The sequence below is a fragment of the Balaenoptera physalus genome (genome assembly GCF_965194825.1).
Source record: "Balaenoptera physalus genome assembly, chromosome: 3".
NCBI lineage: Eukaryota > Metazoa > Chordata > Mammalia > Artiodactyla > Balaenopteridae > Balaenoptera > Balaenoptera physalus.
The window spans coordinates 162,933,513-163,169,942 of NC_138890.1; the positions used below are offsets into that span (position 1 = coordinate 162,933,513).

A 236,430-nucleotide genomic window follows, 5' to 3' on the forward strand; every position below is an offset into this window, starting at 1 on the left:
AGGTTGGTAAAAGGGTACAAACTTTTACCAACAAGCTGGATACAAATCTTCACCTACAAGCTGGATCGTTCCGAGGAGCTAGCGTAAAACTTGGTGACTATTGTTGATAACACCGTATTGTATACTTAAAATTTGCTACAAGAATAGAACTTAAGTGTTCTCACACACATGCAAAAAAGATAAATATGTGAGGTGATGGGTGTGTTAAATAAGTAGATGATGGGAATCCTTTCACAATATGTGTGTGTATATATATATTAAATGACCATTATGTACACTTTAAATATCTTATAAGTTTATCAATTATACCTCAATAAAGATGAAAACAACAGTAATAAAAATAAAATAAATATATAAAATTAAAATGAGTAGGAAATGAAGATCCCAACATCTAACCTTTTTGGTCAATGCCTTTTTGTTTTTTGTTTTTTGTTTTGGTTTTGTTTTGGTTTTGGTTTTGGTCAATGCCTTTTGGTTTTTTGTTTTGGTTTGGTTTGGTAAGGTTTTGGTTTTGGTTTTGGTCAATGCCTTTTGGTTTTGGTTTGGTTTGGTTTTGGTTTTGGTTTTGGTCAATGCCTCTTGGTTTGGTTTGGTTTTGGTTTTGGTTTTGGTCAATGCCTTTTGATCACAATCACCTTACTTCACAGGCTAATCTTCAGCTCTGTTACTGTTACTACATCACTCTGCTTGCTCCAAGTTAAACTTCATCCTCTTAATTATAGAGAGTGTGCAACAAATTTGTGAACCTGGATTGGAAATCAATTTGGGGAGATCATTTTGATAGTTCTCAGGATTCAACCGAAAAGAGACCCAAGTGCCTAAAATAATGCTTTCTTAAATCTAGAGCAAGTTCACCTGTATCTACATACGAATCACCTGAGTAAACTGCTTAAATGTATTTTTAAGAAGCTCACCAGATCGTGTTGCCAAATAAGATACCAATATTGCAATGGGACGTACTCATACTAAAACATTATTTGTTTTTATCTGAAATTCAAATTGACAGGGCGTCCTATGTTTTTATTTGCTAAATCTGGCAGCCCTATTCCTTGGTGATTTTGAGGCAGATGGGACACATCTAAACTCCCAGGTTTTCCCATGATGAAGCAGTTTTTAAGTCCTGAAAGCCTTTTCATGAGCAGGTGTGAGATTTTTGACAGTAGTGTCTCTCAAGTCCCTGAACATTCTATACCGCCAGCCACGCCCTCCTTGAAACGGTCCTCTCTGACTTCCAAGAATCTTCCTGATTTCTTCCACTCCTCAAAGGCTCCTCCTCCTCAGCCCTACTCAGGGGCGGATCCTGGTTTTGTGGGACCCAGAGCTTATGCAACTTGCAGAACTCACTTCATAAAAAATAATACACAATACAAGTACAACATGAGGCCAAAAGTGAGAATTATGGAGAATGAATACAGAAATCACCACAAATTGCAAATTTTAAAAAGCTTGTTATTAATGAACACTCAACTCTAAATAATGTTTTCCTACATTTTTTGTCGGCCTATCCTTTAATCACTTCTTCAAATGATAGGTGGTTTGGTAATAATATTTTCTATAGAGAGACTAAGAACGGTAATTCAGTCTTTCTCTAGCACGATGAATAGAATTTGCTTCTTATTATTGATAGTGTAAAAGAGTTTCTTTCCACTTCACAAAGAATAAATGGCAATGTCATGTACATTATTAGGATTATTGGCAAGTTTGGGCAGACTCTGTTCAAATTTCCTTTATATTGAGCTGGGAGATTTGGAAGAACTTTCCACAGACTTGCTTCGTTTATTTCAAACTCAGTATTTCCTCTGCTTCTGGTGCTGGGCAGCATGGGGTCACAGTCACGTCTTCATAAGACCTCTGGTTTCATGTCCACAGGTTCCATCCCAGCAGAGTCAGCTATGTACAAGGCAGGAGTATCCTCTGAAGCGATTCTTGCACTCAGCACGCATTCACCTAAAGACAAACAGAAAACATTCCCAAACGCACAAAAAAACATCTCATCCGTGATGGTTAATTTTAGGTGTCAACTTGGCTGGGCCATGGTGCCCAGATATTTGGTCAAACATTATTCGGGATATTTCTGTGAAGGTGTTTTTTGATCAGATTAACATTTAAATTGGTAGACTGAGTAAATAGGTTACCTTCCATAATGTGGGTGGGCAACTGCAACCTTTGAAGGCCTTAATAGAATGAAGACTGAACTCCCCTGAGCAAGAAGCAGTTCTGCCAGCAGACTGCCTTTGGACTCAGACAGCAAGCCTTCCCTGGGTTTCCAGCCTGTCAGCCCACCCTGCAGATTTTGCACTTGCCAAGCCTCCACAATCATGTGAGCCAATTCCATAACATAAACCTCTCTCTCTCTCTCTCCATCTATATATGCACATACACACACACACATACACACGTGCGTGTGTGTGTGTGTGTACACATTCTACTGAATCTGTTTCTCCGGAGAACACTGACTAATACACCACTTAACTCCCCCTGACACACATTCCAAAAATGCTCCCACCACACCAGTGTCCCAGAATGTAGAGCAGTGTGACAGGGTAGACTCGGAGTGAAAACATACAGCAGTCTTCAGGTTATAGCAGAATCGATTACAGTGAAAGCATCTCATAAAAGGTTTACAAAACCCTGGGACCACAGGAACACAGTGCCAAGGTCCCTCCCAGGCCTTGGAAGACACTGTACCAGGTAGAGGACCTCGAGCTTAAGTTAGGTGAGCTCCTTGTTCAATTCCCCCCCGGTCCTACCTCCAAGGTGGGACCTCCACCTCTTTCTTCTCTGCAGCCCTCCTTCCTACTCAGCTCTCACTGTACAGTCTGGGTACTAACTCTACCCCACCTCACCAATGCAAAGACATCTCTCTGACTATGCTTCCTCTCCTCTATCTCCCTTTCCCTTTCAATGGGGCCATTCCCATCAGTATCCAAAGCTGCATGTTTTCTCCATCGTCAAATAAAACCTCTCTTTTGTCTTTGCTTTCCTCTCCAGGCACCTCTCCATTTTTCTGCTTCCCTTTATAACAAAACTCCCAGCAGCTCTGTATTTAATGCCATCCTGTCTTCTTCGTCCACTGTCTCTTAAACCCATTCCAACTAGCTTTATAGAAAATAGAGGAACCAGAAGGCCCCGAGAGCCTTGGACCCCCTGCACCAGCTGCAGACAGCTTACTATCTTATTTTAATGAGAGAAACAATAAGCTTCTGTCTAACCAAAGCCCTGATTATTGGGATTTTCTTTTTTATCATGTGTTCATGTACAGCTGGTCTTCATCAGTGGGAATCCTGACTATGTTGGGATGAGAGTGAATTCTGACCCAGAAGATTTGCCCTAAAAGGGCTCTACCTACTGTATGTGCTTAAAATGAATTTTTTGCTTGGGTTTTGCTGGGCACTTGGGTAATCTATTAGTTTGCTAGGGCCGCCATAACAAAGTTCCACAGACTGGATGGCTTAAACAACAAAAAATGGATTTTCTTGTAATTCTGGAAGCTAAAAGTCCATGATCAGGTCGTCAGCAGGGTTGGTTTCTTCTGAGGCCTCTCTCTTTGACTTGCAGATGGGTGTCTTCTCACTGTGTCCTCACATGGTCTTTCTTCTGTGTGCCCACATGTTACTGGTGTCTCTCTGTATGTCTAAATTTCCTCTTCTTATAAAAACACGAGTCACATTGAATTAGGGCTCACCCTAAGGCCTCATTTTACCCTAATCACCTTTGTAAAGCCCTGTCTCCAAATACAGTCATATTTCAAGATACTGGCAGTTAGGACTTCAACATACGAATTGGCGGTGGGGATGGGTGTCAGTGCTACATAATTCTGCCCATAACAGGGGGTGCAAGTTGAAAGTCTAAACCAGCATAAGACCTGTTTGTGTTTATGAGTTCCCACGAAAGTTTTCTATTTTTCACCCCACGTCAAGGCCTTAATTGACAAATTTTCTTGTCAGTACCTTTGACGAGAGTTGGGAAGTTTCAAGGCTGGGTATTTCTGAGGGTGTAGCCTTTGAGGAGTCATGTTTTATCCAAGAGTCTCAGCTGTAACTCAAGGCAGGCTCGTCTCCCATCCCTCTTTGGCATGGGGACTCACTTGCCATTGTGGTTTTTACCTTGCCTTTCTTTGGACCTTTGTGGATTCCCTGTACCTTTTAAATTTTCTTTTAAAAACACCCTTTGGGGTTGGGGGGGAATAATTTTAGATTTATGGAAAAGCTGCAAAGATAGTACAGATTGTTCCCTTTGTGTTAACATCCTATGTTACCTTGTACATTTGTCAGAAATGAAGAAACCAGCATTGGTACATTACTATTAACTAAACTTTAGACTCTATTTGCATTTCACTAGTTTTTCCACGAATGTCCCTTTTCTGTTCCAGGATCCCACGTTATGTTTAGTCCTCATGTCTCAGCCTCCTGGGTCTGTGACAGCTTCTGTCTTTCCTTGTTTTTGATGACAGTTTGAGGAGAACTCGTCAAGTATTTTTGTAGAATGTCTCCCAGTTTGGATAGACATGAATTTTAAAGGCTGCCCATGGTGTTGTACCCAACATAATAACGTGTTCACGGTGAGAGGTGCTATCTCTTCAACATGGTGCTGAAAGAGGAAGCCTCTGCCCTCTGATCCTATCCTTTGATTCTACAAGCTACCCAATACCCTGCAAATAAATTCCTTTCCCCCTTAAGTTTGCCAGGGCTGGGTTTCTTGCTTAATTCAAAGAGCTCCATGACTAATTCACAAGCCATAATAGATCTCCCTGTCGCTGTTCTCACCACCCCCCCGCCATGTTTTTTTCCGGCAACACCAAATTAATATATTTTTAACATATTGAGATTCCTGCAAAACTCTTCATGACTTTCTCCGTTTGCATCATTCTCTGCACTTATTCAGATGCCAGTGCCCAGACCACTGGCATTTTACTTCTTCTGAATATTGTGTTCGGTTGCAATTTCTGTTTGTTCTGGGGCAGTGATGGGCATGAGAGAGTAGAGGCAGAAGGCGTCTAAACAGAACTCTGTGTCCCAGAGGCAAAGCAGCTGAAGAGGCGGTGGGATCCTCTCCAATCAGGTAAGTGGCCAGGGGCAGAAAGGAGAAAGGTGTCGGGCACAAGGGCGCTCACAGGTGCTCCAGGCCAGGTCAGGGCTGTCCCCGCTGGGAAAACACAGCTGCCACTGCCTGGACAGGCGGGGCAGCGGCTCAACACACTCTGGTCCACTGCCAGTTGTAAGGTCAAGTGTGGAGCGAAGGAAACTTGTCCCATCTGTTGTCTTAAAAAAAAGAGGGATGGAAATGAACATTTTTGAGCACTCACTACGTGTCAGGTATTACTTTCTGCATCTTATTCAATTCTGAGAATTAGGGGGTAATTTCCCAGCCTCACACTAAGCAAATTGCCAAGTTCAAAGTTGTAGAGAGGTAGGGACTTCTCTACCTGGTGGTCTAGTGGTTAGGACTCTGTGTTTCCACTGCAGGGGGCATGGGTTCCATCCCTGGTGGGGGAACTAGGATCCCGCAGGCCACGTGATGCAGCCCCAAAAATCTAAACATTAAGAAAAATAAAAATAAAACAAAACTGTAGAGAGGTAAAGTCTGATGTTGAACTCAGTTCTGTCTTATTCTGAAGTTCATGGTCTTTCCAGGATAGGACAGAAGAAAGAACGTAAGCTTGAGAGACCTCACCCAGCTGTGTGCCACTGCTCAACAGTGGGAAGGTGGGCAATTGCTTGAATTCTGAGTCTTAATTTGTTCCTGTATAAAATGGGTAGAATGAAACCCCCCTTGCTGATTCGATAATGCAAGCAAAGCATTTAGAGCAGCGCTCGGCACAGACTAGCTCTTGTTAATATACCTTAGCCCTTAGTGATAATACGAATGCTAGTAGTAGTGGTGTTATGATTAGGCTGGGCCAATGTTAAAGTAAACGTGATCACCTCTTCATTTCTGCAACAGTGACAGACATTCCTCGGGTGCTTGAGATACAGCAGGAGATAAAATAAAGACACACCCCTGCTCTCAGGGAGCTGGCATTCTAATAGAGGAAGGCAGACAACAAAGACATAAACACAGTAAACAAGGAAACCAGGGATCAGCATATCTTTTTTTTTCTTTTCTTTTTTTAAAATTTTCATTGGATTGTAGTTGATTTACAATGTGTTAGTTTCAGGTGCACAGCAAAGTGATTCAGTTATGCATATACATATATCCTATCTTTTTTTAGATCCTTTTCCCATATAGGGTATTACAGAGTATGGAGTAGAGTTCCCTGTGCTATACAGTAGGTTATTAGTTATCAATGTTTTATATAGTAGTGTGCATATGTCAATCCCAGTCTCCCAGTTTATCCCTTCCCCTCTTATCCCCTGGTAACCATAAGTTTGTTTTCTACATCTTTTATAGCACTTACTATGTGCTAGGCACAGTTCTTGAAAGGGACAAATCTAGATATTTTAGGCTCTGTGGGCCATTAGGTCTCTTACAACCACTCAACTGTTAGTGCAGAAGCAGCCACGGACAATCTGTCAGTAAATGGAGGTGGCTGGTTCTAATAAGACTGCATTTCAAGAACAGATTTTGTGCCACGTTCGGCCCATGGACCATAATTTGCTGACCCCTGAGGAAAACAAAGAGAATGTAAGATAGTTTCAAAGAGTGATAAACACGATGAAGAAAGTAGGTGGAGCAACGTGATACAGTGTGACAGGTGTGTCAGTGCAGAACTAGATGGGCTGGTCAGAGGACACCTGGGCTGAGCCCTGAGCAAGGAGACAAGGCAGCCATGCAGAGTGAATGGGGTGATGGAAGGTGGAGAGATATTGAAGGTACAGGAAACACACATGCAAAGGCCCCGAGGCAGGATCAAGCTCCAGAAGGCCAGTGTGGTTGCAGGGTCAGTCCTGCAGGGTTTTATCAGCCTGAAAGGCACTGGTATTTGATGCTAAGTGTAAAGGAGTCCCTTGTAGAGTTTAAGTGTAACGTAGTGTTGATTTACATTCTAAGATAGCGCTCTAGCTTCTGTGGAGCAGAGAAATCACTGGTGACACTGACAGTGGAGAGGAGGGACAGTTGAGGAAGAAGGAGCAAGAAGGCAGTGGGAGCCCCAGGAGAGAGAATGCCTTGGGTATGTTTTGCTGTGAAGACCATGGGGTGGTAGCTGGGGGACGACGTGCTTTCACTGAGAGATTCAGAGACGGGGCTACTAGAGCATGTCGTGAGCTGGTCACAAAGGCCTCGTAGGGAAGATGATGGTGGAGTGAGAAGGATGAGGAGGGTAAGGAAAGATGGGACCAGAGAGCATGAGGGGGAGGTGACGCTGTCGGGTGGGAGCAGAAAGTAAAGCGCAGGTAGAATGGTGGCCTCGAGAGAGAAGACGGAGGAGTCCCCACCTGTTTGCAGCTGTGACCTCAGTGAGTGTGGAGTCCCCAGCCTAGTTCTTCTGCATCTTCTTCTCTTGCTGCCTTCCCACTTGGACCTGACTTGGACCTGATCCTGTGTCACCATGGATACATCGCCTTTTCTCTCCTAAACCCTCTTACCCTATGATTTACCGTGGACAGAATCCCTTCATCTCTTGCTCTCTGAAGCCTGCAATACTCTGGCTTTCAAGATAACAATGAGTTAACCCAGTATATTTATCAGAGCAAAGGAGCAAATCTCCTGCTCTCCCAGTTTACTAAGGAGCTGAGCCCACGGAGGGCATCTGATTTGAAAACTCCATCCATCCTTCTTTCTATCGCACAATCTCCATCCTTCTTTATCTTCCTCTTGCATTCCCAAAATTCCCTTACCCCTCTTCTGGAAGATTCCAGTGAATACCCTCTCCTCTGTGATGCTTAACTACTGCTACAGCCATGGAGATTCCTCCTCCTGTCTCCCACAAACCTTTACCTTCTTAGCAATTATGCCAAGTTTTTTGAACATGTGTGTGTCATCTCCTTAAGCCGATGGAGATAATAAAAGCTGCTATGCATTACTTTAGTTTTTGAGTCTTAACACCCCCCCAAGGGAAGTGCAATAAGTTATGAAATAACAGATATAAACAGGGGTGTGCTTACGCTGACTCATGAGAACAAATTGTTAAATTTTCAGAAATGTTGTGAGCCAGTTGTTAAACACAGCCATTCGTCAAAATTAAGTTATATGAACTTACAATTAAAAAAATTATATTAAAACCCCAAAGAGTAAATACTCAACACTTACTGCTTACAAATTATTCTAGTACATTTTTACTCTTGTCGATGCACTTGAAGTTAGTGATGTCTCTTGTATCTTATATGGTGGAAATACTGAATAATGAGGCGCTTCTGTGGGGCTCTTCCCAGCTCCACGTTCAGTGAACCGCTGAAATCAGACACGGTGTGAGCATTTACACCACAGACATTGGCAAATGCTGTGGTGTAAATCAGGGCTACCCTTTCCATAGATAGGACTCGTCAAACGTGGACTAGAAAACTACTAGTTGTAAACTAACTTAGCTTAACAACTACTAAATAGTTGTAAACTAACTTTGTCTCCTATAGCTCTACACACGCACTCTCGGCCCTAACCATCCTTGGTACCCTTTGCTGAACATGCTTTTCATACCTCTGGGCTTTTCGCTTTGCCTGGAATGTGCTTTCCTCTCTTCCTTACCTGGTAGAAGCCTACTCATCCACTGAGCCCTGCTTCCACTGAAGCTCTCTGGGAATTTTCTCCTGATTCCCTGTGTTAGTTTGCTAGGGCTGTCATAACAAAATATCGCAGACAGGGTGACTTAAACGACCGAATTGATTTTCTCGCAGTTCTGGAGGCTAGGAGTCCAGATCAGGGTGTTGGCAGGGTTGGTTTCTTCTGAGGCCTCTCTCCTAGACTTGTAGATGGCTGCCTTCTTGCTGTGGCCTCATGTGGTCTTTCTTCTATGCAAGCATCCCTGGCGGCTCTTTTTGTGTCCAAATTTCCTCTTCTCTGAAGACACCAGTCATGCTGAATTAGAGCCCATCCTAATGGCCTCATTTTTTATTAATCACCTTTAAAGGCCCTCTCCAAATACAGTCAAATGCTGAGGTACTGGGAGTTAGGACATCAACATATGAATCTGGGGAGGGGACATGATTCCGCCCATAACACTCACCCCGGTTTCACTTTTTATTTTAAAGGTCCCCTTAAAACTTTGTGTATGCTTCTACTATAGAAATCTCCATTCATTTCAAAATTCTTTTAGTATCTCTCTGCAACTGGTCTATTGATTTCCTTAGAGACCCTGTCTTACTCATCTTTATATCTTCTAATACCTGACATCACAGATACAAAATGAACATTTGAAAAAAATAATTGAACAGACATAGAAAACAGAATTATGGTTACCAATGGGGAAGGGTGCAGGGAGGGATAAATTAGGAGTTTGTGATTAACATATACATACTACTATCTATAAAATAGATAACCAACAAGGACCTACTGTATAGCACAGGGAACTATACTGTAGCACAGGGAACGATCTTGTAATAACCTATAATGGAAGAGAATGTAAAAAAAGAAAAAATAATTGAAAGAAAGGAAGTATAGCACAGGGAACTCTACTAAATATTCTGATAAGCTACATGAGAAAAGAACCTGAAAAAGAATGAATATATATATATAACTGAATCACTTTGCTGTACATCTGAAAACTAACACAACATTGTAAATCAACTATACTTCCATAAAATTTAAAAAAAGGAAGAATAAATGAAGTTCTGCTCTGATAAAAGAAATACACATTTTATTATTTTTCAAAATAAGAATAAATAACCTTATGATTATATAGGTATCCAAAAATTCAGAAAATATAAAAAGGGTCAATAATAATTTTTGATTGCCCTGCCCTTGTTATCTAGAGATAACATCTATTAAACCTTTTTGTTTTGTCTTTCTGTTCCCTAGTATCTATTCGTTCCTTCTTCCAAGTAACAGTTTTTAGCTGGGTAAATAAAAGCCCAGAATAAACACCACGTTTCTCAGTATTCCTCACAGCTGGTGACTAAGTTCTGGCCAACAGTGAGCAGGTGTGCTGTGCGACGACTCCCGGGAATCTGCGTAAGAGATCGCGGGCCTGCCCTTTGCCCCCTCTGTCAGCCACTGCCCCCCACGGCCTCTTGCCGCCTGGGAAGCTGAGGCTGCCTTCTTGAACTGCGAGGCTGTGAGCCAGCATGGCCCACTTCAGAGAGAGAGCTGGAAGGAGCCGGTGTCCTTGGAGACTTTATGGACCATCCCAACCCTCTGGGCTTCGTTTATGAGAGAAAAACAAACATATCTGCTTATAGCCACCGTTTGTGTTTCTTGAGTTTCTGTAGCCTACAGATGAAACATGTTAGTTTGTAACTGTTACTTATTCCTATCACCACATCAATAAATATGGATATTATGGTGGATTAAAAATGGCCACAGAGGAGTACGCTTTGGTGGTTCCTAAAAAAGGGAAACCCAGGGGGCTTCCCTGGTGGTGCAGTGGTTGAGAATCTGCCTGCCAATGCAGGGGACACGGGTTTGAGCCCTGGTCTGGGAAGATCCCACATGCCGTGGAGCAACTGGGCCCGTGAGCCACAACTACTGAGCCTGTGCGTCTGGAGCCTGTGCTCCGCAACAAGAGAGGCCGCGACAGTGAGAGGCCAGCGCACCGCGATGAAGAGTGGCCCCCGCTTGCCACAACTAGAGAAAGCCCTCGCGCAGAAATGAAGACCCAACACAGCCATAAATAAATAAATAAATAAATAAATTTTAAAAATGACTAATACTCTTAAAAAAAAAAAAAAAAAGAGTACTGGTATTAAAAAAAAAAAAAAGGGAAACCCAGAATTACCGTACGGCCCAGCAATGCCACCCCTAGAGATATACCCAAAAGAATTGAAAACAGGTATACCAGTATTCATAGTGCCGCTATTCACAATAGCCATAACACGAAAAAACCCAAATGTCCATCAAGTGACAAATGGATACACAAAATGTGGTCTATCCATACAATGGAATATTACTCAGCCATTAAAAGGCATGAAGTACTGATACAGGCTACAACATAGATGAACCTTGACGACATGATGCTAGGCCAGTCACAAAAGGTACGCATGCTTCCATTCATATGAAATTTCCAGGACAGGCAAATCCCTGGAGACAGACAGCAAATTAGTGATTGCCAGAAGCTGGGGATGGGTGCAAATCTGAGTGACTGCTTAAGGGTGATGAGGTTTCTTTTTGAGGTGATGAAAATATTTTGGAACTAGATAGATAGCTGTAAACGTTGTGAATGTATACTAAAAGCCACTGTATACTTTAAAGTGGTGAATGTGGTGTTACGTATATTTTAACACTCTCCCCAACTCCCCACTTCTCTCTCCAAAAAAAAAAAAGTGGCCACAGATGCTTTGCAGCTCCTTCCATCAAGAGAGCCTGGAATCTGGGATGGCCTTAGGTCAGGCTTTGACCCAAAAAACGTGGCAGAAGCGATGTCATGTGACTTCTTTGCAAGTCCTCAGAAGGTCTCACAGCTCTGCTCTTGCCTGAATGGAATCCTGAGTCCTCCACAGAGTGAAGAAAGACACAGAAGAGAGTTGCCAGCTGTCCCAGCTGTCCCAGCGAGGCTCCTGCCCCAGGAGGAAGGCCATGGCCCATCACCAGCCACAGCTGGTACCCATTTGCCTGCAGCTGCCTCTGAGAGCCCAGTCAGGCCAGAGAATTGTGAGAAATAATAATAAGTCATTGTTGTCTGAAGCCATTTAGTTTTAGGGGGCTTGTCATGCAGAAGCAGATAACTCACGCCAACAAGATATGTTGCTGGCCATTTACCAAATTTACCAAATTTACCATAATTTACTCAACCGATCTCCTGCCGAGGGGCATTTAAGTTGTGTCCAGCTTTGTAACTATTCTAAACAACTTTATCCTGGACTTTTTTATATAAACAATTTTCTGCACTTATCTGCTTTTTTCCTAATACTCTCAGCAGCTGAACACTTGCATTTAATGGAAACTAAGAAAAAAAAATTCCAAAAATATTCTTCACTCATTTAAGAAGCAAAAGCAATAGTGGTGATTTCAGGCGATTTCAGGTGGGGAAATCAAAGCCATGCCAGGTTGCTAAAGAGAATTTATAGAGAGCTGGCCCTGGGATGCATCCCATGAATTATACCCTCAAATTTCTCACTTGTGGGCCAGCCTTAGGCTATTTTTTTGTACTGTGGGGACCCTTGTGTATATAAATAATTTGATTTTAAAATATATTACAAAATGCATGAGCCCATGTAATGTACAGTGATTCCTCCATGAAAATTGACAATAATGAATCTTTCAGTATTTGTTTATTCCTCTGAGTGTACATAAAGATTCTTCTAGGGTCCAGGCACCAGCTCTTCCAATTCACATCCAGGAAACACCTCGTCATGTTCTTGTTGTCAAATGTGCCATCCGTGGCTCATTTCTTATTTCTCATAATGAGAAAAGGATAGGGAAACTTCTTCACAGTGTCACGGCTGTTCAGAACCTGGTTGTTTTAAAACAATATAGAAATTCTGACCTCTGCAGTTTCTTCATGTCATTTATTTAGTGCTGTTGCCTCACCGTTTATGACATTACATCATACATCCTGTGCCTGTGAAACTGGCTGCCAGTGACACTCTCAAAGGTTGTCACGGTGCTTTGTTGACGGTGGCCACAAATGCAAGTCCAACCCCGAGTAGGCAAGAAAATGTGAATGATAATTCATCTTGGCGTCACGCTACAATAACCACTGAGGATTTTATAGCAGGACCACTGAACAACACATCTTCCAATTAAATCTTCTCTTGAACCCTTCAGGCTGCAATCAAGGCATCCTGAGCACACAGTCGATTTCAATGTTGACTGCACTTTGCTTTCCACACACCAGCACCGACGGGGAGGCCAGGGGAGGGGGCCATGAGTGCAGTGGGGAGAGTGGTCCCATTCATGCAAGAAATGTCCATCTCTCATCTGGCTCAGATTAAGGTCCGCCTACAGGAGTACAGCGACACCACACAGACTTGAGGCAAGTAAGGACATTGGTAGCAAGGGCCGATTGACTCTGCAGGGCAGCTGTCTAGAAAATCAAGGAGGAGATGGGAGCAGTTAACCCAGGAAGACTGCCTGACGTGAGAAGCAGAGCCAGCGGAAGGGTTGCGATGGCCCTCCTGCGTGCCAGGGGTGGAACGCACACAGGGCAAAGATGCCCGCCACCTCCCCACTGCCCAACAATGCTGTAGGCTCGGGCAGTACCACTGCCGGTTGGAACACATAGGTGAGACCTGACACAGGAGTCCGCACCCAGGCTAAGCCCAAGGTCACTGGGGGACTGTTGGCGAAGAGTACTGCAGTCCTCCTGTGTCCAAGGTGAATGAAAGCCACTCACATCAGCTTGTCAGCATTATTCCGGTGGCCCAATTGCTCACAATCCTGTGGAAAACACATGGCATTGGCCAGCAGGAAAATCTAGGCGGCTGTCTTCCTGGGACTGAGGTCCAGCCATTAGCTCCATGAGCATCCCCATAAATGCCAGCTCTGGACTTCTGGATGACACCATGTGCACGGTAGAGGGCTGGTGAGTACCCCAAAGGGGAAAGGCAGAGACTGAAGACCACATAGGACCTGATCTGGGTCCAGAGTGGCCTCTCTGGATGGCACTGCTGGCCCCAGCCGATCCCAGGCACCAAATGGGACTTAGACCATTTTGAGAAAAGCACCCCCAAGGATAGGACCCCACTTTCCTCAGCCTAAGGGTGTCACTCCTCCTAAGGTATTGGCAAGTGGTAGAAAACAAAATCCACTTCAGAGAATTTAAGCAAGAGGAGATTCTTAAACAGTATTACACAGCTTGCCGTCTCATTGGAAGGGCTGAAGGAATGAGCTTTAGGCTAAGCTTCCAGAAATAATTCTTAGAACCACAGCACAGAGGAGGCCTGGCTGGTCACAGGCTGCTTCACCTACCAACTTAAGAACCCCACTAGGGCAGCGTAGGAGTGACGTCCCCACCGCTGACCACTAAAACATACCTTCTGCCCCCAGCTCTGCCACCAACACTGACTCTCTGAATCTCCCGTGTCCTCATGTAGTTTGTTCCCCAGGTTAAACCTTGAGTGGGTGCATCCAGCTGGTAGTACTGAAGTCACATGTTTGGCGCAAAGGACGCTTGAAGATTATCCATTGGGTTGGAGGGATTCCCAATGTGAGGACACTCTCAGAATGTGGATAGGACCATCAGAAGACACGGGGCAGCCCTGAATGATGGATATCCACTCTATCAAGATGACTGAATTAGGGTTATTCCATTCATATATATAGGGAAGTTGGTAAAAGTGAATGGAGGGTGAAGAAGGGGTAGTTTGGGAGCATGAGAGATGAGAAGGACCTCACTAGAAGAAATCGAACAGATGGTTGGAAACGTGGGGCTGGGACTTCTTTGAGCTTGAGTTATGGGTTTGGGAATCATTTATGATGAGATGGCAGCTGAAGTACTGAGAATTAATGGCAAGAATGTGAGAGTGGAGAAGAGAATGCAGGCTTAGGATTGACCATATTTTGGAGGAGGGAGGGAGGAGGGGAGCCTGTAAAAATGACAGAGAAAGAGGTCAAAGAGATGGGAGAACCAAACAAATGCAGTGCTTTAAAGCTAGGTAGAACTGGCTACATAAAGCTAGGTAGAATGCGGCTCAATGCAAAATGGAAAAGCAGGGCCCCTGGTTCAAAAATCATTAGCCCAGGGCCTTCTGAGCTTAGGGTCCTGTGCAACTAACCCTATAGCTGAACCCCTGTGAAGCTGGCCCCAAAGCTGAGAAATGAGAATTTCAAAAGAGGGGTGATGTCAAGGAGGACGGAATTTGAGAACAGGCTGTGGAATTTGATTATTCCGAGGTCATGGTGATCTTCAAGAGAATGGGGTTATGATCTCCACTCATAAGAGGCTGATGGGTAAATTGCTTGGGATGAAGTGTAGACAGTGAAAAGCTAGGGGTCTGAAGGGAGATGGCCCAGTAGTTCAGGGAGCAATTGGGTTAAGAAACAGCCATTCTCAAGTGAAATAGACACAACCACATTTATTGGCTCAGATAATGTGAGCAGGAAAGATTGAAGATGCAGGAAGAGGGGAATATGTGAGGGCACAAGGTCTGGAAGTGGTAAACATGTGATTAACAGCAGAGATGAAGAGATGGTAAACTTGAGAAAGTCATCCTGGGAGCTACTCTGTTCTAAGAGAGAGAGTGTGAAGACAAAAAGAAATCAAAGAGAAAGGGAGGCGTCAAACGTACTCCAAGTGGGCAGAATCTATCATCAGGGAGGGTTTCATGGATCTTTATACCATTTATTTATCACACCCAACAGGACCAGGACTCAGCACTTTAAAGGGAAATGGATTCATTTATGAAAACAACTCTGTGTTTGTGCAGGATATCAATTTAGAAAGCATTCTTGCTGTAGTGTGAAGTGATGGGGATTTAGTTGGCATTGATTGTCCATTGAGGGCTCTCTGATTAGGTAAATTACATCTTAGCTGTAGCCCATTTTGTTTAGAAAAATGACTGCTAGCAAATCAGTTTTTGAGTGTCTTATCCCTGCTTCATTTCTGAGTTTACTTTTTTGTACTTGTTTAATTCTACTACAATGTGAAACATTTCAGGTATTTTTCCCCCCGAATTTTATTCTTTCACAACTGTTTTAAGTTTCACATGAAAAAACAAAACAAAACAAAACTTCCTCAAGGGTTTCTGAATTGTAAGTTATGAGAAATAAAAGGAACACTTGTTTAAAAATTTAAAGAACACGAAGATTCCCTTAATATTTGCTTGTTCAAAAGGCAAAAACACATGAATTTTTAAAGATCCAAGACTATAAGTGAACCGAAAGGAACTGCTGTTTAGTTAAGCATGGAAAACAGGATTTTAAGGTTGTGTCAGTTATTAACTTCTAATCTGTGTGAAAGAAACTCCAGAACTTTCTCTTCCCGTAACTGGTAATTAAACCATTAGTCTGACTGGAGCAATTAGAGCGAGTGTTTTATAAAAACAAAGGTAATAAAGAAGACTCTATACACTAAGACACATCCCGATTAGGAACTGCCAGCAGCAACACAACAACAACAAAGGAACTCAATTCGAAATCACAAAGGAAATTAACACAAGCTATGTCAACTGAAAACAAACAAACATGTGGTGGAAACAAAAACAGAAGAGGATCATAGTACTTATTCACATACATACCTGTACAGAAATCTCCCTTAAAGTGGGGAAATGGTCCCATCTATATACAAATAAATTTCTGTCACTTATGGGTTAATTTTTGCAGCTAAATAAGAGAATGTAACTTGAGCCTTTTTTGTTGTTTTATTTTGCAAACGTAACACTCCGTGAGCATGTTTGAGAAATAAGTAGGATAATTAAGAAGGAACTTGGGGGCTTCCCTTCCCTGGTGGCGCAGTGGTTAAGAATCCGCCTGCCAATGCAGGGGACACGGGTTCGAGCCCTGGTCTGGGAGGATCCCACATGCCGCAGAGCAACTAATCCCGTGCACCACAGCTACTGAGCCCGCGTGCCACAACTACTGAAGCCCGTGCACCTAGAGCCCGTGCTCCACAACAAGAGAAGCCATCGCAATGAGAAGTCCGCACACCGCAACGAAGAGTAGCTCCTGAGCGCAGCAACGGAGACCCAACACAGCCAAAAATAAATAATTAATTTAAAAAAAAACCTTAAAAATGGAGGAACTTGGCTTCAGAGAAATGTGTCCATTCTGGCATTAACATTTGTGAGCCTCTCACTTCTCAAAAGGCATAGTTTAATGTTTTAGTCCAAACAGCTTTGACCATTGGGTAACACAGCTCCTTAAAAGGAAGCACTTAACTTTTCAGTGCTTCCCTTTCTCTGTCCAACTTTGTCAAAGCCCTTGTAAATTTAACATACTCCTTTTAAACAACTGATTCCACCCCAAATACTTGAAAGTTTGATATCCTGTTTAGAATGCTTAAAATAACATGCACTTTGCTGGTTGTTCAACAAATAGAATCTTACTGCTACTGTTTATCTTTACACCTTTTTGAGACTGTGCATTTATATGGAAAATCTGATGACTTCTGAAAACATAAAGCGATGATCCTCAAACATTGAATTGTCTACTTGGGTGATTACTAAAATGCAGATTCTTAGGCACCCAGCCCACCCCTGAGATTCAGTCATGTGTTCTTTTGCTTTTTCTTTTTGACAATTGTCCTAGGGGATTTTGATAAAGTGGTGTAAACTTTTAAAAGAAATATAATTCAGTAAAATTCAACCCTTATGTATTGGATCTGCCTCACAATTCTTTTGAGGCAAGTTGGGGGTATGTAATTATTAACCATATCTTCTTAATCAATAGGGAAGTAACTTTCAAAAATTAATAGTCTATTTTTTTGAGCAGTTCTAACTTTACAGAAAAATTGAGGGTAAAGTGTCCCTATATCCCAGTTCCCTTTATTATTAACATGTTGTATTAGCGTGGTACATTTGTTACAACTGATGAGCCAGTATTGGAAAGTGACTTTGAAATGACCATGGCCAAGGCTGCCAGTGGCTGGGCTGAGGCTGGGAACCAAGCCACACCCACATCCTCATTTGAACCAGCTGCCTGTACTTTCTCTTGAAAGATGTTCTATACAGATTAACACCATCATGACTGTAATTGCTCTGCGCCAGTATCTGAACACAGATGGCAGCAGGACTCATTCAACTAAGCACTATGGTGCCTGGGAGGGTTGGTATTTATCCTGGCTCCATCTTAACTTTCCACGCAACCTGGGACACAATCTTTAATGGCTTACATGTGTAAACCTGTGAAACAGGGCAATCACAGAGCACAATATCATGAATTAATTTAACCTTGACTCTTTCCAAAGGGGAGTGGAGTGGGTACAACGATATTAATGCTGAAGAACTGCTCTGAGATAGGTTACAAACATGCTTGCATTTTCACGCAAGGATTAGGGGGATGATTCATTCATTCATTCATTCATTCAGCCTCTGAAACAGGCTGGGGATAACAATTTGAAAGCACAGTTCCCTCTCTCAAAGAGCTTCTATTCTCCCAACTGAAGATGGGTAGGACACCAACAAACAGACCCTTGCAGAATATAGTTTTACCCCAACAAGATATAGTTTCCTCCGTGGTTGTAGGAATAAGCCACGGCCGGTGGTTAGGCGGAGCTGGAAGTGGCATGAGTAGCTAGACATCTCTGGGCAGGCGTCCCATGGAACATGTGACTTTCCGACTTGAGTCTTAAAGGATGGGTAGCAGTTGGCAAATCCCCTAGAGAGAACTTCTCAAACCATTTGTGGTGAAGAACCAGTTGTTTTTGTTTCCAATCGGCCAGGTACCAATAGGAAAACCCTGCTGTGCCAGGTATGAGTCACCACGAGTCTGACAACACCCAAACTGGTTTATACTCGGTTCAAAGAGTCCACGGATCATGTGCTTGTATGTCGTGGCATTTTAAAAATTGCTACAAAAGTTTCTAAACCTTTGCTCTCAGTTTCTCTACTTGTTACAGACAGGTTCCAAACAGTTTGCAGAACAGCACAAGGCCAGGTGCCATCCCTTGAAGGCACCTGAGACTTGCTGGAAATGCAGATTATCAGCGCTCATCCCACTCAATTCCAATCTGCGTTTTAACAAGATTCCCAGGTGATTCCTGTGCACGCGAAAGTTTGAGGACCTGCCCCAGAGAAACCAGGACTCAGTACCAGGGGGGTTTGATCCTTCATCCATCTCGCTTCCATTTGACTATCTGCTGCTTCCTTTAGGTCCAGGAAAAGTGTTACATTTTTTAAGGTGCAATTGGCCACGTCCTCTTCCAGTTTACAAAACTACATTTCCCCACTGCGACGAAACCGTCTTTTATCCTGGGTGCAGGAGAGAAACTCCACACGGGTAGGCAGCTTCCAGAAATTCTGATTAGCCTCCCTTCTCCGCTTTGATCTGGCCCAACAGCCGGGGCAGCTCCACGGACCGCGCTTCCGTCCCCGGGGTCGCTCATCTGCCGAGCTGCATTAATGAGATCCGCGTTGAGCCGGTTCCAGAGCGTGCTAAAGATCAAAGGCACACACACACACACACAAATCCCCCAACCCCTCCTCCTTGGAGACTATTTGGTCTTTCTCACCAGAGGGAAGAGTCAACTCCCCCGCCCGCACCTAGGTGGGGAGACGGGGAGGGAGCTGGGAGCCGCTCGGGCCCCGCCTTCCCCGCCCGCCCCGGAGCCTGCGGGGGCCGAGGCGCAGAGTGGGCGGGGCCTGGGCGAAGATGGGGGCGGGGCGCGCCGGCCGGGCGAGGCTGAACCTAGCGGAAGCGCGGGGAGGGGTTGGCTGAGGGCTGGGCTCCTGCAGGGGCGGGGCGTGGCGGATGGGCCCGGTGGGCCGGCTTAGTGGGCGGGGCTCAGCCCTTGGCGGGGCGGGGCGAGGCGAGCGAGTGGGCGGGGCCGGATGAGCGGGCTGGGCGGGCCGTGCTCTCCTGTCCGCAAGTCTCCGTGTGGCCGTGAGCCGGTGAGCCCGGGCGTCCGAATACTCACCGGGGCGGCGCTCGAGCTGGGAGAGCCATTCCGGGCTCGCTTTGTAGCCGTTGTCCCCCTGCCCGCCCCGAGCGCCTCCGGCCGGAGCGCAGAGGGAGGGGGCGCACTCCCCAGCCCCCCGCCTCCCTCCCCCAGCCGGGGGGAAGAATGTGCCACCAGCTGTTCTCCGCTCGCGAGCGCGGCGCCCAGGAGTGAGGAACTTGGAGAAAGAGGAGACAAAGGCTGCAGTTGGGACGGATGAGTTAGAGACTTGGGTTTGGGCAAACAAAAGGTGCGAAAGACGAGAAGGGGAGAAGGAGATGGCAGCGGGGGAGCCCCGCGGGCTCGAGTTTCTGGGAGTCGCGCTGTGACACGCATGGTTTCCCCGGACCTTCTGCTGGGCTGACTTCCGCGAGCTGGGAGCCGGACTCGGGCGAGTTGGGGAGCGCACGGGAACAATGGACAACTTCTTCCCCGAGGTGAGTGCGCTCGCGGCCGGGAGGGCGGGCGCCGGCGTCCCGGGCCGGGCTGCTTTCCGTGAGCCGGTCGCGGGCTCCTTTCCTGCCCGGACCTGGCCTCCCAGGAGGGAGGGAGGCGCTCACCGCGCCGCGCGCACACACGCTACCGCGCGCACTTAGCCCGAGAGGGTGAAACTTTCAGGGAGTCGCCAGAAATCAAGCCCCGGGGAGTCTCCGGCTGAGTAATGCCTGGCGGGATTTATTTTGTCCCGCGCTCCCGCTTGGCCCCGGGATGCAGCGAAGGTGAGCGTCCTTTTGCGGGGGTGGCTGGCTCACCGGGTGTCCCCGCGGCGACCCGCGCGAGGTGAGCTGGCGGACGAGGGGCCCGGCGGGGAGATGTGCCTGCCCGGCTGCCTGGGTGCGGGAAACCCAATAAAAGCGTTCATCGGGGACTTTGCCTTTCTCCAAGAAAGGTCTGGTCTGGAATTTCCTTTGCAAAACGTGCCGGCTTCCTGTGAGAGGGGTGCAAACACTTCCAGAGGAGACGCTTAATGAAGTGTGAGAAGGGGGAGGCGAGGGTTTAATCGTTCACTGTGTTCTCGGCCTGTCGGACCTTTCGAGTCTAGGTTCTGGTGCTCACCAAGAAGTGCTCTTTTAGGATTTGAGATCATTCCAGAGGGTGAGATCAAAAGATCACGTATTTGTGCTGACTGTCCTTGGCAGATTTGGAATTCGAATGTAAAGAAAATCGTTTAGAGCGAACATTGGTTATTTTTGAAAGATTAAACTGATGCTCCTTTTTGGGTCATTGAGGGCGGGACACCACGGTTACTTGAAACCCTTGACTTGAGAACCCTTTTCTCTGGGATCGAGAGTTACCGTGGTTTCTTGGTTCCCTTTCCTTTCTTGGTTGTGTTTATTTAACAAATTCTATTTAAGTTTGAGGTTTGAAGTGTGGCTCAAAGTAAACTTAGTTGGCTTAATGAGTCTGATGTGACTTTCATTGAAAGCCAGGGGATGTTTTGTAAATCCAGGACAGTTTTGGAACCTTCCAGCAAGTTAGATTGGTGAGGGTTTGCCTCTATGTTGGTTAACTTGCTTTCTCAGACTTAATTGGATTTATTATTTCAAGTCATTGTACTTTCCGGATGCCCACTTACTATAAATAGCCTGATGACTATTTATAGTGGCCAGAGTGGTATATTCTTGTGTAATAGTAATATCCCCCTTTTTTTTAAAGTGGTATCTCACAGGTGATACCCACATTCATGGTGAGAGGTCGACTGGAAAAGAATTAATCATTCATTAATCCATATTTCTCCTTTTTTTTTTTTTTTAAATGAGACCTATAATTGTGAGACTAGCATTTGCTAGTCCATAGACCTTCGTTTGCATGCCTGTAAGAAGGCACCAGAACTTTTTGCAGGAGTTGCAGGTTAACCAGTGATAAAAGACCAGTGGGCTAGTTTAATTGCTTTCATCTGTAAGAAAACCTGAGGCTCTACCTGCGGGACTCTTAATTCTTAACTTTTTTTGGCGGGGGGAGGGAGGCCTTTATTTTGCTCTTGTGTTGTGAGTTCTTCAGGAAATTTGATGAGACATAGAGTTTGTATTCGATTTGTGGGGGTCCCCATCCCCATGAAGCCTGTCTGTGGACTGCAGGGGGCCAGTGACCTCCCCTTTGGAAGGACTCTGCCCCCTAGTGGAAGTGGGGAGAACTGCAGGATAACATGGGGCAGCTGCAACCTCCTGCCCTGGTATCCTCCCATTGGACTTTGAAGTACTGTTTCTCCTTACACTATGCCTTGGTTCAGTGTAAGGAGACCTAGTTGTTGGATTTTATATCCATGATTAATATAATGTTGAAGTTGGCCTTCAGAGATCTTCTTCTCCATCCCCTGCCTTTCCTAGGTGAAGAATCTTAATCCAAAGACGTTAAGTCACTTGCCCAAGGTTGAAGAGGTTGTTACGGAACTCACAGCCTTTTTGCTCTGTTGCTGGTGACTTTAGTATTGGGGGACATTTTTATTCAAAGTTATACTTTTACTCTTGTGATGTATTTCTATTACAATGTTAATTTCTAATCAGAAATTAATTTCTGATTAATTTATTTCTAGTCAGTATTAATTTCTAATCAGAGTTCCTCCCCTAACCATAATTACTTTGAATGGGAAGCCAGCAGGGCCAGAGAGGCTATACAGTGCTATTAATTGAAGACATACTCCTAACATAGATTCTGTCTCTATGGATCTCTTTATGGAGTTAAGTGTGGAAGTGATATATTTCCAAGGACAGCATAATTGTAAGGCCTCTTGTATCTCTAAGTGGTGTCCTGTTCTTTGGTAACTTTTCCCATTGTGACTTAGGGGTAATGACTTATTGCTTGTTGGACAGCAATTTGAAGCTGATGTTAACAATTGAAAAAAAATTGAGATGTCGCATGTATTAGCTCTATGTGTGAACGGCCAAATAACAAGGAAACGAGAGCTCCTTGTGACTAGCAGCTGCTATTTAGAGCTAGACCAGAGTTTCTCAGACTGGGTACCATTGACATTCTGGGTCAGCCAGTTCTTTGGTGTGGGGGAACTGTCCTGTGTAGAGTGGGATTCTGAGCAGCCTGCCTGGTCTCTACCCACTGGATGCCACTAGCACCCCCAAGTTGTGACAACCAAAATGTCTGCAGACGTCGCCAAATGAGCCACAGAGAACAAAATCATTCCCAGCTGAGACCCACTGAGTGAGACCCACGAAGCAGTTGCCTCGTGGAATTAATTCCCGTGCGTGTTGCAGGCACAGCTTTCTTGCCTGCTTTACGTAGCATCAGGCATCTGACTGCCGATCACCTGGAAGCTTGTGAGGCTTGTGCCCGGCAGCTGATGGCTACTGACCTCAAAATGTACCCGGGGATTGGAGACCACTCCCCAACTGAGTTTCAGTTTCTTCACGGCCTTGGATCTTTATGACATCTCTCGAGTGAATTGTGTGCGCACTTCTCGGAAATTTGCTTTTTCAGCATTTAGAGGTAAGTTGTTAAAAAGTTACTTCAGGAAGAACCTAAGGTTAGGTATGTCTGTAACCAGAAGCAAGTTTTAAAACAAACTGAAAAGGCTCAACCGGCAAAGTGGCAAGACTGCTGTGCAAACGTGTTGATGTTTTGAAGTGGCTGCTGTTTCCAAGTCCCCAGTGCTGGGTACAGACTAGAATACTGGAGGGGCCAGTCAGTGCCAGCTGGGCACGTAAACGAGCGGGACTTCTCCGTCTTGTTTTAGGAACAGGCATGGCATGATGGCTGTTCAAGCGAAAGAGCTTTTGAGGCTTATTAACTGGACCTATATGAACACTTTGATTTTTCAGAAGTGTGTAAAATATACACGAGTAAGATACTCATAAACAATACAAACATAGAGCAGGTATTAATGTTTTAAGCGCTGAATTGTTAGTGGAAAGCATTCCAGCTGTACCTGTTTCTTACAGCCTGGGTCACCCTGGGCTGGAACAAACGCACCTCTCCAGGTGTTAAGTGGAAACACCTTCCTCGTTTCCACTTAATTCGGGGTGGTGTCTTAATCTCTATTGTTACCTGGAGTTCAAATAGTTTTTTAAGCTGGAACGAGTTCTTGAGGCTATTTTTCTCCCCTTTTTATAGTGTTTTGTTTGTTTCACATCTTACTGATATTTTTTGTCTTGGTAAAAGAAATTAAGACTGTTGATTTTAGCAGCTCCTTCCTTCCCCCTCCCCCTGCCCCCCAATCATCTCTCAAGGGCAAAAGGCAAGCACTGAGGACTTCCTTGTCCCACCACATCCTGCAGGCCACCCCTTTGACGACTATAAAATGGAATCATCAGAACATTCCCTGGTGTCCCCTTTTCCCACAGTGGAGTGACAGTGCCTTGCCCTTTCTGCACACCCCGCAAGGATTCCTGTTGTCACTTTTGGGCCCTGCCATGTTGGGTGCAGCAGAGGCACGGAAGCAGCTGGGAGCAGGGAGCCCTGGTCTCCTGGGCCCTCACCTCTCCCCAGATCAGGCCCAGAGCAGCGTGGGTAGGGCCAGCACTGTTTAACCAGAGCTGTGCAGGGAGAGTGCTGAGTGTTTGTTTTTCCAGCTCTGCTGGCTTTTAAGTGAGGTCACCTTTAAGGACACAAGCCTTGAATGCGCTCTTCTATGGAGTGATGGGAAATAGGGTACCTCCTTATAAATGGGTTTCAAAATTTTGCATTCAAAATAACTGCTGCGTAATTCAGCAGGTCCCCTACATAACGAACGAGTTCCGTTCCCAGAGCACGTTCGTTAAGTCCAATTTTGTTTTTAAGTCCAACAAAGTTAGCCTAGGTACCCAACTAACACAGTTGGCTCCACAGGACTGTACTGTAATAGGTTTATAATACTTTTCACACAAAGAATACATAAAAAACAAACACAAAAATTAAAGAAAACATGTTTAATCTTACAGTACAGTACCTTGAAATGTACAGTAGTACAGTACAGCAGCTGACATCCAGGGCTGGCATCGGGTGAACAGGCAAGAAGAGTTACTGACTGGAGGAGGGGGAGGAGGTGGGGGATGGTAGAGCTGAAGGATCGTCAGCGATAGGAGACGGAAGGCAAGCTGCAGTTTCACTCACGCCTGACATTGATGGAACACACATTCGCATCTTTGAAAGTTCGCAACTTGAAGGTTCGTGTGTAGGGGACTTATAGTCTCAGGTCATTGACTTGCAGGGCACGCTCAAGCAGGAGCAGCCAGTGAAGTCTACGGGAAGCTGGGCCACACTTCCCTGGGCCTGAATGCCCCTAGGTGGGTTGAGAGCCTCCTCCCTACGAGTAGAAGAGATGTGGCCTCTGGGAGGCTGGCTGTACCCTCCACACCTGTGGGCTCTCAGCCAGGTTATCTGACCTTCCTGGGCTTCCTTTCTCTGTCTGTAAGTGAGCATAACGGTGTTGACCTTGCATGGTTATTAGAATTCGAGAAAGATTTACAGAGCTCTTGGCACCTGGTAAGTGAGTAATAATTAAAGATTATAGTAACTTAGAAATTAAGAACGAGTGGCCTTTGATGGTGACTGAAATCCCAGTACTCTATGGTGCAGGGAAATCTTGGTCTTCGAGCTGTTCCCAGTATCATTTCTGGTGCTAGATTGCATTTTTTAATATTCTCCCTTTTGACCAATACACTTCTGGCTGATTTTCCAGAACTCTGTCTAAAGCATGTCTAGATTGCTTATAAAGTCAAGCTCACATTCTTAGTCTGGTTTCCAAGGCCTTCTGACCTTGCAACTCTCTTTATTCTTTTCCCACATGTGAATTCTATTCCAGAGGGTCTATTACCAATCTTACTCCATACCTTCGTATGTGCCGTTCTCTCTGCTGATCGGATGTCCTGCCTGTCTAGCTCCTTTTTGAAACCATCCCCAACAAGTCTAGTTCATGGTCACTCCTCTCTTTCCTATGAACTTGACTGTACTTCTTTCTGTCCTGGTTGTGTTAGGAATTTACCCCTTTTAGCTAGAGGGCTTTACTTTTTTTTTTCCTTCTCCGATGAATAGACAGAGTCTTGAGAGATTAAATAATCCGATTTATAAGTTTTATCACCTCGTTTGCACTCAAAGGTCCTTAAGGATGGGATTCTATCCTTGTGTAGCTGTTATTTTCCTCTCGAGTACAGAGTTTTTTATGGTGGGAGGGGAGATGCTTCTAACTTTTTCCCTGGATTATGAAGCATTTTACAGTTCTTTGAAGACAGTAAAAAATGTTTGCTGTTTATTGAGTGCTTATTGTGTGCAAGGCATGTTTCTGAGCACTTTCCATTCAGTAATTACTTTATTTAACAACCCTATGAGCGAGGCTCCATCGATGAGGAAAGTGAGGCAGAGAGAGGTTAAATAAGTGGCCCAAGGTCACACAGTTAGAAAGCGATGGCCAGGCTTTGAACCCACACAGGATGTCTCCAGAGGGTCTGTGCTCTTCACTGCCATGCTTTACTCTCCTGTTGGTGTCACTTGTCTTATGCTTGCATCACTGTTTCTTTGATAAAGTACTTAAGACCTTAGGCAGTTAGTGAATGATTTTTGAGTTGAAAACTGCATGGGGGTTTGGGAAAACAAGTGGCCCATGCCCCAGAAACACTGCAGACCCCGCAGGAAAATGTTCATCAGCTTTTGAACATGCCACCAATTTTTATTTGGTGTGCCTTTTACTTAGGAAAGACAATTCCCTTCTGTTTCCTCGTGAGGTGTGGTTACTAAAGCTGCTGGCCCCAACCTCATGAGGATGGTAGGGAGATTTAGATAATAAGGCACTTAGAAAACTAGATTTTTGAGAAGTAGTTATTTTATTAAAAGAAAGGATAGGGCTCATTTGTCTCCCTATTCTAAGTCTCAATTATCAGAGTATTCCTCTTGGAGGTTTTCTGATGGAATCTTCTCTTTCGATTAAAGATTCTGGCCGCCTTCCCAGAGTTTCTCTATATCCGTTGTTTTACTTGTTAGCTTATTAATGCTTGTGGGTGGAGTGATCTTTGACAGGAGAGCGGAACATTTCTCATGGAGCAGTCCTTGAATAAAACATTTTGATACCTCACTAAAAGCTGTTTGGAAAATGTGTCCGCCAGGCTTAATATATGAAACTTGAGTCCCCAGTTTAAATCTAGCCCCTCGTGTCACATGACATCACATCATCTGACTCTGGCAGTTACAGGAAAAAGTGTTAGAGTTCTTGTGGCAAAGCCATGCCACATCTGTTGAAACACAGCCAGAGCAGGGGAGGACCAGATGGCAGTTAGGCATTTCATAGTTCTATCTTCTCCCCAGCTTCAGTATCTACTCTTCAGGATGAAAATTGCCTCTGTAGAAAGGCATTTAAAATTGTGGTAATTAAAAAAAAAAAAAAGAGACTTATATTAGAAAAGGTAGGCAATGTTGAATTTTTGTATTTTGTGGTAGGGATGTTTATCTTTATTACCTGTCAGTGATTAAAGGGCAAGGTAAAATGAGATTTGGACGTTGGAATAGAAAGTAGCTTTTTCACTTGGCCCCTTACCTAATACTGGGTCCCAAAAGAACCCCATATTTCTTTTAAGTGTCATTTTTGGGGGTCAGTTAATAACATGTAAGCAGTATCCATTGACAGTGATGTACATTGTGGAGAGAAGTGGACTTACCTCTTTGTAGAGTCTGTGTTCATGCTATCTACTTTGTGTGTTAAAAGTCTATTTAAAAGTTTTTCTGGTAGACTTCATGCTCATGTGTGAGGCTACCATTGATCTTTGGGTTTTATCAGCTTCATAGATACTTAAATTGGGTTGCTAGGAATATATGTAGAATTAAGAGTGTTCTTGCTTAAAAACAAAAGCTTTGATAAACATAGATTTACAATATTACTTTTCCATGTCATTCTTAAACTTTTTTCTTTCCTTAATCCTGCAAGGAGTATGTGCTAAGTTTAGAAAATTTAGAAAATGCCATAAGCAAAGGACAAAAACTTTCTCAGTCCTACTCTTAATGTTTTGTGGTATATGCTTTCTTTGCCTCTGTATCTGTTTCTGTGAAAGGGCACCTGTAATGTTTTTCACTTAAGAGTTGCTTGAGAGGGCTTCCCTGGTGGCGCAGGGGTTAAGAATCCGCCTGCCAATGCAGGGGACACGGGTTCGAGCCCTGGTCCAGGAAGATCCCACATGCCGTGGAGCAACTAAGCCCATGCGCCACAACTACTGAGCCTGCGCTCTAGAGCCCGCGAGCCACAACTACTGAGCCCGCGTGCCTAGAGCCCGTGTTCCGCAACAAGAGAAGCCACCGCAAGGAGAAGCCTGCATGCCGCAACTAGAGAAAGCCCGCGCACAGCAACGAGGACCCGACGCAACCAAAAATAAAATAAATAAATTTAAAAGAGTTGCTTGAGAAAAGCTTTAAATGGCAAGGATCTTGCATGTATACAGACAGCCCCTGTGATTTTTCAGGGCCGGGGACAAGAGTACAAATGCAAGCCCTATATCACATCTGTAAAATATTTAAGTTATAAATCAAGCTTCCAAACTGGTAAATAAGTGTCTTCTATTCTCCTACCTTGATAAATATACCTTCATTAGGACACAATCGAAAAATGTCTAAAGCTATGGGTTTTATTGCCCAAAGTCAGACTATGAAAGATGAAGGAAGATAATTATAGTTGCACATGTGTGGGTGTCCTATTGATGGACCAGTGATGTCTGCGTGAGTAATAGACATATACTCCATAGTAAATTTTCAATAGGTCTACTTTTCTTGCCCATATTTCAGCAGAATCACTAATTATATGGTTACAGTCAAGATTTTCACAATAATTTGTGTTACTGACAGTAATGCTAAAGTAAAAAACCTTTCTTGAGTCATTGTGGTTCTTTAATTAATTTTGGTTTGGGGACGCTTTGCTAAGGCAGCCAGTAGTTATTGACATTGTCAACAAAATTCATACAGCAATATTTAGGTTAAAAAAAGGAATAAAATTACGTGTGATAGGTTATTGATACTGCAGGAAGCACAAAATATTTTAATTTTATTGTATAAGTCATATCATTAATATTGTGAATTTCCACTGTTTCTTAAAATATTCCTCAAACTTTTCAATCCTGTGTATATTATAAAGAAAACTGAAAACAGAAGTTAATTCGTTAAAAATCTGTTTTCAGATGAGACTAAACCTTAATGCATCTCAGTCAGAAAATAGTCTACATATAAAAATGTGTGAATCTTTTTCTTCCTAGTCATGAAAATGTTTTTATCGCCTTATATTTTCTTAAAATACCAATTTTGTTGCCTGTTTCACATGTAGTTCCTGTTTGAAGAAATTTTTCTCTAAAATTTTTAAAAACACATTTTTTTAAAGTGAAGTGGCCAGGTTAGGTTTTTTGGGGGGTTTTGGAAACTTTTGCTAATATTAATAGTAAACAATAGTTTATATCAAATAGCTGCTGCTACTGCAAGTTCAAAATTAATATAATATCATTTTCCACCAAAGACCGTGATTTACTCTTTATTTGAGGAACTTCTGTTTGTTTACCTTCTTTTTTCTTTGTGATGCACAGTGCACTCTGAAACCTATAGCCCAAGACAGAGGTCTGAGGTGTCTGGTCTGAGTGGCCCTGCGTTCTTCCTGGACATGTGTCCCTATTTATGTGTCCATTCTAGGTGTATCTAGGTGTTTGCTATTATAGAAAACAGGACACATACATTCTCGTACCCAGGTCATTGCACGCTTGTCTGATTATTTCTCGAGGATAAAATTTTCCAGGAGTGGGGATGTTTGTTCAAAGGGTTCGCACATTTTTACTTAGACTATTTGGCAGCAAAAGTTTTCTGAGAGGTGTCGGTGCAGCTTACAGCAGGCACAGCTGAGACACCCTGTCATGATGTATTTATGATAGCAGGGATTTTGTAGCTTCTTCTTAGACTCTTAATGACATGCATTGTTTCACAGAGGAAACACATAATACTAGATTTCTGTGTCCACTTGTTAGGTTCTTCTCTGAACCAGAGTGGAGGAGGGAGGCATTCTTCTCAGTCAATTACAAGTGGGGTGTTGATTCGCATCTGACCCCCAGAAATCCCAGTGCCCGTACCTGATGTTCATTTAAGGCCAAAGCCTACACAGGGGACCTTGCTGTATACCACCTGGGGAGCCATTGGCCATTTGTTTGGGGAATCGTTTGTATGGATTTTTCTTTTAATTCTTATTCCTTTGCATTGTAAGTATCCTTGTGAGTTAACCCTGAGCTACAGCAGTTACGTGGTGGTGGTGGTTCTAGCTATAGGGATTTAGGTAACATACAACACTGTTGATGGGTGTGTGTGTGTGTGTGTGTGTGTGTCTGTGTCTGTCTGTGTCTGTCTGTGTCTGTGTGTGACTGTAAGGCTTATTATTTTTATTAATTACCCCCGGGAGATCTTTCCATGGACTTTGAAATAGAAGTGTTGAGTTCTGGGTGAAAATAACACTCCACCTTTTACAATGTATACCACTGTCATTTAGTACAGGTTTGCTTCTGTTTATCTCTGCCCACACTTTGTTCTTTCAGTGATGTGCGCTAAGGGCCAAGGGGTGTGTACAGCCCTCCCGTAGCTTTCAGCCTCAGATTTTCAGAGGTGGGCAAGGGTGCCCTCTTTCTAGGCCTTCTCAACCTCAGCACCCTTGACATTTCGGCCGGATCAGTCATTGTAACGCAGGGCTGTCCTGTGCTTTGTAGGGTGTAGAGCGGCATCCCGGCCTCTGATCACGAGATGCCGTAGCACTCGCCTCCCTGAGTTGTGACAACGAAAAACATCTCCAGCCATTGCAGATATGCCCTGGGGAGGAAGGGGGAGTAAAATCGCTCCAGTGGAGAATCATGGTGCCATGGCCACACTTTTGTAGCCACAGCTTAAATTTGGATCACTCCCGAAATTTCTTCACCCTTCCTCATTTATGTCGATTCCTAATTGCTTTTCATCTCTTTGGGTGATGGGGAGCACACATTTATCAGTGTTGAAATTTTATTCTCTTTAGGATCCAAACTCTCCCCGGGAGACTTGGACACTTAGAATCGGTTTTATCATCTTAAGTTGTGTTGTTCCGTCTGGTGGGAATATTCACGCCCAGCTGTACCCTCTGCTCTAAAGCTTTTGTTGGTCTCCCTCCTAGTGTTTTACCTCATATTCCCAAAGTTCTCTCCTTAGAGCATTAGGGAAATATTTATTATACCGAGTAATCAAACTAGCTGTTGTTCTCCACTAGGAAAAAAGGAGGTCATATTTTCTCAAAGTTTTGAGAACATGTTGAGGTAAGTTCTATTTATTGCCGCCTCCCTATGTATTTTGTACAGTTTTATTCTGACGTGTTTTGCTTTTTTTAAAAAAAAAAGAAATACAGACTCAGATGTTGCCAAAATAGCAGAGAGGTCCTGTGTACCTGTCACCCAACTTCCCTGGGGGTGATATCTTATATAACAATAGATAACAATGGTACAGTATCAAAACCAGGAAATTTTCATTGGTCCAGTTTACAGACCTCGTTCGGATTTTTGCATCCACTCATCTGTATGTGCGCATGTGTAGTCCTAGGCAGTGTTACCACACCTATAGATTCGTGCAACCACTAGCACACCCAGAATACAGAACTCTCCCATGCTTCGTGCTGCCCCACGAGAAACAGTCCCACCCTCTCCCCAGTCCCTAGTAAGCACTGATCTGTTCTTCTCTATAATTTTGTCATTCGAGACTGTTACATAAATGGAATCAGTGTGTAAATCCTCTGAGATTGTCATTTTTCACTCGGTGCCCTTGAGACCCACCCGTGCTGTGTGCATCAGTAGTTGCTTTTTATTGCTGCGTAGTATTCCAGTGTACTGGTACTATTTTAATACCTGTGCTAACATCCATTATCATTCTGAGGCTAGCAGTTATTTGCGTTAATATGCTACTCTGTCCCATGGCTGCTGAGAGCTCAGATTCTCATGGCCCTCCTTGTGTACTTCTTGCAGTATATTTCAGTGCTGCTGTCACAGAATGTTTTGACTGCGGACTCTGTCTCAAGCAATTTGAGGTCGATTCAGTCGAACCCGGTGCATTTGAACCCTTGCTCACCATCCTACCTACCAGCAGATTCCTACTCGTGGTCTCTTTCCCCGAGACAGGAGCTGTGTGAAATCGGTGACTTTTGATGGCTAGGCTGTCGAGGTCAGAAACATGTGACAGCCCCACCTGGACCAGCCAGGCGGCCAGTGTTGGAGTTCGCTCAAGCCCAGACTTCTTGGGATGTGGAACAAGAATGCTACAAGATATTCCGGTCATCCACCAGTATCTTGGCAGGCCGGGATGGAAGGAGGGGTTTCTTTGATGTAAGCCAAGACTTCCACGGCCAGGGAAAGTGTCCTGACTTGTCGGGTATGTGGTCGTGGCCACAGTGAGGGATCGTCTGGGTGGAAGGTGGAACAGACAAGGCCCAGCCTCCACCCAAAGGCTGGTCACCCTGCAGGCTGGGGGCCACAGAGCACAGAGCAGGGACGCACCCTCACTCTGGTCCTGGGTCTGGCCAGTTTGGGAGGAATGCCCAGTGCAGATGAGCCCAGGAGAGAGGGGAGTATTTCCCAGTTATTCTTACTGGACTCCTTCTTACAGCCTACTTCTTACTGCTTCTGGTCCCATGCTTTGAAAAAAGAGTTTATCGGGCACAGGGGAGCAACACGTAGAGAGGTAAATCCCGTGGAAAGGAACTCTCCTTACCGTTTTTAATCCACCTGGTGAGGGGCCACGTGACAGCTCCCCCAGTCCAAGGACACGCAGCCTGAACTCGCCTGACGCCTACTGCCGGCTTCTGAGCCAGCCCTCCTCTCACCTCTGCTGTCTCCACCCAGGATCCCTGACCTCGCTACCCTCTTCCTTTTGTAATTAACATTTGAGCCGAGAATGAGCACGAGGTCCTAGGGAGACGCCCTGTGCTCTGCTCTTCGCCACCTAGGTTGTCTAGCACAGGGTTTCTCCACATGTGAATTTTCTGCCATTGTAACTCCTGTTTTATATGAATAATGCCCACCTGCTCTTGTTTTTCCTGCCAAGTATGTGTCTAGGGTATGACCAGTGAGTGTTTCAACAGCAAGTAGGTAAGCTGTTACTTCTCAAGTGTAAAAGAGAGATTTTGTTTGTTTGTTTAAACTGGTTTATATATGAGATTAATATATCATATATGTATATGTGTACATATGCGTATGTGCGAATATCTGTAATATAGATACACATGTGCATATGTTACATATACATATATAAAACACACATGTTCAGTTTAGCATCCTGCTTGCTGACTGAGGCAGGCAGAACTGTTGGTGCGCGGGCTGAAGTATCTTATACCGAGGTCCTGTTGCCTAAGGGATTTTGTCCACATCTAGTAGATGTATTGTTTGCTGTCCAGAAGCAGAATCTTTACGAGGCAGTGTTTATGAACTGCTTACAGTTTTCTAAGAAGATGAAAGTTACAAGCAGCCTCCCCACTGTTTTAACACCCTACTTGCCTTATTAGAATGGGGTCATCAGAATACCGCCTTGTTAATCCTGAGTTTCCATAAATTTTTCATTCCTTTGGGGATTCTCACAAAAGGAGATGCCAAGTTCAACTTGAAGGATATGAAGTCAGGTGCACACTGTAAATTCTGGCATTAATTTTCAGACCTTGAGAACCACTGAAATTCTTGGATGTGTCTCTGGGAATGTAGCTTTTTCAGCTGTAACAATTTCCTTCTTGCCTTTGGGTAGGTCTGGTGGGTTAGCTTACTGTATTTTGGGTTCGAAAACCACGTTCACTTAAGGTTCTCTTTGAAAAGGCCAGTGCGCCTTTTCTATAAATATTTTAAAGATGGAATCACCTGTTTTTCAAAGTATATATCAGAAGAAAAAACATCTGATAAAATGAGCTCTTGGCTGTGAAGTTAAGAGGATTGGCTTTTGCCGTACAGTATTTTGGATAGCAAGTCAGGGACTCTTTGCATACGTTGTGAAGGGTAAATTGTGCATCTGTATTTTCACCATAGTTATTATTTTTCAGTATTTTACCATAAAAATTAAAACATGAGTCATCAGTTTTAAGAGTAAAACAGGTAGCAAAAAGTGGTCTAGCTTGGCTGCCTTAGGCCTTGCCCTTTGGTGGACTGTATGCAGTGTTGAGAAAATGTGCTTCTGAAATTAAAATCTCTTTCAAGGAGTTCAGATGGCTCTTCACCGGGAATGGAACTTTATATTTATTCACTATTATCTTTGAGCTATCAGGTAAATTCCTTTTCCCTGAGGCACAGAGAACTAGGTTCCTTTACCCAGGGTTTATCACCAAATGATGGGGTCAGAAATATGACTTAGGTTGTGTCCTTTTGAGTCTCTTAAAATCCCCGTGGGCTCTTAAACCTCCACCAGATCCCTAAATGGGGATCTTTAGAGTTGGCATGTGCATGTGAAACAAGGAAACAGGATATGTCAGAAGAATAAAAGGTCCCTTGAGGGTGTTCTTTTGCATTATTATAAAACGTTTGATGAAGCTGAATAGCTGTTCCCTCAAGGTAAGTAAGTTTTTGGAAGCTAATTTTAAAAAATGGTATATCCTGTCTTTTTCACACCCAGCTTAGGACAAAATTACCTTTTAAAGAGAAAAAAATGTATATTCTAGCAGTGTACTCTAACTCAAGTCAGTGGTTTATTTGTCCAAGGATGAAATACGATGTAGATTTAGGATTTAATATAGTGCGGGCTTTTGGTAATAATTTGAATACATTGAATCTGCATCGTGGCTTAGCCATTGTGCTCTTTTCAGCCTCCATGCCATCTGCATTTTCTTTTGTCCGGTTGTTTAACTTGCAAAAGTGTATTGATCACTCACGTACCATGGGCTGGGGCTGTGCTAAGTTCTTGACATGGATTAATTCATTTAATCTGCCCCGTAGCTTTATACGGTTGGTACCATTCTCATTTCCATTTTATATATGAAAATAGAGTCTTAGAGAAGTGATTTGTTTAAGTCCACACAGCTGGGAAGTGGTGGAACCAGGGTTTGGACCCAAAGATATTCAGCTGTATGGAACTAGAAATACAGCTGAACAGTGGTTTGTAGAGAAGGAGGTAAAGACAGAATCTGTGTGGAGAGCTTTGGGAATGTGTATTTGCTTCTCCACAGAGAGCAGACCAAAGTCACGAGATACAAGCCCCAGAAGAATTACCTAATTTGCCAGCGACTGCAACAGGGGGTAGACATTTTCCTATAATCAAACAAACCAAAGACATAGTCCTTCCGATTGCTTTTGTGATGGCAGCAACTGAACATTCATCCTGAGTGACAGGCATAGTAGGAGTTGTGTTTGGAGAGAAGATTTCAAAGAATAGCTTCAATGAAATATTTGTAGGTTTCTGGAGAGCATCTCTATGGAAGGCGAAGGTCACACTGAATTTCCTAAGTCATTTTTCTTGGCTTTTGTCTGTTTCTGATAAACTCCAGATTCCCATGAAGCAGTGTTGGGAGAAGGCGTGTTTGCTGTGGAATCTGTGTGCAGTTTGTGAATCTTGCTTGTCATCTGCGGAGCTGATGGCTCTGTCTGCCCTGTGGATGTAAGTGGCACTCAGCTGACTGGTCATGGTTTAGGACTGTTCACATCTTCCTCAGCAGAAATAGATGAAAATGCTATTTCATTCAAGTTTAAGGAGGCGTTTTTTTGTTTGTTTTTTTGGTAATAAAGAGTTTCTTCTTTTAGAGCAGTTTTAGATTCACAGCAAGTGATAAAACTTTAGAAAACCATTTTGGACATTGACCTTTCAACGGATGTGAGATTTTTAAAAGATAATGGTTTACATCGAAATCAACTTTTCAAAGCTGTAATTCAGTTCAGGTGGTGATATGGTAGCTGCTAATGTTTTTCATTCCTAAGAAGATACAGATTTTGTAGTTTAAAAAAGAAAGTGCTAGCCTGGTTGCATCAGCAGATACGTTCTTGGTCATAAAGTGTTCACTTTGGATGTTGCCAAGGGCTGGGTGCGTCATTAGGGATGGAATTAGAAGTCTGTTTCATATAGAATAGTGATTCTCAACAGGGAGCGACTTTGGCTCCCCGGGGACATTTAGCAATGTTTGGAGACATTTTTGGTTGTTACCACTGATGGGGGGAGGGGGCTACTGGCACCTAGTGGATAGAAACCAGGGATGCAGCTAAACATCCTAGAAAGCACAGGACAGTCCCACACAACCCAAGTTGATTCAGTCCAAACGTCAACAGTGCCAAGGCTGGGAAATCCTGAGTTAGAAGATTGACTTGATTCTATAACCCTTTTTTATTTTATTTTAATTTTCTGTGTTTTCTAAGTAAAATTTTTCCTGTCAAAGCAGCTCTATAGTATAATTTTTAGGGATATGTGTTTGTGTTTGTGTATGATGCATTCATCTGATTGTTATTTAATTTTAATATCTCAATTCTATTTATTATAGCTTAGCAATATATCTAGATCGATTGTTATATCTTAGTTATATTTATTCCAAAATTTTCTGTGGCATTAGTGAAAAATAATTAAAACATTTATACATATATATAAATCTATGTATTACATAGTGGGGTATTAAGTAATTTGTCTAGGCCTTCTTAACTATGAGCTTCCACTTATCCTAAAAAGCAAAGGAACAGGCTGTAGGACAAGTTTGGTCACAGAATATCAGGAAACGGATGTGTATATTTCTGAGATGGAAGAAAGCTAGCAGGGGCCAGCACTCAAGATCTGCCCTCTTGCTCTCTGGACCTCTCCTGTCATTTGTCAATTTCCAAGCACTTGGGGTAGCAACCCTGATAATGAAAGAGCCAGCTTCTTTGAACAGGATAAGTGAAACTTTACCAACAAATCCCACACCTTCTCTTTACTTTTCTGCTTCTCCCAATTTTGATGAGTGTGATTTTTTTTTTTTTCTTTCTGCTTAATTTTCACCCAGTATGTTGTTCTGTTGCAAGCCATAGTAATGAATCACTGAAAGCTTGGTAAAGGCAGTTGAATCAGCAGGCAGAACTTTTATTTGCTGAAAATCAGTGGAAGAATACTTACTGTTTCTCACCAGACCTTTACTGTTCTCACCAAACGTTCAGGCAGGAGGGAAGTTAGGTTGGGTTCATCTTACAATTCTTGGATTTAATTTGTGGTTTAGGAGTGAGTTTTTTGTAAATTTTTGGCTGAACAAGGTGTAAATGACATATAAAATTGTAAGATATTTAAAGTGTACATCGTACTAGGAGTGAGTTCCTTCCATGATTCTCCTCTCCTTTTTCTCTCCTCTAAGCAGGTGGACCAAAAAAGGAAATACTTATTTTCTATTACTTCGTTGCTTTTTAACCTGTAAATGAGACATCCTTCTAGAAGAACTTCAGTGTCATGCATGCTTTGTTTGTTGATTGGGCATCATTTAAATAAAAGGACTCCTCAGGGCTCTAAATGGGATGTTTAATTTGTTAGAACAAGAGTGCATACCACTATCTGCTAACATAACATCAATTTACTAAGTGGATAATTTGTTGCACATTAACTGACCCTGATGTGGAATTAAGCACTCTGGATGTGGTTCATGATGGAAATCTGGGCTTGATACTGGTAATGAGGTTTCAGCGATGACAGCATCACCAAGGCTTGGACTCACCACTCTGGACCAAGCCGTGCATGGTAAGGGACATGTACCAAGGACTTATTCACCAGCTCGGTTAGTTCAGATTAATGATAAACTCAAGGATGGTGAGTGATTTCTTTGCTTCAGAGATCGCTGCTCATTAAAGACCGATGTTGATGGAATTCAGCGTGATTCAGTTGTGCCAGCGAGCCTGTGACTGACCTGGGATGCTTGTGAGACCAAGGCTGTGCTAAAGCTGGCATCTGGCTGTGGGTGGGATTCCCACCCGTCCTTACTGAGACCATGACTCGATGGAGAGGGCACCAGAGGACACCAAGGAAATACAGCTGACCAATTGATGCACCTTGAAAGGCCCCTCAGATTTATCTAGAAGCTATAAACCTCTAAAACTGACAATTAGAGGACATTTATGAGACACTTATTTGGTGCCATGTGCTATGCTGAGCCTCTTATATCCATCACCTCATTGAACGCTCTGCAGGTTAGGAACTATTGTTAATTCCATGCAGAGTTGAACGACCTGTGGCTTAGAGAGGTTAAGTAACTAGTCAAGTCACACAGCTAGTAGATGGGATTCCAGGTCTCTTGTCTGACTCCAGAGCCTGTGTGTCCGTTTCTTCTCTTCCAAGTTGATGTCTTGTGAGCTTATTACAGCTCTCCCAGCCAGGTGGATGTTGCCAGTCTGGAAGACTGACTGTGGATTTTATCAAATGTTTGGACTTTTCCCAGGGCGGTAGGATCCCATGCTTGGCAGCGACTTTATTTCAAGGTTATTGTCATGGCTTGTGTACCTAGTTGAGGGTGTGTTTTGTCTAGGACTCCCTCAAATACAGGACAAGGCTGGGGCTCAGAACTCAATATTTGCAAATTGGCAAAATGAAAATAGTGGACTCGGCAGAAATAACGAGCCTACAGAATTAACAGTGACATAGAGGGCTTGTTGGGATATCACTGGTCCCAACGAGGAGATGGTCATGGACATTTTGATTTGCCCTTTTGCCAGCCACTCTCTGACAGCATAGCTTTACTGATGATGGATATTTAGGTTATCTCAAGAATGGGCCCTGCATGCTCCCTAGAGGATTCCAGCAAAAGCTCATGAAGGACCTTGGAAAGGTGGTCATGGGTCAGAATCACTTGGAGTGGCTGTGTTGCCAGCAGGTGGGATCAGTGGTGAGCCTTCTTGGCCCAGCTGCTCTCACGTTGGAATATTAAGGTCTTTATCCTTTTGTTGAGATCAGACAGAAGTTGCTAGTGTGCCTTTGCCTTTCCTGACTTAGCTTACTGCCCATCATGTTCCCAGGGACCTGCTTTCTTTCCGTAAGGAGCCCAGGCGAGCTGAGTGTGGTATATCGTTTCTTGCCTTGACTGAGATGATAGAAAAGTTTTCAACACTGAGGTGCAGAAAGTAACCCACATTATGGAGGTTACTCCTTCTCTGGTGTCTCTTCAGCAGCTGTGTCCCATGGCCTCCACTGAAGGTCTGGGCTTTGCTTTGCCTGTTGTATTTGAGGCTCTGATTTTTCTGTCCTCATTTTTGAACTTTCATACGTACACGCGAATTGGAGTTCTAACTTGTCTTCACACACCTGCCCCTGGTTTGGCCACTGCTCAGGATTGATCGTGCTTCTGTGTGGGACCATCCCCTCCTGGTCTCCAGCCCTCACTCTCTGACTCGTTGCCATCTGGGTGTCTCAGTGATGACAGGTCTCTTCCTCCTCCTTCACCTGGAGTATCCACCCTACAGGTGTGGTTTCTCAAGAGATGACTTCATTCACAGACTTGTAAAGAAGGAGGTTCTCTGACACCAGGGGTGAAACTTGAAATTAATCATTCAAGCTTGAGTTTCAGATGGCCGTGCGAGGAGAAGCAGAAAATCACAGTTTGAAATGTTCACAAGTAATTCATGGCACAAAGGCCTGGAGTCCTTCCAAAGTTACCAAGCATACAGCTCCCTGCTCTCTTGCTAGTCAAAGAAGAGTTGATTGTTACCCAAGGTTTGGATTTTTTAAATTAATCGGCGAGAGTGTTAAGAAAATATTGATAGCTGCTTGGACCTTTTAAGATTTGTTTTTAGCACCTTTCAATTCTGAATATGAAAACCGTTTGTTTTATAACTGGGAAGAAAGCAGTGACTTTTGAGATTTGGGTTAGTTTATCCAACAGAATGGAAGCACTGTGAGAAACGTAGGCTCCTTTTTGGTGAACTTTATGAAAACCAAAGGAAAGATAGAATCGGTTCTTTATTTTTTGAGGAATAAACAATTTTCTTGCATTATAGTGTTCACTTGGCGGTTGGCCAGGAAGCGTGCCTACAGCTCAGGAATCATCCCAAACCTAACTAATGGAAAAAGTCTGACTTGCTGGAGGCTGAAATTCAATACTGAGGCGGTGACATGGGGGGTGTGTGTGTTAGTGGTGGGGCAGGGTGGTGGGTAAAAGACGTTGGAAGCCTTAACCCCTGGCAGCTATAAATGGAATACTCACTCACTTGGGTGGCTAGAATTCATGCTTTTAAAAAGAGCTTTATTCTGCCATTTGGTCAGAATTAAGATATGATTTAATGTATTATGTCCAAGACTGGTCTGAAAACATACTCCTTTTCTTTTGATTTGAGCCAAGTTTAATTAAGAGCACTGCTTGACAAGCCCGTTAAATAATTGAAACATTTTCCTTCAAAATCTTACCCTTAATGGAGGCATTATGTGCAAAATAATGCGTTTTCTAAAACCTGTATCCAGACCCAGACTACAGGAGGCACTGTGTAAAAGGATTTGCAGATTAGGGGCCGGCAGGTAAGAAAGTGAAATGATCCAGGTTGTGAGCTATAGGGAGCAGTGGGGACTGTGGTTAGCTGGAGCTCACAGACCTGAAAGAATTAAGGCTCCATCTTGCTAGGTCTTCTAGTTTTGTTCTTTTTTTTTTTGCCTTTTCATTTTTTTTTTAATGATTTTGTTGTTGTTGTTGGGGTATAGTTGGTTTACAACGTTGTGTGAGTTTCTACTGTACAGCCAAGTAGAGTTCCCTGTGCTATACAGTAGGTTCTCATTAGTTATCTATTTTATACATAGTAGTGTATATATGTCAATCCCAATCTCCCAGTTCATCCCACCCCCACGTTCCCCCCTTGGTGTCCATATGTTTGTTCTCTACATCTGTGTCTCTATTTCTGCCTTGCAAACTGGTTCATCTGTACTATTTTCTAGATCCCACATATATGTGTTAATATATGATATTTGTTTTTCTCTTTCTGACTTACCTCACTCTGTATGACAGTCTCTGGGCCCATCCACGTCTTTACAAATGTAGGTCTTCTAGTTTTTTTTTTTTCATTTTATTTTTTTGACTGTGTTGGGTCTTCATTGTTGCGCACGGGCTTTCTCTAGTTGCGGCGAGTGGGGGCTACTCTTCATTGTGGTGCGTGGGCTTCTCATTGCGGTGGCTTCTCTTGCTGTGGAGCATGGGCTCTAGGCGTGTAGGCTTCAGTAGTTGCAGGACGCGGGCTCAGTAGTTGCAGCATGGTGGCCCTAGAGCACGGGGGCTTCAGTAGTTGTGGTGTGCAGGCTCAGTAGTTGTGGCGCACCGGCTTAGTTGCTCCGTGGTATGTGGGATCTTCCTGGACCAGGGATCGAACCCCTGTCCCCTGCATTGGCAGGTGGATACTTAACCACTGTGCCACCACGGGAGGTCCAGTCTTCTAGTTTTTAAAGAGAGACCAGATATGTAGATTTCTGTGAATTGTCCCAATTTGTAAAATGGTGACAAGTAATGCAGAACATTTTGGTTTTTACCTAGTGGGCCAAGCACAACTTGACTGGGGCTTGTGTCCTCTACATAGCAAGGCAGTGATGTTTCTTAACTTTGGAACAAAAGAAAGGACTAGAATGGCCTCTATTTTCCTTTGGGTTAGTTTTAATTGCTTCCAAAAAATATTTACTGTGTTGTGAAACCATTTTGCAAGGGTGGTATCTAGGTTGAATTTCTGCATTTTCGGAATGGATCCCCACGTGATTCAGTCTTTTTGGCCTATTCTTTGTTTTACTTGGCTAAGCCAAGGATAGAAGCTGGATAATCTTGTCTTTTGGGGTAAAACTTTATTTTTCAATTTTAAAAGTTTACTCTTCTTTTTTTTTTTTTTTTTTTTTCGCAGAGATGAGAGGTTTGGAGGGTTGGAGGGTTGGATGCCATACCAAGATTCTGCCCCATCCCTCTTCATCTTTGCATTCATTCACCAAGACTGAGCACCTCCACACAGAACGTAGTCTAGAGGGAAGGCCGTGGAAGCACACTGCCTGGGTTCGGATGCTGTCCTCCTGCTTGCTGGGCGTGTGACCTTGGGCAGGTGCCTCGTGTTCCCACGTATGAATTGGTTTTGACCATCACCATTCAGTGCCTCATGGTCCTATTTGTAAAATGGGTTTGATCATAACTCTACTGTCTTAGCTCGGGCTGCCATCACCAAATACCGCAGACTGGGTGGCTTGAACACCAGGCTTTTATTTTCTTATGTTTCTGGAGGCTAGGAGTCCGAGATTAAGGTACTGGCAGGCTTGGTTTCTGGTGAGGACGCTGGTCCTGCCTTGCAGAGGACTGCCTTCTGGTTGTGCCCTCACACGGGTGTGGGGAGAGAGAAAAAGAGCACGTGGGCATGAGCGAGGTCTCGTAGAAAGACACTAATCCTGTTGGCTTCACCCTTATGAGCTAATTTAACCCTCAAATAAAACCCCGAACCCATTAAACATTCATTCCCCATTCACCCCTCCCCCAGTCCCTGGAAACCACCAATGTGCTTTCTATCTCTATGGATTTGCCTATTCTGGATATGTCATTTAAATGGTATCGTACAACCTGTGACCTTTTGTGTCTGACTTTTTTCACTTAGCGTGTTTTTGAGTTTCATTCACTTGGTAGCATGTACCAGCACTTCATTCCATCTTACATCTGAATAATATTCTAGTGTTGGCTCTGATTTTACATAAATAAATGTGTATAAAACACATTGTATAAAAATGTATATTTGTTGATATATTTTATATATGTGTAATATGTATATTTCTGTACTTATTTATGTTGATTTCTATCTGGCAAGAGGCCTGCATTTAGAGAGAAGGGAATGGATGTACTTCTGTGGCCTTGGAGCAGAGTGTCAGGGTGGCTTTAACACAGGTCCCACTTTGTCCCTCTATTTTCAATTGGTTTAACTAATAAACTTACTTTAAAATGGTTTATCCATACCCCACACACCCCTGCCTACGTACGCCAGAGGTAAAAGAGTCTTTAGAAAACGTGATGGTAACTTCATTCACAGGAGCCTGAGGCTCATTCTTTGACCGTCAGTTTGCTCACATGTGTGATTTCACATGCGTGATCACACAGTTGTATGTTGCTTTCATCATTCGCCTTAAGTATTGCCAGCTGATAGGAATTTGTAGCTTTTCTGCTCATAACTGCTTAAGATAATATTCAGAGGTGATTTTTGCTTTAGTTTTAAGAGATTCATCAATTTTTTACTCTTTAATAATAGGGAGGTAAAGGTAAGATTTTATATTACATTTTAAAGTAATATTTAAAGCTTAGACAAATGAAGTCACACAGATGTTTGCTGCATCTTCTCAGTAGCTAAGATCTGGAAATGCCAAAGAATGGATTTCCCATATTTCTCCCACGGTAGATGCATTAAAAAGCAAAACCATAAGTATACTTTGCTTACCTTTTTCTACACTGACGTTGTCTATTCTGTGGGTGGTTTTTTTTAAAAAGAGGGAGGCTGTATCTCCTTCTGTAAGCGTTGCAGCATAAAAGGTCTTTTGATATTGTCTGCAGAATCCTTTTGGACATAGTGGCAGCACTTGGGCCTTACTTAGGGATGGATGAAATTGTCCTGTGGGTTTTCATTTTTCAGGAAATCACTCTAAATGAAAATGCCATCAGCAATGATCAGATCATCAGGCTGAGTGATCAGTGGTCATTTCTTTAATTCTCTCCATAGCAGTGGATACTTTCTCCCGTGGTTTTCCCAGTCTGTTGTGTTTCCTGTGACCAACTCACTCTACTTCCGTTTCCTCTGTTGACTGGTTTTCCGTCTCCCACTGGAGAGGCAGTGTAGTATACAGTAAGCCCCGTACATACGAATGAGTTCCATTCCGAGAGCGCGTTCGTTAAGTCCAGTTTTGTTTGTAAGTCCAACAGGGTTTGGCTAGGTACCCAACTAACACAGTCGGCTATATAGTACTGTACTGTAATAGGTTTATAATACTTTTCACACAAATAATACATAAAAAACAAACACACACAAAAAAACATGTTTAATCTTACAGTACAGTACCTTGAAAAGTACAGTGCAGCAGCTGACATCCAGGGCTGGCATCGGGTGAACAGGCAAGAAGAGTTACTCACTGGAGGAGGGAGAGGAAGTGGGAGATGGTAGAGCTGAAGGATCATCAGCGATAGGAGACGGAGGGCAAGCTGCAATTTCACTCATGCCTGATGTTGATGGAACGCACGTTTGCATCTTTGAAAGTTCGCAACTTGAAGGTTCGTATGTAGGGGACTTCCTGTAATTACAAGAGCACGTGCCCTGGAATGACTTCTGTTTTGAGTCCTGGCTCCACCATGTAATAAAGTTAAAAAGAAGCAAAGAGCCGAAGCAGAGGGAGTAAAGTTTAAGTGACTCTCAGAAATCATGATGGGTTCTTTTTTGTCTTTTTTTTTTTTTTTTTTTTAAATTTTCATGTTAAATTTTTATTTTATAACCAATTCCATCAATTGCTTTTTTTTTTTTTTTGCACACAGCAGGGTCAAGTCTTGTTTACTTATTTATTTATTTATTTATTTATTTATTTTTGGCTGTGTTGGGTCTTCGTTTCTGTGCGAGGGCTTTCTCTAGTTGTGGCAAGCGGGGGCCACTCTTCATCGCGGTGCGCAGGCCTCTCACTATCGCGGCCTCTCTTGTTGCGGAGCACAGGCTCCAGACGCGCAGGCTCAGTAATTGTGGCTCACGGGCCCAGCTGCTCTGCGGCATGTGGGATCTTCCCAGACCGGGGCTCGAACCCGTGTCCCCTGCATTGGCAGGCGGATTCTCAACCACTGCGCCACCAGGGAAGCCCCTCTTTTTTGTCTTTTTAATTAATATATTTATTTATTTTTGGCTGTATTGGGTCTTCGTTGCTGCGCACGGGTTTTCTCTAGTTGCGGCGAGCGGGGGCTACTCTTTGTTGCGGTGCGCCGGCTTCTCATTGCGGTGGCTTCTCTTGTTGCGGAGCACGGGCTCTAGGCGCGCAGGCTTCAGTAGTTGTGGCTCACGGGCTCACTAGTTGTGGCACAGAGGCTCAGTAGTTGTGGCACATGGGCTTAGTTGTTCCGCGGCATGTGGGATCTTCCTGGACCAGGGATCGAACCCATGTCCCCTGCATCAGTAGGCGTATTCTTAGCCACTGCACCACCAGGGAAGTCCCTCATGATGGGTTCTTGAATGTAGATAGTTTTCTCCAAGGGGGCTGAGAGGAGAGGGGGTGAATCAGGAGACATGTCCGTGGAAGGACTGACAGGATCTGCAGCTTTCTGGCACGTCTTGGTTTGGGAGATGGGATGGGTGAGGATGTCAGCTTTGCACCTGGTAATGGTGGACACCTTCAAGCTGGGGGTGGAGGAGAAGAAAGCCTGGAGAGATGATTTGAGGTGGTTTGGGCCGTGCTGGATTTTGATGTCCAGTCCTTGGTGGTTAACGAGTTAAAACCGCTGTCAGGTGGGATGTCAGTGGGCATTAAACAGTTTTCTTCCCTTTTGACCAGTGACTTTCAGTGGGGGTGATTTTGGCCGCAGAGGACATTTGACAGTGTTTGCAGATCTTTGCTTGTTACAGCTGGGGGTCGGGGTTGTACAGCGAGTAGAGGCCAGTGATGCTGCTGCACTTCCTCCAGCGCACAGCACAACCTCCCACAGTAAAGACTTAGCCGCCTCTGTTGTCAGTGCTGCTGACGTTGAGAAACCTGCTTCAGGCCCTTCCTGAAGTCAGGGATGCCCATTCCCTTAGTCCTCAGAGCAACCCGCCAGCTCCTCGTTCCACACTGTAGTGGTGAGGGTTTGGGGGAGGTCCATTTGGGACCCTACCCCTCATTCCCACCAGGACGCCCTTTCAGAAGCCTGCCGGTGGCCCGGGGATGGGACAGCAGCTGTTCTGCCAAGCAGTGGGTACCCTCAGGGCCTGTAATGGATATGGCCTGTGTGTGAGAGACACTTATCACTTCTGTGAAAAATGCCAAGATGTCTCTCTTGCTTCGGACAGAGACTGCAGTAGAGGACGTGTTTGTCCTAATCTAAGGGGGCTTTTTTCCCTTTTTTAAAAATTTGCCATGGGAGATATGGAACAGGAAATCGGACTCGACAATGGCTGGATTGTTCTTCCTCCTCAGATGTCACTTTGTTAACGAGTTACTCTTCACGTCCCCCAGCTCTTACCCCGGACCCGGGCATTGTCTGCGTGTGGGTCAGCGCGCAGGGTGATTTGCGTGCGAACGCTCCGGCCGGCCAGTTAATATCTTTGAAATCAGGAGTTAAATTTCTTAGTTCCACCCAGAGAAGGGAGTTTATTCTCTAAAGCAAACAACAAATGATCACTTGGTGTCACTGGGTTCCTGGGAGCCATAAAACATATTTGAAAGTGGGTTACGTCTAAGGTAATGCTGTCTTTTGCTGTGGGCGACCTCTGCAGAACTTTTGTGCTTGGTGGCCCTTGCCAGTCAGTGGACCTGAAATAGGCCTATGGCCCTGGCAGGTGGGGGGGTTTTTGCTTGTGGGAGAGCGGCTGGCCTTAGTGTGGGAGACCATTTCCTTTGTCAGCCCTCTTCCCCCTGCCCGCCCTCTCTGTCGAGAGCCCTGGGACTCTGCCTCCAAGGTCAGTAACAGTTTGGGAGAAGGGGGTTTCAAGGTCAGTAAGGGAGATGATTATCCTCAGAAGACAACAGTGAGCTTTGCGGAATGAGACCAGACACGTGTATGAGGTTGAATACACTAAATTCGTTCTTGGAAGTGTTTCCTTCGGAGGGTTTGGAAGCCAAGTGTGTGTTGGTTTCCCGAAAGAGTCAAAACCATCTCTCGAAAAGGGGATTTAGACTGCCCTCCACAGCAAGCGTGATTCATTGCCTCATGTTATATGTGTCAGATATGCAAGACTCATCTTGTTAACAGAGGCTCTGGGCCGTTCTCCGGCAGTTTGTGTTTTGAGTGATGGAGTGATGGTAAACTCAGCGTTCCCAGCTCGGCTTCTCTGTTGCAAATACTTCAGCTCCAGGAATACAGATACCCCATTTAAACACACAATTCCCCTTGGTGTTTTTATCTGCCCTTCTTGTGTCATTTATCTCTCTCTGCATTTTATTATGGCTATTTTCTGTATTTACTAGTGTTGTTTCTGATTAGATTAAACTCTTGGAGAGCAGACTTTTATTCATTTTCGGGCTGTTGGGTCGTTCTCTGAGCCAGGTACTGGGCGGGCTGCTTTTACTAATATTCATTCCCTTACTTAACCCCCTAACTGTTTATCATTGGCATTTTGTAAAGTAGGAAACTGTGGCTCAGGAAAGCTAAGTGACAGGAGAGACAGCATTATGTGGGATGAGGAGGGTGATGGACTTGCTTGGGTGCAAATCCTTTTATGGGACATAAGTTACATGTTAATAAAGCTGTTTTTTAAAAAAAGAAAAAGCAAACCCGTTCCACCGCCTGTTAGCTCTAGGACCGTGGGCAGGTGTTTTTAATGGCTCTGTGCCTCGTTTCTCACATCTGTTAAATGAGGCATTATCCGTCGCTCGCTCATAGGGTCATTAGAGTTTAACCAGTGGGCGCACGTGAAGTGTTTAGAATGGCGGCTGGCACGGGGTCAGGGTGTCCCCCTGTTACTGTTTCTCTCCAAGGTTACGTGGTCAGTGGGGGGATTGGAGTCTGGTCTGCCGGATCGTGAAGCCCATGTCCTTGTTCATTGAATTCTGTGACTTCCTGGCCCTGGCATGGTGCCTTGTCAGCCAAGGGCCAGGTCAACATTTGCAGAGTGAATGAATACGTTTGGAATTTGGGTGGTGGTGGTGTTGGTGGTTCTCCAGGTACAATGAATTTGCTGAAAGGGGAGAATCTACCTTGGGATTCATGAAAGAAGTAGACCACCAGGTCAGAGTTCTGGAAAATCCTTTTGCACACCTTCTCCTGGACTGAAAAAGCAAATGGCCTCTCACATCAGTCATTTTAAATGTGGAGAATATGGCTTCATGATGGTCTGGCTCTAGAAGCTTCCAGGGAGCCAAGGCATTGGGGGGTGGGAATTCCGAGTGCCCTTCTGTGTCTAGAAAAGGAGTCTGGCCAGCCCTGAGGGGTAGCACAGTAGAGCTGGTGGTGAAGAGGCCAGGATGTGCTGTGTTTTTTAGGGTATAGCTATCACTTTTATTATTGGTTTCTACAAATGTGAACCCCAGAATCTGTAATACAAGCTTTCTCACCTATTTAAATGCTGTAGAGGTATGTTTAGGGCAACTAAGACACAGAAGGTCGAGGTCATCATTAATAGGGCAGGGCTGGTAAAAGACAAACATACTCTCCTCGCCCAGCGTCAGGATGGGTGGAGTTTGTGCTGAAGTCCACCATGTTCTTGGGTCACTGTTAGAAGTCTGTCCTTCTGTCCTTCCTAGCACAGGTGGTGCCAGCCCTCCCATCTAGCAGGGAGGGCTGGTATCATGAGTCATTTATTTATGTACTGATTTCTCCGTCATGGGACAAAGGTGCAGCGAGCAGGCCAGGGCCTCCCAGGGTGGGTGAGGTTGATAACCAGGCTAAAAGGGTGCATTGCTGGCAGGGCAGTGGGCAGAGACTCAGTGCAAGCTGGGTGGGACCTGAGAAAAATCCAGGCGAGGCTGAAGGGGGAGGAAGCCGCCGGAGTGTGCATAGTCTACAGGCCGCAGGAGGGATTTTGTCTGCATGGAAGAGGCTTTAAGCAAAGACAGGGAGGAGGGTTTGCAAGGATCACGCTGGTTCCGAGGCGGCTCATAGATTGAAGAGGGCTAGGATTAGGTGTAGGGGACTAGGGTGGGGGTCGAGGTCGGGGTGGAGGTGGATTGGACATGGGGAAGTAGTGAGAACAAATGGCTTGGCTGGGTTGGACCAATGGCTTGGATGGAGCGACCCCCTAGGGTTTGAAAAGCCAGTTTGCCTCTCAGAGCTGCTCACCTCCCTCTCTGCTGGGTATTTGGGGAAATCTACCAGTTTTTCTCCAGTCAGTCTTCAGATCCCCGCACACTGGGCTCCAGGGTAGTTTTTACTGTTACTCAAGTACATTCCACTTTCTAACCTATAGCTCATGGAAACCCCAATTAAAAACACAGTTACTTTAGACAACTCTTATTACATCTACAAGACTTTTTCCTCTTTCTGTTACCACATTCAACGTATCTGGTCACGGATGGGAGCAGGAGAGGGCAGTTTCAGGGTGAAAAGCACATACTTTCTGCTGCTTAATGTATAATTAATTGTCTAGTTTTATTTGTCTTAACTCTAAGCCACCAGTAACTCAGATAATGAGCCGACATGTGCAATTATGAGTTCAAGAATTTAGAAAACGTAGCTGCTAAAATGGCTGTGGGTTTTGTATTACAGTAAACAGATATGTTTTTCTTCCTCCCTTTGGTTAAAAACAAAAATGTCACAGGGCAATTTGTGTACCAAGTTCCCCCAAACTGTTTTAATCATCTTGTATACTGGGCATGTGGAATTCACATTCTTAGAGCACTTCTGACTTATCACATTCTTTTATTGTTATTTCAGAGGTTAGAGACAAAGATTGTTCTTTTATCTCCCCCAGGTGAACGTTGAACTAAGGTAGGTGAGGTTGGGGCAGGTGAGGATGAGTAATTCATACTTACCTTTGCTGGTTGTCGCTGGGACGTTGTATATATTCCCGAAAATGAGAAAAAGCAAATAAAAAGAAGACATTGCGTTCATGCCTTTGTACACACACCACCATCTTAGCTCACAAAGTTACATCTGTAGAGTCTAACAGAGCCTCCTGGTCCAGTGCTGTAGCCACTAGCACACGGGGCTAGTGGGCACGTGGAAAATGTCTGTTCTGAACGGAGATGTGCACTGAGTGTAAAATATTCACCACACTTTGAGAATTAGTGCGGAAAAAAAGAATATAAAATTCTCCATTTTTATATTGATTATACGTTGAAGTTAAAACATATAATCTCTGTGGGGTTAAGTAACAGATATTATTTAACAGATATTATTAAAATTAATCTCACCTGTTTCTTTTTTCCCCCCAAAGGTGCGTGATTGCTAGAAAATTTAAAACCCTATATGTGGCTTGCATCAGTTTTGTTGGGGAGCGCTGGGCTAAAGAGACACTTACCCAGGAGGCAAGTAGGGTCCCTAGGGAACTGCCCTCCAGGCAGCAGGGAGCTCCCGGAAGTCTCTCCCTGGAGTTCTGGGAGCTGATTTCAGCCACTGTTACCCCCAAGGAGGACAGTGCAACTTCCTCTGTGACTTTGCTCAGCTGCTCCAGGCCTCCCCTGCCTGCCAGCAGTGCTTCTCGGAAGAATTCGGCTTATCTCGCAGTCTGTGATTGATGACAGCAAGAGGGCACACATACTTGCAGGTCAGCGCTTTCTTAGAACAACAAGAGTTCAAGGAGTTCTTGAGATGAATGGGGTCTGTGGAGTTGTAGTGACACCTCTTCAAATGCTCGATGGCGTTTGGTGGGTCACCCTGATGGGGCTGAATTCTGGCTTAGCCACCAGGCACCTTTTGTCCTCACTAGTTTTCTATGATCCGCTTGCATTTTAAACAAACCTCTTTGGTGGTGGACGGGGGCACTTTTGCTCTTTCCAGTCAAATGAAGAAGTCCTTGAACCCTTTTGGCTCTGCCCTTCTAAATGATTGGATTTTGGAGCCCAAATACGATGTCCCCAGGAGAGCCATCACCGTCGCCTGGATCGAGGCAGTGGCGATGAGTGGTGATTTCTCTAGATTTCCAGTGTCTGTTGACAGACCGCTGAGGCATTTGTAGGGGGGACAAAGAAGTTTGGATTGTACGGCGTAAGAGGCCTTCGAGTTTGCCTGGTGCTAGTATGAGGGAGCAGTACCTGGGCGTTCTGTGGAAGTCTGGAAGGAAGATGCATTGCCATTGGAGCAGCTGAGTTATGGTTAAACACGGATTTACATGGGTTTGTCCAGGGATGCTGGTTTCACGCACCAGTATGGCACTTTCAGTAGTCTTGGAGTAGGATATTATGGTGTTTTATTGGCGGGCCAGTACAATGGTGGTGGTACTGCAGAGTCCCTAATAATGCTAGTGAAGGACATTTGCTTACAAAGCGTACATTTTTAGGTAATGTTTAGCAAGCCAGTTTTGTTAGAGGTGCAGTTTTGTGAGAACTGCTAAAATGACTTTTAAATAGCATGTTTGGAAATGACGTTCGGCTAAATAATTTCAAGACAAACACTTGGCTTGCAATGAGCGTAAATTATTGGGGTAAATAAGAGCGGCGGAGACATGCTTCGCGTGCGTAGTAAATTACTCCTGAGCAGTGCATTCCGCTTTGTGGGCAGGCTGTTCACCTTGTTAACTGACTTCCTTCCTTTTCCTTCCTTTTCTTTTTCTTTCTTCCCCCCCCCCCCCCCCCCGCCTCTCTTCCTTCCTGGTTTTGCTTGGATCTAATGCTTTCCCCTCTTGGGGCAGCTGTTCAGATCAGTGGTTTAAGCTAGGTGTTGTACTCATTTAAGCTGGAGTTTGCTTTGTGCAGGGGGTCTGTAAAGGGCATCAGGTGTTTCCTAGGAGTCAGAGGAGTTGTGAGGACCTCTGAATTGGTGAACTTGCCGATGGGGGGAGGAAGGAGCCCTCGATCGTTTGGGTCCCGCCCCCCCCTGCCCGAAGGCCTGGGCCCAGAGTCAGGGTGCGGTCCCACCCTTCCAGCTCTGCCCATCTGGAGTTAGTCCCTGGGCGCTGTGCAGGTTTTAGAGCTCCATGGGCATTTGGTTCTGCTGTAAGGTCAAGGGACGAGAGCCTCCCTTTTGGACCCTTTCTATCCCGTGATAGTTTATTGGATGTTTGGTCGGCCTGACATCTGAGTCTTGAGCTTCCTCTCCCGTCGTTGCTTTCCTGCTGTGAAGTAGAGGCGGGCTCTGTCTTGCAGAAAGATGTGAGGCCGGGAGGAGGATGGCGGGAGGAGAGGCCGGGAGCTGGGCAGTGACCCGAAGCTGGCCTTAGGGGCAGGGTCCTGCCTCAGTGGAGCTGTGGCCTGGCCCCGCTGCCCCCATCCCGTGTCCACCCTGCTCCATAGGAGGGGCCCCTCTGTGTCAGGGGTTCACCCTGGTGGGTTTGCGTTGCACGCAAGCCCTCGCTGCCAGCCGTGAATCGGGCTTTTTACTGAGCGGGGCAGTTGGCGTGTGTGTGTGTGTGTGCGTGTGCGTGTGCGTGTGCGTGTGTGTGTGTGTGTGTGTGTGTGTGTGGTGAGGCTTCAGATGTGGCTGGAGTGGTCTGGGAAGGACGGAGTCGGGCGGCACGGAGGAGGGCTGGGCTGCCGGACGCCACTCCGAGGAAATTTCCTTTCGTCCCTCGCTGGGCAGGCAGCTCTTGGCTGGGCTGAGCCTGTTGTTCTCACCGCTGGCCCGCGGGTAGGGAGAGGTTTCCCAGGAACGAGAAAGGGGAGCACAGGGCCTTCGCTTTGGGCCAGGGCCGCTTTGGTGCTGGTGGGGCCTGGCATCCAGGGGTCCGGGAGGAACCGGGAGGAACCTCCCTTGGCGTCAGGACTCGGAGCTTCGAGTTACCTGCCCCAGTGGCCCTGGGCCGATTTATTTGCAGGCTCCAGACTTCACCCCACTCCCCTGCCCCCGGGCTTGGCTTATTCTTGTCCGCCCCAGTAGGGTCTTAACTACAGCCCCGGCCCCTGCTTCTGCCCACCTATCAGTTCTACTCGAGGAGATCTTGAGAATTTCCAAGCTTTGAGTGACTCAGAGTCTTATGGACCGAGGTGGAATTAAAAGTTGATACCTCAAAGACTTGGTTGCTGGGGATTTTTTTGTGTTTGTTTTCTAACAAATATAGTTGGAAAAAAGTCTACTGCATTGGAAAACAATGTAATTTGGCCCCCATTTTACTGGTAAGTGGGGAGGCTTCAGTGGTCCCTAGCACCTGGTCGGTTAGAGTTTGAGACTTTTCTTTCTTGGACTAGACTAAGGTGAATGCCTTCGTTGTTCGGTGTGTGGAGCTGTTCATAGTTTACAGATGGTGATTAAGTAGAGCAGGTAGGCCCGTTGACAGCGTGTCTTCGTCACTGGTCCTCAGCTAATTGGCAGAAAATTGGACCTTTCACCTTGAGACTCCCACTGGCCCATGGCGGTGGGTCTTGTTCATCCCTCAGAACCCCGCTCCCGTGAGGCCCGCTTCCTTCGCCAGCACCCCTCACGCGGGTACCCTGTGTGTGTCCCCAGATGAGTCCCGTGGCATCAGGTCTGGACCGCAGGTTTCTGGAAGTCAGGTTTGTCTGTTACGAATCTTTGTCCTGTGTCTCTGGCCCAGCATCTTTGTTCAGTCAATCGGTGACCATGTCTCTCCGTGGAGAATTCCTGATTATCCCCTCACCTTCGTTCTCCAAGTTAGCCTGTTTAATCCCCGCAGTACCTTGGAGGGAAGGAGGGTTTATTTCTGCTCTTCTGAAGGTGAGGAAACCGAGGGCTGTGGAGGTTAATTTGTCCCAGGCCACGTGGCTAAGAGGCAGTAAAGCCGGGGTTCCCATTCAGGAAGTTTGACTCCTGGATTTGAACCACCATTGGAAACCACTACACTCCAGGGTAACCTAAGACAGTCCTCCCTGATGGAGGGACATTCTCCAGAATACCTGACCTGTATTCCTCAAAACTGCCAAGGCCTTTAAACGCTGTCACAGAGCAGAGAAGCCCTGAGGAGGCATGGGATCCTGGGACAGGAAAAGGACGTTAGGGAAACACTGGTGTGAAATCCACATGAAGTGTTGGGTTGCATTCATAGTAATCAACCTGTGTTGGCTCCTTAGCTGTGATGAATGTAAGATGTTAACAGTTGGGGGAACCCAAGTGAAGATGTGTGGGGACTGTCTGTATTAGCTTTGCAACTTCTCTGTAAAATCTGAAACTATTCAGAAAATAAAAGGTTGACTTAACAACGGCAAAACCACCACAAACCCCACTGCCTTCTGCCGCCTCTCTGGCCTGTCGTGTGCCAGGTGCCTGTGTGTCCTCCTCCGTGTCTTGTACCTGCCCTCCAACGGAGAGGCCTGTGTCCTTGGAGAAGAATCTCAGATTTCAGCCCAAGTTGGTGATGGAGACATAACCCGGCATTGCCACTGGGCTGTTGGATACGCTGCCTTTTTAAGACAGTGTCATTCTCTACCCAGATCTCTCTGGAACCCAAGAAGAGATGGAATGGGTTTTGGCACAGGAGAGAAATAATTTTATTTAGATAAAATCATGGTAGATATCAAATGGAACAAACACAGGCACTTCGGTCATTTAAACTGTTTCCACCACCCTCAGCACCCCCATCACCTTCCTGATGGGTGTAGCCTGTCTTTCTAAGCTATTTTTAAGTGCTTCGTAGCTGGAAAGCAACTGAAGTTGTAGTTTTGGTGGTTGGGAGGAGAGGTCGGTTCCCGTGGTTATTTAAACTAGGCCTGTGTGTTCTTAGGTTCTGTAGCTTGGCATTCAGAGGAAAGCGAAATGAAAGCCATACGATGGCTGGAAGCCCTCCTGGGTGTGACCTGGGAGGTGCCGGCAGCAAGACCCCAAATATAGATACTGCCACGCTGGGTCCAGGGCCCTGTGGCTTTGGAGCACTTTGGTAAGCTGTCTCCTGTGATCTTCTTGTGCTTGTACAACAGACAAGTTAGATGACTCTTCAATTTGCATGGAGAAGTCTCAAGTAGTTAACAGCTGTCCTGAGCTACAGGTAGTAGAGCTGGATTTGAGTCCACACCTTCTGGGGAAGCATCCAGTGCGGTTTCTGTGGCCTCTTACTGACATCTTGAGTGACCCTGCATCTCTCTGTGAGTGGCACGGTTCCTGCAGATGCCACCGTGTGTCCCCTGGGCAGTGAGCGGGGCCCTGAGATAGGATTTGGGATCGAGAGTGAATGAATACTTATCCCTCATCCAGTGTGTCTGGCCCTGTTCTAGGTGCTGGGGATTCACTGGCTGGTGAAATAAAACCCACCACTGCCTCCTATGATACAGGTGATAAAATCCTAGTATAACATACATCACATCGTCAAAGCACTGAAATAACTCTTGTTTTGATGTTCTAGGGAAAGCATATAAAACTTACGGTCGTTGACATGGGTGAGTGAATTGCATTCTAGATGTCTTCTGAAAGTCATGACATTTGTCTGCTGCAAAAATAATAGCTGGTATTCCTTTGCTTGTAAATGATGGAGACTCAGTAAAAAACCAGTGTAAACTGGAAAGAGGAATTTCTTGGACCTGTGTGTTGAGGGAGGTCAGGGATGAAGGTGGCCTTTGGGATAACTGGATCCAGGGAGTGAATGAAGTCGGGTGCGAACCTGTTTTTCTTGTAGCTGTTTGTCTCTCTCCCCCTCTCCTCTTTTCACTTGTGAGATAATTCACATATAGAAGTGAGCCTTTAAAGTATCCAGTTCAGTGGTTTTTAGTATATTCACTGAGTATACTACTGGTATAATATTCGCATATACGAACGCTAATATATACTAATAGTTGTGCAACCATCACCACTATCTAATTCCAGAACGTTTTCATCACTCCATAAAGGGAACCAACCCCACACCTATTAGCAGTCACCCCCTGTTCCCAGTCACTGCCTATACCTGCCCTAGGCTGCCAGCAATCTGCTTTCTGTCTCTTTGGCTTTACCTTCTGGACATTTCATATACATGGAGTCCTACAATATGTGGTCCTTGGTGACTGGCTGCTTTCACTTTGTGTAACGTTTTCAAGGCTCATCCATATTGTAACAGGTATCAGTTCTTCATCCTTTTTTATTGCTGAATAATACTCCGTTCTCTGAATATACCACATTTTAAAAACAGTCTGTTCTTCAGTTTGTTTGTTTCCCCGTTTGAGCTGTTGTGAATAATGCTGCTGGGAACATTTATGTGCAGGTTTTCCTGTGGCCATATGTTTTCATTTCTCATGTATATAGCTGGGAGTGGAATTCCTGGGTCGTATAGTAACTATGTTTAACTTTTTGAGGACCTGCCAGACTGTTTCCCAGGGCAGCTGCACTATTTTACATTCTCACCAGCAGGGTATGAGGGTTCTAGTTTTTTCATGTTCTCACCAACATGTTACCTGTCACTTTGGGGCTGGATGATTTCTTGCACAACTCTCAACTCAGGAAGTAGGATTTTATGAAAAAGATTAAGTGTTTTTGAATTCAGTAAAATTCTGCAAAGGAATTAAGGAGCATGTACGCAGCTGAAATGAGAAATAGCTGTTTCAAGTTTATTTACTTCCTACTGTGTTCTTGGGTCATTCGTTTTTATGAAGTAACGACAAACTCCTGAGTAAGTTTGTGTATTTTTTCTAAAAACAGATGGTAGCCAGAATACAGCCAGGATTTCATTAAGATTATCTTACCAGTTTTTGTTTGTGTGTGTGTGTGTGTGTGTGTGTTTGAAAGAAAAGTATTCTTGTCAAGAATAGGAAAGGACAGAACTCTAGGAAATAAGAGGTAGAGGACGTCTGGTATTGCGTTCCATGAGGAGTGAAAACATCTTGTGATATTCTTTTATTGTCCCTTCTGTTCTATATCTCCTACTGTTTTCACTACAAGGAAGAGTGGAATGCAGTTCTGAAGCCAGTTATTTTGTTTTGTGTCCCTTAGAGAGGATTTCCAGTAGTTTTTGAGAGTTCTTAGAACAGTTGTATTCATTTTACACAGTCTGCAAGGCCTACTCCCAATTACCTACTTCTCTTCCTTGTCTTATTCTTCTGCCCCTCCTGTTACCTAATTCCTTTCTTCAGAAGAAAGACTATATAGGAAAAGAGTATTAGAACAGGCATAGTTTTACCTCTAACATATAAATGTTTTAGAGCAGGAACGGTTTTATATACTGGTGAATCTTTCAGAGTGCCTGGTACATAGTAGGGGGCTCAAAAGATGCTTGCGGAAAGGTGGCCGGGTGGTTGGCTGGATGGATTTATGGATGAAGTGACTTATAGATTGAATGGATTTTAGGTGTGTTGGCGGATTCTTTGGGTCCATTTTCTGTTTTCTTTTAAACACATATGTGTTGGCTGTGTGATGATTGGTTAACTCAGAGATGGAATAATTTGGTTCTTGTTCCTTGGATTGTCACATTCCTACAGTGTCTGAGATTGTCTCAGCAGCTTGGACATGTCTCGTTTCTTTCAGTGTCAGATTGTTTCTGGGATTATTTCTAGTCACTGTAGTTTGAAAGAATAACTGAAAAGCTGTTTGGAGGAGTTGTGAGGAAGGTAGAGAAAATTAGAATATAAAGCCGGGATGGAATCAGTTGGCAAGTTGGAACCCCATAATCAGGGGTATAAACTTTCTTTTAAAATTTATTTATTTATTTATTTATATTTATTTATTTATTTATTTTTGGCTGCACTGGGTCTTCGTTGCTGTGCGCGGGCTTTCTCTAGTTGCAGCGAGCGGGGGCTACCCTTCGTTGTGGTGTGCAGGCTTCTCATTGCAGGGGCTTCTCCTGTTGCAGAGCACGGGCTCTAGGTGCGCAGGTTTCAGTAGTTGTGGCACGCGGGCTCAGCAATTGTGGCTCCCAGGCTCTAGAGCACAGGCTCAGTAGTTGTGGCTCGCGGGCTCTAGAGCACAGGCTCAGTAGTTGTGGCTCACGGGCTTAGTTGCTCCGCGGCATGTGGGAGCTTCCCGGACCAGGGCTCGAACCAGTGTCCCCTGCATTGGCAGGCGGATTCTTAACCACTGCACCTCCAGGGAAGTCCGAATAAACTCTTTAAAGAATTACAAGTTCATAAATAAGGTGTCTTGCCCATTAGCGTAATTTGTTTTTGTTTTGATTGGGAGCGGGGGATGCCAATGTGTCTTTGTATCTTCACCTGGGGAACAATGAGCAAAGATTAGTTTATTGTTGGCAAAATCTTTTACTGTTTTCTTTCTTCTTTTTTCTGTCTTTCCACCTCCTACTGCTCATGTACTCTTCATGTTGTTTTCTGCATGGAAGCTACAGCTCACAGTGGTGACAGAGTTTGACCTTACGGGCGGACAACGGGAAAGAAAATGGATGCCACACGAGCCTTCTCACTGGGAACTGTCCAGGGGCACGGGACAGATTGTCAACTCTATAGTATTGAATGTAGGCAGTCTCAGTTTACAACCATACTGTTTTTTATGTGTTGATGGTTGGGTGTTTGGGACATGACACGTCTTCCTGTGGGAATAGTGCTATAAATGCTCTTTAGGCCCGTAGGCAGGCCCAAGAAATGATGTTGATGCTGATGATGACGTAGCTGACAGCTACAAGTGCATTTCAGCTACAGATAGCTGGAATATATTCCTTATTTAAAAAAAAAAAAAGTGGTGCCTTTAAAGACTTCCGTAGGCCAGTCTGGGGAGTTACGCAACACTTCTCACACAGTCTTTGGGAGTGTTTGTGTGGGAGGGGTTATGTCTATGAGTTCTGAAGATGAGCGTCAGCAGTACATTTTCCCCTGGAATTTCATGGTGGCATCAGCTCTGATGGGTGTAGAACAGTTGTTCTTGGCGTTGCCTATTATAGAAAACAAACACCATTGCTGTTCCATAACCACAGTGAAATGGTGCAAACTTGGGATCCTTACGTGGCATGTTTCTGATCTTCCGGGCTGTGTGCTCACAGCCTCCTGTCATTACTTTTCCCTCCTCAGCAGTTGGTGCTGGGCCCGCACTACCTGAGTTCTGCATCCTTTGAGCACTGAGCCTGAAACCGCCTAAGTTCCATTGGGAGCTGAGCAGTCGTGGGCTCTTTGGAATCTGAGACAGTTGTGCAGAAAGGAGTGCCAGCCTCAGGTCTGAAGCCTCACAGTCACGAGGAGGAAGTGAGTCAGGGGACCACTCAGCCTCGGTGGCCCCGTGCTCTGCCTGCTGCGTGGCGAGGAATGCACAGACCGCCCACTGCAGTAGGGATGCCGGGGACAGGGGCTGCCCAGCTGCTTCACGTTTTCCAGGCCCCCCCCCGAGGGGCGGCTGTCTCTGCAGGGGAGATGCCTTGGGGTCCACCTTTTCCTTTCATTTCTAAGTTTGTCCCCAGCCAGCAGCGCTCCTTTGTCCCCACTGCTCGTGTTCACGCTGTATTTTTCGTACTCACTTTGTACGCGTGATGATGCCTTTACATCGTTCTCACCTGCACCGTTTCCAAACATTCTGACAAGTTGTGCATTGAGGTTTGCAAGGACTTGGAGTTGAAATCTCCCCTGAGGTGAAAGAGCACAGGTTTTGGAGAGGTTTCGTCTCTGCAGTTCCAGTTGTCTGCATAAAAACATTGTTAGTTCTAAACATGAAAAGTACATTAAAAAAACCCGAAACAGCACAGTGGACCGAGAGGAGAAAAAGGAGACAGTCCCCCTAGTACTGCCGTCCAGCCGTCTGCCTCGGAGACCTCGTTCCTCCTGCTCCTCAGAGGTTTTGAATCACGTTGTACAGGCCCCTCCCTTCCTTGTGTAAGCACCCAGCCGAGGTCACCGGAAATTAGATCTGCCCCAGGTAGACCGTGTCTGGGCTGATCCTACTTTGGGAGGTTGTGGAAGTTCCTAGAATTGAGACAGTGGAGTCTGCTTTCAGTTAATGGGTCTGAAAACTCCTTTAATTTGACTGTGGCTCTAGAACTTTCTGTTACTCTAGACCAGTGGTTCCCAACTAGGACAGTCATCTCCCCACAGCAAAAAACTACCTCACGCGAAATGTCAGTAGTGACGCAGTGGAGGAACGTGTGTCAGAACTCTGTATGTTACAAATGCCCTGTGTCCTTTGAGGTGGATTTGAGTAATAAGCATTGGAAAAAAACAGCGTCTGTTCAGTTGATGAAAAGGCGTTCCTACTTCCAACAACAACAAAAATGACTCTAAAAGAGGAGAGATCTCACTTACATGGGGACATCCCCCCCACCAAAAAAACCCCCTGAATTCATAGATAGAACAGATTAGTGGTTGCCAGACGTAGGGGGTGGGGGAATTGGGTGAAGGGGGTCAAACGGTACAAACTTACAGATATAAAATAAGTCCTGGGGACCTAATGGACAGCATGGTGACTAGGGTTAATAATACCGTATGGTATATTTGCTACTCTCTTAGCAAAGAGAGTAGATCTTAAAAGTTCTCATAAGAAAAAAAGAATTAACTATGTGCGGTGATAGATGTTAACTAGATTTACTGTGTTGATCACTTCTCAGTATATACAGATATCACATCATTATGTTGTACACCTGGAACTAATATGTTACATGTCAGTTATACCTCAGTTTTTTTTAAAATTAATTAATTAATTTTTGGCTGTGTTGGGTCTTCGTTTCTGCGCGAGGGCTTTCTCTAGTTGTGGCGAGCAGGGGCCACTCTTCATCGCGGTGCGCGGGCCTCTCACTGTCGCGGCCTCTCTTGTTGCGGAGCACAGGCTCCAGACGCGCAGGCTCAGTAGTTGTGGCTCACGGGCCCAGTTGCTCCACGTCATGTGGGATCTTCCCAGACCAGGGCTCGAACCCGTGTCCCCTGCATTGGCAGGCAGATTCTCAACCACTGCGCCACCAGGGAAGCCCTGTACCTCAGTTTTTAAAATACTGTTTAAATCCTTGTACTAACACATTTTACCCACATCTCATTTCTGGAATTCAGTATCTTCCAAGAGCAGGGACCTCCATGTCCCAGCCTGTTACATTAGACATCTTCTAAGCCAGGTTACTTCTTTACTAAGTCATTGCCGGCAAAAGAGGAGAGCTTTCTTTTGGCTGATTAACTTACTGGAGATTTAAATAGCCATATTAATCTTTCCATTACAAATCTATTTGACCTCTTTGTCTTTAAAAAAAAAAAAAAAAGAGCAGATCACATTTCAGGAACAGATTGTGACTTTATCGTGTAGGTTGCTAGACTCCTGAACCGTGGTACTCAATGTGGGCCAAGTGAGCAGTTATGGGAGAAAAATAAGTGCGGTGCCCTGTTCTGGGTCTAAGACTGAGTTGTGTGTTTGGCTAAAGAATGTTCTCTTTTCTGTGAATCTGTAATTAGAACATGCCACACAGCATGGTATTTAAAGTCCATCATCATTATCCCTTTTTAGGGTTGTTTTCCTACCTTATTTTTAAACTCATTTTTTTCAAAGTTCAGGGAGGAGAATCATTCTAAAATCAGAAGAGAAAGGTAAGAGTTTAAAAGAAAAAAAACTATTTTTTTAAAATGGGGCAACAGTAAGTTGAAATCTGTGATAGAGGTTTTATCTTCTTAAATGAGGATCACTAAACTTTCTGTGTAAAGGGTCAGAAGGTAAATATTTTAGGCTTTGAAGAGCTACGTCGTGTTTCCGTGGTAGCGGGGAGGAGATAGGTACAACTTCTTGCCCACGGAGGTACTGCAGTCACACACAGTTGGCCGGGGATTTATGATAATCTTCCAGGGAGGGGGGCCAGTAATTGAGGCAGGGATGCCCTCTACCACAGCCTCACCTGGAGATGAGCTCGGACATGTCTCCTTGTAGCTTTGTAGTCTCTGAGGCCCCCCTTGTCCACCTAATGAAGAGTGGAGAACTTAATGAACCCAACACCAGTCTTCAGAGTTTTAACACAGCTCTTCCATGCGGTCATTATGGCTGTGTGTGTGTGTTTCTTGATATTGCAGTTGCTCAATTACAGAGACATGATTGGGTTTTTCCCATTATGGAGCGGTTAAGAATGTTCATGTACCATTGAGAAGTACATAGGCTGGGAGACAGTTTTTTTAAATGATTTGCAATGACCAAGGTATAATTGCATACAATAAAATTCACCCATTGTAGATTCACGGTTGAGTGGATTTTAGTGCATTTATACAGTTGTGCAGCCATCAGCACAATCCAGTTTTAGAGTCGTTCCATCGACCCCCCCAGAGTTCCTTTTTCCGCGTTGCAGGCAGCGTGCCCACCCCGACACCTAGCTCTGGGCATCTATTCATCTAGTTTCTGCATTGATGGATTTGCCTCTTCTCTACTTTTTTGTGTGTAGCTTCTGTCACTTAGCATAATGTTTTTGAGATTCATCCTTGTTGGTGATTCTGTGATTTGTTTCTTATTACTAAGACTTGTGTAGATTTATCGCATTTTGTTTCTGAACCAGTTGACGGACATCTGAGTGTGTGGACAAAAAAATGTCGCCTGCCATTCCCGTAAAAAAATGAATGTGCCCACCATCAGCCACTGCAGTCGCCCCTAACGGTGCCCCCTGAGGGGAATTCAGGATGGAGAAAAATAGGATCCTGACCGTAGATAGTTAAGATGCATATCTAAGGAATAATTTCAATGAGCCCAGACTCTTGCATCTTCCCACACGTAGAAAAACACTAAAATCATTAACTTGAGTTGTTGGGTTTTGTGGTTAGCAGTAATCTTTTGATGTTTGACCACATTTTTTTTTTTTCCCCCAGCACAAACTCCTATATATCCTGGCTCCTCCCTTACCTGTTTGCAACTGTTAACTCGGAACTATCCAAGAGGCTGGCTCCCAGGCTGTAGTCCTCCATAAGGTCCCCTAATAAAACGTAACTCGCAACTTTTAGGTTGTGCATTTTTCTTCTGTCGACAAGTGATTTCTAGTCTATGGCTATTATGAATAATGCCGCTACGAATGTTTGCTTACAAGGCTTTTTAAAAACTTTTTTTTTTTTTTTTTTTTTGAGTAGGTAGATATCTGGGAGTTGAATTCTTGGGACATATGGTGAGATTATGTTTTGATTTTTAAGAAACCGCCAAACTGTTTTCCAAGGTGGATATACCATTTTATATCACTTCCAGTTTCTCCACATTGTCACCAGCACTTGGTATGGTCAGTCTTTTTTTTATTATAGCCAGGAAATCATTTGTTGGCAATGGAAAAATGGAATCCCTGTGAACCTCATTTTTGAAGGGATGGTATTACTCGCCTCCTTATAGGATTGCTCTGAAGATCAAAGAGATGGGAATTTCTGTGCAAGTGCTTTGTCTTGTAAAACTATTACTGCTGATTATGTGCAGAAAAAGTTTTTAGAAGTTGAATTTAACACATATCTGTCTCAGATTAAGATGAAAACGTCCCAAGTTTTAATAAAACATCTATTTTATTATCTAACTTGTTCCACCTACTTTTAAAGGCATATCTTTGCTCCAAGTGTGAGTTTTCTCCGTCAGCTAGGAGCTTTCTCCATATGCCTGCATTGTACATTAGATTATCAGTCTTATTTAACAGTGACAGAATATAATGGTTTGCATATGGTGGGCACATTTTTCTTCCCCACTCAAACTTGGTTGGTCTGGTAAATGTCTTTCTGTGATTTCGTTTTCAAATGCTTGTGGGTGGCCTCTTTCCTGGACCTGGACATATGTGTTCTAGTCGAATAGAATGGAAGCAGAAAGTTTGGGGGCTGAGAGAAACCACCCAGAACAATCTATGTAAAAATATCCATTTCACCAGTTTTACTTTGCAATTCTGATTCTGTGCAAATTGCCTGTTTAAACTTTTTCAAAGAACAAAGGGAGTGATTTGAATGCATTTCGCTTCCTATCTGGGGAAGATGCCGCTGTAGGTTTAGGAAAACTGGCCAGTGGGGCTCTAGATTTGAAATCTGGGCTTGATCTTGTAAAACTTGTTTATCAGCAGCTCTTCACACCTGTTGAGAAGGACCTTTGGACTAAGGAGGTTGAGCTGTGTGTTTGATCATGTAAGAAGGACTGTGTCAACAAGGGCTTGGTCATACTTTCAAATGAGAAGGTGAAAAGAACCACAAGAAAACTCAAGTGAAAGAAACTGCATGCAGTGTACCCCCTGGGAGTTGGGAGGTTTATATTAATTCTGGTGACAATTTATATTAATTCAGTAATGTTTCATAACATAATCTTTATTCATACTAAATAGACAGTTTTGATACTTGGTAAACAGGGATATGAAATCCTTTTTGATCAAAGCAAAGCAGGTGATGGTCATAGCAAACAAAGCTTTGGACTCAGGATTCTGGGATGGAGGTCCACTGTGAATTATTTTATGATTTTACCTAATGAGTAAAAGTTTTTACCATATGAGTTTGAAAATTTCCATTTGAGTGAGTGTGTGTGTGTATATGTGTGTACATGGAGGTATTTGAAAGCTTTCAATGTTGCAGTCTCTGACATGTGAATTTTAAAAAGGATGAAAAAGTAGTTAAGGCACTTGGAAGTCTCTTTCTAGAACATTACAAATACTGCAGTTTTGGTGTGGAATGATATTTGGAAGAGCAGTCTTAGAGATGCCTGTAGTAAACGTCCTTTTTGGAAAGGCGCTGTTTGCTAATAAAGAAATCGGGACTGACAAACAGTCGTGTCCTTCTTTCTGGATGTTACCTGTGTCTCAGCCCAAAGTGGGAATCGGAGGTCTGTGAATGACCTGTGCAGGCATGGCAACTCGGCCGTGTTGGTGTTACGTGTGTTCTTTAAATGAGACAGTTCAGGGTTTATAGAGAAACACTTCATACTCATTTTTGATGCTGTTTTCCATCTTTATCATGGAGGATTTCAACCCCTCTACGGAGGGAAGGTTGAAGAAGTTTGGAGTTAACAACTTAAAATTCCCACAGTAAAGAGAAAGGGGATACCCACGTGGAGGTCCTTGTATAGGGTTGTAGCAGGGCTGCTGGGAGAGTCGCAGAACTCGTAAGGGAAACAGGAGCCGGTGCCGTTTTAACCTTGGGCTCCAGCCACCTTGATCTTCTTGGCGGAAACGCTTGTGGAACCTCATGCACATGTGGCCCTGCCCCTGGGTCCCCCTCCTTCCAGAGCCCCAAGGTCTAGCTTGCTGACCCCAAATGCTTTCATTGAACTCAAGGGTGACTTAACAAGGGATCCTGAGTCACAGTGGTGACAACAAACGTTTTAGGTCCTGGCTGGTGTGTTTCAAGCAGGATCATCATTGGCACTGAGGGAGTAACTTGTAAGTTGGATTTTTATATCTTAAACTTTCCCTTTTAGAAGGTGTTGTGTGTGATAACTGAACACTTAAAGGGACCTTTGTGTGTAGTTATGTTTTAGTTGTTGACTGACCTATTAGTGCATTTTATTTATTTCTGAATTACTTTAAGGAGACAGTGTGATGTGTGGAAAGAGCATGGAATTAGGAATCGGAAAGATTTGAGACCTGGCTTGGTCACCAGCTGTGTGACGTTAGGTAAGGACGTAAGCTCTGAACTTCAGTTTCGGGGCAGGGATTCCTATCTTACCAAAGGTTAGGTTAGTATTAGTATTACTGAGGCTCTTAGCATGTGACTGTGACACCTCATGGGCACTCCATTACTGGAAGCTACTATTTATGCTCTTAGTAACACAACTTAAAGTAGCATAAAGTGATGAGTATAGTTAGTTTACTTTTATCTTGCTTATCCCCTGGCTTCTCTCTGTGTTGAGAGTGGTAGTAATCCCTGAAACTAGAAGTTGAATGTATAACCAATATATTTTGAATAGTTCACTTAACATTTCAAATCAAAACAGAAATTAAGCAGATCAATGAAATGAGGTTGAAAGTTCTAGAAAAGAAGTTTATGTGCTATTTCAAGTGATAATTTTGGTATTAAATTTCCACTGTTTCATTTTTGTTGGAGTTGATGAAATTGTTGAGCAGAGTAGAAATAACATAATGAGATACTAAAGCGATTTCAGCACATTGGGTATACATAAGTCATAAAGGTAATTCTTTTTTAAAAATAATTAAGTATTTTTTTATTGAAGTAGAGTTGATTTAGAATATTGTGTTCGTTGCAGGTGCATAGCATAGTGATTCACTAGTTTTGCAGATTATATTCCATTATAGGTTAATGGATATAATGTAAGATAATGAATATGATTCCCTGTGCTATAGAGTATATCCTTGTTGCTTATCTATTTTATATATAATAGTTTGTATTTGTTAATCCCATACCCCTAATTTGTCCCTCTTCCCTCCCTTTTCCCTTTGGTAACCACTAGTCTGTTTTCTATATCTGTGAGTCTGTTTCTGTTTTACATATACATTCATTTGTATTATTTTTTTAGATTCCACATATAAGTGATATCATACAGTATTTGTCTTTCTCTGTCTTACTTCACTAAGCATAATTTATCTAGGTCCATCCACGTTGCTGCAAATGGCAGTATTTCATTATTTTTTATGGCTGAGTAATTTTCATACACACACACACACACACACACACACACACACACACACACACACACACACACACACACACACACACACACACACACATATCTTCTTTATCCAGTTATCTGTTGATGGGCACTAGGGTTGCTTCCCTGTCTGGCTATTGTAAATAGTGCTGCTGTGAACATTGGGGTGAGTGCTTCTTTTGGAACTAACGTTTTTGTTTTTTCTGGATATGTACCCAGGAGTGGAATTGCTGGATCATGTGGTAGTTCAACTTTTAGTTTTTTAAGGAACCTCCGTACTGTTTGCATAGTGGCTGCACCAATTTACATTCCCATCACCATGTACAAGAATTCCCATAAAGATAACTCTTTATAATTTGACCAGTGAACACCCAATAATTTCTTCAAACTTTTTTTTATCACTTGTCCTTGAAAACAAACAGTTTTCATGTTGTGAAATCAAAGAAAGAGGAAGTTCAGCATTGAAAAGCTAAGTATTATGGTTGTCATTTTATTTGTCCAGTGGAGAAATTAAAAAGGGAAATGAAATCAATGCCAAAAAATTGTGCCCCAGGTTAAAACAGTAGGATCTGGAAGTTGTTATCTGTTGGGATATCATCGCAAAGTTTGCGGTGCATTTGGTGTCTGGTGGAATCCTACCAAAATTCATACCAGTGGCTTGGGTTGTGATATTTACTAAAACTTATCCCTCTCTTGGAGAGTCTAGTTGACACGTGGATTTGGTCCAAGTAGGAAGCCAGTGGAGTGTCCTGATGCCCTCCAAGTGGGCAAGTGCATGGGGCTTGGACCCGGGAAGATGGAGCCCGAAGGTCCCAAAGAGTTCTTGACTTGGAGTGAAGCAGTGTGGTGACCTTTTTAAACTTGTGGTTTCTGGATGTGTGATGCTGGGCAAGTTTCTTTACCTCTAGGCCTCCACTTCTCCATCTGTAAAATGGGATGATAATGGTGCTTGCCTCAAAGGGTGTGTGTGAAGAGATAATCCACATAAATCAATTGCATTTTAATTAATTAATTAATATTTTGTTTTTGGCTGTGTTGGGTCTCCATTGCTGCGCACGGGGGCTACTTTTCGTTGCAGCGCACGGGCTTCTCATTGCGGTGGCTTCTGTTGTTGTGGAGCACAGGCTCTAGGCACTCAGGCTCAGTAGTTGTGGCGCACGGGCTTAGTTGCTCTGCGGCATGTGGGATCTTCCCGGACCAGGGCTCGAACCCGTGTCCTCTGCCTTGGCAGGTGGATTCTTAACTACTGCGCCACTAGGGAAGTCCCTCAGTTGCGTTTTAGTACTATTTTCTCTGTCCTTTCTCTGTCTGGTGGGACTCTGTCTCAGTCACACTTGTACACGTGTAAGGCTGTGGGTGATGCTTTCTTTGAAGATTCATTCCTTGCTTATTTGAGAAAGATGTTTGCTTTTCAAAAGGTGATTTTTAAGGCATGTAGTAGTCATAGTAATTTTAAGAGTGGTGTTTTGCCACAAAATGCAATCCAAACTCACAGTTAAATCCTGCTTGTTTTGTTTACAGGGGACACGGGTCTGGCTGAGAGAAAATGGCCAGCATTTTCCAAGTACCGTAAATTCCTGTGCAGAGGGCATCGTTGTCTTCCGGACGGACTATGGTCAGGTGAGGGGAGTCCCTGCAGCTTCGCGACATCCGTGTTCTGCTTCCTCGGGTGGCCCTACGTAAGGGCACGTGTGCTCATTCTCGTCGCCCCTCATACCTTAAACATCTTTTCTCAGTGATACAACAGAATCCCAAAAGGCATGTGTAATGCACACCTCGAGTGTGTGAGAGACACAATAAAAAATTCTCCCAAATCGAAATCAAAGTGCTCTAACTAGTACTGGACAGAGGAGCCCTGCGCTTGGCTGGTTTCCTTCCTGGGGATCAGGAAGAATCCGAAGTATAGGGTGCAAGCAGTTTGAGAAAAAGTTCAAATATATCAGTACTTCCCAGTTGGTTTCATGACCACTTTCCCTTAAAATTCGTCCGCTTTCCTAGTGTTGGAACTGCTGGCCTGCCAGTGAGACTGTGGCAGGTGTCCTGGCCCCTGTAAGGACGGGATGCACCAAACCACCTGACCTGAGCCTCCTCATGCACCTTGTGAAGCAACTGAAGAAGCTCCTTCTGTGTGTGGGAACCACTGCTCCAGGGTCCCTATTCTTTAGTGGAAAACAAGTAAAAAGCCATATCACTGAAAACAAATACCTGAATCCAGAAACTGGACCACTGATTATATTTGGACAGTGGTGAAAGGAGCCCAGTTTCTCCATTTTATAAGGAAACCAATTAAAAATTTTTTAAATTGAAGTATAGTTAATTTACAATGTTGTGTTAGTTTCAGGTGTATAGCACAGTGATTCAGTTATATGTAAATTTTTTTTTTTCAGATTCTTTTCCATTATAGGTTATTACAAGATATTGAGTAGAGTTCCCTGTGCTACACAGTAGGTCCTCGTTGGTTACCTATCTTATATATAGTCGTGTTTGTCTTTAATCCCAAGGAATTTTAATTTTAGAAATGGGTACCTCGCACAGAGACACATATTAAAATGTAAGACATAAAGGACTAAAAGGACATCACATGCCAGTATTTAAAACTCTCAGTTGCTGAATTTTGTTTGCAAGTTGTGTTGAGAACAAAATCTTCAAGGTCAGTGTTGTAGAGTTTGTGGCTGTTGGGCTACTTGGTTATCAAAACCTTGAGCAGAGATGATCCTCTTGGTGGTACATTCCTCATTTCTTGGCTTAATAAGCAGTGATGTTTCTGGGCTATTTTGCAATTCCTCAGTTACTTTTTCATCCGAGAGTCTTGAATGGCGTGTCAGTATTTGTCTGGTGGTGAAGATACAGCTGTGATGTGCAGATGGAGAGAGGGGGGTGGGTGCAGGGAGAGGGGAGCAAAGAGACCACTGGGAATCCAGTGTCTCCCAGTCACTGATACCCAGTCTGGTCTCTTTCCCATCAGGTTCTCGGGTAGTGTGATGTGACCTGTAAACTAAGGACCAAGTGACCCGGCCAGCATTTTTCTGTCTTGCCTTCTCTCCTCCCCTCTTGCCATCTCACTTTCCCCAGATGAGAATTCAGTTTCTTTCAGGCCTTGTACATACTTCTCAAGATGATAATAAAAAAGGAAAACAAAATTTAAACCGTGTACCTGACTTGACAGAACTTAATGGGGAATTCTTTTCTTTTTTATCGACTTTTTTTTTTTTTTTTTTTTTTTTTACAATCCTATGACACAGGTGCTATCTTTTTTTAAATTATTTATTTATTTATGGCTGTGTTGGGTCTTCGTTTCTCTGCAAGGGCTTTCTCCAGTTGCGGCAAGTGGGGACCACTCTTCATCACGGTGCGCGGGCCTCTCACTATCGCGACCTCTCTTGTTGCAGAGCACAGGCTCCAGACGCACAGGCTCAGTAATTGTGGCTCATGGGCTTAGTTGCTCCGCGGCATGTGGGATCTTCCCAGACCAGGGCTCGAACCCATGTCCCCTGCATTGGCAGGTAGACTCCCAACCACTGCACCACCAGGGAAGCCCCTATCGACTTATTTTTTAATCCCAAAGATACTTTACTTTTTTTCCCTTTTTTTCCTCTTAAGAAAAATTGTGATAAAAACCACATAACGTTAAAATTCCCAGCTTAACCACGTTGAAGTGTATAGTTCAGTAGTGTTAAGTCCGTTCCCATTGTCTGGCAGTAGATCTCTAGAACTTTTTCATCTTGTAATACTGAGACTCTGTACCTAGCAAACGCTTAATTCCCCATCTCACCTCCCCCAGCACTTGGCAACCACTTTTCTACTTTCTGTCTCTATGATTTTGACTCCTTTAGATACTTATATGAGTGGAATCATAACATCTTTGTCCTTTTCTGTTGCTGGCTTATTTTGCTTCACGGAGTGTCTTGGAGATTCTGAAGATGCTTTCTGTTCCTATCAAGCTTCGCTTTGCTCCGCTCCGCAGAGGCGTTGCAGCAATTCCAGCAGTCTCTTAGTGCTACTTACTGTGTCGCGTGGTCAGCAGTCTGTGTCCTGTGACACCATTGCCAGCTGGTCAACGGGCAGCCCTCCGTGAGGCATGGAAAGGGTTGGTCAGGCCAGCAGTTCTGTTCCCTCTTGACAGTATTTATGGATTGTGGCTTTAGAAAGAACTAAACCAGAAAAGTATATACCTCAACATGGAAACAACTCCCAAATTTGACTTCGAGTCTTCAATCGGTCGTCAAATCCTTGGTCTTACACTGTCCGCTCTGTCATTGCCAAGTATGACAACTATAATTAGCTTGGCGACCCATGTAGGAAATACAGGGTTTAAAATGTGACAAGAATGAGTCAGGTTGGAAAGACGTGGATGAGACGTGGATCAAGAGCTGGCAGTGGCCCAGAAGACTTTTGTTTCTCTCTTTCCTGACCTACTTCTTCCTCTCTTGACATTACAGATTCCCTGTGGAACATACAGGCGTCGCCACCAAGGGTTAGAAGTTCATTACCTGGTTCTGGTCCCCAGGACAGGCACACCCGCTGTTCATCTGATGTAGATTCCTGAAGGAATCAGGGTCAGAGATGTAGAGCATGACCTTGTCCTGATCAAACCCGTGGTAACTTTTCAAAGTATGGGCTCATTTCAGCCCCATTTGGTATGTAATTAAAGGGGGTTAGGATATTGGTGTTTCTGCAGAAAGGGAGAATGGGGAGTTATTTAATGGGTCCAGAGCTTTAGTTTTGGAAGATGAAAAAGTTCTGCAGATGCATCATGGTGGTGGTTGCACAACAGTGTGAATGTGCTTGATGCCACTGAACTGTACACTTAAACTTTGCCATTGTCATCCTTTTTATGTCAGTGTGTACATCTTACCACAACAGAAAAAAGAAGATATCAGTGTTTGAGGTCAAATGGTAATGGGTAAAAGCTGTCAAGTGGGTATTTTTCTGTATCTTTATGAACAGTTCTAGTAAAAATTTTTATGTTACCAAAATAGGACCTCTCAGAATCTGTGAACAGCTTCCAAACTATTAGTTGAATTTCCCTTTGGTTTACTGTACGGGAATCACCTGGGGGTCTTGTTTCGGGTGCAGATTCTGATCGGCAGGTCTGGGCTGGGGGCTGAGAGTCTGCATTTCTCACCGGCTACCTGGTGGTATGGACGTTGCTGGGCCATGTTTGAGTCGTGAGGGTTTATAAGACCTTGCGGAGAACTGCCTTAGGGTCGTAGTTACTACAGTGAAAAGCAGGAAGTACTCTCAGTCTCCTCCGTGTACCACCCGTGCTACTGTTTCGGACGAAGCAAAGGTAAGGAAAAGAGCTTGAGGTAGCGGTGGAAAATTTTCCCTAGGCCTTGAGAAGCTTTCCCTTTCTCTGTGGGCATTCCATCCCTCCCCCCACCCCACCCCCAATTCCAGCAGTCATTTCACCTGAAGCGTGGCCAGGGGTTGTGCTAACTGCAGCGAAATAGTGCTCAGGTGGATTAAAAAGCAGTTTTCAAAATCCTGTTTCATGTTGGGAACCAAGCGGAGCCACAAGTAACTAAAATCCTAAAACGAGGTCACGGGGACAGGGGGTAGATAGGAGATAATACGGTGTCGTTTTTGGTGAGAGCCCTAAAGGGCCCGTTTTCTTATTTCATTCAGTCTCTGAGGGTTTTGCACATTTGCTCAGCTGTTCGTTTTTCACCAAGGAGATAGTTTTATATTAATCTAAAATTCCATCCCACGCCAAAATTTAAACTACTCTAGGTTGGTCCCAGGAGTGCAGAGGACTAAAACATTCCCATTTGACTCATAACTTATGTTACACTCGCTGTGAAGTATTTGCAGATGGGAAAAGAAAAGTGTGAGTGACACGCTAACACACTTTGAAAAAATGCATAGTTGTGGCTTCTGGGGCAGGAAGCACGTGGGTAGGTCAGCACGTGCTCTGCAAGTTAGAAATGACTTGTCTTCTTGCACATGAAGCCTTGGACAGAGTTGTAGCAGAGCACCATGCTTTTGTGGTTCTGCAGGGTCCGGATTTGGCTAGAAGATCGACTCTGGTGAAAAGGGTAGGATGGAAGTTGGCACTGAATGTTTGTCTTTTCTAAAACGTTCACCAGACACGTGGGTGATCACTGAAGAACCCTTTTGGAACATTGTAGAATTGACTAATGAGTTTTAAATTAGATTTTTCACTTTGAGAGTCAACGATTTTATTATCTTTCCTGGAAAGAGCCTAATTTGATCGCTCTGAAATAGCTTATAGTGATATCAATTTACCTAATTGTATTTTAAGGGGTGGTTTTTTAACTTACCCCAGTCAACTTAATCAAGACACTTACTCTCTGCAACCATCCTGTTGGGTTTTCTGTTTGCATTGTCTCTCTGTGGGGTCTTCTGAAATATTTTACTGGCTGGAGAATTAATCGTCCCAATCTACAAGTAAATGCCCTCCTCCGTGCCCTTCTCTTATTTGCACTAAGTATAATTAGACTCGGTTTTAAAAGTTATTCTTCTCATTTTATTAATCCACAAAAAGGCCGTTAGATTGCCTGGTTCTTTCAAGTCATCCCCCGCCTCCAAGATAGTCAGAATTCCTCAGGCCACACAGGAAACATAACCCTCATTATTTATAATCACATCTCCCATTTAAAGCCATCCCTAACCTTTTGGGTTTGACCTTCACTTTGACTTGTTGGAATTAATACTGTGGGCCCAATTTTGTCGAACTTGATGATGGGTTAGTGTAGTGATTTTTTATTGCGTTTTTGGTTATTTTTCATACACTTTCTGCTCTGTCCAGCTGCTTTTCTTTGCTTTTTTTACCCCTTCACTTTGCCCCCATTGATTGGTGTCTTTTTGTGTCCCTTGAATGTCATATGGATGTGGCAGCTTTCTGACCTCTCCACATCCCATTCGGGTCCACTCCTGTGTCACAGAGAAATCTCCCGCAAGCCTGTTGAGTGCTGGAAAATTGACCGTGGGACAGCCCAGAATGTCTCCCATTTCAGAGCTCCGAATGTTACCCTGCAACCCCGCTGATTGTCAGGAATCAGACAACTAGAACTGAGTGATTTCAACTTGAGGGGGGAACAGGTCAGATCTGACTTCTCAAGGGAAGTGTGGAGCCTGGAGCTTTTAACCGAGTTGAGACTGTCATCCGAGAGGAAGCTGACTGCACACGCTGGCCCCCGAGAGCCCAGGAACGCCAGCCCTTTTCAGCAGCCGCAGAAGCCGCCTTCCTGGCTTCACTGGCGAAGCCAGCTGTTGGCAGAGACAGGTGCCGGGGTAAAGAGGTCTCCCCCGCCAGCTCCTTCTCTGTGAGCGGATGCGGAGTGAGTGAGCAGCAGTTGGCATGGCCCCCCAAGTCGGGTAGGGCCCCCCAAGGCAGCTCCCGTGAATGGTGGCGGCAGGCGGGGGGAAACCAGCAGGGCAACAGCTAAACTTACAAAGATGGAGGGAAGGAGTTTGGGGGGACGACGTTAATGATGCAGAAGTGGTGTCATTAGGAGACTGTGACTCTCGGAGCCGAACTCTTGAACAACAGGACAGATTCTTTGCAGTCAACTGGCCTGCACATAATTCCCTTGCTTTTATGTTGTTTAAAAAACAAAAAGTAGGGCTTCCCTGGTGCCGCAGTGGTTAAGAATCCGCCTGCCAATGCAGGGGACACGGGTTCGACCCCTGGTCCGGGAAGATCCCACATGCCTCGGAGCAACTGGGCCCGCGTGCCACAACTACTGAGCCTGTGCTCTAGAGCCCACCAGCCACAACTACTGAAGCCTGCGTGCCACAACTACTGAGCCCACTTTCTACAACTGCTGAAGCCTGCACGCCTGGAGCCCGTGCTCCGCAACAAGAGAAGCCACTGCAATGAGAAGCCCGCGCACCGCAACGAAGAGTAGCCCCCGCTCGCCGCAACTAGAGAAAGCCCGCGCGCAGCAACGAAGACCCAACGCAGCCAGAAATAAATAAATTAAATAAATAAATTTCAAACAAACAAACAAACAAAAAACCAAAAAGTATATTCTATCCCCTTTTCAATCTTTTTTCTCCTATTTGGTAAAGAGAAACACTCTCATATTAATGCACTTATTTGGGGGAAACTTTACCCATTTTTTCCTCAAAAGGAAAGAAACAGATTATATTTTCGCTCCCTGTAGCCTCTCAAGTGTCAGGTAACCCTGGTGTTGCAGTCGGTGCTTCCAGCCAAATTAACCTGTGGGTTCCGTTGAACCATAGGAAGTCGCCATCTCTGTAGGATGAGGGAGCTGAAAAGGCAGTTTTCCTGTGGTTATGCCTAAGAGTATGTTAATTGCCCTCTATTTTAATTGTGTGTTTTAGCTTATCGATACGTTTTTGATTTAAAGGTAGAATTTTTGGCATACAGTAAAGTTTAACAAAGTAGTTTTTTTGCAGTCCAGTTGAGAGGCAAAGCATATCCCTAAAATAGTATACAACCCTGGATTTTGGGGTACCACTGCCATATTAAATTCTGTTGTGTGTTAACAGCTATGACATTGTATTCCTTTTGGGGTTTTCAACTTTTTGGATGGGTGTGTAAAATATTTGCTATGATTGATCTCTCCTGCAAAGGTCCAAAAATTTTTTTTAAATTTTAACCATTTTTAGAATGGAAGTATAGTTAATTGACAATGTTGTGTTAGTTTCAGGTATATAGCAGAGTGATTCAGTTATACATATGTATAAATATCTATTCTTTTTCAGATGCTTTTCCATTATAGGTTATTACAAGATATTGAATATAGTTCCCTGTGCTATACAGTAGGTCCTTGTTGTCTATTTTATATACAGTACTTTGTTGATCCAAAGCTCCTAATTTATCCCTCTCTTCCCCTCCTTCCCCTTTGGTAACCATAAATTTGTTTTCTATGTCTGTGAGTCTATTTCTGTTTTGGAAATAAGTTCATTTGTGTCATTTTTTTGATTCCACATGTAAGTGATATCACATGATTTTTGTCTTTCTCTGTCTGACTTACTTCAACAAATGTCCAAATTTGAGTTGAAAGAAAAATGAATGGGTAAATATGCAAGTTATTTTTTTGAACTGGAATTTGGGCTTTCTTGTGTGTGTGTGTTTATTTGTGGTAAATATAAATTACATAGAAATGACTATTTTAAATGTTTTGAGTGTACAATTCAGTGGCATTAATTACATTCATAATGTGTGCAGCCATCACCACTATTTCCAAAACTTTTTCATCGTTCCAAACAGAAACTCTGTAACCATTAAGCGCTAACTCCCTATGCAGTTTGTTGTTAAACTACTTTCCTCTTGGATACCTTTTCTTGTGCTACTTCAAGGTATACAAGTGCGTTAGAAACTGTGGTTTGTTTTCCTTCTTAAGGAATAGACACTGTCAAGAAAGAAGTGGTGTAGACCTAGCTCAAGAGTCCAAGGATGGAGAATTGAATGTTGACTTAGGTCTGCTGACCACCGATGGGCATTTGGCGCTGACCTTGTGATGTGTGCATGGGGGTGGACGGTGCTGCCCCTGTGGGTGGGTGAAGGGCCCTTCTCAAGAGGAAGGTGGCTGCACAGCCATCCAGAAAGCCAGAGGAAAGAGGGACATGCTGGTGACAAGTGGCAGATAATTTTTTTAAAAATCAGATGTATGCGATTTCCTTTGTTAACTTCAGTATGGGTCCATCTGTTATTCTTGGAATTCACTTCCATCAAAACAATGCAGCTGTATTAAGCTGGGAAACTCTTAAATTCCTGTGCTTTTCTCACATTTTGCTATTTCATCCTGGAAATACCCGTCTCTGAGATGGATATTAAACACCAGCCTGTGGAGTTTCCTAGAGTCAGAAGTCTGTACTCTAGAGACTGGACACCACTGGGGCTTTGTCTTGCTTTAAAGACCAAGTAGACTGCAGTTTGTCCAACTTTCTTGGTTTAGAGTGAAAAAATTGTTTGTAGGCCTGAAAGCCACATGATTGACTATCTAGATCTCTTCCAAGAATCTGGTTTGGCATCTTGTAGCTCAAAGATGGAAAGTCAAATAATTTTCACTCTGGGAATATAGGAAAAAAACAATGTCTGATTGTTGGTGCACTAAGTTCCAGGAAAAAACATGTGCATATTTGTAAATCTGCATAGCTCTGTGCGGACACTTGCTTACTGTAACTTGGGAAGAGGTTGTCACTCTAGCCGACTGAGGGCTTGTCTTTCCCTTTCGAGAACTTGGGTCCTGCAGAGATGTGCCTGGCCTTCCCCACCTTCATTCAGGGATGCATGCCTGGTTGAAGACCTTTTCACAGAGGCCTTTTCAACCTCTCCATCCAAGAGGGCCACTACCTTGACATTGTATCATGTGTGATTATTTGATTTTTTTTTTTTTTCCCTGTGTCTCCTCACCAGGCTCTCTGAGAATGGACACACTGCTATGTCCTTAGCTCCTAGAAGCAGAGCCTGGCCCGTGAAGGCACTCAAATGCTGAATGCGTGGTGAAGCTCCATTTGTAGTCAGCTCGGAGCCAAGCAAGTTATTAGAATGATGGGTACTCTGTTGAGACTGTTATCATATAACATTTTAATAAAGAAATCACAAGTCTGAACGGACCACAAGTGACAGAAGAAAAAGCCTCCTGTCACAAGAGTCCTGGTGGGAGTTTCGCTGTGTTATTTCTATCTAAACCACCCTTAGGCCATAAGACCAGAGCAAAATAAAGAGCATTGAAGATAATTAAAGGGAATTTCTTTTTCAAAGGAATTATTTCACTTGATAGACTCCCAAAACATATAAACTGCCCTTTCATTTTTCAAGGGGGAGTAGGTGGGTGTTGAGTTTGGTACAGAATATTTTTCTAAAGTTTGGCATTTTGAAACCTGAGATGATAATTCTATATACTTCAACATCTACACTGAAACAGGAAGCAGTTTACCATGACAAACCAGACAAGATCCATTGGTGTTCTGAGGAGCGTGGGCTGTGTCAGGTGTCGTTGACCTTAGCTTGCCAAGCGTGCACATCACTTCTGTCACCTGCCCTGTTCCCAGCACCTCTGAAAAATTCACTGGTGAGAGACCTTAAGATTCCCCTGTCTCTGGGGCCTCTCTCCCTGCTCCTTTAAGTAAATCCAGCTTCAGTGGATTGGGAATCCAGCTTATTTCTGACCCTTGCTTTCAGGACAGGCTTTTGCCTTCCCACCAAGCCTAGAGCCTTTGGACTGACCAGCTGGGCCCCTCCCTGTCTGGCATCCCCGCTGGGCGGGTGGATGGGAGGGAGGGTTTGGATCTCTGTTCACAGTATTTTCTGGCCCCAGTGAGCCTCTAGCTGACCACACACACAGTGATTGTGCAGGAGAGAGCAGATGATTTCTGCCCTGGGTCATGACCTTCTGTGGCCTCCTGTCCTTGGTTGGGCCAACTTGCTGACTTTCTCCTTTGTGGATATCTCTCGACTTTGGTCTCCTCTTTCCTTCCTGGGTCCATTGAATGAGCTTCCTCTTTCCATCCCTTAGGCTTGCCTATTTATTTGGATTCCAGCCTGCCTCTGGCCTGCCTGTGCATCCCATCTTCGGTCAACTGCTGGATTCCAGGCTCTGCTCTGGGTAGCTCAGCCGACTTTTGCCTGTGGGAGCCTGTGGTATACCCAGACCCTTCCTGCAATCCCCAGGAATCCTGGTCCTGTGTCGCTAGTGTGCAGGCACAAAGAGACGGGCTCATGTTTTGTTCCATTGGACCCATGGTTGCTTTCAGTTTTGTAGTTAGTTCAGCAAATCAAATTGCTCATACTTGAAGGTAAGCAGGAGACTACCTTGCATTCTTGATACCCATGAATACTGAAAATAGTCAGCACATTAATGCCGGATACCAAGCTCAGATCAGGTGATAACTTACTACTGGGGGAGGTGATGCCGAAAACTGATTAAATCAAGACTCAATTTTTTTTTTTTTTTTTTTTGAGGCTTAACTACTGTGCCTTTATTGTAAGTGTCATTTTGTGAAAAATGTATGTGAAGACTTTGGAAACAAAAACAGTTCAGAAAATTATCTATGGAAGTCAGACATGGTGCCACTGAATGCTGTGTACAATTTCAGTAGAAAATGCCGAGGCAATTTATTAGAACAAATTCAGGCAGTTGTTGGGTGTGACTGAGATGCAGCCCATTTCAGAAGTTCAGTTACAGGCCTGTTATTTGGAACCAGTTTTTCCAGAAGACTCAGTGATATGCACAGGGAATTGGTTACCCAGTCTGTCTACGAAGACCTATTGGGGTACCCGCAATGCAAGACTTGGGATGGTGTGAAAGTCCTCTGTTGCCTGATTCCAACTTTAGCTGTATGTTGAGTTCCACCCAGGCTGCCACTATGATGAGACTAGAGAACCACATTCTCCCACGGTCACCCCCCTGGGAGCCGTGGGAAAGGGGGGCACCCCATTTCTAAGCTGTGTCCTCCTCATGAGGGTTGGCGCTTAGGATGGGTAAAGGGAAGAGAGTGCCATTTGCTGGTGACATCTCTCTGCGAGGCACCATGCTGGTGCATATTCCTTCCGTCTGTCCTATTTAATCCCCAGCTCCCCTAGGAAGGCGTGGTCAGCCGTATTTATTGACACAGAGATTGATTTTCTGTGAAATAGTATGTCCAAGAGCCCACACTTGGTCAGTGATCAGTTAGTAGAGGTGGGGTTTGCATCCAGACTTGATCGACTTTTCACTTGATCGTGTTACTTCCTCCAGAGGAGTGTGAGGTAGGACAGGGTGAGGCCAGTGATGGGGGTTGTTGCCTGTTTACCTTCTCAGGCCCCGTGACTGCCCGTCCTGGCTGTTTCCCTGAGTTCATTTCTTTTCTCTCTTCAGGCCCCCTGGGACTGAGTGTCCTTGTCTCCTTTCTGGTCATGACCTTTGTGCTTTCTCTTGAAGTTACTCTTCAAGATCGGTAGGTTGCACCGGTGGTACCGCCTTCCCAGTTTCCTCTTCCTTGGTGGTGGCTTTTTGCCTTTCTTATGTTTTACTGCTCCAGGGAAATAGAAGGATGGGCGAAAATCCCCCTTTTTTAAGTTTTAATGTTTCACCGTCTCGTGTTCACAGTCTCGTTTCCACGCTGCTGCTTCTGCCGGGTTAGTTCTCAGCCCTGGCTGCACATTAAATTCTCTGGGAAGCTTTTATCCAAGAGCCTTGGCCCTGCCCCAAAAACAATGAGATCAGAATCTCAGCTGGGACTCAGGCCCTGTGTGTTTTTAGAAAGCTTCCTGGGTACCACTTAATACGCAGTCAAGTTCAGAACTATTTCGTAGACCGAATGAGCATCCTATCGAAATAGTCCATTAAAAGTTGCTGAAAAAGCACAACTTCTGCATCCTGGCCTTAGAAAACGCTCATGTTACCCATGATTTCTAGGCCTTCACTTTTTCTTATATAGCTTCTTTTCTGGACACTTAGATGGTTCTGTGGAATGTCTCCAGTGCCCACAGTATCTCTGTGAATTCGGTTCCCTCTGTCCGTCCAGCTGTCCACGGGGCCCTTGTCTCCAAGGGACCCTGGAGTGCACCCCATCTCCCTCTTTCTCCAGGGAATTGACCTGTTCTTGGTCTTTCCATCTCCACCTCTCTAGTCCCACCCTCTCTAGTTGGATACTCTGTTTGAGTGGGACATTTGGGTTTAAACGTCCCAAACACTGGTGTGGTGTTGGTCCGTGTGTGATTCTCCGACTGGCTGCTTCATAATCAGTCATCAGGGCCCTTGTGAAAGATGCAGCTTCCTTGATCCTCCTTCCCATCTGCCAAGTCGACGTCTCTGTGCAGGTGGTCCAGGGGTCTGTATTTTAACAAGGTTCCCAGATGATGCCTTTCATGGTGAAATTGGAGAACCACAGACTCAGTGGGTTTTGTGACATGAGATAAATTCTCCCCCTCTCACTTGCTATTTACTTCAAATTGGGCTGCTCCCTGCCCTGTGAGGCCTGGGGCTCCGGGGAGGACCTGTCCTTCCTGATGGCTGTGACCCTGCAGACAGGTTTGGTTCTTTCATGGAAGAACCATGGAATGCCCGCATCTTCCTCATGCCTGCAATCCTGCCTCCTTTCCTTTCTGTGTCTGGAACAGAACCCGGTGTTTGGGCACCTCTCCTTCTGGCTGTGAGGCACTGTGAAGGTTTCTCTCATTTGTATTGGGAGAAATCCCAGCGGCAAAGCAGTTTCCTGAAATCCCTCCACTGAGCTCCACACACGGAGGCTGTCAATGATGGTCTTTGTGTTCCAACAATTCAGTTAAGTTATATTCGTTTCTGAGGGAACCTTATCTGTTTCTACCTCAAGGCAAGAGGGAGGTGGTTGGGGTTTGAAGGAAGGATAAGCCCTGGGGTGAAGAGCAAGGCCTGCGGAGCGGGAGGGGCAGGGGATGTAAAGGCAAAGGCAGTAAGGGGCCTGTTTCCTGCACCCCTCCAGCCCTGCACTTGCCCTGTGGCTTGGACAGCCCCACCTGGGCTGGACGAGATGCAGAGCCAAGGAGGGATGGGTAAGTGGCAAGCAGCTACCCCACACTGGAGAGGACAGGGGCTTATTTCTAACCAGTGGGTACCTGCCTCTTCTGCTAACTTCTGCTTAAGGAGTGTCTGTTACTCAGACCTGCAGCGAAAGCGTGACCGACTTCCAGCTTTTATTTCAGACTGATGGTGCTGCCTTTTTAAGGTAAGGATTCAAACCACACAGGCACTTGGGAGGCATGGTGCCCGGGGAGGGGGCCCCGTGACCTCTCCAAGGTGATAGGTCCGTTCAGTATACTGCTCTGTGTGGGTCGTCAGGCGGTCTATCTGCGCTGTGTGCAAATGAAACCTCGGTGTTTTTCTAAAAACTAACATCTAGCTTGTGTGAAGGCAGCTGTTTGTATTGAAGTTACATATGTCATGAACACAGCATGACTGAACTCAGTAAAGTTGATGTAATTACTCCAGTGTTGAACTGAAGCAGCGGTGGCAAACCATGGCCCGTGCCCAATGCCTGTTTCCATACAGCTTACAAGCCAGGAATGGTTTTTCCATTTTTAAATGTTTAGAGAGACATCAAAAGAATGATATTTTATGACACGTGAACATGATAAGAAAGTCAGATTTAAGGAAGTTGTGTTGGACACAGCAATGCCCATTCACTGGTTTATCTGAGACTCAGTTCAAGCTACAGCGGCGCGGTCAGGAGCCAGGAAGCCTCAAGTTCACCATCTGGCCCTCTGCAGAAAACGATGGCTAAACCTGATCTGAAGGATCATTTCCCCCAGTTACTTCTGATGTGATGTTTGGTGCTGCAGGGGGCCTTCCAGTGGTTCCCAGTCCTGGCTACACATCGGAGTCACTGGAGGGGTCACTAATTGGGGTGCTTGGGCCCCTACACCCTGCCCAGTGGTACAGCCTCTCCGGAGGTGAGCCCGGGACCCAGTGGTACAGCCTCTCCGGAGGTGAGCCCGGGACCCAGTGGTACGGCCTCTCCGGAGGTGAGCCCGGGACCCAGTGGTGATACAGCCTCTCCGGAGGTGAGCCCGGGACCCAGTGGTACAGCCTCTCCGGAGGTGAGCCCGGGACCCAGTGGTACAGCCTCTCCGGAGGTGAGCCCGGGACCCAGTGGTACGGCCTCTCCGGAGGTGAGCCCGGGACCCAGTGGTGATACAGCCTCTCCGGAGGTGAGCCCGGGACCCAGTGGTACAGCCTCTCCGGAGGTGAGCCCGGGACCCAGTGGTACAGCCTCTCCAGAGGTGAGCCCGGGACCCAGTGGTACAGCCTCTCCGGAGGTGAGCCCGGGACCCAGTGGTGATATAACCTCTCCGGAGGTGAGCCCGGGACCAAGTGGTGATACAGCCTCTCCGGAGGTGAGCCCGGGACCCAGTGGTACAGCCTCTCCGGAGGTGAGCCCGGGACCCAGTGGTACAGCCTCTCCAGAGGTGAGCCTGGGACCCAGTGGTACAGCCTCTCCGGAGGTGAGCCCAGGACCCAGTGGTGATATAACCTCTCCGGAGGTGAGCCCGGGACCCAGTGGTGATACAGCCTCTCTGGAGGTGAGCCCGGGACCCAGTGGTACAGCCTCTCCGGAGGTGAGCCCGGGACCCAGTGGTACAGCCTCTCCGGAGGTGAGCCCGGGACCCAGTGGTACAGCCTCTCCAGAGGTGAGCCTGGGACCCAGTGGTACAGCCTCTCCGGAGGTGAGCCCAGGACCCAGTGGTGATATAACCTCTCCGGAGGTGAGCCCGGGACCCAGTGGTGATACAGCCTCTCCGGAGGTGAGCCCGGGACCCAGTGGTACAGCCTCTCCGGAGGTGAGCCCGGGACCCAGTGGTACAGCCTCTCCGGAGGTGAGCCCGGGACCCAGTGGTACAGCCTCTCCGGAGGTGAGCCCGGGACCCAGTGGTACAGCCTCTCCGGAGGTGAGCCCGGGACCCAGTGATAACAGCCTCTCCGGAGGTGAGCCCGGGACCCAGTGGTACAGCCTCTCTGGCGGTGAGCCCAAGGAATCTGTACTTGCAAGCAGTGCAGCCAGCCCCAGGATTCTGTGCTGTGAACCCCCAGCTAGTAGATGGATTCGTTGCTAAGCTCCATCATTTTGTTTTCCCTAGGAGGGGAAATACCTTCCCCCAGAGGACAAAGATTGACAGTGTCCAAACCCATGTGTCCTGCTACCAGGAACCCTACCTGTCGGGTAGTGGCCCTCAGAATGGAACAGGCATCAGAATCCCCTGGAGGGGCTTGTTAAACCACTGGCTCCTGGGCCTCAACCCAGAGGTTCCGGTTCCGTGAGTCTCAGGTGGGGCCTGACCATTTGCATTTCTACAAGCTCCCAGGTGCCGCTGATGCTGCTGGTGTGGTATGCACGCTCTGAGGACCAGCGTGTAGGGCTTGGCAGGCTGTACGTGGGGGTTTTCTTTTCAAATCCATGTTCTAAATACAAGCATCTGATCCACAGTCTTCCCCCCAGAGCATGTTCTGGAGAAGCACAGACGGTCACAGTCCAAGTACCTTTTTCGACTGCTGCGGCCATAAAGGACTCATTCTTGAACAGTGTCCTGTCAGCAACTGTCTGGTGATCTGAGTTTTAAATACTAACACCTGTCAGTGGCTTAGTCTGTAACTGTATTTTTTTCTGGGTTAGTGGAGAGCCACGCCCAGGCACAGCAAAACTAAGAAAAGCCTGTGTTCTGTGTTAATTACGTCCCAACACATTTCTAAGGAAGGTTGACTCATGGAAGTATTTCCAAGAATGAGTTGATTGTGCTTATACACTTTCGGAGGTTGCTGTGTAAAGTTGGACACTTAATGCTTATTTTTAATACTGAAGAGTAGTTAAATTGTTAACTTACTGTTTGCCATGCTAGGCAATTATATCGCCCTCATTTTCTAAGTGAGGTGTCAAAGCTGGAGAAGGAAGGAGAGCGATTTTCATGTTTAGGAGCTGCTGTTAGAACTCCCAAGCTCTTGATTATTCTTAGGTTTAACATACTATTTTCTCCCATTGCCTGTGTCATCCTGGACTGACATTGGACTGGTAACCAGAGAGGGGGCCAGGACTAGGGCGAGGCGAGTGGGGTACCGAGGGTGCAGATGTAGAGAAGCACCACTCAGGGTCATTGCAGGTGCTGAAGCTGATTTGCACGAGCCCCAGGATTGGTGCATCCTTGAATTGTACACCCCGGGCACCTGCCTCACCCTAGTCCCAGCCCTGATCAGAACCTAGGAGTTTAAGCAAGACTCCCTAAGAAAGAGGCCCATCTGCAGAATCAAATGCCCTTCTTCCCCTCCCTTTGCTTAAATGATTCGTTGATACTTTTAAAATACTCTGAGAAACGACTCATTTTGAACAGTCCTTTCTTTGATATTTGTTTTCAAATATCTGCGTCAGTACATCTTAGTGAACTTGCTTAAGATTAAATTACTGCACTACGGACTGCCATGTGGAATATGATGGTTTTAATTATTCACATGAATTTTTGAGGGAAAAAATGTCCCCAAAGGGTTTCCTAGATGAAGCCTTTATAGCAGACTTGTGCAGTCTCCCATAAAATTCTAACATTACATTTGTAAATTCAGCACATGGCCTGTATTAGAAGTTCCAAATGCAGTGGCTTCATTTCAGAGGTTTGAGTCCGTCATTAATCTAGCTGCTCTTTGGGTGTTCCAAATGGCTCTTGTAATAATTTTGAAATAATTAATAGTATTTCTAAGTCTTCCAGTGAGGGTAAGCGAGTAGCTAGCCCTTGAGGACTGAGCAAGTCTTTTTGTCTTCTGGAATGATCCTCTGCTCTGAAATGCATCCATCTTCCTGCCCTGTCAGAGTTCACAGTGGGCTTGCTCTAAGCATCTGCTTTTGCTCTTGCAAAGGGAGCTGATGACATGTTTACTGGGTGATGCTGAAACCCCTCTCTCCTGTGACAATGGGCTAGAGCATATGCTGTCCCCAGTTTCAGGAAGCTTTTGTTAACAGAGGACTCAAAAGAGATCAGGCCACCGGGGAATGTTGCCAGCATGCCTTTGTGGAGGGCGAATCCTGTCCGAATAACCTAATTTCCTTTTCTGAGCAGCAGTAAACCAGGGAGACGAAAATTGCAGATTTTTCAACCTTAGCGATTATTTTTTTCTGATTTAAAAACATCCAAAATTTAAAAATTTAAAGATTGTTTATTTCAAACATTTATGGAACTTTATTTTTTTCCCCCTTCACCAAAAGACCTTAACTTGGCTTAGAAAATAGTTCCACGGGTCACATAAACATTCACTGGAGACAGCACTAGAGAGAGTAGGTGTCAGCACCCCAATCCCCATACTTATTTTGGATGCTCCTCGTTTGGGACATTCTCTGAAATGGTAAGATGATGTAAATACCATAGAGAAAATAATTTCTGCCTTTTGAGCAAAGTCATACTCAGAGGTATCCATTATTGGCTCATTGCTATCTTTGATGGAGATTTTAAAACAGTTCGCAGATGTTACTTTAGCTACAAGAGCAAAAGAGGCTGTAGTCACATTCTAGCACCTGGACTATGATTAGTTAATAACTTTCAGAAGTTTGAGCTGTGGTCTGACATGAAAAGAATAGACTTTTTTTCTTTTAACAGCTGAATATGGATAATTCACATGCCATACAATTCACTCACTGAGAGTATACAATTCAGTGGCTTTTATTATATTTATAGAGTTGTCTAACCAACACCACAAACAATTTTGGAACATTTTTATTACCCAGAAAAGAAACCCTGCACCCCTTAGCTGTCACCCCTAAACCTTCCCACCCCACGTTACCCCCCAACCCCCTGGCCCTAAGCAACTAGAACTACTCTGTCTCTATTATCTGCCTATTGTAGACATTTCATTTCAGTGGAATCATGCAATCTTTTATGGCTGGCGTCTTGCACTTAGCATAATGTTTTCAAGGTTCATGCATGTCATAGCAAATACTTCATTCCTTTTTATTGCTGAATAATATTCCATGGTATGGTTATGCCACATTTTATTTAAAAGGAATAGTTTTTTAAAGCTAAGTAGAAAAGAAAAATATACAAGAAAAAGAATGGCTAGCCATATATAGCCACTTTTTGTAGGGTTCATAATGGGTCACATATTAATATTTCTGAAGGTGATATTTTGATGTGTAAGCCCGAAATCAGAATAATCATTCAGAGCAGTGAGATAAAAAGAAGTGTTTAAAAAAAAAGTTTAGACGTCGGTACTATTCCTACTTATCGTCTCATATGTGAAAATGGGCACCTTTTTTTCCCCATAGATTGGAGAAGATGGAAAGATGATTAAAGCTTAGAGAATGGGGTTCAGAGAAACAGCCCGGGAAGTGGGTTGTCTAGCCAGGAGGAGGCTGGGATCCTTAGGTAGTGTGGACCAGTGTTTCTCTCTCACTGGGAAGAATGGACCTCAGCCTGGATGGGAGCACTGGTGGCACAGGGACGGACATCCTGACACTGAGGACCTCAAGGACAGGACGGTCTGCCCCGCAGAAGGGTGGCTCGATTAGCCTTTGAGAAAAAAGGGTTGGCCTCTTGTCTGTTCGGAAAAATAGTAATGCCATAGGTCTTGGACCTCGGATTGCCAGGGGTCATTTCCTCCTGCCTCTACCGTCCGAGCAGGTGAGAGATTGTCATGACTGTTTCCTTGTACAGGTGAGACTGTGTCATCATCCTGACCTCAGAGGGATGGACAGAGGTCACTGCAGGTTGCTCGACATTCAACAGCGTCGTCCAAGTGTAGCAGTTTTTCAAGGGAGAAGATGTAACTTTAAGAAAAGACTTAAATAGTGAATTATTTATAATGAATTTTTGAGATTCCCTTTAAGTGGCATCTCCAGTCATCCCCATTTCATTTCGAGTTCTCCCCTCACTGGTCCCCGTGGGTACCATTGTTGTTCTTCAGCTCCTCGATGGCTGCCTGGCAAAGGCTTTGGAGGAATTCCTGGAAGAAATTCCTAGGGGGCTTACACAGGTCATTTTAACCCAAGCATTTATTGGGTGTCTGCTGAACACGGGAAATTGGGGGAAGGAAAGGACTTAGGGGATCCTCTTGTTTTGGCTGTCATTTTCCGTGTGAGTAGACTTGGCCCAGAGTGCTTTGGATCAAGGTCACCGGAGAGAGAAACAGGAAGCCCTGGCAGCAAAGAGGGCCTCTCAGATGTGGTCCAGGCCTCACTTGGTTCTGTGGGCCTGTCTTCTGCTTGAGGGTGGTGAGGCCTGGAGAGTAACAGAACCTGAGGAGTGATGTTAACCGTTCAGTAGTTGGCCAGCTGGAATCACAGCAGGGATTCACAAACCGTTAAGAAATTCGATTAGTGTCTGAAAGCCAGAGGCAAAAAAGTGATTTGATTTTTTTTGATACCTGCTGCCCAGTAATGCCTTCTGAATGAATGTATTTGGGATAAAACTGAAAATAAGACCCTAATGAATGAGTTAATTTACATATGCATGGAGTGAAGGACTGTTTCTGTACATCCATGATTAAGTGTGCATAGTCATTTGTGGACAGCGGTAAATAAATATCATGTGTGACATAGAATCTATATTTTTTGTTACCTGGTGACTTTTTAAATCTATACCCTCAACTGTATTACCTTTTTAATATGCCTGAAGTTATATGTAGACTTTGTTTATTTTCCTTTTTTTAAATTGAAGTACAGTTGATTTACAGTGTCGTGTTAGTTTCAGGTGTACAGCTATGTGATTCAGTTATACATATGTGTGTATGTATAAATTCTTTTTCAGATTCTTTTCCCTTATAGCTCATTACAAAATATTGAGTATATTTCCCTGTGCTATATAGTAGGTCCTTGCTGATTCTCTATTTTTTTTAATAAATTTATTTATTTAATTTATTTATTTTTGGCTGCGTTGGGTCTTCGTTAACTGCGCGTGGGCTTCCTCTAGTTGCGGAGAGCGGGGGCTACTCTTCGTTACCATGCACGGGCTTCTCATTGCGGTGGCTTCTCTTGTTCCAGAGCACGGACTCTAGGCACGCAGGCTTCAGTAGTTGTGGCTCGTGGGCTCTAGAGCGCAGGCTCAGTAGTTGTGGTGCACGGGCTTAGTTGCTCCGCGACATGTGCAATCTTCCAGGACCAGGGCTCGAACCCGTGTCCCCTGCATTGGCAGGCGGATTCTTAACCACTGCGCCACCAGGGAAGCCCGATTCTCTATTTTTATATATAGTAGTGTGTATTATGTTAATCCCAACCTTCTAGTTTATCCTTCCCCCCACTTCTCCCTTTGGTAACCATAAGTCTGTTTTCTATGTCTGTGGGTTATGTAGACTTTATTTTTATAGAGCTTGTTCAGTGCATCTATATCTGTGTCTCTGTCCATCCATCCATTCTAACCAACAATTAGCAAATCTTTTCTATTTCCACAACCAAATTAACCAGTAATATCATGTTTGTATATTAATTGATACTTCTAATTTTTTCCCTAAGTTCACATTATTTGGTATAATCTTCCCAGAGGACCCAATTCAGCAAATAGAAGAAAAATCATGATCACAGGTTGCAAATCTGAACCGTCTCTAAAGGTCACTATCTCACATTATTACTGTGAGCACTAAAATAATGTGTGGCAGTGTTGCATAAGACTGATATTTATATAATTCTCTACAGTTTGAATCCTAACTCAATTTGATCTCAATTTGATCTTAACAACCATGTGACCCAAATTTCTAATTTTTAAAGTATCATTCATAAAGATATGTTTGTTGTCACTTCTCTGTTACGTAGACAGAAGCAATTTCGGGGCCTGTCAGTTCCTGGGACCTGACTTTCCAATACAAAAAGAAGCTAGGCAACTGGAGGTGAGATTCCTAAGGGGCCACCGCCTCTGGGTTTAAGTATAACTTTTTCTTAAAAAGTATGAAGTCATACGGGGAAACAAAAAATCACCAGAACATAATGGCTACTTTTTCATCCTCTCCCTGAAAGACTTCAAGTTCAGAAATGTAAAATTGACCCCAGGGTAGAAATAAAGTTTTTATGCTGTCTACTGTTTAGTGAAAAGCCATTTTACATGGCAGGAAAAACCCAGGGTAAATTATTTACCACCTCACCCCCTCTCGGCAGCTTTTAGAGTGCTTGCTAGAAGGTGTCAGAGTTGCTATTAGGTTGAGCTTACCGATATGGGGCCTTTTCTTCATCTTTCTCCCTGCCAATGTCCATTCCCATTCTTAGGCTCTTTAACTGAGAATTTATTTTATTTTGCTTTGTAAAATTCTTTAAAAGAAAAAGCAAACAAACCAGAAAACTTAAGCAGCTGGGGGTTGGAGTGTCAGGTTTAATACTTCAAGCCAGTATAAATAAGAAATAGCTGAATGAATTGATGACGCTCTTTGATAAAAGCATCTTTCCTCCAATTGCTGGGCTAGGCAGAATGGACTCATCTGCAGAAGGGATATCAGCAGAGAACAATTTTTTACTTGCCTAAAAGCATTTCTCTTTGTCTTATAGAAATTCCGGGTCTAAAATTGCCGTTAGGATCCGACTTGCTGAATAAATAGTTTAAATGTCAGTCTTCTCGGTTACTCTGTATAAAGAGAGTCTGAGCCATCTGAGCTTCTTGTGCTTTTATTATGCTGGCTCTAAAGACAGAGCAAAATGGCTTTTTGTTTTTAGGTTAAGGCAGATGTACGCAGCCTGCCATCTTGATTTCTTTTTGTATGGGTTGGCATATATTTTAGCCGCTTTGAAATGTTGGAAAGATTTCAGACCAAGTTGGGGAAGAAAAAAATATTTTTTTTTTTCCCATGACCAAGTTTGCTAGTTCAAATATTTTGTGAACCAAGTGTCTTCTGAAGTAGGTACATTTATTTAACACCACTGGATGTTTCTCTAAATTTGCTGTTCATCTGATTTTTTTGCCAGATGTTTAACTTATGTCTGAATCATGCAACCAGCATTTGGTTTCAGTGTAGACAAGAAAAGGAAGCCAGAACCTGAAATACTTTGGTCTTGTATTAATGTGCCGTGGGATAACGTTTTCCCTCCCAACCACAAACCCTGCAACAGTCTCTAAATGTATCCTCATAATTCAGCCTTTTTTCTTTGCGGACTTGAGCTTTTATAGGTGTGTGCTTTATTCTGGTGGCATAGAAAAAGACACTCTTTAATGATACAAATTTAGTTGTAAGTGACTTTTCTATGAATGTTTTTCTTAAGACTAGTCTTAAACTTAGAAGCTGTCTTGAATTTATTTTTAGTTACCTGTGGAAAAGCCATTGTGTTTAAAAAAATAAGTGGGGCAGCGGATTGTATCTCTGCTGTTGTCCAGCAGCAGATTAGGTTGTAGCAATCAGTAAATGCACATAATGTGAAGATTATGGCCTGAAGCTATTTTTCAGTTATCAGAATGGAAGGAGAAAACTGCTTTAGAGGTAATGCAAAGAATTTAAGGACTGCAAATAGTTGCTATTTTAACCTTCCTGAGTAATAATCATATTTCCAAATGTAGTTGAAAAACCTCATATGCCTCTAAGATATGCTGATGGCCTAGGCACAACTGAAGAAGAGCCATGGTCTCTACCCTGGAGGGCTTATACCTATTTACGTAGTTGCCGATTATGGTAACTGTAACCGGTAATGTTGGTGATGGTGCTGATGCAGGCTGGCCTCTTGGGTTGTCTGGAGGAGAGACTGGTCCTTATGTACATAGCTGGTAGGTATCAACTCCTATCAGCAGTATTAGTTACTAGTGTTTCCCAAAGACTTAACTAGGGACACCAGTCGTAAATGATATTGGGAGAAGCAGGTGGGTGGGGGGAGGTTAAAGGTTTGGAAGGGTGACATTATTTTTCAGAAATGAACAGCATGCATTTAATTTTAATTTCTGTAGTAAAGAAATTAAGTGCAGAAAGAAATAAAGACATTAAGAAAGTGTTTCATTCTTTTTTTTTAATAAATTTATTTATTTTATTTCTTTATTTTTGGCTGCATTGGGTCTTCGTTGCTGCGCACGGGCTTTCTCTAGTTGCGGCGAGCGGGGGCTGCTCTTCATTGCGGTGCGCTGGCTTCTTGTTGCGGTGGCTTCTCTTGTTGCGGAGCACAGGCTCTAGGTGCACAGGCTCAGTAGTTGTGGCTCGCGGGCTCTAGAGCGCAGGCTCATAGTTGTGGCGCACGGGCTTAGTTGCTCCGTGGCATGTGGGATCTTCCCGGACCAGGGCTCGAACCCGTGTCCCCGGCATTGGCAGGTGGATTCTTAACCACTGCGCCACCAGGGAAGCCCCATGAAGAGGTGTATTTTAGATTGAATACAAACTTGGTGACAAAGAGCAGAGTTGCAGCTATGACTCTGCCACCAACTGAATGACTTTAGACAGTTAGTAAAATGGTAACACTTAACCTTTCAGGGTTGGTTTGAGGAATAGAGAGGGAGCGTGAGAGTGTTAGGGCTGTGCGGACATCATATGTACTTAGTACCTGTCACGTATTAATGAAGCATCACTGCAAAGGCAAGCCCTACACAATGAAGATGATCTTCCCCACCTTTTAATACCAACTGGCTAACTATAAACCTCTTTGTGGCCACCCAACTTCTCGTCATCCTGTTTTAGCTACTTTTGACAGCAAAGAACCAAGATAATACAGGCATCAGAAGATGATCAGTGAAACCTGTGCTCTTTTGTGATGATCAAAATCTAGGAGGGTTTCTTTTTATGATAGTGGACTCTCTGGAGCCAGGTGTTAGCCTTTATCCTTAGGTGTGGGAGGGAAGGAAGAAAAGAGACTTGACAGGTCCATCCAGAACATTTTGTCTCACACCCAGAAATGACCATCATCCTTCCATGATTTCAAGGTGGTTTTCAGAGTTGCAAAAAGCTTGGCGTGTAGGAAGCTTCATCCAAATCCTGTTGAATCTTATGACACTGCAACTAATGTGATAATTAGTCCTCTAATAGCCTGACTTTCTGTTTGGCCTCATTTTACTTGGAAAACAAAATCCATATACGACCCACGAAGACTTTGCTACGATTGGTCCGCATTTTATGTTTCCCAGGGGCCGGATCCTGTAGCTTAGTGGTTCTCAGGCCTTTGGAGTCCTGCATCCAGATATTCTAGACCAGCAAAGAGTTATCCCATCTTTTATATTGTCAGGTAAGGGCACTTAATAACTCTTCAGCCATCATTTTAATTTTGAAAGACAATTTTAACACACCGAAAGCAGGAAGGACAAAATTTCAGGCTAAAAGACAGCAGCTTTTTAAATGGAAGAAATTAAGCCTTATGAAAAACTCATTCCATTCTCTTATATATCTCACTTGGCTATTGAAAATTAGCAGCCTCAGTTAAGCATTTGACATTGCCCACTACAATTAATTCAACAATAGGGGTCTTTCACCTATTGGGAGGAACTGTACTCCCGACTCCAGATTTGTAATTTCTGGGCTTTGTCTCAGTGAGAGGTTTAGTTTTGTAGCAGGCACTTTAAATCATTCTCATCGCTTTTGCTTAAAGATGAGGTTCTGATCATTTTAACATACCTAGTTAAGTCTTCAGTTCTAGGTTTTGTAGGATAATTAATTCAAAGAAGATATATATATACATATATATACATATATATATATATATATATATATTATATATATATAGTCTTCTGTTTTGGATGAAAACTTACTGGAGAATTTACAAATTTTACAGACTACGTGAGGAGGGGTCTGCCCCCAATTTCTTAACTGTGGTTTCTGTGAAACTTTCAGAGTTGTGCAGACCTTGATTTAAGAACCATTGATTGAGAATAATGTAGTCAGTATAACACGTGTTCTTAATGTCGCTATAACTTTCACCTAATTTCACAGTTGGGTTGACATTAGTTTTAAGGACAAAAACTAATACACAAGGTGAAACTTAGAATTAATGATTGAGTGTGGATTAGGTTCTAGGATCCTGTTTATACCAGTTTTGTGTTCTAATAACGCTGCAAGACCACACATCCTTTTCTTTTTAGAAAACAACTAGACATTTAGTTCTGGTAGATTCATTTAACTAGCAGAAAGATAAACTGAGTAAATTTTCTTGTTTCATTTTTTAATATTCTGCATTTCATATCATAATTACTTTCATAACTACACATTTGCCTGTTTTGTTTGGCTCTTCTTTTTTTTTTGTAGCACAATTAGACGAAGTTGTTGGAAAAGATGTGTGGATAAATCTTGGAGTCATTGGATATAATTTTTATTTTCAGGAATCATTTTCTGTTCACTTACCTCACTCAGGTGCTCTGAGACTGGAAAAACAAAACTATGAAAATTAAAGATCTGTGTTAACATGTGATGGGGATCTGATAGGAATGAAATGTGTGTTTCTTCAATTTATGTAAAATACTCAGGGCCCAACTGACTAACCCTGAATCGGATAAAGAAATACTCAAATGAAAAAAGTGGATAAAAGTTGCTTGGAAGAAAATGGTTTTCTGGTAATATGAAAGAGTCATTTTAAGGATTCTGGGGAAAAAACTGGGTGGAAACGTGGAACAGAGTGTTTTCTTTTTTGAGGGGAGGAGGGGACAGAAAAGTGAGTGGATTGTGATTTGGGACTAGTTTAGTAGCTGATTCATCGAGTGACTTAGGACAACACACTTTTTCCCTCCTGTGTGTGAGGCTTTTTGTTTGTTGGGATAAATTACAATGAAGTAATGGGGGTTGAGTATTTGAAGCTCTTATGTAACCAGGTAATTATTATTTACTGGTGTCTTCACTTAACCTTCCTAGCTTAACCTGTTCAAACAAGTTTTGATGCTTTTAATGAACCTCAGAAGACCTAGAAGCTTTTTGGTTAAGTGTTTAACTTCCTATTTCCCGTGACCGTTTCACTCCTTTAAAAAGAAGAAAATCTGTAATTTTACCCACCACTACGTACTTGATGTGCCCAGTCCAAGTACTTTGCATAGACGTTTTTAAAATACTGTTTCTTTTAAACTTGGTTTTTAGCAATGGGCAGGCGACAGTGACTGTTTTAATATTATTTAGAAAGTTAGATAAAGGAGTTCTAGGACCTTAGGGAAACAAACCAAACAACGTATTTTGAAACAGGAAACTATAACATGCACCGGGGGTACACGAGCCTTGTTTCGTAGTCTGACATATTCTGATAGGTGGACCTTCGGCTACCAGCCCTGCCCGTCACATACTAACTGCGTGACTTTAGCCAAGTTAATTGGGCTCTCTGGGTCTCAGTTTTCTCATTTATAAAATTGGGGGTAGAATAGCACCTTCCCAGAGGACCGACTGCCAGACAGAATACAGGTACCTGCCTGGTCATCTAGTTAAGAATTGCCGTAATGATATATGCACGTGTGTATGTGTATTCATGCATATACGTGTGTATAGATGTGCACACACAGGTTATGGAAATGTTGGGAGTAGGTCATTGCCTTAGAAATTTAAAAGGGGAGGGTGGAGTGGGGAGCACGCTTCAAGCTGGAGTACGGGGGAGGTTTTGTGGTGTGTGGAGGTGGGTGCTGCCCTGGGCCGGCTCTGTGTGGTTTCAGCCCGCTGCCAGGGCTGGAGGCACTGGCCTCATACATGAGTAGCCGTGGGCTCAGGGTACGAGGGGGCCAGGAGGAAGCGGGGCGAGCGGAACCAGAGTCCACAGCGGGATTTCCAAAGAAACAAGCCTCTGACAGTGCAGGGCTGAGCCGATGGGAGCAGACAGGCATCATCTGTTGGCAGCAGCGATGCCTGAGCTCCCAGGTCCTTTCGACCTGTGCGTGGTAGCCACCTGTCATGCTCACACAGCCCTATAACTGGGGAGGGGGTGTTTTTACCCACTTTGGACAGATTAGGTAGGTAGTGGATTGACTCACGTCAGCTCACATCACCGAAGTGACAGGATCCCTGTGAGGAGGTGATTTCCCTGGGGGAGTTCCTCTCCCTCTGCCTGGAGCCCCTGCACCTTTATTGCAACACCTTTTAAAGGCACTTTCAGGATGAGTTTCCCCACCCACCCCTTCCCTTGACTGGCTCTCGGCACCCTTTCTCATCTGTCTTTTATCTCCTCGGTTTCCTGCACGGGGCCAGGCATGGAGGCAATGCACTTTGAACAAAAGAGCTTTTTGTAAAAGGCAGGTGAGCAGACGCCTTAGACCCCCATCTCAGTCAACACATGGCGTCAGAAACGACACTTATGGGGTGTCCCTGGTGGCACAGTGGTTAAGAATCCACCTGCCAATGCAGGGGACACGGGTTCGAGCCCTGGTCCGGAAGATCCCACATGCCGAGGAGCAACTAAGCCCGTGCGCCGCAACTACTGAGCCCACGAGCCACAACTACTGAAGCCCGCACGCCTAGAGCCCATGCTCCGCAGCAAGAGAAGCCACCGCAATGAGAAGCCCGTGCATCGCAACAAAGAGTAGCCCCCGCTCGCTGCAACTAGAGAAAGCCCGCGTGCAGCAACGAAGACCCAATGCAGCCAAAAATAAATAAATAAAATAAATTTTAAAAAAAGAAAAGGAAATGACACTTATTTACACATTGACAGGTGTGGGGACACATTTTCGAAAGGGTACAGATACTTGTGAAGGATTTTCTGTAAGACACTGTTTTCTAAGGGCTTACTTTATACTGTGAAACCAAGAATGTACTGGCCACCTGATCTTCTGTTTATCACGTAGTAATACTGCTACATAGCAATGCCCCAAAAGATTAGTCTCATGGCTTCTCTGATCCAGTCCTCTTTGTCTAGTTATCAGATACTGTGCTCATCTCAGCAGGAAACGTCACGGCTGAGCCCGGGTGTGAGCTAATATGTACTGGACCAGTGAAAAACCTCCAAGCCCGAGCCTGCCGGACTCTGGAATAATGAGGCCAGGACAAAGACATCATGGGCTTTAATTGTTGGACACACTTACGAAAAGCTTATTAATGAAAAATAGTTTGTGAGAAGAGTTGGCATAGGATTCAGCTTCCATTGTTAAAAGTTCAAATAGAGCGTGGCTTTGTTGGAGAGTCTGGATTAATGATTAAGTGTCTCAGACCACAAAGGCGCCTCCATTTTGATGGTCTGTGGAGCTGGTGAATTGTAACTGTCCTTTCTATCTTGGAGAAATCTGAAAAATTAAAAAAATTTCAAATGAAAATGAACCTCTAGCTCTGCTGTTTCATGCTTACTCACACATAATTTAAAGGGTATTCAATTCATGGAGGCAAATTTCAGTGTCAGTAGAAGGAAGGACGTTTTAAGCCGTTTTTCTAAAATCTGGAAAATCTGTCTTGACTATTGAGTTTTAGCTTGCTTAACAGAATTGTTCACGTTGCTAATAATTTGTTCCTACCTTTTGTACAGAAATATTGTCTCCATTTTAATAGGCTTAGCTCAACCCACAAAATAATTACCCATAATAATTCTTCTAATACACAATGAAAAGACCTTAACAACTTTAAAACTGAATTCATTTGAAAACGTGCATTGTTTCTTAATAATATATTTTTTTGCGGGGGTGAGGGGGTGTTCTTAGGGTTATGTAAGCAGCTTCTAAACATTTTAAAATCACCTCTTTTATTTTTTAAACAAAGATAGCTCTCCCTATGTTGAAACTCTTTTTTCCCCCCCATATATTGGTTTTAAGTTTATTTGTAGCAGCCAGATCTTTAAAATAAGGGCGTATAGCCTATTTTTTTGTTGTACCATATTGGCAACTTATAAGACCTCCTCTGAAGACATGTAAACACTTAATACATTTGATGTAGTTTACAGTGTGTCAGGAGCAGCTCTGTTCCTGTAGCGGTAAGTACTAGACCATAGCCTTTTTCACAAGGGCTTCTATGAACAGAAAGAAGCAAATGTTGCCAGTGAAACGTAAAGCAAAGAGTCTCTTAGGGCAGGTGCGCTTAGGCTCTTCTGTTTTAATTTTTCTTTTTAATCACTGGGCCACAGCCTGTCAGTAGGAAACCTGCCCGGAGACTGCCAGAGCTTGCTAGATTGTTCACCCCAGGTCCTTCTCATCTCCTTCATGCACGCACACGTCTGCCCATCTTTTACCTGGCCACCCAGGCTCCTACCTTCTTCCTTCCTTTCCCACTACACTTGGAATTAAAGTACACAGATCGCCTCTTGTGACTTTAATGAAGTGGGTTGCCAAAGTGAAGGGCATGGGGGAACAGAGACTTGAACCCTGGTCTTACAGGTAATGTTGAACGTGGGGGGTTGTTTATTTATGTATTTATTTTTTACTACGTAGGTGCTGAATTGCTACCAGAATCTCTGAAATTTTCTTCCTCCTCACTTTTTTTAAAAAATTAATTAATTTATTTATTTTTGGCTGCTTTGGGTCTTTGTTGCTGAGTGCGGGCTTTCTCTAGTTGCAGCAAGCGGAGGCTCAGTAGTTGTGGCTCACGGGCCCTAGAGTGCGTGGGCTTCAGTAGTTGTGGCACATGGGCTCAGTAGTTGTGGCGCACGGGCTTAGTTGCTCCGCGGCACGTGGGATCTTCCCGGACCAGGGCTCGAACCTGTGTCCCCTGCATTAGCAGGTGGATTCTTAACTACTGTGCCACCAGGGAAGCCCCCTCCTCACTTTTTTATTTCCCTGAAGTGTCCTACTAAATCACCCGAGCATGTAAATCCTGAAACCCTTCTTCTTCCCTAATGTTCGGCTGGTTAATATCCTATAGATTCTGTCCTGCTGACACTGTGCTGTCTGTTCATGGCGACTGTTTCATGGGCCCTTTTCCTGGGTTCTGTCTCCCCGCCCAGTCGCCTGGGGGTGCCTCAGTAGAGCATCAGTAATAATGATGTTCAGCACGTGTGGACCATGGCTGGGTGCTGCACCAAGCTCTTTGTAGCTGTTATTTCACTGTCCCAGGAGCCTTCTGGTCCAGGGATCTCTAGTGTCGCGTCAGGCACGTGACACGAGCTTTCAGACTGTGCTTCAGGGTCGAGGGGAGACCGTGGTCTCGGGTCCTCTTCAGTGGTTCTCAGTTGTCACCCATGCGGTTCTCTTCATAAGCCGATTGCAGAAACCTCCACTGCAAACCTCTACCCGGGCAGACAGTCTGGGGCAGGGGCCAGGTGTACCTGTATCCACCACATACACCTGTATCTGCCCCATGTGGCCACAGTGAAGATGCCCATGCTTTATGGAGCTTGAGTGCCTTCCTGACGGGGGCGTTATGGCATTTGGAAGTGTGTGGAGTTCTGTCCTGTTACCACTGAAACCGAGGCCAGAGGCATTTAGGGGCCGGGGCCTGGGTGCTAAACACCCAGAAGGTGAACAGCAAAGGGCTCTGCTGTCTGAATGGTGGACAGGCACTTTACCTTGGACGAGGTGTGCATGGCAAGGCCCCTTGTTAGTGTTGCAATGCTTTTACACAAGCCGGTGTAAAACCAGACAGGGACGGGTTGGTGGCAAGATGGTGGAGATGTGCCTGGAGAACAGCTGGCAGGGAACAGGGGGCGGGAAGGAGCAGGGCACACCCAGGGACAGTGGCCAGGCCAGTCCAGTGTGAGGGGGACGTGGGCGTCCTCAGCCTGTTCCTTCCCGGCTCCATCATTTCCGTCCTCTGCTCTCTTCCTGGCCCTGCGCCTCCAGACTGCCTGGGGCTCAGCTGCACTGCTCCGTGCTCAGCTCTGAGCCTCTGATTTTTATGGGTTGGGTCCACTTGTCGCGCTCGGGCTGACCTTCCTCGTTCCGGGAGTGCTGGTATTACCGAGTTCCTGCCCTTGGTTCCCTTTTGGAGCCTGGTGGTCAGCATGGTGTCAGAGGGGCTCCAGCTGGTGAGTTTCAGCGTTTGAGAGGGGCTCGGTGTGCCCGCGAGGGAAGGGCACCGGTGTATATGGAGTGTCTGCGTGTGTCACCGTCGGGGCCAAGTGCTTAACTCAAGTATTTTTTTTATTTTTATCTTTATGTTTTTAAATATATAGCTCTATCCTCTTTATGTTTTAAAACATCTCTGTGTGTGATGTATATGCATAGAAAAAAAATCAGGAAAGAGAAAGTTTTCATATTTTTTTAACTTTTTTGGAAATAACTTCAATCTTAAAGAAATTTGCAAGAATAACAGTAGTACAATGAACACCCACATATCCTTTACATAGGTTCACACATTAGCATTTTACTCTATTTGCTTTATTGTTTGCTGTTTCTCTTCCATATACATCTAGATCTACATGTATTCACACACACACACAAATAATATATATACATAACATTTTTGTGAACGATTCAAGAGTAAGTTACTTGCATAAAGCCCTTCACCCTCAAATACTTCAGTGAGCATTTCCTCTAAATAATAATATTCTAATTATTATTGGCTAATGGTTTATCAATTTTGTTTATCTTCTCAAAGAACCAGCTTTTAGTTATATTGACCTTTGCTATTGTTTCCTTTGTTTCTATTTCATTTATTTCTGCTCTGATCTTTATGATTTCTTTCCTTCTACTAACTTTGGGTTTTGTTTGTTCTTCTTTCTCTAGTTCCTTTAGGCGTAGGGTTAGATTGTTTATTTGAGATTTTTCTTGTTTCTTGAGGTAGGCTTGTATTGCTATAAACTTCCCTCTTAGAACTGCTTTTGCTGCATCCCGTAGGTTTTGGATCATCGTGTTTTCGTTGTCATTTGTCTCTAGGTATTTTTTGATTTCCTCTTTGATTTCTTCAGTGATCTCTTGGTTATTTAGTAACATATTGTTTAGCCTCCATGTGTTTGTGTTTTTAACGTTTTTTTCCCTGTAATTGATTTCTAATCTCGTAGCGTTGTGGTCAGAAAAGATGCTTGATATGATTTCAGTTTTCTTAAATTTACTGAGACTTGATTTGTGACCCAAGATGTGATCTATCCTGGAGAATGTTCCGTGTGCACTTGAGAAGAAAGTGTAATCTGCTGTTTTCTGATGAAATGTCCTATAAATATCAATTAAATCTATCTGGTCTATTGTGTCATTTAAAGCTTGTGTTTCCTTATTAATTTTCTGTTTGAATGATCTGTCCATTGGTGTAAGTGAGGTGTTAAAGTCCCCCACTATTATTGTGTTACTGTCGATTTCCTCTTTTATAGCTGTTAGCAGTTGCCTTATGTATTGAGGTGCTCCTATGTTGGGTGCATATATGTTTATAATTGTTATATCTTCTTCTTGGATTGATCCCTGGATCATTATGTAGTGTCCTTCCTTGTCTCTTGTAACATTCTTTATTTTAAAGTCTATTTTATCTGATATGAGTATAGCTACCCCAGCTTTCTTTTGATTTCCATTTGCATGGAATATCTTTTTCCATCCCCTCACTTTCAGTCTGTATGTGTCCCTAGGTCTGAAGTGGGTCTCTTGTAGAGAGCATATATATGGGTCTTGTTTTTGTATCCATTCAGCAAGCCTGTGTCTTTTGGTGGGAGCATTTAATCCATTCACGTTTAAGGTAATTATCAATATGTGTGTTCCTATTACCGTTTTCTTAATTGTTTTGGGTTTGTTTTTGTAGGTCCTTTTCTTCTCTTGTGTTTCCCACTTAGAGACGTTCCTTTAGCATTTGTTGTAGAGCTGGTTTGGTGATGCTGAATTCTCTTAGCTTCTACTTGTCTGTAAAGCTTTTGATTTCTCTGTCGAATCTGAATGAGATCCTTGCCAGGTAGAGTAATCTTGGTTGTAGGTTCTTCCCTTTCATCACTTTAAATATGTCATGCCAGTCCCTTCTGGCTTGTAGAGTTTCTGCTGAGAAATCAGCTGTTAACCTTATGGGAGTTCCCTTGTATGTTTTTTGTTGTTTTTCCCTTGCTGCTTTGAATAATTTTTCTTCGTGTTTAATTTTTGCCAACTTGATTACTATGTGTCTCAGCGTGTTTCTCCTTGGGTTTATCTTGCCTGGGACTCTCTGTGCTTCCTGGACTTGGGTGGCTATTTCCTTTCCCATATTAGGGAAGTTTTCAACTATAATCTCTTCAAATATTTTCTCTGGTCCTTTCTCTCTCTCTTCTCCTTCTGGGACCCCTATAATGCGAATGTTGTTGCGTTTAATGTTGTCCCAGAGGTCTCTTAGGCTGTCTTCATATGTTTTCATTCTTTTTTCTTTATTCTGTTCCGTAGCAGTGAATTCCACCATTCTGTCTTCCAGGTCACTTATCCGTTCTTCTGCCTCAGTTATTCTGCTATTGATTCCTTCTAGTGTATTTTTCATTTCAGTTATTGAATTGTTCATCTCTGTTTGTTCTTCAATTCTTCTAGGTCTTTGTTAAACACTTCTTGCATCTTCTCGATCTTTGCCTCCATTCTTTTTCCGAGGTCCTGGATCATCTTCACTATCATTATTCTGAATTCTGTTTCTGGAAGGTTGCATATCTCCATTTAGTTTTTCTGGGGTTTTACCTTGTTCCTTCATCTGGTACATAGCCCTCTGCCTTTTCATCTTGTCTCTCTTTCTGTGAATGTGGTTTTTGTTCCACAGGCTGCAGGATTGTAGTTCTTCTTGCTTCTGCTGTCTGCCCTCTGGTGGATTAGGCTATCTAAGAGGCTTGTGCAAGTTTCCTGATGGGAGGGACTGGTGGTAGGTGTTGCTCTGGTGGGCAGAGCTCAGTAAAACTTTAATCTGCTTGTCTTCTGCTGATGGGTGGGGCTGGGTTCCCTCCCTGTTGGTTGTTTGGCCTGAGGCGACCCAACACTGGAGCCTACCTGGGCTCTTTGGTGGGGCTAATGGCGGACTCTGGGAGGGCTCACGCCAAGGAGTGCTTCCCAGAACTTCTGCTGCCAGTGTCCTTGTCCTCACAGTGAGACACAGCCACCTCCCACCTCTTCAGGAAACCCTCCAGCACCAGCAGGTAGTTCTGGTTCAGTCTCCTTTGGGGTCACTGCTCCTTCCCCTGGGTTCCGATGCGCACACTGCTTTGTGTGTGCCCTCCAAGAGTGGAGTCTCTGTTTCCCCCAGTCCTGTCGAAGTCCTGTAATCAAATCCCGGTAGCCTTCAAAGTCTGATTCTCTAGGAATTTCTCCTCCTGTTGCCAGATCCCCAGGTTGGAAAGCCTGACATGGGGCTCAGAACCTTCACTCCAGTGCATGGAGTTCTGTGGTATAAGTGTTCTCCAGTTTGTCAAGTATTTTTTTTAAAAAACAACGATTTGAGATATGATTCACCTCCCGTAGATTATACGCATTTAAAGTGTACAGTTCACTGGTTTTAAGGTGATTCACAGGGTTGTGCAGTCATCACCACAGTCAGTTTTAGAACATTTTTACCACCCATGAAGGAAACCTCAGACCCATGAGCTGTCACTCCCCATTTCCCCTCCCATCCTCCCCAGTGCCTGGCAACCACTAATCTACTTTCTGTCTCGGGATTTGCTTATTCTGGACATTTGCTATAAATGGGATCATATAATGTGTGGCCTTTTGGGTCTGACCTCTTTCACTTGGCATAATGCTTTCAAGGTTCATCCGTGTTTGCATTTATCAGTACTTCATCCCTTTTTCTTGCTGAATAGTATTCCATTGTATAGGTATACCACATGATGTTTACCCACCCATCTGTTGATAGACATTTGGATTGTTTTCACTTTTTGGCATATAGAAATAATGCTGCTAGGAACATTTGTGTATAAGTTTTTTCCATGGACATTTGTTTTCATTTCTCTTGGGCCTGTACCTAGGTGTGGAATTGGTGGGACAGATGGTAACTTTGTTTGCCCTATTGGACAACTCCAAAGCAGCTGCACCATTTTACACTCCCTCTAGCAGTCTGTTAGCTCACATACTTTTAACAGGAGCATATATAGCTATCAAGACGAAAGGAATTTAAAAAAAAACTTTTTTAATATATATATATAGTGATAAAAATAATGTGGATTTATCCAGTCATTTCTAATGCAGATCTTGGGGTCTTTGAGGGAATTGGCTGCTCTGAGTTTGATGCAACTTCTCAGTTTTCAGATATCCGTGAGGTGAGAGGCTGTCACTTGGTGAATTTTCGTCATCATGTTCTTATCAGTTTCCATCTGCTCTTCTCCCATTATCTTTGCCCCTGGAAAGTAGATGAAGGTGGATTGGCGTGGATGGGTGAAGCCTGAGTATTGTAGGTGTGTTGTAGTGAAAGGAGGAGCGGGGGTCAAGCTTGCAGTGTTGGGGTCTGCATCTGTGAGGAGGAGGTACTCTCTGATGGGAATATGGACCATTTGGGAGTGAGTGAGATGGGTGGGGGCCCCTTTGTCTTTGTACTGTGTTTTGAATCTATAACATTCTAAAATTGAAATTTGAAGAGATACTAGCTTTTATAACGATATTGCCAAGGTTTCGTAAGGATATTGCCAGAAAGGAAGGATGTCCAGACTCTTTTTGGGAGAGCTGAGTGGCGGATAGGAAGCTATACAGAGAGTGATGATATTGACAGAAACATGGCCACGTTTATCCCCCCATAACCTTTGCTCTTCAGATTAAGATTTCAGCCAGATTCCCCTCATTTTCTGTAAGCCTCAGGTGCTCCGGCTTTTTAGATATTCAGACCAGATTTCTAGCAGAAGATGTGCAGGGCTTTTATAGCTTTTTGCATTCACAGATGTTTACAGAGAAACAAGAATGCCTTGTTGATACTTTTCAGGGGAAAACAAACAAGCAGTATTCTTTTTAGCCCCTTATTTTGTTCATGTATTTTAGTGCATGGAAAAATACCTCAGTACCTAGTATTAATTTTTCTTATTAATTACACTTTTTAAAAGAGATCCTTGCCATCTTAGTGACCTATATTTTATTCAGTCTTTTTCTGGCCTCTGCCTCTTCCTAATCCTTTCAGTAATTCAAGTAGCATTTTGCTGACATTTCTAGAGATTTCCGTGGTGGTGGTGGGGTTTGGCACACAGGGAAAGTGTGGGAGTTCACTATTCCATGTTCCAAGCTGTTGTGCTTTGTTTCTGCCCTTTCGTATTATCTCCTGGGTGGTGTGTTTTCTCCTAGTTCTTGTACCATCAGTTTGAGCCAAGCTGACCTCTTGCCCCTTTGTAGATATTTTACCAAACTAGCAGCCAAAAATGACTTCTGGTTTCAGTCTAGAATCTGGAGTCATTCCGATTCTATTTTTGTTCACTGGATTAACAAATACTTTGCATGGTATCTCTTAATTCTTACTTGACACTAGGAAATGAGTGGCACACAAAAAAACAGAATGCTGAAAGATAGGATTCATAAAATTGATTCTGACTCTGTTTTGAAACTCCAAGATGTATGGGTATTTGGCTCAAATAGGCTTTTTTCATTTCACTTAAGAGGAATTACTGTCATATTATTTAGTTTAAAGGCAGTTTCAAGACAGCCCATAAATGAAAAATGTTCACTTACAACTCAGCCTTTGGAGTTAGGTTTTAGGTGACAGACGCAGGTGCTCAGTATATGACCTCAGCATCCTTGAAGGGCGGCTGGTGCTCATCCCTTTAGCGGACAGTTAGTTAAGTAGTCACTGGTGCCAGATGTTTGACTAGGCAGTGAGGACCCAGAGGTTTTCATGAGGCCCAGTCCCAGTCCAGCACAAGGATGGCAGCTCACTCCCAACTGCTGTAGACATCACGATTTGCCCTCCTTCACTGGCCCATCTGCAGCCCCAGATCCTCATCATGGTAGCCCAGGAAATCAGTCACTTCCACCCAGGAGCTGAAAGTTTGGCTATGCCCGGTTCCTAGGCAGAGGTAGGAGAGAGGAGATGACAGCGTAAGGTGGTGACAGGAGAGGGTTCTGTCCAAGGTGCTGTGGAAGAGAAGGACACTGCAGTTAGGTGGGGCACGGTGGTTGAGGTTGGGAAGAGGGGTGACCTGGAGGAACGCAGGACAGACCCCAAGAGGGTTCACCGTGGTGTGGAAAGCAGGGAGCACGGGAGAGGGGGCCAGAGACTGACGCGTCTGGAGAAGCAGCAGGAGCCCCTCAGGAAAGGCATTGTAGGGAAACCACACTAAGGAGATTATTGCTTATCCTGGAAGTGATTGGGAACAAACCCTGAGAGAGTTTCAGTCAGGGCACGATAAGATTACATCACTGGTAACAGTACCTAACAACAGAAATATCTGAGTTGCTCACTCAGTACCAAGAACTGTACCAAATCCTTTATGGGCATTGTCTTACTCCTTTTTCTCCCTAACACTCTACGAGATGTAGGTATTATTATTATCCTCGTTTTGTAGCTGGTGCAGCTGAGGGTGAGAAAGCAGAGTCACCAGAGCAAGTTGAGATTGCTCGGCCAGTCGACAGCAGAGTAGGGTTCAAATCCATCCAAGTCTATGCTGTTCAGACCTGAGTGGCGTCCCCTTCAAGGTCCTAGTCGATCCCAGTTTGGGAAACACCAGACAAAGAAACCAAAGTTTCATTTCTGAAGTTTCTTTCCATTCTAAGTTATCAATGCCTGGAAAAATTGTCATTAAAAGTAGTAAAAACATTTTTTTAATCATTAAAGTTAAAACTCAAAACTTTTCTTAGCCTACAAATTGAGAACCACTGGATTCATACCACGGGAGTCTGGAGGCTGAGAAACTAGTTAGGAAGCAGTTACTGGGGTCCAGGTGAAACATGTGAGTGGTGAGAGCCGAGGCAGGAGGAGGGAGCGGAGAGACGATGGAATCCAGGTGGTGTCGGTCTTTTAATCAATTGCCAGGACTTGGAAGGTAGGCATGGTGGCTAGCAAAGGGGAGGGATTTTAGGTGGACTTCGGTTTCTCGCTTGGTAAGCTGGCAATGAGAGTGTCATTCCTGATGTGGACGAGGTCTGTTTTTGTTTAGGGGGTTTTGTTTGAGGTGCTTTTGACACATCAGGGTGGTTTGGAATTACAGGAATGGAGATTCTATACCAGAGTTCAAGTTAGGGGTCTGGACTTGTAACTGGGGAAGAAGGGATCAGAAAGGGGTGCTTGAATTAGAGCAAGGAGTAGGACATTAGGACAGAAGTAAAGGAACTTCAGAAGCGAGAGCTGGTCAACCATTTGTCTCAAGAATTGGGGTTCCTGGGCTTTCCTCCCTTCCCTGCTTCTTGCTTTGTAGAGTTTCTCTGGGCTGAAACTTACTATGTGTAAAATAGGTGGGTTAGGAAAGCCCTTTCTAATAGCTGGTGACCCTTGGGGGAGGTTTATTATTTCATTTTGTTTTTTGTTGTTTTTTTGAAAGCAGTTCTGCAATACTCATTTTTAAAAGATTCATTGAATTAGTTATATGTGTCCAGGTATGTTCACTGATAATGATTTTGATGGGACTGATTTCTCTTTAAGCCTAGAAATGTTTAAAAACTTTAGAAAACAGGGAAAGTCATAGAAAAGTATTAAAAAACAAAAAAGAACACTTACAAGTATAAGCTTGTGGCCCATTATTGGAGTTCTGATATATCTTCTTCTAGGCTTTTTGCATGTATTTTAAAACTTTTTTTTTAATTAAGCTTTTTGTTTTGAGACCACTGTAGATCCACGTGCATTTGTAAGCACTAGTACAGACAGATCCCATGTTACCCTTTTACCTGGTTTCCCTCGATGATAACATCTTGCAAAACTGGACCACAGTATCACAACCAGGGTATCAGATAGTTGAGATCCAGAACCTCTCCATCAGCACAAGGATCCAGCAGGCTACCCCACGCCCCACCCACCCCTCTTAGCCTCCAGCAACATCAGTCTGGCCTTCATTTGCTCTAATTGGCTCATTTCAAGAATATTATGTAAATGGAATCATACAACATGTAAACTGGGATTGGCTTTTTCAGCTTTTGCCTGTTACAGATAAAGCTGCTCTGAACATTCACGTGTAAATTTTTTGTGCCGACGTAAGCTTTCATTTATTCAGAACAAATGCCCAAGAGTACAGTTGCTGGTGTGTGTGTGTGTGTGTGGGTATGTGTATGCCTCTGTGCTTGCCCTTGTGTGTGTTTAAAAAAATAAACCTAGGATTATACCATACGTGTGCACAGTATAATTTCATCATAAATTTACCTTAGTATACCTCTGTAATGAAAACACATTAGAAAATAGTGATCTTTTTCTCAACACTGAATTCAACGTGGAAAGTCTAGCTTAAGGAGCATGAAGATTGTCCTTTTCAGGGTAGGTTGGGCCCACCTGGTGGTGGCAACAGTGAGAAAGCTTTAGAAGACATAGCCTAGCACAGCTGGAAAAAGCGTGATTTTTCTCTGTGCAGAAGATTTTCCTAAACTTTTCTCTTACGGAAAAAAAAAAGTAATAGAGTTTAGCATTTAAAAGAAATCTGTACAGGGACTTCCCTGGCGGCCCAGTGGTTAAGACTCTGTGCTGTCATTGCAGGGGACACAGGTTCGATCCCTGGTCGGGGCACTAAGATCCCACATGCTGCATGGTGTGGTCAAAAAATAAATAAATAAATAAATAAAATAAATCTGTACATAATTCTTCTATAAAATCACAATTCCTAATGTGTGGAAGTGCCGATTTGAGATCTCATTTTCCCTAATATGCAGATAGTCTAGGATGTTCTTTTGTGTGTGCGTGTTTGTGTATTAGTCATTCCTTCCAACCATGCCAGCTCACTGTGACCGTTAACTTTTTCTCTGCGGTTCACCGGGGAGGGGTCAGGGCCAGTGCACCGTCTGGGCCTTCCTTCGGTGCCGGTACAAGTGAGCGAGCTGCTTTTCGCACTGCTGGTGGTGTAGCAGGGCTCTGCGGGTCCACGGGCAGATGCGCCGTCCACAGGTTAGCTTCCGGGGTGTCCTAGGCTTCTTGGACTCTTAATCCTCTCCGTGTGCCCGCACACTCTGCAGTGTCCTCGGAGAGTCCAGGCTCCGTGGTTAAGACTGACTGTTAGTGACTGGTAGCCAGAGCCTCCTGACTTGGTTGGGTTGGACGTATCACCGCTGATGCTTTTGGCGGTGGTATTTGTGCACATGAAAGCAGGAAGACACCCTCCCTCTGTCCCCCTTTGGGGGACAACAGTCTGTGTAGCGATCGCTCCCAGTGGTGATTCAGACACCGCTTTCACGTGGAGTTTCTAGAAAGCTGGCCTCCTTGAATCGCATTTTGTAGTGAGATTTGTTCTTTAATCTCGTCTCTCGAACAGCAGTCTCAGTGTCACATTTGGTAGTGACTTGTCCGTGATGGTGCATAGGTACAAGTGTCTGCCCCCCTTAGCTGCTTACGTAGCCCTCGGTCCCTTAGGTCCCAGGCCAAGTGCCACTGCCGTGCACAGAGCCCCCGCCTCAGCCGCCCTCTGCTACACGGGTGCCCTGTGCTGTGTCTCGGCTTTGTATCGGCTCTTGCCTGGCTGTGGTCTGTCCCACGTGGCCAGTTCCCATCCGACTCTGGGACTTTCCTCTGTGACAGACCCCACCGTGTGGTTAGGATTGCCTGTTTATTTTTCTGATCCCTCGGTGGTCAGTAAGCTCTTTGAAGGAGGCCATTTAATTCATCATTGTATGCCTGGGCTCCAGCTCACAGCCTGGCACGAATGACCGAGGGAGCTGGACAGAGTAAATAAATGAAAAATCACAGAATAAGTGAGGGATTAAACCCAGCACACTGGGAGGGCGGTGCACAGTGTGCTTTCCCCTCCCCCTCTCCACTCCTGCTCTCCTTCAGAGGGCCAGGGTTCTTAAACATTGACTCCACTGAACGTGCCAGGGATTGCCAGCCAGTTAGTGGCAGAGCTGGAATTCAAAAGGCTGCCTATGACCTAGCGTCCCCCTAAGGTGGGATGCACCTTTTCCATGATCCCAAGGAATTGAATGCTAGCTGTGCTGTGTGCTATTGGGTAGGTTTCCTAACTTCTCTGAATCTTCTTGAGTTGATTCTTTAAGAAATGAGCAACGGTGTTTCCTCCCCTGCTGAGGATCAAGTGTGCCTGACGCGTGCAGCCAGGGCTCAGTGAGTACCGGTGCCCTCTGTCCACCCCTCTTTGCTATTTTGGTTTTATACCCGAATGTCATGCACTGCGCCATACTGGGCATTGAAAACCCACTGACAGTTTAAATGACTTAATCTCACAACCCGTTTGAGTCTTTGAAAAAGAAAATAATCTTTGTTTTATCTATAATTAGAAGTCAGTTATCTCACAAACTCAAGGGGGAGGTTAAAGTCACAGAATCTTTATTTATATAATGATCATTTTACCCCCCTGTGCCATGTAATTAAGATGACAAATTTGACCTGAAGGCAAAGCACTGGTGCCATTTTTCCCCTGCACACTAGGAGAGTACACAGGGATCATTTTGCCTTTGATTAGATTCTAATGGAAATTTCTAGCGGACTTCACATTTTTGTGTTCCGAATACTTTCTCCAGTCTCCTGGGGCAGCAGCAAAACAGGCCAAGGCAGAGTTTCAGTGAAGTAGGTGGCTTCCTTCTGCGGCCTGTCCTAAGATTATAGCCAGTGAGGGCTGGAGTCCGTGAAGCTTGACACGAGGAAGCTTGTTTTGGGTTTACATGATCGCTCACTTTGGCCACATGTCAGGAGGCAAAGGTCTTAACCTTTCTCGTCGATCACGCTTTAATTCATGAGCCAGTAAACGAAAGAAAGATGGAAAGAAAATTAAGAGCGTCCTCCCCCCTGAAACAATGTGGAGTTCCAGAGGAAATCTAAACAAGGCCAGCCAGATTTGTGCAAAGGGATTAAAATGGAAGAAGAAAGCATTGTGTCAAATAGTTTTCAGCAGATACTGTGCTGGTCAAGATCATCGTAAAAAACGTAGAACTGAATGAGCCGCTCCCCCTGCCCGCCCTCTCCCGCCCCTCACAGCTGGTGTTCAGGCCCTTGTCTGAGGAGTAGGGGTCCCTCTGTCTCTAAGACTCTGGATTCTTTGCTTAGAGAATGTTCTGCGTTGTTCCTTGCACCATGACCCCCTTATAGGAGTTGCTCCCTTTTACTAAGCCCTCGTTGGTGCCAATTGCTGTGACTTTTACTTACATTATGTGCTGTAGTTTTCACAGTAATTCTATGAGTAAGGATGATTATCATCATTTTTTTTTATCAGTGGGGAAAATCATGGGCCAGGGAAGTTAAGTGCCTGGCTCATTGTTCCTGACCTATAAAAGCATAGATCTAGGAAAACGGAGTCCAGCCAGATCTGACTCCAAGGCCACGTTTTGGTCATGACCCAACTCTGCTTCTCCTTGTATGTTATACCCATTTTGAAGGCCAGGATCATTTATTCAGTATTTATTGAGTCTGTATCGTGGACCAAGGCTGGGCACTGAGGAACAAGATAGGCATGCTTCCTGCCTTTGTAGAGTTTTCAAACTGAGTTTTCACGATAGTGAGGTGTGAAGTCGGTTCAGAGGGTCACAAGTGACATTTAAAAGAAATAGAAAATATTGGGATGCACCAAACATGGTGGTGTTTTACGAAACTCGTATGAAACTCTGCGTATGGTAGTTTACAGTGTGAAACACATTTTCCCCTGTAGGTTGTGGTCCAGAGAGTTGAAAGATACTGACCAGAGGTTTCAGAGTTGGGGGTGAGATGGTTTTGAAACGAGGAAGACAATAGGTTAGATAAGTGACTACAAACCGTCATAGGAGCTATGAAGACAGCACACGTGATAGAATAAGGAGGAAGGTGGCAGGGTGTCTTTCAGACAAGACCCCTGGTGCCTTCTGATAGGGTAACATTTGGGCGGAGACGTCAAGGAGGAGAGTAATGGGATGTCAGTGGCCCAGAACAGCAGGTACAAGAACCCTGGGTCAGGGAGACAGAGATGGAAATAGTGTGGACCATATTGTCTGACTATAATGTAGTACAATTAGCAAATAATAACATCTGTAACTCTACAAAACAGAAATAGAGTTGCAGATGTAGAAAATAAACTTATGGTTACCAGAGGGTAAGGGGGGGAGGGGTAAATTGGAAGATTGGGATTGACATATACACACTGCTATATATAGAATAAATAACTGATAAGAACCTACTGTGGAGCACGGGGAACTCTACTCAGTACGCTGTAATGGCCTATATGGGAAAAGAATCTAAAGAAGAGTGGATATATGTGTATGTATAACAGATTTACTTTGCTATACACCTGAAACTAATACAGCATTGTAAATAAACTATACTCCAATAAAAATTTAAGAAAGAAGAAAATAATAAAAAATATAAGCAAACCCCATTGCCTAGTAACCATCATCATCTTTATCACCATCACCCTTCCTAACTTGGGTCAAATACGAATCAAAAACTAAATTATATAATATTGTCGTGCTGACCTTTGATTTACCTCTATTAAATGTTTTTATTTTTAAAATTGTTTCCAAAAGATCTGTCTTTATTTTATGAAAGGTTTTGCTTATGGCATTGGCTGACTCATCAATTTTTCCTGGTATGTACCTAGACATCTGGTTGGATGGCATACCAGGGCATTCCTAGACTGGGGTATCTCTACCTTGGCTTCCTGACATTTGGGCTGGATAATTCTTTGATGTTTATAGCAGCATTCCTGGCCTTTACTGACTGGATGCCAGCATCCTTTCCCCTCCCACAGTTGTGACAACCAAAAATGTTTACAAAACTTGCCAACTGCGCCCTGGGGGGCAAAATTGAGAACTGCTCTAGAAGAAACGCCAGGCTCACGGGGGATGAAGTTGCCCAGATCGAGAACACCCTCTATTCCATCCGTCCAGCAGGAGAGGACATGATGAGGGTTTTTTGGGGTTTTTTTTTTCTTTCTCTTTAATCAGAAAAGTTACATTTTTATGACTGGGGGTTCCTAACGAATTGTAATAAGGGAAATCTGTGTATATCACTATAGACAATAAAAACTCTGATGTAAGCGTGATGGAGGTTTCTTGCCATATTTGTACTATCCTAAGATTAAAATAAAAGGGGATTGATAATGGCTCAGCTGTTTTTTTAATCTAATTAATTGACTTCATGCCTTTTCATTTTTTCATACAGAAGTGGACCCAGCGTTGGGCAAACCTTCTCTGAGTTGTTTTTCCAGTTGTGTTGATTGGTGGCCTTTGTTCTGCTCCCACACTTAATCCAGTCTGTCTTGTGACCAGTGGCTTGTATTTCTATAACAGGAGCTATTTGTTCTGAGGCCCCATTTTTTCTAAATTGATCTCCTGTCTATTAATCGTCTATATTTTGCTCCTTTTCTTAACCATACCACCTTTCTTCTAGTATATGCCCCGTCAAAGTCACTCAGTTTATTTTGAGTTGGGTTTTGAGGAATTCATTTTGTTATTGTGTTTTGGCTGTTGTTTGTTTCCAAAAATTTCCTGTAGAAAGAATTCCATTCTTTAAACCTAGAATTTTCTTTTTTGCTGTTTAGGGATTATCTTGTGCAGCTAGTACGCTGTTCGTTGTTTCCTAGGAATGACTGTTAGTAGTTTGGGGGGCTCTCCTTAAAAATTCTTGAATAAGATTGTGAGTCTTATTAATCCTTTGAAATATTTCCAAATTAGGTGTTTATTCAACCAATGTGCTTTAACACAGTGAATGCAGGGGGCTGTTTCCATTCCTTACTTCCTTAGTGTTCCTACTTTGATGTTACGTGATCAGTGAGGTATCCTCAAACACTTAACATAAAGTAACCCCTCTGGGTGCTTAATCACCTTACACTCATTTATGTCTTCATAGATATTCATCACCATCTGCACGATGCTATATATTTACTTGTCCATTTCTGTTTTTTCCTTCCCTTTACTGGAATGTAAGCTGAATTCCCGATGCTTAGAACATACCAGTAAATATTTGCTTGAATGTATGGATTTTCTTCGTTAATTTATCAGACACTTATCAATGTGCCAGGCACCACTGTAAAATCTTTACAAATATTAACCCATCACTGAATGGCTGGTTCTCTCTGCCTTTCCTTCACAAATACATTTTCTCTACTATCCCATTTTTCTTTGAAATAATCACTGTTTCGAGCAGCTGCAGGCCTCTGTCTTGGCATGATGGTTCTGTCTTTTCTGTTCACAGCCTCTTGTTTTCGTAACTGTTATCTTCCATCATGATTCTGTCTCCCTGAGGTCAGGAGAAGGAATAATGCTAGTTCTCTTGATTTTCCCACTCCTGGAATGGCCACGTGCCCACATCTGTGTGTGCCTAAAAACATACGAGGAAGTCAAATGTACAAAGATGGGGACTCTATTTACAGTTTTAGCCATTTTTTCAGAGACCAGGTGCCCAGCTGTGAGCTGCTTACTTGGACTCACCCATTGTCTTGCTGTTCCCAGAGCGTTAAAAAAGACAATGAAATGTTTACATATGACATAAGTATTTAGTCGTTATGTAAATCTTTAGTGTCAGTTGTAGGGTGTGTATGGTTATTTCCAAAAAGCAGAATCACTAGAAATACAGACAACAATTGTAATATTCTAAATTATTTCTATCCTCAAATTCTGCAATTCTCAGTATACTCAGAGACGATTAGTAGAAGAAGGGTTCCCTCTGGGAAGGACTTGCTGATGTGGAGTGAGTCTGCAGGGGCTTGAGCAGGAGACAGTTGTGCTGGTGCCCTGTCGTCTTCCCTACAAGAAAATTGTCCTGGGGAACTTGTGTAACGGCCTTGCCCTCGTGTTGGCAGGAGCGCTGAGCCGGCAGGGGGAAGAGGTCCTCCTGGTGCTGGGTGCAGAGGGTGACACGACACTGCTTTGCACCCCTCAGCTGGCCATGGGTAGCCTCACGGTCACCGTAGCGGAAAAACCCAAGTACACTGCTCAGTTGTAGTGTTTCTGGAAAACCTGCCTGGATTGGCCCCATAGGCATAGAGCGAGCTGGGGAAGGGCAGGGAGTTTCAGCCGTTCACTTCTGGCAGTTTCCAGGCTACTCTCAGCCTAAATCTGTTTCTTTAATTTTCTTCCATGGTGTTGATGAGTTAAAGTGAAGGGCTGGTGTCCTAAGTGTTCCTACACTCTGGAATGTCCTGCGCATTTTTCTCTAATACCTAGTTATCCTGGCTGTGGCACAGCCCACGTTGCACGCACTGCCTCAGTGGCCACAGGCCTGTCCTACCCTGTGGGGCGCTTACGTGGCACAGTGGCCCCCTGGCCGGGAGGAGGGGACCACACATCTCCTGGCGGATGTCTGGGCCCAGGAGGCAGCTGGAGAAAGTGGCTGGGCCTCAGAAGAGATGTCTGGGGTCTGCCCTGGCCTCAAGCAGTTTCTCAGGACTGGTTTTGACTGACTCTTGTGGTTCATGTGGCAGAAACGCCACGGCTGAAGTTTTCATTTTTCTCTGGAAAAATAAAACATGCCACTTTTCGTGGCTTATGGAAGCCATTGGGTTGGTACTTCTGCCTTTCTTAGTGTGTCCTTCCCTTTTGCAGTAACATACCGTTTGTTGCCATGAAGGCAACTGGTTGATATTTTAAAATAGAGTTCCCCAACCTGCAGATAGTATTCGAAAAAGTTGTGTGTATGTGCACACGTGAGCACGTGTGCTTATGAAGACTGCATTTTTCGTGTTATTTACATCTTGCTTTCACATCTTGGTGTTTGTATTTTAAGGATGAATATAGTAAAAGTATACAATGAATAAATAGGAGGTAGCCTCCATCGCTGAATGATTGTTTTATGTACAGGAGTTTGTAAAACTGGTCAAACTGGTCAGTGGATGGAGCTGACTGGATGTGATTCATCCTCTACCTAACCAGTGGTAATAACAGAGCCCTGTGTAGATTTTAGAAATACATGCACATTCTGTGATCAGTGCTACAGTATCAGAGTTGTCTTGTGTACACGCTACGACACGTATGCAGCACTCATCACTGGTGTTTGGAATTTAAAGGAAGACAGGCTGTCAAGCAGGCAAACCGATTGTATTTTACATTTGAGAGGCTTTGTTTTGCCTAAAGATCACGTGAATGCTGTATATCTCAGCTGAGAGGGGATCGTGTCCAAGGATATTTTTCAGACATTCCTGAGGAGATGTGTTCCAATGTCTGAACAAATGTACAGACTATATGGTGAATTTATGTAACACTTAAATTGAAGGGCTTTATTAGGAAGCTTTGAAATATATCACATAGTCCTTTGAATATATTATATAGTGAAATCAAATTACTTTCTGAAAGCTTGGTCAGCCAGCTTCTTAACTGTTACTGCTTTGTATCAGTGGTAGAAAAGTGAACTGAAAATTTATCATTTCTGTGATTCCCAAAGGATGTTTAGTGCTTGAACTATTCATGTCTTTTAGGAACATCTAATGTCAATTTTCAAAATAATTGCTACCTTTAAAAATAGGTAGGTGGCATAAAGGAAATGAAAGAGTTCTCTGCAGTCTGTTTTTTGCTGGTGGATTCTGGATCTTTTTGCTGGTACTGTACTGAGGTCGTATCGTAAGTTGGGGAAACGTCTGTGGAAACCGTTCATCGCTGATAACTAAACCGTTGAATTCATTCCCCCCCATCAGGTATTCACATACAAGCAGAGCACAATTACACACCAGAAGGTGATGGCTATGGACCCCATGGATGAGGAGGGCGTGGATGACATGGCCACCTTGACTGAGCTCCACGGAGGTGCCATCATGCATAACCTGTACCAGCGCTACAGGAGAAACCAAATCTATGTAAGTTCCACTTTCATGCCCTAAAAAAATCCCTGCAGTTCGGTTTTTTTTTTTTTTTTTTTTTTGGTCATGCAGTGCGGCATGCGGGATCTCAGTTCCCCGACCAGGGATCGAGCCCACACCCCCTGCAGTGGAAGCGTGGAGTCTTAACCACTGGACCGCCAGGGAAGTTACCCAAATCCCTCCAGCTTGAGTCAATGTTTATTTTTGTCTTCAGAGAGTATTTCCTTTAGAGAACCTCTAGTTAATCTAAGTAAAATTATGTTTTCAGGTGTTTTGCCAAATTAGAGACTGGATCCATAAATCATGTTCTCATGTTGATTGCCTCGACTTTATGAGGGGGGTGACTTTATATCGAAGGGTAACGTGACCTCTTTCTTCTTGTGAGTGCATTCTCTTCGTAAGTGTTCTGTTTCATAAAGAAGTCACGCAGAGTGGTTTGACTTCCTCAATTAAGGGCTGGGGGAAAATGTGGCTTTGCAAACAAGCAGAGCTCAAGCATTTTTGCTCATTTTCTTGATTTGTCTCCTTTTATGGATTTTCACTTTTTTTTTCTGGCTCTGGAGCCCATCTAGGGGGATATTTATTTATTATTTTTATATGGTTTTTAAAGGTTACTTTCCATTTACGGTTATCACAAAATATTGGCTGCGTTCCCCGTGTTGTACAGTACATCCTTGAGCCTACCTTACACCCAATAGTTTGTACCTCCCACTCCCCCCACCCCTATATTGCCTCTTACCCCCTCCTCACTGGTAACCACTAGTTCTCTATATCTGTGAGTCTGCTTCTTTTATGTTATATTCACTTGTTTGTCGTATTTTTTAGATTCCACATATAAGTGATATCATACAGTATTTGTCTTTCTCTCTCTGACTTATTTCACTTAGCATAATGCCCTCCAAGTCCATCCATGTTGCTGCAGATGGTAAAATTTCATTCCTTTTTATGTCTGAGTAGTTTTCCATTGTAAGTATGTATGTACCACATCCTCTTTATCCATTCATCTGTTGATGGACACTTAGGTTGCCTCCATATCTTGGCAGTTGTAAATAATGCTATGAACATTGGGGTGCACGTATCTTTTCGAATTAGTGTTTTTGTTTTTTTGAGATTATATACCCAGGAGTGGAATTGCTGGGTCATATGGTAGTTCTATTTTTAGTTGTTTTTTTATTTGAGAAACCACCATACTGTTTTCTACAGTGGCTGTACCAATTTACATTCCCATCAACAGTGTATGAAGGTTCCGGGCTTCCCTGGTGGCGCCAGTGGTTAAGAATCTGCCTGCCAATGCAGGGGACATGGGTTCGAGCCCTGGTCTGGGAGGATCCCACATGCTGCGGAGCAGCTGGGCCCGTGCGCCACGACTGCTGAGCCTGCACTCTAGAGCCCGCGAGCCACAACTACTGAGCCCGCAAGCCACAACTACTGAAGCCCGCACGCCTAGAGCCCGTGCTCCACAGCAGGAGGGGCCCCTGCAATGAGAAGCCCACGCACAGCGGCGAGGAGTGGCCCCCGCTCGCCACAGCTGGAGAGGGCCCCCTAGCAGCAACGAAGACCCAGCGCAGCCAAAAATAAATAAATAAATAAAACAAAACCAAAAAAGCCCAGTGTATGAAGGTTCCATCAAGGGGGATATTTGGGTTCCAGGGAACCCGTCTTATTTGTGGGATTGCTATTTTGAGTGGAGGCATGTCCTTGTATATAAAAGGCAGTCGTGCACATTTTCCCCTTAATTGTTATGAAGTGTGACTGTGCTTATCTTATAAAAGTAATATCTAAAAATCACTTTTATAATAATTCCTTTTTGACATTAAAGTACATAAAGTACTTTATCTGTCAAGAATGATTGACCTGCAGATTTTCTCTTTTCCATCTTCCTGTTAGTCTTTATAATAAACTGGGCAACTGCTTATAGATGTTTATTTTTCAAGTCACATTCAAATTCATACAGTTTTTTTTAAAAAACACCAAATTTTAATACTGTAAAAACCCTTGATGTTTTAGTAATTTTTGTTCTTTAGGAGTTAATGTTTAATTTTGGCAGTATGCCTGTGATTATGATGAATAACAGTATCAGCCTTTCCAATAGCTAGCAGGTGCTGAGACTCAAGGCCCTCTCAGTATTGGGGTTCCTCTAATTTATCCTCCCTTAGACCAGGAGAGGAGAATTGGGAAAGAGGAGGCATTAGATATTTGTGGGTTTAATGCGAAATTTTCCTCAGCTTTAAAGAAAGGATGTTTATTTGCCTTCTTTTTAGATTGGAAAAGTGTCATTTTTGCCAGATTGACTTAATGTTTGCCAAATGTCTTCAAACAGCCCTGCCTAGAGAAATTCAGTCGCGTTTTAGTCCTCTGACTGGCTGCGCTTATGTTACGTCCGTACATTATGGCATTTTCCATATGTTCTTCAGAAAAGGTAGCATTCATACACATTTATGTAAAAATGGCTGTGTATTCCATTCTGTGCACGTGCTCGCAGAACACACGTGCATTTACTCCCCTCTGTTTGCATCTCAGAAACCGCCTCCTTTCCACCTCTACTGGTGTCCAGGGAACCGTGTACCATGCCTGCGTTATTAGCATTAAGTATTTGACACTGCCATGTAACTTTGTTTACACAGCAGTTTCCTTGCTCGGTTGGTCAAGGACCTATTTTGTCTTTCTTGAGCCAAGGACAGTGCAAGGCACCTGGCAGTGGTGCTATAAATGTCTGTAAAACAAATGCCATTCATATTAGAAGTAACATAGTTGATGATAAAGGTGAAGCTAGATTTAAAATTTCTCTATTGGTATCTGTCTTTTACAGGTGACTATTTCAGAACTCATATTCTTCTGTCTGTAGATGCAAGTTCTTGTTACACATTTAGTAGTCAAGAAAAAGTAAGTCAATTAGCGGGAAAAAAACTACCGAAGAGGCTTAAGAGGCAGAGCCTTTTAAAAGTCTGTTCCCCAGCCCCACCATGATGATGTTGTAAACCTGACAGCTTAAATTGCCCAGTAAACCACGTGAATAGGATATTGGTCTTTTTTCCTGGGATGAAGACCTTTTCCCTCTCCTTTGAGGGGAAAAACACAGGATTTTTTGTACATTCAGTTTACAGCTCAGTTCAGTTAATTATACCCTTATATGCCTTCCTTTCAGGACCTAGATAATTGTATTATTATCCATATAGCAGCCATACCGATTTTCATTGCTGAAGCTGTTTGCAGTGGGTGCTGGTACCTATCAGACTCTGCCCCATCGAGACAAAACCACCACCTTTGAGGAAAGCACAGCCTTTTCACCTCTTATCCCAGCTCTGAGTGATGCTTGTCCATATCTTTAAAAGAGGGAAAAAATGACTTGACTTATAACAGAGGTGCTGTATTAGTTTTCTTTTGCTGGCTTAACAAATTACCATAACTGTGCCAACTTAACAGAAAGGAATTTTCTTACAGTTCTGTAGGTCAGTCTGAAGGGGTCTCACCAGACTAAAATCCAGGTGTGGGCATGATGGCGTTCCTTTCTGGAGCCTCTAGGGGAGGGTCAGTTTCCTGCTGTTACGTGGTGTTGGCAGAGTTCAGCTCCTTGTGGTTGTAGGACTGAGGTCCTCATTTTCTTGCTGGCTGTCTGCTGATTCCGAGCTGCTAGAGGCCCCCTTCCTTCACATTCAAAGGCAGCAACCCTGGATCTAGTCCTCATGCTTCAAATCTCTTCCTCCTTTCTCCTCATCTCTGACTGCAGCCAAGAAAGGTTCTCAGGTTTTAAAGATTCGTGCAATTAGATTAGGTTCACCTGGATAATCCCCAGTCTCAGAGCTTACAACTTGAACGTATCTTCAGAGTCCCTTTGCCTGCAGCATCAGGTAGTCTCAGAGCTTACAACTTGAACGTATCTTCAGAGTCCCTTTGCCTGCAGCATCACGTAGTCTCAGGTTCTGGGAATTAGGTGGACATCTTGGTGGGGCGGAGAGTGGTATGTGACTCTGCCTGCCATAGGCGCCCTCCTTTGAGTCCTGTTACTGAGAAGGGACTCCTGGTCTCTCCCCCACCACTCTGGATCTTGCGTTATTTGTCGGCTTTCTGGTCTGAGCAGCACAGGTTGCTGGTAAGCAGACCCACCTCCAGGTAGGGGAGACTGTTGTTTTGTGCTAAGAAGGACCATTAACTCATTTTCTCCTTGAGGGCCACCCTTATTGTCTGAGGACACTACCAGACCCCAGTAAAATATTTCTTTTAGCCTTTAGCATCCTCCGTTCAAATGTGGGTAGAGAGCTATGAAGGGGTAAAGCACTCAGTAGACAAACCAAAGTTGAGCCCACTTTTCTCTACTCACCTCCTCTTGGGCTCTGTAGTAACCATTTAATTTTTCTACGGCAATTAAAAGTTTTTTAAAGGTCAGATATCATAACCACCCCCCCATCTGACAGGGCTGTTTTACAATAAAATGGCAAGTGAAAGCACTTTAGGAACTTTGCTGACCTTTGTACCTCTCTCCCCATCTTTCTCATCTAATACCACCAGGTCTTTATTTGGAAAGTTCCTGCCTGGAACTTGGCGCTGCTCCTTCCAGGCACAGAGGCTGTGCAGACCTCCGTGTCTGTAGATCTCCATGACTCCAGCCTTGCCACTGGTCCTGTTTGGCTCTGACACCCGGTTAGAGCAGCTCTGCTCTTTGCATTGCATGAGCCCCTGCCTCATGCCCTAATACTGGATTCCCTTCCTAGAAAGCCAGTCTCTCATGTCTAACACTCCACCTTGTCAGCTTTTCTCATCCTCTGGCGACTTCCCAGATGAGAACTCTGCCCAACACTTCAGCTCCCGACCTGGGACCCCACCCAGACTTCCACCCTGAGCCTCTTATCTGTGAGCTTCCTGGCACCTTGGAGAGGGTCCCGTGAGTCCCACCCTCCTGTGTCTCTCCCCACCATTGATGAGACCTGGTGGGCACAAGTACCCACACCTGTAAGTCCCTAAAGACTCGGAGAGGAGGGGTATGTGTCGTACAGAGAGATAAGAGATGGGGAGAGGGAATAAATAGGTGGGTGAGAAAGCCGGAGCTGGCCGTGAAGAGCCCTGTGGAGGGGGCGGCAGTAATGATACTGCAAAGGAGGGATGAGAGTTGATCAGGAGGAAAGGCTAGTGAGACGCCATCCATGAAGGTGGAGAGATGAGAGTGCATTTGGTGCGATGGCCTCACTAAACTGGGAGAAGGTTCCTTTGCTGATGGAATCTGGTGTGTGTTGGGGAACATCTAATAATTAGTGGGATAGGTAGGCTGGAGTCAGGACACCTTTAAAAGCAGTGGTTCTCAACCAGGCGATGTGACCCCCAGGGGATATTTGGCACTTTCTGGAGGCATTTCCGGTTGCCGTAGCTAGAGATGCTGATGGTACCTCGTAGGTAGAGGCCAGGCATCTGCTAAACATCCCAAGGTGTGCAGGACGGCCCCACCACAAAGAGTTATCTGGCCCAAGATGTCAGTCATGCTAAAAACGCTACCTTACTTAAAGCTAGGCAGCAGCGTTTGGGCTTGGTGATAAAGAGGCTACACTGTCCTTGTTAAAGGCTTTTGAAGAGAGAATTTCCCTGAGAAAAAATTTAGAAGGGTTGATAGGGAAGTGATGTGGTATAGTCTATAGAGGGTAGATCGGCTGGGAGAGTGTGGCAATAATTCAGAGGTGTAGAGATGAGGGTTTTGGACCAGGGTAGAGATGGCAGTGAGCGAGAGGAAACTAGATATGAGACGTGTGGCGGAGGAGGTGAAGGAGCAGGGCTGGCGGTGATGACGCCCAGCCTTGTCGGGCCCTGATGGCCCTGATGGCCCTGAGTGCAGTGCTGGCAGCTCCGCCAGGAGAGGAGAGTGGGCGAGACGGGCTGGGTTCTGGACGCCTGTTGCACTGTATTCTCTGGAGCCCGGATCATTTCAGATTCTGTACCCAGCGTCTATGCACCACGTGGCCCAGAGCAGCTGAGGCTTCTGTTGTACTGACTGTCAGCTCCGGGTCCACAGTGGAGGAGCAGGCGGCCTGGCGCCGTGGTGTGGCAGTTTTGTTTTCTGCCCAGTGGAAGAGAAACACGCTGTCTCCGTCATAAGGTTCATCCTGCTCTGGGTTAGTTGCATGGGCGAGCCTCCTCTCCCAGCCTCTAAGGAACGGCTGGAAACACATCAGGGTGAGGCCGCAGGGAGCCTTGGGGTTCGGCTGCAATTATGGGCTCGGGGAGGCTCCAGAGGAAGCCCTGCTCTCTTCCACCCACCTCATGGGTTCGTTTGTTGGTCTTGCCGGACAAACGGGGCAGAGCTGAGAGTCAAACGAGCCCATTTGAAGAAGTGGGGCTGTGTCTATAGATAACTGCTGGTGTAAGCACAGAAGACGCTTCACAGCTCATGTATTTTTAGGTGTTTCAAAAATACACTCCTCTGGTTAGGTGGCCTTCCAGACCGAATCTGTAAATGTGTTTCATGTTGTTCCTGAATTAACTTCGAAGCCTGCAAAAGGTGTTGGCAGGCAGCAGCCAGTTGAAGACGACGTGTGGATCGCAAGTGAGTTCACCTGGGCTGCCCGCAGTGTTCACGCCGGGCAGGGCAGGCTGTGGAGTTCACTGTTGCAGGCCTGCAAATCTAAAGCTGAGATTCATTTCCTTGAGTTCAGTCTTCCCAGAGAACATTTTTGGGGGTTGTTTTCTGTCCCTTTCCAAAGCCAGTGTCAAGTAACAGCGCGCCTCTCATGGATGGCCCGAAGACCGAGCAGGCTTGGCATTTGTCTCATACCAGGAACAGCTGAATACAGTGTGGTTTGTCAGGGTGTTTTTTTTTTTTTTTCACATGAAATCAAGACTGGTGTTGCCAAAAGATGATTGTAACCATCTGTCTGACTCTGTGTATTTTTAAACTTGACCAAACATTTATGCTCTTGAGTTGCCATTTCTACATCGGCACATGATGGTGGCAATTAAGAACTTTGTTTTTGTTAATTTTTTTTCCCCTTTCCTGCCTCTTTTGGGTCAGATTCCTTTCAACAAGGAGGGAATATGAGTCAGAAATTCACTCAAATTAAATGAAAATGTCATTTCTAAATATAAGAGCTTGAATTTAGTAACATCTTGATTTATCGGTTGTGATCAAGTTTTCTTTTCAACTAACTTGCACGCTTAACGGTTTTAATTGTTTAATTGGACAAGGATGGCAAGTAATTTTGTTAGGGAGAAGGTGGCTGTAGAGCACGAGAATGCAGTTAAAACAGGAACCTGTTTGGTGGCTTGGCAGTGAATTTGTGTGCCCCTAATATATCTATGTTCATTCAGCCCTGCCTGTGTGCCAGGCTGTGTGTGAGACTCCAAGGATGCCAAATTCATCTTGCTCATGGTAATTGTTTCTTGAAAGAGTGAATAAATGAAAGGCACTGTCCCACCAGGACCTCCTAGCTTATTGATGAAGGCAGACACAGCAAATCTTTGACAGTAGCTCAGGGTGACAATGAGTGTGATAAAAGTGCTGGGAACACAAAGAATGAGCATCGCAGGAAGAGGTACGGGGGGGTCAGAAAATAATTTGCAGCTGAGGCACTAATTGTGCCGAATTTTGAAGGAATTCCTAGAGGAATTCATCCAAGAGGGAGGGTGGCTCGTTCCTGGCAGAAGATGAGCACGAGCACAGATTTCAGATAACGTGGTGCATTCGTCCAGCTGCAGGACATGCAAGATGCTGCAGTGAAGGTTGCGTGCAGCTGGCTGGCAAGGTGGTCAAGAGCAGGTGAAGAAGGGCACTGTGTGTGAGCTAGTGACCTTGAATTCATTTATGAAGGCTGGTAGGGGACAGTGTCAAAGGTGAGTTTTGGGAAAACTCAGTCTGGCTGCAGGTGATGGATGAGTCCAGCGGGTATAACTGGTCTAGGAGGAGAGGTGACCAGCAAACCAGATGGGAAATGATGGGGTTCCAAACCAATCCTGGGGCAGCTGGAATATGAAACATACTAAGAGGCAGAATCTAGGTGTTTGATTGGGTTTGGGGGCGGACAGTTTGCTGACTTTTATAGGATGACTGCTGGGTTTCTGGATCAACCGTTTGGGTAGACCATGGTGCCATCTGTGAAGATGTGACTGTGTGAGAAGAGGCAGGTGTTGGGGGAGCTCAGCCTTGTCCGTGTTGAGTTTGGGCTTAGGGGCATCCAAGTGGAGATGCCCACGCAGGCCGTTGACTATACAGATCTGCAATTTAAAACTGAAGCTGCATTCAAGATAGAGATCTGGGGAAGTAAGTCATGGCTATGTTTAGCTGTGATGATCGAGAGAGAAGGAAAGAGGAGAATGGTGGGTGGGGAGTAAATCTAGCTAGTGGTTCCCACTTTTTTTTGTTTTTAATTTTTTTTTTTTATTTTTGGCTGCATTGGGTCTTCGTTGCTGCACGTGGACTTTTCTCTGGTTGTGGCGAGCGGGGGCTACTCTTCGTTGTGGTACACAGGCTTCTCATTGCAGTGGCTTCTCTAGTTGAGGAGCATGGGCTCTAGGCGTGCGGGCTTCAGTAGTTGTGGCACACGAGCTCAGTAGTTGTGGCTCACGGGCTCTAGAGCGTAGGCTCGGTAGTTGTGGCGCACGGGCTTAGTTGCTCCATGGCATGTGGGATCTTCCCGGCCCAGGGTTCGAACCTGTGTCCCCTGCATTGGCAGGTGGATTCTTAACCACCGCGCCACCAGGGAAGCCCGGTTCCCACTTCTTAACAAGTCCTTCCCTTTAGAAGAGTTGTGGCACTGACTTGAACCAGTTTCCCTAGTACATTTCAGATTACTTGATCTCCATCCAGCTTTTCAGACCCACATGATGAAAAGCCATTGTAGTTTTGTTTTCATTAACAAAAACTATAATACATACCTGTGACTTATGTAATACTTTCACATGGTAATCGGGTGGGGTAACAGAGGACGTATTATTATTACTGATTGGAACCTCGAGCCTAGAGGGGTTCAGCAGTGTACCAGGGAAGGTAGGTCCAGGGTGAGGACTTCAAGTCTTCTGACTTGACCAAACCTTGCTGTGTCCATCATTTCTTCCTGTGTTGGAATAGTGACTTCCCAACAGTAACATGAATCCTCCGTTTCTACCAGCAGAGTGCATCTGAGGCCACTGGGTCACTTTTAGTGTTCTTAGTTATACTCAATTGTTTTTGGTGGGGGACTAGATATAGGTATTATACCCTTACGCCTTTTGAAAACCTTGAATTGGTAGATTCTGCACTGAAGCAATGCAGCGCATTTCTCCCAATGTTTCATAGCAATAGGCACTGCAGTTGTTCCAGGTTATTAAAATGGACAAGGAAATGTATTTTTTTGGTGAGTTGTGTGGAACTTTTCTGACTAGAAAAAAATTTTTACGTGCTTGAAAAGAGAATATACTTTCTATTTCTGAAAAGCCATTAAAATGACCAGGAGATTTATTCTCGTGGAATTTGGAATCCAGTATGAGGAAACCAGCACCTGGCCCCTCCTGGTGTTTGAGAGTTGCACGTATCCAGAGTCCCAAAGTGCATGGCGTTATCATGGTGGTTTGGGGGGCAGTAATAAAAAATACCTTTTTAGAGAGTGACCAATGGTACGAGCATGGAACACACTGTTGTCTCACAACTCTTAGGATTTCTTACTGCATTGTGTCTTTGCCTCACTTGGTACTTAACTTACAGCTCGGCTCTTCTACCCCCTCCATTCCCAGTTTCCATATTTACTTACATTACATGTTGAACTTTCTTTATTATTCCGCAAATCTCTTACCCATGCAGCCTTTGTTTTAATGACAAAATAATCCATGCAGAGTGGTATGTTCAGAGTAGGGGGAGAGAAGATAAAGGTGCCCCGGCTGTAATTATTTTTGCTGATGGACCTCAACCATTTCACCTAATTTGAATAAACCAATAGGAACAGTGACTTTTGCTGCCATGTTGTTTTACACATTCCTTTTAGGGAGATTCAGAAGTACCCTTTGGCACGAATATGGGCACAAACAGTGAAAACTCAGTGAGTTACGTAGCTGAAGCGGTCCCCACTCCTGTAACTGTCAGGAGGATAATTCATTAGGACTTGGGCGCTCAGACTCTCTTCCTGAATATTCCTGTGGGTCGGCCCTGAAGATTGTGGGAGCTATTTGAAGAGTTTTATGCAGGAGAGTTTTTGTTTTCAGATGTTCATTTGTCACACGTGGAGCTGGGATTGAACATGCAAGACCGAGTGGGAGATCAGTGGGGAAGGAGGCTTTCGGGGACATCTGAGCAAGTGAGGCCAGGGCGGCAGAGATGGAGAAAAAGGGGGTTGATTCTAGAGTTAATTGAAAGTGGGGTGTACAGCACATGGAGACAGTGGCCACTGGTGACGTGGCTCTGGAGAGTCTGGGACGATTCCATGCTGTACACGGGTGAGTGAGGAAGGGCGTCATCACAGACCCGAGGGCAGCACCCCACAACCAGGATCCAGGATCCTGCCCTCGCCCTCACTCACTGGCTCTGTTCCTTCCTCTGTCAGAAGAGGCAGACGCGTGGCCTCTGCGCTGCCCGCAGGTCAAGGTTATGTCGGAGCAAATGAGGGTGTGCGACAGTGTGTCTGGGTAGGTCAGATTGTCCTCTGTGTCCCACAGTTCTGAAATGTCAGTAAAGTTGTTTTGGAAACCTGTAGGCTTCATTGTCATTTGAAATCTGGTGACAAGCCTGTTAAGAAATGACTCAGGTCATTAGTGAGAAGGTGAAACAGTAAAACATGTGCATTCGTGTTTTAAGAGCCTAATTTATGTCTGGAACTAAGTGGAGGTGCTTACAGTAGGAGACATTTTTAACTCTAAATGAGGCAAGGTTTCCTATAATCTTAAAAAATAACTATTAAAAAATTGGATTCTTTCTCCATACCAGCCAAACACACATTTTATGTATTCTTTAGTTTGTTTTTTTTTTTTTTTTAAAGGAGAGATATCAGATTATTGAGTTTGGGCTCAAATTCAGTCCGGTTTTTTGCTGTCCCTGTTGGCACATGTGAGTGCATTGGTTGAAGTTACTGTCAGCTACAAATTATATAAGACGGCGACTCAACAGTGGAACGGTCTTTAGACGTGTTGGAATGATTTTTGAGCCAGAGACACTGGCTGGGCATCAGCTCACGGGCCAGCTCCCACTGCACGGCGGTGACCGGCCTCGGTCTGGGAAGGTTCGTGATGCTTTAGGGGGTCCACCCGGCGGGACCGCCAGCAGAATCCTTGCCACCCTGGGAGCTGCCTCAGTGCTGACCGTCTGCTGTTCAGAGAGGCCGGCTTCATTCCTCTGGAATCACCGGGGACTGGGTACGAGGCAGACGTGTGTCATCTGTAACTGCCACACCACCGACCACACTGTCCTTCTGAAACACCTTCCAGCTACTTCATTGGGCCAAGTGCAATGTGAATTACTCAAAAGCGAAACTAGGCGTTAGGACCATTGCGGATGTTCTGTCTTCATTTTTGCTGACAAGCCTTGGGTGTCCTGCCCCCGTACGAAATCCACGTCATCCACGCTGTCAGGGTGAGTGATACCTTAAGCCAGCAGTCCCCAACCTTTTTGGCACTGGGGACCGGTTTCGTGGAAGACAGTTTTTCCGCGGACGGGGATGGGGGGGTGATGGTGCAGGCGGTAATGTGAGTGATGGGGAGCGGCACGTGAAGCTTCCCCGCTGCTCACCTCCTGCTGTGCAGCCCGGTTCCTAACAGGCTGCAGACCGGTGTCGGTCCACAGCCCGGGGCTGGGGGACCCCGGCCTTAAGCCATGCTGGGAGACTAGTTCCCCAACCAGGAAGGGGTAGCATGCCTATGAGGTTTTGACCAAAATAATCACTTTCAAAGGAAAGCTTTTAGTAAAAGGTTATGAGGTTTTTCATGAGTGAATCAATACATTTTTAAAAAGTCTCATCTCAGAATTTTACGACCACCATACACACATGTTATGAATGGGGAGTGCAAAAATCTTCACGATTTAGGCATGTTATTTTCTTAAAAAGGTACGTTCATGATGGGTTACTCTTCTAACATTACTTAACTTTAATAGTCAAGTTGACGCCCTGACTGTGGCTCTTCTGTTTCACTTGTAGCTGAGAAAGGGGATCGGCAGCACGCCTACCTATCTGTATAAAGAGGGACGGCACTGACTGTCTTGACTTCCGCCAAAGTAGGAAAAAGAACATGTTTCACAGGAAAATGGACAGTCTTGATATTTCACAGAATAAAAATAATAATGCATACAGCTACTGGAAAGGTAGAAATAGGCCTGACGTTCTAGACCAACCAGAGGAAGGGGCCAGACACCCAGAGCCTCAAGCATCACGTACCTGCCTGCCTCACCTGTGCAAACAGTCGATGGAAAAGAAGCCACCAGGACCTGTGGCCAAGGCGTTGATAGAGGGTGTCTGGCATCCTCCAGGGAACCATGCGGTTGGTTCTCTGCTCTCCTTTAGAAGTAGGACCCTTTCCTTCCCCAGAGGAAAAAGCTTCCACCTTTCTTTCTGGCCACATCCTCCCCATGGTGCTATGACGGGGGAAAGTGGCCTCTCTAGAGGGTGGAGGTTTCCAAAGACCTGAACATTCATACATGAAAGCTCCATGTCTTTTAATTTTTTTTAAATTGTAGTGAAATTTACATAACAGAAAACTAACCACTTTAAAGTAAATTCAGTGGCATTTAGTACATTCAGTGTTGTACAACCAGCACCTCTGTCTAGTTCCAAAATGTTCTCATCACCCAGATGGAAACCTTGTACCTGCAAAGCAGTCACGCCCCAGTCCTGCCTCGCCCCACCCTCCCCTCTGCCCATGGTAACTACCACCAAGCTTTCTGTCTCTATGGATTTACCTGCTCTAGATGTGTGAACATTTGTGTCTGGCTTCTTTGACTTAGTGTCATGTTTTCAAGGTTCATCTACATTGTAGCCTGTATCAGTACTTCATTCCTTTGCACAACTGCATAATACTCCAGTGTGTGGAAGTGTACCGCATCTTGTTTACCCATCTGTCTGATGATGGGCATTTGGGTTGTGTCCACCTTCATGCTCTTGCGAATGATGCTTCTGTGTATTTGTTGGAGTACCTGTTTTTAATTCTTTTGGGTACATACCTAAGAGTAGAATTGTTGGGTCATATAGTAATAACTCTTTGACCTTTTTAACCTTGTTTTGGTTCAAAATATTTCCAAAACATGTTATAGACCTCCTTACATTTGAAAACAGTTAAGACGGGACACACGATACTTGATGTTCCTGGCAGTCACTGTGAATATAAATGGTTACAAATTGCTATAATGTGCTACAGATGCACTCAGGATGTTTAGACTTTCTGTCCAGTGTTTCTTGCTTTTCTTGTGCTCTGCTGTGTTGCCACCCCCTGCCGGTGAATGTGAAGAGAAGGCTCTGGAATTAGGTTGCCTGCATTCACGTCTCACCTCTACCACTTACTGGCTGTGTGGCCAAATGCAAAATTTTATCACTCTGCCTCAATTTCCTCCCCTGAAAAGTAGGTGTAATAACACCATGAACCTGCTAGGGTTATTGTGAGTGGCGAAAGGGTCAGGCCCTGTGTATTAGTCTGCTCGGGCTGCCATGACAGAAGACCACCGACTGGCTGGCTGAAACAACAGACATTTATTTTCTCCCAGCTCTGGAGGCTCAAAAGTTTGAGATCAAGGTGTCAGCAGGGTTGGTTTCTCCTGAGGGCTCCTTCCTTGGCTTGCAGACGGCCGCCTTCTTCCTGTTTCTTCACATAGTCTTCCTGTGCACATACATACGTCCCCAGTGTTTCTTGGTGTATCCAAATTCTGTCTTCATATAAGGACAGTATTAGGGCCCACCTGAACAGCCTCATTTTAATTTAATCAACTCTTTAAAGGTCCTGTCTACAGATATACTTGCATTTGGAGGTACTGGGGGTTAGGGCTTCAATGCATGAATTGGGGGAGGGGGCAGAATCAGCCCATAGCTCTCCATCAAGCCCGTGGTGCAGTGTGTACACCACAGAAGCTGGCAGGTAGGTGGTGGTGGCTGCAGGGTCCTACCCCCACCCCTTCTCATCTGCTGCTTCACTTGTGTCTGACAATCAAACTTCGTTAGCCTTTCTTGAAGAAGGACAAGTGAGTAGTTTATGTCCATATGGAGGAGGCATGAGGCATTTTGCTTTAATAACTCTGTAGCCTCTGTTTTGCTACTCTGAAGATTTTGCTTAATTTCTGGCCTGGATTTGGTTCCAGTAAAGATAAGATTGCCGGTCAGCTATTTTCCAGGTAAGTTACATGGCACTTCACGCGGTGTTTGAGATTACTGAAAGAATACCTAGTGCTTTCAAAATGGTCTTGTTACTTTTTAAAAGTTAAAGATATGTCACAGAAAATTTACCATTTTGACTATTTTTCAGTGTACAATTCAGTGTACTAAATACATTTGCATTTGTTGTGCAACCATAACCACTGTCTACCTCCAGAACTTTCTCACCATCCCAGACAGAAACCCTGTACCCATTAAGCAGTAACTCTTCATCCACCACCCCGCCCTGTTTCTCTTATTTCTTTAATCCTGCCGTTTCCTAATAGCCACCTGATGAAGATCGGGGTCAGGAGGTCACTGGGGAACAGGGATTTGGGCCTCACTGTGTCACCATCCTCTCTCTTGTTTACCTTTCACTGCAGTGCTCTTTGAAATGGCTTCATTCCTTTGCACAAGATCTGTCCCCAAAGGTAAAGGAAAAATGTGTGAGTGGGGATCAGGAGTCACTGGTCCCCTTAACGTACACTCGGCGGGTTCTGGTAAAGCTCAGACAGCGGCTCTGGTGTGAGAGGTGGCATCTCTTCCCCTCCGGGCGTGGAGCCGTGCTGAGCTGCTTCTATCTCTGCCCCAGCGTGGGTGGCGGTGAGATCCTGTGCCCACCCACTCCCCGCCCCACCCCAGCCCCGAGTGCCACCTGTAACCCGGGTCCCTGTCTCCCCACCCCCTGCCCTCGCAGACCTACATCGGCTCCATCATCACCTCTGTGAACCCCTACAAGACCATCGCCGGCCTGTACTCACGGGACGCCATGGAGCGCTACAGCAGGTGCCACCTGGGCGAGCTGCCCCCGCACGTCTTCGCCATCGCCAACGAGTGCTACCGCTGCCTGTGGAAGCGCCACGACAACCAGTGCGTCCTCATCAGGTAACCAGCCAGCAACCACCACAGGCACGGAGCCCGCTTATTAGCACATCAACCCCCAGGTTTCTCGGATGGAGTTTTCCCTTTTGAATAGCCCGACAACTACAGCTTCCAAAAGACACGAGTTATTCTTTGGTTTATTCCAGTGGTCAGGCATGGTCCTTCTATTGACTTATGGAAACATTGCATAGTTCTTCCAAATTTAAACTGTTTTATATATTCTAGGGCACTCATCAGAATGCTTGTCTGTTGGAGCAAGGTTTTGGTTTTTGCCAGTATGAGAAGATTACCCTAGAATCTCCCAAATTTAAGAATTTTTAATGATTTTAATTGGGTGTTCCTAAAGTTGACCTTTGAATTAGCCACAGAAGTGGGACTTACTATGTTATATGTTGAGGGAATGATAGAAAGGCATGCTTATTTCAATTAATTTTTTGTAGGGGGGTGCTGAGGGAAAAGGGTCTTGACATCTGTTTCAGCCAAGTCTTACTCATTTATTAAAATAAACTGCCAGACGCCTCACTCTCCAAACACTTACTGCTAGGAACTTCCTAAAAAAAATATCAATAGAGTTTATTACTTTAAAGATATTTGATTGATTGATTGATTGATTGAAGTGTAGCTGATTTACAATGCTGTGCCCACCTCTGCTGTACAGCACTGTGACTCAGTTATACACGTATAGACATTCTTTTTTTTATTTTCTTTTCCATTATGGTTTATTACAGGATATTGAGTATCGTTCCCTGTGCTATACAGTAGGAAAAAGATATTTAATTTTTACTGAGTAATTCAAATAGGTCTTATCGCCTGCATTCTGGTGACATCCTATTGGCTCCTGTTATTTGTACTGGAATCATGTTCTAGTGATGATCAGAACACCCCCGGATGAGATCCAAAGCAGACGTGCTGAGTGCCATGGAACGTCCAAGCCCTTCACTCATGTGTCCTTCTGGGCACTCATTCATGGAGCTCGGCTGTTACTGAGACCCGACAGTGTTACTAAAACTGCTGATGGGGCTAGAAAGCCATCGAAAACAGATGTCAAAATCTTCTTTCCCAACTTGTGGCGAAACAGTTATTATTATTTCAAGGGGGCGGGAAGGGGTGTTTGGATTGGGGGAGGATGGCACATAAGACCCCCCCCTCTGCCCCCGGATTTCCGACCCAGTTGGAAGTAAGGTGCGGGAGGCAGATGGAGTGCCGTATGTCAGCTTTAGACTCCCAGCCAATCGGGAGCCCCGAATTGCAGACAGACTGGCCCACCTGGTCGGGGTACAGAGAGGTAACTGGTGGCCAGGACCACTGTCGAAACCAGTTCCCAGATGGGGAGGAGCTGGCCAGCCCTTCCCGCCAGTTCACCTGCTAGAGAAACCATCTCCTTTGGGGAGGGAGTGGGGGGTACACATGCCAGAGGAGGCCCCTCCTTGAAACTCCAGGAGAGAGAAAGGAGGGCATTTGGGAGGTGCTCACACTGTCCTACGTGGCGTCTGATTGAAGATGGATGAGAAATAACGGGCAACATTTCCGATGCGTTTGGACGCTGTGCCGTGGACTTTCCAGGCATCGCTCGTCTCTGACACAGGCGCTGTCATGATGCCTGTAGGTGCCACGCACACAGCTCCTTTCAGGGACTGTGTTCTTCTTGTTGGCAATATTTACCCATTACTCTTGTTCTGGGGTCCTTCGTTTGTAATAAATCAGAATTATATGAATGTGCAAGGTAGAACACGTTCATATTGTCTCTCCCTGCCTCCCTCTATCAGCTACTTTCTTTAAGGGAAGGGAAGCACCTGGGCAGATACATTCTCTCCTCTTTATTACCTTAACGGTGCTCATGGGCTGTAGAAACAACTTGGATAGAGGGACTGTCCATTTATCCATTTCAGTAAATATGAATCATTGTAACTTGCAGTTAATCAAAAATGAAGCTAACGCTTAGTATAAAAACAGAGCTTTTAAGAGTCACCTTCCCAATTAATTAACTTGCCTTATGACTAGAAGCATTATTTGTGGGCTCTTTTAGATGACTTCACTGAAGTTCAGGAGTTAGAATTTAAGATCTCTATTTCAGCATACAGAATATAGTTTGATAAGATTAACAGAAAGAGTTTAATCTATTTTAGGAAGATCAAGTTGTTTTCCACACTTAGGTACCTAAATATTTGCCATCGATAATTGGCTGTGTTTATTACTTTCAGTGGAAAAAAATGAGAGCATGACTCATATATCACTTGCTAGACAGAGCAGTTTGGGAAGAAAGTGAAAAATCAAATGAGATCATCGTGCATATATATGGGTGTGTAATAAAACGGAAAGGGGTTGGCATGTTCCTGCCAAAGACTATGGTATTTAAAAAGAAGGCGGGGCTAGCTGGGAGGGAGAAGGAAGAGGGGACCCCAGACAGAAAGCTCTCATTGTGTAATGCTGATGTGAAAAGAGTAACTGTATTTATCTAAAGTAACTCAGGAAACAGCGCCTTTAAGAATAGATTTCTCATTAAAATGTGTTTTGGTTTTTAATAGACCTCTTGCAGTTTTTTAGTGGGGCTTGGGGCTGTGGGAATTAAGAGAAAATTGAGTATAAAAATAGAAATTGTAGGGTACAGTAGCCCTATTTAGATTTCCTCAGGCATGATCTGCCCCCTGGTGGCTACAACATGTTACTACTTTCAAAACTTTGATGCTAATTACCTATGAAACCAGAAAGTAAGCCTATTTGGAATTAGGCAGGGACCACGTAGATCAGTTTTTCTCTCACTTTACGAGCCTGTGTCACTGCTAGTCTCGTGGATTCTAGTCCAAGCCTTTTTTGTTGGTCTCACTTTCAAGAGTTTCTCTCTCTCAAGCTCCAGTTTTATTTTACCCTTCTTGTGTACGTTTAAGCCAATGCTTATGCTATTATAGTTTCTAAAATATAAATATATGTTTAAAACTTCCATGAGCTTTTTTTAAATCTAACTGACAAGGTCAGATTTTGATCTTGGTTGACCTAGTACATTTTAAGTTAATATCAATTTGGGGCAGGCAGAGTTTAGTCTATTTTGTTTAGTCTGTTTTTCTCTTTTCAGTATATATGAACTTTTAATGTAGTGTCGGCAAGGCCTGTGGTTAATTCATCTGTGCAACTCATTGCCCAGGACAGTGTCTGATAGAAGGGCCAACATCCAACAGCTGTCAATCAAAGGATGGGTGGGCGGAACAACTGTTGGTTTAGGACCTCTGCTTGCTTGGCAGAAGTTTTGGTTTTCCAAAATTGGAGTGATTTTTTTCCTTAACTATGTCTTTTATATTCTGGAATAATAATAGGGTGTTTGGTCTTTTTCTATTCTAGTAGTATTTTAGAAATAATTGAATTGGAATAGTGACCAAAACTTGCATCCTGTGTCAGAAGGGCACCAGCCAGAATAAGGCATGGGGCGTGCCACACACTCATATCAAATGGTAGTTTACCTTGTTAAAAAAGAAAAGACCCAATCACTGCCCTTTAGGAACTTTTGCTTTGATGGGAAGAAACTGATGTAAATAAGTAATTTCAATACAGCCTGCCTAATGCTAAAATAGAAATGTGTACATGGTTGTTCAGAGAAGATGGCAATAGATGCTCAGCAAGGAATCGAAAATATATCTCAGAGAAAGTGACATGTGATCATGAGTCCATTGGTACGTGGGAACAGCAGCAGGCACAGAGGGGAGGAAGGGCACAGAAGCACTTGCAAAAACATGTGGAAGAACAAGGAACATATGCAAACAGAAGGTACGCCTGTAAGGTGTGGGATTTGCTAAGGACATGAAGGCACTGGTGTTCGAAAGGCAAAGAGGGAACTGCCATTCATTGAGAAAGACCAGAAGCCTTCTCTGGGGGAGCCGAGGCTCGGAGCTGTTGAGGGAGCTGCAAGGAGACTTGAGCGTGAGCTACAGGCACAGGACATGAACTTCTGTCTCCCTGTGTTAGTTTCGGAACAGAGTCCCACTTCCTGGTGCAGGGGCTCACCTTATGGGCTTTGTCCTGCATGCTAAGACCTGTGGACCGAGTCCTCTAGGCAGTAGAGAAGTTTCCAAAGTCTTGTAGCAAGCAATGGAGTGATTAGTATATATTTTGAGAAAATCACATGAATCAGGGCAATTTGATTCACAGGATGGAGAATGTCAGGTGTCAGCAGAGGTATCCTGTAAAGGGCCAGGGAGGACATACATATTTTTGGCTCCATGGCTGAGAATCGGCTCCATTACACCTACTCGACTCTGCCCTTGGAGTGCGGAAGTGCTCTTAGATACAGTGCACGTGAACTGCCAGGCTGTGTTCCAATAAAACTTTATTTATAAAAGCACGCAGAAGGGCAGACTTGGGGGCCACAGTTGGCCGATACCCGCACTGGAGGGGAGACTAGCCTGCGGGGTGGATAAAGGGTCCTGTTGCCATCAGAGGCCCTTTCCTTCAGGTGTGTTTTGATCTTTCCTCCCTGCTTTCCTGGGCACTTTGCTCCATTTTTGAGCCTCACTGCCCCTGATTCTTGGGCCTCTTTTTTTCTACTGGATCATTGGCATTATCACTCAAAAATTTCTAGTATGTTCCATCTTTGGAAAAAAAAAAAAAAGATGCATCTTTGTCTCCAGCCCCGCTTCTCCACACGTTGCCCTGCCCTCCTCTGAGCTGCCCCATCATTCTGGTTTCTCCCTCATTCTCCGGGCTCCTCCGTCGTCTTCCACGTCCTCATCTTCTGACCAGCCTGCCTTTCCTTCTCTGCGTCTGCATGACTCCCCAGACTTCAGTGCCTCCCCTGCCACCTTCTCCTCTGAGTTCCACACGTGTGTCCAGGCACCCTGAGGCATCATCACGGAGGTGTCTGATGGGCATCTCAGGGGTGGCACCTCGTCAGTCCCTCCTGAGTTTCTCCCAGAAACACGTTCCTCCTCTTGTGCTTCTCATTCTTAGCAAGTGGACTCTCCATCCTACCAGGTCCCAAGCCTGAGATCCGGAAGTCATTCTTGTATCTAGAAGTCACCCTGCCCCCAACAATTAAGGTCAAATTACCTACGGTAAACTGTACCAATCTCGTATATCCAGTTCGATGAGTATTGATAAACGTGAACCGCTGTGTTACCAGCGCCTGTGCAGGGGACACGGGTTCTATCCCTGGTCCAGGAAGATCCCACATGCAAGCTCCCTGGGCTCTCCCGAGTCATTCCCCCGCTTGCCTGTCACTTACCAACCACCCAGACCAGGGCTGTCAGCCGTCCCCTCCCTGCTCCCACCACCGTCTATCTGGAGGCTGCTGGCTTCTCCTCTTTGCTGCCCCCTCCCCTTAGCCTCTGCCCTCACTTCCGGCTTCCTCTCTTGTCTCCCTCGATCCACCCTCCTCACTCCACACTCCACAGCGGGTGATTCTTTAAATCCTTGACCCCGATCATGACGCTCTCCTGCTTAAAAACTGTCTTGAGACTTTCCATTCTGCCTACGAAAAATTCTCAGAACTTTTTTTTTTTTTTAATTTTATTTATTTATTTATGGCTTTGTCAGATCTTCGTTTCTGTGCGAGGGCTCTCTCTAGTTGTGGCAAGCGGGGGCCACTCTTCATCACGGTGCGCGGGCCTCTCACTATCGCGGCCTCTCCCGTTGCGGAGCACAGGCTCCAGACGCGCAGGCTCAGTAATTGTGGCTCACAGGCCCATTTGCTCTGCGGCATGTGGGATCTTCCCGGATCAGGGCTCGAACCCGTGTCCCCTGCATTAGCAGGCAGACTCTCAACCACTGTGCCACCAGGGAAGCCCTCTCAGAACTTTTAATATGGCCTCTGAGGCCCCATATCAGTGCTTTGGTTATTTTTCTTTCCCTTTTTCATTTTCACGATTTAAAAAGTTGTTTTTTTTTTTTTACGGTATCAACTCATTTTGGTTCATCTGGGTGAACATGCTTTCTCTGAAGCCCATGTTTGTGTTTGTGGTCATGTTGGCGCCAAGGGTTAGGACTGTAGCTGCCACAGGCTAATGAGAAAAATGCAGGACTGGATATGTAAGTGATGTGTTCGCTGTAAGTGAAGGTGAATTAACACCATGATTGCTGTATGAGTTAATGTTTTATCGAGGCTGTAATAAAGGAACCAGGTGGAATACGTGACTCATCGCAGCGCCCGTGGTGGAAGAGGCTGCCGGGCTCACAGGAGAAGCAGTGGACAGTCTCAGTGCCAGGAGCGCTTCAGTTTGCGCAAAACAGCGTTAACCAGGGGGTTAGATTAGTCTTGTTAATTTGGATTTTACTGGTGTTATATTTTGTTTGTATTTAATTATGTAATTTATTCCGGCTTTATAGTTCTGTGATATGGTAAGCAAAGGAGTATATACTTAGTCATTACACCATTATAATGCTATAATATACATGCTGTATTATCACATAGCGTGTATAAGCGGGTTCACCAAGCAATTAACTCCACCAGGAGACAGCGTCAGATCCCCCAGGTTGTTAAGGGCTCACTCCTACAAGACTGCCACTCTCTCCACTTCAGATGCCAGTCATGTTGTCACCTGTGCTTCTGACCGACCAGCTGTAGGTTGGAGCTTCCAATGACCCCCTCCGTGGGTTTGATTAATTTGCTAGAGCACCACACAGAACTCAAACATTTTTACTTCCTAGATCACCGCTGTACTATAAAAGGATATAACTCAGGAACCACCAGATGGAAGAGGTGCACACGGCATGGTGTGGGAAAGGTGGAGGCGCTTCCCTGCCCCCTCCAGGGAGCCGCTCTCCACCTCCACGTGTGCACCAACCCAGAAGCTCTCTGAACCCTGTCCTTTTGGGGTTTATGGAGGCTTCATTACATCGGCTTGACCGATTGATTAAATCACTGGCCATTGGCAATGAAACTCCATCTCCAGCCCCTCTCCCCTCTCCCCTGTTGAAAAGAACCAGTTCCATACTTGACTGGAAAGCAGTGGCCTCTGAGTGGGACCCCAGCCCCTTCCCTTCCCTTCCTGACTGGCTGTGCAGGCTGCCCTCCCTTTCCCTAAGGCTCCAAGCCCTTTCCTCAAGCAGGAAAGGGAGGCTCTCCCTCCCCTCCCCCCTCCTTTCCCCGTCCTTCAGTTTTCACCCAGTTAACTCCTGTGCGTGTCTCTGCATTTCAGTCTAAATGTCATTTCCCCAGAAAGGCCTTCGCTGAACCTGAGCCCTCCATCTAAATTATAAATCCTCCCATCCCCTGAGATTTATACTTGACAGCATTAACTGTAATTTGTGATTCTTTGATATCTCCTGCTGCTGCTGGGTCATAAATACTGTCCGTGGCCATTTGTTTCAGGAGCGTTTTCCCAGCCCTCAGTGCAGCCTGACACACAGCAGGCACATGGATCCTTCGGGAAGGAAGGAATACCTGCAGAGATGCTCCTCCATCGCTTTAAAGATCACGTTTTGTGACCCTCAGTAAATGTTTTCATGAGGAATGTTAAAGTCACAGGCAGGGGAGGGGAGGAAGAAGAGGAGAGTTAAATGAAAGTGAGTCCTGTTACCTTGATGTTAATGTCTGGGGACATCTGGCATATTTCTGGGTTTTAACAATTCGTGAGTTATTTATATTCTTTGCCTTGTTCATGCCACACTTCCACAACCTCGTATATACAGTCACCTTTTTCATCTCCTGGTGCAATCCTATCTGAATTCTGTGACATTGCTCTCAGGAGTAGTACTTCCCAACCCTGACTTCATAGTAGAATCATCTGGAAATTTTTTTAAAATACTGATGACTGAGTTCTACCCTTACAGGTTCGGATCAGGGACACAGCGGGTCATTCTCATGTCCAGCCAAGTTTGAGAACTACTGTTGTACAAATCCGAGTTTCATTTTTGTTTCAAGTTTTACCTACGTATCAAAAAAGATGTACTTAAAGAAGATGCTTGAAGAAAATTTGCTACAATGAGAAAAAAAAGTGGGCTGAAGCTGGAGGTAGATCAGTATCCTTGACGGGTGAAGGACAATGCAAATCTTGGGTTTTCTTCTCCTTGACGAGTCTCTGCTGTCCAATTTGAACAGCTTTTTCTCCACGGCTGTATTATTACCGTGTTCGTCAGAGTAGGCTAATTGCTGTGTTAGTTGCCATAACATCCCCCAAATCTCAGAGGCATAACACAGGAGTGGCTTATTTCTTGCTATTTCACAGACCAACGTGGGAAGGTGAGAGACTTGACTTTATGCCACACATCACTTTGTTTTGGAGATGTGCCACCCTGAGGGCACCCAAACGACAGACCTGGAAGGCAGGAAGCCCAGAGGGCCATGAGGGTGTTTAGCCACCCGAATACCCCCCTTGCTCAGTTCAGCCACCTTTTTGTTGAGTTGGCCACGTTCGGTCCTGGTTACCTATCGCTGCCCTTCCTGCAAGGGAGGTTGAAATGCCATCCACCTCTGAGTGCTGGAGGATACAGAGGTGGGTTTGGGGACCGTGTAAAACATGACTTCTGCCTCACACGTTACAACTAGAGAACGTCTCCCTTTCGGTTTTGTTTGTTCTAACAAAATTTAACTGCTAGGTAGATGGGATATATATTTTTAAGTATCGAGAATTATTTAAATCTCTTCTTGCAACTTTCTCTTAGGTTCTGCTACTCATTCAGTGCCCCCTTGCTGAATGTCTCCTCTGTGTCAGCCCCCAGGCTAGGCAGGTGCCAGATACGCAGAGATGAATGCTCAGCCCCGCCCTGGGAAGATTCTGGTTGCTGATAACAGAAGAGCCCACCAGAGCTGGTGTCACTTGCGTGGGCCTTGATTATCTCAGACAGCAAGGCAGGGGCGGGGTCAGGGTTGTGGGTTCAGCCACTCCCGCTGGCTGCTTCTCTGATTGTCTTGCCTTTTGCTTTCCGATCTCAAGATAGCTGTGGATTCCCAAGTATTTGTCGTCTGCAGCCAGAGGGACGTTCTGTCTGGTCTCTTTGTGTGTGTGTGTGTGTGCCTGTGTGTGTGCGTGTGTGTGCGCACGCGTGCATACCTCCCCAGGAGCCTCAGCACACTTGACGTTAAGTCTCTTTGTCTGGCATCCTGACACCTGCCCACGGCCAACCACCGTATCACCTGCGCAGGGAATGGAATGACCGTGATTGGCCTCCATCAGTGGAGATTCCCCTGGGCCTGCAGCATCCAGCAGGGCCCTGACGGTGTCACCTCTGAGTCATTTCCTCTCCTTTATTACATGTGCTTAATCATTCACCGTGTTATCTGCAAAATTCCTCTTTCGTAACCTCCTAGCTCCTGACACTCAGCGGGGGCTGCTGTGTTAGAACCTGTGGAGGCCTCGTCTGTTTATCTCCCCCCTTGAGCAGTTGTGAACCTGCTACCCCGTGATAGTGTTGGTGTTCGTGTACCGTTACTTATGCCGTGGGTTTACTTTTCTCGTAAGTTCTTTGCCCTTCTACTGCTTCTGTTCTCCCTGCGGTACCGAGCAGGGTGCCTTGCACACAATTGATTGGGTCTCTCCTTCCAGATCTCTTATCTCCGTCTCTTCCCTTTCATCTCCAGCCTGGTTGTACTTGTCCATGGCCTGACCACCACATGCCTAGATCACAACAGCAGCTGGTCTCCCTGAGGGACCCGCAGTCCTTCTGGAGCGCGACCTCAGAGCTGTGTTCCTCACGGGTGACCTTGATGGGCTTGGCCTTCGCCTTCTGTCTCCTGTGGTAGCCTCAGAACCATCGACCTCGATCCTTTTGCCCTTTCTCTGCCCCCTCTGGTCTCGGTCCAGTTGACCAGACCAGAATCCCACCCCTGCAGGCCTCCCGCAGCTCCTCTGGCCTCTCGGCTTTCGTTCGCAGGGTCGTCTGACCCCGAATCCTTCCGCTTTCCTCTTTGCCTGGCTGACGTTTGCCGGCCCTTTATGACACAGCTCAGATCCCATTAACTCCTCTCATTTGCCTCGCCCCTCACTCTCCCCAGCTCCAGCGCCCCGAGGTTGCTTTGTTCACTTTTCGTTAATCATCGCCGAAGCAGCACCTCTGCAGGACGCTGGCTGCTGACAGGCCTGCTGTTCAATTCTGACCCGGGCCCTTAGCCGCCGCCTGCCTCATGGGATTATTATGGGAATAAAGTGCCCAAGTGTGGCTCGAGTACCTGCAGGGTCATTCCCTTGTCCCCTCACTATTCATGAATGATTGCATTTTTGTGCGTATTTACCAGAAAGTTACCACTAACATGTTCATTCATTTAACAGATGCTTACTGAGTGTCTGCCACCAGCCAGGCACTGTTGAGGGGTCTGTGACACTTTAGTGAACAAAACACCAATCCCGGCCTTTGCAGAGCTTAGCTGCCACGAAAGGCACTGTCCCTCTTATTACCTGAGCCTCGTGAAGGTGGTACCTTCTGTTTAGGCTGAGGGAGTCGTTGGCAACACAGAGGCCACACAGCTGGCAGGAGGAGGGACTCTTCTCTGTAACTTAGCACTTTGAGCTCTTTCCCACTGTTCAAGAGTTGTACAGAGTGAAGTACGTCAGAAAGAGAAAAACAAATAGTGTATATTAACGCATACATGTGGAACCTAGAAAAATGGCACAGATGAACCAGTTTGCAGGGCAGAAATAAAGACACAGATGCAGAGAACAAATGTATGGACACCAAGGGGGGAAAGCGGAGGCGAGTGGTGGTGGTGGGATGAACTGGGAGATTGGGATTGACATGTATACACTGATGTGTATAAAATGGATAACTAATAAGAACCTGCTGTATAAAAAAACAATTAAAATAAAATACAGAAATTCAAAAGAAAAGTTGTTCTGTGGACGAATTGGACTGACGCTGGCCAAGCTGGGGGCGTTTTTTGTTGTTGTTTTTTGTTTAATCAGAAGCACAAATTTCTGCATGTTGTCTTTCAGTGGTGAAAGCGGGGCAGGTAAGACCGAAAGCACTAAGTTGATCCTCAAGTTTTTATCAGCCATCAGTCAGCAGTCTCTGGACTTGTCCTCGAAGGAGAAGACGTCGTGCGTTGAACAAGCCATTCTTGAGAGCAGGTATTTGGCCATCGTGTTTCTCGTTTCCAACTAATAGGATTCACTTTCCTCACGGTTTGGCTTATTTAAGGAAGAAGTTGAAACTCGGGACACTCTCTTCTCTTTTTCTTGACTTGGCTTTCACGATCCCTCAAGGAAAAGTCTCCACACACACACAGCGATGTCGAATGACCTGAGCCCCCATCGCTGCACCACGTTTGAGTTGGTGACTGAGTGAGAGGCACATTCTGCAACTGCCTCTTACCTGGCAGCCCTTGACTGGCTGTTGGGAGGCCTCGTTATCGGCAGAAATTCCAGCCTCCGTCCACCACATCACAGAGGGCTTGGTGGTCAAATCTTTGGAGGCATCTTATGAGCGCAATGGCGCTGTATAGCCTCTCATGTTGCAGAACAATGCCACATCAATGGCAGTGACCTCAGAGCTTTGAAAGAGGGCCATGGTGCAGTAGCCTCTGAAATTCTAATTAAAATGTGTAATTACCCTGTGTCTGATTGGTGCCTTGTAAGGTTTTAGAACCAGTAGGGACTTTACAGGTCCTATTACTTAGAAATTAGTCCAGGAGTCAGCAAACTTCAGCCTGACGCCGGTGTCCTGCAGCCTATTCGGGTTTTGTTTTTTTAGCCTTCAAAATTTATTTTTTAAATTGTGCTAAAATACACATAACAAAAAATGTATAACTTTCAATATTTTTCGGTGTACAGCTTAGTGGCGTGAAGTACATTCACATTGTTGTGCAGCGATCACCACCATCCGTCTCTAGACCGTTTTCATCTTCCTCCTTCGGCCTGTTTTGATAAATAAAACTTTATAGGAACACAGATACCCTCGTTTGTGTATTGTTTACAGCTGCTTTCGAGCTCTAGTGGCAGAGCTGAGTAGCTGCATCAGAGGCCACATGGCCCACAAAACCAAAAGTATTTACTGTTTGATCCTCTACAGAAAAAGATGGCTGACCCCTGACCTAGTCTGACCACATTTTACAGTCGGAGGAGACCCAAGGAAGTTGTATGTTCCCCCGGGACATACAACAAATGGGTGAAATTTCCAGGGCTGGGACTTCTTCACTTCCTAGAATTCAAGTGGGGGCTTTTCCTGTGCAACCCCTGGCTCGCGTATATAGGCTAATCTGTATGGGGACCAGCCATCGTGGTCTCCTTGACTCTCTGTAGCATCCTCTGCCCGCACACCCAGCTGCGAGTTCTCTGCCCCGAGATGGACGCGCATTATAAACCCATTTCAGCAAGTGCTGGGGAAATCTGGCTCTTGTGTAAATAAACATGATCGCCATAGGTCCCTTTGATTTCAGATTTTTCTTGCAGTTGTCTGCTTTGCCATCGGTGAGGACTGTCGTCGCCAATTTTAGATGGACCCTAATTAACACTCGCTGCTGTCCTGGCTTCTTTCACAGCCCCATCATGGAAGCCTTCGGCAACGCCAAGACTGTGTATAACAACAACTCCAGTCGCTTCGGGAAGTTTGTTCAGCTGAACATCTGCCAGAAGGGAAATATCCAGGGCGGGAGAATCGTAGATTGTATCCTGTTTCGTTTAGCTTTTGGTCTATAGTACTATGACTTTCTAGTGGAAACTGTTCTTGCTTATCCTAAGGACCGATATAGGATATGAAACATTTCTTTCTGGTTCTACCTAGTTACTTCTCCAGTATTACTGTGCTTGACCTGTTAATTATCCTTAGGAGATAAGGAACCATCTTTCTTTGGGGGAAGTTCTGATATCATGTCCCTAATCTGCAAATTTGGACTCCTAACCAAACATCATATATTTGTTGTTTGAAATCAATTCTTTAACTAGTGTGATACTTCCTGGGTACGTGTGTCATGTCTGAAATTGGATTTTGATGAAACAGTCTGTTCTGTTTGCTTACCTTTTACACCAGAAGTCTCAATGTCCAAGACACAGGAAATTGTAATTACTTGGGCAACAAAGAATAGAAAACTAAAGACTAATTGAGTGTCCTGTATCCTTGTTTTGTTCCTTGACTTGCCATTGCTTTTCACATGAAGATTTATTAGAAAAAGTAAGTAAACGTGATGTACTTCACATTATCTCTCACAATAACTTTTTGGCAATTACTGGCTCATGGTCATTAAGCAGAGGAAACATCTCTGAACAGAAATCTGATTTCTCTTCACAGAACCGAGTAGTAAGACAAAATCTCGGGGAAAGGAATTATCACATATTCTATGCGCTGCTGGCAGGGCTAGAGCATGAAGAGAAAGGTGAGTGATGGGACAGCTGCAGAGACATACGTGCTAGCAGCTCATTTTGCCTTTAAACCCATCTGTGAATGAGGAGACATCTGTTTGGACTTTGTTGCTCTTCCACCAATTGAAACGAAATGTGTGAGCTGACCAAAGACACTGAGTTCATTTAGAGCCAGATAACGCAGGGGGAAAATCATCAATAGAGAAATGGTGAATTTTTTTGGTTTGTTTTGGAATCTTAGTTCTTTTCTGATTTAAAGAATATTTGTGAAAAAAACATAATGTATTACAACTGGTTTTACTTTTAAGTCACACCCAAATAACGCTAATTTCTAAACATTTGATTTTTAAAACACCAGTCAACACAGGATCCTCATCAGTTACTTTTTTCCGTAACATTTTCTTCCATCCCATCGAATTTATAATTCTGTTTTCCCTAGATGATGATTAAGAGAGAATGTTTTAATCTTAATAGTGGACCATTAGGAGCATAGAATTATTTTTGTACTTGAAAAAATAAAGTTGCAAAGTGGAAACTCTTTTAAATTATGTCTTACCCTGGCCAGTCAAATACTGATGTTGTGTTTTTCTTTTTCTTTTTGTAGAAGAATTTTATTTATCTGTGCCAGAAAACTACCACTACTTGAATCAATCTGGATGTGTAAGAGACAAGACAATCAGTGACCAGGAATCCTTTAGGGAAGTTATTGTAAGTTACTTTCCTATTTTCCTTTATTAAAGGTGACTAAAATAAGAAAAAAAGAAAGTGACAGCTTTCATTTCTGCTTCAAAAAATTTTTTTTAATAAAAAAAGAAATCACGTTTGTACCGCTGTGCGAGAATAGGTCCTTTCTTCCTGTTCCAAGTCATGGAAGGGAATCCTCTCTCTTTAGAAGATGGGTGAATGTCTGACACTGAGGACGGATGGGTGGTTGGCTTGGAATAGCGGTCAGAAAAGCAAAACAAAAAAATCACAGGTTTGGGAGTGGAGCAAGCAGATCCTCTGTTTCGGGGCTTACAATTAAAAAGTTTTTTGAATAATTGGTTCTACAGTTAAAAAGAAATCTGTCAACAATTAGACCAGGTGACTGTTCGGGTCTCATCCTGTTCTCATAGACTTATTCTGGTAACCGATTCTGATCACACAGAAGTGGTCATTTTAAGACTGTGCAGTGTGGACCTGTGCGGTTTCCTGCAGTTCTCAAATTTCCCGGGACTTTGTTATAAAGTGACTGCATTTAGGAAGCCTGGGCATCGAGCATTATTAACAGCCCCACCAGATTGAGTGGGGCTGGTAGATTTCATCAGCGTGGTCTCAGTTCCTTTGCCAGAGTTGTTAGTTCAGCATTTGGAGTCAGCGGATCTAGAATTGATTAATCATAAATGCAGCTAACACCGACTGAGCGCCTACTCTGCGGACTTACCATCTCTCTGCTTCTAACGACCCTGTGAGGGTAGAACTATGGTTGTCTATGTTCTGTGACTCAGAGAGGTTGGTGACCAGTCTAACCACATACAGCACCTAATAGAGCCTGTATCTAGACACAGTCTAACTAACTCCAAATCCCATACTCTAACCAGAAGACAGGTAGGTAGTCACTACTTTACATGCACCCAGATTTGTCTTTCTAGTTGTTGTCGACAACTTGGTTCTATATCCCCATTTACTTTTCTAGATTGTTCATAAGAATGTCTCGTGGAGTGGAATCAAAGTATATTTTTAAATGGATATATATCACACATCATTTCCCCACATCTAATGTATGTATCCTTAAACTGAAAATGAAATTAAAAACAGACGAGGCTATAATATCGTGATTATCTTCCCCTCAGCCTTTCTTTTAAAGATGTCGCATTCTGCCCATTATAACATAGAGAGGTGCCTCTCTGTCATCTCTCATTCCTTCATCCTATTAACAAAAAGCCTCCCGCGACAGCACCTTTTGCTGTGTACCTACCCTAGGCGGCATGGGATTTGGCCCTGCAAACTGGACTTTAAGAGATGTTTAAGTATTTAAAATTTTCTTTCTCAATTTTATTTTGGCGCCCTCTACTTCTTAACTACACGAGCTTTCTCCATTTACTTTGTGATGGAAGGTGGTCGTTTGCAGTGGTAGACAGACTCCCAATTATTCAAGTTGCAGTGTCACTGCAGGGCCATACTGACTAGCTCACTGGCCACAGTGAGCCAGTGGGCAGGGAGGCCCTCCCTCGTCCTGGGAGTGCCCGGAGAGAGGGTACTCTGATGGCTTCCTCTTGGGGCATTGTTTTCTGATTCACAGTTGTTTGCTCTTTCTTGTAGCTGTAAGGAAGCTTGTGGAGCTTGCCCTGTTTTCAGTGATTGCTAGCTTTTATTTTTAAATTGAAATGATAGGTTTTGGCATTTGAAATTTGGTCCTACGATGAAAGGACGTGTCATCTAGAAAGGAAGAAAAATTTACACATGAAATTGACATAATGAATGTACACAACAGACTTATAAGAATTCTATTTATAGATTCTTAAATATTTACTTTGCAGTTACTTTTTAGTGTCCCTATATATAATCCCTACATTCTGCTGAAGAAATAAAGACAATTGGGATAGATTATGCTATTATTAACATAATAGATTATGCTATGTTGTTTTATCATGTAATTTGTCTTTATTTCTTTCCAAAATCAAATACCATTTAAATTTGTATCTTCATACTTTAATTCCATAAAGCTCCTTTTCCCAGAGGTTTTGAGATTAAAGGAAGGGAAGGGACCACATTCTATTGGGACTCAAGGACATTTGTTTGAAGAATGTGTTAAAATGTTAACGGAGAGAGATTATTTCTGTGAATTATATATGAAAATGTCACCTCTGGTATTTTCAGCTACTAAAAAAAAAAACCCATTATTCCTTTTTATCAACTTTAACGTCAGTATACTCTGGCAATAGGACCTTTTAAGAATTTTGCTTATTTCATTAAGAATTCATGTATTTTTAGAATTCCTTATTGATACCAACTGACATTAATATAAATATGTACCTGTGAGGGATCCTGAGCCATTTTAAGGAACCTGGTTTTTCCGGGGGCAGAGATGGTGAACATATGCTAAATTTCATAGCCATTTTTTCCGCAGCCTTCCAAGTTGCACTATAAATTGTTGAGTCAGGATGAAGCTATTTCAAGTCAGTAGTAGCAACTAATTTATTTTTACTGCCTGTGTTTGACACACCAGAATGGTGGCTGATGAAATGCGTGGGGGAGTAACAAGAGTCTTTGATGAGTGATAATCTCTTCATTCTTTGACTCCACAAATATTGAATGTTAATGGCGTGCCTGGCCATGGACCAGGACTGGGGTTTCCTGACCATTTAGGTCTTGCTGGGTGTACCCATGGATTTTTGATGGTGTGAGCCCATGCATCCATAAGTTGACTCCTCGTGAGTCAGATATTATAAAGATTTAAAGGCCTCTCAGCCATAAAAAAAAGAACAATATAATGCCATTCGCAGCAATATGGATGGACCTAGAGGTTGTCATACTGAGTGAAGTAAGTCAGACAGAGAAAGACAAAAACCACATGATATCGCTTATATGTGGAATCTTAAAAAAGGCTGCAAATGAACTTATCTACAAAACAGAAATAGAGTTACAGATGTAGAAAATAAACTTATGGTTACCAGGGCATGTTGAGGGGAGGGATAAATTGGGAGATTGGGATTGACATATACACACTACTATATATAAAATAGATAACTAATAAGGACATACTGTATAGCACAGGGAACTCTACTCAGTACTCTGTAATGGCCTATATGGGAAAAGAATCTAAAAAAGAGTGGGTATATGTATACATATAACTGATTTACTTTGCTATGCACCTAAACTAACACAACATTGTAAATCAACTATACCCCAATAAAAATTAAAAATAAATAAATAAAGGGCTGGCTTTATATCTCAGTTTTGCCACAGTTAAAAACTTCAGTCTCGGGCTTCCCTGGTGGCGCGTGGTTAAGAATCCACCTTCCGGGCTTCCCTGGTGGCACAGTGGTTGAGAATCCGCCTGCCAATACAGGGGACACGGGTTTGAGCCCTGGTCCAGGAAGATCCCACATGCCGCGGAGCAACTAAGCCCATGCGCCACAACTACTGAGCCTGTGCTCTAGAGCCCACGAGCCACAACTACTGAGCCCACATGCCACAACCACTGAAGCCCGCGCGCCTAGAGCCCGTGCTCCACAACAAAGAGAAGCCACCGCAATGAGAAGCCCGTGCACCGCAACAAAGAGTAGCCCCCGCTCACCTAGAGAAAGTCTGCGTGGAGCAACGAAGACCCAACTCAGCCAAAAATAAAATAAATAAAATAAATTTAAAAGATAATAATAAAATTTAAAAAATTAAAAAACCCCAGTCTCGTTCAGTGTTGGAAAATATGGGAGTAGAAGCAAATTTTATATTATAAAATAACATCATCTTTCCTAATAGAAAATTACACAATGAATTACCAAAGAACTTAACTTGTGATTTACTGTGCCCAGAACAAGCCTCCCCCCCACCATTTTATTCATTTCACTTGTTCACGACTCACCTGAGGTCCCTTGGCTCCCTTGGATGGCACTCCCCACCTCACCGCTGAGACCCTGAGTGGATGTATCTTTTGGACCTGAAATCCGTCCCTCTTCCCTGTTTGTTTCTAGCGTGAAAAGCCTGCCTTCCTTCCTTTCGTCCTTAGCGGTTGGGATTCTATCATGTATTTGTCGTCACCACCCCGCCAGGCACACACCTTCACAGTCACCTGTTTTCTATGTGCTTAATAAAGACTTTATTGAAAACATTTTGTATAACTTTGTGCCAGTTTTTTAACTAAATTGCCATTTAGCGCTTCTGAACTGTGCTGAGAATTTCCCAGGGGTTTTTTTTGAGTCTTGAGCCATATTGTTGAGAAAAGATAAAGGCTTAACAACAGTGTAAAGCTACTATATTTCAATAAAAATTTTTTTAAAAAAGAAGGCTTAAAGGGGCTACTCTTGCCAAAGGGGTGGAGATTGCTACTAAAAAGACTGTAAATAGGACAGTAGGAGACAGTGAGTGGAGACTCTTGCTGGCGGGTTTAGCCGCTGTGCCCGCGCTGGCGATAATTGTTTGCAGCCATTAAATTACCCCATGGTCTGATTAATGCAGTTGCCACTTGTCACCACACTCCTAACTAATTAACTAATTCGCTTAGAGTTAAACTTGAAAGTGAAGAAGTCACAAATTTGTTCATACAGTGAGCCCATTTTATTCACTTGCTTTCATATCTCCATATGTAATCTTTGTATGTATTTTCAGAACTTAACCAAGAATTTTTTTCACAGATTATCTTTTGATATTTTTCATTCTACAGTTTGATATTGTCTGCTACTGGGAACTAATGTTTTGAAGATCTTTTTTTTTTTTTTTTTTTTTTTACACAGGTATAGAGGAGATTTTTTTTTTTTTAGTTGAAGTGTAGTTGATTTACAATGTTGTGTTAGTTTCTGGTGTACAGCAAAGTGATTCAGTTGTACATATATAATATATTCTTTTTTGTGTTTTCCATTATGGTTTATTACAGGGTATTGAAGATGGTTCCCTGTGCTGTACAGTAGGACCTTGTTTATCTATTAGTTTGTATCTACTAATCCCAAGCTCCCACTCCAACCCTCCCCCGCGCCCTCCCCCCTTCCCCCCACCCGTGGCAACCACGAGTCTATGGAAGATCTTACTTCTTTAGTGTTATATAGAGTCCAGGCAGGTGACTTAAACTGAAAATTTTCATTTCTGTGGTCATCCTAAAATGAGCTTAGAAAATTTTTATAAATTAGTGTTGAATACGTCTTGTGATACATGAGGAAAACTTTAGTCATAGAAAGGGAAAATATTAACTTTTTCACAGCATAGGTGCTTTATAATTATTTTGCTGAGGTCTGATTTGGTCCTTACCACTGTTTTAAAAGTCTTGAGCATAATAAATAATCTGTATTTCTTAGCCATATTTCTTTGCTTTTAGAATAAGTAAATTTGAATAATTATTTTCCTGTAGGCTTTTAAAGATTGATAAACACTAGGCTAATAGTTCCTCTTCTTTGTGTCAGTTTCTGTCTGTACCCAAGAAATGATAGTCTTCTCTACCTTGGTTAAACAATTCATTGTCTTTTAATTTTTTGTAGTCAATTTTATTGCGTTATAATGTACCTATAATAAAATGCCCTCATGGAAAGTGTATAAAGTGAATTTTTAATTTATGCACCCATATACCCACAACCACAGTCAAACCGAAGGACAGTTCTACACCCTAAAGGTTGCTTGTCCCCCTTCCTAGACAATCCCAGCCCCAGCCCCGGCCCTAGGAAATCTAGGAAAGTGTGTCTTTTCTAGAGTTTCCTGTAAATGAAATCATACAGGAGAATCTATTCTCCTGTGTCTAGCTTCTTTCACTAATCCAAACCACACATCACTCAATTCTTTCTTTTTCTGGTGAGTACTATTCCACTGAATAGACAGCAGTCTATTTACCCATTCATCCATTAAGAGACTTGGTTGTTACAGTAAAAACATGTCAACAACATTAAAAGACATCATCGAATGCAACGTCCATTAACCTACCAGCAGTAACATGGCAACTATTTTTAATTTTGTAGATTTTCTTCCCAGATGATTTTCTTGAAAAAATTAGTTACAAAAATAATTTTTTACTTTTTGTATACAGCTATCATAAATATCGTTTCTATATAATGTTCATAATTTCCTTTAAAAACTATATACTGTTCTAACAAGTTCATTTGCTATATTGGACTTGTCTGATTGTGGGAGAGCTAGATTTTTTTTTCTCTCTGAAAGTGTTGTTAAGAAAACACTGTAGTGAATATTTTACAAAACTTTCTTTCCTGTTGAGATTTTCCTCAGAACAAATCTCCAGTGTTGCAGTGAAGGGAGATTACACAAGAGATGGACTTTCTAAGGACATAAAAAGAAAAAATCATAGAGCTGGATAGACAGTAAGTTCCTAGACTTTGGGTTCATCAGGCCTGACTTTGAATCTTGGTTGTGTAACCCTGAGAAAGTTAAGTAACCTCTCTGAACATTATAAGATTATGTACATATGTGGCCCAGCACAATGCTGCCTTATAATCTTGTTTTCCAAAAAGATTATACTAACTTATACTACCAGTGACCAGTGCATATATACCTCACTTTCACCCATTTTATCATTCAGAAAAATTTTTGCTAATTTAATAGAAGTTATCTCATTTTCTTCAATTTGTGCATGTTGGATTTCTAGGAAGGAAAACATTTCTCTGTGGATTTGCATTTCCTCTTACAAGAAGTGCCTATTTTATTTTCATTGCTCATGTGTCTCTTAATATAGCTATTGCTCCTTGCCTTACAATTTTTTTCTTTTAATTCTGTTTCCCTGTCTGTTGTTTTTGCCCTTTGTTTCTGGCTTTGTTTTTTTCCTTGTAAAGAAATTAAACTCTTCACATTTTAAAATCAGTCATTTCCTTTTGCAGTTTCTATGGCTTCAAAGGGCTGTGTGGCTTCCTTCTTCCCCATCTCCTGTGGTCATTGTAACAATTATGGGTCCGAGTTCTCTTTGTAGCTTATGTTCATCAGTGTAGCCAGCGATTCTGTCCTCAGTTGTGTGTTCACGCGTGTGTGCGGTGTGTGTGTGTTGGAGGTGGGGTATTTAGCTCTTTTTCTGGTGAGACTATGGCTCCCAACTCATAAGAGAAAATGAGCAAATCTTAGATCTGATTCAGAAGATGCCTGGCTTCAGCTTAGATACTTGTTGGGGAACAAAGCCCCTGTAGGTGCCTGTTTATTTTTATTTTTCCCAAATCAGCATTATGTTAACTTCCATTTAGTATCCAGAGGCCAAAATAAGACTTGAAAAATCCTTTGGAGAAATGGATAATAGCGATGTGATGACTGTTCAGGGAAGACAGATCTAGATCCACTCAGGTTTTCCGTCAGCATCTCTTATAAAAGGAACAGTAGACTCTCCTATCTGTCCAGCCCCTGATAGAGAATTTCATTCCACCTACTGCCTTTAAAATTAAGACAAGTCCCCAAAGTTTACACTAGAGGAGTCTCATGAAGTATCCCCCCCACCACCATTTTTTATGTGTAGGAAAATAATAAATGTTCCATTACATTTTGATACATGTAGAAAAAGTATTTCTTTGTCACCATCATTACTGTGACTCTGGGGTAATTCTTTTGTGGCATAAATAGGAGTCTTGTATGTAAAGCAGGTATTTACTTTTATCTTACTGATTGGGTTATCTCTAAGTATTCTACAATTCTTTCTTAATGTCACGCTTTTCTTTTATGTGTACCCGTGTAAAGTCTTTATCATTTAAAAGTGAGGGGGCGGGACTTCCCTGGTGGCGCAGTGGTTAAGAATCTGCCTGCCAATGCAAGGGACACGGGTTCGAGCCCTGGTCCAGGAGGATCTCACATACCCCGGAGCAACTAAGCCCGTGCACAACTACTGAGCCTGCGCTGTAGAGCCCGCGAGCCACAACTACTGAGCCTGCGTGCCACAACTGCTGAAGCCCATGTGCCTAGCTCCCGTGCTCCGCAACAAGAGAAGCCACTGCAATAAGAAGCCCGCTTGCTGCAACTAGAGAAAGCCCACATGCAGCAACAAAGACCCAACGCAGCCAAAAATAAATGAATTAATTAATAAATTTTTAAAAAATCTTTAAAAAAGGGGGCATACATCTATTTCTTGCTTTCTTGCCTTGAGAATAATACTTAATAACTTTACTGAGTAATGAGCATTTTTCATTTTCTTTAGTATGAAAACAGATTAAAAATTAAATACCTTATTTTCTTCTAGACGGCAATGGAGGTAATGCAGTTTAGCAAGGAAGAAGTTCGGGAAGTTTTGAGGTTGCTTGCTGGTATATTACATCTTGGGAACATAGAATTTATCACTGCTGGTGGAGCACAAGTTTCCTTCAAAACAGGTAAGATTGCTCCTCCCGCCTTTACTTCCTTGACTTTTGCCTCATAGGAAACATAGATCTAAAATCCTTACTATCTGGCCTTTAACAGAAAAAATTTTTCGAGCCCTTGAGTAAGAGCTACAGAACTTTGTATCTGATGTGAACGGTCAGCTAATAAAGGGTCAAAGCATCTGACAAGTGATTACTGGCTGTGTTCTCAAGTTTACTAAGAAAGAAGGACAGTGGGCCCAATAAGAGGAAATAGGAGCGACAAGAATTGGATGTAGGAGAAATGTTATGAATCAGGCATAAGTGTTGCCATAGCTATTCATGGTTATTGAAGGCTGCCATAGTGGAATGGTTAAGACCATTAGTTTTCAAGCCAGAGTGATTGGTTCGTAGCCCAGCTCTGCCACAAGCTGTTTCCTCGGGTTATCCCTTCAATACTTGTGACTTCTCATCTGTGAAGCACACGACAGAGACGTGTTGTCAAGATTGAGTTAATATACACATAACAATATCAGTTATCTTCCTAGAGTGATTTATTTTTTAAACTTTTCTGATAGACGCAGTGGATAAGGGCGTGGAGGCTGGGAATTGGATGAGTTGAAGTTCAGAGTAGCCCTAGAGTTGCCCAGGGCTGAGGCCTGTCGTTCTCAAACGTTTGGTCCCAGTGCCTCTTAATAACTTTAAAATCACAGAGAATTCTGAAGAGCTTTTGTTCCTGTGGGTCATATCTGTTGATGTTTACTGCATTAGAAATTAAAACAGAGGCAGTTTAAAAAAAATAAATTCGCTCTAAAATAACCATAATAAACCCATTGCATATATTACAATAAATATCATTATTTTATTTGAAAGACCATCTTCCAAAACAAACCAAAACAAATCAGTGAAGACTGACATTGTCTAACGATTTTGTAAATTTTTACAATATCTGATATAACACAGGACAGCTGGATTCTCCTGCTTCTGCCTTCAGTGTGTTGGGCTACCTCATGTCATGTAGCTTCTGGAATATTCTTCTGTATACTGGTGAGGGAATGAGAGTGAAAAATCAAATAACATCTTAAGTCTTATTATTGAAATAGTTATGACCTTGCGAACCTCTTCAGGGTCTTGGGGAACCCGCCTCAGGGTCTTTGGACCATACTCGGTCCAAGCACCAGGTTCTTTGCTGTAAACCTTAAGACTTATTAAAGGAGTGAATAACCTACCAGTAGAACGTGTGTCCTATAGGTCTTGCCTGAGGGACTTAGGAATATTCTCTGCTTTACTGTGTCGCTCTGTGGAGTTGGCTTTGCACCCATTCGGGGTCCCATGGCCTGTGTGTCCACGTTTGCCTTGTTCTTCCTCCCCAGCCTTGGGCAGGTCTGCAGAGTTACTTGGGCTGGACCCGGCACAGCTCACAGACGCCTTGACCCAGAGATCCATGTCCCTCCGGGGGGAGGAGATCCTTACGCCTCTCAACGTTCAACAGGTACGCGTGTGGCCCTCAAAGCAACTTTTAAAGATGCTCCTGGATCTGCAGATCTGTGGCTTTGATTCGAATAAGTAGCTGTAGTGAACCATTTGAATGAGTTTGGCTCAGGATCAAAATAAAGAAGACATCCACACTGAGGGGAATAGACAAAGTGGTTCAGTTGTCTTCTTAGAGACAGTGTAGCAGAGTCATTAGGAGAAATGGGCCTGATGGACATTTCCCAAGTTTGAGTCTTGCCTCTTCGGCTTATTATATTTTGTTCTTGGGAAATTTGTTCACTGTGCCTCAGTTTCCTCCTCTGTAAGACAAGGATAATTATACCTAATTCATAGGATTCTAGTAAGGATGATAATAAAAAAATATATGCTAAATGCTTAATGACTGGTGCAGAGTAAGAATTTAATAAACATTAGCTGTAATAATAATAATAATTATTATTATTAGTGAAAACAATGCAACAGTATGTTGTATTACTTATTTTTGCTTCTGCTACTGCCTTGAGCCTCTTATGTGTGCTAGCCCACTTCATAGCTGTTTCTTGACTGGATAAGTAAAAATGCTAAGCATGCCATGAAGAAAACTTTTATGTGTACAGAGTAAAATATGAGAAGATGATAATGAGAGAGGTCAGGTCTTAATTATTGTTTTAAACCTGATAAAATTTGTAGCTACGGGTTCAGATCCTTTCTTATAACTCAGTATATAAAGTTGAATTTGAAAGCCTGATACTTCAAGGAATTCTTGGTGAATCCTGCTGTAAAGTAAATAAGCAAGCTCCAGGTTACCCTTTCTTTAGACAGCTGTGTTTGCCTAGATGGTATTGGCTTACTTGACATGGGGTGCTAGATGTTGAGTGAGCGTGTCTCCCGAGTGGGGCGGGGATGGACTAGCCTGTCTGGGCTGCCTGGGGTCATCTGGGCACCGTGGCCCTGTCTCCTCTCCCCACAGGCAGTAGACAGCAGGGACTCCTTGGCCATGGCACTTTACACACGCTGCTTCGAGTGGGTGATCAAGAAGATCAACAGCAGGATCAAAGGCAAAGATGACTTCAAATCGGTTGGCATCCTTGACATCTTTGGATTTGAAAACTTTGAGGTATGCTTCCAACGAGTGGGATAATCTTAAGCAAACCTCTTGAAACGAACATGGATATGTTTCTCTGCAGATTTTTTTTTTTGCCTTTTTAAAAAAATGTTTTATTGGAGTATGGTCGATTTACAACGTTGTGTTAGTTTCTGCTGTACAGCAAAGTGAATTAGTTATACATATACATATAGCCACTCTTTTTGAGATTCCCACATAGGTCATTACAGAGTATTGAGTGGTGTTCCCTGTGCTCTACAGTAGGTCCTTACTAGTTCTCTATTTTATATATAGTAGTGTGTATATGTCAATCCCAATCTCCCAATTTATCCTTCCCCCCCTTTCCCCCATGGTTACCATAAGATTGTTTTCTACATCTATGACTATTTCTGTTTTGTAGATAAGTTCATTTGTACCATTTTTTTTTTTTAGATTCCACATATAAGTGATACCATATGATATTTGTCTTTCTCTGTCTGACTTACTTCACTCAGTATGACAATCTCTAGGTCCATCCAAGTTGCTGCAGATGGCATTTCATTTTTTTTATGGCTGAGTAATATTCCATTGTATATATGTACCATGTGTTCTTTATCCATTCCTCTGTCGATGGACATGTAGGTTGCTTCCATGTCCTGGCTATTATACATAGTGCTGCAGTGAACATTGGGGTGCATGTATCTTTTTGACTTATGGTTTTTTCTGGATATATGCATAGGAGTGGGACTGCAGGATCATATGGTAGCTCTATTTTTAGTTTTTTTAAGGAACCTCCATACTGTTCTCCGTAGTGGCTGTTTGGCCTCTTTATGTAATAGTGAGGGCTCTAAAGACACTTGTTGAATGGTTTCCCCCCTTAGGTGAATCACTTTGAGCAGTTCAATATAAACTATGCAAATGAGAAACTTCAGGAATATTTCAACAAGCATATCTTTTCTTTAGAACAACTGGAATATAGCAGGTAAGCACTCATCAAATTCCATTTCAAATTTTTTAAGAAAATGAGCCCCTACATTGGATAGTTTTGAAGCTATATTTTACTACAACCTGGCCCTTTTTAATCTTTGTACAGAGAAGGCTTAGTGTGGGAAGATATTGACTGGATAGACAATGGAGAATGCCTGGACTTGATTGAGAAGGTAACACACTGTTGAAGAATTGTTAACAGTCCCAAGGGTGTCCAGCTGGGCTGATTCATATTTATGGGAACAAAAGAGCTTGTACTAACACGTACATCAAAGATGTGAATGTTTAGAGCACAATGGACCGTTTGGAAACACACATGTAAATGTGCGAGGTTGAATTTAAATACTTGACTGCTTCAAACCCATTGTCTCGTTGAAGTCAATATTTTAAGAATCAACAGTGTGCAAATTGGCTTCCCATAGATTTTAAGTCATCATCAAAAACTCTGCAGTTCCGATAGTGGATTGGCCAGTTGTAAAAGTTTTGTCCACCAAATTGCAGGGGGTTCAGATTTTTTAGTATGGAATGAACTAGATTTCTTAATAGTGTGTCACTCTGAATTTTTCAATCTGAGAAGTTACTATGCCCTTTTGACCACTTACTTGATAGAGAGTAGAGAGGAAAGGAGCTGTAAAAATATACAGAGCCAAAAACTTCTAATTCATATTTAACCTTTTTTCCCCTCTTCTAGAAACTTGGTCTCCTAGCCCTTATCAATGAAGAAAGCCATTTTCCTCAAGCCACAGACGGCACCTTATTGGAGAAGTTACACAATCAGCATGCTGTATGTCCAAACCTGCCAATTCCTCCTTGTGTCTGAATAGCACATCTGTGGATTAAGATGTGACACCTGACAGATTTCGGTGCTGTTGACCCTACTGTGCCTCCCACAGTGAATTTTTTTTTTTCTCAAACAAAAGCTTTTCTCTGCTATAACTAAATGGAAATAAGCCAAAGACATAGATTGTAGGCTACTTGTCAGAATATGCCCATGTTTAGCTCAAGTATAAAATTTAACATTTTTAACCTACTGTAATGACACAGACCAGAGTTGCCTGGTTTTGATGAAGTGCATCACACGACGTGTCCTAAACCTCTGATAGGGCGTGGATTTTGCAATTGTTTTCACTGTCAGTTATAGTTATACTGTCAGGAAATCAGTGAGTGAATTTAGGCATTTCTATTTTTTTTTTTTTTTTTTAGAATAACCACTTTTATGTGAAGCCCAGAGTTGCAGTCAACAATTTTGGAGTGAAACACTATGCTGGAGAGGTAACTCCCTTTTTTTTTTTTTAAATTTATTTTATTGATGTATAATTGATTTACAATGTTGTGTTAATTTCTGCTGTACAGCAAAGTGATTCAGTTATTATATTCTTTTTCCATTATGGTTTATCACAGGATATTGAATATAGTTCCCTGTGCTATACAGTAGGACCTTGTTGTTTATTCATCCCATCATGTTGTTAATCCCAAACTCCCAATCCAACCCTCTCCCACTCCCCCCCACCACCCTTGGCAACCACAAGTCTGTTTCTGTTTCGTAGATAAGTTCATTTGTGTCATATTTTAGATTCCACATGTAAGTGATATCATATGGTATTTGTCTTTCTCTTTCTGACTTCACTTAGTATGATAATCTCTAGGTCCATCCATGTTGCTGCAAATGGCATTATTTCATTCTTTTACTACAAATAGCTGAGTAGTATTCCATTGTATATATGTGCCACATCTTCTTTATCCATTCCTCTGTCAGTGAACATTTAGTTTGCTTGCATGTCTTGGCTATTGTAAATAGTGCTGCTGTGAACATAGGGGGTGCGTGCATCTTTTGAACTAGAGTTTTGTCCGGATATATGCCCAGGAGTGGGATTGCTGGATCACGTGGCATCTCTCTTGTTAGTTTTTTGAGGAACCTCCATACTGTTTTCTATAGTGGCTGCATCAGCTTAGTGTAGGAGGGTTCCCTTTTCTCCACACCCTTGGAGAGGTAACTTCTTAATCAAGATCCTTGCTGATATTTGCCCATTTCGTATGTAGAGAATAGTAATTTCAGAAGCCAGTCATAAATATATTGAACTAACATCTCTTCATGGACACAGCTTTTAAAGGGGATGCTTATGGCCTGAAATGATTCTTTTGATCAGTTCTGCCTTCTCTTGTTTATTTTGGAAAACCAGGTGCAGTATGACGTGCGGGGCATCTTGGAGAAGAACAGAGATACCTTCAGGGATGATCTTCTCAACTTGCTGAGGGAAAGCCGGTGCGTCAGTCTCCTCCCCGAGATGTCAGACTGATGTTTGTGCAGATGCTTTTAATTCACGAATATAGAAAAAATTAATGTGCAGGCAATTGATTTATCATCTTCTTTCCCGGGCAATATTTCATCAATAAAGTGATCCGAGAGATAGAAAATGGTACTAGCGGTAGTGACTACCATTTAATGAGGTAGCATTGGAATAGTAAATCTATCATGTTATGCAGGTGAGGAAATTAAGACTTAACAGTGATTAAGTGACTTGCTCAAGATCCCTCAACTAGATTTGATCTGGTCCGCTTGGCTCAGGGACCTAAGATTTTAACCAGTGTGACCTACTGTCTTCATAGCAAGCTTAGAGCTGTGCGTTAAATTGACTTCAGCCTCGGGTGTGTAGGACCCTCTGTCTCTCATTAGTGTAAGGGGTATCGAGAGAAATAAACAGGTATTAATTCAGCTAAAATGATAGATTAATTACCCATTCATTTATTCATTCATGAATTGTAAATTCACATCATTAAACCGGTAGTTAAGGAAAACATGCTGAAAGTTTTAGTGATTAGTTTAGCTATTTGTATGTATTAAACCAGGAGGCTTCCTATTTTTAGGAGGCTTTGTGAGAGAGAAAGGAGGAAAACAGCCCTTGCCTTAGAGTTGTCAATACCTGTGTCAGATCCAGCGTGAGTCTCTAACACACATATTTAACGTCTAAGGAGGGAAAGCACAATTACTAAAAAGCTGGAATACTTTTAGAAATGGAAACATTAGGTGGCCCCCTGTCACTTAGGTAGAATTGGGGTGAAGGGAACCCCTGTAAAGTGTCAGCTTAGAAGCTCAGGGTGGAAGTGTTTGATCTTTCAACTTGTTTTAACCCTCTTTTATGAGGATTCCCTAATTACAACCTTGTCAGCTATTTTTATTTTTAGATGAGTTTTCAGGCCTGTAAAAATGGCGACGTTTTAAAAATACCATAGCAGGTTACCTGTCTCTCAAAGCAGATTTAAAGGGATACATTTAAATAAAAGGCAGTGTCTTGAGGTTAACTGGAACATTTTGTTGTGAAAAAGAGCCCAGGCCTGGAGACCCGCGAGATGGCCTTTCACTGGTTGCCTCCGTCATAACGTCAAGCGGCTGTGGAAGTGGGGTGAAGAACGTTGTTTCAGCCCCACGTTTCTCTCTGTAGAAGGAGGGGCTTGGGCTATTTGCTGGCCCCGCTGTCTTTTGCCTTTGGCATCTGTGACGTTTTAATGGAACCCAAAGCTTTTCTCCAAAGTGCTCAAAGCACGGAGAAGTTCAAAGAGCGAGAATGAAACATCACCCTGGGATGAAAGTGAGAAAGGGTCAAGCAGAAGAGAAGTGATGAGGGAAGTGCTGGCATTGTCCCCCTGAGGGGCGTGGATGCCGGACCGTCTCTTTCGTGGTCCCCGCGAAGCCACCCCACACACACACACACCCCACCCCAGGTTTATAGCCCAGAGCATCTTCCGTGCAAGGAAGATAAAAAAAACTCCTGAGAAGCCTTTTACTTTCTCAGCAGTGGCAGTAGATTCTACAGAACGTTTAAATAATAATAACAACAAACATCAGCACTTAGGATGTGCCAGGCATCACACTCTGCCTTTTGCCTTCGCTTCCTCATTTCATTCTCACCCCAGCTTTATAGCATGAATCCCAAAGTGACCCCCGTTTTCCAGATGAAAAAACAGGCCTAGAGAGAGGCAAGCATCGCGTCTAAGTCACACAACTAGGAAGTGGGGGGGGGGCCTCACTCCAGAGTTAGCATCTTTCCACCTGTTACCTGGTCGCATCTTCCCCACCCTGAGGTGCACGAGACAAACCCCTCCCTTCCCCAGGGCGTGGAGGCTGCAGAAGCTCAGCAGAGCTCAGCGGTCCTAAGTGGCTTGTCGCCCTGAGTCATCTTCATCCCCGTCCCCTTCTCTTCCGCAAGACTCTAGTGCTCCGAAGCGGCCACGTCTGTTTTCAGTGCCTAAAGCTCTTTGGCAGTGGTTGGTGTGAAATCTTTGGACGCTGTCTTAGCTCTTCCAGGGTTTGGTGTGTTATTTTCAGTGGGGAAATGCATTGTGATTACAGTAATCCAGGACCTAATAACTGAGTGTGCACCCCTCATGGCCCTCCTGCTCTCCGCTCACACAGATTCGACTTCATCTACGACCTCTTTGAACACGTTTCAAGCCGCACGAACCAGGATACCTTGAAATGTGGAAGCAAACATCGGCGGCCCACTGTCAGCTCGCAGTTCAAGGTTAGTCTACGCTGCTGGCCTGGACGGATCCATCTTTATTGTGATTTTAAGAATTGAAAATAGGAAATGGGTATCTGTGAGGTCTGTGAAAGTGTTTATTTACTTATTTTTTTCTATCATCCTTTTAAACCAGACAGGGCTTTAGGAAGAAAATATACTTTTTTTTTTTTCCTGAGCCAGATGAAAAAAAAAAAGTAGATTTTTTTTTGTCTTGTTAAAAATAAATAGCTACTTATTCTAAGCTTACGAAATAGTAAGTCTTCATAAGAAGGACTGTTTGGTCATTTGGGGTCACTCTGATTTGTATTTAAAGACTCATGTGCATATAAAGTATCTTTCTTCCTGTGTCTGGATTGTTTTTATTTTTCCCAGGTATGTTTACAGTATCATAACTAGGAAGAATAACCAAGTGCATGGTTAAACAAGATCAGTGTCAGTTACCTTGTCCACATGTCCAGAATTCAGGGAAAATAAGAAACATTCTTATGTGCATTTTAAGTATGTAAGCCTTTTAGGTAGTTTAGAGGCAGATAACACGAAGACCATTTCTCTAACTTAGTTGTTCTGCTTTACCCCCAAATCTTAGCATGAGGGGGAGCTGGAGGCATGTCAGTCAACAGACCTTTATTAAATTTGCCCTCTGGGAGGCTCTCTTCCATTTAGTTAATCAAAGTTGGATGCTTTCGAGGTGGGCGGGTTCCGTGTTAAGGTCTGTTTTACAGCATGGCTGGGGATGAGCTGGCCCACAGCACCACGGCTGACAGTGTTGGGCAGGTGTGACCCTTACAGGATACAATAATAATAATAGCTGCCGTTTATCATACACCCTCTATGTTCCAGTCATTGGGGGCTGATCACTTTATATATGCTACCTTGTTCACTTCTCCCATATTCTTAGAAGTACGTATTCTTGTCCCCACTTTACAGATGAGGAAGCTGAGGTTTAGAGAATGGAGGCTTGCTCAGTCCCTCTGAGGACTGAAGCTAGGATTTGAATTGAACCTCGGTCTGTCTGACTCTAAACCCTAGGCTCTTAATCATCCAGCGGCGTTGTTACATTGTCTTTTTCTGGGTCAGTGTTGCCTGGAGTTGTCTTGGAAGGCTTTGTGGATGTTTGGGACTTAACTTGGACTAGGAATCAACGAAATGGAAGAGAGTGGGCAGGGCTTCCAGGCAGAGACAAAGGCAAGAGGCGGACTCCTGAGTCAGGAATGTGAGTCCTGTTCCCAGAGGACGGGACACCTTCTATGAAGTTAAGTGGGTACCATACCAGAGTATGAAGGGCCATGAATTCCAGGACATTCTGTCATCTGTGAGAAATCCTAAAGCTTTCTGAGCACAGAAATAACGAATCAATGTAGTAGACGACCCAGTTTCTTCAACAGTAAAATTGTAAGAAGGAAGAAACAGACAAATGGAGATGAGGGAAAACCAACGGATTAAAACAGACTGAATAGATATATCAACCAACTACACTACTACGGGGACCTTATTTGCATTCTGATTTCAAAGAATACACTATTTAAAAATTATGAAATTCGAGACAGTTGAGTATTTTAAAATGAAACTTGAGCTAGTTGCACCTTTTCACATTGATATTAAGGAATTTGTGTTAAATCTTTTCAGGAACGATATTGTGGTTACCTCTGTATGTTTTAAAGTTTTTAGCCTTTGAGAATACATAGTGAAATATTGAGGAATGAAATAACACAATGTCGGGGATTTGCTTTCCTACTAGAAGTGGGCGTAATGTGTACGGGGATGGGGTTCAGATGAGGTGAGATGAGCCGGCAGCTGAAGCTGATACTGGGTACTCATTACATGCTCTGTCTGCTTTGGTAAATGTTAAAAAACCTTCACAGTTAAAAAAAACTTAAAAGACAGTAGTATTACAGAAGATTGATCTGCCTGGTGATTTGAAGGAAGAATGAGAGATTTTAGCTCAAAGACCAGTGAGGTACTGGTATAAGCTGTCATTTTGATGGAAATAATTAATTAAGAGGAACAACTTCACTGGAGAGTGGATACTTCTCAGGTTTTCTGTATAAACATTGAAATATCCCAGGGTGGTTTTTTTGCTGGTTAACAGAACAGTTTTTTGTTTGTTTGTTTATGGTACTATGTCAAGGAAGTAATAAATGAGTTTTGCGTATGTAAAATAACTTCTATGACAATTATAATACCTTTGTTTTATTAGAATGACATGATTAAAAATAAAAATGCTATTATTCCTCAGATATATATTGTTTTCTTTTTCTTATTTCTGATGAGTGCCTAGGGTGCTGAGAAATTTAAAGACACAATAAGAGACTAAATCAACATATACTTTTTCCTTTCTAATAGGACTCCCTGCATTCCTTAATGGCAACGCTAAGCTCCTCTAATCCTTTCTTTGTTCGCTGTATCAAGCCAAACATGCAGAAGGTAAGATTTACGACAGTTCTAGACTGACACTGTCTTATTTAAGGACACCGCCTCCTGGTGTGGTTACTCAGAGATTTGGTTTCTCCAAAGTCCTTTCATTATAGATGGTTGGAAATGTATATGACATTATTATAATATAACATTCACTGGAAAAAATCCCTTTGTCTTTTGGGCCTGTTTGTCTGCTTTTGAATGATGCCATTATGCTTTAGAGAAATCTGGTTTAAAAGAAAACATTGTGAAGCCTTTGCATTTTTTTTTTAAGCATTGGTTTGAAATTCTTGGGCAAGCTCCAGAATGTGATATACCTTTTTTGGAAGAAATGGTTGGTGTGTTTTTTGTTGTGGTAGAGTTCTTTTTCATTTTATTTTCTTTTGCTTTATTGTTAAACATGACAGTGTCTGTATTCTAAGTAGTAATAATGGATTTTAAGAACTTTTACTCGTTGGTTGTAACTAATTAGCAAGACTCCTGTTGTCGGAAGTTTTTGTGTCTAGGCTCTTGGTTTTAGCTTTTCAATGCCATATCCCGATCAGAAACAATGTGGGTTTTATACAGAGAATCTATCTGAACAAAAAAGATTTAGTATTAGGTGAATGCAGCTGTTGAGTCTAAGGCTAAATGGGCAACTTGCCGTAAAGTGCTGTTAAAAAACTGAAATTATTTTGATTTGGCAAACATCTGCTCTTAGTTACCCCTGTAAAGAAAGGAAAGCCCCCAACAAAATAATAATGTCAAGGGCCTCTCGTGTGGAAGAACTAGATGCTATCCTCATAAGGATTAAGATAAGGAATCTGACCTGAACTGTTTCCTATGAGACTTGTGTTATGTTCCATAATGCTGCTGTCAATAACTTTGCTGATGCTAAATCTTATTTTTATTTTGTTTACCAGTTACCTCTGACTTAATATTACAGTGATTCCTCACTTACAGTTTAAGGTTTTTTATAAGAACCACAGTGTTGAATTCTGTCTTCTAGGAAGGCAAAACTCAATGAGGGGAGAATAATCTGTTTCGTTTGTTACCTTACTCTGAGGTGTGATGGGGAGAGTTTGGCATTTGTGTGGCGTAAAGTAGCTGAGACTGGGGTTCTGTAGATCTGTGATGACTTAATGTGCATCGGTTCTGGCAGTTGACATAGTAACTCATCTTTTCGTTTTCAAATTTATAGTAAAATGTTTTAGGTTATCACCAAAAACGGCAACTAACTTAACAATACATAGCTTTCTTTGACATAATGTTGGAAATTAATAGTTAAAACATAACCATGTACCATGTCAGCTGGCTTATATCCACCTGCTGTGCATTATAAAACCCCAGTGGGCAGGATCTACAAGATGATATAAATGGGCTTTGCGTTTTGGGTCTACATTCACAGGAGCTGTGTAACCTCTGCCAGTGTTTCTTTCTTCTTTTTACAACAGGGGTAATAATACCATAACTTAAAGATGCATGTTTTCCCGCAATTTAAGGTCTTGGGTATTGAGATGCATCTTACAGCTTTTTGGCGAACCATAGTTTAAGTGGGAACTCTTTTCTCTCTTCTTAGTGGTGCAGTAATTGTGCAGTTTTACAGCCATTGGCACCTTAGATTCAAAGAAATGGAGGGGACCTGCCAGTGCTTATTTATAAGGACAGAAATTTGAATTTTAAAATCTCAGTCCTCCATGTTTTTGTTTCCTTTCTTGGATGGCATGGACTTCGTTTTTCCTTTAAATCGTAATCACTTTTGAAATCAGGCCTGCTTGAAAATACATCAACAGCCAGAATGTTGAAGAAATTGCCTCTTTTTGATGTTTATTTTTCCTTGCTGGGACTTGGTTGTGCCTAATTGCTTTGGTGTTTGCATTTTAAAAAATGACCCAACCCAGTCTCTGGTTCCATTTCTGTTGGCTCACAGCCCTTTTCACCTCCTGACCGGTGGCAGGCACTAATTAATAACCTGCCAGGAGATGGGCTGAAGAAGACTTTGAAAAACGTCTCCGTGCCATTTTCAAGGCACCCAGCAAGTCAGACATGAGAACTGACTTGTCTGAGGCCTAAGATGTAGGTGTAGTATTAAGTGTGAAGGGGCTAATTAGACTATGGAAATAGTAAATTACAACTCGCTTAGCATTCATTTAGTTCCGTTGCAAATATTGGAGTGTTACTGGTGATGATATAGGAAATACATGTAAACAACCCTCATTTAGAGTTTCTTATGACTTTTCTTTTGTCCAAAGATAGATGCTTCTAGAAATCTCACAGGGAAAATCTTGCTTGCCTTTGCCCAGAGATGGGGAATGTGTATTTCCTCAGTCCTCACCTCATGCCCTCCTCAAGTCAGACGTTCATTACGGGGGCTTGAGAGGATGTATTCAGATGTACGTATATAGAGGTGTTTTGTACATCATTCAGGCATGTAGATCATGGATTTGGGCAGCTTCTAGAGGTTTCTTTTGGCAATTCTGTGACCCAAAAGGCATAAGAACAATGGCTGTAAAGCCTGTGGCCTGGAGAACTGTGGCCTTAGAAAAAGTGGAGTAGTGGCTTGGTGCTTTTACGAGCCTGTGCAGCACATCCAAGGCTCCCGTGGTGGCCTGGCCAGTGTGTGCACACGGCCCCGTGGGCCCCAGGCCTGTGGTACAAGCTGCCTCCTCTCCTTGGCAAGTGTGTGAGGCTCAGGATGGGCACTTGGGGTCCAAGCATCTAGAAATCCTTTTGTGGGAATATTACAGGTTTTCGTTATTTGGGATTTTTATGTTTTGCTTTGAAAAGCTGGTGTAAGCAGGGAGAACATAACTGACATGCTGGAACGATTATGTCAATTCAACTATTATAGTATGTGGACTTTTTTCTTTTTGTGAACAATTTGTAGCTAATCCTGAGCGTTGCAAAGAAGGCACTTCACTAGCGTTGCTGAGAAGTCCTCCTGGCGCTAAGTGATGAAGAAAATAAAGGCATACCTCTTGGTAGGGGCTGGCCTGCAGCCAGTTCTTTGCCTCAGATGGCACTGAAGGATGCAATCCTCCCCTCAGCTTAGAATTTTCAGTTTACAAAGGGCAGACTTCTCCATCAGACGGGTTTTAGTGGGTGACGTGGCCTCATAGCTTTTTTCTGTTGTGGTTTGCTTTAGGCAATAGTGTTTCTGGCCAGAAGTGCCCAAACCAACCCCAGGAGATTTCTGTATCGAAGAAAACCTGCTTTGCCTCCTCAGAATTTCTCCCCAAGGGTGTCCCGTGATCTCTGCCTTCTCTCCCTACCTGGTGCAAATAACTTCTAGTCAGAGAAGTCTGTTATTAACATTCCTTAGAAAAACCCTGCGGAGGTGCAGGGCAGAATTAAAGAAGGGGACAGACCGATAGCTATCAGGAGAACCGTCCGGGCGTGAGAACTGGTTGTCTGCGCTTCCCAGCCCCGAGTGCGAGGCGGGGCCCACTTGCTGCAGGCGCGGAGCGGGGCTGTCGCGTGGAGCACGCCTGGCTGGCCCTCCTCTCTCTTCTTCTGTGGGTTGGACGTGAGGAGCTCTCGGGTTCTAGGGAGAAGCGTCCTCAACTCCTGCAGGGTCATCTTTGAGCTTTTTTTTTTTTTTTTTTAAATAAATTTATTTATTTATTTATTTTTGGCTGCATTGGGTCTTTATTGCTGCACGTGGGCTTTCTCTAGTTGCGGCGAGCGGGGGCTACTCTTCGTTGTGGTGCGCAGGCTTCTCATTGTGGTGGCTTCTCTTGTTGCAGAGCACGGGCTCTAGGCGCACGGGCTTCAGTAGTTGTGGCGCGCGGGCTTCAGTAGTTGTGGCTCGCGGGCTCTAGAGCTCAGGCTCAGTAGTTGTGGCCCACGGGCTTAGTTGCTCCGCGGCATGTGGGATCTTCCCGGACCAGGGCTCGAACCCGTGTCCCCTGCATTGGCAGGCGGATTCGTAACCACTGAGCCACCAGGGAAGTCTCCATCTTTGAGCTTTAACCCAGCATAAGCGTATCCTCAAAGATTCTGTCAGGTCTTCTCCAAAAAGGCAGGACATGGGTCCCCTGAGTGGCCCTGACCCTGGGAGCTGCTGGGGGAAGGCTTCTAGCAGAGGTGGCTGCATGGGGTCAGGTTTATCTAGGGGAAGAGTGAAGAAGAGGGGTGTCCATGCCGAGGGGAGATCGGAGACCAGGCCTGCCAGGAGGGAAGCCGTGCAGTCTGTGAGCCGGACTGCAGTCGTATTTGCCGGAAAATGAAACATCAAGCAGGAGAATGAAGCTGGAGACACAGGACTGGCCTGGCTGTGGGCGTCTTGTCTTAAAGCACTGTCTCCAGGCCCCGAGACATGAGGACGTGTGAACCGTGTCACGCCGAAGTCGTCTTTAAGAGACTTCAGGGGAGGCCAGTGCTTTCCTCTGAAGTGACTCCTGCTGACCTGTGTCCCTCTCTTTCATGGGGCCGCTGCTGACACCAGACTAGGTCCCTCTTTTAGACGACACTCAGGACCACACATGAAGTGAGAACGCTGCGCTGGCATTACGGAAACACGAGCCTTTTGTTTCCAGAGGCATCATGATTTGATTAATGGCTTCATGAATCGAGAACATTTAATCCTGGGGACTCATATTTTGTGTGAACCAGGTGCTGCCTGCCATTTTTTTCCCTAGTTGTTTTTGTTTTTGTTTTTTTAAACAGAGGCCAAACATTTCTTTAAATAATTCTGATGATATTGTAGCATATTTCCTACCTTGAATTTTTTTGTCCTATTTTATTCTTCCTAGATCTTTTTCTCTCTCATTTTATTCATCTTATTTCTCTTGAGCCTTACTGAAACTTTATTCCAGTGACCCTTTACATTTCTTTTTAGGCTTTGGTGTCTCTACCTCAGTGCTACTTTCTGAATAAGGTATTCCACAAATACGGAAGACCTTGGCCAAGTACAACTTTGCAGGGCCTGCCTCTTCCATCTTTGTGCCCCGCTGTGTAGCTCAGCCAGCATCCAGACTGTCATATGTGCTCAGTAAACGTTGAATCAAATTGCTCATAAAAGGACACCATGGAGTTGCTCATGGTGTGTGAGTACTTGACTTTGCCAGAGATGAAGACTTAACGCACTATCTTGAATCCTTACTGCTATGCGTTCCATTTTGGTTTGTTTAATTGTTTTTGGATCATCTTCGATTTGTATAGTTGGAAGTTACCCTAGGGATACACCACTAGGTCAGTATTAGAGTGATGTCCTTACTGTGATCCAGTCTTTCTGTGTTAATGTGTTCTCTCTCCCTCTCCCAGCTGGCCCCCTTCTCAGACATGGCGCCCCCCCGGCCCCCCCCGCCAAACCTCCAGGGTTTGGAGCCCTTTTGGAACAGCCAAGCACAGCACTGGAGACTCATTCACAGACACTTTAAGTTGGGCTTGGTGCTTCATACTCAGACACTGAGATCTCTAAGTGGGATCCCCCTCGGGAATGTGTTCCCTGGGCATGACTGAGTGTGCAAATCTGCCAGATAACAAGGGTTTAACCTAGAAGGTTAAACACTGGATTTTAGCATTTTGATTGAACTTTCTGGAATTGTACATCATTCAGTCCAAACATCTATTACCGTATTGAATCGAAGACTCCCATGGTTGTAAAGGGCACCATTATTTATACATCCCTGTGGAAGCAGAAGCTCTACCTAGTTAACCAGGGCACGATGCTGTCTTATCTCCAGGCGCTTGCTTTTTAATTTGCAAGAATGAAGTGGAGGTCATTCGTCCACCGCAAATCCTTGCTTCACTGATAACACACTTACACCTTGTCACCCTGTTTCCAGGCCTTTCTGCAGATAAAATAGCTTTCTGTTTCCCCGATGACTCTAGAGAGGAGGATTTAGACTACATTTAAAGGACAGCTGGACTCAGTGCAAGTACTTCCAATAGTGCCTGTGATTTTCAAAGACATTGAAAAGCTGTGATGAAATCCACGCACATCCGTGTATGGAATTACGGCATGATGGTCAGCAAGTCACAGACACATTCAGGCAATCTGAGAGGGGAACATATTTGCGTTAAGAATTGATGAAATAGGTCGGTTTATCCCCTTTCAATGAGACGCAAAAGGATCAGCCTCCCTCTTCCTAAATAATTCCCAGGAACAGAGAACTTACTCTTTCCTTACACCTAAAGGCACCCTGTTGTCTTTTTAAAAGCTCTTACTATTTATGGGAAAGGTTGTACTTGTACTGCATGAAATCTGCATTTCCGCATCTTCCGTTCACTGGTTTTCATCAGTGCATAGGTGGCCCTGCTCCACTCCCGGCTGAGACATGGGGTGCAAGGTGCCCTGGGTCTAGCGAGCTCTGATACACAGAGGCCCCGCCCATGTGGGCAGGCTATTGCTCAGGTGCAGGGCCCCTGAAGCATTGGGATGAAATCGAAATAGATCAAAGGTGTGTGACTGGTTATCTGTCGAGCCTGTTGTCACTGAGCGGTTGTGTGGCTTTGGGATTGTTTCCTTTTCTCCAAAGTGTGTAAAGTAATGGTGCCTGCTTAGGGGAGCAGCTGTAGGTATTAAATGAGGTAACGGGGACGTGAAACAGCTACACTGAACTGTATGAACCAGTCCATACTTGCGTTACGTGTTTGGGTTGGAAAATATGCTCACTTCATCCTCACAAGGTTAACCCCCAGTTTAAGCTGAATCAAGGAAAAGCTAAGACTATTGCCAGACCTTTTCCTTTTTGAGTTTAGTTTTAAATCTCATACCCTTGGCAGATTGTTGTAACTAGCTGCTGCTTTTTGTTTTTCTTTTTCTTTTTTTAATTTCCTTTAGTCTTTGACATGGTTATGGGATGAACATTTTGATTTCATTTTTTAAAAAAAACGAATAGACCTTCTTTTTTAGAATATTTTAAAATTTACAGAAAATTTGAGCATAGAGTACAGAGAGTTCCTGTATCACTCTCGCCTCCGACACACACACACAGACACACACACACACTTTCCCCTATTATTCACATCTTGCGTTAGTGTGGTACATTTGTTATCATTAGTGAACCAGTATTGATCTATTATTATTAAAATCCAAAGTTATAACATTAAAGTTCACCGTGTCGTATGATTGAGTTTTGACAAATGATACCATTGTGATGTGTCAAAGTGCTAAATGTTCATCATCTATTCACAACACAGTGAACGTTTTTTTCAAGTAAAATTTTATGAGAATAGGATAGTTTCTGATTGCCTGGCCAAAGGGTGAAGATTGAGAATGAAGTTTCTATAGCACACAATCTGAATGACACTGCTTTATAGAGAAGAGACTGATGAAAAAATGGAGGAGGAGAGAGAGCATAGGAGAACCGGGAAGGGAGGATGTTTTAGAACTATCTGGATTGTCAGACTCTCAATCCTCCCTACATTCACTTAGTCTTAACAGCCTCTGGAGATGATTCCCCTTCCTCTGCATCCTTACTGGAAAATGCCCACTTGGCATTCAGTAACCTTCCATAATTCTTCCTGGCTTTCTGATTGCCACTCCTGTTGCCTCTTCTCCTGTAACTGGAGCACTCTTCGCCAGCATTTTTGACTTTTGAGAACATCACCTACCCACAACCTAAAAAAAAAGCAGCTCTACCTTTCCAGGAAATTTTAGTAGAGGAAGCATTAAAGCTACCATTCTTCTCCCTAAACAAAACAATCCCGCTAAACCCCTCAGTGGTCACTTGAATCCTGTTTACCGAGTTGTCATGGCAACTATTCAGGAGCGCTATGCAAAGACCAGGATAAATAGCCAGAAATGAATCTGGGCTCAAGGGAGGGGTGTTGTTCTCAGGGTGGACTTTCCAAGATCACAACTACATGCTTGGTTTTGTCCTGGGGCGTTTTTCCTTTTTAATGTTAGTCATCTTTGAAAATTCAGAGTCTTTGGACCTTCAAATGACTTTGCATGTTTGTTGGTGCATGCAAGGTGATTCGTTTGCTCCGACGGTCAAAAGTATCTTCGGCAGTTGTTATCCCGCCAGCCTCACCAGGCTGGACTTCTTTCAGAAGAATCAGGAATTAAGCAAGCAGAGCCCAAGACACCACATAAAAGACTGGGAACAGCAGTGAGCTGAAGAAAGCCCGTTTTTGTGTCTGTCGGCTCAGATGCTTGTAGCCCGGACTGCTAAAGATGCAGCCATTTACAGTGGACAAAAGCTGAAGGGGGCAAAAGAAACCCAAGGTAGGGGTTTTTCTCTTATTTGCACTGCTTAAAAGTTTCACAGTGATTGCAGTACTGTAGACTTTTGTAGAGGAGTTTTTTAAGCCTGAGGAAAACAGGTTTTTGCCGTCTCTCTGAGTACCAGAAGTGTTTAGTTTCTAAACAAATGGGTAAGTGCTGATTTTGATTGCATGTACAAGTTTGAACTACTAATGCTTTGTAAAAACAAAAGACATAACCTCTTGGCTAAGGCATTGATAATGCAATATATTTTTTGGTATGGAATTCATCTTTTATAGGAAAAATCATTTTTAATATTAGGTTGCACCGGGAAATGGTGAGTGGTCGTTTCTTTTGTTTGAATTTGTTATGTCAAAGAATTTCCCTTTAAAAAATTATATGCTACAGTTTTGCAGCTTTTTCTTGCCCTGTGCTTTATACCAGCCTTTAAATAAATCTGCACAAGAATCGGCATCTTTATAAGTTGTATTATAAACTGTTTGATACACAAGTATGGAACTGGGAAAAGTTACAGGAATTGAATGGTGATTTGTTTAATATCATGTGCTTGTTTCACACAAGCATAAACTTGCCGATATTTTGCAATCTGCCTGGGAGAAACCTGATGAGACACATTTTGCTGAGATCCTCTTGTTCCCCAGAGGAGAACTCCCTAAGGAAAGAACATAATAAAGAGCGTCTGAAATGCTAATCTCTGCTTCTACTGCCACTTGAATGTGTTCAGCTGATTTCTATTCAGTTGCTAAAAGTGCCCTTTAAGGGAATAAGTGTTTTAAATGTGAAGGTGGTCTTTCATATTAAATTGAGTTACATTTAAAAGAAAAGAATAATAATGTGGCTGGCTGCCACTTAGCCAAATCTGCTTTCCCCGAAATAGATTTCTAGTGCCAAGTGAAAACCGAATGTTAGAACATTTTATTTTTACCATCAGTTTTTGCAATCTTAAGGGTAATTAATCTGACGTAAAATTAATAACCATCATAAGAGAAAGACGAAGTGTAAGTCACCTTCAAGAAAGTGCCACATATTTCTGACTCTTTCATCGTGTTGTACCTCTGGGTTTTCTCACCTGTATTTCTGTGCTTAAACATATAGATCCCCAGTTCCAGAATCCTATTGTTGTTTGCAGTGGGGGAATACAGTCACTCTCAGATGAGTAATATTTCACTCTCTCTGACGAGCACCATGGCATGGTGAAGGGTACGTTTGCGAAGGCACCCCAGACGGCCCTGCTTGCTTCCCCACCTGGGAGGTGCCATCTGCCAAGATGGGTAAATATTTCCCCTGCACCCACTGTGAAGGGTAGCCACACCACCTCCCTGCAGCCCTCTGGCTGTACATTTTTTGGCTTAGCTTGATGAACTTCTAGAATAGCATCCAGTCAGAACAGCAGCCCAATCCAGCATTTGAGCCATTCCCAGTCCCAGACCAACTATGAATCATAGGCAAACTGCGATTGTGTGTGTGTGTGTGTGTGAGTGTGTGTGTTTTCTAGCCTAAGTGGCTCCGTATTAATGTTTTCGCCGGCAGCCCCCTTAATGTGAGATTTCTGTTTGTGACTTTGCTGTAAAACTCACCACTGCCCACCCAGCATCTGTATGAAGGATCGACTCTAAAAGCTGCGTTTCCCCTCAATGACTGGAGCGAAGGGTCCGGGTTTTGGAGACCAGAGAATGGGTACTGGGGGAAGATTGCAGTGTGGTGTTTGGGCTCAGAGTCTGAACGTCCCTGGCTTTTCTCAGACTTGGAGAAAGCTCTCTGCCTTCACCCGCTCCTCAGCATTTCCCTGTGTTGGCCTTTGACCCTGGGGAGTTCCCCTGTTCCTTCCTCAGGCCAGCTCTTTCCCTAATACTCAAAAATACTACTACAGTGAACAGTAACTATTCAGTAAACATCATTACAATAGTTACTAGGTTTTGCCTGCATCCCTCCCCAATATAAAAGCAATACTTATTGATTATAAAAGATTTGGAAAATATGCAAAATACAAAGAAAAAAACCTCTTTAATTTACAGTTACCTATAATTTTACTACCAAGAGACAATCCTTACATTTTATTGTATATATAGCTTTTCCTTTAAATTGGGATCATAGTCTACCTCAATTATGTAACTTACTTTTTTTTAATCAATATTTTTTATTGAAGTATAGTTGATTTACAGTGTTGTGTTCATTTCTGCTGTACAGCAAAGTGATTCAGTTATACACATATATATATTCTTTTTCATATTCTTTTCCATTATGGTTTATCACAGGATATTGAATATAGTTCTCTGTGCTATACAGTAGGACCTTGTTGTTTATGCATTCTATATATAAAAGCTTACATCTGCTAACCCCAACTTCCCACTCCACCCCTCCCCAAACCCCCTCCCCGTTGGCAAACACCAGTCTGTTCTCTGTGTCTGTGATTCTGTTTCTGTTTCATAGAAAGGTTCATTTGTGTCATATTTTAGATACCACATATAAGTGATACGGTATTTGTCTTTCTCTTTATGGTTTACTTCACTTAGTATGATAATCTCTAGTTGCATCCATGTTGCTGCAAATGGCATTAGTTTGTTCTTTTTTATGGCTGAGTAGTATTCCATTGTATATATACACTGCATCTTCTTTATTCATTCATCTGTCAATGGACATTTAAGTTGTTCCTGTGTCTTAGCTATTGTGAATAGTGCTGCTATGACCGTAGGGGTGCGTGTATCTTTTTGAATTATAGTGTTGTCTGAATATATGCCCAGGAGCGGAATTGCTGGATCATATGGTAATTCTGTTTTTATTAACTTTTTTATTAATATATCTTAAAGTATTCCTGTGTTTTTTTTCATGACTGTATACACTTGTCAGTGGCTGTGCTTTAAGTCAAATTTCTATTATTGGATTATTTCCTTTATTTCTTATTGTAAACAATGCTGCTTACTGTATTATTCATGTGTGTAAATATTTGTGCTCATTTAAGGCTGTTTCCTTAAGGTAAATTCTCAGAAGTTTATTTGCTAAAATCAGAGTAGGCACATTGTTATGACTTTGATGTGTACATACACACATGGACAGCTTGCCCTTCATTAAGGCCAGCAACAGGAAAAGTTTTTGCAATGTGTAACAATGGATTCAGAGCCTTACTATATAAAGAGCCCTCACAAATCAATAAGAAAATAACAAATATTTTAGTAGAAAAATGGGTAAAACACATGAACAAGAAATTTGCAAAAGGTGTGATACAAATGAAAAATAACCTGACAACGTCAATAGTATAATCAAAGAAATAAAACCTAAAATAGTGAGATAGCCTTGCCAATGTGAAGATTGGATGAGTTTTTGGTTTTCCGTGTTCAGTAACATGTTCCAGGGTCTGTGACTATTTGAGGAAACTCCCATTCATGTACTTTGCCACTGGGAGTTTAAATTGTTGCAGCCTTTCTGAAGGACAGTCTCGTCCTGTCTTCCTGATTTAACTTTTCTTGCCTCCCCTGGGACCATAGTCCATCAGTTTTTCTCTCTTGGGCTGTAAAGGGTTCCTTCTCCCAGGATCCCATCTCCTTGCTGATACTTTCATTGTATTTATTTATGTAAAAGAAAGGGGAGGTGGGAGTGAATAGGGACTTGACCGGGTTCCCCCTAGAGCAGTCTTCTTTTCACTGCTGAACATTTCTAAAAAGAGGCCGTGCCCGTTTTCTTATTTCTGAGGCTATGCCATCCAAGCTGCCTCTGCCTCTGTCCTGCTGAAAGCTTCCAGGTAGACTTTTTCTCTGCCCTGCCCTCCTAATCTCCACCTCCCGCCCCCAGGGCTGTGGCATCACCAGCCATCTCCTCCTTCCTGGCACTTCTCTGACCAAGCCTCCTCCCCCCTCCCTTTCCCCTCCCCCTCCCTCTCTTGACTGGTTCCCTGGGTGTAGGCCTGGCCTCGGGTGCTGCCCTCACCTCCTCACCTGTGCTGTTCCCAAAGAAACGCTCACTTCTCTCCTTCTCCTCTCAGCCCAGGTGAGTACCTTTCTGCTGTGTTTTCCCAGCCTGAAACCCTCCTCTAAGCTTTGGCCTCATAGCCCAGCTTTGTAACCTACTTCTTTCCTGGGTCTGTGCTTGGCCAGCACTTCAAACTGAAATGTGTCCATAATTAAATTTCACATCCTTTTCCTTCCACCTCCTTGTTTAACCTTTTTTAAATGTATCGGGTTAGGGCAGAGTGTCTCAACCTTGGCACTGTTGACATTTTGGACAGGACAGTTCTTTGCTAAGGGGCACTGTCCTGTGCATTATAGGACGCGTAGCAACAGCCCTGCCTTCTCCCCATAGATGCCAGTCCCACCCCACTCCCCCCCACCCCCCGCCAAATGTTTATAGACACCTCCAGATGTCCCCCAGAGGGCGAAATTGCCCCTGGTTGGAAGTCACTGGGTTAAGGTGTCAACGCTGATTATTTCTTGGGTTTATCCTTATTTTTCCGTTGCTCTTGGTAAAAAAATGGCATCTACAACTTAATTTTTATTATAGCGCTTGTTACGGCTTTGAACCTTGTTTTAACTGATGAATATACGGTGAAAATAATATCCTTTAACATTTTTCACAGGTATTGAATCATTAAATGAAAACATATATTACTGTTTTTTTTCCTAGTAAGTAGTATTAGAAAATTTAAAATTTGGGGGGGCGGGGGTGGAGTGCCCTGGATATCAGCATATCCTGCAGGATTACGTAATCGCTCTGTGCTCTCCACTTTCTCAGATGAATGGATGTCCTAGTTTCAGCCACTGTGAAAGGGTAAAACAGCTCATTAAAGTGTGCCAGATGCTTTCTTTGCCAGTATTTCACTAAAAAGGGAATACTGTTTAGCTTTAAGAATTCTGCGATAGACTCAAAAAGTTTGCCATTACGAAATGAAAGTGTCCCTGTTAAAAATGTGTGAAAATTTCACCAGTGAAGGAATGTTTTAGATACTATTTAACGCTTTTTTCAAAAGTCTCTTTAGATGCAAGAAAATGAAGTTTGAACATGCACAGTAAGTTTGAGTTACTGAGATTTCAGTCTCTGAGCTTTAGGCACAGGACAAGGGTTTGCATATGAAGTCTTTCAGGCATCCCTTGATGTTGTTTTCAGTGGGACAGTTTAAATAAGGTTGTTACATATATAAGTAGCAGAAGGTTTAAGGTTGTTACACTATGTAAGTAGAGGACTGAGGCCAATTTTGCTGAGCTGGAAAAACAAACCCCACCAGATGATTCCAGCCACATGTAAAGAATCTTGAATATGTTGATTGCAGCTTGAGAAATGGCAGAAGGGAAATCAGCCTGACTTGACTTCTTTTCCTTTTTTTCTCTTTTCCTTTTTCTTTTGTTTTGGTATTAACTCTGAAAAGTTGGCCTCTGTATTTGATTCAATGCCTTCATTACATCAATTCCAATAAAGCTTGGACTGTTCAGTTTACATTGAACCGTGGGTACACACAGTGGCAGCCCTGAGAGCCATTTGGTCGGAGGCACCTTGCAAATTAGGGAAATGAGGTCCTGTGTGGAGGTGGAAGGGCAGGTCGGACCTGGTGGTGGTGTCACGTGATTCGGATTTCCCGGGTTCAGACACAACCTGTTAGTGCTGGGGCCTGGTATCAAAGGTGCAAAAAGGTACAAAAAACTGCAAATCTCTGTGGAACTGACCATCTCTTGGACCAGCCATTGTCTGTAGCCTCATTGCATCAGCAGATGGGCCACTTCTGCTCAGGAACGCCTGCTGTGTCTGGAGCTGTGCTCGGGGCATTTCCTGGTTTACACAAACTTGGAGCTCTGCCAGTGTTGACAGAGTTAAAGCCTTTCCCTTCTCGTGATCGATTAAAAAAGAAAATTAACTACAATACAATTGCCACTTGTTCTGCATTACTCACCTTGCCTGCTCAGAGCACATCCACTCTCCCTGTTACAACATGTTGGTATAAAGTATTTAAACGATTGACAAAGCGGTTTGGGAATATTCGAAGGGCCTTTAGCAACTGGCTTGGGTACTCAGGCTTTTCTGTTCTTGGTTCTGCTTTGGTAAACTAGCCTAAAACCCGGACTGCACTCTGTTGCAGACTGTAAACTGCCAAGGATGCAGAGCCGAGAGAGGGTGTAGGGAGAGACGAATAGACCTCACTGACTTGTAGGGATAGATGAAGCAACACTCTTTGGTTGAATATTAACTGTGTTCAGGGGTTGGGTGCAAAAATATAGGAAGAAATGAACTGATGAATAGGTCGTGTCTAAATCATTTCCGTTTCAGTTAATAAATCACGGGCTGGCCTCGGATCATAGTTGACGATGCCAAAACGTTGATGGGGGAAAAAGGTGGAGACAGACCCAGGAGGACTTTTGAGAGCATTCACCAGCGTACAGTGTATCATAGTAGTGTTTCTAAACAACACTGATCGCACCTGGCCTGGTCCCATGGTTTTGTGGCCTAAAGCACAGAATTTAACCTCTAATGCGGACCTAATCCCAACCAGCCCAGTGACTCTGTAGCAGTCATTTAACCTGGGCTTGTTTTTCTACATATTCCAAGGCTAATGGCATAAGGTTTCATAGTTCTCAAAGGACAAGTTGATTGTATTGCTGTTTGTTAGCGAATAAGGCAATCTGTCCTTCAGACACTATAGAGTAAACAGATTGATAAAACAGGTTAATCTTTCACCATTTCTGGATTAAAATGATGAGCGAAGATGCGTCAGGAGGCTGCGTATCGTGTTGGACTGAGTGAAGTCTTACAGGAAATGCTGGACTCGCTGTCATTCGCCGGCCACGTGACATTGGTCTAGCAACTCAAGTTTGCTTATTGGCGGAGTGAGAACAGAAGTCACCCATTTTTAGCGTGGTTACAAGGTTAACTGTGATCATGTCTGTAAAGCTTCTAGCTCAGACTCTGGCACACACTGACCACTGATGGTCGCGGTGGCTGATAAATAATAATGAACATATCTGTCGCTCTGGAAGGAGGCAGCGTATGTGCATTGGTGTGGCCCTTCCATTAGGGGCCGTGACTGTGAGGGTCCCGACATAAAGAGGCATTCGTTTCTTCTTGAACTTATCCACCACTTACTAACTCAGCACCACATCCTCCAATAGAATTTGTGAAGCATATGCATCCATTTGGGGGTAGATGTGTTTCAAAACAAATTCATGGAAAAAGTATTATCAGAACCCTGAAAAGTATGCTTTAAGTCTAAGAATGGGAAACATGGTAAGGGTTAATAAGTAAATTGGATTACTGAAGGATGTGCAGGAAATAATGTTATTCTAAAGACGGATGAGGAGAAAGAGTGCATTATTGTCACATGTATGTTTTCTGTTTCCTGTGTCTTCCTTGGATTTTCTCATTGGGTCCTGTCCCCAGGTAGAAGGCCAAGAGGGGCATCCAGATTTAAGCATCTTGAGTCACATGATTCAGAAGCCTGTGGTCTGGCTCTGCGATGCTGGGGCTCCAGCATGAACCAGTCCTGTCCAGGCCCCAGGGATGGGAATAACCTGGCCTTTGGGCATCGCCTGACCTCCCGTTTCCTAGCAACTTCCAACTGCTCAGCGGAATATTTTGTGGCGTTCCTAATTTATACTTAACAGATATTGGCTGTGTCTAAGGCTGGCTAATTTCCCATTATTGACTTGCAGACAACCACTTTAATACATGAATAAGCAAGAGAAAGGACTCCTAGGAAGCTGCGCTCCCCATAGTCCCCTTCTCACCAGGCCCTCATTTTCCTTTGGGAAAGTAGAATTTACCAAGGACATGCCAATACGATGCCACTTCTCTCAGAGAAGACCGCGTGGAACAGTTTTCAAGTAAAGTTCTCCATTTGATTTTTTTTCTGATAGCCTAGCCTGTACTGATGAATATTTATAAATCAGCTACATCCATTATCAAAGAGGTGGCTCTTTCCTTACTGAATTCTTTTAAGCAAACGTAGATGGTAGCTTCTGCTCAGTTTCTTCCTGTATAAATGGGGTGGTGAGATGGGGTGATTTCTCAAACTCCTTCCAGCTCTCAACTAACATGAATCTGGTGAAATCATATTTTTTTCTAATATTTGACATTTCTGGGTTTAGGCTCAAATTTTTCCGAGGTGCTATTTTTATTTTCCTACTTTTTATGACAGTTCAAACTCTTTGGTCCCAATATGGCTTTTTATTTATTTGCCTCTAAAAACCATTGTTTTTCTCTGCATCCTAAGTTTTTAAAAAGAACAGTTTTTTTTTTTTTTGGAACTAAGTATGGTGAATGATCTCTGGTTTCCAGTGGGTCAGAAGTTTTTTTGTCTCGGAAGTTCAAATACCTTCAAGCAAGAAACCATACAAGTATGTGCTTCTGATTATTATCAGTACGCTGAGTTATGCTACCATGATGGCATGTCTTAGTACCTACTGATGTAGCATTGTAAAAGTAGTAACTCTGGCCGAGTATTACAGCTCTCAGTTTGACATGTTTTCCTGGACGTTGGTGAATGTCTGGCTACTGGACACCATTCTCTCTCTCTCTCCTCCTCATCCCCTGCTGTACACTTTCTTCCTTAGCATCCGTATCACATCGACATGACCTTGGTGATTGTATAAACAACTGGGTAAGTTTCACAGCTATTTTAGCGTTTTCTTGACTGATTTGAACCTCCTTGCCAACATCTACAAAGAGCGACAGCTGCCTCCCTAATTTGTATTTCTCAGCATGGTTTTTCACAGCGAGTCTGAATAAAAGGAGACTGTGACCTGTTCAGTATGGTGGATGGAGAAGTAGAAATAGAACAGCAGTGAATAGAGAGAGACTCAAGTCTAGTTTAGCAAGATAAAAAGGGTTTAATTACATTCGTTAGAGAAAATGGCAACAGATTATACCCAAAAGGGAGGCTGCCCTGTGAGGATGTCCAGATGGGGTTTATGCTAAGGTTTGGACCTTCTGTTGGCTTTACCACGGTTTGTGGTCTGGTTTAGGACAAATGTTTAGTCCTTCCCTCCCTCCCCACTTTGTCTCTGTGTTTTTCTGAGGTTGTCTTTCAACACATATTAACTGACTCTCAGGATGATCAATTTTTTTTTTTAAATCTTGATCTACAAACCCCTAATTTTACATGTATGTGACCTATTCAGAATTTAAATTTGCCCTCCAACCTGCCATCTCATCCATCCATTATTTTTACTCCCTCCTTGAGTGAACATGTTGCTTTTCTTCACGTAGACCTCAGTCCTTAGTTTCTCTTGATCGTGAACCTGCATTGGGATTTCATTATCTTCTTGCCTCAGTTGGATTCATTGGTGGGCACACATATTTTAAAGAGTGCTCAAACCATCACATGTCCAGCTTTGAATGATCACAAGGTGAGCCCAGACACAAAACAGTGTCCCAGGTCTGGGAGGAGGCGTGAGCCATTTGGTCATGAACTTGGGGTGTCTGTAAGGTGCCGTGGCTCGCTCACCTCGCCTCCCTCCAGGTGGACAGCCTCATCTTGGGTGACGCTCTTGTTCCCCTCTTTCTCCGATTCCATGGTTTGCTGGACAGTATTGAGAAAAGCGCTCCCGTGGATTCTAGGGCACGTTTGCGCCAGCCTCGGAGGAGGAGACCTCCCTGCTCTCGCCTCCCTCCCTCGAAGCCTTCCCACACCCCTAGCGTGATGTCAGCCTTCCCACTCCTGCACATGACCTCACCTCGCGAACCAGCCGGGGCCTGAGGACATCTGTTCTTAGCCAGCTCGCCCGCCCTCCTCGTCCGCAGCGTCCTCCCTCCCCCACTTTGTCAGGTCTTCGCTGCACTTTGAGAACCACCTTCCTGACACCACCCTGTCCCAGGCCTCCTGCCTATTTGGCTGCTTCCAGTGAGGCCACCACCTAGCGGTTCTCACCGTGGCCATGGAACCTGGGTCCATGCATTCTGTCTTCCCTGACCTGGATTTGAACTTGACCACAACCCTGGGATGTCTGTCTGGCTTTGACATAACACACCAGCTCACGTCGCCACTGCTGACCTCTGCTCCATTGCTCATTTGCCTTCTGAATGTTTTTGCGGCTGACGGTATTAACCGCTATAGAGTATCAAGCGATACCTCAGCCTCGCGTTTTCACCATGGATCTTGATCTCTCTGGAGTCTAAGCCCGTTCCTCGCTGGCGTCCCCTCCTTCCTAGGGGTGATCCTTCCCTTCCTCCACAGGACCTCGTCCATCTACCAAGAGACCACACAGGTGTGTCACACACACACACACACACAATACCCTTGATGTCCCTTTGGGCAGACCCCAACTCTTCAGTGACAAGACACAAAATAACTTGGCCAGCAGTGACCTACACAGCATACAAATACATAAGGATCACATTTTAGAAGAAGCATTTGTTTAGAGACTTCACAATATTACGGCTTCACAGCGCTGCATCTGCAATTCCCTTGGTCCTTCCTCAAGGTTGCAAAATGGCTGCCATAGTGGCAACCATCACATCCTCGCAGAACATCCTTATTCAGTTCTTTCAACAGATAGTTTTCGAGGATCTGTTGTACTCTTGGGATGCATCTCTGAATAAAGCAAACAAAGGCTTTGGCCTCTTGGAGTAAACATTACCTCTGAAAGGAATCAGGGCTGGCCCAGAAGGAGTGGCTCTCCTTTTATTAGGAAGAAGACAAAAAAAAAAATCTCAGTAGATTTGCCTCACATCTCCCTGGTCCTGGCTTCTCTGCTTGGTTCTAGGGCCAGCCTGGGGCCTGTGGCTGAGCCTCACTCCACAGGAAGTTAGAGTGAATATCTGGCAAAGGTGAATGGGTTTTCAGAGTTGACTTAGAATGATCTCATTCCCAGGACAGCTGCCCTGAGTACAGTGGGAGTTCCATGAACAAGGGAGGCTTCATGGGCCCCACTGGAGAGTAAAACTTGAGATGAGGAGTGGAGGGGATGAAGCTGGAAATGCTTTCCGCTAATGTTTGGATTTTATCTTGTGTACAGTTCCGAGAACTTTTTTAACAGAGATGTGATATCAGATTTTCTGAATAGGCACTTTATGCTTGTAACAGTTTTGAGAAAGGATTTAGATAAGTACACTTTCCTTATCTGTTGAGCCTGATTTGATGTTAAACAATAGAAAGGGGAATAAGTCTAGTACTTCATGCAAACTTGATAATAGTGTAATAACGGCAGGTTTGTGTACACATGATTATCAAGAAATTTCTTAGCATTACCCAGAATTGACATTGGTACCTCCTAAAGCAGCACCTCTCAAATTATGTATAGCAAGAGAGAACTTCTCTTTATTCTTGCCAATTCGTTGTGGACTAGTGCCTTTTTTTTTTTTTTTTAATACCACGCCACGTGGCATGCAGGATCTCAGTTCCCCACCAGGGATCAAACCCGCGCCCCCTGCAGTAGAAGTGTGGCATCCCAACCACTGGACTGCCAGGGAAGTCCGGACTGGTACTTTTGAAAAATAGAATAAAAATGATGTGGCCATGTCATCTTGCTGTAGAAGTTCTTAAATGCTTACTCTCACTTTCGGTGTCCATCTCCTCATGGCCTGGCACCTGTCACAGGCCACACTTGGAGTCATGCCCACCTGGTTTTCCTACAAGAAGGAAGAGCCCAGAATCTAGACAGAGGTCCTAGTGCCTGCCAGTCACGTGACCTTGGGCAAGGCACACAAGTTGTATCCGATCCACTTCCTCCATGCATGTGATGGAATAATCTTCCTGGCTTGCCCGCTTGCCTTAATAGGGTTCTTTCAGATTCAATTAAGGTAACGAAAATCCTTTGTACAGAGTCACCCATATTTAAATAATAGATACCATTGTTTGCTGCTTCGCGAGTTTAATTTAGGAAGGAAACCATCTCTTTTTTTCCGTGGTGAGAATCAAACGCCAGCTCCACTGTTGGCGATGCAGGGGGTCTCATTTTTGCAGGAACACACTGCTTTCTGTCTTCCCCACGTGAGTGGCAGAGGGCACCCGGGGGCCTCATCCACCGTGAGGGGTCTGATGCGCAGGCACGAAGACCGGGAACTTCCTGCAGCGTTTGCTGGGAATTCATGGCCCAGAGCGAGGCAGAGCGGGGGTGTCTGCCTGCTTCCCTTGCATGCAGGGGAGGAGAGGAAACCCAGCAGCGAGCAGTATTCGACATGCACAGCCAGCGGGAGGAAGGGCGGTCAGAGCAGCAGGTGCAGGGCCGGTTGTTAAAGGCAGGAAACCGGAAAGGCATAAGAATGGAAGAAAGAAGCCATGGAGGAGGCCTGTATTCTTGTAACTCAAGGAAGCGCTCGACCAAATGTTAATAATACGTGTGGTTTTTCAGGACATTTATGCGGTTTGGAAACAAGTTTGTGACATGGGCACAATGGCAGCTAAGATTCAAAAGAGGAAGTGTCCCACGGACCCACTTAAGGTGCTCGGGCCAAACACTGGGAGCTGTTAGGCATGTAGCCTTTGTAAGCATTTACTTGCCAAGTTTGGGGGAGAGAAGATCACAATGTCTTTGTCCCCATTCTGGCCTGTTCAGTCTAACTTTGTTACAACTTCCCCCAGTGGTGCTCTGTTTCTGGGTGCTGAAGATGCTGGGTTCAATGACTTGTTAAAAATAAAACAAATTTGATGCCCTGGGAATATTCTGGAGTGACTTTGGAAACGAAATGTAAATTCATTAGGAAAATGAAATTAACATTTTGTTTGAGAGTCGTTGTGCTGATATTTCATACTTTATTTGAAGTTAATGGAAATTCTTCGTGTCTCATTTCTTTGTTTAGAGACATTGGCCTCACGAAAACTCTTCATGAGGTCTCTTGTGTTTCACGTTATTTGTGTGAGTGTTGGTTTTCACCTTTGAACAATGGGTAATGTTTTCAATGAGAAGAAGTATGTGTTACTTGTCTCTCTTTAAGCCATGTATTAAAATAGTCTGACAGTTCATTTATGTCAAAGATGCTCCGAGTTTCAAACAAATGCAAGTAGAATATAGTATCAAGCTATCCAAGTCCTTACAGAGCAGAGGTTCAGCCTAATTTATTAGAGCAGCTCTATCCAGTAGAAGTAAAATGTGAGTCATGTATGTAATTAAAATTTTTCCAATAGCCACACTTAAAAGAAATTTTTGTGAAATTAGGCTTTAGCCCAACAAATCCGGAATGTTATTTCAACATGTAACAAATTTCAAAATTATTGACATATTTTTTATTTTATTTCCATATTGATTTCTCGAAATCTGGTGTGTAATTACCTTTGGAACACAGTTCAGTGTGTACTATTTTGAGAGCGCCATTTCCCTGGCTTTCATTCTCCAGCTCAGGTTGGCAAACTTCTCCTGTAATTGACAAGATGGGAAATATTTTAGGCTTTGCCACTGTCATGTGGAAGCAGTTACAATGCATGGCTGTGTTCCAATAAAACTTTATTTACAAAACAGATGGCAGCCCAGATGTGGCTCCAAGGCTGTTCTTTGCCAGCCCCGACTCTAACTGAATGTATTGTCTCATTTGTGTTTTAATCCTCAGAAGTTGATTTCTGTTTTGGCTTAAAAGTCTGCTACCAAGATAGCTATTGTGATGAATTTCATTCAGGAATATTTAGGGCAAATGTATCAGGAAACAAACTCCATTGTTAAACAATGAATACTCTGGAGCTACAGGAACTTCCCACCCCGCCTCCCGAACTTGCACCTTGCGGAGGAGCAGTGTAGCTAGTGGTTTTCATGCAGGCTTGACCCTCACTCTCCCCTGGCTCTGTCTCCGAGGAGCTTCGTGACCCTGGATAAGTTAATTAACGTCTCTGTGCCTCAGGTTACGCATCAGTAAAACGGGAATAAGGATGATGGCCACCTCAGAGTTGCCAAAGTTAAAGAAAAGCTAGCATTACAAAGTGAGCATGCTGCGTGGCACTTAGTGCTTGGTACATGTGAGCCTTCGTTCTTACTGCTGCCGCTACTAGTCTGTTACTACTACTAGTAGTTCTGCTGCTACTACCACCACCACCTTAGAGATTCGTAAATACAGTCTAATCCGAGCACCAGAACAGAAGCACGTCGACCACCCACAGACGCTCATAGCATCTACCCACACAAAGTCTCTTTGGACTTGAACTTGTGGATAAGTAGAGGAGTTACAGCATTCTAGGGAAGCTTTGGCAGAAGCTGCAGAGATTCTGATGTTGGAAGAAGTGGGTACCTGTTGCTCCTCTGTCTTGGTAACTGCTGTGTGATGTGGCTCAGATCACTCATTCTTTGGACCTGTTTAATGCAGATGCTGATAGCTGCCCTGCCCTCCTCACAGGGCGGCAGAGGTGAGCACATGACATCTGGTCTATACAGTGCTGAGCAAATGTCAGCTAATAGCATCTCCCAAATGACTGCCTCTCCTCACCTTATATCACAAATTTAATTTGATCATCATGGACTGATTTAACTCACAGGGTGGCTGTAAGGGTTACGAGAGATCCTTGTAGAGCGGAAATGGGTCACTGTTCCATGAATAGGTAGCTGCTGTTTTTATTAAAGACACAACTTTTTATCATAACCCATCCCTTTAGGTTTCTATCCATCATTTGGACTAGAAATACTATTAAATGACCTTGTTATATAGTGTGACAGATAAACTCCCCAAATTCCATGGTCTGACATGCTGGAACATAATAGAAAATTGGCAGAATTAAATTGCAAGTTATTCTTCTCGTCAGTCATTAGTTTCGGACTGATCAAAATGTCAAACTATTGATGTCGACACAGTATAAACAGGGAGTCCGCAGTGTCGTGCTTTCATAGAACAAGAGCGTGTCTCACATGTACGGCATCTCAGTAATCCCCTTTCCTTAGAGGTAGAGGTTGGGCGGAGATGGAGGAGGTTATAAAGCTTCACGCTGGGGTGATCACGTTCCTGTTCTGTGGGGGGCTCCTAACCGTTGGCACCAGAGGTACAGGACTGCGTTCACCATGAAACAAAGGGGGTCAGGGATGGAGCCAGGGATGGAAGTGTTGACAGGAAATTTTCTGGTGTGGGGACTCCAGGGTTGCACTTTATTTCCTTTCATTCAGTAGAAGCTGAATAGAAAACAGCAAAGGGTAGAACCAACCTAAATGTCCCTCCATAGGGAGCTGATTAGACACATTCTGGTAATGACATAGTGTGCTGCTGTGAGAAAACACGGGAGATCTGTATGTCCTCACAGGGAATTCTCCAGGATGATCTGAGGCAAACAGAGCAAAACGTCAAACATGTCTTTGCTTTTTTTTTTTTTTTTTTTTTTTTAAATGAAGCTTGTATTTATTTGTATGTGCATGCATGCATCTGAGCAAAACGTCAAACATGTCTTTGCTTTTTTTTCCAAACATGTCTTTGCTTTTTTTTTTTAAAAAATGAAGCTTGCCTTTATTTGTATGTGCATGCATGCACCTGTATACATGCACACACAATCCTACATGTATACATGCATAGAATACGTCTGGAAGAAAACACAGGAAACTGGCAAGGGTGGTTTTCTCCAGGAGAGCTGTGGGTTTATCATTACATATATTCTCTATATTTTTGATTTAAAAAAAAAAAAAACACCTTTGCATGCATTATTCTTTCATTTAATGATAAGGGAGAAAACAAGGCTCTACTTGTTATCTCCCAATGTCTTTTACATCTGTCCTCATTAAATACTATGCTGAAAAGTGCCTTCAGTACATCTTGACCTGAACTCTTTCCCGTAGAAACACATTCCAGTTGTGTCATATAAACAACTGAAAAAATAGGTGGGTATTGAGCTGTGTTTTCGGCTTGTTCTCTAGAAACACATTTTGAGGACTGCTTGGACCTTGTGACTGGCATGCTTTAGAGTTGGGGTTAAGCCAGCGTTAGAGTTGGGGTTTTTCTGCTGCTGTTTTCATGAAAGTAAATCAACTCTAGTTGGGTAGAATTAGTTTCGTTAAGGTTTTCTTCCACCATCCATCTACTTAATTGTTCCATTCCAGTGTAAACATATAGTGGTATCAGTATCGTGACTCCTTTTGCCTCTAAGTCTTAGACTGAATAGACTCCATGTCCAAAGCTACTTTAGTTGCAGGTCTTCCCCCCCAGTCTTTCCCATGATGTTGTTTCATACATTTGTAATACATTTAGATTCTTTTGTGACAATCTGAGTTATTTCCTGGGATGATCCCCCAGGGTTCATTCTTTTGCTGTAAAGTTCTGCAGATTTTGACAAATGTATCATGTCACATACCCACCGTTATGGTATCATATGGAATAGTTTCACCAACCTAGAATTTCCCTCCTCTTTATCTATTCAGCCCTCCCCCAGGTCCTGGCAACCACTCATTTTTCTACCGTCTCTATAGCTTTGCCTTATTCAGAGTATCATGCAATTGGAATCACATACATACACTTAGCACTATGTATATAAGGTTCCTCTGTGTCTTTTGAGGGCTTGACAGCTTTAAAAAAAAAAAAAAAATCTGAATAATATTCAGTTGAATGAATGTACCCCAGTTTCTTTTCCATTCACCTACTGAAGGACATGATGATTGCTTCCAGCTTTTGATGGTTATGAATAAAGCTGTTATAAACATTCAAGTGTATGTTTTTGTGTGAATATAAGTGTTCAACTCAGTTGGGTAAATACAGTCAGCCCTCCTGATCCAAGGGTTTCACATCCGGGAATTCAACCATGTTCAGATCAAAAATATTCAGGAGAATAAATTCCAGAAAGTTCCAAAAAGAAAAACATGAATTTGCCACATGCTGGCAACTATTTACATAGCAGTTACATATTTATATAGCTATCTAGGTAGCATTTACATTGTATTAGGTATTATAAGTAACCTAGAGATGAAGTATACAGGAGGATATGCATAGGTTATATGCAAATACGACACCATTTAATATAAGGGACTTGAACATATGTGGATTTTGGTATCCATGGAGGGTGGGGTCCTGCATCCAATCCCCTGTAGGTACAGAGGAATGGCTGTACCTAGGAGTGTGATTGCTGGATTATATGTTAAGACTATGTCTAGCTTTGTAAGAAACTGTCTTCCAAATTGGCTGCATCATTTTGCATTCAGCCAGCTGTGAGTTAAGGTTCCTGTTGTTCCACATCCTTGTCAGCACTCGGTGTTAATCAGTTTTCTGGATTTTACCATTCTAATAGGTGTGTAGTGGCATGTCATTGTTTTCATTTGCAGTTTCCTGAGATACCTGATGTTGAGTGTGTTTCCATATGCTTCTTAGTCATCCCTATAGATTCTTTGATGGTGTCTCTGATCAGATCTTCTGCCTTTTTTAAAAATTGGGTTGTTTTTTCGTATTGTCAACTTGTAAGTGTTCTTTGTGTATTTTGATTACAGTCTTTTTCAGCTGTGTATTTTTCAAACATTTTCCCAGTGTATTGCTTGTCTTTTCATTGTCTTAACAGTGTCTTTCACAGAGAAGTTAATTTTAATGAAATCTAACTTACCAGTTTTTCCTTTCATGTACTGTGCTTTTGATATTGTTTCTAAGTTATCACCAAACAAGTACATTGAAACAGCTGTAAACAGGACCACCCTTACATTTATGCAATACAGTAGGATAAGTGGGTGCCTATCTGAGGTGTCGAGTCCAGTGGTCAACAGTTTAGTGAGAAATTCATAAGATTCAGCTCCTGCCCAAAGGAATTTATACTTTTATGAGGGTTCACATGGATATGTCTAATGGATATTAAAAAAATTGTGAGAAATAGATTCACAGACATAGAAAATAAACTTATGGTTACTAAAGGGGAAAAGGGAGGGGGATGAATTAGGAGTTTGGGATTAGCAGATACACATTATTATATATAAAATAAACGACGAGGATCTACTGTATAGCACAGAGAACTATATTCAGTGTCTAGTAATAACCTATAATAGAAAAGAATCTGAAAAAGAAATATATATGTAAATATATATATATGAAACTGAAGTACTTCGCTATACACGTGAAAGTAACACAACAGTGTAAATCAACTATACTTCAATTTAAAAAAAAAAAAGTGACACGAGGAACAGCATGGTCACATGGTCAAGGTCACAGATGGCACCAGTTGGATACATCCAGAACAATTTTATTGAGGAGGGAGTATTTGAGAAATCCCTAAAAGATCCATGAAACTCAACAGTTAGAGACAACGGGAGGACATCTCAGGTGGAGAAGTTGGCTTCAGCCGAGCTAAGACAGGAAGTGAAGGTTTTAGTCAGAAAACAGCTAGAGTTATCTCTAATTTGACTAAAACGTGGAGGGTGTGTGTGGGTGTATTGACTGGAGAGGTAGATTGGAGCTTACTGGGGGGGGGGGCCTCCAATGTAAAATTGAAGTCCTTGTCTTAATTTGGGGTGCGCTGTAAATTCATGAACAGGGAGGGGGTATAATGGGGCTAAGGCTATGCCTTAGGAAGGTTTCATGTACGCACGTGTATATTATTTATGTTCAAAGTTTTCTTCCCATTCAGTAGTTGGGGTTTGTGTGGATCTGAGGTGAGGACCACAGTTTCCACCTGTAACAGAGCTTGAAGTTCCTTGCTTTGAAACGGTGCTCGGCTGGGAAGGGTGCGGTTTGAAGGCCGTACTGGGTGAGAGAAATTTCCATGCTCTGTAATCTGACCCCCCAGGCTTTAACCAGTCACGTAACCATGATGCTTCCCCTTCCTCGCCTGGGAGGGGGATGGAGTTGCCTCTTTTCTCAAAACGTGGAACTTAGCACGTGGCAACAACTGTGTCAAATGTTGAACAGCCCCGGAGAGAAATGACTGATGTGAGACAAAAGACCCTTTGTCTCTAGTTTAATTGGCTTTTGTTTACTTCCTTTTCAAGGTCAGGAAAGTTATACTGCTGCTTTAGTAACCATGCTTTTGAAAACTGTTCAAAGCATGATAAACTTATGCTATTTATTAACTGCTTCTGAGAATTTGATGTAACAAAGACAGCAAATAAAGATCGAGGGGCTTTCCGTCTTAATTTTTTGTTAATTAGTAGGGAGTGAGGACAGGAGTCTTGTCGCCACTCAGTGTAAGGTTGGGCATGATATCTTATAAGTGTAACATAATTGACTTGGTAAACTCTAATGTAATTTTTAATTCTTAAAGTTGATGAAGGGTTATCAGGCTTCTTAAGATTTGTTTGCTTGTTTGTGTTTGAAGTTGAATTAGGGTAAAGGTATATCCCATGATCATAATGCAAATACAGATATACCTAATATATTAAATCGTCTCTGTAATGCTGGTGTCTCTCACTCCACAATGTTTACATAGCAAGATGAAGAATCATGTAATGGTTTTAACCCAAGAATCAACTTATTTTACATTTCTTGGGACGCTGGATACTAATCCTCCATGATACGGACTGTGTAATAAGTCCCTCCAGTGCAGAGCTAGTATGTATGTAGATAAAGTTTACAGCATTTCACAGAGGAAGTCAGTCAGGAGCCATTTAAAAAACACAATGAGAAAAAAGTAGAACTCTTTCATTTTAATTAATTTTAGAATGTTATACCACTCACTTTGAGAAACAATCTACCAGTGTTGGGTTGGGGGTAAATCTTATCGATAGAAAGTTTTAAAAAATTATTTTTGTATTAGGCTGCTAAGGTAGGGCAATAAAACAAGTGTTGGCATAATGCTCAGACCCCATATCTGGTTACTCTGTGCTCTGAGGACCTGTATTGCCAGGCCCAGGGCTTGCTTCCGTGTTGCATTCCAAGCAGATTGGAGCCAAAGAGAACCTGCATTTGTCGGGTCAGAGCAGAGGCTGGGTTTGCTCTGGGTCATCCCACAAAGTTGCCTCTGGTTGCTCAGTTAACGGAAGGTTCTTAATAAATACTTTTGATTGATGAAAATAGTAAGTAATGTTTACTTTTACCTCACCTCTAAGACATTGAGATCCTATCCAAGTGGCTGGTTTTTAGACTTTGAATAAATTAAGCGTCATCTTAAAAGGGAGAGAAGGACCCCCTTCTGGAAATAAATTGTAGCCTGTGTTCAGAAGCACCCGCCTGAATTATCAAGTTGCATTTATTATTAAAGCAAAAGCAGTCATGATTAAATATGTTGTCACCTGCGGGCTCCTTCCACGGGATGGAGTTCAGCGTGTTCTGAGTGTGTTCTTCCGTCCACTGTGGTGTATCGGCTCTTCTCGCGCTCCTGTCCTTGGCAGGTGGTTATCCAGGGAGGAGAGGCAGGTGGAGTTGCAACCACAAGTGGGTCAAGGAACATTTGAATTCTGTCAGTCCTCTGACGCTGAGACACAAAGTAACGGTGTTGTCAGCCTTTCGTTGTCTGTGTTAATGGGACCAGTGACCGGAGATGGATTTGCTCAGTTCACTATTTGATTTTCCAAAAGGTTTCCTCTGTTCACTAGTTACTTCTGTGTGTAGGTATTTGGCTGAACTCACAGTGTAGTGAGCCGGTTTCTGCTCTGCGTTGCTGTGGCCCTTAGAGTTGTGATTTTTCATATCGCCTGTATTTACACCAGGTCAGCACCTGACAGGTTGTCCCTAAGGCCCCCTCCTTAGTGTTAAAATTTTTAGAAAATGTCTCCACGTGCCCAAAAGACCGAGTGTTCCTGGAAATGCTACAGTATAGGGTGCATTCTCTGCCTGGATTTCATTGTAATCTTTTCCCTAAAGAAGTTTCCAGCTCACTCCTTTGAGAATTATATCCTCTGGAAATATGCCTCCGGTTTTATAACATGTCAGTAGAAAAATATGGTTTGGATCAAGTTTGATTCACATACTAGTTTTCAGGAATGCAAAGCTCTTTGAGCTTTAATTGTTTGATTTAAGCAAATATTAACTGGTTTGAACAAGTCATTTAGCCTTGCTCACTTCCAGTTTCCTTATCCGCAAAATGCAATAATATTACTCATCTAACCCACCCATCGGGTTTCTGCCTTCGAGTGCTGTATGAGTTGAAGGATTGCTGTGGGTACCTCGCACAAACAAGAGGACTTGGTTCCTGCAAGGCTGCTAAACAAGCATTTGAAATTCTATGTGTATAATCATCAGTAGATCTTTGAGGTTAGAATAATAGAATTCTTCTTTTTAAAAATTATTAATGTTTTTAAGATTATATATTTTATGGTTGCCACCTTAGACTATACAAATAATATAGGCTCCTTAAAGGAATTGAGAATCTGTTGATTAACATCTATGAAAAATGATTCAAAAATTAAGGCAAAATAAAATACCTGGTTAACAGAAGTTAGCATTGAGAAGGAAACTTAACTTTGAGCTTCCTGTCAGCCAAGACAAAAAGGGTAATAAAATGCATTTTCTACTGTGTGTTCTCTTTTAATCACCGTATTTATTTTCAGTTTATTTTATCTTGCCTTAATTCCTCTTTGGCACAAGGTGCCTAAGTAAGTTACCGTGAGTTATAATAGTCATCGATTTATGAATGTAGACTCAGATTAAGCATGTCATTTCTTCTAGAGAGAATAGTTTTCTCCCCGATATCAAATTTTTTTAAAAAATTGATCTCATAGATCCATGTTAAGTGATATTACCTAACAGTGGATGACAGCAGAGTGAAATAAGAGTCACTTCTGTGCCAATCCTACGTCTTTGTCCAGCTTGTTCTCTCCCCTCAGGGTGTCTCTTCTCTTCAGGAGACTCTGAGGCATGGAGAGGGTCTAACCTCAGCAGCAGAGCTGGATTTCCCACCACCCCCTGACTCGGTTTCCAGTCGATGTAATGCTTAATCAGTGTGTGTGTGACTTTGGCCATCAGAGGACAGTTCCTTCTCCCTGCAGTCCTGGCTGGCCCCTGCCAGCCCCCCCTGACCTCTGCGTGGCAGGCTGCATTCCCACCCCACCCCCTCTCCCTGGACTCTTCTCAGGGCTTCTCCATTGGTTTCTGTGAGACCTCAAATGCTGAAAAGCATTAGAACTTCAAGGGTCCACAGGTAATTAACTCATTCTGTTTTCTTTAATTAAATAAGCGCAGATTGAATGTCCTCTTACCGTGGACAGGTGACTATTTCCAAGTGCACCGTCACACTTCTTATTGTCTCTATGCAGTATTTTTGAAATTATGGAAGGCTAGGTAATGTTCGGGGTAATCATATTCATTAACACATAAATGCATTTTTTCTTTTCTTTGTTGTTGTAAAAACTCCCCTGTCCTGTGTCCCTGTTTGCCAGCACGGCTGTTGCCCTTTATTTAGGTTTTTAGCTGCAGAAGCTTGGGCTTGCCCGTAATTGATTTTTGTGGAGGCTTAGCATGCTCTGTTACCAGTCATTTGTTTTGTCTAGGCATTCTGAAATTTTATTTTTTCAGATTGTAGAGGAGAAGGTTCTAATTTTTTTTTTTTTTAGAATTAAATTACCTGAAGCTAAATATATTTAACCCTGTCTCCAGGATACAAACTCTCTTGCATCCGTCTTTTTGTCCATTTTAAATGCCTCCGTGTCAGTCTGGCTTTTACAATACCTTTTTTTCCTAAGCTTTATTGAGCTATAAATCACATACCATGCAACTGACTCATTTGAAGTATACAATTCAATGGTTTTTCATAGATTCACAGAGATGTGCAACCATCACCACAGACACTTAAAACATTTTCATTACCTCAAAAAGAAATCTCCTTAGGGGACTTCCCTGGTGGCACAGTGGTTGGGAATCCGCCTGCCAATGCAGGGGGCACGGTTCGATCCCTGGTCCGGGAAGATACCACATGCCGCGGAGCAACTAAGCCCGTGCGCCACAACTACTGAGCCTGTGCTCTAGAGCCCATGAGCCACAACTACTGAGCCCGCGTGCCACAACTACTGAAGCCCGCGCGCCTGGAGCCCGTGCTCTGCAACAAGCCAAGCCACCACAATGAGAAGCCCGCGCACCGCAACGAAGAGTAGCCCCCGCTCGCCGCAACTAGAGAAAGTCCACGCGGCAACGAAGACCCAACGCAGCCAAAAATAAAGAAATAAAATAAATAAATTTATTAAAAAAAGGAATGCCCTACTTCTTGGCTGTCTCCCCATCCCCTCCACCGGCCCTTAGCAGCCATCACTCTACCTTCCGTCCCCGTAGATTTCCTGTCCCGGACGTCTCACATGAATGGAATCACGTACTGCGTGGTGTTTCGTAACTGGCTTCTTTCACTTAGTATAATGTTCTCAAGGCTCATCCATGTTGTAGCAGGTAGCAGCGCTTCATTTTTTTATGGCCAGTAATATTCCGTTTTATGGATAGAAAGCCCATTTTGTTTGTCTCCTCATCAGTTGATGGACATTTGGGTTGTTTGCACTTTAAGGTTCCCTTAGAGCAGCTTCACCCCTGATCTCCCTGCTTCTCTGCCTCTTAACGTCCACGTTGTTCAAAGTAGGACCTCTACAATCCATTCTGTACCTGATTTTTTTTTTTTTTTTACTTTGTAAAAAAAAAAGTGTCTTCAAAGATATATAGCCCAATAGAACTTTTTCATATTGTACACACGTGATTATTTCCTTCTTTTAGTGCTGTCTCATTTTCCCCCCTTTTTTCTTAGCTGTCTCTTCTTCCAATCACCCATAGTAGTGTCCCTCACTCAATAACAGCCTGGCATGTCTCCGCCTATCCTTCTCTGCACATTGTGTATTTAAATGTGTATATTCACACACATGTACACACATAGAGCAGGTGTTTTATTTGATGGGGTCATTGTTTTACAGCAGTGAGACTGTCATACATACTTTTCTGCATCTTCTTTGTCTCACCTTGCAAAAAGGCTTGAGAGTTAACTGGGGCGTCTTTAATTTGGTCTTATTTTTTAATGGCCGCCTAACACTTCATGATGGGCATGATATCAAAATAGACCCAGCCATGCCTCTGGTCTTGTTTCCAGTTTTGCTGCTACCAACACGGGGATCCTTCTACAGCACAGGTCTGCCCCCGGCAGGCAGCTCCTGATCCTGGAAACAGTGGCATCAAACTTGAGTGCCGTGTCCACCAACAGCTCAGGTCCCTGCCCACCTCCCCGTTCCATCCCGGACTGAACTACTGAACATGCCAGGTTCTCTTTCCACCTCTTGGCTTTGGTTTGTGCTGTGTTCTCTGTGTAGAATGTCCCTTCCCCTCCAGCAGTGAGTAGGAGTTGTGAGAGCCCAAACTCTGGGTCAGACCTGGGTTCAAATTCACGTGACACCCATACCCCCTCAGTACTTTTCTTTGTCCCGTGTTCCCAAGGAACGTAACTTTAATTTTTAATACGGTTCTATAGTAGGCCATCTACTATATAAGTAGTGATGTTTGGCATACCTGTCACGCTCCTAAATTTCAGGGTCCTTGGAAACAATCAGCCCTGTGAGGCTATGCAAGTGAGGGTCAGAGAGTATAAGGGAAATCTCTGTACCTTCCTCTCAATTTTGCTGTGAACCTAAAACTACTCTTTAAAAACATTAGTCTTAAAAAAAAAAAAAGCTGTGGAGACAGTAAAAAGATTAGTGGTTGCCAGCTGTTGAGGAGAGGTAGAAGTGAATAGATGAAGCACAGGATTTTTAGGGCAGCAAAAACACTCTGTGCAATGCTCTGATGATGGACACATGTCATTACATAGTCATCAAAACCCATAGAATGTGCAGCACCAAGAGTGAACCCTGACGTCAGATATGCACTTGGGGTGATTAGGATGTGTCATGTGGGTTCATCAGTTGTAATGAATGTACTGCTCTGGTGAGGGGTTTTGATATAAGACAAAAAAGAATCCAGCCCCCGCCTTTTTGTTTCCCCCGCAAGCATGAATCACAAAACCTTGGCGCATAGTAGGTGTTTAATCATTTATATTCAGTAAACGGATCAAGACCAGACTCCTGGGACTATAATTGCCCCGGTTTATGGCTGTAACTTCCCAAATCCTCCCTTGCTGTCGGCCATCAAACTTCACAGTTAGGACACTGCCGGCAGTCTTGGGAGGGAGGACCTCCAGTTCTGGAAAACGAGTTACCCGTACAGACTGGCTGGAGTGCATTAGGTGACGTTTTGAAAGGCCACATGCTTTGAGTTGTGACTTGTCCACCCTCCAGCTGTGTCATCTTTGAACATTAAATTCACCAGAAAGAAAGGGAAGTTGAGACCCACCAATGGAAATACAGGTCTACTCCCCTCGTGATTGCCCTGTGTGTTGCCCAGGGCGACAATCTGCGAACAGATCCCCCTTCCCCCGGTTAAATTTCTGCGAAGGGGCAGAAGCACAATCACAATGGGAGCCTGGAAAGAGTGGCCACTCCTGGTGGCTCCCTCTCACCCTCCCTCCCCTCCCCAGGCTGTATGAAATCCTACAACCACACCACACTAATTAGCCCGAGAATGGAAGGGGTTGTCATGGCGACCGAGCACTTTTTAAAGCACAGGAATGGTGTTCATTATTGTTCAGTGTCTTTAGCTGTGGCGAAAAGGTCAGTGTGGCAGTTGTTTTCCATATGAATTTTGGCCTGAGAGCCAAACCGAAGGTGGAATGTTCCTCGGAGGGACTGAAAGATGGTAAGTGCGGCTGCACTTTTTGGATGGGGTGTCCCTTTAGTAATATTTTTCAGAGTGTTTTAATAACTGGTGCCAAACTAAGGAATTGTACGGACTTCGTTATGTAGAGATTGAAAGAAAAGGAGCAAAGAAAAAAGTATGGGTCAGGAACAGTGAAAGTTTGAGAGAGGTTTAGAGAGTTTTTTTTTTTTTAATTTACTTAACAAGTCTTTGAGCATCAAATGATTAGATATGAAATTCGTAGATTTCTCTATGAATTAACAAAGTTAACTAAGTCTGATGCCTTATTCAGTGTTTGTTTTATATTAGCTCTCTACTGGTCGTTGTGGATTGCTACTGTTCAGATTATATTCCCAAATAAATCTAACAGAAGCATTTTAACCAAATACCCTCAGAACAGTTGCCTCTCTCTGTGTTTCAATCCGAAGATAAGGTAAAGGAGTTATCAAGGCTAATTTTTTCATGCTTTTATTTTACTCTTTCTCGTCTAGGGATATTTGAAATAATTAAGACCAGAAACCAGTGAGCCCCAGTTCTTTGGATATTCGCCCTTATTTATTGGCTAGACTCCGGTAGAATACTGCTGAGTAGAGACATCTGACCCCAGTGTTTGTAGGAGAAATTAAATATGAGACAAGTCATCCTGCTGGATATGATGGCAGCTTTTCCATCAAACGCTGCAAGGGAGATTTGCAGAGCATTCTTCAGATTTATTTTTTTGCTAGCTTGGAAAGCGTACAGAATAACATGGCTTTCAGCCTGATTTTGTGTTAATGACTGGCTGTGTTTTTAAGGCTCTCAAATTTAAGCCACTTACCGTCTTTGCACTTTTTAACAATGTACTTGTGTTCTATGGCACTATTTTTCAGTCATTTTGTACACAGTTGTGTAAGATAAGAAAATACGAATTAATTAAAGGGAAATGGGGTGTTTGGATTAAAAAACAAATCACTGCCCAAAAAGCTGTGAGTGGGAAATGGCATACTTTTGGGCTTTACCCTGAAAGACCATTGTCCTGTCAGCAACACCAGTTTGTTTGGCAACTGAACAGATAAGAGAATATGGTTCAGAATGTTAAGTCTTGGCTTGATTTCCTCTGTCTTTTGTTTGTATGTTCTGGGATTAATTTATTTAGTGATCATAGCATGGAGCTCGATAAATGGGGTATCTGACTAGAAATTGAGGAAATTAATTTTTTTTCATTTTTATCTGTTTTCTCCACGTACAAACTCTCCTTTTCCTCCCCAGCCCCTAACCCCTCCCCCAGCCCTCACTGGGTCACTGCATTTTTCAACTAAAAAAAATGCCTGGAAATTGAATTTTAAAAAGTAAATAAAGTGATATTTGCATGACACTTAAGATTCTTTGGAAAACGTAGCATTAAAAATGGTGGTCCGTTTATGATATTCGTAAAGTAATCAGAAATTTGAACCTGGATATTAATATCAATGAATTATTGGTATCTTTTAAGATATGATAGTGTTGTGGTTCTATTTAAAAAATGATACTGGAACACTTCCCTGGCAGTCCAGTGGTCCACACTTCCACTGCAGGGGGCACAGGTTCCATCCCTGGTCAGGGAACTGATCCCGCATGCCGCAAAGCACAGCCAAAAAATAAAAAAATAAAAGTGATACTGATATATTTACAAATGAGAGTGTACTATCTGGGACTTGCTTCAAAAAAAATCCAAGGCCAGGGAGTAAGTGGGCTAAGGATGGGGGGTAGGATTGACACGGGTGCTGGCTGTTGCAGCTAGGCTGTGGGTATGTGGGGTGGGGTTTGTTTTCTGTACATTTGTGTAGGTTCAAAATGTGTGTGTGTAAAACCATGGTGGGGAGGGCGGTCTTCTTAACGTCATCTTCTCACCTCTTGGCACGTTTTAGATGCCCGACCAGTTTGACCAGGCAGTTGTGGTCAACCAGCTGCGGTACTCCGGGATGCTGGAGACGGTCAGGATCCGGAAAGCTGGGTATGCCGTCCGAAGACCCTTCCAGGATTTTTACAAAAGGCAAGACGGAGCTGCAGAGACCCTCTTTCTTTGCAGAGGGGTTGGGGAAAGGATTTTAGCACAAGGTGACGCTGGGCATTCTTCTTTTGCAGGTATAAGGTGCTGGCGAGGAACGTGGCTCTGCCCGAGGACGTGAGGGGCAAGTGCACGGCCCTGCTGCAGCTCTATGACACCTCCAACAGCGAGTGGCAGCTGGGGAAGACGAAGGTAAAATTTCGGAGAAAGATCGACCGTCCCATCAACCCCCTGAGAGATGTTTGAGTTCGGTGTTCTGTGATGACTACTAACCAACTGTTTTTCCAATGTCGGGAAGATACCCATCGTATCGTGCCAGCCATATTCTTTGTCCTCCCAACGTGAATCTTTTATCTGAAGTCCTTGACTTTACAGGGACTCTGTTCTTGGGGACACATTGAAACATCGGATCCTAAGTGCGTGTGTTTTCATTCAGTCAGTCAACAAATGTTGGCTGATGGGCAACTCAGTGCCAGGGAAGAACTGGGCAGCCTCTGGCATCTAAGAAGTGAGACCCCAGACCCTTCTAACTTTGCATTATTAGAATAGAATACTGAATGTTCTCCCTGCACCACAGGAGCTGTTGTGTGGGAGACCAGCAAGTAGTCCGAAATCCATTTTTTTACACATGCAGGTGTGACTGAGGCCTTTACCCCTTAGCTTTACCCCTTAGTGATAAGCAGTCTGGCCTCAACAGCAAAAATTAGCCATAAAATTGGCAGTATGACCTCTTCTCCCTGTATCAGGAACTGCCAGAACCCTCATTTGGGGTTCCATTCTCCTTCTGCCACCCACCTCCAGGGTCTTATCACACAGGAGAGGCAGAAATGCAGGCAGCTGGGGGTCGGCCTTTGAGTGTATGGTTGTCTTCAAAAGTAAGAGGTGTTCCTCAAGCCTCATCCTCCTGACTCTACAAGTAGGAATGCAGCATCAGAGAAATATTTTAAAGATTCTGCTCAGATTATGTTTTTAACCTAGGAGTTTCTTTGTTTAAAAAAAAAGAAAGAGGAGGAAGAGGGAAAAGAGAGACACATATCTTGCAGTTTGACTGTCTTCATCTCAGAGCTTCTCTGATAAAATACCATAGACAGGGTGGCTTAAGCACAGACATTTATTTCACACAGTTCTGGAGGCTGGAATTCTGAGGTCAGGGTGCCAGCATGGTCAGGTTCTGGTGAAGGTCTCCTTCCTGGTTTACAGACAGCTGCCTTCTTACTGTGTCCTGACACGGTGGAGAGTGAGTTCTGGTCTCTCTTCCTCCTCTTATAAGGGCACTAATCCTATCATGGGGCCCCACCCTCCTAAACGTAATTACTTCCTAAAGGCCTGACTTTCAAATACCGTCACGTTGGCGGTTAGGGCTGCAGCATAAGAATTGGGGTTGGGGGGGTGGCAAACATTCAGTCTATAACATTGGTGTGAGATTAATGACAAGTATTTAGGCATCACCTGGAGGCCATTTAGCAAAGGAAAGTGTATAATGAACATACTCTTCTGCTCTTGAAGGATTTCAGCTGGCCAGGGATTTAAGATGCAAACATCTAACAAGGTAGAGATGGCATGCAGAGGTATTGTATTAGTAATCTATTGCTGTGTAACAGACAACCATAAACTTAGCAGCTTTAACAACACACACCAATTACCTCATGGTATCTATGGGTCAGGGGTCCAGGCACAGCTTAGCTGGTCCTCTGTCAGGGTCTCAGAGTGTCAGCTGGGGCTACATTCCCTTCTGGAGCTTGGAGTCCTCTTCCAAGCTCACGTGGCTCTAGAATGCCATTCTTTGCAGTTGTAGGACTGAGGCTGCAGTCCCACTGGACCCTCTTTTCCTGCTGGCTGCCCCCTGGGGCCACTCTCAGCTTCTAGAGGTCCCCCCACAGTTTCTAACCACCTGACCCCTCTCCCAGGCCCTCCCACTTCTTCAGGGCCAGCAGGAGACACTTCTGCTCCAGTCTCCTAAGGTGGAGTCTTATATAATGTAACATATCCATAAGAGTGATATCCCATCACCTTTGCCATGTTCTAGAACAAAGTCACAGGTTCCACCCACACTAATAGGATTAAACAAGGGCGTAACTCATTGGGGGTCACTTTGGGGTGTGTCCTCCCAGGTTTATAGGTCTCTTTACCTGGAATTCTCCACCCTCCCCTCCACCCCGTTTAGCCAACTCATCCTTCAAGTCTCTGCTTAGATGCAGGCTTTGACAGGAATCCTTTTTGACATTCTTCATTGCACCCTGCACCAAAACTCACCCCTAAACTGGGCTAAGCCCCCTCCTCTGTCATTGACATCTTTCTGTTTTCTACCCTGTTATAACACTTAACATGCTGTCATGTTGTCTTGGTATTGCCTGGTGACTTGTCTACAATCACCCAATAGAGAATGTAGAGTTCATTGTTCGTTCTTCTACACAACACAATGCACGTAGTAGGAGTTCACATAGTAGGAGCTCAGTCAGTGTCTGTTAAATGCTAAAAAACTATAAAGTGATGGCACAAAATTGTTGTATGTTGAGTCACTCAAAGAACTTTCTAAAGAAGTTGGTTCAAGTGGAGCTCTTGGCAGTATAATATAGTCTGCTCTGATTTTTTTAATTAAAAAGGTATTACATTCTCTGTAAACTGATATCCTCCTCCTGTCTCACTGCCTTATACCATGGAATAACATCAAAGATTATTGACTCACCCAGCCAATACCGGTCTCTTTTCTGAGCTCTGAAAAATCAATCCAACTTCATTTACAATTTACGATGGAAATCAGGCCCCAGCAAGACTTAGAACTGGGTGTAGCACAGGGACACGGAGACATAAAGACATGGGCATTGCCCCCAGTTTACTAAGTTGCTGGGAGATAAGTCATCCCATACAACTGATAAATTATGCAGTGTGATCTCTTGAAGGAATAAGGACACAGCTCCAGGAGAGAGCTCACTGTGAATTGACATGATCAGAAGAGTATTCAAGAAAAGGAAATGTTTAAAGAGGAGTTAAATTTTAATTGGTGACACACTGGAAGTAGGAGTAGGATGGAAGCTTATCATTTCACATAAATATTAGGAAGTAAATGGAAACATGAGAGCATTTAAACTGTATCCACTAAATAGCCCTGACCTTGACCAACATTTGACTTAATTATACACTTAATTATACTCTAGCAGTGTTTCAGTCAGTGTTGCCGCCAGAGGTCTTTGCATTTAAAACCTTGAACCTCTAACAAATATCTAAATCTTCTGGTAAAGAAGTTTCTGTCAACACTTACATGACAGAGGGAAATGTGGGCAGCGCTGTAGTCAGCAAATTAAACATGGCGCCAGGTCTGAACTCACTGGCTTAAAACACATCTGGTCTTTGGAAGGCAAGGATTCTTATCTGCTGGGGAAGCATCCCTAAAGAAGCCAGGAGGCCTGTCCAAGCCTCTGGAACAGCCTGAGCAGGAGATCCTGCTGTACGTCCCTGCTGAGAAGCCAAGTTTAGGGAGACGGAGGTGAACAGCTGCTCCCCTCTTTTTTCCTGGTTTTGACTTTTCCCTCTGCCTTGTGACTCTGGCACGTTTTACTTTTCTGGTCCGTGGACTACATTGCCAGACCTTATTTCTTCTCTGGCAATAAAGCCTGCAAGAGGTATTCTATAAAGACATTTTACTGGAATAATCCATAGGCTCTTGAGCTATGTAAGCAAATGATAGGAAAAGCCATGAGAAACTATTCGTATTGGATATTGAGTCAAGGTTAGCCGAGCAGCCCCCTGAGCACGCACTGCCCCTTCCTAAGCTGCTTGATGATGCCTGACGAGGCCGGCGCCTCCGCTCACAGCAGCTGGATCCTGCTGACTCGATCTTGGCCGCATCCTGGGGACATGGCAACGTGGCAGAGGACGCCACTGGGCTGGAAGAACTGGCATCACTTTCTGTGTGTTGTTGCATAAATTCAGGGTGGATGTCCTTAATGAAGCCAAGTTAGGTCTCTAAAGCATTTTACTCTGTTTGCCCTTCGGGCTATGGAAAGAATCTATTGATAGATAAAGATGTGGAAGTAAATCTAATAGGCAGAGCATAGAGCTCTCTTTGATGGGCGTGAAACTAAGGCAGGTATTTCTCTGACTCTGATTCCAACCAAGACAGTCCCTAGGCTTCTGATAAGGTGTGAGACGCTCTTTCCTTCATAAAGCTTCCTATTTGTTCATCTGATGAATGTACGGCTCATTGGCATCGATGCTTTTGTTTTATGATGTCACCACCGCCATCACCACTCTTGTTCAAGATTTGACTTCATTGCTTTTTCTTTTAAACACTAACCAGAGCAACAGCTTTAGACTAAGATCCTTAATATCAAAAAATCGCCTCAAAGAGAAGTTTAAATATTTCTTTGAAGTCCAGTCTTGATGAAAACTGCTTCATATTTCTGAAAACTTTTTCTCATTGCTGAACTAACAAGCTTTATGCTCGTAGCTGATGTTGCTTACATTAAACTTTTTTTTTTTTTTGCTCAAGATGCAGTCTCTTTATGCATCAACAGAGCATATTAATTGCAATTATAGGAAGAGCATTGTATGAAAAGCTTTTCTGAGAGAATTATTTGGTGGGAGAGTTTTACAAATGCTCAGGAACCCACAGCGGGAGTAGGTAAGGCTTCTGTGAGTCACATGATGGTGGGATTCTTTATTTGCTTTTTTGCCCAAATGTCTTGGAAGAGCCAGAGCAGAGAATCTGGAAAAATGTGCCCTCAAGAGGACAGAATGCATCATCCTAGGTCAGAATGACTCACTGGAGCATAAATTGAGAAGTCGTGAGTGAGGGAGTATGTCGTTTAACCACCCCCCGACCAGTGCCTCCAGGTGACCGTTAATAGAAAAGCATAAAAAAAATTGTTTGTTTTTAGGAGATAATTCCAAACTTCCTTATGCATCACATTGGAAATTACAGAATTAAAAGCTACCATGATTGAGGGAGGGAGAGTCTCAGTATTTTCATACCTTTTCAAATATTAGGAATTCTGATACAAATGCCAATTACCAGACACACTTAGGCTTATATAAATGGTAAGCATAGGATTGAGGTGCCCACGGGCAGAAACAGGCCAGCAAATAGTTACAATCTCTTTGTCCCGATTCTGTTGAATAGTTTTCTTGCCATGGCTGAACCAAGATAACTTAAATGATTCAGTTCTAATTGCAAACAGTTTATAGAATTACATTCTTAAATGTCAATTTTTTTATGTGTATTATTTTTGAGGCCAAGATGCTTTGATCGTAATCATTTGACAGGCATGAAGGGAGAGTTTCCACGTGATGGCAAAGTAACATTTTACAAATTTCTTGGATTTTTTCCCCCTCCCTTTCTTTCTTTTGTCCTTTCTTCTCCTCCTTCTTCTCCTCCTGCCCCTCCTCCCCTTCCCCCTCCTCCCCCTCCCCCTTCCTCCTCCCCCTCCCCCTCCTCCTCCTCCTCCCCCTCCCCCTTCCCCCTCCTCCTCCCCTCCCCCTTCCCCCCTCCTCTCCCTCCCCCTTCCCCCCTCCTCCTCCCCCTCTTCCCCCCTTCCCCCCCTCCTTCTCCTTTTTAATGTAGCGAGTCTCTCTAGATATCTTCTTACTTAGACTTAATGTAGTACTGGTGCTGGTCCATGAACTATTTGTCCCAGCCCACAGTGAGATAAGTATTTATAAACTTGACGGCAATTTCACAGTCATCTTATGCCTGTTGAACTAATAATAACTGAGAAAACGGGACTTGGATTTTATATACTCCTTTGGTTTTTGCTTTCCAGTAATACATTGTTTACTATATTTTACAAAGGTCTTAGTCTGTGACAGATGGGAAGTTTAAAACAAAAAAAGAAATCCTTTCCCCACCAGGAATTTGAGATTCCCTGTGCTGGACAGCATGGCCATTTGTGTTTGGAGCAAATCAGAGAAAGAAGAAAGCCTTACCCACCAAAGACACAGCTGACTCAGAAACGCCTTACCTGTACCTGGCACATTCTGTGGACGTGACATGTTGCTCTCTCCTGGGCAGGTCTTCCTTCGTGAGTCCTTGGAGCAGAAACTGGAGAAGCGGCGGGAGGAGGAGGTGACGCGGGCGGCCATGGTGATCCGGGCCCACGTCTTGGGCTACTTGGCACGGTAAGAAGTGCGTGGACGGGAGGGGGCGTCCCCCGTGTGTGTCACCAGGTGGGGTGGCCCCGGCCATATGCTTTCATTTAAAATAGACCTGGATGGGTTCGGGTCAGGACCAGGCTAAGGAGAGTCCCAGGGCAGTGCTCATAACTAGCAATGCCAGCACCTAGTTAGCTTGACCTGGGCAGGAAATGGGAAAAGGGGCTCCTGATGTCGCAGAGCAGCGACATCAGGGGACGGGGCGACATATTTAAACATTTCCCTGGTTCCTCTGGGTCACATGCTGAAGCCACAGGCAGCTCGCCTGTTGACTTTGGTGTCATCCCATTGGGTCCACAGTGGCCCCCTCTCCAGGGTTTGCCGAATGAGGCAGGTTCTTTTCCTGTGCATCTGAGTTCTGTCCCCCTCTGCGGACCTGCGGGCCACCCGAACCCTTGCTCGTCACAGTACGTTACATGTTCTCAAGTACACAGCCGTCCTGCTGTGGCACATCCTTTTCTTTTTTCCTCATAAGGACAGGAAAATATATCACATCTCTTGGTTCTGTTTACAACCCAACTTCCTGCCAGTACTTTTCAAAGTCAGTATTAGGAGTGATGTGTTTATTTAGCCAACATGATGATAGGGTCTTGCTTGAGTTTCGTTTGTTGTTATTCTTTTGTTTTTCTTCTGTTTTGTTTTGCCCACAAGGGCCTCCTTGTCGGCTCCCTAAAATGAGTCTCTGTTATGAGCGGATCAGCCCCAAACGAGGTCCTGCTCTCTTGTCTTGTAACATTAATGTAAACTCACGTAAAGAGCTCGAAGCCTCATTACCTCCACAGTTATTCTGTTGTGCTGTTTCTCTTCTCATTTTCAGAAAGCAATACAAGAAGGTCCTTTATTGTGTAGTGATTATACAGAAGAATTACAGAGCCTTTCTTCTGAGGAGGAGATTTTTGCACCTGAAAAAAGCAGCCGTGGTTTTCCAGAAGCAACTCCGAGGTCAGATTGCCCGGAGAGTTTACAGACAGCTGGTGGCAGAGAAACGGGCAGAGGAGGAAAAGAGGAAACGGGCGGAGGAAGAAAAGAGGAAACGGGAGGAGGAGGAAAGGTATGGGACCTTTCTTGGCTTGGATGAAACAGACAGGAGGACACCTTTGGAGTTTTTCTGCTCTATATCCAGCCTCGCAGCAGGAATTCCCAGTGGATGCGATGGAACCTGCTGTTTGAAACAATAACTCTTGGTGGCTCAGATAAAATTCCTTAGCAGCGTTGAAGACCCAGTTTTGTGGTATTTTTATTCATGCAAAGAATAAGTATATTGCCAAAGGAAGAGACCCTCTCCATCCTTCACACTTCAAAGTTGTCTTTCGCAAAGCTTCTGTTAAAAAGTTCACTCTCTGAAAAGGGGGTCCGGATTTTTTTCATTGCTTTCGTTTATTTTCACTGTCTTTTTTTCTTGACTATTTTCAGAGAAAGAGAGAGGGAACGAAGAGAAGCTGAGCTCCGCGCCCAACAGGTGAAGAATGCCGTGACAACATGACATCTTGTCTGTTACCGTCCCAGTTCAAACACTTTGCCTCAATGATTTGAAACTAAAGTAAAGATGTAGGGAGAAGGATTCAAAGCTAAAATAAATACACAGTAGGAAGAATTTTAGAGGAGATGTTTATGCTGCAATTTCTAACCCATTACTGTTGGGTAAAAATGTGTGAATGTCTTAAGATTTCAGTGTGAATCACAACAGCATGATAGCTCTAGACCAGTATAATCACTATATTAGTTTGCTCGGGCTGCTATAACATAAGTGTCACAGCCTGGGCAGATTAAACAACAGAAATTGATTGTCTCACAGTTCTGGAGGCTAAAGGTCCAAGATCAAGGTATTGGCAGGGTTGGTTTCTTCGGAAGCCTCTCTCTGTAACTTGCAGATTGCTGCTGTGTCCTCACGTGGCCTTGCACCTGTGTACCTGCTTCCCCAGTGCCCCGTGTGTGTGTCCCAATCCCCTCTTCTTTATAAGGACACCAGTCAGTTGGGTTAGAGCCCTGCCTCACGGCTTCACTGTAACTTAATCCCCCAGGAGGAGGCAGCGAGGACGCAGCGGGAACAGGAAGCCTTGCAGAAGCGTCGGAGGGAGGCCGAGCTGAGCCGGGAGCTGGAGAAGCAGAAGGAGAACAGGCAGGTGGAGGAGATCCTGCGCCTGGAGAAGGAAATCGAGGACCTGCAGCGCATGAAGGAGAGGCAGGAGCTGTCCCTGACCGAGGCCTCCCTGCAGAAGCTGCAGCAGCTGCGGGACGAGGAGCTGCGGCGGCTGGAGGACGAAGCCTGCCGCGCCGCCCAGGAGTTCCTGGAGTCGCTCAACTTCGACGAGATCGACGAGTGCGTCCGCAACATCGAGCGCTCCCTGTCGGTGGGCAGCGGGTCCGCGGGCGCGCGGGCCGACCTGGCCGAGGGTGCCTGCGGCGACAAGCCCAGCTTCAACTTCAGCCAGCCCTACCCGGAGGAGGAGGTGGACGAGGGCTTCGAGGCCGACGACGATGCTTTCAAGGACTCGCCCAACCCCAGCGAGCACGGCCACTCGGACCAGCGCACCAGCGGCATCCGGACCAGCGACGAGTCCTCGGAGGAGGACCCGTACATGAACGACACCGTGGTGCCCACCAGCCCCGGCGCCGACAGCACCGTGCCGCTGGCCCCCTCGGAGCACGGCTCCTCCTCCGGGCAGCCCACCTGCTGCGTGCCCCAGGCCCCCGGGGGCCTGCCCTCCCCGGACGGCGACTACAGCTACGACCAGGACGACTACGAGGACGGGGCCGTCACCTCTGGCAGCAGCGTGACCTTCTCCAACTCGTACAGCAGCCAGTGGTCCCCAGACTACCGATGCTCCGTGGGCACCTACAACAGCTCGGGGGCCTACCGGTTCAGCTCGGAGGGGGCCCAGTCCTCGGTGAGTACCCACTGTCCTCCCGGGGCCCCGGCTTGCCCACCCGGGGTGGAAGTTGTCTGTCATCCTCGCCCCCGTTGCACCATCCCTTGGAGGAAGACATCCCCCCTAGAACGGGCCAGGATTCCAAAGCCAGGCTCTTAAGGCTGGCCTTAAACCCCTTTCTCTTGCCAAAAGCAATCGTCGCATTAGTAAGTGGAACTTGGTGCCTGTTGGAGGTTGAACGCAAAACCCAGAACTGCGTCTTGCCCAAAGCCTAAGAAAACTGGCATTTTCAGTGGAGACTCTGGCTGTGTCTGTGCTGGCTTTGCAGCGGGTTGGGAAATGAGACCCGCCCTAAACCGGAACGAGACTTGCCAGGGGCACTTCAGAGACCTTTCCTGACGGTAGCTTCACCCGCCCACTGCAGGACGTTATGTGTATATTTTTCTGGTTGTAAGGGAGGAACCTTTAAGGGCTTAAACGTGCTCTTTCCAGCTTCTGGATTTATTTATAGTTTAATTTTATTTCTTCCCTTGACCATGAGTTAAATACTCCCTTGACTTTCTGAGGCTTGAAGATATTTTTATTTATTTGTTTGTTTATTTAAGAATATATTTTTTATTTTTTAAATTAATTTATTTATTTTTGGCTGTGTTGGGTCTTCGTTGTTGCACGCAGGCTTTCTCTAGTTGCGGCGAGCGGGGGCTACTCTTCGTTGCGGTGCACAGGCTTCTCATCGCGGTGGCTTCTCTTGTTGTGCAGCACGGGCTCTAGGCACGCAGGCTTCAGTAGTTGTGGCTCACGGGCTCTAGAGCGCAGGCTCAGTAGTTGTGGCGCGCAGGCTTAGTTGCTCCGCAGCATGTGGGATCTTCCCGGACCAGGGCTCGAACCCGTGTCCCGTACGTTGGCAGGGAGATTCTTACCCACTGCGCCACCAGGGCAGTCCTTGAAGATATTTTTAGCACAATAACTTAAAGGGAATTAACTCTTCGATGGTTTGATTAAAATTGTACACTTAAACAGCAGCGTTGTACTTTGTACTTTGAATACATAGCCTTGGGATTAAAATATGTCTCATGTGTTACGTATCAAGTCAACTGACCGTTTGACACCAAAAGTCAGTATTTTGTATTCTGACTTCTTTTGATGACCACACTCTGTTGCACTGTGACGAAGCAGCGTGTTGCTTCTTTGTCCGTTGTTTTTATTTTTTCAGCGTTGACCTGTGCTGGGCATTTCCTTTGCTTGTTTTCTGTCCTTTTTGCTCACTGTTGGCTCTCTCTCTCTCCTGGTCCAGTTTGAAGATAGTGAAGAGGACTTCGACTCTCGGTTTGATACGGACGACGAACTTTCATACCGGCGGGACTCTGTGTACAGCTGTGTCACGCTGCCTTACTTCCACAGCTTCCTGTACATGAAAGGTACGACCTGCAGCCACCCTGGTGCCTGGGTTAGGGGGTGAAGTGATGGGAAACTGAGGCTGAAGGAGGGGGGCTGAGAAAGTCATCCCACATAGCCCTTACCTGGTGTGAGGTCGTGTTAGGTGGATGGAGGATGCCGTGGTTGTGTGGTGTGGGTGACCCTAGCGGACCACACGGCGTTAGGACAAAGGGTCTGCAACGCCGTCACCGCGTTCAGTCCCTCTCTCCCTGTTGCCTCCATGTCTCTCTCATATCTGTGCTCTTCTCCTTCCTTCCTGCCTTCCTTCCCACATCTTTTCCTCTCTCTTTCTCACACATACATACAAACACACATGTATGCTGCTGGGGTTCGTGCAGCCCATTACCACGATGAAGCTGCATTCTTCCCTCCCACAGGAGTATTAGACACCCTTATACATGGGAAAGTAAAGATCTGAGAGAGGATCACCCCTGGCTTAAACTGCCTGCGACGCCTGCTGTCTATCCCCTGCTCATGATAAGAATTTTAATCGTATTTTTGCATTGCTGTTAAACTTCGAATGTACTGTGCTGAACCTTAATACTTGGGGACCTTGAAGCATCCTCCTTCTGGAAAAGTGCTTAATCAGGACCTCGTACCCATGCCTTATTCATGTTCTTGACCTTGACTTCCAAATCAGTGACAGGAATCATGAGAAACCATAATCATCACCAATTTTTGGTAGGAGTTTTACACGGGTCATCTAAAGAGCGGATTGGTTTCTCACACGGCTCTCGACTCGATGAGGGGAAAGAGGCCAAATCTTGGGGATGGGGCAGAGATAACAAGATCCATTGTCCCCAGATGGTTCAAGTTTTTTATGTTTTCTCTGACCCTTCTCTTCACTTTCTTTTCTACTGCTATCTTTCTTTCTTCCCTTCTCCTTTTCTTCTTCTTCCCCCATGAAAACCTTTTTATTCTGGGTTCCCTTTCCCTGTTTCTTCTGTTCTTTGCCTTTGCTTCTCTCTTCCGTTGGCATATTTATCTTTCCTCATATCTCTTTTGCCCTCCTTGATATTATTTTCTCTTCTTCATCTATGTCTTTTCCTTTTCATTTGTTTTTTTGTTCTTCCCCATCTTCAGTGTCTCTCTAACTGCTAACATCATTCATTTGCTTTTCAAAGTTCTGCTGTTCTCAGCCTCAGATCCCCCAGGTGCTCACAGAAACCCCTCCAGGTTTATTTTTAGGGGAGAGCTTCCTATTGGCCAGAGTCACTGGTTGATGGAAATTCTTGTAGGAACGTTGGAATGAAAAAGATTGAGAAATTCTAACCGAATAATCGAGAGTTCATTGGATGAAGGAAAAAATGTAATCACAAATCAGAACCTAATAACCCAATAAGCATCTAATTGTAGCATTTTAAGATTTTCTCATGCATTTCTCATTACAAATGAATATAAGCTTTTTATTATTCATATATTTTCCTCCCCCCTAATTAATCTAGTTCCCTAAGTTAGCTCAAAAATTCCCTGTAAATCACTCTTATTTATAATATATGGCACTCTTTTATTATATAATTGTCTGATTAAAACAAATAAGATTAGGAAAAAGTAAAGCTGCATTCAGAGCGCTAAAATCCCAAGATTAAAGCATTAAAAGCTCAAGAAGGTAAGCAAGTGAATTTGTGGCACACTCATCTCTTAATAAAACAAATTATCGTGTAACTGCATCACCACTTAATCTCTGATACATTACCGTTTAATGTTTAATAAAGCCTTCAAGTTGTGACCAAAAGTTTCAAAGAAACCAATGATAAGGAAAATCTAACCAACCACCAGATTCTATTTTGTGAGCGTAGATGAGTTTGCACCAGCCTACTACTACTAAAGGTGTTTACAGTCACGAAACTAAGAGCGTTGATCCAGTTCTCTAGATGAGATATGAAGGGAACACCCGGAATTGGGGGTGGGGCAGGGCTGGGAGTGAGTCCCATCAATAACGTAAGGGCAGGAGAGTGACTGGTGGTGAGAGCTCTTGGTATGACTGCTGTAATCTGTATCTTTGAAACAGCTGTGAATAACCTTTATCATTCAAAGACGGTAAGATAATAGGATAACTTTGTACTGCAGTTTCCTCTTGGCTTGTTTTGAGAAACCTAGATCAAAGCCACACATCAAGAAGGAAGAAAAAACAGTTTCCTTCTGGTACTCCCTGGCAAGTTTGCTGTTTGTTAGGAAACAGCTCTGGCGCTTGGTGTGATCACAAAGGCTTTTCTCAGCTAGGTGAGCAGGAAATGCTGTAGATACAAGAAAGGGCAGCGGTCTGTAAAAGCCGGCGAAGCAAGCGCGCCTTGCCCTGCAAAGAGAAACCAGTGTTGTCTTTGCGTCTTTCGTTCAGTTGAGATCTGTAATCATTGAAGCAACCACTGAAAAAATTACTCTTAGAAGGTCTGTTTTAAATTTATTTCTAATCTGTAAAAGGAAAGCATTTTCTTTATACTCACTTTCAGTATCCACGTTTAAATGTTCTTTGTTTTTATTATTGGCTGATCAAAAAAATAACTTGTGGACACTTGATAACTACTGAAGTAGATGCAGTATTTATTCTTCAGTGGGTTCGCTGAAGCAGATTTTTGAATCATGGTTGTAAGATGTCACTCTTTGAGCATCCTTGGGGAATCTGGAATACTAAAATAAAATTATCCTGCTAGAAGAGTATTAGAAATATATTCTGTATAGAAATAATGTCTGTATATCCTTGTCTAATTTGTCTCAACCAAAAAAAGTTTTCCACTAAATAAATTACAGCTAAATTCTCATTTTTAGGGTACTGTCACAGTTTGGTTTGGAGTCTTACTTTGTTTCATATTCTGAATGTTATACCTTATACATAGAAGCCATTTTCAGATGATAATGCTTTTCTTTTCCCATGTAAGTTAGGGTTTATCGCTAAACTCTGGAGTCACTGATAAATCTTGTTCCTCACACTGACTAAACAAGGAAGGAATGTGTCAACTTTGACACATTTTAAGCTAATTTCCCCTTCCTGGGGTGTTTGGACAGAAGCATGATCCATCCATATGGAAGTGGTTCTCCCCCGACTCCCGTCCGTGGTCCTGCCTCAGCCCAGGGTTAGGGTATCAGCCCCTGACTGGTCTTGCTGTTAAGCTCCTCACCAGGATTTCTCAGCTAAGTGAGCAGGAGCTGCTTTGGAAAAAAGGAAGGGTTCTTGTGTAATCCAGCCAAGCCAGTGTGACACCTGCCCAGTGCCCCCTGAACACCACCCAGCAGTGCAATCACCCATCATCGGGGGGTGTCTGAGGGCGGGTCATTTGGTGCAACGTTAAGGATGGGCTGGACCTTAAGACCTACTGATCTTATGATCCAATATGACAGATTTTCTTAAACCCCTTCCTACCCAACCCTGGGGAGACAGGTGGCCTCATGAACACCTGGAAACGCCGCTGGTGCGTCCTCAAGGACGAAACCTTCCTGTGGTTCCGCTCCAAGCAGGAGGCGCTCAAGCAAGGCTGGCTGCACAAGAAGGGTGGCGGCTCCTCCACGCTGTCCAGGAGAAACTGGAAGAAGCGCTGGTTCGTCCTCCGCCAGGCCAAGCTGATGTACTTTGAGAATGACAGCGAGGAGAAGCTCAAGGGCACCGTGGAAGTCCGGACAGCCAAGTATGTTGATGCGCCCTGGCCAGGGCTGCTGACCGGGGCTCGGGGCTGCTTCATCAGTTAAGTCCCTGCCTACAGGCTGTCTGGGGCAAGTTCTTTGAAGCAGTAGATTGTAAGAGGTACTCGGTGAGTCCTCATCCTTCCTTTCAGTGGGTTGAATTATTAGGAAATCAGGGAAATAAAACTCCGTCTGTGAAATTCACTTTTTGTGAATCTTCAGACATTCAGCTCTGGGTTATAAGATGCTAGTTGGACATAAAACTAGCTCTTCGGAAATGTCATTGGCGGTACCCAGGAATCGTGGTGTGGATATTGAGCCATTGGCTGAGCATCTTTTGTCATCCTTTTATGGGTCAATCTATCACTTTTAATTCTTCTCCAAGCCCAGCTGTAGCCAACAGATGGCTAATTTGGGAGCGGACAGCCAGTCGGGAGGTGTGTGAAATGAATCATTTGTCTTCCACCTTTGTTGGGTATACTAGCCTCTTCATACCCAACAATGAGAGCAACAGAGCTGCTGTTTGAATCCAACACACACCCTTTTTCTGCCACTTTTTTTTTTTTTTTTTGGCCATGCCACTCAGCTTGTGGGATCTTAGTTCCCTGGCCTCAGATCGAACCCAGGCCCACGGCAGTGAAAGTGCTGAGTCCTAACCACTGGACCTCTGGGGAATTCCATTTTGCCACCTTCTTATAGAACCAAAGCATTGAACCACTGAGGGCCTATTTGTTAAAAATTAAGTAAGGTTTTCAGAAAATGTTGGGAATTGAGGGGCAGCTTGTTTTCTTGGGTAATTAGATACTAGGCATAAAATTTATTTTGGTGTAGCCACACTCCACTCAAACTGAGCAACCATACATGTTCAGAACACGGGTAAAAATAAGCTTTGAGAGACCAAATTAACTCCTGAAGTCGTAGACCTGAAAACGACATATGATTCCTGCTCAACTCGCATTAGAAACTTTAGAAAATGATTCATTGGAAAGTGGAAAGTTTACTCAAGGGAAGAAAGTCTTCTTTGTATTTAATTTTAAGGCCAAATTGTGAAGTGCAGACAGCACAGAGTATCAGACTTTTCAAGGCTGCCCCTTTGAGGTTCCTTAGGAGACCATGCTCTGTAGTCAGATGAGTTTGTGGGAGTTTCCATCCGAGTCCTACAAGTTTCAGCAGCATGGCATAGCTCTGTACCTCCTGCAGTCTTCCCCTGGCCCTGCATACCGTGATGGTCCTCTCTTCACCCTGTAGGAGGGGGGCCACAGATGCCAGGAGGCTGAGAGAGAGAATTGTGATGGTGAATTTCACCCGTGTATTTCTGGATGTTCCTTTTGCTACTCACTCTGTAGCAAACACATACTTAATAAAGCCCTATTCTCCAGGTGTTCTGTGAAAATTATAGAGGTAAGGAAGTGTTAGCCCTTCCTCAGCTGTTCGTCACATTCTGTAGAGAAAAGGCAATGAGTTGCTAAGCTTTCACCATTGTAAGAGTTTTTTTTTAATTTTATATTTTGAAGGTTATTATAGAAAAAAATGTATTTTTTATTACAGAAAATTTCAATCATAGACAAGCGTCGGTAGGAGACTGGAATGAAATCCCTGTGTCCATTTCCCAGCTTTCAGTGGTTGCCCACCGATGGCCAGTGGTGTTTCATTTGTGACCCTACCCTGCACTGTTCCCCTACAAACTACATTTTTTAAAGCAAGTCCTGACATCATATAATTTCACTTGTAAATATTTAGTACACACTTAAGGATCAAGACCTTTTTTGATATATAGTCACAATATCATTATCACATTTAAAAAGGAACATGAACTCCTTCTACCGTCCAAACTCTGGTCATTGTTCAAATTTCCCCAGTTATCTTATAAATGGCGGTGATAGTGTTCTTGTTGGTTTAGGTTAGTTTCTTTCTTCGAATCAGAATCCAAATAAGGTTCATAATTTTTAATTGGTTGACAGATTGCTCAAGTCTCTTTCAATTTATACACCACCCCCTTCATCTTTTCTTTCACTCACCATCTATTATTGAAGCTCCCACCTCATTTATCCTGTGGTTTCCAGAGTGTTTTCGGGGCCCTGATAGTATCATCACTGCCCCATCTCCAGGGAAGCTTTTTATAAATGCGAGTCCCTGGGCTCCACCCTAGGAAGCCCCACCTGGGTTTTCTGAACGTTTCCCAGGATTCTGACGGACCGCTGCGGTTCAGAACCACGGCACCCCGTCGTTTTACACGCAAGGTAGCCGCGTTCTCAGGAAGCAGAGTGGCTGCTCCAGGATGACGTGGTCTGGACAGTTTCCCCTGGGGATTATTGTCCTACTCCAGAGTCTCCTGTGCTGATCACCCACCCCCACCGCCAGTCGGGGCCACCTCTCTCCTTCCACTCCCAGGAAGCATCACAGACTCTTCTCTGAATTCTCATCTTCTTGGTTTTTTAAAAAATATTTTATCTCATCTCAGTGATTCTAGCTAAAAAGTCATACAATCTTTGTTTTTTCTAACCAGACTGCTTAATATCGTAGTTGTAAAATAGATGTTTTACTGTGAACAGTTGTACTACTTCAGCTGACAAAGCAAGCTGGCTGTATCCCCAGCACCTTTCTTCACCAAATATATCACCACCTCTGGTCCCATCCTAACAGCTGCTTGTGTTTTACCCTGATCTTAACCTGGTTCACTGAGTTTAAAGCTCCAGTGTTGTTTAGAGAGTGTTAGGATGAGATCAAGATGGAATTGAGATCTAGAAACACACAAATGCTGCTCTTCACCCCGAAGCCCCTCGTGGAAATTATGTGCCCGTATCAGAGTAAATTAGAGGTGTCAGCTTCTGCCTTAAACCTTGATGGAAGGCTGTGATGAACAAGGGAAAGAGCTCAGGCCAGACTGGCTGCCTTGTGGAGGTCCTTCCTTTGTAGAGCAGTCAGGGAGCTCACGGAAGGTGCAGGCAGAGTAGGGGCTGCTGCTTTAGGGCCTGAGCTGGGTGGGCCTTGGGTGGGCCAGTCGGGGAAGAGAGGTCCCCCCACTAGAGCAGTCAAGGACCCACACACACATACACCCCCAGCAGATCGCCTTTCTGGAGAGAGAAAAATCTGCCTCCCCCTAGAGGCCACAAGGGTCTTCATCGTTTCTAAAAGCAGAAAATCAAGGCTGAAGTGTTGGTATCTGATTTTTCAGTTACTGTGAAATTTCTTTTCTTGCCCCTTTATTAAGAATTCTGTGTTCCTGATTTGCGTTTGGCGCTTGTGTTCCTTTGCAGGGAGATCATAGATAACACCAGCAAAGAAAACGGGATTGACATCATTATGACTGATCGGACCTTCCACCTGATCGCTGAATCCCCAGAAGACGCCAGGTGAGCCGCTGTGCTGTCGACTTGGTCATAACTACATCCCTCGCTCCTGTGCAGGCCTGGACATCACACGGATCACTCTTGAGCCTACTGGCGCCGAAAAGATTTTAGTTGATTTTCTAGTTGGGTTTTTCTCTTAGGGTGGTTGAAGAACTGAGAGTCGGAAGAGATGGCTGTACTTGTCTCCTGGGGACTCTTTCACTGGGCACTGTGTTCCGTACAGTAAGCACACAGATTTCCAGCTTCACATGCCACTGGGGAGACCCCTTGTTATGTACACTCAGGCTTTTATTGTCACCGGCAGCGTATGTAAATTGTGCTGCTACACACGGTTGAAAGCCACCCTCTGGAAGCTTCTGAGCTTTGAAAGGGAGCAGCTTCTGTTTGCTTAAGGGTTGAAAAAACAGGAACATTAACCCTTGGCTGTTTAAATAAATGCTAGGACTGTGGCGTTGGGAGGGTTGCTTAAGGCCTTGATAGTGAAGAATTCCGTCAGCTGGAACAGATAGTTAACACTTAGGGAACTTACTATATTGCAGGCAACGTTCCAAAATGCTTCACATATGTTAACTCATTTCATTCTCACAACAACCCTATATAGGGTATCACTGTTATCCAGTTTTACAGAATAGGAGCCTGAGGTACAAGGTAGTATAATCTGTAAAGTAATGCAAGCTCAATTCTAGTGAATGGGGGCACAAAGCTTAAGGAGCTTCGATTTTTGACTGGGCTCAGAGGACAGTGGTGTCCCTCATTGGCTGGGGCGAGTTGTCTGACTTTTCTGGACCTTGGTTTCCATCGTAGTGCTGAGATGGGGCACAAAATTAAGAACAACTGGTGTTTGCTCCTCAGTGTGATGCATGGCAGGGTCACACAGTGGAGCATCTGTCTCTCTTCCTGCTGCTTTGTGGGTGTGTAGGGTCCCGTTGGAGATGCCTGTCATCCACTCTGAGCAATGCCAGAAAATACCTTCTAATTTATGAGGCTGACATCCTTGGGCCTGTGTTCTTCACTTTTCAGCTCAGAAAAATCACTAGAATCTTCTAGTGAGTTCTCGGGGCCTTTACGACCGACCCCTTGCCCTTTGAATGTTTCTGTGTTGATATAACACCATGGTAGCAGCATTAAGGGCAAAGAAAATAATTCTTCCCATGGGAACAAACTAAAACACCACTTGGGTCCATAAATTATGACACAAGCTGGAAAAACAAGCAGACCTGGAATTAGAGCCCCATCATTCCGTCTGGGACTCCTAGAGCCCACGTGTGGTTTTTTGTGGTCCAGGGAATGCCCACAGCTTTTCAGCTGAATTATAGGCCCAGCTGTCCTGTCTGTTTTGTGCCACAATGAACCTGCTAAATTTAACATTTGGAATATTTTAGCCAAGGACTTCTTTTTTGCCCTGACCAGTGGAACACGTTTTTAAAAATTACTTTTCAGATTTCAAGTTGCGCTTGATTTAAGGGTAGAGGTTTGTATTAAGGGGATCACCTGTATAGATGGAAAGCACAGCAAATTTTTATTTTGGGTGTGGGTGTGGTCTGATCCCATGTGGCCTACCTTTTGAATGTATGTGTTGTTCAGTGTTTGATTTCGGATATTTTTGCGCTTTATAAAGCAATGACTGAAGTCTTGCCTTTGGGTTAACCAGAATTGATGAACCAATTCATATTAAGATGTTTCCCTTGGTCTCCCTAAGAGTCTGTATAAGTTGAGTATTTTCAAGCTCTTGGTTACGTCTTGCTCCTTCAGGAATCACAGGAGATAGATTTTAGTGCTTTGCTGTAAATAACTTGCATGACTTACCTTTAAATATAGGTATTAATTTTTTACTTAAATATCCCATTGGGTACCAAGTACTTTCTCCTCTGCCTTAGTTGTAGGAGTGTGTGTATGTGTCTGCTAAGCCCCCTCCAGGAGAAGGATGTCCTAGCATCTCTCTCACATTTGGTACCTCTCCCTTCAGTTGCTTAATAAATGGTGGATGGATGAGCTGACAGAGACGGGTGGGTATTCATGGTCATTTTCCTCAAGCACGTACTGTGTTTCTAGTTACATCGTGACTTTTGTTGTGCTTGACTTTTCTGGAGTTGACACGTTTTCTTTTATTATCTGATTCTAATGTGGCTGCAAGTGAGAAAGCTCATTTGAAATGAAGATGGAAGAGTTCTCTGGTCAAAATAATTTTCTACTTTCTACTCCAGGCAGTTGTTTTCTATTTCCAGCTCTCCTGTGGTTTTATTCACTTAAGTGGAAATCCTATCAGGTGGTTGGAAACCCCACCTGGGAATGAGCAGGGAAAATAGACATCCAGTGGCCACCCTGAGATGATGCTCTTACATTATTGGCCTTCTTACCTGGGAATTTAAAATTGAGAAGGCACTTGAATATTCCCTAGGTTATAAATAATGTCTTCAGTAAAGACCCTTGATCGAAGTGTGTGGATAGAACTGAGGATTTCATTTTCTGCTGCCGATTTCTCTAGGAACTTATCATCATCATTATTAAATGTCTGCTAAGGTCCTTGGGGCCAGAGGGAAAGGGTCTTCCCACTGATCTGAAGTTGCATCAGATGGTACTTAAAGGAACCTTGGCTCTTTCTCCTACCTTTGCTCCTCGGTATTATGAAACCCACATTTACCCGTGAGGAGTAGACATATTAAAAGCAAGTTGCTCAGAGGAGATGTCGTGTTCCCAGAGGATGTGGAGAAGGGTGTCACTGTATTGCACGCGGAGGCTGGCCACCCCTTGACTGTTGCTCTCTCCTCCCCACAGCCAGTGGTTTAGCGTGCTGAGTCAGGTGCACGCATCCACGGACCAGGAGATTCGGGAGATGCATGATGAGCAGGCAAACCCACAGAACGCCGTGGTGCGTGAGCCTGGGTGGGGTGTGGAGGGAGGCGTCCCGACAGAGGGGACTGGGAATTTGTAGACAGTCTTTTTTTTTTTTTTAATAAGAAATAGTATAATAATTAAAGAGAGAAACGGGAACATCTTGGTTAAAAATCATACAGAAAAACAGAGTAAATTATAGAAGATTGTAAGTAGTAATAGATTACAATTCTCCCACCTCAAACAAAAAAAAATTCCAATTTTTATGAAACCGTGGCAGCCCATTACACTTTTCTCCAAAGGATATAGTGAATTCCAAATTGTATTCTTTCTGACATCACTGTATCCCAGACACATAAACAGAGCCACAAAATCATGTTTCAGAGATAGTTTGATTTTCTCACAATTATAAAATTTGATGATAGCTCATAGTGCAAATCAGAAAAGCTGTATGATTGAAAGACGTTTGTAAACATCCTTCACTGAAAGTATTTTAGGAACAAGACAGAAGGATTCGTTTATACTTTATTTAATGAATGGACTGTAGATTTTGCCCTGTCTAGTGGCCGTCTGTACTGAATGAAGGGGGACGTTTCCTTAGATAACTACTGTTTTGCAGTTAACAAAGAAGGAGGCTTTTTTGTTTGCCTGTTTAGAGAGTCATCATCTAGGGGTGTTATCATGATGTGTGCTGTACTTGAATGGTTCTCTCAATGGTTCTCTGCTTTTCACTTCTTTCCAGGGCACTTTGGATGTGGGGTTAATTGATTCTGTGTGCGCCTCGGACAGCCCTGATAGGTAAGCTCAGGTGTGACTCTTAACAGAAGTAACTGCTGGATACCTGCGTGCGCCCACAGGCTCTATGCTCTGGGCTGGGGAATGACTCTAGGCTGTGTGTTCCCACCTGGTCAACCCCAGCAATCAAAGACTTCCTTCTTGGTACCCAGTTTGACCTCATCCGAAGTCTTCCTCTCTCTGGGTGTCTTGGGAGTGTGGCAGGTTGGAGGGGTCAGGAGTAGGGGAGATCTTGGAAACCTTATTTAGACAGTCATACAGGGACAGACTTGGGACTCATACAGGATGAAAATGCCTGTATCCCAGCACAGGGGTGGGTGTAGTTCCCCGTTCTAAAATTTAATAATGAACTTGAAAAGGATTTTGATGGCAATTTATATGTGGAGTATTAATAAACTAAACCACAAACATTTATTTTCCTTGACATGCCTACCTGACCTGTGCCCTTAAAATAACATGTGTTTGGTTTTGTTTTTTGAAGGCAGATCATCTTCGGTGACGGTCTCGGGGGTCTTTGTACCCGGTGACCTTCGTCTTTCCCATCTCTATTTTGCTTTGCAGCTTAGGAATTCTGAGTACAAACCAAAATTGACTTCTGCCTTCAATGACATAGCTTTGGAGAGAGAATAGAAATGTATTCAAATTGACACCAAAAATAGCGTCTCCTGGGCCGAGTGAGAATTCCGGGGTGTCCATCGCCCCACCATTGACGAAACCTCTTCTGAACCATAGGTTCTTTGTTTCTACTCATCGCCCTGCACCTTCTCCTACCTGGCTCAGGAACCTTTAACACGTGTGTGTCACGTCAGTAATTAAAGCCCAGATGCTTGTTCTGACAGTCAAGTTCTGATCTGCGTCTCTCTCCTCCTAAACCCCTACATCAGGCAGGCTGGGCACGCGAGAACCTTCCATCCCTACCCAGGCTTTTCTGTCTTCCTCAAGTGCTCGCCTTTCTTCCTTCCCAACTACAGAAAACTCTTGTTTTTTAAGGAGCACCTGTCCGTCCATATTACAATCCTGTTCATCTTCCTTTTCCTTGAACTCTTGCAGTGCTTAACTTCAGCGAACATTTGAAAACTTGCAAGACACTGTTCACAGTCACTAGCTTCGACGATTAGGAATTAATATGAGCAAGAGCCTATGGGAGACTCAGGGCATTGCCAGCTAAAAAGAGATGCAGGAGAAAGAAAATTTCCATTATTAGGTTATCCCTGCCTGGGAAATGCACCCTTGTCAGATTGCATTGAAGGCATGGACCCAGGTGGCTCTTCGTACCAGGCATAATCAAGTGGGTGAGATGTTCCACTTACACCTATTTACTGACCTTCTGTTACTGGTATCTGACATTTCATTACCTACCCGCAGAAATATTACCCAAAGCCATACCCAGAGGCAGGAAGAAATTTACTTTGGAGAGGCATCAAAAAAAATTTTCCCTCGCGGTCACCTCAGTTAGCCTTCCTGGAACTGAATTTCATCTGGAAAGTTCAACATGAAGAAATGTTTTCCCTTCCAGGACCTTCAGAATGTGTTGCTCCGGGTTTAAAGGTTAATGAGGCATAAAATAAATCCTACAGAAATGAGCAAGGTTTGCCTTAACGTAAAATACAAGTAGCACTGCCGTTTTTATCCCTGTGACCCGTAAGCTGGGAAAAAGGCATGTAGTCTTGGGTCCCACGGAGGTGGTGATTTCAGTGGAGCTAAGAGGTTTTGCTTGCTTCTCGCCCCACTGCTCAGACCCAACTCATTTGTGATCATCACGGCCAACCGGGTGCTTCACTGCAACGCGGACACGCCGGAGGAGATGCACCACTGGATAACACTGCTGCAGAGATCCAAGGGGGACACCAGAGTGGAGGGCCAGGAATTCATAGTGAGAGGTGATGCCACTGATGCTTTTTTACCTGGAGTCCTATTTTCATTTACACGGATATCTGCCACGTTTCCATTCTGAACCACTTTTCTGAGTAATTTCGGCTCTTGACATTGTTAAAAATCATCAGCTAAGAAAGGATCGTGGCCGTCTGTAGCAGATCTATAGACATCTGAGCCATTTGTAAGCCGGATGCAAATTGTTACCTGGTATGTCATGCTGCTCATCCTAGTTTTGAGCCGACACTTCATTCTTTCTTTCCAGGGTGGTTGCACAAAGAAGTGAAAAACAGTCCGAAGATGTCTTCGCTGAAACTGAAGAAACGGTGGTTTGTGCTAACCCACAACTCCTTGGATTACTACAAGAGCTCGGAGAAGAATGCTCTGAAGTTGGGCACCTTGGTCCTCAACAGTCTCTGTTCGGTCGTCCCGCCGGACGAGAAGATCTTCAAGGAGACAGGTAAGCGGTGTGGTGTGCTCGGGGCTGGCTGGGCCTGAGACGTGGCCTGTCCAGTCATGGGAGGTGTGGGTTTGCTCAGAGCGAAGGAGTGAGCTTCCTGCCTGGGGTGTTTACGTTCCCCGCCCCCCCAAAAAAATCCCTTTTCCTGATTTATCTTTTGAGGCTGCCCGTGATTAGCTATATGAACACTTGATATGTAAACCATAGTAAAGGGGGTCCTGATTTATTGGGTTGCAGAAAGATTCTCCTAAGGGCAAGGAGATGTAAACAGGCAAAAGTTTTCCTACAGGAAGCCTTATTTTTCTATGCCTGTGTTTTTGTCTTTCTCGCCGTTGTACCGTGAGAGTCATAATGCAGCCTAAAAAAGGTAAACCCTGACTGTCGGTGAACATAACCTAGCATAATAAAAAGCGGTCACGTAAGCTTTTTTTTCCCCTTTCGGTATTACAAAAGGTGTTTCTAGGTTGTTTATTTTGATTTTTTGTTGCTAGTTGTGATTTTGAAATACAGTTCCTCCATTCAAAAAAATACTCATGTATTTTTTTACTGTAGTCACTCCATTCCACTTTCAGCTGGTTTCTGAACACCTGGACTGCTTCCTTGACACAGTGGTTTCTTTTGAAGGGAGAATCTAAAGGAAAGGAAGACAAGGAACAGGAAGGGAAAAAGAAAGTCAGCAATCTGAGGGAAGAGTTTTCACTCTTGTTCCAGAACCTTGAACTGGACTTTACTTTACGCCTGTTCCTTCTTTGAGAGCAGACGTTACTAATTATATATTTATTATAATTCTGGGCTTATCATTTTAATGTTTGTCTTCCCTTCGCAACTGTGAATTCCACGTGTCTTTGGGTACCTAGTGCAGGGCAGGGCACGTGGAGGAAGTCAGCAAGTAGCTATTGAATTAATAAAGGGGCTCAGGTGGAGACGGCCTGGGTGCTGGATTTCTGGGACTCCGGTACGGGGACAGTACCCTGGTCCCCCAGGTTCATGCTGCCATGTGTGTGTGTGTGTGCGCGTGTGTGTGCGTGTGTGTGCGCACACGCATTGCTGTTGCAGGCTACTGGAACGTCACCGTGTACGGACGCAAGCACTGCTATCGGCTCTACACCAAGCTGCTCAACGAGGCCACCAGGTGGTCCAGCGCCATTCAAAACGTGACGGACACCAAGGCCCCGATTGACACCCCGACCCAGCAGCTGATTCAGGATATCAAGGTGAGAGGGAGGGAGCCCAGCTCATAGTGGTTCACAGTAGCTCACAGATTCTCACCACGGGAACATCAAGACATCAACGTTAGTCAAGCTTCATTTTCATTCTATAATCAAAACTAACTCTTGGTTAATTTCGTGTTCGTGTATCCTGGCTTCTAAAAATCTAAATGCTAGACTGCATTTAGAAAATGCAAAAATTGACGTCCAGTTGAAATTTGACACTAAAATTATCCTGTCTCTGGGGAGGTGTTACGTATCGCCACTGAGGCAAACCTGATTGTAGAGCTGTGTAGGCAGAGGGACAATGGTCTGTAATTTGGGGTGTGGGGCTCCCCAGTCACAGGAACGTGGTGTGATCTGTGTTGGGGACAACCTGCATGTCACAGGTTCCACCTGAGCCCAGGTTAGGGACCTTCTAGAAGTAACACAATAATTCTACTTTCACTCTGCAGTTTCTAGATCACACAGGTGGATTCACTAAGAGGCCACATGGGTCTAGAAAGCTTGGACTCCTTATCAGGTGCCTCCAAACTCAGAGAAGAAGCTCCCAGGTCTCTGGACCAACACTGAACTTGTTAAATTGTAATTTCCCGTTTATAAAGATTAGTGGCTGTGAGTGTATAGCGAATGAATGAACAAGCAAACGAATGAACCATTAAATGGCAGCCATGAACAAGGATCACGGCGCTCATTTTCCAGGCATGGAAACGGAGACATGGGATATTCTGGTTGCACTGCTCACTTAGCTGGTCAGCCCCTGATGCAGAAGCAGGTCAAGGGAATTATTTTTATTCTGTTCCTCCAAGTTATCCATGTAGGCAGGTTCCCTATGCAAAGGAAAGAGCCAGAGCTGTGACAGAAAAGATGCCAGAATGATAGTGAGGCGGGTATTTATTTACTGAGCGACATCAAAGGAAATAAGCTAATTAGACCCAGGAGGCAAACTGCGCCTTTGTAAAGGTGGGAGAGGGTCTAATTCGAGTCAGCCTCTTGATTCCAAAATGATATGTTTTCTGGGTGTTTGGAGCCAAATTCCTGCAAGTCAGTTATCCTACAAACTGCAGAACTGTCCATGGAACCCAAGGAGCTTGAAACTAATAATGTCATTTCTAGTCTTAAAAAAAATGAATTTGTTGCAGCTTTCTTGTGAAAAAGGAGAGAAAAAAAGCACATATCAGCTGAACTTTCTCTTCAAAGCTATATCTTATTTACCCATATATTTACTAAGTCATTGGAAATCAGACATTAAAGAGTAAATAGAGTTTTAAATGTGAAACAATGCTTCTTAAGAAATGAGACAAATATATTTACTAATTCATTTGAAGTAAGACATTAAAAGAGTAAATAGAATTTTTGGATATGAAGCAATGCTTTTTAAGAAATGAGACAGGTTGCCCTAATTAAGGCCATACCAATTTTTTTAAGTAATTAAAACATATTTCTTTCTGGTTTTCAATTGGGTATTATTGAAAAAGTTTCATAGCAGAAATGAACTTGCCACGATAGAATGATTCATGGCCTCTCCTCCAACTTTCCTGTTGATTTAAAGTTCTAAAAGTAACTTTGGCTTTTTCAGATCCCAAATTAATGTTTTAGGAACATAAATACATGATGAAATTCTCTGAGAGGAGCTCTTAAATTTCAGGAGTGAGAAAGGAGGCCCAAGGAAGAACAGTCTCGCTGATAACGTATTAACGTGTCGTTTTCAGGGAGAGGATACAAAAGACCAATGAGAGAGCTAGCAAAATGTGTTTTTAAAATGAATTATAGACAAGGATGACATGATTTGGCCAAATGATTTATGGCTAAATAATTAGCAAGAAAAGTTTAAATTTTTTCAGTATATGTAATTTCCAGAGAGAAGATTTTTCAATAACATGGGAAAATACGCAAATCAAAGAAAGAGAATGAGCTGTGTACGAAAAATGTGTGTGTGTGTGTGTGATTTGTCATCAAACGTGGCTTGTGGGTATCTTCGTGCTTGAGATGATTCACAGTGGATTCCCACCTCCATCCCTAGGCTACAGGTGTTTTGTGACTTGTGAAAAACATTCTCGTTCAGGAGGATGCAGATGGCTTTGTCCTTTTACATGTACGTTTCTTACGATAAGCTCATGGGCTTTCCCTAACGGCTCTGTTCTTCTCAAGGAGAACTGCCTGAACGCGGACGTGGTGGAGCAGATCTATAAGCGGAACCCTATCCTGCGCCACACCCACCGGCCCCTGCACTCCCCACTCCTGCCCCTGCCCTACGGAGACATCAACCTCAACCGTGAGTCCCGCATTCCCCCTGGACCCGGGACACTGTGCTGTGGTTTCCCCGTTAACTCTTTAGCTCTATCATATTAGCGTTAGTTGGTTATAGTGATGTCAGTATTGTTGTAATAAAAAAACATGCCAGCACTCCCCAGGAGCGCAAAGTACCCTTAATCTACTGGAGAACCAGATCCTAAACAGTTGTCTTGCATGTCAAATGCGGAACCTGCTTGGCAACAGACCAGCTTCTCAGTAAGCATTATTGCGCAGTAAAATAGTTCAGTTACTTGTCCGCCTCTGTTTGGCTGATTCGAGTGTCCAGAGCACGTGGTGGGCACTGCTCCCTGAAATAGCTCTGGTCCCCGTTCCTGCCTCTTGTCTGCTGCTCAGAGTGTACCTTCTCCGAACCCCTCGGGTGACTCGGGTTTGTTGTGCTTCTCCTAGTGCTCAAAGACAAAGGCTACACGACACTTCAGGATGAAGCCATCAAGATATTCAATTCTCTCCAGCAGCTGGAGTCCATGTCTGACCCTACCCCCATCATCCAGGGCATCCTCCAGACGGGGCACGACCTCCGCCCTCTGCGAGACGAGCTATACTGCCAGCTCATCAAGCAGACCAACAAGGTGCCCCATCCGGGCAGCGTGGACAACCTGTGCAGCTGGCAGATCCTTACCTGCTTGAGCTGCACCTTCCTGCCCAGCCGGGGGATCCTCAAGTACCTCAAGTTCCACCTGAGAAGGTACGAGTGGCCCGGGCGGCGCTGCTCACGTCGGGAGTGCGGTGGACACGGTTCAGATAAGCTGGACCTGGAACAGAAGACACCTTGTGTGGGTCGGGCCCCTAGGTCACCCGAGCTGGCTTACGGGGCACAGACGACCTTCTTCTCTCTAAGCCACACAGGGCTGATCCAGGGACAGGTCCCTTTGGGTGTAGTGTCCTGAAGTATAGGACGTTGATAAATTTAATTACCACTACTCTATATAAACAGGGAAAAAAAGAAAACAGACCTTGGATATTTGTTCCAGATCAAACAGGTAGAGGCTGTCTGATTCAGCTTCTGATTAACTGTGGAAAAAGGATTTTCATGCAATAGTATGAGGCACGTGGCTCTTTCAAATATAATAGCTCTGCAGAGGTCAGCTAGTAGCAGAAGTTGCTCCCGGTCATACTTGGGCTCTTTTTGGATTTTCTCTCTCTCTTTCTTTTCTTTTTTTTTTTTTGGTCTTTAAGCAGCACAGGATGTGCTAGGGAAGCGGCTGGCGTTTGCTCTGCGCTGGGACCCCATTCACCGTGTTGGTCTGCAGCACGTTGAAGCCGCCCAGCTCCCCGTAGCCAGCCATCCTCAAATCTTGCAATTAACAGTTAATGTTTGGCTCCTAGGATACGGGAACAGTTTCCAGAAACCGAGATGGAAAAATACGCCCTCTTCATTTACGAATCTCTCAAAAAAACCAAATGCAGAGAGTTTGTGCCTTCCCGAGATGAAATTGAAGCTCTGATCCATCGGCAGGAGATGACGTCCACAGTGTATTGCCACGGCGGGGGCTCCTGCAAGATCACTATCAGCTCCCACACCACAGCCGGGGAGGTGAGGGAGAGGCCCAGCTGCCCACGTGCTTACTTATGTCAGGAAAACTAGACGCAGTTAGGCTGGCTGTCGTGCACAGTTGTGGCTGGCATAGCGCTCAGTGACCAAGGAAACAGATGTAATCCTGCTAATCCAAGAAGCAGTCAATACCTAGTAGAGATTGCAGACCTGACTCAGATACGTCCACTCTGACAAGGATTTAGCCTCTCACTTCTGCAGTGTTTTTCTGTTGGCCGCACAAATATCTAGCACGTTGGGTCAGGTGAACATGTTTTCATTTTTCCTTCTTTTTTCAATTTAAGCTTAGTACCATAAAACCAATTGGCTAAAAGGAATAGTGCAGTTAAAACCTGGAAAAGCTGGTGTAGCAGAAATATCAGTGGTAATCGCTATGAGTTCGTGAATTTATCAGGCAAACGGGCTTTAGTTTTCATGCGCTTACGGGTTTGCAAGAAACCAGCCAGCATCTGCCCCTAGCTATGGGCAAAATAACCTGTGTTCTCTTTGGCAAGGAAGAGAGAGAACTGATTTCAAGAGAACCAGGGAAAACAGCGCCTTGGAGATTCCATACACGACAGTGTTGGGAGGTTGCTTGGACCCTCACTTTTGCTGGCAGCTCCCTCTGGGTTCTGATGAAGGCATATTCTAGAACCACAGCTTTGGAAGCTGAAGTCCCCGTGTTTTCCAGGTGGTGGAGAAGCTGATCCGAGGCCTGGCCATGGAGGACAGTAGAAACATGTTTGCGCTCTTTGAGTACAACGGACACGTCGATAAAGCCGTCGAAAGCCGCACCATTGTAGCAGATGTATTAGCAAAGTTTGAAAAGTAAGTTCCTTCTCCCTGAAGTGCCAGCATATTAGAGGAAAGACGTTAAGAGCAAGAGGGTTTGAACTTCGATTCCATTTTTGGCTTCAGGGTACATTTGAGTTCATCTCATTTTACGTGTGTTAAAGCATATTTAATTTCTCACCTCTCTCTGCTGCCTGTTTCTCTTGATTCCTAGATAGAGCCACTGTCTCAAATAGGATTCACCCCATCATTGATCCTCTACCCCATTCTTTCTCTCGGTGTCCTGCTGTCACCATTGTCTTGGAATTTTCTGATTCTCAGATTTTCACTTGTCATTAGCTTTGAAGCTGGGCGAGTAGGCAGAAGCCAACTTATAAACTCTTCAAACTGCATTTTGTATCTCTTGGACCTAAAATATTCACATCCCCCAGGTAACACAAAAGATATTCCTTCTTTAGCATGATGCCAGTACCAATGACGAGACTCCAGCAGGGCTGGGCCCTGCCCCTCCCCAGCTGCATAAGGGGCAGGAGCAGCTTTAACTAAGAAATGTGGCAAGGGACCACGAGGTTTAGAACAGCCCCAAACTTCCAAGTCCCGGAGGAAGTGACATCCTCTCCTCAGGGTGGGCCTGGTCTAAGTGCTTTGTTGGAAATAAACCAAAATGGGGGGTAGGGGGGAAGAGGGATATTCCTACTTTATGTAAACATAGCCTCCCAAATGTTCATGTCAATTTTTATAAATATTATTATAGTTTGAGAGTCGGCAAAGGGAATGAAGGAATAGGCTTTGTTTCTTTGCTTTCTATGCGTAGCTAGGACTAACCAGACCGGGACCCTCGGGAAATACTTGTTAGCTCGGTTTACCTGAAGGCTGCCTGTTTATTGTCTTAAAGTAAAACTAGGATGAAAGTGTGTTTTTCACCTCTGGGTAAATAAAATTAGCAGGGAACTCTGATAAGCTTCACTCTGGCTCTATTTTCTTTCCCGCCATCCCCATCTCCACCCTCTCTGCTATCTGAGCACAGATAGGATGTCTGAATCCTTGCCGAGAACACACCATATGCAGTGAACTCCCTGTGGGTCACCCATGGCCCATTTCTCATTTTGCTTTCTGAGTCTCTCTCGACTTCCGTGTGTAGGCTGGCTGCCACATCAGAGGTGGGTGACCAGCCCTGGAAATTCTACTTCAAACTTTACTGCTTCCTGGACACAGACAACGTGCCAGAAGACAGCGTGGAATTTGCATTCATGTTTGAACAGGTACATGGAGCTCTTGGGCTCCTTTGCAGACGAGCAGGGGTGAAACCCGTTCATACCCCTCGTACATTAACCGCTAGTCCTTGGAAATCACGCGTGGCAGTAGAATTCCCAGCGTGGACAGGGTCAGCTGCTCTTTCATTCACTTGTAGAAGGAAACTTCTACATGTATTATATGAACTTCTGGGCCAAGAACTGTTCTAGTTGGGGCAGGGGAGAGGGTACGGGGGGAGCAATAAGAAATAAGATAGATACACGTGTTCAGTGGTATCCATGCGAGGGAGAACCTTAAGGCAGCACGGGAGGGTTAGGGTACAATTTTACGGAAGGTGGCCTTTGATGGAACAAGGGAGCAAGCCAGGCGGGCGTGGTGTCGCACAGCCGTGCCCGGCCCATAGCGCCGCTGACCGTCTCGTTGCAGGCCCACGAAGCCGTCATCCACGGCCACTACCCGGCCCCCGAGGAGAACCTGCAGGTCCTGGCTGCCCTGCGGCTGCAGTACCTGCAGGGTGATTACGCGCCGCACGCCGCGGTGCCGCCCCTGGAGGAGGTCTACTCGCTGCAGAGACTCAAGGCCCGCATCAGCCAGTCCACCAAGAGCTTCGCACCATGTGAGCGGCTGGAGAAGCGGCGCACGAGCTTCCTGGAGGGGACGCTGCGCCGGAGCTTCCGGACGGGGGCCGCGGTGCGGCAGAAGGCGGAGGCGGAGCAGATGCTGGACATGTGGGTCAAGGAGGAGGTCTCGTCCGCGCGGGCCAGCGTCGTCGACAAGTGGAGGAAGTTTCAGGGGCTGAGCCAGGAGCAGGCCATGGCCAAGTACATGGCCCTGATCAAGGAGTGGCCCGGGTACGGCTCGACGCTCTTTGATGTGGAGGTGAGAGCTGCCCGCTGCTTCTCGGACCAGGTGGCACCGGGGTCTGTACGACCACCATGGTCAGGTTCATGGGGAGGGGGGACCTGGTGGAACACTTGGCTCTCTCAGCCTCTCTTTTTAGAGCCCCCAGATTTTACCCTTCACACCCGCCACCCACCCAAAGTTTTCTTCCTCCTTTACAGTAAATGCTCTTGTAATGTTAGAAGTGAGTGGAAAATTAAGGTGTCATCTATTCTTAAATAATTTCTGGTTCTTTCTTATTCAAGCTATAGCCCCAACGAAAAAGTGCTGGTAAAAATCTGCATTAAAGTTTAAAAAGAAATTTTTTTAGAACTGTGTCCATAAAATTAGAAATTTTGGATAGCCTTGGATTTTACATTTTTATCTTTTTCCCATGACTGTTTGAAGGGAAGAATTTCTACTTCACCATTTGAATTTGGCTAAATTCACATCAACCCAGTACTGATTCATATCCTTTTTTTTTTTAAGTAGACCACTTATTGAAAGAAAATCTTACTGATATTTGAGATCAAGGCTTGGCAAACTGCAGCCCGTGGGCCAAATCCTGCCTGCCTCCTTTTTTGTAAAAAAAGTTTTATTGGAACACAGCAGGGCTCATTCCTTTACATATTTTTCTCTGGCTGCTTTTACACTGAAATGGCAGAGTTGAGTACGTGTGACAGAGACCACAAAGCCTAAAAGTATTCACTCTCTGTCCCCTAACAGATAAGTTTGCCAACCCTTGGTCTAGATAAACCAACCCTTAGTCTGTTTTTCTTATGATCATAATCATTCAGCATGTTATCTGATGACTTTTAAATGAGGCTCTATAAAAATCTAGATGTTGATCATATATTCCAAGATCCTTTCGTGACTTTTCATTGGATGCTATCTTTGGGTTGGTTGGTTGGTTGGTTGATTCAATTACATTTGTTTTTAAGTATAAATCAGATGCTTCGTACAAGTACTTCCTCTTCTGTGTCACCAGTGTGTCTCCCTCCTGATTCCCATGGCCCTGGGTTGTCAGCCCCGATAGCCCGGCATTTTCCTCCACTGATCCATGCAGGAAGGTCTGTTGTTAAACCAATGAGGTCAACCACCACACGCACTAAAGGTCCTTGCTGCTCCTTGTCACGAGACGTGTTTTTCAAGAGGAGCCCAAACTGCTCGGCACAGATTGGGAGAATTTCCCTCTGTGATCCTAGATTTTGTATTTGAAGAATAATCATCCAAAACAGGCTGGGGAGGCAGAACTAGAGATAGAAGAGAGTAGCCCTGGCTCGAGCTGCTTGATTCGCCGGGGAATCATTGTCAAGTACCACGGCTACGGCCACCTCCGCGTAGCTAATTCAGATGGCCAGGAGGGTGAAGGTGCTGAGAGGTGGAGAGTCCAAGCAAGATGCTGCATTTACCAAGTAGGATTCCCCAAAGGCGCAGGATTGATCAGCCGGTCAGAAATCCATCAAGGCAGCCAAAGAGCCACCATGTCTCATACCTTGTATTTCAGTTCCCCCAGCATAAGGACACACTGAATGCACTCAGCATTCTTTGGAGAGTGCTGGACTCAGAGCCTCTCTTGTGGTTTCTATGTTCTGTTTCTAACGTTTATGATCTCTTACACTAACTCTTGCCCCGCAGTGCAAGGAAGGCGGCTTTCCCCAGGACCTCTGGCTGGGCGTCAGCGCAGACGCCGTGTCTGTCTACAAGCGCGGGGAGGGGAGACCGCTGGAAGTCTTCCAGTACGAGCACATTCTCTCCTTCGGGGCCCCCCTGGCCAACACGTACAAGATCGTCGTCGATGAGAGGGAGCTGCTCTTTGAAACCAGTGAGGTAAGAGGCAAATCTTTCAACCGTGGCCTTGACAAAATAGGTAAACAACACCCCGTTTCCTGATGCCTTTGACCAAGTAATTTTATTTGGATATTTCGCTTTTAAGATATAGGAAGATACAGCATGGTGTTCCCTCCCCAGCTGCAGGTTCCTCACAGGCCAAAATCTGACAGCCCCACATTTGTTCTGTGTACCTTTGCAACAGAGAAATTTGGTTCCCTTGTACCCTTGTAGGAAAAGAAGAGAAAGGCAAGTGATATAGAGGTCCAAAAAAAAAAATATATATATATAGCTTGGCAATAAAGCCTCGTGAAACTTACTAGACGAGGTGGCAGTGGATCGCCGCTGTGAGACATGGGTCTGGCAGTGTCCACGGAGCAGGAGGGAGCGAACGGCAGAGCGTCCCGGACAGAGCTAATTCTAGCTCACAAAAAAAATCACAAAAAACACCTCTATATATGTATGCCATCCCGCTCCAAAGCGTAAAATGTAGTGATAATAATAACGATAATACAAGAAGCCTGTCGAGGTCTCCACATAGGGAGCTGCTAACAAGCCAAGGTGGGAAATGGGCATGAATCGCACGCTGCCCGTTTGGCTGTTGGCGTACAGTGATGGAGAGGAGGTGCTGTGCAGGAGGGCGGAAAGAGGTGGGGCTTTGACTGGAGGGCCCCAGGCGCCAGACTGCCGGGTTTGCACAACTCCAGTAAACAGCGCGGAACTGCCGTGGGCTCTTTGATTGTGTGTGATGTGTAACAGCAGTGCTTTTGCAAACAGTGTGGGGTGGGATTGGAAGGGAAGAGAGATCAGGGAAATGGGAGCCAGCTAGGATGTCTTCACAGGGACGCAGGCCAGCCATCAGGAGGGACGGGCCAGAAGGGGTGGCAGTGAACGCACCATGAAATAGCTACTGCTGGACTCTCGGAGCTGGCAGGGAGCAGAACGGGCGCACGAGGCTCTGCCAGCTCCTCGGGCCTCAGCTCTGTGTCTCCAGCTGCATCACGAGGTTTTGACCAGCACGATAGGATGCAGTCTTTAAAAGCTGTGATTGTGGGCTCTGTCGTGTACCCGTATTTTCAGTGGGGACAGTGATCCCAGCCCTGATCCTACCCACACACTGTAGTGTCATCGGGTGAGGGGCTTTTCATCGTGCAAAATCGTGGTTACATCAGGCAACCACCAGGTGGCACACGTGATACGTGGAAAGGCCACGAGTCCCCCTTCTACCCAACGAGGAATAGGGAAAAGCAGCTCTAACTCTTGGCTCCCTACACAGCCTGCGCCGTGGCTTCGCACGGCAGGCTGGTGGCTTTTGCTGGGAGGACGGGCCCCCACCTGCCCGCGCTGGGCAGAGGATGTCTGGTTGTCAGCCTGGGTCCCCTGGCCCCTCGGAAACTTGTGACCGTGGGCCGATTCTGCTCCCCCGGCAGGTGGTGGACGTGGCCAAGCTCATGAAAGCCTACATCAGCATGATCGTGAAGAAGCGCTACAGCACCTCGCGCTCCGTGAGCAGCCAGGGCAGCTCCAGGTGAAGGTGGCCGTGAGTCCCTGTGATTGAGCATCTCCACGTGCCGCCCCCTCGGCCCCAGCCGGCTCCTGCACCTGCAGCCCAAGGCGAGGCTGCCCAGGCTTTCCAGAAGCCCCTCGTCGGAGGGCGGTGTCTCGGGGGACCTTCCATCCTATCCACTCCGGTGATCAGCGTCTCAAGCTGTTGACCCAGTTTCCGAAGCTTTACTTCTTTTAGATGACACATGCCTTAAAAAGAGAGGAAACGAAACCCACGCTGCCACCAAAGCAGCCAGAAGTGCCTTAACTTGTGGAACCGACACTAATCCACCTTAACTGTGCTACTGAAGAGAAATGCTTTCCCTCCCTTTTAGGGGAGACGTGCTAAGCTTGAGGGGGGATGGAGGGGGGCGTTGATCCATCTATTCTGCACTAACCTCCCAGCCTGATTTCCCCCGGGAGGGAAGGTGAGGGAGTGGGGAGGGGGGATGGAGGGCAAGAGGACGGTCTATTTTAGTTGGAGTGCTGCTGGCAGCCTTCCTCACGGACAGGTATTAACTTTTTCTCTGTTTCATCTTTTAAGTGCATGCGCCTGCCCGTGCACGCATGTGTCCATAAACCCATCACTTGCATCGTTGTTCCATGAGCAGTGAAAGCAAAGGGAAAGAGGATGTGCAATGGCGTAACGTCTGTATATTTGAATAGTTCAGAGTGAGAGTCATCAGCTGTTACTTTACAAGGTGGTTTATATTAACAACCCGGAATCCTGGAGTTTCCTGTCTTTGCTGTATTCCGAAAGTCACATTTTGACTCCAGTTTTGTTTCACGTGTAGCAAAGTCTGCAATCTGTGTCTGCTGTATTATAAACAGATATGCAGCCTACAGATAACTGTATTTATAAACCACTCTTAAACAGCTGGGGCTCCAAGGCTGTTTTTAGAACTGTATGAAGGCATTTTGGAGTCTTTAGTTTCTATGAGATTTAAGTTAAAAAATGTTTCTTGGAAGGTTAGCTCGTATCACTCTGGGTAGATTGCAACATAACCATGTTGGAATATGGGGGAAAGATGCTACCTTCCTTGAAAGCATAACACATGAGTGGATCTTTAAAGGACCTTGACGTTCAATGCTGAGGTTTTAATAAAATACACACCTATTTTATCCCACGTGTATAATGGTGGGCTGCACAAGACCCCTGTAAATAAATCAGCATTTATGACCAGAAGAAAAATAATCTGGTCTTGGACTTCTATTTTTATACAGAGAAGTTGTAAAGACTTAGGCCAACTAAGTCTACCCACAAAGAAAAAGGAAATTTGCCTTACCCCTATGGACAGCCATGCGGAATCATTGTTTGTTGGCTCAAGAAAGTCTGACGATAAAAGATATTAGTTAACATGCAGTGTAATTTCTTTATGGGGCAGCTCTAAATACCATATGGACTTTGTTTTTGTTGGGTTTTGGTTTTAATGCTTCGGGCTTCAAAGGGTTGAAGCTGTGTGTTTCATGCACTTGATCACCAGGTCTAAAAGCAAACACATATAGACATCTCAGCTGCTTTTTTAGACACAGAGCATGACTCCAAGAAAGCTGAGAAGGTAAAAGACCAGGTTTCATGAAATCAGAAATCTAAGGACTTGAATTGTGGGTGTCGGAGCGCCTCCTGTAGCTGAGCCCCAAGATGCCTGATGGCGAAGTCATGGTCCTACATCCACTGGCAGCCCTGATCACTGTGAGCAGAATACAGGGGGCGCTTGTTTAGCGACCCATTTACCCAAAGAACCAGCCGGGGACGTGGGTCTCACCTGCACAGGCCCCTCGGCCAGACACAGCACGTGAGCAGCACCAAGCCCCTCTGTCCCTCTCTAACCGCTGTGTGTCCGTGTGTCCTTGTGTCCGGGAGCCCCCTCTTCCCGCTCCACAGGGATTGGGAGACGACCTAAAGCCAGGTGCTGCCCCAGCACCTGTGGCCTCGAGGTGACGACAGGGAAGGTGAGCTAAGACTCGGATATTTTGTTATTGTCTTTGTTTTCATTTCAGGCCCCGCGAGCAGCTGGCAGAAGTGCCTTTTCCACTGCCCACCACTCAGGATTCCCTCTGTAACTTCTCACACCCCAGAAGGCCGCCCCGCATGCCCAATTACAGATGAGGAATTAGGCAGAGAAAAGCAAAGTGACTCGGCTAAGGCATTGCAGCAACATCAGAGCTAGGACCCAGGTCTCTTTACACAAAGGCCTTTCCTGGTCAATAGCTTCATTGTAACATTTTATTTAGAAACAATTATAGATTCAGAGGAAGTTGCCATGAAGGTGAAGAGAGGCCTGTACACCCTTCACCGGGTGTCGCCAGTGGTAACGTCTTACACAACTGCAGAAAATACCACAACTGAGAAACTAACACTGACTTTTCCTCCATCCACAGAGTTTATTCTGATTTCACCAGATTGACACGCACTCATTTGTGTGTGAGATTAATAGGTTTGAACGGGGCCCGTGGAGTAATTTTGAGTCGGCTTGTTGCAGAGAAAGGCATCGATATGAAACATGGCAACATGGCATCCTGCAGACTTATATAACCTAGTTGTTTTTTCATTTGTCTTAATTTTTAATTCTTTTGAAAGAGGATACACATAGGTGAGGTTTTTTTAATTCAAACAGTGGGAGTAAAGTGACTTTTCCTCCCAGCCATGACCCCCCCGGTTTGCCCATTTTCCTTCCCCAGAAACAGCTATTTTTACCATTTTCTGGAATATCGTTCCAGAAATGTTTCAAGCATACACTCACATAAATATTCCCATCCCCTTCCCTTTTAAAAAATACATAAAAGCATAAATTCTTTTGCACCTTGCTTTCTTCCCCAGAATATTTTAGATGTGATTCCACGTGGTACCTCTAGAGGTGCCCAATCCTTTTTGTGTCCTAGACAGCTTTGGAGAGAGGGGAAAAAAAAAGGCCCCTTGATTTCTCTCTTAAAATACTTCAGAAATGTAAGAAAGCAAACTCTTATTTATAAGACTTTTTACTCAGCACCTTAAGTTAAGATCACATGTACACTTATAGTAAAATTCTGTATTTAATCTATCTCATCCATTGGGATCTTTGATATACCCTAGAAATACGTGTATGTCTACTGGGTATAAAAGTACGTGCTTTAGGGCTTCCCTGGTGGCGCAGTGGTTGAGAATCCGCCTGCCAGTGCAGGGGACACGTGTTCGAGCCCTGGTCTGGGAAGATCCCACATGCCGCGGAGCAACTAAGCCCGTGTGCCACAACTACTGAGCCTGCGCGTCTGGAGCCTGTGCTCCGCAACAAGAGAGGCCGCGATAGTGAGAGACCCACGCACCGCGATGAAGAGTGGCCCCCGCTCGCCGCAACTAGAGAAAGCCCTCGCACAGAAACGAAGACCCAACACAGCCAGAAATAAAATAAAATAAAATTGGTTTCCAAAGGCAGTTTAAAAAAAAAAAAAAAAAAAAAAAGTACGTGCTTTAGAGAGCATGAAAATCCTCACCCACCAAAGCTTACTATCTAATAGGGACCAAAACAAGTACACGTAAAACTAAATTAACCAGCACGTTTATGCCTGTTTTGTACAGTTGATCAGAGAAGCATCATTGACATGCGGGGAAATATTGGACCTGGATTTGAGATTTGGCATTGCGATTTTCAGAGTATATAATTTTGATCTTTTAGGTCAGGGGTCAGGAAACTACAGCCCAAAGGCCAACCAGCTTTTTAAATAAAGTTTTATTGGAACAGATCTCTACCTGTTGATTTGTGTGATGTCTAGAGGTGTGATTGCCCTACAACAGCAGAGTTGACCAGTTGTGACAGGACCTCCTGCAAAGCTGAACGTATTTACTCTCTGGGCCTTTGTAGAGTTTGTGGACCCCTGTTTTAGATGATTATAGAAGTGTACCATCTCCTTTATAACCAATCGTTGGCTGTATTTAGAATTTTGATTCCACACGTTAGGCAAGGAATATAGTCAGCAGGTTGGAGATTGTTGCTTTGTGTTTCTTGTCTACCATATTGAATGACCTCCCTGATTTCCCTCCCTGCA

At 44.2% G+C, this 236,430-nt stretch overlaps 1 protein-coding gene and 1 long non-coding RNA gene across 5 annotated transcripts; one reads left to right on the plus strand and one right to left on the minus strand.

The window, feature by feature from the left end:
* Nucleotides 1-1,601: 1,601 nt before the first annotated feature.
* On the minus strand, nucleotides 1,602-19,183 carry LOC309656892. The gene is made up of 2 exons (XR_014261586.1): nucleotides 18,117-19,183; nucleotides 1,602-5,261 (listed from the first exon to the last, which is right to left on the minus strand). It is a non-coding gene; the product is annotated as an uncharacterized lncRNA (long non-coding RNA).
* Nucleotides 19,184-19,492: 309 nt separating this feature from the next.
* MYO10 (myosin X) lies at nucleotides 19,493-233,764 on the plus strand. Of its 4 annotated transcripts, none has more exons than XM_082453665.1 (41): nucleotides 19,494-19,998; nucleotides 66,996-67,094; nucleotides 114,153-114,311; nucleotides 129,279-129,466; nucleotides 140,314-140,448; nucleotides 141,858-141,982; nucleotides 142,473-142,486; nucleotides 142,604-142,688; nucleotides 143,279-143,382; nucleotides 151,517-151,646; nucleotides 152,987-153,105; nucleotides 154,057-154,203; nucleotides 155,052-155,152; nucleotides 155,264-155,330; nucleotides 155,849-155,941; nucleotides 156,361-156,429; nucleotides 157,338-157,420; nucleotides 159,569-159,677; nucleotides 162,021-162,101; nucleotides 197,535-197,659; nucleotides 197,752-197,866; nucleotides 203,682-203,788; nucleotides 204,639-204,872; nucleotides 205,235-205,280; nucleotides 205,843-206,709; nucleotides 207,986-208,109; nucleotides 211,505-211,748; nucleotides 215,001-215,096; nucleotides 217,869-217,962; nucleotides 218,668-218,723; nucleotides 220,458-220,600; nucleotides 220,858-221,052; nucleotides 222,109-222,266; nucleotides 224,412-224,535; nucleotides 224,964-225,261; nucleotides 225,903-226,110; nucleotides 226,799-226,935; nucleotides 228,041-228,161; nucleotides 228,580-229,032; nucleotides 230,671-230,862; nucleotides 232,293-233,764. In XM_082453665.1, the coding sequence occupies exons 1-41, from the start codon at nucleotides 19,978-19,980 to the stop codon at nucleotides 232,392-232,394; spliced, it is 6,168 nt and encodes a 2,055-aa protein (XP_082309791.1). In that variant the 5' UTR covers nucleotides 19,494-19,977; the 3' UTR covers nucleotides 232,395-233,764. The 4 variants fall into 4 exon arrangements, with proteins under 4 accessions (XP_082309792.1, XP_082309791.1, XP_082309793.1 ...); XM_082453667.1 differs by lacking the exon at nucleotides 19,494-19,998 and adding an exon at nucleotides 20,161-20,280; XM_082453666.1 differs by lacking the exon at nucleotides 66,996-67,094 and having other exon boundaries at nucleotides 19,493-19,998.
* The last annotated feature ends 2,666 nt before the right edge of the window (nucleotides 233,765-236,430 follow it).

Excerpts from the sequence above, each read along its gene's own strand:
- MYO10 (XM_082453665.1), top strand. The coding sequence starts at position 19,978 with ATGGACAACTTCTTCCCCGAG. Across the intron at positions 225,262-225,902 it reads CTCAAGTTCCACCTGAGAAG|GATACGGGAACAGTTTCCAG; the intron begins GTACGAGTGGCC and ends TTTGGCTCCTAG. Across the intron at positions 230,863-232,292 it reads TGCTCTTTGAAACCAGTGAG|GTGGTGGACGTGGCCAAGCT; the intron begins GTAAGAGGCAAA and ends CTCCCCCGGCAG.